Here is a 227,421-nt window from a genome sequence, read left to right as displayed (position 1 = left end):
TAAATAGAATCCACCTGTGTGTAATCAAGTCTCCGTATAAATGCACCTGCACTGTGATAGTCTCAGAAGTCCGTTTAAAGCGCAGAGAGCATCATGAAGAACAAGGAACACACCAGGCAGGTCCGAGATACTGTTGTGGAGAAGTTTAAAGCCGGATTTGGATACAAAAAGATTTCCCAAGCTTTAAACATCCCAAGGAGCACTGTGCAAGCGATAATATTGAAATGGAAGGAGTATCAGACCACTGCAAATCTACCAAGACCTGGCCGTCCTTCTAAACTTTCAGCTCATACAAGGAGAAGACTGATCAGAGATGCAGCCAAGAGGCCCATGATCACTCTGGATGAACTGCAGAGATCTACAGCTGAGGTGGGAGACTCTGTCCATAGGACAACAATCAGTCGTATACTGCACAAATCTGGCCTTTATGGAAGAGTGGCAAGAAGAAAGCCATTTCTTAAAGATATCCATAAAAAGTGTTGTTTACAGTTTGCCACAAGCCACCTGGGAGACACACCAAACATGTGGAAGAAGGTGCTCTGGTCAGATGAAACCAAAATCGAACTTTTTGGCAACAATGCAAAACGTTATGTTTGGCGTAAAAGCAACACAGCTCATCACCCTGAACACACCATCCCCACTGTCAAACATGGTGGTGGCAGCATCATGGTTTGGGCCTGCTTTTCTTCAGCAGGGACAGGGAAGATGGTTAAAATTGATGGGAAGATGGATGGAGCCAAATACAGGACCATTCTGGAAGAAAACCTGATGGAGTCTGCAAAAGACCTGAGACTGGGACGGAGATTTGTCTTCCAACAAGACAATGATCCAAAACATAAAGCAAAATCTACAATGGAATGGTTCACAAATAAACATATCCAGGTGTTAGAATGGCCAAGTCAAAGTCCAGACCTGAATCCAATTGAGAATCTGTGGAAAGAACTGAAAACTGCTGTTCACAAATGCTCTCCATCCAACCTCACTGAGCTCGAGCTGTTTTGCAAGGAGGAATGGGCAAAAATTTCAGTCTCTCGATGTGCAAAACTGATAGAGACATACCCCAAGCGACTTACAGCTGTAATCGCAGCAAAAGGTGGCGCTACAAAGTATTAACTTAAGGGGGCTGAATAATTTTGCACGCCCAATTTTTCAGTTTTTTATTTGTTAAAAAAGTTTGAAATATCCAATAAATTTCGTTCCACTTCATGATTGTGTCCCACTTGTTGTTGATTCTTCACAAAAAATTACAGTTTCATATCTTTATGTCTGAAGCCTGAAATGTGGCAAAAGGTCGCAAAGTTCAAGGGGGCCGAATACTTTCGCAAGGCACTGTATATATATATCTATAGATAGATAGAGAGATATATATATATAGATATATATATATATATATATATATATATATATATATATATAGATATAAAATATGTAATGCTACATGCAGTATGTTATCCTAGGTACTGTATATGCAGTTGAATTTTTAAAGCCATTTCTGTCACTGTATATACTGTACCCTGGAACTAACAAACAATGTAAATGCTGTAAGCAGATTGGATAAAGTAAAACTTACATATGATGTGTTGTACTGTTTACACTGTTAATAAATTTAGTACCTTCTTTTTCTGATTTTGTCCTAACAGTCTCCTTTTTCATAAGTTCCCGTACTGCTCTAGCAATAGCAGGTATGATTAAGCTCTTGGTTATTTCTGTGTATGTTTCCGTTTCAGTTTAAGCACAGTCCAGGAAATTAAGACTGGCATAAATATTAACTTCCCTTTTTTTTTACTGAACTGTTGCCAACCCAATTAACATAGCTTAAAAAAATAAATGTGTAATTCTCTGGTGACACTTTGAAGTCTGACGTTTTAAAAACCGATGATTTTCTTTGTCCTGTTCTGGTTTTAGAGATGAAGTATTCCTCACAAGTTTTGCCAATAATATCGGCACAATAAACAGACTTAAACAGTCTGTTGGGTTGTAATGTCTTAAATGAAAACTTGATAAGAATATAATAGGAGGTGGATTATTGGTATTTCAGATAGTGAATCCACTTTGTGAAAAATACCAAAAAAAAATGATATTGAGTCTTTTTAATGCTTTTAATGCTATGTCCAGAAAAACCAGGCCAGATTGTGTGTGTAAAAAAAAAAAAAAAAAAAAATGCTCCACAAGCATAATGATGATCTTTTCCAGCAGGGTGACAGAATCGAACAGCCAAATTGTGATAATTGGGTACATTTAAATAATCAAATATAAAATTTTGCTATGGTAATTGTTTATCTCCAGGGATTTGCATAATGATTTATGGATATATGGGGGCTGATGTAAGGATAGGCGCAGTGCAAACAATTGTGGCTGCAAAATCCAAATTGCCCAGCGGCCAGGCAATTATTTTGCGGACAAAATAAGCTTAAGAGCAATGCAAATTACTCAACAGGCACAAATAATGAGCTGCTGCAATCATGACAATGAGGTTTGCAATGAGCGCCGCATGTGCATCGGGCTATTTAGCGGCCCAGGGGGGAGGTGCGTTAGGAATATAGAGAGCATGAAATGGAGTTCTTTGGAAACACTCGGCCAACCTCAGTTATGTTACCAAAGAGGCCAATATGGTCCTCCAGTGGAGAAAGTCAATGCTGTCGGTGTTACCAGGACAGTCACGCAGGTGATGAAAAGGTGGCAGGACCTGCGGTGGCGAACAAAAGTGAAACTCGCTACGCAGCACAGGCATGCAGGAGGAACAGGAGGAGGGTCGCCATCCCCATCATAGCTGACACCGCTGGAGAGGCAAGCGGAGAGGACAATCCATCCCAAATAAAGCCACCCTGAGTTTGAATATGCAGGGCCTTCTCCATCTTGCTTCAATTAGAGCCAAGCGTCGCCGCATCAGGAAGTGTACCACCGCAGCCACTCTGAGGCCAATGACAGGTCTCTGAAGGTGTGTGCTTTTATACAGCTCATAATTTCTCGCTTCTACAATGGTTTGCACCTTGCCAGAGGAGATACAACATTTCTAGAGGATCAGTAAGTGCCAGATGAAATCCTTACATCAGTATAATATTTGCAGCCGCTTAGTATTCCAGATCCCCGCCCAATTCCATGCTCTTTTCTTTATTTGAATACATTTGAATACAATTTAATTAATGATGGCAAAGTGCTAATTTGATATCGGGTGTAGAACACCAGGTGAAAACCATTCTTTACATACACCACATTTATAGTGACCGCTAAACTCAGTTTTTGGCGGCAATATGGGTGTATTGCAGCCGCAAATCACTTTGTACGTATCCTTACATGGGCGTCGTGATCTTCAACCCTGAATAATGAAATAGGTGTTTGATGTATTGTATTGCAATACATATTTTCAGCTGCAATAACTACATATTCACACAATTTTCATAAGTCATATACATTCCCTACAAATAATGTTCATTTCGGAACAACAGAATATTTTCTTAGGCATTGGATGTTCTGTTGAAATATCTCGTCTGTTTCATCAAAACCTCCCAGAGTTTAAAGCAAATGTGTATATATAAACAATATTTAACTGTGTCTAGTGTCCACTCTGTTATGAAAGGTTTAACGCTAAATCACTAAATTCTTCCAAGATTTAGGAAGGCTAAATGTGTGAAATGTGTCCAAATGTGCGGAAGTGTCTGTGGAACTTCCCACTACAGACAGGAGTTTCACTTCTTGTGAGAGCTGATAGATCGCTGATGGAGAAAGTCACATCTGCTCCACATTTGGGGCCTTTTAATTCCCAAACCTGACAAGTTTGTTTTTGTTCGTTCCACTACCATTGCACTTCCTTGAGGAAGCTTGATTGCTTTGGGTATACTTTGGCATGGGTTTACCCTTTTTTGGGAGGTAAAACTGTTCCAACGTTGTATTATTTTAAGTCTGAGCATTTACAAGTATACTTCTAACCTACACATTTTCTAAAGAAAATATTGTATGAATACGAAGTTAAGAATATAGATTGTGTGCAGCACAATGTGTGCAGTATAACATGTTTAATTAAGCAATAGAACCCTCAGAAGAGGGCTTTACCCGCCTGGTAAGACCTACCTTGTGCTGTTAAGGTGAGGGCATTTAATATAATTAGAAAGGCATTACCAGATGGTAATGCCCTCTTATGAGGGTTATATTGCTATTAGAAAATGGCTGTGTTAAAAAAAAAGAAAAAATTGTGATTTTATGTAACACTAGTTTTTGTTGCTGAATGCAAACAAACGTTTTCCTCAAACAATACATGAGTAATGTGGTTACTCAGAATTCCATATGTGGTCAAGTTCCCTTCAAGCAGAACCCCAGCAGTGGACAATGTCACCTTGTGGGTATTTTCAGTAGCCTAAACAACTCAATACAAAATATAATCTAGTATATGTAGCTGTTCTTCGGTTCAGGTACCTCGTACACAAAAGCAAACATGGTTTCAGAACTGTTTGTTTTTATCTACCTCCTAAAAAATGTAAAACATGCAAGAATAAAAATATGGGTAACATTTTAGCAATTGCAATATCTAGTAGTCTGCATGTGTTCGTTCTGATCAATTAGGCTGCATGTTCAATAACTTGTGTGTTTATAATGTTTATTCAAAGCCTCCTGGCTTTGTTAAAGAAGAGAGCACAGTGTCTGTGTTTATGATATGCTGAAATAAATCCATCTGCATCCAGTTGTTTGATTTCTACAACTTGTCATTCAAACCGGAGACTAGTTGCTATTGCTGTTGTGCTTACTGAATTGCTTGAGACAGCAAACACGAGTCTCCTTTTTTTTTTTTTTTTTTTTTTACACTATTACATTTAAATTGATAGACTGAACGTGCAGGACAGCAAGGAAGCAGACTCAGGCTACATTGACAGAACATTCAGAGGGCATGTACTAGAATGGAGATATTCTTTCATCAAGCAGAAAAAAAGTACCGTAAATTACATACATTTTACTGTGTTTACTGTACATATTTGCCAGCGCATTGATTTAAACATAGTTTGAACAATGACATTCAAGGTTCTTTACCAGAGATTAGTGACCTCATATTGACCAGTCAGGTTAAAGGAAATTGCCAATCCATTTTCTAATCACCGTTTAAGACTGCAATTTGGGATTGGCATGGTTCTACAAAACAGCATAGAGGCACAACCTCCAATGATTTTATCTGTAGTAGACATATAACCATGTAATCCCACTGTGGCATTAAGACATGCATAAGAGAATTAATAAATCATGTGATATAGGATTGGTTGTACAAGAAGAAACTGCAATGCTAATTACTTTTTTTAAATCAGTTCTCCTGGTTTAAGATATTGGACTTGGATATTGGAGTGCCTTGGCTGTAAGACAGCAGTTCAAAGAACCATACATGGTTTAATCAATAGAATGGACTTGAAGTTGTAAATGGGGCCTGTTTGGTATGGATAACACAGGGTGATACTTTATCTAATTTGTGATGAGATGGATTTACAAACTATGCTTAAGTATGTGTTTCAAAAATACTGTACACAGTGTGTCTTGTTTATAGTAAAGCAAACTATTCCTTTTAGAATGTGACATATATTTTACTCTTGATAGTATTTTGCCTATAGTAGTTCCAAGGTAATTAACCAAGGTATTATGCAAGTATCCCAGTAGATGTATTCCACACACTTACTGCAGCACACATAGACACTCACACTCTGTAGCAGCTCAGCCATTTCCTTGGTCCTGAGTTTGTTGTTTTTCTCTTGCCATGAATTGTATGCTTATCTTCAATATTTTATTGTCACTTGATTACAATAATGTACCCCCAAGGGAATCATTCTGAGCTGGAACTTGAAAACATATACCATGTGAAGCATGCCCTCTGGACCCTACTCCCACACACTTCCTTGCTTGCTTTCCTCTTCTAACCTCAGCACTGCTGCAGACCAGTGTCGGGTACAAGTCAAAACCATTTCCTTAACAAATGGTTTAGGTATTTTAGAGATTAAAACAGTTGTCATAAGCATGTATCACAGCTTTTTTGATATGCTTGCTTTTGCTTCTTGACCTTCCTTTTCAGGGCACTCGGTGCTGCCTCCATATTTAATTTGATTGACAAAAACGAGTAGGTTAATTCAAGAGCATAGCACAGACTGCAAAGAGGTTTAAATGTACCTGGCTTAAATACTTTTAGCTGCCTTTAAATTAAAGTTGACATGAATATGGGAGTGACCTCCTCTGTCCAATGTCTACTTTTGGTGATGGTTGCAAGGATATTCCTGTCAATCAAATTATAATTTTTGCAGGTGTGTTTTTAGATTTGTGTAGGATTTCATTCTGGCAGTATGGATAGGATTTATTGTTCTTTTCTTTTTATTGTTAATCTTGTTTCACTTGTTACAATTTATTGTGAGATTGTCTTGAAAAGCAGTTTATAATAATGAATTTGCTGCTTTGTAAAATTGTTTAAAAGTTTTGTAAACTACGCTGTTTGTTTTTGTTGTGTAATTCCCTCTGTCATTCGGCTGAGGAAAGGAAATGAATGAAGTTTCTGTTTACTGAAACTGAATTAGCTGAGTGCTGAACTAATTTACAAGACTCTCTGCAACACACATCTTTAATTAAACAGAATATTCTGAATTAGTTCATTATTGCTTCAGAGACGCGAAGGCTGACCTTCCAACAACTGGTGAGGTGGAAATAATGAATCTGGTCAATTAAGAAACAGCGAGATTAATTGGATGATGGAATCCTTCTGTGAGGGATACTGCATTCAGTGTGCAGGCCATGTGTTGATTAGACAAACAAATCGTTTCTCCAGGTTACGAAACAAATTGTCCTCTTTTTTTCTTATACGCTAAATTAAAGAAAGTACATTTTAAAATCATACTGAGGTGAACATCAGTCCTGCCCATGATAATCGTGACTCTTGTGCAAAAGGTCTTTGTCTAGTTAATTTTCTTTCTTCAGCTCTGTGTAGGTTTCACATCCCTACTTTAACAACTCAGACATTTCTTAGGGGAGGAAAAAAAACTGCATCTGGTATCTCAGTCCAAACCATTTATATCATGGTATTACAAATAATTAGGAATACTTATAAGTTGAAAATGCACACTCCAAATAGTAAATTAATGTATTCACTTGTTAAATGCATTTAGTGTTTGAGACTTGTTTCTTTATGTACATTCAAGCACTTTATTAATGAACATATATTAGTGGTTTCTAATGATTAATTCTGTGACTTAAATTAATTAAAAAATAAACAAAAAACATAATATTTCCCGACGCAGTCTGTTAGTTATATTTATTGTTTTTGCCCAAATCCATGACCAAACATTTAGACAAATTTAGTCATTCTGTTTCTGTGTTTAGTCGTGTATTATTTTTAAAGCAAAAAACAAATGTTCTATTCTGCATCAAATGCTATCGTTAAAATCAAAGGCTTCATTTATTAACACCTGACAATGCAAGATACACTGTAAACCAGATCAAGGTATCTGTTTTTCTTTTTAGAAATATATTAACTGTTGATTTAAACAAAACTCTTGTTTTTTCTGGGATATATGCATGGTTTTCTCTCTACTTACCACTAGGAGTCAGTATTGTAACATACTAGACAAATATGTCCTTCAACCCATCAGCAAAGACTCAAAGAGTAAAAGCTCACTGTATAAAATCACAGACTATTATATTTTTGAAGCAAAGGTTTATTTCAGTAAACTAAGCAAAACATAGTACATTTCCAAATAACATGCCTTTAAATAATTATGTCTCCATTATGTCTGTGAAATTTAAATGTATAACGTAAATAACAAACTGAAATGACTTTCTGGAAAAATAAAATGGCTAGAAAACAAACAACAGTTCAAAGTCAAGGAACATTATATTACAGTATACAGCAGTCATACATTTGAAACCATATGTAAAAGATAAACAATGAGCTTTTCAATTAATCCACGCAATTTGAAGATGCACCAATAAAACCCATGCAATTACATTCAAGGTAAACAGGATATTTGTTTTAAATACAACCCAAGTATCTGTCAAAATGGTAAAATAAGGAACTCCATTTTCAAGTTTAACATTACTGGGGAAACCTGTTGGCACAAGTCTTTTTGTTTGTTGTGTTTTCTTATTACCGATCACATGTAACTTGTTCCAGAGTAAGTGATCTTTTCATGCAACACTTACTCTTCAACACTAAATCTTGGCATTTTAATGGCAACCCTTTGATACTATGATATGATTCCATGCCATGCTGTGAAGGAAGCGGAGTAAGTGTCTATATCCCCACTTAACCAAAAGCTTCAATGGTACACCCCTACGATTTGTATTAAAACATACAGGTAAAAGAAGAGCTATATATATATATATATATATATATATATATATATATATATATATATATATCCTCTACCCTTTTTAATTTAGTAAAATGTGTAATAGTGTGTACTTTTCTGAAAAACAGTATGTTTTTATCCAGATTTAAATGGCACTTCCAGACGTTAAATCTGATATAACTAATTTGTTGTAACTCAAGAGATTTGTATATACAGTTGCAGACAAAGGTATTGTCTCCCTACACTTAATATAATTCAAGAAAACATGTTAAATACAAGCATTTCATGAACATTAGCCACAAATTAATATGACAAAGAGCAAAGGACCAAAATACACACATTGCTGGCAGTTTAACAAACAATCTGTATAGAAAAATAAAAGCACTTAAGCAATTCCAAATATCTGTTCATGGCAAAACTAGTGGCACCTTTACATTAAAATCTGTCCAAATGTTACAGAACTAATTAAGAAATATATTTGATTGAAAACCATTGCACAGTAATTAAGCTGTATTATAAAAATCAATAGCCTGAAAAATGGGTAATTATTTCCAACATCTTTTGAAGAACATCATTTTGGCAACACAGTAGATGATGGTCAAGACAAAGGAACTGGATTCACGTTTGAGCACTCGTAGGAAACCAAAACAAAGTAAACAGCTACAGAACGGTATCAAAGAAAAATGGAATACCAACATTCACAATCAGAGCAACAATCACAAAGAACAACAGAATACATTCAACTGAAACACTTGAAAGAAGTGGACATCCGGATACAGCAGGTAGGAGAATCATCTAACATTAACAGCCAAGGACTTCAAGAAAGATCTAGAAGCATCAGGCATAATAGTGCACGAAAGAACTGTACAAAGCCACCTGAACACAGAAGAGTTATATGCATGTAAACCTCACTGCAAGCCACTTCAAGGAAAACAAACCATCTAAAATTTGCCAAGAAATATGAACAGGAATCAAGCATTCTTCAACCTCAACCCTAACCCCAACCCCAACTTCAACTTTTCCCCAAAAATGGACCATAGTATCTTTAGAGAAAAAAGGGAAAGCATTCAATGAAGAAAACCTTGTGCCTATAGTTAAACATGGAGGTAGGTCAGGGACTGGAGACAGTCATGTGATTGAAGATCAAATTAATACAGCCATGTATCAAAACATTCAAGTACAATGATACCATCTGCTCATAGGTTGCTTGGCACGACAACAACCCAAAGCCTAAGTCAACTAGAATTCTTGAAGAAAACTAAGATAACAGTTCTGGAATGGCCTTTCACAATAACCAGATCTCAATTCAATAGAAATGCTTTGGACTGATCTGAAAAAAAGCTGAAGGAAATATGAACAGAATGGGCCTAGATGTCACCAACAAGATGTAACATACTGGTTAAGAATTATCATAAAAGCCGTAATAAAAACAATAGGAGGACACACAATAAATTGTGTATTTTGCTTTTTGTTTTGTTACAAAGTTTACTAAATGCTTGTCCTTAATCTGTTAGCTTGAATTGTGGTATAATAGTGTGCCAACACATTTGTCTGAGACTGAACATGCAACATAAACTACATTTTGGGAATGCAGATTTGCTTGATAAAATGCCTAATGACTTACTCAAAGGATTTTCATGCACTTTTTATACATCGTTTATCTACAAGGCACAGGTTACTGTGCTTTGTATTTGCATTGCACGCATTGCTACAAACCCCAGGATAGCCCCTTAGCCTTGTTTGTTTTCACAAACCAATAAAAGTACACTGTTTATTTAACATAGGTATGACAGGGCCTTAACATCTTCCTTTTGTTAAAAAATATATATAAATATGTACAGTACAAAATAGACATAATCCAAAAACATTCCTGCAACAGATATTTTAAGCAGTATAAGGAAAAGCACACAGGTAACAGACTGACACACGCCTGACAGGCGGGAACAATAACAAGTTTTGATACTGGTTATTTTCTTTCTTGTTTTCCTATTTTAATTGCATCTCTACCAAGACTGCTTCACTAAGTGATAAGAGTGGTGAAGATCTATGTCCAACCACTTTCTTCATTAAGATGCTGGCTAATTAGATTTGCGATTAACAGCACTGGATGGGCTGTAGGTTTTGCACACAGCTGCAAGCTAAACAAAACAAAAACCTGATTGTGCATATTAATGCTGTCCAGCGATCCATACAGTAACACAAACCGTAACTGCATAGCAGAAACCTCCACTTCGTCTTCTCGACTGGTGAATACTGTGCGCTTAAGCAAAATCCACCTCTGCATCGAAAGCTAAGAACAGAGTGCCATACTCTGGAAGCACAGCTGAGTTCAGTTTCCCTCAGGATGACTTTTGAAAAAGCCAATGGCAGGAAAGAGCCCTTCAATGAACTGCCAGGAACTAGCTTGTGTTATTTGGGGACAGGTTGCAGGATGTGCTGCTACTTGTACTTGTACCTGTACTTGAACTGCTACTGCTGCTGCTGATGCTGCTGCTGCTGCTGGTATTACTTGGTTGACTGCGCTGTCTCTCCCTGTTTAGCTCTTCCCACTTTACTCTGTTTCCTCGGATGAGGTCCAGCATTGGCTGAAGCTTGGGGTTTACCTTCACCAAAGTCTGGAGAAAACAGACAAAAACAAAATGACCATTTAAAAAACCTCTGTCAACATTTGCACTCTGCAGCATCTTATTTATATATATATATATATATATATATATATATATATATATATATATATATATATATAATAATTTAACAACTACTGCCATTTTTTTTAATTGTGTAATTCTTTTTTTTTTTCATTTAGCAATCTGAAGCAATACAGTTTGTTGTCATGTTGGCTGCATTAATTTAATGCGCATTCCTAAATACCACTGCTGCTGACACCAGAAGTAAAAATCATCACCCCAACCTGATAGATACAACACATGTTACACAAGGAACACAAAGGTATTAATACAAACTGGTAACTGGGTCTAGCGTTAGATCTCAGATGAATATACTTTTGTAGTATTTTGTAAATTTGGCTATACGAATAACTAAAGACGATGTGTTTATACTTCCGGGTGTGTGAATTGCTCATAAAAGGTTGGCAATAGGACTTATTGTCGCTTAAACCCAGCTTGGAACAAAGAGAAACACTTCAAATCAAAATTCCAGTAACTATGCCACACATTTGCACTTTTGTTCTTGGAGATAAAATCAATCTCTGGCTGGTATTGCATACAACTACACATTCACAGCCCTGCTCTTAAGCCAGAGAGCTTTCCTCATGCACAGAGCTGAGAAAGAATATGGACAATAAATCCAAATGAAACAACAGCTTTGGTGATAAAGTCTGCATGTTGTTTTGTTTTCTTGCTGACTGGTTTAATTTTCTTTTTTATATCTGCAGAATGCTTCTAAGTACGTCAATAATACCCAAAGGCAGAACTCCGAATACATTGCATACACGATGTAACTGAGTTTAATATAACTCCCATGAGTTGAACAACATCATTTACAAATCGTTATCTGCCCTAACGCTGGAGCTGTATGCTTTGTTTTAGGGCTTGGATGTTAAGGTTTAGTGAACATCAGGCTAATAACAAAACACCGGGGTATAAAGAAACATTTTACACAGAGCTCTACTGTTAGCCAAGCAAGACTCTTACTGAGATCCACTGCTCCTCTGTGAATGCAGGCTTTGACTCCTACCTACCCCTTCTAAACATGTTAACATGTTCTAAATAGACATACCGGTATGCATGAAGGTACAAAAAAGGTCAATATGCCTTGTAGTGTATGGTAAATACTACAAGGTACAGTCGCAGACAGAAGTATTGGCATCATACACTTACTGTACCATCATTCAAGGTAACAGATTAAGGACAAGTATTTAGTAAACATAGGTCTCACATATTTTCATTTAAAAACACCAGGTTAAAGAATGTTCCAGTAAGTCTGCTCCTGCTTTACTGCCTTGGCTATTTCACCCCAGCAGTGTCTTCTGGGTCAAAGCATTATATTGGCTCAAAGCATGACAGTGAACAGGGGAAGCAGCTGATTGGTTATTGATTGATTATTGACAGGAAAGCAGCCAGTGAAGTGGTTGGTACAATTTCACCCTCTGGGTAAAATATCCCAGGGTGTGCTAGACAGTCTAAAAGCATGGTTTGCAATTAGATATGTCTTTTAAAGCAGTGTATATCTTGTTTTAAAAATAAAATACATGTTTGCTAAAACATGTGTTTCTTTCAACACTGCCCAGTTTAGACCCGTGTAGTAAATGGAAGTGCAGGTAAGATTTATAAAACTGCTAAAATCACTTTAACCTGTCAAGGACATAGTAACACATTATGAGCACTGTGAGTATTGTGAAATCAGCAGGGTTGTTGTGATGCAGCTGACTGTGAAATGCAGCATTTAAAGAGGTCCCTGAAGGTGTTTTTAAAGGTTCCCTATTTGATTCAACACACTGATGATAAGACAGCTGCTCGCTGAAGTAATATTGCTCAAAATAAATGGTGCACACAAAAACTCAATCAGACATTCTGAAAGCAGTTCCAGGGTTTAGGGACAAGGATGACAAGAAATAATTAAAGTGAATGTGGGGACGGAAGAGGCATAGATACTGGCACAGCTTACTGTGGGGACTGAAGAAAAAATCCAGGTTGTGTATCTTTATCAGTCCTCTCTTCACAGCATTGGCTTTCCATTTCAAAGTGTTGCGGATATGCAAGGTGAAAGTGTTTTGAATTGATGGCCAGGTTACACAAATTAGTCAAGAGGCACAAACTCAAAACATGTAGACTGTTAACGTTTTTCTTAATGTATAGAATTTATTTAATCACTTTGAATGGACAGCAAGGTTCTTATTTATCTAGAATGAATATTCAGCACACTGCTTGACTATTGAGGCTAAACTCTACCCTGGAAGGATCACACCTTGGGGGATGAGAGGGTTGTTCAGCCTTGATGCCCATCCAATCCTTTGGCAATTAGTAGCAACTGTGATTTTGAATTTATAGTGTGGGCTGCTTTCTATAATAAACTGGGTCTAATACATCAAATCCTGGCTATTAATTCACTTCCGATACAGTCTTTCCTCACAGTTAACGGGAGTTCCTCTGAGCATTCCTTTTTCTGTATACTGATTTTGCACATAGGATATCTATGGCAAAATAAAAAACTATTTCTTGAAGGGTTACCTTAGCAATTCTAATTTGATACCTTTGTAGCTGTGTGTTCAGATTCACCAAGAATCTCTGAAACGTGCCTTTCAGTTGACAATGAAAAAACCTTAATGGCTTTAAAATATATATATATATATATATATATATATATATATATATATATATATATATATATATATATATATATATATATATATATATATATATATATATATTTACATCTTTTGATCCTCTTATCCTAGATCAGCATTCCAGCAGGGCCATGAACACTCAGCAAGATAAGAGAAATGTTATCTAGAGGGCTTTGAAGAGGTGACGCCTGGCAGTCGTTATGTAATATTGCATTAGTATTCTGCACAGCACACAGAACCAGGGAAACTAGATTACAAGGACTTCCTTCCTCCCGCAGATAGAAACAAAACCCACTGTGAAGTTCTGGTGAATCAAACCACAGACACTGCTTGAAATCGGGCATGCAGGTTTCTTAATAGAAAACCAAATTACCAACAAAGTAATTTACACCACATTTCAAAAAAAAGTCAAAGCACCACGAAATACCTCAGTAATTTTAAATTGCCAATTATTCAGCCACTGCCAGCCTTTAGCTGTCAGTTCTTTAAAATGGAATGGCAATGTAATTGACTTATGGTTTATGTAGCACCCTTTACAGATAAAAGAAAAGAATCAAGTAGAGAATTGTTTATTAATATTATTATTATTACTGATATTGTTGTTATTGTTATTTTGTCATTTCATATGGGTAGCAGGCCTCAGCCGATTGTGGATTTTAAGCATGAAAGGGCTCACACTTCACAACCTATTACGCATTCTATAGTAAGGCATAGAATCCTGTTCGGTTCTGGTGGTCAGTCAGCTATTAAAAACTCCTTCTCCTGATTCAACAGCACAGGCACTGTAAGACATCTCAAGTGCACACCTACATAATGTGGGTTAATCAAAGTGGATACACGTCATGTCTAATTAATAGAGCTATCTGCTGTATACTTTTATGTTTTATATTAAACTTGATGATCAAAAGGGTGCACAGCGTTGTTATAATCCCTTCACCCCTTAACCACGTGTCCAGAACAACAAAATATATCACACATGAATGAGAGTTTGAACTAGTTACAGAGGAGTTAAAGGGACCATTGTGCAGTATAAGAAACATTCAGGTAAAAGGCAGTGGTTCTGTACTATTCTAGCACACAGTGAGATACTGTATAATGGCAGCTGAGGTACAGCAGTGGAACATTTCCTGTTTGTTGTCTTACTGTGGCAGTATTCTCCCGTCTATTGCAGGTCACAATGAAATGTCTGTGGGGATTACCTCATAGAGTGGAGCACAAATTCCATCAATCCACTCCAGCTGGAGGCCTGGCAGTTCATCTTTCCTGTTCCGATCAAAAATGGCCTGCAACACAAACACAATTTCATGCTTTACTGCCCTTCTACATTTTAAATATGCGTCCCTAGAGATTGAAAACAATGTCATTGCTGATATTCATAGTACAGCATCACATGATGTCGTTTACCTAGCTAGGGAATACATTACTGTTGCTGTTGCTTACTGTTTAGAAGAAATTAGGGGTATTTTATTCATCCCTTGTTAAACCAAAAAATTCAATCATTATTTATCTGAATTTTGTTGATCCTGACTACTTGTATCACTATTTCTGGTTACAAAATGGTATTCATATTCTTTCCACAATTACCCCATATTTGATGTAGCTGGAATCACAGTAAACCCCAATTGAGAAACGTTACTTATTTAAGAATAATATAACTTCTACATTTCCAGCTGGCTTTAAAACATTTTAAAAAGGGCTTCATTATCACTTGTATCATCCATTGTGTTAAAATTGGAGAACCACCATGTAAGCAAAAATAATTTTAACATGTGATGAAAGCTTGGATCAACCCCATAAATTGCACTGGTCTACATGGCATGGACAAAATGGATTTTAATATTAACTTTACAATGTAAACAACGTGTAAATAGTCCAGTAGTTACAAATTGTTGTTTAGTTACAATTCTAAAAAAAGCTTCACTGTGCTGAAAATACATTAATTGCCAACAACACCATTTTTTATGTTTTGACTACATTTTACTGTACTGCCCCAGAAAGCTGTAGTAGTACTTAGACTTACTAATTCGAAGCATAGAACTTCTACATATGTTTGATGCTACTGACACCTCATTACCTCATTACTATATTAAATGTTTGGTTTTTTTCTGACACTTACAGTTAACCTAAATCCTTTTGTAAAAAAAAAACCTCACTTCCTGACTCAGTAGATCAATGTAAAATTCTGTAAAAGAAAATATATGATGGATTTTATACAATTATTAAAAGATAAAAAAAACAAACAGTAAATATGGTGAAGTTTAAGGTATGTGTATGGTTTACCGACGGAGTGAGTTTCAGTTCTGATCTTTCTCTGTCTCCTTGTTCGAAGAATTCACTGGTTACAAGCTCAGCCACCTGAAATACATGAATACAACAATAAAATACATGCTTATCATCTGGGTTACTCCCTCTGCAACTGGGGCAATTGCAGCCCAGTGTATCCCATAATAATCACAGAGATAGAGTGAATGCAAGGTGAAGCTAGAGCTACAATGTGCACAGTACAGTACTGTACAGAAGCAACAGGTGTTCAAAACACTTCAGTCTTTATTTGAATTTCTAGACAAGTTGCCAGTGTACACCGATTTAATGGGCCAAAGATAGATTTCGGAATCTAGTAGTTTTGTTTTGCTGCTTAGTGGATTTTGTGAATATCCAGTCTGCTGAATCCTCAGACCCAAGCACAAAATGAGCTGCTAGTCAAATAAGCTACATTTACTTGCCTTCCTTGATATCTCCCAAGGTTTTGTCACAGCTCCCAGATCACATGCAGTCATCAACATAGACCTGGAGAAAAGCATAACACCTTATTAGCAAACAGTATCTGCTATTCTTTTTAATTCAAACTACAGCATCCAGGTGTTTTCATCTTTTATTTTTACCACAGTAACACAAATATAAAGGGGATCCTTAATAAATTGTAATGCCTCATAGCTAGAAATGAACAGGTTAGGGTGTTTTAAAGGGCTTGTAGTTTGTAGTTTATCACCACAAAAAAAAAAAAAAAAAACTGTAGCAAACTTTGAACTGGAAAAAAAACTTAGTAAATATGGCCCTACATGTACTTGATGAATCTCTACATTATAATGGCAAGGTGATACACAGATGTACAGGTGCACTTCAGTAATACAGGACGCTAGACTTACCTGAACATTTCTCGATGATTCTTAAAGTTCCAGTTGTATTCTCCTTTATCAACCAGTTCAAAAAATTCACTTCTCTTCCTGAAAAAAAACAAAATTTTATAACAAAAACGGACAGCATTATAATGAGAATTGAGTGTGCATGTTTATAATTATAGTTCAGTATATGTTCAGTAAAGTATCCAGATCTGCAGAGCAACAATACACGCCCTTGGCTACATTATGGGCCAGATTTGCGCCACTGCAAAACAATAATGTTCTACAACTAGCAATATACAGATTGGGCTCAGATTGGGCTCTTTATTCATATCTTAAACATGAACATTTTGTAGTTTTCCATTTAAATCAAAATAGCGTAAACTTTACACAAGAGAGTCAGTGTACTGTAGTCATTTTTCATGGACTTTGCAGTCACACTTCTAGGGAATGACATTTTCAATTGCACACAGCTTCCACAAGAGGGCACTAGAAAATAACATTTTGTAAAGTTTATCAACAAATGTTTAAACAATTTTTAAACAGACAATTTTTCATATACCAAAAATGCATAATTATATACAAAAACTATTACCCTTTAATGTATATTTTAATAAACAAGTCAACCAGCACATTTGAGTTTCAAAATAAGGATTTTGACCTTCTAATGTTATGTGTCTCATCTTTAATAATAACATTTTAATTGAAAAAAAATCTTTGAACATATGTGCATTTGTATTGACTGAGTATTGTAATGTAGTGTATATGAGTATGTTGGATAACCTTAGGTAAGAATTCTACAATTAAATATAAAAATTATTGGCTTACTATAAAGTTACCGTAGCATAAAAAGAAAATGGCTATAATAAAGCTACACAACAGAAAGTGCAATATTACATTTGCTTAACTGAAATTGGGTGTTTAGGCAGGATATTGATTTATACGTGGTTTTTAAAGAAACGACTCATTATTGTTCCTAAGTTGAGTGTGCATTAAAGGGCACATAAGACCTTTTTTATTTTACTGTGTTACATGTTCCCATGTGTTGCTACAACTGTTTACGTAAGGTGTGTGTATTGTTTTAATTTTATTTTTTATTTTTTTTACATTTTGACCACTTTTTTAAACTTTTAAATTGCATTCCCTGTCTCAAGATGGCTTCCCGTGTACCAGCATGGACCTCTCAGAACTACATTTCCCATCATCCTCCTGCTCACTGGTAAATCCATCTCACTTACATATGTGAGGAGGAGGATGATGGGAAATGTAGTTCTGAGAGGTCCATGCAGGTACACGGGAAGTCATCTTGAGGCAGGGAATGCAATTTAAAAGTTAAAAAAAAGTGGTCAAAATGTAAAAAAAATAAATAAATAATTAAAAAAATACACACACCTTAGCAACACATGGGAACATGTAACACAATAAAATAAAAAGGTCCTTATGTGCTTTAATCAATATGGACTTTACAGTACTGAACAGAAAAATGTGTTGGTTAACTCTTTCTACTCAGCCAAAACAGGACTGGCTTCAGGGTGTACAAATGAACCTGTTAGTTTAATCACCAGAAAGTAGGTTACATTATATAACCTGTGACACAGACTGCTATGTAGGCTGTTTGTAGATTGCATGTGGGTTGTACATACAGTCTGTTTTTATAAAATTGTCCCCATTACTGTGGTATACCATGGTAAATGGCCAACAAATTCTATTAAATTTGAGTGAAAGGGTGTTAACACATAAACAAGCATGCTAGCAGATAAGTATGATAAAGCATTAGCCACAACTGCTGTGTTATCAGTATTTTTATACATTGATTTCACCCTGGAAAAGGTTCAAATAAATATCAAATAAATAAATAACTTGCACTTACTCAAAGTAGAGGGTAAGGTCAGTTGCCAGTATAGACTGTTTCAGAAGCTGCATAAGGTCACTATACTCCCTGGAGGACAAGTTGGCAAAAATGTTGTGACCCTGTAGAGACAAAACAACACAGACGCATTTTAAAAACATTACACAACATTACAATGAAAAAGCAGAATAGTACATGTTGCAAGTGAATAGAGGGAATTTCAAAGTTTAGAAAATCTCCAATAATAGAGCTCTGGAACTAAAAAGAAAAGCTAATCACAGTTTGTATATTTATGTAGGTAACATAACTTCATTAAGCAAAACAGAACATTAAAATTAAGTTGAAATAAAAAAGACGATTTAGCACTAACAAACTTAACATTGCTGGAGGTAAGCAGTTTAAAAGATATATGATTAGAAATCTTCTTTCTCTTCATCACACAATGCTACCAGTTCTGACCTTTCCCACACTGTATCTGCATGACAGACATGTTTAATTTGAAATATTAATAATGTGTAATTGTGTCACAACATTTGTTTTTAAATAAATAAATACAATGAAGGCTGCAGAAGGAAGTTGTTCGTTCCTAGTTTTCATGTCCAATTCTTTTAAGAAAGGTTTTGAAAACTCTCCTGTATGCAGTACGTCATTATAAAAAAAAACAAAAAAACCACATATATGCCTGTAAAGAAAGAAAAAAAATGAAAAAAGGTACAATGATCAGGATGTGTCTGTTGTATGTCAACTTGTGATTATAACAGTGGTGTCTGATTTGGTTGTGGCCACAATGTCTTGCACTGGCAGTGTTGTACTTGCTCAGTGCTGCAGGCTGTGTTTCTGGGGTGTGTGTGTGCTGCTGAGAGAGGCAGCAGTTACCTGCAGCTGTGCTGGAGAGTGCACTTTGGAATCAGTCAATGAAGAGCCTGTTCCTGGAGCCTGGGATGATTAAATATATAAAAGGCAGAGTTACCCCTCTATTTGTGTAGAGAGAGTGACTCTCTGTGTTTGTTCATTTTCTGCTGTAGCCTATGCACAGCCTTGAAAGGTTTATTAAGATTAAGGAAACCATAAAAACAAAAGGCTCTCCAAGCTCATGTTTACATCTGGTTTAAAATATTAACTGTGCCAAGTTGCTGATCTTCGCTGGGAACCCAGCAAGGAGCTTTGCCTTGTCTCTGGATTGGGGTGTCAAAACTGTCAGGGACTGTTTCTCCTCACCACTCTACAGCGAACCCTACTGGCCAGGTGTCCACTAAGCTCAAATGGATACCCATAGAGCTAGCACTGGCCTTCAATTCTCCTGAGCTTTTGTGTGGAGATGCTGCGGTGAAGGAACATAATTGTACATTTTAAATATGGGAGAAAAACTAAAGTACAGTAATATGAGACCTGCTTAAATATCAGCGTTTGAGAGAAACGAGAAGCTCAAGAAAGAACTGACTTTGTTTAGAACAAGTGTTTTAGTTTAAACTTGATTCACTGGGTAGCCCGAGCTCTTTGAAAGAGTTAAACTCCTCTGGTTAAGTATATTAGAGTTGTGAGCCCTAAGAATCCCAGCACCTCAGTAATGTCTGTATACTGCTGAGAAAGCACTTTGAGGTTTGTCAGTACTTTTTACAGCATACACAGAGATGTGGGGATGAGTAAAATGACATGGCTATAATGCAAAACATGTTGTACAAATGTACACTTTTGAATGTCCACTTTGCATCTTTGTTTTTATTTTTCTGGTAGCATAAACACATTTTTTTTTTTTTTTAATTATTACTACAAATTATTACAAAGCTTTACAACGCTCAATCTAATTATCTCATAACTTGTCCTAAATCCCTTGCTAAAGTAATATCCCTTCACACTACTGTACAAGTAGAGCAAAAAGTCTAGAATAACAGATTTTTTTTTTTTTTACCAAATCCTTATTACAAAAAGGTTTGAAGGTATAAATGCCAGTAAATCAATATTAATCCTATATTAACCAGTACCAGCTTCTAAATTGGATGCTTATTAGATAATTGGTGGACATTTGAGCAAAATGAAATTCAAGCCTTCTAGAGATGGTAGTGGGATTTAAAAGTATTAGAAGAGATACCAATAACTTAACTAATGGCAGTGTACATAATGCGAGTTCATTCTACAGCACACCTAAAATATCTGAAATTCCGCTTAAGAGACACAACCACTCAGACTAGTAATAATCCCTATGACTGACACACCAGAGGCAATGTTTTGTGTGTAGCATTGTTCGTAAATGGAAGCACTACTGTAAATGAAAGCATTTACAATATCGCTAACTTTAAGCATGTCTTTAATATGACCTATGTACCAATCCCTCCTTGACTGTAATTATCTCACACATATCTCATTTAAACCACTCACCAAGGGAATTCTCCTATTTTCTGCACAGCACAGCACAAACATGTCTGCTTATGCAAATGTGACTTTGATATTAAAGTTTATTTAATTTAACCTTCACTGGGGTATAGCAAATGTATCACGAAGGGAATCCAATAAAATCCAGAAACTGAAATGAAATGAACTTGGAAACCCCTTTCAAAATGTGTTAGAATCAAAAACTGCTCTGATGATCCAACTTTTATCATTGATCAATTGCAGTCAATACCTCAGTGAGCACAGTTTTCCTCAACAGCTAACTAGGAAAAATACATCTGGAGCGTTGTTGTGCTTTACTGCTGATTACACTTTTCATATTTAGAAACACCTTTTTTGCAACTAAGGGGTTTTAAACAGATTATACATATATTACAATGCAGTTTTCTATGGAAATGGCTAGCCCTCACATATACTGTTCAGCAAGGAAGCTAGCACGACATCCCTTTGCGTGTCACTGTGGCGTTTCAGAATTTGAAAGTATATTTTTCATAGTTTTTTGCTGTCAAAAATTGTACTACCAGGTACATTAAAGTCAACAATCCAAAATATGTCTCAAGACTTTTTGGAAGCTTTGGAAAATAGTGATGGTGGATATCATGCAGGGGATCTCTGGTTCATGTCCTGGCTGTGCAAGGTTGCCGATCTTCACTTGAGATTTTACCCGAGATCATTGGCTCTGGCGCTCCTGCAGGTTAGGGAAGCAAAATCCTTACTGTGTTACAGCAGACCCTGTTGACCAGCACCCTGTGAAATCAAAGCAGACACCTGCAGGGCTGGCTTTGTCCTCCAGAGGCAAGTAGCTCCTGTGTGTAGAGAGGCAATTGGCTTGGTCCTGGGATCGGAGGACACCCAGTGACCTTTACTTCACCTGCACTGAGGGGATTTCTGCTGTGAACATAATTGGATATTCTAAATTTGGAAGAAAGACGGTGGTAAAATAAGTGGGCACACTAAAAAAAAAAATGTGGTGATAGCCAACGTCTTTCCAATGGATCTCCTTGTATAGTAATGCAAGAAGATCTGCAAAAACCATTGATTGAATTCAGTAGTGAAATTACAAAGGAACAGGGATTGCACCCTTGCACCCGGGGATACGTGCTTCAGTGAAAATGGGACTTATGAGCTAAAAGCAAATTACTTTGAAAGTATATCATTTGCCATCACTTTCTCTGTCCGGCTAAAAATACTCAGAATAGATCAAAGTTATCTGTATTAGGAACATTTTTAAATAGACTTAAGAGTACAATAAAATAATTGACATTATTGATTTTACTGTAAAACTGATTTTTATAGTATATAGTTATCATTTTGTATACATGATTGGAACAGAAGTCACATCTACAACAGGGTCATGAATTTCATAATCATTAATTTACTGCCAGATTACACACTACTCTAATTTTACGTTAAGAATAGCACTTGATCTCCACACATGTAACTTCAGCAGATTAAAAATTAATAGCCAATTCACTATTAAGGAATGAGAAATATAAATCATTATGAAAGTTTCAATAATTGTTGTATGCGGTATGGATTGTGGTCTCGGAGTGCTATGTTACATACTGATGCTCTAGTTGGAAGGAAAACACTGTTTCCATAGCAACCATTCTACCATAACAAGCCAGCCAAATTCAGATGGTACTTCACTGCAGTGTTTTAGAAACAAATAACGTCATGAACTTAAAATTCACAAACTGGACCATCTCAAAAGGAAAATAAAGATATAGACAAGTACGTTTTATGGCTTTGTGTCTCAGCTGTTTTACACAGTCTACAATAATCTGAAACTTAGAATCTGTCAATGTTTCAAAAAAGAATACCATGTAGAGTTCCCCAGTGACTCATTCAGCGTGGAAGGGCAGGGTGAGTCATACGATCATGCCAAGGTGCTGATCCTGGCTGTAGTGCTGCGTTGGCCTATGGGTTGTGGAGGAAACTGGCTGGAGTTTGTTAACTTCACCATGCTAAACGACCCCACTGGTCAGGTGAGTCATGAGTCCAGGCAGATACCTCCCAGGCTGGGCCCTTGACTCCAAGGTTCAGTAGCTTGCTCCCTTGCTTAAGTTCGGCAGGTGAAAAGGGGTGCTTGACTTGATAACAGGAACTGAGGTTGCTCATTGATCTTCAGTCAGCCTGATTGATAAGTGGAACATAGTGGTGACTTGATATTCGAATGGGATATTAAAAAATGTAATTAAAAAAAAAAAAAATAGGAAATTGATCAAATATTGATTTTATTTTATTTTTTTAAGTGACATGATGAAAAACAATCATAAACAAAATACTTTAGTTTACAAAATCTAAACGGTGCTTTGGTTTTGGCAGCAGGTTTTGCTTTACATTGTACAAGCAATGGAAGATGGTCTTTACACCCAGCTGAAAAAGCAAAGAAAATGAATATAAAAAAGGGTAAAACACGTACAGTACCTCACTTTGAAGAATCATGACGGCATGATTAAAATGATGATGCTCCAGAGTAGCCGATGTACCATACAACTGCGACAAAGCTGAACCTGTCCTAGAAGAGGGAGATAGGAAATCCAGTTTAACGCCAAACAATTAACTGACCTGGTTTTCATGCTCTCTGTGACATTTCTCTCTATCACTGTGCATATTACATGTTAGGTAAAGTTCTCTGTTCCAGGAAAGTTATTCAGCAAATTGGTCATCCTTTACATTGTTTATACTTTGACTCATTTTAAATGATTCATACTTTAACTAATGTGTTCATTAATAAACAGAAAGACAGACAGATTCACAAAATGTGCCATTAGCATGATTCTATTCAGAAAATCTTACCTAATATAATTACCGATTCAGTAAGAAAATATTCATCCATTCAACTGGCCTGCACATACTGTAGACTCAAGGTGTTTCTTATTTATTTTTGGAAGTGGTGTTTTTTTTTCAGTAAAAAATCATGCTAATAACAACTTGGAGCTTAGAGCATCTACAGATAAACAGCTCAATAAAGACATTGTACAACACAACTAGAAGATTCTTGATGGAATTAACTGGTATCAATGTCTACAGAAGTCTTTAAAAAGAGACCAACAGCAGTTACTATGTTAAAAACGTACTTTGTTTGAAACGCATTATTCGTTCCCCGGTGGTCCAGGTCATGGCACAAGCAGCCTACAATCAGAGCTAACATTTCAACCTCTGTCAGAGTTTTCTGAAAACCTGCCGTCTGAGAATTAAAGTATAAACACATATCACAATGAGAATACTTTTTTTCACAAATAGACAAAGAACTATTACAGAAGTGTTAATAAACATCTTGTAATAGCTGATGATTAACATGATATTTGAAAACGTTTTAAAAGTTGTTGGAAAGTGGTTCTGAATGTATCTACAATGGATCCTCCAGAAATTCCAAAATAAAAGTGAGTGTTTCTGGTTTTGTTGTTGTAACAAAACAGTTTTAGTGCGCCCCCTTGAGGCAGCCATAAAATGCATAATCTAATATTGTCTTGTAGCAATACCTCAGAAAAGCAATAACATAACAGGCCCTTCTGCTTTGGCTACAAAAAATGTTCTATACATTTAGAATGAAAAAGAAATAAAGGCTAAATGTCAAGCTCATACTGAAACATGTCAGAATTGTTTACGTGCAGACAAAGCAAGAAAACAAATCATAGTCAATGTGTATTGCAAAAACCATAAGAACAAATAATGACAGTTAACCTGTTGACTAACAGAACCATTTTCTGCACATCTAATTATTGAGTTCTGGGTTTTGCCTTGATTCGTAACATCTATAAGAGGAAAAGGCTGCTCTTTGACTCCTGATACAGGTGTTTAGGGGGTGTTCCAACATTACATCATCAAGTTTTGGCAAATTCAGCCACCCCTTCATCATCAACAAACATCACAAGCTTGATAAGTTTATTTTCTGGTTTATTCTTGGAACTCCTTCAAACTAAAAATAAAACAATCCATTGAGGAAGAAAAAAAAACATCAAAGCCAAAAGGTTCTGTATGCTTTTCTGTACTTATATTTGAAATCCTCACAGGGCTAGTTCAAGGCAGTTAAGCATTTTTAACAGTGTGCTACTATTAGCTTTTGAGCCTTTAGAGCAATAAAACAGTAAAATATGTATCTGTCTGTCAGAAAAGTCCTTTCTAATTAGCTTCAGATCCTGTTGAGCTAGTAGATGGAGAATAAAAGTAATACAGAATCTGACCTTCCCCAAGTGAGGTGTGAACCTTATAAACGTTACTGACTTTAGACATAAACTACAAACACTTAGATGCTTGATTTTTTATGGAACAATGAAGGGATGAGGAGGGGATTGTTAGAGATAAAATGAAATTAATGGTATTAAAACCATGAATATTACTACAGTGATCTCTGAAACCTTCAATCATCCTTCCAGGTGGTAACAAATGAGAAAGGCAGCATAGTCAGGTGTGTGGTACTTACTGTTAACATTGAAAACATGCACTGACAAACATTGAACGCATGACGCCAGTTGTGGTACAACACCATCCGGTAATTCTTCCTGACTGTCAACAACCACCTACACAGCGTCTGGAATGGGAAAGAAAGGTAGATTGCATTCCGGTTCTAGATACTGGCATAATGCCTTCGGGATGGTAGTTTATGTTGGCAGGGTCCATGTTTACCTCGTAATCGATTTTGAATTTCTGCACCATGCCCAGCTCCATAAACATACGGAGGGCAGCTGTGATCATGGCGTCAACATCCAGAGAAAAGTCATCAAAAGACAATTTATCGATGCCAAGTTCACAAACGAGTGGGATGTTTGCAGCCTGAGAGAGAGATAGAAAGAATTCTCAGCATTGAAATAATTCAAAGATAAGGTTTTGCTTGGACTGCTTCATCTAGTTTTCTGAAAGAAAATGCCACATGATTGACTTTAGCTTTCACACTCTCCCTGGGAGATCAAAGCTCCAATCCCAGTAGGCCATTGTGATATAACTTTGTAAAGCACCTTGTTATATTTTACCCACTGTTTATATATACCGGATTCTCTCGAGTCAATGCCCAGGGGGCATAAAGTGTGTGCGCGGGGGGTGGGTGGGGGGATTGACTCAGGCTGGGGTGAAATTAAAGGCATTTTTGCAGAGTGAGTATTTTTAACATTAGGTAGATAGATTATGTTTACAATTAGGCATGCAAACAGTCAAAGTTGCTGCAGTATGTCCACTGTTTTTGTCATTTCAAATATTTAAAGCTACCATGTGCATGAGAAAACACATTTGTAGGTGGAAAATGGTAGAATAAAAGTCGCTACATTCAAAAAAACATATAAACACGTGACATTTTTGGTCCAAATCAGGTTTTTTATATGTGCCTCATTTGTAGAATAACTACAGTACTCTATGCATGCTCATGGAGTATCCTCTGTTTATACAACAAACATTGAGAGATCTAGGGGCGCATAACTTTTTAACTTTGGGTGGTGCTGAGTGATTTTTTTCTGTTTTATGGGATCTCGTTTTGGAACCTATCGTGTATTTATTCAGATCCAATGACAGAATGACTGTGTAACACAAATCACACTGTCCCGAATTACCACACCTTCCAAGCAGATATAGAGCTCGATCTAAGGTTTAAACAAACATACTATCTTTTCGATAAGTATCCTTGCTATATAAACATCCAGAGAGTGCTGTGGGTATTTCACTCATGAGGACAGTCATTCAGTAGTCAATGAAGGTTCATAGTGTATCCTCTATTTAACCTACTGAGGACTAACCCCATTGGAAGTCTGTAAGCATCATCACTTGTCATATTCAACTCCAGATTAAAGTGCCACTTGACTATCAGCTTTGTTATTGTCTTTAGCTTGCCAAACACCTCTCCCTCTACCAGCCTTCCATGTTCATAATGATGGCTTCTACTGATCATGCTTTTGTATGGTTACAGAGCATATTCTGTTAAGGTATGAATTTGTGTCCATGCACATTGTGCCTTTATATGTTTATATCCTACTGGAAACTTTTACAGCTATATATTTAACCTTTACAGATATCCTTAATAAACAAACATAGTGTATTACATGTAGATTGAATTTTATGAGCTACTGAGCTCACTGCATCTATTATGCTCTTATAGAAGGTTACAAACCCAAAGCACCATTTGATCATTTTTAGTCAACTTAACTCTTGATAAAAAGAAAGACATGCATATTAGCCTAGAAACTTTCATTGCTGTACGGACTCACAGAAGAAATGTCCATTAATTGGATATGTCAGCAATCAGGTGTTTCACAAAGTGATCAGCAGTCACATATCATGTGACAGTGGTTCAAACTCAAATTGAATGCCCCTTAGCCAGCACATCTCCTGCATGTCTCTGCAGAGTGATGTATTATCTATATCGAGGGAGTTCAAGTAAGAATTGCTGTCAGCACAAACTTTCCTGGTCATCGGCACAAAAATGCAATTTTTAAAGCTCCTTAGGTTTTGCTAGTGGGGAATTTCATATTCTGTTCTCACTTCTTAGAATAACACTTGCAACCAAGCTGGAATAATATATATATATTATATATATATATATATATATATATATATATATATATATATATAGTAACAGAGCGACACTCACTCTGGTTCGTTGCCCCTTTAAAAGCAGGACCCAGGACACAAGAAATGGATTTTCAAGCGCTTACGCGCTAATTTTAATATACACAAAAATAAATAAACAAACAAAACAAAACACCTAGCTCCGTTTTGAGCACTAACTAAACATTTTATGCAGGTCCCTGACTAGCTCGCAGGATGGCTAAGCCATTTACCTGTCATAAAAACACTGGCAACCACACAAGTTTACCACAGCACATTGACTGCTCAGAAGCAGAGCGCACCTTCTGCCTCCTTCTACTCAGCAGCCCCGTGCAGACTGACTGCACATCTTAAATACCCCTGCACCTGGTACTAATTGATAATAACTACCAGGTGCGGGTGATAATTAAATAAATAAAACAATTAATTTAAACAAAACGTGCATTCGCACATGTTTTTGGCAGGGAAGATTTTAACCCCCTCCCTGCCGTGTTACAATATATATATATATATATATATATATATATATATATATATATATATATATATATATATATATATATATATATGCCATCACAAATGATATGTTTAAAAAGTTATTCACAAAATGTAGCAGTCATTTAACTGTTTTATTATAGCATTGCTTTTTTCTGAAAACAAAATGTGCAAGTCTAACAATTCTTTCAGCTTTTAATAACTCAGAAATCAAAATTAGCTGCAATGTATTATTTTATTTGGCCATCTCTACCTTGCTCTTATCTAATCAGCACACCACCATTAATACAGTGTTCTACGTACATTCGGTTCTTCAAGGAGTTGTCAACATATAAAATGATTGCCTAGAACACCATTACAGATGCTTAAACAATCATTTTAGGTACTTCATCTAATGGCCTATGTATTTTCTACTGTTTGCCAAGTCCTGGCTGATGGCTTTGTTTTTGTATCAATTACCAACTGGGAAAAGAATATGACTGGGAACCAGCTGTGTAATCAGTAGTTACAGTTTTACAATTGTTAATCCACAGCGCATTTTACAAGCATTAAAGAATACGCTGTAACATTTCCCTATATGACTTATTGTACGGTCTCTTGTGCTCTGTACAATATGCAATATATTCACAAACACTCACAGATTGTATTTGCATATTCTAGGTTGACTGATGAATGCAGCAAATTGCACACATATTAATTGCAGGATTAAACTTGTGGTAATAAAAAAAAAAGCTCCTCTCTACCTCTTACAACCATTCTTTTTCATTTGGAAACACCAGCAGGGATATGATGTCCAGGCAGTGGTCCAGATAAGCTGCATACCTGCTGTTTTTATGCATTTAAAAAAATCACAAATACCCACAAAATGTACATTTAATGTGTACAAATACGCATAGCAATTTTGTTGCACAGCTTGTCTGCCTCCCCTAAAACTTCCACTAACAACTACATCTCCCAGAATACAATGTCTTCAGTTACTAGAAAACTGTACACAAGAAAAACCAACCCCACAAACATTATCCAATCTCTGGCTAGCCCTGTTGTCTTTGCAGCCAATCACAGTAAGATTAAGAATAATTCGAAGCTACAAAGGTTGAAGCGTAACACCCCAGTCCAGCTACAAATCCAACTGCAACTATCGTCATAGGCAACCACTAAAAAAGTGCCTATAATATTAAACAAACTGTTTTATAACTTATTAATGCAGTATGTGATCGCATTTTCTTCAGCATTACTGTTCAGAGATTGTCAACTTACCTATTAAAGAACTGCTTCATTGACACAAAGCGGGCATTCCAGGTTTCCCAGGATGCTTAGAACACATCAATGTGATCTGGCAACAAATTCAATCAGCTAAAAAGGAGAGGAAGGAGCTCCATGTGACATTCCTGGATTTGGCTAATGCATATGGTTCAGTGCCACATGAACTTCTTTGGGCAGCATTTAATTTTTTCAGTGTACCGATGACAATAACAAATTTAGTGAAAGACTACTTTGGCGATTTGCAATTTAGTTTTTCGACTTCAGAATTCAGCACTACATGGCAATGCCTAGAAGTTGGAATAATGGCTTTTACCATGGCAATGGAAGTAATCATTAGGGCATCAAAATGGGTAGTGGGAGGAGAGTGCTTGGCTTCTGGAATGCGACTACCACCAATTCGAGCATACATGGATGACATGACAACCATGACTACAACAGTAGCCTGCACAAATTGGTTATTGGGCAAATTAACCAATAACATTAAATGGGCACGAATGCATTTCAAGCCCACTAAATCAAGGAACATCTCTATAATTCTCTATAATTAAAGGTAAAGTAGTAGATAAAACGTTCTTCATTAATGGTGAGGCAATACCAACAGTGTCTGAGAAGCCAGTGAAGAGTCTTGGGCGATGGTACGACGGGGATCTAAAGGACACAGTTCGTGTGGGAGAAGTTAGACAACAAGCAGTGGAAGGGTTGAAGAGCATAGACAGCAGCGCTTTACCAGGTAAACTAAAACTCTGGTGCTTTCAGTTTGGTCTACTGCCAAGGTTGCTGTGGCCACTGACTGTGTACGAGGTTTCTTTGACAACAGTAGAGAAGCTGGAAGCTTTAATCAGTTCATACATCAGGAAATGGTTGGGAGTTCCACGCTGCCTCAGCAGAGTGGGACTTTATGGTAAAGGAATACTGCAGCTACCAGTCTCCACTCTAATCGAGGAGTTTAAGTGCGCCAAGGTCAGACTGGAAATTACATTAGTAGAGTCACGCGACAAATGTGTAAGGGAGGCAGCACCTGTGTTGAAAACTGGAAGAAAGTGGGCGGCAAAGAAAGCTGTGGAGGATGCAAAGGCTGCCCTTCGAACTGGTGATATCATGGGGCAAGTTCAGCATGGAAGAGGGGGTCTTGGTATCAGTTCAGCTCCTCCTACATGGCACAAGGCAGCCCCAGCTCAACGGAGGAAGCTGGTAGTCAACGAGGTACAAAAGCAGGAGGAGAGGATGAGGTGCATAAAGGCCATTTCCCAGGCCAAGCAGGGAGAATGGATGAGATGGGAGAGTGTGGAACAACGCAAGATTGGCTGGCAAGACCTATGGATCAGTTTCCTCATCAGGTCAACATATGATGTTCTCCCATCACCACAGAACCTAAACCTCTGGGTAGGAGAGGATCCCTCTTGTCCTTTGTGTTCTTCACCTGCTACATTAAGGCACATTTTGACAGGATGTAAGGTGGCTCTTAGCCAAGGACGGTTTACTTGGCGTCATGACCAGGTGCTGAGATGTTTGGCCTTAGCATTGGAAGACAAGCGTACCATGACCAATAAGTTGCCACCTGTTCCATCAAAGCATTACACACAAAAGACAACATTCCTCAGCCCAGGAGAGCAACCACCAAGAAAAGGTGTTAAAACCAATCCTCGCCCAGGACAACTGGCAGCTGCTAGAGACTGGAAAATGCTGGCAGATGTTGGTCAATGGCTTATTTTTCCACCTGAGATTGCCACCACTAACCTTTGACCAGATATTGTCTTGTGGTCTGGATCAACACGCCTTGTTCACCTGGTAGAGTTAACAGTGCCATGGGAGGATGCTGTAGATGAGGCGTATCAGAGGAAGAAACTGCGGTATGCTCAACTAGCCACTGAAGCGGAACAGTGAGGATGGAGAGTCCGGGTTTACCCAGTGGAGGTGTGTTGTCGAGGATTTGTGGCAGACTCTACAACCCTGTTTCTCAGAGACGTCGGATTCAGTGGCCAAGTTGCGTCGCACAGTGAACAACTTATCTGAAGCAGCAGAGAGGACCAGCAACTGGCTGTGGTTGAGATGGAAAGATTCTGGCTGGGGATCTCAACCACAATAGAAAGAAAGAAATGCTGATGTACGGGTAAGTAAGCTGGGCTGAGTTGAGTGGGGGACGGAGGGGGGTGATGTTGGGACGCCAGAATCACCGTCGAGCCCTCTTGAGGTGTCGTGAGCTAGTCGACGAAACACCAAGGATGGAAGGTGCCCACTTGAAGACCCCAGAGATGTACTCTACTTAGCTCAATCCAGACGGTTGTCATGCTGATGCGCTGGGGAGACTGCACTGTGGTTGATCCCCGGAGCCAGCATCGCAGCCGTTGTGTGTGCTGATGCGCTAGGGAGGCAATAAGCTGATCCCTGGAGCCAGCATTACACTTCAGCCATCAACACCAGACAGAAGGATATCTATATCATCATATGGAAGGAAGCGCAAATGGATGGAGACACAGATGGATCACATTAGTTTTCTGTAAAGCTACGTCTTAGTTGGTGCTTATCTTGGCAAGCGCCGAGTTCAAATCAGCATGCAGTTTTAACATCTACCCTTGTGTAATGGAAATCTTGTTTATTTAGCAGACGCCTTTATCCAAGGCAACTTACAAAGACTAGGGTGTGTGAACTATGCATCAGCTGCAGAGACACTTACAACTACGTCTCACCCGAAAGACGGAGCACAAGGAGGTTAAGTAACTTGCTCAGGGTCACACAATGAGTCAGTGGCTGAGGTGGGATTTGAACCAGGGACCTTCTGGTTACAAGCCCTTTTCTTTAACCACTGGACCACACAGCCTCGTAAACATATCTTTTACTTTAAAACATGATATCTACACTACAATAAAGAAATGTGTTTGCAAGCCAAGCTTTCACAGAGTACTCCACATCCTTAGATATTTCACCTTGAGTCCTAAATGGTTCCCACTGCTGTAATCCCTATTGACTGACATGCCAGTAACATGCTTTGATCCAGAAGACAAAAAACCTGGAAAGTGGAAGTGTAACACATTTTCTAGCGTAGTACCAAATATCATGCTTTAAAATGAAATGAAATATTCGATGTAGCATGTGTTTCTTTAAAAAGTGCAAATGTCACACCGATGTAGCTAACAGAAATGCAAAGCAGGTAAGGTTCAAGGATTTCACGTTCCACTTTTGAAAGTTCAAGAGGTGCAGCTGTGAGAGCAGCAGCAGCCATGTGCTGCTAGTCAGATATGCAGGCATTTCACACATGAGCTGCATGGGTGTCAAGTAAATGCCCCCAAAGTGATGGCTGAGACAAAACTTCCTTTCGTTCCAGTCTTGCTTATGTCACTAAGTATACATATCAACTAACATCACACAACTGCCAGGGTGTCTTGCAGTGCCTGTGGGTTCTGAACATTATAACACAAATTCCTTTCACATGAAAAATGTGTCAACATCCTTTTTCTCCCTTGGGAATGAAGCTGCTCAATACTCAAGAAGAGTGATATATCTAAAAGGGTCTTGAAAGGTAACTACCACGTTACATATACCTCTGGTTGGAATTTAATAAAAAGGATTCAAGCAAAAGTTCCTTCCAAGCAAAGAAATTAGACAATGGTATAAAGGGATTGAACGGCCTCACTATTGGATTTCAATTGAAACCATGGGCTCATAAAGAAAAGTACATTGATGTACTTTGTCTAAAGGCACACTAGTTATACATAGACAATTAAAAATAAAATCTTGTCTGGCATAAATATGGATCAGTACAAGCAGTAAACATACAATGACAGCTTATATTATAGTATAATTCCAAATAAATCTAGTAATTGTAATAACAGTAGCATTTTTTGCTTTTTTCAGTATAAACAATATATTTTTTAAATAATCGATTTTAAACAATGCATTATATTTTCAATTAAATGAATTAGGAGTAAGGGAAAAAAAAAACTCATTTAACTTTGGAGTGAAGACTTTCAATTGCATATTGGTGGAAAGACCTTGATAAATCTACCCCATGTGTCATGTTATACCTAATAATCCAATGCCGTACTTCAACTGAACGGGAAGGCATCACCAATTCATGATGGTTTCTCTTCCCTGCTACTACTTCATGAGCAACATTTGGCTGGTATTCTGTCACAACTAAAATAGCCCAATTTATATTAGAAGATGAACTAAACAATATTTAGTTCCTTCCCAATATCGCCCCTGGATGTTCTCATATTAAGTACCACATGGAAACACTTTCTTTCTGATCGTGTTTGAATTGATATATGGTACCCCAAGCTATCTAATGATTTTGCAGTATTATTGGCTGCAAGAGCTTAATTGACAAAATCCCGCTTTAAAACATCTCAGTCAAACTTTATTACATCATACAGTACCACAGTCAAGGCTTTGCTTTAATAGAATAAATTACAATGCTTCCAGTTTATATTCTGATATTCAAATAGAAGAATATTTTCCTCCATTATGGTTTGGCAAAGCTAATTTTAGCTAATATAAGACTGGCTTGAACAGGTATTTTCTTTAGAACAAGTGTATACTGAATTGGTGATTAGGTGATGAGATATTGGGACCATACAAGAATAATGCAAGTGTTATAATTATTATTATTATTTATTTCTTAGCAAACGCCCTTATCCAGGGCGACTTACAATCGAAAGCAAATACATTTCAATCGAAAACAAATATGCTACAATGTTATTGTATAGTTGTAACACTTCAAAATAAGTGTTTTTTTATGCCACTGGAATTCAACAGGGCACTATATACACTATTAGTTCATATGCAAGCACATTTTTTATATAACTATCTCAAAAACAATTTTTTTTTTTTTATCTAAAAAAAAGCATCTGGGTAAACAGGATTAAATGTTCCTCATTTTCAGTTGCTGAGGGATTACCTGCAATTACTGTTCTGCACTTTGAAGATCTCCACACGCTGTCAGTAATGTGTTTGCAGTGCTCACAGGGGAGATATTATTGTAGCAAAAAAAATCAAACGCTCTGAAACGTGATTGTAATTCCTTATTCTTTCACAGCAGAGCCTCAGCAAGCATATGCTGTACTAGCAGTGTTTTCACAACCATATAAATAATGTATAGAAGCCATTAAAAATGGATTGGACTTGCACTTTTTTCTAGCTTCTCATTCAGGGCATTACAATTCAAAGGACTAGGAATATGCTGTACTCACAGTACATGTCATACAGAAGGTGGATTTTTGAAGCTGAGCGGCCATTTTGAAAAGAGATTTGAAAAAAAGTTATAAGTGTAAAAAGCTGTCAGGATGTTAACAACGAAAAGAAAAATGACAGGTACGTTATTTAAACAGTTGTAGGACTGTATGTTTCGGAGCCCCGTTACTTACTCTTTAACATAGCCTGTCTTTAATTATCATGAAATGACACCCAAGTCAAGTGGGTTTTTTCAAGAATAATAGCGCTACAACCATACTGTGCTATCTCTGTCTCTATGTAGCCAATATGTTCACATGCCTGTGAAAAGTTTTCTGTACTGTATATCTTACAGTATATGGATAGCAGCTGCAGTTTCTGAGCCTCTTGTAGGATGTCCCTGGGGATTTTACACATTGCAGAGTAGCCTTTTTGTTCTTCTTTTTCATATAGTCCCACATATACTGCATTCTATTGGAATACAAGCAGTCTATCACATTTCTTTCAGCTTTTCCAGATATATGGTGTGGTTGAGATAACCAATGCACCATTGTTGAAAATGTCTGAGCTCATTATCTTGCTCAAACATGAAGCCAGCACCAGTTCATTTCAAACACAAAGGAACAACTGCAGGGTGCTGCAATATTGACTGCTATTTTTTATTTTTATTTTTTTTTGGAAGACAATTGTTCATGAGTTTACCATATTTATAACGACAACATATTTTTAATTAATTTTATCCACCCATAATGTGCAATCAAGCTTAAACTTGGTTTAAAACATAATTAACATATAAATAAGAAACACGTTCAGCCGTTCAGCCCTTTTATCAGTTATCATAATAGTAACCCACACAGATGTTGTCTTGAGAAAATCAAACTTTAAATGTTGGGGAAACAAATTAAGAATGATACTAATTTGATTATTAGTCTCACTTTCAATGCCAGTGTGAGCTTACCCTGTAATAAAAAAAAAAACCCAGCAGACTCACTGCATCTCATTAGCAGACTTCTAATTTTTAAACACAAAGACTTCTAGCTGAAATATTTGTCAGTGAATTATATTTTCTTAATTTAGCCCATCACAACATCATTCAGTATCTAGCACAGGATTAGAAGTTGAGATGAATTATGAAAAAGCCCATGCGAGGAACCTACCTAGAAGCATGTTTTAATGGTCTTTAGTATAAAACATATTGCTATGAACAATTGGAAACCAAAAAACATGAATGATATGTAGGTGACAAAATGATTGACCTTGTGGAAAATGTGGACTTGCCAATTCAGTTACTATAGAACACAATATAAATGCTTATTTAAAAATAAGTAGGATAGCATTTTACTGCAGCATGCAGTAAATTACATGTACACTAATATACCATTATTATTCAGTATGCAGAATATTCTGAATAATCATGTCAATGGTTAAAACTCACAAGCTGATTGGCTAAAAGCCAGTCTGTTATCCCTGATAACCTCCATTGAGACCTCTTCACCAGAAACCAGAAAAAAGAACTATCTAAATAACTACTTTAATCATCAATCGAATAATACAAAACCTGAAATGCATAAAAACAAAGACAGTCGAAATCTACTTAAAAAAAAAAAAAAAAAAAAAAATGAAAAGGCCTGTTATCGCAACAACACCATCCAGTTTAAATGAACCCACGCCATTACTGCCAAAAAATGCTAATTCCCTGAAGTTCCTCTCATATAGGAAGATAGTGAGACTAGGAATATCTATATTTAGAATAAGAAAAATAATGGACTACATTTTTTTCTTAAATGCCTGCTCAGTTCCTCATGTGAGAGTCCTTGGCTTGGCTCGATAAACGCATGTCACCCCATACTGCTGTCATTTCTTTATTATTATTCATTTTTAATGTCATTCTAAACCATTAACACAACAAGACAAAGGAATAATCAAAGAAGGACTTAGAGAGCACAGAATGGATGAAGCTTGAGCCATTAAAATATGATAGAACTGTCATGCATTGGTAACCACAAACTGTATATATCATTTTCTCTAAATTGCATGATATACCTATTTCAGTGGACACAGGAGGGAAGGGAAGCTGTATGTTTTTTTTGGTTTGTTTGTTTGTTTTTTTTGTAAACTTGCAATAATATTGGGATATTTCAAAATGAAATCCCAAATAAATTAAGAATTGCTGTTATAATATCTCATAGTCTCCAGGGATGTTGTTTACAGGTGTAATAAAATGGGGATGGATACCTCTTGTTTACCTTTTTACTGCTCTTTTTGAACCCCTGTACTGTGAATAAAGTAAAATATAGTGCAATACCTGAGGCAAATGAGCAGTGAATAGGAATTGTTTCCCATTAAACAAGTGGTATTCAAAGCAGTGAAAAGGTAATCATTTATTCACCACTACTTTTTTGTAAATTAAAATATAAAACATAAAAAAATACTAATATTTGCCATGGAAACGCAGTGATATTTGTTGGTGGGATATGATGAAACAGTACCCTCTCATCATGTACAATCTCAGAACTAAGAAATATTTCTCATGTAAACTTGCTGTGGGATTAATGTTAATGGATCAATTCAAACACACCAGCTTTGCTTTTTTCCTTAGAACTGCCAGTATCTCCAAATGAAACTTTCTGATACTCCATTGTGTGCACTTTGTCTTCAGGGTGCCATGGGCACCTTTTTTCACATGATTTGGGAATGTCTGGATGTGGCTATATTTTGTCACCTGGGAAAGGGGGGAGGGGGGGGGGAGATGGGGAGGGGGGCATGGAGGGAGAATGGGAATGTTCTTTTGTTATATTTTGATGTATTATGTATATCTAATTTCTCAAATAAAAATTTGATCAGGAAAAATATCAATTTTTGTTCTTAACAATTTTGAGGGTTAATGGCCAACTAACAGTTAGAAGTTATCATTTATAAATGATAAATTCATAATACAAATGTATTGTGTAATAGTAGTACTGTATGATTGTTTTTATTACTAACCCTGTAGTTAAAACCTTTTTTAAATTATAACATCACCACATAAGTCAATAAAGGTTCAAATGCAGCTCTTTTGGCTTCAAGACATCTAAAATTGCAAAATCTAAAATGGGAAGATATGGAAAGTACTACTGTGTTGGTAAGGCATAATAAAACAGAATTAAAAGGTGTTAAGAATAGGAGATTAGGTAGGATGAAATACCAGACGTACAGCACTCAGCTGTTATTTTCCTACCCTGTGAAACTGGACTATTCCTGTTTCCCCACAAACCTGAGCTTCGTTTTTCAAACGCGGTCCAGGAAAGCATTCTCAATGAGCACTGTGCTGTCACAATGATTGCCCTCCCACTGGAGGCAGGTTCACACAGGACTCGGGGAGAACGGTTATCCCCTGTGATCACAGGTTTCTAATTAAACCTGTGCCAAGTTCTGAGCCCTACTGTAGGGGTCAACCATACTTTTAACTGTGCTTATCAGCACAGTGACACAAAGGTATCTTTACAATTCAATCGAATTACATTGACATTCTTCTAAAAATAAAACTTTAAGCGTACACTTACATTAATGTCAATGTGAAGAGTTGGCATTACAGCACACACTGTATTTGCACTTATGTGCAGTGTTCCATTATAGTAGTGGAATCCTCAACAGACCTTTTTAATCCTCTGAACACCAGATTTTTACTGTATGCATTATATTCCCTCCAGAACCTCCACAAAAACATATGTTGTATTTTTTTTTATTATTTTTTTTTTTATTTAGTTGTTGCCAATTATTTTTTTATTATTTTTTCCCAATTTGGAATGGCCATTAGGCTCGGCTCACCTCTACCACCCCGGCGCTGACTCGGGAGGGGCGAAGACGAATACACGCTGTCCTCCGAAGCGTGTGCCATCAGCCGACCGCTTTTTTCACACTGCGGACTCACCATGCAGCCACCCAAGAGCTACAGCGTCGGAGGACAACACAGCTCTCGGGCAGCTTACAGGTAAGCCCGCAGGTGCCCGGCCAGACTACTGGTGTCTCTGGTCTGCGGTGAGCCGAAGACACCCTGGCCGACCTAACCCTCCCTCCCCCGGGCGGCGCTCGGCCAATTGAGCGCCGCCCCCTGGAAATTCCTGTTCTCGGTCGGCAAAGGAATAGCCTAGACTTGAACTCACGACGTCCAGACTATAGGGCACATCCTGCACTCCACACGGAGCGCCTTTACTGGATGCGCCACTCAGGAGCCCCCAAACATATGTTGTATTAACATAAGAAATCACCAACTAGGAACTAATGATAAACTAGCAAATATGGATGTTTGCTACTGTATTAATGCATCAAGACGAATGGCTGAAATGAATTATTTATTTCAAAAACGTCTACATCTCCATCAGTAGAAACTGTTTGAATCTAGTAGTTCTAGTTCTAGGTCAGTTTAGGTCGTATTTGTATTACATTCAGCTAGTTTAACCTGTGTATTTAATATAACTACGTTTCAATGTAAAGCTAATCCACCAATATAGAAAATAAAGAGTAACTTTGATTATTAATATACATTTCATTTATATAAAAGTGTGTTCCTTACCTTAAATTTATCAACTTCAGTCTTTGAGCAAGTAGCATGGTAGGACAGGACCTGTGACAGAATCATAGCTTTAATAAGACTCTTTGCTTTGTAGTTTTATTAGCAGGAAAGACATTAGCAGAAACATGAAATATGGTTAAAAATATCCTGAGGCTGATTCCTGTACTATTGTAATTGCCTGATCAAGATGCAGATGTTGTTTCTCATTCATAATAAAATCTAAGAGAGCTCAGTATTGGAACAGATGCTTAAATAATCACATGCCATAAATCGTCCATAACAAGGTCAACATGAGCCAGATTATGAGAACCTCAAGAAAGTGCATCAGTTTCGTCACGATTTGAAGAACTGTTCTTTTTTTATAATAAATTAATACATTTACAGTGCCCAATTATTATCATAATGTACTGTTACTAGTTAATTAAATATTGTATTAACGTTTAATGAAAATACACAATTACCATGAGTTAAAAATAAAACTCAACATTACATTTAGTAAAGAAGTCTTAAATCTTACTGAGTGATCTTTATTAAAATTTAATATCACCTCCTTTTTGCTCAATTCTGGGGGAGAAAAATGTTCAATCAACAGATCAGTTTCAACAGCTCAATACTTGAAGGCTTCTTTTCACCATCCTTTTCAACTCGATCCAGCAATGCTCGACTGGAATGAGAACTGGACCAAAGAACCATAATATGTCCTTGCATATTACTCAAGGTACTGTATATGAATCAATAAATGCTGTCTGTGGGCACCATGCTATATGATACTCATTGGTGATGTACCAGGCTTGTGACTGAGGAGGCTGAGATGCTGTCATCGCATGTTTAGAGCTGGTGTCCCTTCATGTGCTTTTCTCATATCTTTTACAGCTTATGCATTTCTGATTTAATCAAGTAAACCCATGTTTATTCAGACCTGTCAAGGGCTCTGATCTGCATGCTTCTTCTCCCTGTAATGCTTCCCCTGTACAAAATATTGCTTTTAAAGAAAGAAAATAAATAGCATAAGGAGGACTCCATATAGGTTTGCATTGCTTATGAGTTCTTGAACAGATTCATTTTTCTTCATATTTTTTTGTTATCAATTTGGTGCTGATGAAAGCTGCTAGGTTGACAGTACTGACAACTGAAGGTTCTCCACAGGCGGTACAGCACAGGAGTAATCAACCCTGCACAAGAGGTTGAGAATACAACCTAGTCTCTATAACTGTGAAGTACTTGGCCAAAGTCCATTAGGGTCTGATCTGAGACCGACCCAGAACCCTTGCAAAGGCCTTCAAATAGCTTACCATTTCTACTGAGCTCAGATTAAATCAAACACACAACTATGAGATGAGAGCCTGCATATCCTATTGTTACCCTTACACACTCTTTGTACTATATCAGTGGGTTTCTAATAAAAGAGAAATGTCATGTAAAAATATTTTGTCCTTACATCCAATGCTACTGACTGTTTTGCCCAGGATTTCTTCACTTGATCGTACATTATTGTGTTGTTGATGCCAAGGCCACAGAAGATAACGAATGCCTGTGGGAAGCAGCAAAAGTGTTTTGTTGGGGTCCAGGAATGTGTACTTGTCTGGTCCTTCAGTGCTACAAAACAGGCTGGTTTAACATGCAGGTAATAAATAAAAGCAATAAGTAACACATATACATAAATATTACACTGGGGGACAGCTTTCCTTTGAAAGGATTTGACTATTAGCTATAAACAATTATCTTTACTGTAAGGCCATTTATAGGGGCAGTACATACAATAAAGTTACCAAACCACAAATAAACAAACCAGGGGATTGTATGTTTTTCCTTATTTGTCTTAGAATGGCAGTTAAAAAGTGCTCATAATGATTTGGCGAATACATCATGCCAATAGAATTCTTTACATATTGTTGTACTATTTGTAAATTGCTTCTACTATTAAAGACACAAACGTTTCAACAACCCTCTTTTCTCTAGTGTTATTCTTCTTCTAAGAAAGAATAATATCTATGTATAAACTGTTTACTTTTTGCCAACTGTTATTACCTTAACCAATTGTAACTGTATTACAATATGAAATGGTAACAAAAGGCAGGCTTTGTTAATTTACAATCAATGATAAATCCACAACAGTTGGATATACAGTAGTTGATCAAGCAAAATATGTGTTAATACCCTCTAGTTAGTAAGTAATAAAGCTTAACAATGTTAACAGTTAAGAATGCTATATTAATGCACCATAAACAGCAGTAACGCAAATTTCACGAATAGTAGCATTCGTTTAGCATTAATTTACAATTCTTAAATCAAGTAGTCCCAGTACATTTTTATTCTAGAATCAGCATCAGAATCACAGTGCTAAGCAAAATATGGGGGGAAAAAATACCTCAAAGAGCCGCTGATCAGCATCATCGAAAGGTTTCCCATCAAGTCTGTTTAAAACTTGAGCCACTCCTGTGTTAGGAACAAAATGCATTTCGGGTTATTTAGGAATTTAAATACTAGAATACATGAAGTTTCTATGCTTTATTTATTCATTTCTCTGGTAGCTGTATCTAGATGTATGTACAGTACACATGGGTCAGTCAAATATATTTACTTGTCATTTAAAAAACGGCAAATACAATTCTAACACAAAAGTCTATTTACAAGCACCTAAATCAAATGTCTATATTGTTTATACTGGTAGTTTTGTAACCATAGAGACATTTTAGAGTAAAGAGCTTTGAGAATCGATTCTAGGCCATTGTTTTTGTCAATTTCATTTATTGCTAAAGATACAACAAAACAAAACTATAAACCAAAAATACACACAACAAAAAGAAAACAAAAACAAAAATGAACTGCTACTGAAGACAAGGTAGACAAGGCACGTTGTTGTTTGTGGTTAGTTGCGTTAGGAACTACATGCTTGCTGATCTGCACGAGTCATTCCTGAAAATGGAACCTAATTCTGTTAAAAAATAAAATAAAAAGTCTGCCTTTGCCTGCTCCATTCCAGCACAGTGTATGTGAGTGATGAGTCTGGTTGGGGTTATAAACCCATAACCACTAGAATCAGACAGATAGTTTATCGATTGTATATGTTAAATAAAGCATATTTTCAAAGAGAAAATAAGCACTTATTTTTTTGCATCAGAATAAAAAGCAAATAGCTTAAAATGCCCTTTTCACCTTTTACTCTACTTCTTTTAGCAGTGGTTCAGAGTGGTTCTGAATTCTTCTAGCAGTGGTTCAGAGTGGTTCTGAATTCTTTTTGCAGTGGTTCATAGTGGTTCTGAATTATTCTGCTCCAGTACTGAGTTTTAATATTACTTTCTAGGATTCAACAGAGGCATTGAATGCTGTCTTAAACGAGTTATAGAGAAAGATTACTAACAGAATATTGGCGAAACAGAATTCAAAACCGCTCAGTGTCCTATCAGCTATACTGAATCTAAAGCAAATAGTAAGGGCAAAAAATCTACAATACTGTTTTGCATGTGTATGATTCTCTGTAAAGCCAATTGCCAGTACATTTCCAGTATGCTGATTAATTTATGATGGTGGTATTTGTCTGGTATTTTATTTATTTATTTATTTATAAATTTAGTCATTGCCAGTTATTTGTATTATTTTCTCCCAATTTAGAATGGCCAATTATTTTTTTTAAGCTCAGCTCACCGCTGCCACCCCTGCGCTGACTCGGGAGGGCGAAGACGAACACACACTGTCCTCCGAAGCGTGTGCCGTCAGCCGACCTCTTTTTTTCACACTGCGGACTCACCATGCAGCCACCCTGAAGCTTCAACATGTTTGTTTTGAACACCTAAATTTTCTTTACATTTTAAATTTTTATTTTTAAATGTAACCATTTTGTGCTTGTCTGGCTGCTGTAGTACAATAATATAATTAGAACGACTTTAATTTCTGGCTCTGATAACTTCCACCCAAGCTCTACGGAGTGACAGCTCGTCATGACCTCTACATTGAAGCACTATACAGCTATGGACAAACGTTTTACATCACCCTATATAATTAACCGATGTGCAGAACTTTTGGCCATAGCTGTAGATCAGTTTCAAGGTCACCAGTACATTTATTTTCATATAAGACTAGAAATATTAATTACTTTTATTTGGGTTGTCTTTTTATGCAAAGTTACAAAGTGCTCAAAGAGTTAAGGAGCTGAAAAGTAATTTTAGTTTCCTCACAGACTACCTTCAGTTCATTTGGGAATATCCAACATCAGAGCTACTGTGTATGAATATCTTGAAATAATCTCTGTAAAACCTCATCAGACTTGAGACAAATTATATTGTACACATACAATCAAAATCACGTCTCTCACTTTAAGAGATGGGTATGTTTATCAATCTGTCAGAATTTGGACCGACTGCACTCAGCCATCAACAATGTAACAGATCTGTTGGGAAAAATACAATAGAAACTTACCAATTATTTGATGGTTACTGTTCCAAATAGGCACACAAAGGACAGAGTGTATATGAAAACCAGAGAACCGATCAGCCTGGAAGAAAAAAAGGGGTTATACAGTGGAGTCCCTTCATGAGCAGCACTAAAAGGGGTTATACAGTGCAGCCCCTCTATGAGCAGCACTAAAAGGGGTTATACAGTGCAGTCCCTCTATGAGCAGCACTACAAGGGGTTATACAGTGTCCCTTCATGAGCAGCACTAAAAGGGCTGAGTAAAAGGGAGAGCCGGTTCTAATAGACAAAGCGCTCAGATCAATTGGGAGGAGCTGATTGTGTGAGTGATCTTGATTGTGAGCGGGTATATGAAGCTGGTTGCAAGGGGGTTTACCACTGCCAGTCTGTTTCGACCTATGGAACAGTGGTAAACCTTTTGCTTAGGGATCTGTTATAAGATATATATATATACAGCTAACTCACTTCTGCATCAAAGCGAGGGTCCTGATATGCATCACTGATGTTAACTGGAAGACCGGTGGAAGCAACAAGCTCAGCTATGCTGTTGTTGATCAGCCAGTCCGAGTAGGAAGACTTCTCCAAGCTGTCTTTGAAACTTGGTACCGGAGTGTTCCAAACAAAGGAGAAAGGCATACATTAGGATGACCATTTTAAATAATTAACAAGAGTCTCATTCACGTCTTCAAATTCTAAAGTAAACCTTTGTTGTCAACGCACAGGTTTTTACATCAAGGTTATGTGCAAGTTACTGATATTTTAAAATTATTATTAGCTGGTGTGTAGAAAGCTTTGGATGCACAGGCAGATTGCCTACATTAACATGTAGGTTTAAATATAGACCAGTTCTGTTATAATAAATAGGTGATAAACACTCTTTGCAACACATTTAGTTTGGTCTAGGTGTTTGTGAACATTTATCAGCTGTAGTTTTTGAATAGTGGCGTGTTCTCTCAGCATGTGGCATAAGTAGGGTTTCTGTGCCACTTGCTCCACACATACCTTACATCTTAGTTGAAGCATCACCTCCTGTTAATCATAAGACTTGTATTTCCAGAAGGACTGCTACCCAAATCATGACTATTTCATAGTGAAAATCCAGTTTGGTCTTAATGTAAAAAATGGTATACACCAAACTGTTTTACAAGTCAGTGTCTTGAGAAATGTGCTTTATATCAACATAAAAGTAATGTGTACACACACACACACACACATTGGTAATTTACTGCATTTCACCACTGGGTTCCCTGTTTAACAATGGAGAGAGCACAGAGATGCTTTTTATCTATAAAACAGCAACATTAGCAGAAGAGTTCAGTGACTTCTAATATAAAAGAGTTTTACAACTGTTATCTAAAAATTCAATACAACATGGTAGCACCATGGGGGTTGATATTGTAGTGGGCTTACTGCCCCTATACCACAAAAAACTGCCTTATTTATCAGAGAATTCATTCTTAAACCCTGCTCTGAAAAAAAAAGAAAGGCGAAGTCTTCAAAGTCACAGACGGCATCAGCTCCATTAGCAATCCAATTTCTGAGCTGCAACAGATTTCTAGGAAAGTAATCTACAGTGTGTTTTCCCTGAGAATTTAAATATAAGAAGATAGCAAATGTTCCCTTTGAGATTTTAACCTCCTGTGACCAGGATTATTTGTGGTGACGTCAGGACAGGAAATGAATGGATATCAACACCAGACTGGGGTAATGAAAGCGCTGCTGCACGTTTTAATAATAAATAAAAAGTTTATACAAAACAGAAACATGTATACAAAACAAAAACGGCACGGTGGCCAAACAAATTTTAAACCTATCCATGCTGCAAAACAATTAACAATAAAATAACATGTTTTACACACATAAACAATACATTTTAAAAAATAATGCAACAAATAATACGATACACACAGAGGTGTGGTGTACCCTGTCACACCTCCCATATGCCAAATATGAAAATGCAGAAGGAAACGTAGTACTACAAAAAAAGAAAAAAATGACTAGCAATAATTTTGGCTGTGGTTTCATCTGTGTAATTAAAAAAAACAACACATAAATCTTTTTTTTTTCTTTAGATATATTTGTAAGATTAATAACTTTACAAATACAATGTAACAACCCTAAAGAGACTGTGCTTTGAAGCAGAAAACAATGGGAAATGCTTATGAACAATTCAACTGGTAAACTCTGCTTTACACATTAAGAAAGATTGCTACACATTAAATGGGTTTGTAGAGCAGTACATTATATATTCATATGCTCCTGAAAATACACTAGTGCAACTGAGAGGTTTTTTTTTTTTTTTGTTTGTTTTTTTAATTGCTGCTGTTGTGTGCAGTACAGAACAGAAGCAAGCCTATCAGAAATCCACCTTTGTGGTGTGCTCCAGTACTTATCAATCCATCATGCACTTTTTCATATGGGTCCCTGTGGGGTATTCTAATAACCAACTTGTATGTAATTGGGGTTGGTGTTCTAGAACTTTACATTAACTCGCATTAGATCAAAACAGTCTGTGCAAATATAAGGGCCTAGCCAGTCTGACAGAACAGTTTTCATGCACTGTTGTACTATCTGAGTACAGATATGCTCAGGGCTCTGGAAGCATGACACTTCCTATCTGGTACTGAAGGAGTATCTGCTATTTGACCTCCCACTGTGTCTCCACAGACTATCAGTAAAAAAAAGCTCCCGGGATCCTTGCAATACATGAGCCCTGCTTTGGGTAATTAATGTAATCTAATTCACGTTTCACAAGAGAATCGGTTACTTTGAAGCAGACAAAGCAAGCAATGAATCAGCTTGACAAAAAACCATCCATTGAAGTGTCAAGGTGGACATGGGCCATACCTGCTGTCAGCGTCAGCACTGCATTTCGGAGACAGAAGCTCAAAGGATTTGGTAAACTTCACCACCTGCCATTAAAAAATAATACACATTTTTTTTTATTGAATATACTAGCATTAAATATCTTGTAATAATCAGAAGCTGGCTTGCTTTAGATAAAGTAATGCTGTACAGTAATATCATTTATATGTTATACTAGTATTTAAATATTTTAATGGAATGCACCTATCACTAAATCTTAAAGGAAAATTTGTGAAAAAAAAACACAATTGGTAAAAAAGCAAGTAAAATATGTATACAGTATGTTAAAATTAACAATAAATGCATCTTTAAAAAACTTACTTACTTACTGCTATTGTTATAATGTCATCAAACTATATATTTTTTCCCCTTTCCTCAAACTTTCTAGTATCAATTTAGGATCTGTACGAAATTCTGCATGTTAATATGCACCCTACTTTTAAACTTTTATTGACTTAACCCTGTCCCTTTGGTTTTATTCTGCCACACATTCACCCACATTATCTCAACTCACATTAACTGTCCTGTGTACACATGGAAATTCTGGTGTTTCATTTTCAATAAATCAGTAAGCTTAGTGTTCCATTCAAACTGTGTTTAAAAAAGCTTCTACAGTCATTAGACGATAGGGTTACTTTGGTATACAGGCTATTAGTCCCCCTCCCTCTAATGTTAATAAGTTTTAAGGAAGTTTTACTGCATACTGGTGACTCGATATCTTCAAGGAGTTGCACAGAACACCGGTCACATTTCAGCAACGTCTGCGCACGGTGCATGATCTTCCGGACAATTTTCTCCAAATCCGTCTGCTCTTCAAATAAGTCATTGACAACTTCAAGCAAGGCCTGTTTATATAATAAAATAAAATGGTTTTGTTAAACATGGATGGTCTTCAAAGGATATTTAAAAAGTAAAAAAAGATAGAACTATCCATGCAGTCTTGCTTTTATGTTTATGTGTAACTATAACACAAGTATAAGCCGTCAGCCAATCAGCGGCTACTTAGAGGATACCATTTTGACAGCTCAAAAGAACAATTCAGTAATGGAGGTATTTTTTATTTTTATTTAGCCGTCGCCAATGGTTTTTACCCTGGTTTTCTCCCCAATTTGGAATGCCCAAGTATTATTTTTATCCCGGTACACCGCTGCAACCCCCCGGCGACTCGGGAAACGGAGGCTGAAACACGCGTCCTCCGAAACATGTTCCTGCCAATCCGTCATTTTTCGCACTGCAGATCCACAGCGAAGCCACCAGACCTATACTGCAGACCCGCAGGTGCCCTATCAGCCACAGGGGTCGCTCGTGCGCGGTGAACCGTGGATTGCCCTGCCAACCTAAGCCCTCCCTACCCAGGCGACGCTCGGCCAATTGTGCGCCGCCCCCTAGGAACCCCCGGTCACGGTCAGCAATGACATAGCCTGCATTCGAACCTGCGATCTCCAGGCAATAGGCCGCATCCTGCACTCCACGCAGAGCGCCTTTATTGGATGTGCTACTCAGGAGCCCAATGGAGGTATTTAATATAGAGCAAGAAAATCTGGCTTCTTATCAAGTGGGTGGGGGTAGAGTGATCAAGGGTATCCAGGGCATCAGTAAGATTTATTTTATTAATTATAAATATTAACAAAATTACTATTCGTACAATAAGGAAAGTAAAAAAAAAAACTTGATGTTTCAGTTGATACAATCCTCAGCTTTCCTGTTTATGTCTGTGTCTATGAAACCCCTCTCTTATGTACTTCTCTCAGATAATGGACTACAAACTCCCTGTCATTATTACTTTTATCAAGAGTCACTCAGATTCAGTTCTCAGTTGTAGAAGGCGTATTATCATTTTTTATTGTCAGAACGACTTGCACTATGCACTACTGCCCAGGTTATCTCTCTCGGTATAAGCTGTAATGTAAACAGAAGCCCAGCGCTCCAGCTAAACACACTAGTAGCTTCCCCTTCACTAGCTCTGCACATCAAAGACCAATAAAATGACAAGCCAAATAAAATATGTGGAAGCCTGGCTGAGGAGAAGCTACCAACCTGTGATTTAGATGTAGGCTATGTCAGGCTCCTTACTAGGTCAATATCTGCTGCCCACTCTATAGCTTTTACACTAAAATATGTCAGGATAAAGCCTGTTTAGTCCATCAAAGAAGCACATGTCTCTTTAACATTTAGCACTGTGACAGTGAGTGGGTCGCGAGGGGATCAATATTGAACCCCATTAATAGCAGTGAGTGATGATGAGCTTTACAATGTGGGTGTAATAGAAAGCCGCTGTCCAAGGTGCTGGTATCTCACTTACTCTGCTTCTGTCATATTCTTTTCTGGAGGCTGCAAAAAGCTGGGCATTGGATATGGCAATCCCACAGAAAGGAAGATACATCTGTAGCACCTGTTGACAGAGAGAGGGACAGTATTACCAGTTGGAAAGCAGGAATGAATGATCTAGAACTATTTCATAATATTGTGCTTAGCAGTGCATGATTATGACTTTGTACAATACAACGAGGAATAATGCCAGGATTTCAAATTCTATTTGTAAAGGTATCTAACTAGAAGACAATCATTTCCTATGTAAAATCTATTCCAACCAGCCTCTCCAATAACATTTTCATGGCTGTGTTGTATAACAGATCGTCAATAGCAATGCATTTCAGCAAATGCAACTGCTGTTAATGGGCTGTGGCCGAGGTAGGGAGCGATCACCCTATTTCTCCTTTAATTCCAATGAAAAGCTTGTCACATCCACCCCCAGATTATATTATGATGAAGGTCATGTTTGTAGAAATGTTTTAACCTTTCTCCTCACTGAAGGCAATACAAATGTACGTAAAAACACACATACATACACATATGCCATCCTCCTGACTTTCATTGTTTTAATGAAATTAAATGTTGCATATTTTGCAATAATAAATAAGCTTAATTTTATATAAAAGGTCACATTATAATATTATATCCCATGTATGATATTCATTATATGGATGAATCTACAGAAATCAGTACTGTATATTGAAGTTCAGCACATATTAGAAATTTAGCCTTTTGTATATATCTGTATGGGCTCTTAGACAATGCAGAGCAAGCTTATCTATAAAATTACTGCCAACAATTGTCCTTGTATGATATCCATGCTTGAACTTAGGGGTTATAGAATGCAGTTGTGTACCAAATACAAACTTGCTTGTTTTTTATCAACTAGAAACCATCATTTTACCTCAATATGGCAGCCTTATTAGGAATTTTCATAACACTGAAAACATGACATACACCGTGAGCCATTGAAGAAGTGCCGAAGGAGGTGGCAGTTGTGCAAAAAATATAAACTGCCCTCAAGGGAAAGCTTAATTATTCAGGCAGTCTCAACACAAAACTAACACACAATTTAGCAGACTTGGTCAAATTGATTTGTAAGGTTTAAAATAAACAAGTCATATTGTATTCTGTGTATAGATATGCATTTGGGAGGAGTCCAATGTTAGCCTGGTGTTAGGGTGTATTTAAGTTTCCTATTGTGGGAGTCTAAGGGGTACAGGTATCTTATATTAGAGATCAGATCTTACAGACTCCTTCTATTATGGACCTTTCTTCCTACTTTGAATTAACTAGACCTGACAAAGTTATAGTGAAAGCTTTCTCGTTGGTTACTTTGCAAGAGCTGACAGTGTTAGTTGGGCACATGAGACCAACCACTTGTGCCCTTGTTCCTATTTCTACTAAACTATTAAAATATGTATTTAGTGTTGCTAATAGAAGCATTTTAACAATTAGAAATTAATCACTTTCATCTATGAAAGTTCCCTCTGCACTTAAGGTTGCAGTGGTTAAACCCCTGCTTTAAAAAGTAATTTGGATCCTACAGTTATTAACAACTATAGGCCATTTTCCAATTTTCCATTTTTTTAGCCAAGGTCTTAGAGAAAGTTGTTACCTATCAACGACTCTGATTTCGATCTGCATATAACACTGAGACAGCTCTTGTTTGGGTAGTAAATTATCTTTTGATAAGCTCCGACTGGCTTTCCTTCAATTTCAATTCTTCTTGATCTTAGCGCTGCCTTTGATACCGTGGACCATTCCATTCTCTTAAATCGGTTTGGGAGTTTAGTGGGTTTGGCAGGCGGTGTCCATTCTTGGTTTAGGTCTTATCTTTCCGATAGGTTTCAGTACGTTTCTGTCGGGGAGATGAAGTCGACTATTTTAATGCACTTTTTTTCTGAGATTCCAAAGTATTTGGTACCTCACTTGCAGCATATTCAGAATGCTGCTGCAAGAATTCTAACTAAAATCAGAAAAGGTGAATATATTACTCCTGTCTTGGCCTCCTTACACTGGCTTCCTGTGCAGTTTCAAATTGATTTTAAAATTGTATTTTATAAAGCCCTTAATGGATTGGCACCCAGTTATTTACAAGAGCTGTTGATCCCATACATTCCTAAGCGGAATCTTAGATCTCAGGATGCAGAGCTCTTAGTTATTCCAAGAGTAAATACAAATAGTATGGGAGGAAGGGACTTTTCTGATAAGGCTCCTACATTTTGGATCGCTGCTTTTTTTTGTTAGAGAAGCTCGGAGTCTTGCTGTTTTTAAGTCAAGATTGAAAACTTATTTATATACACAAGCCTTTTAATTATAGTCTTTTTATTATTGATCCATTATTAACTGTTATATATATATATACACACACATACATATATATATATATATATATATATATATATATATATATATATATATATATATATATATATATACATGATTGGAAATGTAATTACTTTTATTTAAAATAGTCTTTTTATTATAGTCTTTTTTATGCTATTTTAATGTTTTATTATGCTGCGTGTATTATGTTTTTTGTAAAGCACCTTGGGGTCTATGACATAAGGTGTTATATAAATGAAATTAAATAAAATAAATAAATAAATTATGGTAACAAGGTCTATGCTATGGATATGATAGTGCTGTGTCAGCTAATGTGAAACAGATGTAAACCAAAACCATGTGTTTTAGACTATGGAATTCTAAAGGATTAAGACTGTGTATGTTCAGAGCCAAATGAAATGTAACTATAAAAGCTTACAGGAAGGTACACTTATTTGAATTATTTGGGTTGAAAAGGGTCTTCTCTGAAACCATCTGAAAGGGCATTCCCGGTTGAAGGTAATGGCTAATGACTAAGACTAGAAGAATGGGTTACAATAATTGTGATGTTACTGTATCTGAATAACCAATGAATGTAATCATGTATTGACTATATCATTTGTTAAGGACAATATTTCATTGATCAATACACCATGTATTCAAATTCAAAAAATATTATTATAATTCATTATAAACAAATAAAGTTACCACACCCTACAGGTTGCTTGAGCTTGGGAGAAGACCATCAATAAAAAGTAAATACATTTATCCTGATATTTATCGCAATATAAAGCACAGCAATAACTATCTGCAGTGAAATGACAAGGTTTCACATGCCATCACTAGCGTGTGCAGCTGAACCACAATGTGAAATGATAGTTGCTCTGACTTAAATCAGCGTTAAGAGGACAGTTAAATGAACAAATGGATTTTCTGATGGTAAGACCAGCCAAAGGATAAAAAGGAGATCTCAGGGAATTTTCACAGCCTGAGTTTCCCTGCTAAACATTCCTAATGACCTTCTGCTAAGCTTAAGGAGGATATTCCTAAGCAGTGTCGCATGCTTCAAGAGTGCCTAGAGCAACTATTATTATTATTATTATTATTATTATTATTATTATTATTATTATTATTATTATTATTATTATTATTAATTTGTGTATTTATTTTTGCATTTAGACCTACTCATTGCATATTTTGATTCACCTTTGGTAATGCTCCTTATGAGATTTATTATTCATTACTAAAGTCATCCAGTAAGACTCACCAAACCCAGCTATTGTAAGCCTATATAAACTGCTAAACCGTATTAAGGAGAATGCCGGTACCAACATGTGACGCCCCTGTGCATATTATGGTTTGTATTTTATAGTTGTTGTATTGCTATTTAAAAACATATTGTTTAATTTGTTTAAACTACAATGTTTTGTTATAGTTGTTTTTGCAGCATGGACGGGGTTAAACTTCCCCATCCATGCTAACCCCATTCAGAATGGGACCGTGTCCAGATTGATTAATTAATTACTAATTTGGAGATGGTCACATGTATATAAACCTGCAGCTCTGACTGATCGAGGTTGGAGTGTTCAGGAGTGGAGAACGGGAATAAGAGAAGGTACAAGAATAAATACAAAGAAACAATTGCTACGTGTGCTGGTTCAACACCAGCACCACACTTGTTTTAGTTATTTCTTGTCTGTATTTGTTTTTGGCCAATGTGCTGTTTGTTTTTGTAAAAGTGTTTTCGTTTGTTCAACCTTTTTATTTTGTTCATTTATTAAAAAGCACCGCAGTGCATTTCACACCCAAGTCTGCTGTTGTGGTTTTGCATTCATTTCCTGGCCTGATGTCACCACACAAAGCCATCCGTGTCACACTAAGTAAAAGGTTATAGCTACTGAAATAATTACATAAACCTTACATGCTGTGATTTTTGTTAGCTAACCCTTTTAAACATTTACCATAGTAAACATATCATAGTGAAAGTATGGTAAAGCATATGTGAGAGCTGTTAAGAGAGGTAAGGTGATACATATTAATAACATGGCAAACCATGGTAAACTATGGTAAATGCTTCGTATAACCACTGGAAAACTGCAAAATTAGCATGCAAATCCTGTGTTTTATTTATCGTGAATTAACATAACTCAATAAGGATCTTTAAATGTACTTATAGCCAAGTGTTTATCATTTTCTCCTCAGGATAGATCCAAGGATGGTTCATTGGGTCATAATAATGAGGATTAAAATGTCACACTGTTATTTAGTTTTATACAACCTTTTTATTGTCATTATTAAAAGTACCAATAAAAATCTTAAGGTCAGGAAATGCTGGGTATTTTGGAGCTGATTACAGCAATTAATAATTAATTTCAATTAAGACATTATGCATTGAAGCTTAACCACTAATGCATACCACAGCATACCATATGAATTAGTGGGCCCTATTCAAAGGTCAGTTACAGTCTGCTTTTTAATAATAATAAGATATTCTGTTCTAAACTGTTGTCTGTTTCTGTAACAAGGAATATTTCTTTCAAAAGCCATTCATTTTTTTTGCCAAATGTATCCTTACCACCCATAACCCTGGAAATGGTAGACCAAATAATCTTTAATAAAAAATCTATAAAATAACCAAAGTCATCTGACCTATGACTATAATAATGTAGAGCAGAAAATGTTTACTGACAGTTTGTGTGTACACAGATAAAAATAAATAAAAAACAGCACTGGCTTGTTTATGTCTGGACTCCAGAAAAGTCCATACAGCTATTTGTAAACCCTGATCAAACCAATTGATGTGTTGCAGTGTGGTGCAAAGTTATTATCGTAATAAGTATTATCATCAAACCATTAATCTAATTAGAAATGCATGTATCCCGGTGGAATACTGTAAGGGGGATATCATCTCTAATTTAATTAATTAATAATCGTAAACTAAAATGAAACATTCTGAAAAAGTAAACAAACTTTTCTTTTTATCTCATTGACAAACATTTGTATTTCAAATAGTTTTGGGAGTCTGGTCCTTTTAAACAATATCAGCTGGAGATTAATTAATGTAAGTATATCATATAATGGGGTCTGAATTGTAATAACATGTAGTATCAGGGATAACATCATCAATGTAATTGCTGTTCTAGGCAAGGATGCATGCAGAATGATAAATTGACATCTAAACTGTAGAGACAGTATCACCCACATTCCCCTTAATATTTCTGATGATCTGTAGAAGATGCCATTTCAAGTCAAATCCATGCCTTTTGTGCTGGGCTATCTTTCAGTAAATTTAACAGCCTCTGGCCTGTTCTGTATTCATTCAGTTTGTGTGAGGTGAATTGCTGAATGCTCTGCAGAATCCGTCCCACAGCTTCTTCTTTTTTTAAGTCACTCAGACCTTTTCAAACACCAAAAGCAAGTGCTCAGACACAAACCTCCCAAAGCAAGTTTTATACCTTGCATTTTGCTGTCAGTTTGTGAACACCAACCGTTTACATCTTTTAAAATGTGTTTCTATTAAATGATAATGGACTGTTGTTACTGTTGATATTGCTACTGTGAGGGGATTGAATTTAATAAGGCTAAGATGAAAACTGATGTTTAGCACAAAGTGTTGGTAGTTTGGGAAAGTCCCAGGACTGAATGACAAGGGTGGTTGCTCAAAGTAGGATTGAGGAGCATTTACTGAGCCTTGTTGGGGTAATGTGGCACCAATATATGGCTACCATTCATTCTGTGGGTATGATCACAGTGTTTTTAAGGGCATTGAGCCTTACGCTGGGAAAGCAGTTGTAAGTTTGAACACCTAGAAAGACCTTTTAAAGCTGTGTCCCCCATTCAAAACTCACAATGCATCAAAATGGTTTGAACAAAACATACTTTACATACTTTACCCCACCTGATAATCACATTTTCCCCTTCAAATATGCAGCAACAACAAACAGCCCCATTCCCATGGTAATGCCATTCTCTAGAGACTGCACTGTACATCAATCAGCATTTCCTGCTGGTGGTTCATTCGCCAGTTGGTGAAAACTGTATCTAATTGCTTTCTGGTAATGACAAACGCTGTCTGTGAGAATGAAAGGGTTACAGTTTTACAGCCTAATGAAAGTGCGTAAGCAGTTTTTTTTTATGTGCTTTTGTAGAGTGATTGAGCCTCTTGCCAAGACGGTAACAGCGCAGTAAGCTGTATGTTACAAAAAAGATCAAACCAGATAGAAGAAAATCTGTTTCATTACTAAAGGGATGCATACACTCATTTGGGGTTATTACAGCTTTTTAATTTGTTTCCATAAGCAGTATATTTCTGTTCAGAAAAACCAGAGGAGAAATCAAACAAATTACAACTTTTTGGCTGGTCCCCAGTGCGCTAGGGTTTTGTCTGAAGTGGAAAGCAACAATGATTCTTGAATTTCACACATTTACTCACCAGTAAAACTACTGATTCACAGTCTTTATTTAAGAAACATAATTGCTGTTGTTTTATTACAAAGGGCAAACGTTGACATTTTTTTTTTTTCTAACTACAATCCAAAAAAATAGCTTAACGATTTTAGTAAAGAAAAAAGGAATATAAACGCCCTGTTATGTAAAAATGTTCTTAACTGGACTCTGAAGGATTCACCCCCATTGTAAAGTAATTGGTGCAAATACATCTGTATTACAACCATTGATAATACCAATGAATTAAGTCTGTATGAACAGAAGCCTTCTTAGGTAGAACACAGGAGACGCGTTACAGGTGCCAAGCTAAGAATGAAAGCAGACCAATGTCCTTGTACTACAGAACAGTCTAATTGTATTGTGTAAAGATGACCATTATACCTAAAACTCAATTAAAATAAGTGCTGCGCTTTCAACATGAGAAACTGAGGAGATGAAGTACAGACTGATGGCTGATAAGTAACGGTCGCACCCTGAAATAAGGACATTCATTCATACAGAGATCAAGGCTAATGATGGGTTTGACCTTTTAGACTGGACTGTAGTAATCTGGATAGATTGTTGGAATTACCTGTTTTAGATTCTAGGGATTATAAACCTGTTCTAGTTATGCCAGGTTAGAGAGGAAAACAGTTTTCGTATACACCCACACAAGACTTACTTCTTTAATGACTGAGGGAAAAGATTCTGAGGTAAACAGGAAAAAATATGACATCTTCTCTTATTCTTAGTGACCGTGAAAACAGTAACAGTTCTTATTTTACAGATAATCAAGGACATTCATTCATACACTCCCAAGCAAAAATACCCTGTGAAGGCACTATATGGGTGACTGATGTTAATTTACTGCATTTTTAATTGTGGATTGAAAATTGTCAAGTTCAAATTCATTTTATTTTTCAGGAAAATGTAAGAAATATTTAACTGGTTTGATTTTTATTTAATACTTGTGCATGACCAGAACAAGGGCATACACAACACAATATAATGCAATCCATTAAAATAAAACATATAATAAAATATACAGAATTCTGTGAGCATTCTTTCTGTTCAGCAGGGAATTGATTTTAAAGTCCTACTTCTGACCTAAAGGCTTGTAGTGAACTTCATCCCTGATTACATCTGTGAGCTGGTGAAAAACACTATTATTTTTTTTGGTTTTGTAATTTTTAACTTTTTAAAAGCCACTAGGGGCTAAAGAAAATATCCAAAATATGTATAATCCTGAATTCTTCCCTAGTTTGCAAGAATATAAAAATAATAAATAAAAATGACACTTAAAAAGCTGACTCAATTTATTTATTTTTCTTTACGTGGTGTAAGTATTTATATCACCTGATTAATGTTGCATCAAGCTCTGAATGTGCTCAGCTTGTTGATAAATCAACGAAGCAATGATAATGGGGGAAAATGACCTTACTTTATGCATCAATAGATGCAAAATGCCAGCAGCACTATGCCATTGCTATATGTGAATATACTCAAGTCTATGTACATTAAGAATTCCATCTAGTATTTATAAAACAAAACAATATGTATATGTTTATTACTTTTAAAACCCCATAAGAATTGACAAATCACACAACAGTGTTATATAAGAGCTATGCATGGAAATGTATTTCTCACTTTTCTGGCTATTCTGCGCTGGGACTTCAGAACAGTCTACTGCTGATTTTGTTAGCCAGAGTTTATCAGAGCACAGCAACAACATTCCTTGTGATGCTGACAAACAAGAGATCAGGAATGTCTGTGTGTTTCCCACTTTAAATAAATAATACATAATAATAATAAAAACTGTGTAAAATGGGTTACAATGGCACATTTTAACAAACACCCCATCATGCTATATTCTGGACTTGCTTTCCAGTCTTCTGTCAGCTCAAGAAACAGATATCTACTATTTAAAAGGCCTGTATCATTTTCTTCAATAAACTACAATATCTTCAGCTCTTCCAATTCTCTGAGGTTTAATGCTGTTCAAATTGAACAATTCACAACTCTGAAGAATCACCTGAAGATTTATGGTGGAGTTACTTCATGATGAGAGTGATTTTGAGAGTGACTTTAATGCAGTCTGGCTCAGTTAGCAAATCAGACAACAACTGGCAAAAACAACACATTGACCAAGACTCAAAACTGCCTCAGAGCACTGCCACACACCTCTGACTTGATGCTGAGGGTTTAAATGCAGGACATAAGGTTTATATAATTGACAACAGATCCATGTTCCATTGATTGCTTGTTTTATAGGCTTTTCATTCAAAAGAGGAGAGGGAAGGGGGAAACTGACCATTAACCTAGCAGGAAACGACACATTTGTAAGCCCTTCTGGCACTGCAAGGAATATTAAACTACTGCACAATATAAGACCCTACACATCCTAATATGCCCTTATATGTGAAAATGTAGGGCTTCGCACATTAGAGAGTTTCAATGACCCAATAATGCATATACAGTATGTACTGTGGCAGGGTCATTTTATTTATTGTGGCATTTACAACCAAAACTGTGTAGCGATGTTAGAATATCTGCACAGATTAATTTGTTTACCACCGCTTCTTATACATTTTATACAAGTAACCCTTTAAATCTGATCATTAAAAGCATCTTCTTTGTAAACATAGTTATTACATTAAGTTCCTCTATCTTCCAGTGAACAACAGAACAGATACAAATAAGGTTAATAAGGTTAACTGGAAAGCTTTTGGTTCAGAAGGAATCAAATCTGAGAATTTTTGACGATGCAAACCTGTGTGTTTCAGTAATTACGTTAATGTTATTAGACTACTGGCTAAGTAACAAAATCGAACAATAGGTGATCTAAAAAAAGCCTGATGCTATACAATCCAGATATTACTCAATTCACTCCAGTTAGATCAGGGTCATTGCATTCATTAGGTATTACACAGCATGTTTGTATTTTCATGAAACGTAAGGATTCAGTATCTCCAAATGATATTTAAATTGCAGTTTACCACATGTAGCTGGGCAATTGCCATTCACATGGGGAAATTAGTGTTGGTGTAATTTGTATGTGGAAACAGGTTTGTCTCGTGTGCTTTTTGGTGATTGTTTACAGACGGGCGCTCGATTGAGACTTGATGTCTGCTAGGCTTGGTTGAGAGGAAGGGCAGTGAGTGATTGGCTGTGCCTGTCCTCGATCAGCAGGTGGGTGGGTTCTCGACTGAGTGTCCGTCAGCATAAAAACATCGGGTGGGGATCGTTCTGGGCGACTGCAACATCATGCTACAGAGAGGGGTGCTGCATACACTCAGGAGGAGAGCGTCCGCTCTGCAGGAACTGCAGCTACGCAACCCTTAAACTGCAACATGGTACTTATGAAGGCAATGCCCAGCCAAGGCCGTATGAAGCAGCAGGAGTCGTCATAAGAATACCGGCTCATAAGTAGGTTAGTCTAGGGGATACTGATCCCAAGTAATGTATAGCGAGGGTTACATAGTGTAGCAGGTTCCTGGAGCGGGACGCCTCATTCAGTAAGGGTAGCGCTCGCCCTCTGTGGCACCTTTTATTTGTAGTTTTTGTACTGTGTTTTATTTTGCCTTTTGTACAGTCTCCTGTATGTGTCCTCTGTGTGTTACCATCGCTGGTAGCGTCACATGACCCGTTTGTTTACTTTGTGTTCTGTGAGTTAATAAATCCTGCGTGCCTGAGTGGCGTTTCAACTCCAACTCCCATGTCTCAATGGGTGTGTTCATGGAGATCATTCTTGGAAGGTCATTGGCTAAATTGATCAGATTCTGCACAGAATCTGCGCAGAATGATCTCTGTCTTGCATATCAGTGTTTACCCACACACCTGACATGAGTACCCTGTCACATCACACCATTATTAGTTTATGTTTGCAATCATTCTGAGTGGTTCTGGATTCTGTTTCTCCCATATTGAGTTATGGTGAAATCCTCTGTGAAGAGTAACTACTAGAGGCGATCATACATCCATCCATATGTCACATTTCACATGTAAAACTACTCATTCAGACCTTGTTTTTAACATTATACACATTAAGTTACTGATCATTTCAGATTCTAAGGATATATGTAAGTGTCTGTCTGTTTGGAAATCCGTCCATCTGAATGACACACTTTCATTTTTTAATACATGTTCCTACATACAAAGCTTGCTTTGAGATCCCACAGAAAAAGTGTCAGATTGTACATGTAGGGCATCCTATTGGATATGTGTTTGGGGAATACTGCAGTAAATATTATAATATAGTGTTCTTTACACTACAGTGAATTTTGCAGTGTGCATTCTACTACAAACAATGCTGACATAAATTTGAATATGAGCATACAATACTAAAGTGAACTGGATTCTCCAAATCCATATACAATGTTATTGCATTTCAAAGCAGCTCAAAGCGATGTAGACATTATACACACTTGACTGCCCTTTAGATGTGCTTTTAAATATTTATGTAACAGTAATCCATCCATTTCTCTGTTCTTTGATTGCCCAATAAACAACTACAAACCGTGAGACAGATCAGATCGAAACTAATTACCCAGTTTTCTTAATTATTCCTGTTTATATTTATTTTATTCATTATATAATTTAACATTATACTCAGGGTATTTTTACTATTGGCTCTGATAATACAGTAATACCAAATGTCATTTCTGGGGTTGGAAATAAGACTTCTATGATGTTTCACCTATTCCAGGTTTTATTATGAGCTTGATTAACAACAGTGTAAATGTAACAAGCCCGGGTGTGTCTTATTATTAAACACATTGCAAAACCAGGATTGGAAGAAACTGCTATCCAATCGGAACCTTATTATTATCACTGCATTTACCATTAAAAATCTTCTTGTACAGAATCTAAAAGTATTTAAGAATTTCCTATGACCAACTTTAGATGGTAAAAGTTGGAAATTTGATTTTTAAAGTTATGTTTTAAAGTTGTGCAATTAAGATTGCTGCCCAGCAAATGCTAAATTATAAAACCCATCAAATGTATATTATGACGTATCATTGTAATATTAGGTTATTGTAACACAAAACAATATTGATCGCTATATATAGACATATAGGTTCATTAATACCAGATCTCCCAAGTTTCTTGAACAGCAACATTTTAATGTTATTCTTTGAGTTAACTTCCATTTTTCCAATAATATGGTTTGATTTTTTTAAAAAGCACATTAGCAAGCCATTACCCTGTCTGGCCTAGAATATAATTTCCTTGTGTGATTCAGCGATTCAAGAGCGCTCTGTGTCATTAATTATAGTCTCCCTGCAGGTAAAACCTCTTCTAAACATTCAGTAAATAGGCTAATCTGATTAAATCACAAGTACTGTGAAATTGTCACTTTTAGATCTCAGCACTAGTCTGCAGAGCCATGACCAGATATCCAAAGTACCTAATAGACTTGTACCTTTTTTTTTTAATTATCTCTTCTTTCAACAAACAGCTTGAAGTGTAAGGCAAACCCATGTTGTCTAGATCCAACAAGGCCTACAATACACTGTAAAAATCGAAATATATTCTGTCTTTATCGGTCAGGTTTCTTAAGGATATTCATGGTAAACAGACTCCCATTGTGTGTGGGCTGCTCTCACGTCTTCTTTCTTACCACTATTTAATCCATCTTACCTAAGCTTGTTTATTTGTCTTATCTGACCCGAGGCTTGGAGCCCTGGTCTTCAATGAAACAGAAAACAATTATGGTCACAGTAAGAAGTTCAACCCTGCTAATGAAATGTGTCTGTTCTTGAAGAATGAACGAGAGTTTCTGTGTTGAACTTATGATGCTTTATTTCACTTGGTTTATGGCCTAAGGGGTAGATTTATAAGTGATGTTTTAAATTACATTTATATATATATATATATATATATATATATATATATATATATATATATATATATATATATATATATATATATATAATAAAGGATGTAGCAGGACAGGGGGGCCTGCAATATAAAAATGTTTTGTTTCATGACAGGGACACAGTTAAAGCCTCCCAGCAAAGGTTATTGCTTTTGTTTAATTTAATTGTTTTATTGTTTTGTTTAATTATAATCACTTGCACCTGGCAATTATTGAAAATTATAGCCAGGTGCAGGGTATAAAAGGGAAGCAGTCAGTCTGCTCTAGGCTGCTGCTGTTGAGGGAAGAGTGCAATGGCAAGTCATAAAGGTCTGTTTAAAAGCTATGTTTGGTTTTTATAAAAATGTGTTTTAAAGTGTTTTGTTTTGGTGTTATGTCAGGTAAACAGCTTAGCTGTCCTGCACGTTAGACAGGGACCTACATGTGTGTAGTGAGTGCTCAGTGAGAGCTAGGTTTTTTCGTTTGTTTGTTTTTGTGTTTTGAATAAAAGTGCGCAGAAGCGCTAAAAATCAAAGCTGTTATCTTTGGGTCACATTTTTAAAGGGGCACGAACCCAAAGGTATGGCCAGCTTGTCACTATATGTATGTGTGTGTGTATATATGTATATTGTGTGTGTGTGTGTATATATATATATATATATATATATGTAATCACACACACACACAGTGCTCCCTCGCTATAACTAAGCGGATCTCAGGGGACACACAATGTAAGCGTTAAACGGGGGAGGTGGTGGGGGGCGCCACGGGACACAACACACATCTGACTAAAATAAAATAACTATGCATATATAGTGAAGCAAAAATGTAGGTTTCAGTGAATTAACCATGCATAAAGCATCATGTAATCAACGTTATTCTTTACCATTTTTTTTTTAAAAAGGTAACGTTCCCACTCATGAATCCATTTTGATTAGCAGTTTTTAAACTAAAAATAGCATGGCTAAATGGCGGTTGGGAGTTCTGTTCGACGCGAAAGACAAGCAAACCAATGCGAGAAGGAAAGCGGGTTGGGAGAGGGGAAGAGTGAATGGGCTCGCTGCTGGAGCGGGGCTGAAGCGCTTCGTCTCCCAGAGAAAGATGTCTGTAGTGCCAACGCAGCTTTTCTTCAGTTCAGATACTATCAAAAGGGAGAGACAGAAACGGAAGTTAGACTGAGAAGTTGTTTATAGTTTGAACAACACTGGTACTGTATTTACTGTAAAAATATTGCATGAATCACTAGTATAGGGAATTGGGGGACATGCTGTAGGAGTGTTAAATCCAAGGTGTGTTATAACCGAGAGCCTTATAGCGAGGGAACACTCTATATACTGTATATATAGGGCACCAATATTTGAAGGGAGCTTTAGTTAGCCTGACAGAATACTGAAATGATGTGGGGTATTAGTGTGAATACACAATTATGGAGAGATAATTAAGACTAGAAAGAAGGTATCTAGTAGAGATATATTATTGTATATTATAACGTTATACGAAAGTCAACATCAGTGTAAGAGGCAAATATCTTTTTGAATAGACTAATTACCCATTATATCGCCACCCCGCTGTCCGCCATCTGCCAACTTCTCAAGCCAAGCAAACAAAATATAAACATTGTAGTTTCCCTCATTGTAGTACCAGCGAAATAATCATGGCCAATTAAAACAGTGTTATGCAGTTAACCTTTGACTCGCTTTCCTATTTCATTGTTAACTGAACGTTCATACCATGTCATCAACACTCCCGCTCCCAAAGCAAAACAGAAAGTACAAAATGGCGAGTCAACCTTACATTTAACACCAGAGCAAAAGAAAAAAATCTGCATGTATGCATCTGAAAATAAGAAAGCAAGACATTGCAAATGTTTTCTCACTTAAGTGAGGCATACTGTTAATCGAAGGACAATTGGAGACATTGTAATGGATAAAAACAAATGGCTCACCTTGATGGAACGGGTTGATTTGTTTAACCTGAAAAAGGCTTGATGCAGTCTAAAATAAGTGACACTAAATGAGTGTTTTGTTTTTTTTTTAAGTATAAACTGTTTCTCTGTTTCTCAAAAGTAACCATGTATGTTTCATACGGATGGGAAAAGATGATAAAACGTCACTAGTAGACCTACTGTTGTGTTAAGAACTAGTACTGTAGTTTTAAAAAAGATTAATGTTTTATTAAAATGGCCTGGAGATACTGTAATTGTATAACTAACAAAATAAAACGTTTGAATTTATTGCAAACATAGAAGGTTGGGTGGGTGGGTGTGTGTTTTTTTGACCCTCACTATAACGCCACCCTCGCTTATTGCCCGTTTTTGCCCATATATATATAATATATATATTAGTAATAAAAGTTGACAACCCTACATGTATCTGTAATGTGCTGTTTTAATAGGAACCGTCAAAGGTACCTTTCCTCTCTTGAAGCTTGAAGCTCCAGAAACATAACATTGATTCACCCATTTATATAACCGAACATACTGCACTTGAAAAAGTTTGTTTGAATGTGCTTTCAGAAGCACGCACAGCTGATTATCATTATACCAAATATAGCTGCACTGTAACTTAACTTTTGATGCCTGAAATAATGAGGGAATGCCTGGCTTGCATTTACTATTATACAACTATGCCTGTTTACGATTATTATGTTATTATAAAACTACTGTGAATTGATTCAGGGGTATTTCATGAAACACAGACAGGGTTATTTTGATGACTCATCGCTTTCAACTCTATAGTAATCCTTTTTGGTATTTCCCACCGCTTTATTAAAATAGAGGTACATTTAATATTAGGTATAAGGTTTTAGGGGACACAAAATAAACATTAAAATAGGCAGCAGAGTGTAAGCTGTTACTGTATATCTATAGTAGCTTCCTCTAATACCTGTTGAAAACTAAGTTTCCTTTCTCATGCTGTAGCCTTTAAGCCAAAAAAAATTAGAAAATAAAATACTGCAACTGGTTGTTTTAGGAAATGATGAAGTGGCAGTTTTGGAGCACTTTAGTGTAGGTGCTTAGCTAAGTGATTATAAACAATCTACTAAATTCTATAATACCGATTAGCACTTACAGATGTACATGTATTAGAATTATAGAAAATGTTATTATTTTCATAACCTAACATTTCTAAAGAGTATGCTTGAATGTTAAACTTCTGTTATTATTCCCACTTCAACAATGCTCATCAGCTCTCGCTCGCTCTAGCACCTACTTGTGTATTGGAGTGTTTTCCCATAGCGTGTCAGGATGGCTTCTGTAAACAGCACAAGTGCTACTACCTCTTGTCATCTTGCTGCAGTGTACTCCATTTTCAGTTGTTAATTTTTCATACTAACATGTAAAAGATGCCTTACAAACAGCTCCACAGATTATTCAATTAACAGGCATTGTCCTTCAAAACCCAAATAATTATAGTTAACTTTAGTTACCTTTTTACTCATTTGTTAATTGCATTTAATCATTTTTTTAATTGTCTTCAATATATATATATATATATATATATATATATATATATATATATATATATATATATATATATATATATTATATATACTGTGTGTGTATATGTGTATATATATATATATATATATATATATATATATATATATATATATATATATATATATATAGTGGCAGACTAGGGGCGGAGAAGAACATGTAGTCCAGGAAGGGATAAAGGACTACATCTCCCAGAATGCCACAGGAGTGACCCAGGAGGAGGTACACCTGGCTCACATTAGTATAATGAAGCCCTGCTTAAAAGAGTGGGAAACCCTACAGCCAGGGCTGTGTGAAGTCATGTGTTTGTGAGTTAAACAAAAAAAGGTACTGTGTAAAACCTTTTGTGTGTCTAACAGTGTTCTGTGTGTGTTTAAAAGAAATAATAGTTTTTTGGACAGGTAAACGGTTTAGTCGTTTAATAAGGGACACTTAAAAAATGTTTAGTTAGGATTCCAACAAAGAGTTAGGTTTTTGTCTTGGTTTATTTTTATTTTTTTGTTATTGTAAAATAATAAGTGTGCATATGCGCTGAAATACAATACTGTGTTGGGTCAGTGTTTTTAAAGGGGCAAACGAACATGAGTAAGTGCAGCTTTGTGACTATATATATATATATATATATATATATATATATATATGTCACTGCTGTAGATGTTGGTGAGTCTTTTAGTGAGGAAAAACAGATTAAGCTCTTGGCTCTTGTCCTCTTGAGTAAGTATATTGCTAGGAAACCGAAAGCAATATGCCTTTCAAATCATAAATTACAGTGACAATAACTGCTGTTTTTGCTTCTCTTGCATTTAAAACAATAATCTCTTCTGCTTTCTGTTGTCACAGAAGTTTATTACACTTGGAAACACTCAGCGGTGCAACTGGAACTATAAATTGATTCATTATTAGTAGAAAATGGTAGTAAATGCCATTAGATAAAAGACCAGATTGCCTCATAATGCTATATAATTCACAGTCCAAAAATCAGCATGATGTGAAAGTGTGATACATTCACAAAGCACTAAAGAAACCCCACATCGTAACTGCAGATATCTGGTAGATTTGCGATTTCACAATAAAAAACAATGAAGCACACAAACTCCAATTGCAAACAAATGGCTTTAAAAGTGCACAATGCACAAAGATAACTTACTTCAAATTGTCATGAGTGACAGGAAGAACAAACTCAATAAAGATACTGAACCACAAATAAGCATCAGCATGTAGTGGCTTGTAAGTAGACTGAAGTTTTCTTTAATTTGTTTCAAATTTCAATGGGTGTTTTTTTTCCTCCACAGAAAAAAATGCTCTAATGACCATTTTGAATAAATAACTTAGAGAATCTTGCCCATAGTCTTAAGACTTGTTTGGCCAGTCAGTGTAATAGCTGGTGTTCACAATAGTCTAGAGCCATCTATGTTATGTCATAGATTACTGAAATTAACTATGGAACTGATTTCAATATGTTACTGAACAAGTGCAAATTAATTTGCATTTGTGTTTTACATAATGAAAGTGATAGCATCAATGTAAATCTGTTCAAGTATACACAATTTGAAGTGATATTTTAGGATATACCTACAGTATTTTGTCTGGAAAAGCAGCAGAGGGTGCTCTGTCAATTGTATTGATTTTAACTTTCTCCCTGTGTTGTGAGCTGTTCAAGGAATATAACAACCACTCCAATACTGTAAATGACAAATGTACAAATCAAAATATGTTGTGCTATAAATAGCAAGCTGTTAGACCATTATTGTACCAAAGAATAACCCCTGGACAGTGACAACTGAGTGTTCTATTATACTTTTACTCTCATAAATTATACTTTTAGTATATGGCACACCTCAAATGCATGGACTGTAACTGGCAACCATGAGTTCCAGCTCAGCTCCTGCATTACAGTCATGCCACTGCCTTGTTAAATGTTAAATGTAATGTTTGAAGTAGGAACCCAATGAAATGAGTTGTATCAGTTGATCTATCCTGGACTGAATTAAATCAAAGTTTTTCTTGTTTTCTTCAGCCAGAAAAAGACACCGGTCACCATAATCTTGTTGATAGTGTCAGTGTTAAGATAATGTGTTGCACTTGACAGAGTGCTTTAGTGATAACTTATCTCAAACACTAGCAATTCAAAGCTGTAAAATAAAAAGCCAGACCTGAAGCAATTCTGTTGGGAGTAGATAACCAAGTTTCAAGAAAGACCATGTGTAAGTATTTATGATACTCATTTAAACTTTTAAACATATTTGAACTGTAACAACCCCAGCCATGGACTGTCCACAGTCAAGTTATCATTTTGCCCACATTTGTTTGAGACAACCATCTACTAGCACAAAATGTTTTATTCCCCCTCCTGAGAAAAAAACAATTGTCCTGCTGAACTTTTTGGAAGTGTTATATGCTGAAGGTATGCATATAGAATGCATATGCATATAGTAACAGAATAAGTGCTTTTCGCCACTAGAGATTAGAGCGAATGAGAATTTTCAAAGTTATACAGTTAAATTTAGTTATAAAGCAATTGAAACCCTGCTGAGAATTAATGTAACACAATTTTGGGGGAAATACCAATTGACAGTTAAAAAAAAAAAAGTATAATGTGTCATTTAATTAAATCTACCAACAATTAATTCCCATGTGCACTTGTGAAATAATTCATAGAGAAATCCTGAGTTGAAAAGCTGTAACAATTGCTAATTTTAAATTAGAGAACATCCCCTAAATTAATGCTGATCTAACTTTATGATACAGAGACATACAGTAGAATACTTCGATATGTAAATAAGGTATTGCAAGCATTGTGCTGTAAATCATGCAGGCTCTGTATGTTCACAGTTTAAAATAAGCAGAGAAAAGCATTATGATGTTTGAAAAGGGAATTATTTAGAAAAAATAATGAGGTTGACCATTTGTTTGTAGCTTAATACAGTGATTTTTTTTTTTTTTGGTAATTTGAATATATTGACTTAGTAGTAGCATTCAGTGTTGGACCCTTATCAATGACTGTCACTTTGCCAAGAGACTTGTTGGGATGTTGCTATGCTCATCCAAGTGGCAGTCATTACACTGTCCGCACATTTATTAACCCGACTGCGTGTGGTGAGACTGTGGAAAATGGTCATCCATGAATCGGACACGTGTACAATATGTTGCTCTAAATAGTCAGCGACGTTTCTACTTGCACTAGTTGATTGTTAGCAGAACAGCAGGATATGGCTAAAGACCATATAGACTGATATTTACAGTGAAACAGTTCTGGGTAGTATACAGTACAAGTTTCCATTTGTTTGCCTGCCTGCAGCATAGCACAGTACTGCAATAACAAACATGTTTTATTCATACCCAGAACAAAGGTGATGTTGATTAGCTAATCACATACTAACGTTTGTTTGACATCCTGATATATTAGTATAATGTGCTTCTAAATAATGTTTGGATTATTATAGATGTTTGATTTGGCAATACCTACTATTACAATTAACTGAATACATATTGATAGTAAAGGTTAGACATGAAACATTTCCCTGGTGTCAGATCAACCTACAATTCCAAACTAAAAGTCCTATAAAGAAAGACTGTGATGAAGTTGAGTAAAACATATTATTTGTAAGCAAGAGATATAGCAAGGGGTAAAAGGGAGAATTGCCCTGCTGCATTGATAAAGGAAGATAGGAAAAGTAATACATTTATCTGTGTGTCGGTTTAGAATTACAGTGTACACAATCCCTGCAGCGAGTGTGTAAGCACATCCCACTCCATAATATTCTCCCATAGAGTAACTACGGGACTGTGTTATGATCATCCAATTTGCAATAAAACAATTCAGAACCTAATATTTCTGTTTAGTGCAAACCTTTGTAAAACTCCCCTAGCTTACTACCTACAGTACCTATGATAATTCGCTTTGATCTAAAACATATTCATCACTTTGATCTCAGCACACCAACAGCTTACATTTTTTAGATGATGATGATGATTATTATTATTATTATTCATAAGAAACACACTGCAATGATTAATCCGTGGTCACAGAAGCTTTTTACTATTCTTAGCAGCCCCAGAGTTCAAAACCCTAGAAATCAATGTAGAAATCATATTAAATTCACAATAACAATGCATTATAAACTAAATCATATACCACCTTACAGAAACTGAATATAGATTTTTGTTTTAATTTTTTATTAAAATCTATATCCAGGAGTTCTGCAGCAGATTTCAGCTGTAGTGTGCTTAAAGCATCCCTACACTGTGGAAAACAGCCCTGAACTTTTAAAATCCAGCTAGCAGATTATATGAAACACAAGCAAAATGTATAGTGTACAGCTTGTGAATGCAAAAATACATGGAAATATATATTTACCATATAGTTGCCACTGTATTATTATTATTATTATACTAATAATAATCTTAGCAACAGAATGTAATGTTTCATAAAAATAAAAAAAGATTCTAATGACTGCATCTTTTGCCTTGTAGAAGTGGCAAAAGATGCAGTCATTAGAATCATAATTTCAAACACAGTATTGTACTTATAGCCAAAAAACAGCATTTATTGTACATAATATACACCAAAATAAACTAAATAAAAACTTCAATATTAAATAATCCACCTTAGTATTAGATCAGCAATGTGGCTTTCTCTACTTTTTAAAAATTGATATTTTGTTCATGTTACATGGTATTCTTTGAGACAGTCAAAGTCCTACGTTCAAGATCAGAAGCATTGAGATTTAATGCATTTTCCAGCTGCATACAGACAAAAAGCATATAAATATTTAATAATGCAAGATTATTTTTTAAGACATTTTTTATCATGTCTTACAGTTTGTCAAACAGTAAAATACATCAATCAAAACCCTTGACATGAATTCTAAAACATGTACGATAAATATCTAAACTGCTAGCACATTTGCAAAACTGATCACACATTTCACTCGCAAACACACACATAGCAAAACTTTGAACACAGTCTCTGATTCTGTGAACACAATTTAATTCCTAACGCAGGTATCGTATGCAATTGCCAACAATCAACACTCATTTATTTAAACATATGGTCCTCACCTGAAAACTCAATCAGCACTACTTAATAAATATTTTTCACATGGTAATCATGTGTAAGAGGCCTATATAAAAGGAAAAGCTTTTTATTGACAATTGCCAAGACTAGTGAGAACTCAACATATCTGTCTCATATAAAATGTGGGCGACAATTGTTGACCATGTCATCAACAGGGGTATGACAAGGAGTGACGCCGGGAAAATGGTACAGCCAAACGTGACGCCTTCAACGGTCGCATCTATTATACATACATCTTCTATTTTACATTATGTAACCTACTTCATTACTGTGATATGGTCCAGGTCAAAAAACTACATTCGCCTGAGAGACATCCAGAGCAACATCAATGAAGGAGTACAGAATGTGAGCTTGTTGACCATTGCCAGAATTCTCAAGAAACATGGCCTTCGAATGAAGCAAGTCTATCGAGTCCCTTTTGAGAGAAATAGTGAAAGGGTAAAGGAATTGCGTTACCAGCAAGTAAGTTGAAATAGATGGTAAGGAGAGTGAATGACATTCCCATCCAATGATCTAACAACTTATTATGAATATACACTATACTGTATCATACTGCATAGAAATATACATACGTGGTGATTATATCCTGCCTGATATAGAAGAATGTAATTAAGATTTTAAAAGTGTGTCTGGATTTTGGGGGTAGTGCTGGGGTTCAATTTTTAGTGGGTGAAATCATACCATATATATATATATTTTTTTTTTACTGTAATCCATATTGAGAATGCACAGCCCATTTTATAACTTTCAGACTTTTGTTCACAGAGAATTATGGAGCTGAACACTAGCATCCAGCCTGCAAAATATATCTTCATTGATGAGGCAGGTTGTAATTTGTGCAAAAGGCGCCAGCAAGGCAGGAACATAACTGGACAGCATGCCATCATGGACACACCTGGCCGTCGCGGAGCGAACGTCACCATGTGCGCTGCTATAGCCCAAGATGGGGTCATTGCCTGCTGTCCGGTGATCAGCCCATATAATACAGAGCATCTCCTAGTATTTCCTGAAACACTTCATGCTCAGCTTGTCCAGCCCCATATAGACAACCAGGGAAGCAGGGAAGGAGGCCAGCCCACAAAATGTGTCATTGTATGGGGCAATGTCAGTTTTCATTGTGCACTGCGGGTGCAAAAGTGATTTGACACACAATCATTTCTCATTAATCTTTCTTCTTCCCTATTCCCCCTTCCTCCCTATTCCTCCTTCCTCAACCCAACTGAGGAGTTTTTCTCCTCTTGATGAAAGGTATATGATCAAATGACGGTCAAAAACTGGTAACTGGTAACTAAAAAAAATAAAGGATTTAAAGTTTTACTGCTACTGTTCTTATGTTAATTGAAGTTTTGACTGAAATATATAATGCAAACCTTGATACAACTGATGTATATTGATGTTAGCATTATGTTTTGCAAGATGTGTGAATAGATTTGACAATTTAATTTTGCAATTGTGTGAAGTGCTTTCGGTATTTGACTTAAATGTTTGACAAAATATCTTCTCATTATCTTAATCACAGTAGTATTGGTATGATGCAGCATGCATGTCACATTCTCAAAGTGTCTTGGGTGATTTTACAGTGTAGAAGATGTCGATCCAACAGGAAGCTTTTGATTACTGGAACTCCACATTAAAAACACATATCACAAAATAAACATCAAACATATTGTAAAATATAAGGATGGTAGTATCTAGTGTAAACACAAAGCTTCAGACAGACAGTGTGGAAGACCACAATTAAACCCAAGCAGTTCAGAATTAAACAGAAGCCAAAACACTGATAACATCGATTCAAAAAGGACTCTCTTGGAGGACATTTTGGATAAAAAATCAAAAGCAACATTTGGGATACACGGCAGACAACAGCACACTTAAAAAGTAGAATCAGTCTTGCTGACAAGACTTTTCAAGGGTAAATGATTTGTGGAATAAATTGTCCTTTAAGCAGACCAAACAAGGATGTTAGCTTTAAACAGGCATGGTTTTGAGGTCTTCACTACAGACACCTGCCCCCACTCTTCCTGCCATGCAAGCAAACAAACAAACAAACCTGCAAACTAAGAACATTCAATCAGTACTGTCCCTCCTATCAAATATTTGGTATGGTACTCTGTAAAGTAGACTACATTAATTACTTTATTTTGAACCGAGGCTGCTAAAATGTGAATGTCTAACCGTTGGAAACTTTATTATAAAGTATATTATGAACCATAATAGACCTATAAAAAAATGTTGCAATATACAGTTCAAAACGCTGTAATTGGGAGCTGTAGTAAAAAAGAGTGTGGTATTTGTGTTCTGCCTTACATCAAGAATGCCAGTGCTAGGGGAATGCTGCTATGAGGCGACAGGGAGCCATGCTCATGCAGTCTTATAACACTAGTACAGTATAAAGGGCTGCAGGGTATTTATCTTAATCAACCAGATACCAACAAATAACCTAAAATAATGATTACATTTCTTTGTATAATTAAGCCATATGGAACAAATAACCAAAAGTCCCTGAAACTTCGATTTTAATACATTTTATTACATTTTTCATTTCACCCTTTTATGCCTTAGCTTAATCCTGCCTCTGTGTCGCACTCAGTAACATACTGCACACGCACACACACACACGCACACACAAAATCTGGTTGCCAATGATTTTTCATAACAAGTGGTCATCTTGCTGTGAGCATGAAGTCCATTTGTCATCTTCACAATAATGATGTTCAACAATGGGGCCATCAGCTTGCATTTGTTGAACACATTGAAAAGAGTTTGGAAAGACATTAGGTGATTCTCAAATGCATTGAACTGTGCTTTCCTCATCAAACCCTGGGGACTTAAGGCTGAACCAGCACACATTCATCTGGACTCCTCAGCACTTCATTTATTGAGCAATAACTACCAGCCCTCATTGCTAATAATGCAGACTGTACAATTAATAAATAATTAGAACATAAGTCTTAACACTAGAAAAGCACAGGTCAGCCGCTTCTTACTGACTGATTTGAAACCCTGCCAGTATCTTAAATAATCTATATTGACTTTCACTTAAAGCCAAACCATGTATCAGTAAATGAACCTCGGGAAGAACACTGTCCTTGCTAAGATACTGTGTATTAAGCATCTTTACACCAAATAATCTGAGTTCTTGGTCTGTTACCATTCCTGCATTTGAGCTCAAATGTATACCATGAAATGCACCCAAATGAGCTATTACCATATGGTGAAAATATCGACAACAAGAAAACTAAAGGACACACTAAAACCTTTAATTGTTGGGAATAATGCAGACAACAATATGCATTGTAATTCTTGTAAAGACTATAATATAAACTCATCACAGAAAGAATTCAGGGTAAGTTTGATGAATGAGAATCGATGAATGATGACAACATTATTTACATCCTCCACTGAAAAGCTACACTGCAGCTACACTGTAACTTGTTAAATGCATGTTGTTAAGATATGATGTTCCATCCTGACGATCACAGTATTGTGTTGTAAGAGCATGAAGTAGGGTCTAGAGTAAACGTTTTAGTTCCAAACCTTAATTGAGTAAGGACCAGGATAGGGGTAGCATTTCAGAGAACCACTTATTCAACTGGGTAGTCCCAGCATTAGCACCATTGGTATACTGTACATAATAGAGAAAAGACTAGGGAAAGTTGCTATAAGTAGCCACTTTTATTTGTGCTGTGTCTAGTCTTCAGTATTGTTATTGATCCGTCTAACTGTGTTTAATGAAAACCTTATTTTCATCATTAGTTGTATTGCTTGGAGAGCAGACCTAGACCTCTTAAATATCTTGTGTTGTTCTCAGAATGTTGCTATGTATGTAAATTAGGATATAGACGAGGGCTGCTGATTTTGCCCAGTACTTGTGATTAGGTTTATAAATGGATTAGTACTGCAAACACGTTGGGGTGGTGTATTGGGCACTGTTTTGGGTTTGTCTAATTAGGCACCATCACTGTCAGATTCCAAACAAGTACTGCATAATGGGTGTTTACTGCATCAAGCTAACGTAGGTCAGTGCTGGCTGAGCTTGCTGCAGTCAGTAAAGGGTTATCTGTGTTCAACCAGCTTTTTCTTAAGCTTCTCCACAATATGTTATTCATATATACAGAGAGAGGGGGAGAAAGAGAAAGATGAGTGTATTAAAAAGCTGTAAAATTCCACGGAGGTGATCTGATGGATAAATACCAATCCCCATCATATCCCTGAGATGATATTGTATAATATGTACTGTTTACCAACTTTTTGTATTTCAGAATAAACCCAGTAGTAAACCTTTTACAAACTTGTATGCGAATTATAATAAAACATAGTGAAAACATGGCCTAGAGAAGTATAGTAAAGTATATTAAAAGCATGGCAAACTATGGTAAACTATGGTAAAGGCTTATTATAACTATTAGTAACGCATGTGGAAACTGCAAAATTACTAAAGTAAACTTTTATAAAGGCTGTGTTGTGCCATGATGCCTAAGTAAAAGCCACTGGATGTCTGCAGAGTGCATGGTGCCCACAATGAAAAATTCATAATCTAATAGAACAAGAAATGTATTCTCATTTAGCTTCAAGCTGTGTTTTTAATGCACAAAAAAATTATTCCTGTCACAATGATGGCTAATTTATCGTTTTATGACCCCTTCTTTGTGACAAAACAGTCATATGGGCTTCAATGGAACACTGGTTCACCATAAGACATTTTGACATTAAAAGTAAGTACATAATAATGCAGTTTGACAAACATACTATGCATGTGTGAGAGAAAATGAGTCTGAATTTCACTGTTCCGGGTAGCATGAAAGGTTTATGTATTTTACAGTGTGGAAAAATGGCATGCAGTAAATTAGATCATACCTTTTCATCATCCTCTGTGAACAGGGCACCCCTTGGATTTTTATTAATGGCCTGAGCAACTCCAATGATCTCCCCATCACTGTTTCCAATAGGCATGCACAGCAAGGATTTGGTCTTGTATCCCGTTAGCTTATCAATTTCATTACTGAAGCGACGGTCCTATGAACCATGAAAAAAAAAAAGAAACAAATACTAAGACAGCTTCTTTATTCAAACACAAGTCTACATTCAACAGCATACTGACAGGATCTTTGTGTCTGGTAATTTGATTCCTTTAGGTATATAATTAGGAACCAAACACCGACTGTGAAAAATAAAACCCATAAAAGTCATATTTATTCTTAGTAAACAAGTGCAATATGATGTGTTGTAAACCATAATATGGACATGCATGCCTCATACAAGTGGACTCTAATGTTGTAGTTATTGTATATTGTATGTAGTTGTGGCACTCAAGGGGTGTACTAAAGCCATAATTAATTCTGCAATAACCCTATAGATAAATTGATACTCTTGATAATGATCTCTATACAACCCCTGCTTTAGACTGGGTTTGCTTAGAAAAGCATCTCTATAAAGATGAATTGCTTTAACAAACACGTTTGCTTGCATTTGAACCGTCTGTGGACAACAGGAGTGATTAATTGCAACGTTGTAATTATGGGCCACAACTTACCAGTTAATGCCTATACTAACTCATCAATGGTCATATTTATTTTCAGCTCAAATTATTTAATATTTCTCCACACACCTTCCCAGAGAAGTCATAAACCAACCTTTGGGGCATGCATCATTTAACAATATAATTTTACTTAATTCTGGTTCAGAGAAAAACCTTAAAGGGACATACACATGATTTACATGAAATACAGAATCAACCGTTAAAGTCGAAAACTGAAGGTTTACTAATAGAAACAGGTCAAAACAAACTAAATCCTCATCACAGGGAGGGGCACGTTCTTTATTATTCTACTTTAAATGGTATTTGGACATAAAAAAAATATCACTGGTATGAAGGTTAAATGGATAGCGTATTAAATAAAAACTTCCGCAATTGTAATAATAGTTATTATCTAAATACAAGTCGCCCCCTGCTGACAAGTTTTAAACAATACTCCTGGATTAAACACAACAGTGATTCATGGTGTGCCTTCCTCACACCAGTTGTTTTTTTTTGTTTTTTTGTTTTTTTGTTTTTTTTGAATGCCATACTGAGAAAATTGTGCGTTCTGTGGGTCACTAAATCGTCCAGCTAAAATGCATGAGTGTCGGGTCATTTTCAACACCTGACGATTTAACTTGCCTATTTTCATTATTCTCCATGATGTGTATAAATTAGATGAATGATCATTACCTCTTTTCTGAGCGTGTCATCTCATTTGATAGTCCTGACATATTTTATTGACAGCGCCTTTCTTTTGTAAATGCCTGCTGTTATACCTGCATCATCATTAATAACACTGAAAAAAACATCTTGCGTTTCTTTTTCATTTTTAAAGGGCACTTCATATTACCAACAATTCCAAAAGAGCATCTGTCCTCTCTTCTATGCAGATTATTCTTATTATCTAATTTGCAGATGCAATATTGTGGTGAGATCCATCAGACACTATCCTAAACATGTATTTGTAATAATAATAATAATAATAATGATGATGATAATAATAATAAAACGTGTCATGGAGCTGCTTCAAAACTTTAATGGTGTACAAACATACAATATTAACACTATTGATGTGTCACAATATTCAGTTTAGCCTTATGCGCATGTTATGTTTTATCAGAAAATGGACTGCAGAGGCAGTGTTTGTAGATTAACTACAGGTAAGGTTCAGAAGGTTCAGCTTCTTGAGACTCAAGACATGATACTGCTACTACAACATACAGCTGATGGAGGTTAAATTACATACAGTACTCAAGCTCTACTAGCTCAGAATGAGTATGTTGTTATACTGTAGATATTTGTACATGGAACGTATATAGCGTTGGCACAACCTCAGTTTATAAAGTAAGAATGAAACTATAAAGATAAAACGAACAACTGGTATGATCTTTAAAAAAAAAACACTATGGCCTACGTGTAGTCTACTGTGTACTGGTGTGTGTGTGTGTGTGTGTGTGTGTGTGTGTGTGTGTGCATGTTTTCATGCTGTAAATGTGTATGCAGTGTACACTGTAAAACCAAACGTTTGGGAATAAAACATAAATCCTATGGAACAGATTACAAACAAGTGTTTACTTTAATTATTGTAAACTATACAGTAATAATAATAATAAATAATAATAAACATTACAGTCAGTGTAAAGTAGCCTATATAACACTAAAAATATGTTTAAATCGATTGCAAGATGTATGTTCAATTCTTAAAGACATGACTTACAGTGTAATCTATATTTTTAATGAACTTTAATGGTTTTAGAGCAAATTATGAATTACTATTCTTATTGTAATTCTTAATATTAATAATATGTTGTTCTTGTTGTGCTTTTAATTGTTTAACAGTAGGTATCACTCAGTATTATTGCGGAAAACGCTATACCGTATAATGTAATGAAACGTACCTGGTAGGCATCTGGTATATTAACCGTTTCCCCATGCTCAGCAACATATCCAATTATTCCTTTTCCCCAAGGCACCTGAACTTCATCCGAGTTATCCGTACTCAGAGAAGGCAGCACTGTGGCCCCCGCGTGCACGTCAAAGAATTTAGACACCAGAGTTCTCTTATTGGCGGGGCCTTCCACCAGAAACAAGGAGCAACGGTCGGCATCTACCATGATGCAGACAAAAACGAGGATTTTGTAACTGAGGCTAGTTAAATCCAAATCATTGGAAATGTCTTTCACCAGTTCAAGAAAGAACTCCCTTTCGTTATTGTGCTTGAGATAGTATTTGAAATCAATCGCCGTGGAAGGATACTGGGGTATGTTGACTCGAGATTCCAGAAGAGCACTCAAGATGTGGGCTGTAGTTGGGGGTAAGGAGCTGGCTTTCCGCAGGAGAGCTCTTCTTCTCATGCTTGTCAGGGGCTCCTGTGCCCTGGAGTTTTCGTCGTATGTCCTGTTAGCATGCACAGCTTTGGACCTCGCAAAAGTTTTCCTCAGTTCCTTCTGTGAGGGTCTTCTTTGTAGACCATCACCCATGTGGATCCAACAGCCCTTGCTGCTAGCAGTACTGCCACCGGTACTGCTACCAGTACTTCCCGTTTTGTCGATGTCAGTGCTCGGATTTACTGGTGTTTTATTCACCTGATGATTTTTGAGCCATTTCTCAACCATGCTATGTTTGCCCTTCCTATTCAGGTAGTCTTCGAATAACTCTGGATGTTTGTCGAGAAAACTTTCTACATCAGAAAAGTCCATATTCGGAGCAGACATATTTGCAATGTAGAAAGTCCTGTCAAACTCTTAATTAACATAAACGCATGGCAAAATGTCATTTAAGCATTCAAATCGCAACAACACAAAACAATCCACTTGTGTGCATGTGTGCATTGTAATGCACAAAAACGTCAGTGTCTTCAGTGCTCCATTGAAATACATAAAGGAAACGGTTCACTTCAGCTTTCCGCTTGTTTGTTCTGAAATATTTCTTTACACAGTACAAGCAAATGACAGCCCAACACTCTGCTCTTAACTTGGAACCCTTGCGCGATGATGCTTCGTAGAACTCAGCAGCACGACAGCGAACGAGGATCCTCCCAGAAACAGTAATGACGTCCCATGTAGGTAGGTGGGTTTGTTCTCCACACGCTCAACTCCTCCCCTTAACACATTACATTCATTATTAGTCTACCTTTGTGAACATTAGTTGTTTTCTTCAAATAAATAGAAATTGACATGTTCAGACCATTCTTGGCATATGATATTCAGCACAGATATTATTGCGTGTATTATATTCCTTGGGATTCCATATGATAAATATATGTATGTATGAATTAATTATTTATCAACATTATATCTGACGTATGCACATTCGTTTATTTCAATATGTTTACATAGATAGATCGTGGATAGTTGTAAACTGAAAGATTGCACATAGGCTATATTGTATTGTAATATTTCTTAAGTAGCTGCAAGACCAAACATTCTTCAAAATTATTCAAAAGAGCAACAGCTGATGAGTATGTATATTAAACAAGTATGTAACAGTTAGGCTTCTACAATGCGTATCGGGATTTTAAGGTCTGTATTTTGAGTGTTTATGGATAAGAAGCATTGAGCAGGTCGTACTGTTGAGTTTAATTGAATGAATATATTCCTTGAATTATATAATGTATATCTTACAGTACGGTGACATCAACAAAACGTATTCAGCCGGTTCAGTTAAAGCGCATCAGAAAATACAGTGTATCTGTAAAACGAGCCTGTCTTCGTTTCTGCATGCAAGGTTTTTTTTTCTTCTTTACGCATTCCACGCCATTAAACGAAACGAAAAGCGGGCGCTAATTGCGCTACTGCTTTGAAAATGAAAGCAATATTTATTACTTACACCTCTATACATGGTTTAAATAGTAAAGAATCGTGCCATATTCAGACCACTTTTGTGTATGTTTGGACAATCTTCTTATGATCTACACAGCAGTGGTATACATAATACATATTCATCTCTATTTACACACAGCAGTGGTGGAATTAGAACCTCAGTAACTAGACTGTATTTGATTAAGATGGTAGTCTTAAACCAGGCAGTAATCTTTGATGGGTAATACATTGAGATTAGATTGTAAATAAATACCAGAAAATAATAAAATGTACATCATAATAGGCAATAGTAGAAATGTACCAAGTATTGCCCAATGATAACAAACCTCTATCAAACTTACCAGACCGAAACTGTATATACAGTGCCTTGAAAAAGTATTTGCCCCCTGTCTGATTTTCTGCATTTTTGCACATTTTTCACATTGTATTTGGTCAGATATTTTTGTGGGTTCTGGTAGTATATAGAGGGAGTCTGAGAGAAAAAATGACACCAAAGTTTGGTGCTTCTTTCATTTGTTTGGTGTGCAAGGTAATCAAACATGCAATCAACCCCCCCCCCCCCCCCCCCCCCCCCCCCCAGTTAACGCAACCCAATTAAAGGGATAATTAGGGTCAGCTGTTTGAGTACTTTGGTTAACAACCAGGCCTGATTTGGGGCAACCCTGCCCAATATAAATTTGACTAACTTTGGCCCTTATCATCAGAGTGAAGTTGTCAGCACACAGGTTCTAGAGGCACATCATGCCACGAACAAAACAAATTCCTGAAGACTTCTGGAAAAAAAGTTGTTGATGCCTATCAGTCTGGAAACTGTTACAAAGCCATTTCTAAGGCTCTGGGGCTCCACCGAACCACAGTCAGTGCCATATTGTCCAAATGGAGAAAGTTTGGGACAGTAGTGAATCTTCCAAGGAGTGGCCGTCCTGCCAAAATCTCTCCAAGAGCAAGGCATAAAATTGTCCAGGAAGTCACAAAGAACCCTAGAACAACATCCATGGATCTGCAGGCCTCTCTTGCCTTGGCTAAGGTCAGTGTTCATGACTCCACCATCAGAAAGACACTGGGCAAAAATGGGATTCATGGCAGAGTAGCAAGGCAGAAACCATTGCTCACTAAGAACATGAATGCTCGTCTCAAGTTTGCCAAAAAGCACCTGGATGATCCTCAAGAGATCCTTATTGAGTCTAAGGGGGCAATTACTTTTTCACACGGGGGCATTGGGTGTTGCATAACTTTCTTTAATAAATGAATGAAATATGTATCAAATGATTGTGTTATTTGTTCACTCAGAGTCCCTTTTATCTAATATTAGATTTTGGTTGGATCTGATAACATTTAGTGTCAAAAATATGTAAAAATGCAGAAAATCAGACAGGGGCAAATACTTTTTCACGGCACTGTACAAGCAATATACTTCAGCATAAGGATACCTTATTACAAGTATATAATTTCCAAACAGCAATGATGAAACAGTGGTTTAAAATGCAGTTATATTTCCTTACTGTTGAAGTCACAGTATGTTACTTCAGTTGTGCACTTTAATATTTGTTCTATCTAATCTGGAGACCATTTGTGGTCTGGTTGTCCTTGAAATGTCCCAGTGAGGTCCTGTCCTACATTGTATTCTAGTAAGTGGACTACACTAGAATACAATGCAGCACAGGACCTCAATACATACACTAGCTGATCTGCTCTATCCAGGGCTGGTTGTGTAATGCAATTAGTCTTTTTAGTTCCTCATTCCAAAAGCATGTGATTCAGTGTTTGTCTTATAATTATATGCTTACTTTAGTATTACAGGATATTATACCATCTGGTGTATACAGGTAGTACAAAGCAGGTGGGCCGAGCAGAGCTGAAAGGTCATCTATCTTGTGATTTCTTTGGAATCAAAAATTACTCAAAAGGAGCTAGCCACTAGGATTTTACAGGTACATTCTATTACAGAGAAACGCAATATAAAATTGAATATTGGAGAAAAATAACTCCATGGAGAATGCAAAAAAGAAATCTAAATTAAAGCTACATTATAATTGTGTGTTTAATCTGGCATATTATTGGCTGGTTTCAGATTTAGAATAGGACTAATCTTGGTTTACTTTACCTAAATTAACATTGGGTAGTCCAGGACTAGTACTAATCAGGGTCTGTGAAAGCAGCCATGCATGTTCAGGTATACTAAGAAAGTTAATTGTGAACAGCACTTTGAGTGGGGTACAATGGGCAATACAAGCACAGCTGTGTTGGAGGATGGTATATATTTAATTATAAATATTATATTAACTGCATTCATGCAATTGCATCAGTTGAACACTTACCTTGCCATGATTTTCTTTAGTTTGGTTCCTTTAACAGTTGAATTTAAGAGCAATAGAGGTGCAACACCCTTTTTAAATGTTCTGAAAATGCACATTCTGATAATGTGGTTGTGAATAGTAATGACTTAGTCTTAGTACCGATTGCACATTACATAGTTTTGAGAAGTGTATATTTAGAAATAATTAAAAATGAATTGGTGTTGTAGCCTCAAATTACATTAACCTTACCATCTTATAATGATTGCTATCAATCTTAGTAGATCTATGTTTTGCTGATTTAATCTTTTTTTTTTTCTCCATATCTGCCTTCGGGTTTGTCTGGAGAATTCAAAATACAAGGACGAAACAGACTGCCTCATTTGTTCAAATCACATGGCTGTGACCTTTCAACGGCACCTGGCAGAGTTGAAAGGTCATATTGTCATCGGACTCCAGACAAACTCACAGCCTGGTAAAGTCAGATTTAAAGAAAAATGGGAATAACTATTGGAGCAACAGAACCAGGAACCACTTTGAATGATTAAACATAATAAAATTAAAAGTAAAAAATTACACTTTGTATTTTAAATTCTCTTTAGCACATTACGAAATCTACTCTTTAAAATGAATAGCAAAATCATCCTGCCTGTTTTCCTGTAGTATCACTGGATTTCTCCTCTAAGAATTAAAGAGGAGCATATCACATTACTCAAGATATGGCAATAAAGTATGTGTCCTTGTCTTATACCAGATACCTCAAATCACGTGCCCATTACATAATGAATAGGTTTAGAGGTGTGCTCATTCCATTATAGTTTCAGTTCACAAGACTAAGGCTTCTGACAACCATTCTAAACAGGCCACACCCAACTAATTTAGTACCAGTTTCATACCGTCACATGTTGGGAACTACCACTAAAAGGTTACAACAGTTTTCCCACCAGTAAGAAACTAGATAATAGGTTTCTGAATTACCTCTCAAATGTATCAAAGTATTTCTGCCAAAACACAATTTGAACTACCTTAGCAACTTTCTAAACTTGTGGAGTGAGGCCCTAACAAATTGTGCCCTATTACCAATGTCACACAATGGGTTGAAAGAACTGCATTATAAAAATCACAGCTAGAAGTACAGTTTAGTAACCAATTACATTAATTCAGCAAACAGAAGAAAAGCCTTAAGAGGTAGTAACTGCAGCACATGCATAGTGATATTCCTTTTAGGTTTCAATTAAACACAAAGGGATCTTGAGCATAAAATTGTTTTTATTTGAGGTTCCAGCAACAAAATGGTCATTGCAAGATGCCAAGAATGACACCAGGCCTCAACAGTTTAAAAGCCATGTTACCACAGAATATTAACAATGGGACACCACATTACAGCAATCTGTACATTGAAATTAAATTACACATTCTACTCGGCTGTTGCCTTTTTCAAATACTCAATTAAGTCAGTACGCTCATTCTTCTTCTTGATGCCCGCAAAAATCATTTTAGTTCCTGGAATATATTTCTTTGGGTTTTCCAAGTATATCATGAGTGTATCTTCTCCCCAGGTAATACCTAGAGAAAGGGACAAATAAATACAGAAATAAATATACATACATACATGGTTAAGCCCTTGATAGAGAGAACCTTTTCAAAATTGTGTTTGCTTTTACCTTTGTTCTTGTTTGCCTCTGTGTAAGAAAAGCCTTCTGCTTGTCCTGTTTTGCGGCCAAACAGACCCCACAGATTTGGGCCGACCTTGTGCTTTCCATTCTTTTCAACTGTGTGGCACTGTGCACACTTCTGGACAAAAGCCTTCTTTCCCTTCTCTATGTCACCCATGTTTGTCCTGTGGGAACAAAAAAAATAATTACATAAAACTATGATTTTACATCTGTCATGTCAAATGCAAGTAGGATACATAACCATCCAACTATATGACCTGTGCTGCTGTTGCAAAGAATCTTGGCCATCTTATGAAATGTTCAAGTATATGAAAAACCACACAAACAGACAAGCCAAATGAGTTTACCAAGCTAACACAACTTCAGTAAGCATTTATACCAAAATTGTAGAACAATGACCTTCAACTACACACTACAAAAGGAAATACAGAGCACTAGATACAAATCCACCACTATGGACCCAATTCTTTCACTTGTATACATATATGTCCTTCTTTTGCCAATTTTCATAATTATGCTTCCTGGTAGCCTACTGAATTTAAGAGGGCAAAACAAGTGACCTTACATTACATTTATATTGTCATTTAACTGAAAAAAATATAGGATTGCAAGACTTCCTGGTCTTGCCCCACTGTATACAAGCAGAGGACAAGAGGCCAACAGCAGAGTGTCATTGCTAGTCTTTTCTAGAAAGGGCACATGACATCCACACCTATTCTTATGACCCCAGTTCAACGTCATACAAATCAAAGCTTGTGATAACGTTCTGCCATATGCATTCCAAGAATATTATGAATTATATATTAGTCGCATAACATGACCTGAACTGGAAATGTTTAAAGTGCAAAGGGATATTACAGTTGACTAGATTACAGTAATCATGTTAATCTAGTTATCAACTACAGTCCAAGTAGTGTTTAAGTAGATAACCTGTATTGATTTTACTGTACATTAGGTGACATGTGCCCTATTAAATTATCGGAGGAGTAGTCGTAGTAAGCCTTCAATTACACAATAGGAAAACTGTGTATGAAAGTTTAAAGAAAAGATTAAAATTACACACCCGAGAAACACAGTCTAACGCCCAAATACTATCCAAAGAGTCGAACAGCCACCTCACCATTTCCCTCTTGGCAAATGCCGGGTATCGAGCAGGAAGAGGTTTTTATATAACTAACACCTTTGTTACACACTATGTCCACATCACAATGGTCTTTTACCGAACCACGAACTGCACAGGGTATATAGGATGCGTTTTATCAATGATTAAACTAAAGATGAACTATAAAGGGACTAAGAAGAGACCTTTTCAAATTCAATCCAAGACAAGGACACACAACAGAAAAACATGCATAAGCAACCAATTTAGTAATGATAGCGAATGATCTTTATCAGTAAAGACAAAGAAACAACGTGACTATGAAAGTATCAACCCAAAGCTTACCTTTATATTTTAAAAAAAGCGAATACTGAAACCAAGACGGACTACTGCTGCTCTACGCTTATCGGCGTCTCACTACCGGCACAAAAGAACTCTCACAATTCCGCTTGAAGAAGGTCATACAATTTACAGGCAGGCACCGGTAAAACACGTCACAGAAAACACATGGACCAATCATGCGAATTAAAGTCACATCTCCTATGACGACAACTGGAGGCTTTACACGCCGATTTCCATAAAAGGAAAGTTCTTTTTTACTGCAGCAGAAAAGCGTCGATAAAAAGAAACCAATATGGCCGATGTTATGCAAGGTAATTCTGTAACCCCGTTGGCTAAGAACGCAACGTACAGTTTTGTTGGCTGGTCTTTCGTTAAACGAAGGTCATGTGGAAGATAGCCATGCTGCTGGACAGCTGTAAGATCTAGTACAAAGAGTATTGTGTAATTATCCGGCGTGAAGTGTCTCTTTCCCTTATATTTGCCAGTCAATAATTCCTCGTATGTTATTTTTAAATTGTATTTTTTTTTTTTAAATCCTGAAGGTGAGAATAATTAACACAACTAGGCTGCGCTGGGACTGTAAAATTGCCTCTCGGTAATTAACACCATCAAGGACAAATGCTCATTCTTTGACATATTATTTCGTTAGTTAATGGAACATATAAAATAAAATTTAAAAAAAAATGATTTGGAGGTAACCTGGAACCACAATATCACAGATTTCATTTGAAAAGACAATTTAAGATATTTGTAGTTAGTTGGTATTTTTTGATGAACTTATGACGTGTATTGATAGTATTATACAGTATTAATCTAAGGATTGGAGCAAAACCATATTCAATAGACTTGCATTGCAATATACTGTAAAACCATAAAATGTTCAAACTCAATTAAGAATGAGTGTGATTGGGAAGTTAGACTGAGATTCTCTTTAAAATCTATCCAAAAATATAAACTCAAATGACCTTGAACAGAGATTTTCTTAGTCAAGATGGCTTCAAAATCTGATTGAAGTGCTACAGATGTCTTAGGTCTAAACATGCCTTTTCAGTACTTTTTGTACAGGTATATAGTGTAATATCAGATTTAACAGGCTGATAGTAACGGAGTAGCTGAATAGCGTCAAAACAGGAGGTAGGAAACTTTTTTAATGCAGAGAGTAATACATATATTCCAAAGTAGTAACATGAAAAAAAGGAAACTAAATTCACTGCCTCCCCGCATTAATTCTTATGTTTCAAAACTCTAGGTGTTCAGTTGGCGGGTGCTTCTATACTCCAGCAAGCACACTGAGGGGGTCATATATTTTTTATGACGTGGGTAGAATTATCTGGCAAATAAAATCAGTCCAGAGATGATAGACAAAGAGAAGGAGATGTGATACATTTTATTGGACTAACTAAACAATAATTAACCTTTGAGGTCTTGAAAGCATTGTGATTAATTGTTGTTTAGTTCGTCCAAATAAAAGGTATCACATCTCCTTCACTTTGTCTATTATCTGGTAAATAAACAAATGGTTTTACTAGAATGTTCTTAACCGTGGCTAATTTAATTTTACTACAAAGCCAGACTAGATCCATAGTTGAAAATGCTGGGCAATCACTTTTTACCATCTTGCTTTGGGTATGTTGAAATACATATCATTATTTGAGAATGCTCAATGCCTATACTATTAATAGAAAAATGTAATAATTATATTTTAGGGACTTTAGACAATGAAAAAATCTATTGTTATTATTGAAAGTGGCTAACCATCAGCAATTCCTTACTTTCATCTTGAAAAAAGAAAGGTATATGTAATACCATCTATATGTTTGTATTATGTCCTACCTGTTTACAACCCTATTATGTTATTTTTAGATATATCATTTTGAGATTTTTTTTTTCTAGGCCCATTGATGAATAACATTTTTAACCACTGCTTCTGAAAAAAATCCTAAAAGCAACATTTAGAAATGACAACTAGGGTTGTACAATTGTAATTTCTACCCTCTTTTAAAAGCACATCTATCATAGCTGTAGTAGCACCTATTAGGCAATATCTCAAATGATATCTTGTGGACACAAGGCATAGTGGTCTGTGTGGTCTGGTGGTTAAAGAATAGGGCTTGTAACCAGGAGGTCCCTGGCTCAGTCACTCACTCATTGTGTGACCTTGGACAAGTCACTTAACCTCCTTGTGTTCCGTCTTTCAGGTGAGACGTTATTGTAAGTGACTGCAGCTGATGCATAGTTCACACACCCTAGTCTCTGTAAGTTGCCTTGGATAAAGGAGTCTACTAAATAAACAAATAATAAAATAATAGTGTGGATAATGTATCAGTGCTGTTGAAACATGTCAATTTAATATTCACAGGCAGTCTTTAGCTTCCCGATGAAAGGATAAATCACTCTATGAAGGAAGCATCTGTCAGTTACACTGTGCTTAACCAGCTTTGAGTCAACGGGTATAAACACAGACAGGTGCAGCAGTTTTGCTATTGAGGAAGATGTACATCATTCATTGCTTTGCTTCTGATAGGACTCAAAACATTAAAGTAGCAGATGCAGAATATGTCTAGGGAATGATGAAATACATTCTGAAGGGGCTGCAAGTTGAAGAACACATTAAGTGAAATGGCTACTGTTGTCATTACACAGTCATTGAGCCTGTGTAATGTACAGCAATAAAAACACAGTGTGATGCTACATCCCACTTGATCAAACGTCCAGATGGCAACAGCGAAACAGAAATGTTGCATACATTAGCACAAACAGGTGTGTAGGATTTTCTATCACAAATTGTTGTATGAGCTTTCACAACTTTTAACTTGTTTAACAGGTCATGATTGAAACACTTCTGTTATGGATAATTATGCTGGTATAAACATTGAGCATTCGCAAATAATGATATGTATTTCAACATACCCAAAGCAAGATGGTAAAAAGTGATTGCCCAGCATTTTCAACTATGGATCTAGTTTGGTTTGGTAGTACAATTAGATAGTTTCCTGATGATATGATTCAAAGGTCAACAAATTCATATTTCATTTTCTATTCAAGTACAAAGTCCTTTGAGGAAATTGTTTCTGAAACTATTTCAGTTAAGAACACTTATAAACTGTCAAGTTTTTCGATTTTTTACCCTCACTGCCTCCCTATTTGCCCTCTCCTTCCTTCCCTCCCCACCCATCCACCCTCTCTCTCCCTCCCTCCCCACCGACCCACCCACCATCTCTCTCCCTCCCTCCCCAACCACCCACCCACCGTCTCTCTCTCTCCCTCCCTCCCCACCAGGTGGCTATACTTTCCCTGTCTCAGGTCTCAGCTAGTGTGAATTCAGGGAGCTAATTCAGTCTAACAAAGATTTAACAAGGATAGCAGAATCCCACCAAGCCTGCACCGTCCAGTGATGTTTGGTTTTATAATGGAACCAAACTTGTCTTGCTTAACTTTTTTTTTTTAAATATCGGTTAGCTACTTGCAGGTATACGAAGAATGTGTAGACCCGGACCGATAGATGGCGCTATTGGCTTCACGTTTAAGTGAGAGGGGAGTGTAGTCTCTTTATTGGTGTTTTGTGGAGGGCCTCTTTGTTTTATAGGTTGAAGGCGCATCCTAACACAGCCACACGGGATGCACTTTGTTAAACCGTACCCTCTGATTGATTGTGTTTTTACATAATTTCAGTTTCTCAGTAGTCTGGTTCCGCGGAGATTATTAAAATGACGGATGATTCCAGTGTTAGAACGTATGCAGATAGCCTTGATGATCCTCCAAACAGTCGGTTGTTCTTAGTGACAAGTAAATCCACTACCGAGGAGGTAATCCGGGAGCATTTTTCAGTTTTTGGGGAGATTCAAGACATTTGGGTGGTAAAAGACAAACACACTAAAGAGTCGAAAGGAGTTGCCTTTGTTAAATTTGCCAAATCATCGCAGGCATGCAAAGCCATGGAAGACATGCACGGGAAATGTCTTATAGAAGGGACAAAACCAATTAAGGTATTATTATTATTATTATTATTATTATTATTATTATTATTATTATTATTATTGTTGTTGTTGTTGTTGTTTTTTATAGTTTACGTAATATTTAGCATGCTTTTGTGGGAAATAAAATCTGATACTGTAGTGTGAATGCAAATGAATAAATCCGTACAGGCTAGTGTCAAAGAATTTTGATATAATATTTCACTTTTTTTTTTTTTTTTTTTTTTTTTTTTTAACGCCTTCATACATTTATCGGATGGCAGTATCAGCAGTTTATATAAGACATATACGAGTTTCTTTTGACACCTACCATAAATGGTACTAGTTTAGACCTGATCATGTCTAATGAATATACTGTAAACTTCTGGTAAGAGGTCAAACTTCCGAGTATTAGGATATTCCCATCACCACAAAACTCATGGGTTTGCCATTAGTCTCGTATCAATGACACATTTTCATGTCGCAGTATCTGCACAGAAGTTAGAATGTATTTGTAATGAGCTAGTTTCACTAATCGCTATAAATTAGAAGTTCTGTCGTGGCAAATTTGACTGACTTTGGTAACTCAGACAATACACGTATTACGGATAAATGTATTCTAAATACTGCATTTGCCAGTTACCTGCATGTATAAACTTCAGTAAAGTGAACCAGTGGTTTTTTGTTTGTTTTTTTACAACCCCTCCTGTACCAACTATTTGTTTGGTGTCTGTTTGGTATGTACACAGAAACTAGCTTTTCAGGCTATAGCCTAATGTGTTTGGGTTAGAGGTCTGTAATGTTGCCTACCTTACTTCACATACAAAGGTGTATGTACATTGTATTGCAAATTCACAATGAAGTAGTTAAGTTAGTTGAAGTTGGTATGGTTTCCTTTAAAAAGCATGAGATGTTTAATTTTTGTCTCGCATCAAACCACGTAGGATCAAAGGTATTGTATTTAGTCCTGTTTTTTTCCTTTGAAAAAATGCTTTACATCCAATTAATGTACGTTTTTTATGCAGTATCCTATACAGAACACAACGTCAGACACAGGTAGTGTACATCATACACTCGACTCTATCTTCCAATTTGTGTGCCGTTTTTTTCCTTGTTGTTTGGGATTCATATTTGCAATGAATTACAAAAAATGTCAATGGAAGTTGAATTGCATGCTGTATGTCTGTCTGAGTCCCACTACAATATACAAGTAAAACACAGGCCGGCATTTTACAAGTTACAACAATTAGGCCCGCTACTGTTTAGTACTTTTTTTTTTTTTTTTCCCCCTATGAATTTAATATACGAGGTACTGTACAAGGTGGTTGTTTTCTGTGTTTGAAGGTGTTCATCGCCCAGTCCAGATCCTCTGGGAGTCATCGAGATGTTGAAGATGAAGAGCTGACCAGGATCTTTATTATGATTCCCAAAACATTTACAGAAGAGGATTTAAAGGAAAAATTCAAGGTAAAAAGAAATTGCTGTAAGTCATTGGTAAAATGCAAGAGATTCAGTTGTGCAAAACCTGGTTATAGATTTGTTCGCGATTCACTTTAGAGGTACTGTTTCACATTTGTACATGAATGTCTAAAGAATTCGGATTGCACACTTTGTGGTACCTGAAACAACATTTAAAAATGGTCTAAAATTCAAAGTACAGTACTGAAGTATTTGAATGTGCAATGTATAGGTTATTCCACAAAACTGCTAGTTTGTACTTTAAACTTATTGTAGTAGCCGCACTTGTCTGTGCTCTAGTAAATATGCCACTTACATGTTATTGCAGCAGCAGGAACACCACAGTGCTTTTTAACCAGTGAGAAATGTGTTGAAAATACTTTCCTCTGTCTAATGCGTAAGAGGATAAAAACACATAAAAAATGTCTTGTCAATTCACACTCAGTACATCCTTTTTAAATCATAGCATTGTATCACTTCTAATCACAATTTTGTTTTCTTTTTGTTTTTTACTTTCAATCTTCTATTTGGCATGTTTTTTTTTTTGTTTTTGTTTGTTTGTTTTTTTGTGTACTCCTTATATGTTAGTAAAAGATCACCTCATTGTACGCTAATACATTTTTTCTGCTTGGCATTCACATACTGTACCAGAACACCTGGCAAGACCGCTTGAGGGGATAGCAAATCAGAAGGGGTGACACAATCCAGATGTTGTGGTTTATGAGAAGACTGGCTGTTTCCTTCCTCATCTAACTGAAGTGTACCTTCAGAGTTAATAATATTAGTAGCAGTAATAATAATAATAATAATAATAATAATAATAATGCATTCATAACAATGTCTGTTTTTCCTTAGGAATATGGCGACATTGAGTATTGCATTGTTATAAGGAATAAGACCACAGGAGAAAGTAAAGGTTTGGGCTATGTGAGATACTTGAAGCCTTCCCAAGCAGCCATGGCTATTGAAAACTGTGACAGAAGTAAGAGCATTGTTTCATACTACTACTTGTTTCCATATAACAAAAAAAATGTATGCAAAGGCCTGAACTAAAAATAAACGCACAACAGCCTAGCCTGAATCTTTTTTTTTCGTAAACAACTCAAATAAGTGTCACCAAGTTTAATGCATTGTTGAATTTTATTACTGATTTGTAATATACGTTGTTCCACCAGCATGTCCTTCTTCATTTCAAAGTCTTAGTCTTCCCTTGTATGCAGATTACAGAGCAATACTTGCAGAACCCAAAAACAGAACTTCTGCATCCTGTGAGAATGATTATTTCAGTACTCCAAGATCTGATCACATGAGCTACGATCCTGGAATGAATTCATATCCATTTGGTATGTTACCACCTCTTTTTTAAAGTAACCTTACTCATTATAGTGATAATCTGTGGGATAAAGAAAGGTCCCCAATATAGACAAAAATATGAAGTTCAAGTTTTCTGCAGAAAGCAGCAGTGTTGATTGTACATGAGTTGCACTGTTCTTGTTCTGACTGTGTGTTTCTCCATGTGTGCAGCTGAAGCCAGTAATTTTGGAGTGAGTGAGATGAGAGGCAGTGACTCGATCACTAAATGTCTGTTGGTCTCTTCCCGAGCCAGTCTGTCACAGGAACAGATGTTTAATCTTTTTGACCTTATTCCTGGTCTGGATCATTGTGAAATGCAGAGAGATCCTTATGGATATAATAAAGGTACTAATCTTTTTCTTGTCTAAATCCAGATGTCAGAAGTTTCTATGATGAATATTCATGAAATTCTGGCTAATATATTCTGTTTGCTTAATGATATTACTAGGTCAAGCTTTGGTTCGGTATAATAATGTGGGATCAGCAGTATATGCAAAAGAAAAACTGCATGGTTTTGAATACCCTCCTGGAAATAGGCTGGTTCTTACCTACATTGAGGATGGAGAAGAAAAGTCAAGGTAAGGCTAATTCAAAGAGTTTGTACATTTTATTCTATCATGTCCACATTTATGATCTGGAATTGTGGCCATAATTGGCCTTTCAGGTTCGATGCCTTCCAACTTTGGCTTACTTAAAGTGTATCTTGCAGGTTTTTATCACTGAAATGGATGCAGCAGTGTTTATTAAGAATATTAGCATTATTAATTAAAAAACAAAAACAAAAACAAAAACATTTTATAGGCCACTAAAATGTGATTTTAATGTGGATCACGGACCGTGCCTACCAAAAACACAATCTTTTTGTACCACGTCATGTGTGATGTTTCAAAAGGGAAACAGTTCTCGGCCTGTTTGTCTGGCCTACAGGTTTGTAGGGTTCGACTTGTCTTGTAGGTTGTTAGATTCAGCTTGACTATTTATGTAACACAAGCATGGATCTATTACAATTTTGTACTTACCACAAATTACCTAACACTATTAAATGTATTTTTTATTTAATATATTATTAAGGTTTTGTAGGAAACCACGATGAACACACACACACACACACACACACACACATATATATATATATATACATTAAAGTATTCAGGTCTTTACAGGCGGTGTCTGTTTATTTTGTATTTAATGTTTATTTTTCCATGTTCATTGCTGAAGTTGTATTATCTGCTTTATATAATGCCATCTTATCAATCCTTATATCTACTGTACATTGTAATGTTTGTAGTTTATGGTCTTTGGAAAGATTTCAGTGTTACTGTCTGTGGTCTGCTGTTCTGTGACAGTCTGTGGCCTGTGATCACAGACAAAATGACAAAAATGTGTATTATAAATGGGTAACAGACAATCGCTAAACTAATATAAACTACTTAGAGTATAGATACTGAAGCGTATATTATTGGTAATCAAACACATTACACCATTGGAAATTACACTCACCATGCAGTGTTGCCAATCCGCCTCAGGTTTTGGAGGGTCCACAACTCTATTTCTTGTTGATCCACATTTAGTCGCTGCCTCTGATCAGTGGGATCCCACTGGCTCTCCGATGGTTCATAAATGTAGGGTTGTGGCCCCTGTTCCCTAAAATGAATTGGGTCTTCGGCTTCATCTTCGATGTTTTCAGCGGCACTCGCCATGTGTGTTTACCGTTTCGTACGTAACTTCCTGTTTTATTGCGGCCAGCACGATTTTTGAGTGGGTGTGGCCATACACCACACAAAATCCATCCTATCTTTGTTTATTAATATTTTTTTAACCGCATAAAAACTATTTTATTTCTATTGATGAAATCTATACAAAATGTATTTGACCTGGTGTGTTTGACCTGCAAGATACTTTAAATGTTTTAGTTTTTTACTTTTCTTTTTAAACACAATTTCATTTGCTGAATGATGTGATTGCTTTGAGACATTATACAATGTAAAGTTACCTTAATGCTACTCTCTGGTTTTGCAGTCCTGTTGGAATGATGGCTTTGCAGCTGGTTGCCGCTCAGATGATGTCCATGGTTTGGAGTAGTCCAGTTGGTCAGCAATTTATGAAAACAAGCTCTGTAAGTAATTTGATTTATAAAATTGATGCAGGGAAAATTACTGTTTAGTTGAGCAAATGATTGGGTTGTTTTTGCATGTATTTCTAGCAAGAAACAATCTGTGCTATACAGATTGTGTTGCTGGGCAATGTTTTATCTATAACTTTGTTTTGGGCCTTTTTCTTTGCATGCAATCAACAATGTATAGTGCTGGGGGCTCCCGAGTGGGCACATCCAGTAAAAGCACTCCGCGTGGAGTGCAGGATGCGCCCTATAGCCTGGAGGTCGCAGGTTCGAGTCCTGGCTATTCCACTGCCAACGGTGGACGGGAATTCCCAGGGGGCAGTGCACAATTGGCTGAGCGCCTCCCAGTTGGGGAGGGCCTAGGTCGGCCAGGGTGTCCTCGGCTCACCGTGCACCAGCGACCACTGTAGACTGGCCGAGTGCCTGCCTGTGAGCTACCCAGAGCTGCGTGGTCCTCCAACGCTGTAGCTCTGAGCTGGCTGCATGGTGGGCCCGCAGAGCAAAAGGCATGGGGGTGGAAACGGTGAGCTAGGTTGAAATAAAAATAATTGGACATTTCAAATTGGGGAGAAAATAAGAAATAATTGCCGATTCCAAAAAAACAAAAATAACAAACACAATGTACAGTGCTGTGTCAACATCTAAAGTTTGTTGCACTTAAACACAATGGACAGGATTATCATTTTGAATATATACTGATGCACAATGAAAACGCAGCAGTCTAAGTTCAATAGTTCATTAGGGGCACATACATAATGTTATTTACATTTTAAATAGTGAGCAGATAGGTTTGTTGATTGTTTGAATAGTATTTTTCCTTGGGATAACAAAATACTGAGCTCAAGTCATGTGATTTCATGAAAAAGCCTGGTGCTCAGTGTTTGGTATTTGAGTTGAGTTAAAATTGCCAAAATGAGTTGACTAAGCATCTGTATAAATAGCCATTAGAAAAGACATGATTTCAATTCAAGCAAGAACAGCGAAAGATACGACCATGCCCCTCTTGAGTAATGAAGATCGCCTGGTTGCTATCTGCATGATTTGAAGGCGGCCTGTCTGTGAGAGAAGTTGCCCGGGAATGAGATGTTCTGCTTCAACAATCAGCAGACTAGTCCAGAGAAACCAGGAAACCGGCTCTGTGAGGGACAGGCCACGTCCTGGAAGGCAGAGGGTCACCACACCGGCCCAGGACCATCACATCTGACTGATCCATCTGCATAATCGTTTTCAGACTGCAGTGGCTAAAGCATGAGAAATTCCAGGAAGAAATAACCCACGCATCAGCAGAATGACTGTAGCTCGCCGTCTGCATGAAAATGATTTGCTAGGAGGGCGTTCAGGGGTAACATGTTGACAGCTGAGAGACGAAATCGCTGTCTTCTGTGGGCCAGAGAACATCAGAGGTGGTGGCAGAGAGTGTGGTGGAGTGTTTTATTCACCGATGAGTGCTGTTTTGCCCTTGACGGACCTGACGGAAGACAGCGTGTGTGGAGCCGTCATGGTGAGTGTTATGCTGACTGTTGCGTTGTTCGAGCCAACCGGTGGGGCGGTGAAAGTGTGATGTAGGGAGGAATCTCCATTAACACAAGAACACCTTTGGTGCAGATTGAGGGCACCCTTACTGCTCAGCAATACCTTGACAAAGTCCTAGAGGCAACAGTTTTTCCGTTCCTGCAAGCCAATCTAGAAGTGTGCATTTTCCAGCAGGACAATACAAGACCTCACGGTGCTAGCATTACAATTGCACGACTTCAAGAAAACAATGTCGAGGTCTTGCGGTGGCCAGCTTTTACTCCTGACCTGAGTCCAGTAGAACATCTGTGGGGACCAAATCGCCAGTGCATCCACAGGAGACAACTGCAACTAGCCAACCTTCACCAGCTGGCTGCAGCTGCACAGGAAGAGTGGTGGAACATCCCACAGCAGTCTATCCAGAGGCTGATCAGGTCTATGCGTCAGCGCTGCCAGGGTTGTGTTAATGCTCAAGGAGGTCATACCAGATACTTTTGACAATGTCACATTTCATACTGAAAACATATCATGATTCTTTTGATCTGTATTTTTGTTCACATTTTCTGTGTCTTCGTTTGATATCAATATTTAAAATATTTGGTTAAATCCATTAGACCGGAGTGTTGCGTTTCTTTTGTAACATCAGTAGATATTGGGTCACAATACTTATTTTGTGACCTTCTTTCAATGTGCAGATCTTTCCGTTTTGTGTTTTTGAATTTAAGGGGTACTCTTCTGGAAGCAGCACTCAGATGAATCGCTTGCAGACAGACGTCTCCTTGCCTCCACACAGAAAACTGGCTCCAGCTGATAGCAGAGTCAAAGAGAGGCTTTTTATCGTCTTTAATCCAGCTCCCTTGTCTGTAGATGTTTTGGAGGATGTTTTCTGGTAAGGAGCTAAAATATACATGTTCATTAAAGGGTAGAAGAATATAATTTTATTTTTATTCTATGGTGTTTTCAATCAGAGTAATTCTATTTTTGTAAAAAAGGGTGTATTTCTGTTTTGTGTTGTATCGTATACAGAAATGCTATCCTATCTACCTATCTCTCTATTTATTTATCTATCTATCTACCTATCTGTCTATCCACCCTCAGTTATATAATATGTTTAGATGTACTGTATTAATAAAGGGTCATACATTTAGCTTGAGAGAAACAAAATATGTGATACTGTACACCATCCTGGTCATGAGCTGGATACACCCCAGGGAATGCACAGAAAAAATAAATTATGCAAAATTGTGCGGTATCTCTGTACAAGTGTGTGCAAAGTAACAAAAGTACTGTGCAGTTGTATTGGCTGCTTCTCTCATACTGGATATCAAAATACTAGCATAAGTAAAAAAATAAATTAAAAAAAGATTGAAAAAAAGGAACACCAGCTCTTTCAGTTTGTCTTCCGAAAGAGAACACCTCCAATCGGACAGGACGAGATGATACAGAGTTGCTGTGCTCAGCATCAGCTGTATTTGTTACTGCATTTATGTATCTGAAAGCTAATGTTTTCAAATTAGGAAGATGGTCAGCTACAAAACATGGAAAATCTTTTACTCTCTATTTTGCTGATATATCTGCAACGTGGGACTTTTGTCGTGGCATTTTCTGGCAAAATCAATCTATGTGTGGTGGTACATTTCATACGTAAAATTACGCAGGCGCATAATTGCGTAATTCCCCAGGGTATAGCTGCAACTCCAGCAGGTACTGTTTATTGAGTGTCCTTTTTAGACCCAAATCTTGTTTGGAGAAGAATAAACTTAATCACAAGTAGTGTTCTTTTCTTGGTGTTGCAGTTAAGACACACATAGAATTTTATAGTCCCTTGTTCGGAGGGTGGGGTCGGGTGAAGAGTAATGTTAATATTTTGGCATTTGGGTGCTATTGCTGATTTAAATGTTTAATTTCTCTTCCCCCCCCCCCCCTGCCCCCCCAGTCGATTTGGATCCCTCATAGAAGTGTACATTGTGCAGGGGCGCAATGTTGGATACATTAAATTTGCAGACAGAAAGAGTGCCAATGAGGCCATGATAACTTTGCACGGTAAAGTGATAAATGGAGTCAAACTCAAAGTGATGCTTGCCGATCCACCCAAAGAAGAATCTCATAAGCGACAGAGAACATATTAGATCATCTCAATGAATCTGGAATTGGTAAGTGATGAAAGGGTAAGCCGCTTTCTTTTCAGCGAGACCATCAGTTTGAAGCTATATAATTCGAAACCTACAATATAGCAGTCTATGCTATTTGGCTAGTATCATAAGAGAACATATTTAAACTTGATTTTTATAGAATTTCTTATACAACTCTGACTATTTAAAACCAGAATGTTACTACATTTCCATCTGCAGTGCAGAGTTGTATGCAAACACTGTTAACCACTGTCACCATTGTACTGAATACATTCTGATGACAATTTATTTTGAAGAGTGACATTCAAGTTTAACCAGAGCGAGTGCCAGACCATAGGACAATTTACATCCGTTTTTGGAAAGGCAAATTTGTTATCCACTGCTACTTTGCACTTGATTTTCAACAAGGGAGTTAGGAGGCTCAGTGGATTCTATTCACATTAATTTGCATTTGTTGCCAGCCCATATGAATTCAAAACTTTTTGTACAAGGACTTGATAATTCCACAAATATTTGTGTATGTGGTTTCAGACTTTGAAGTAGAATGGCTCACAACAGTATTAATATTGACCATGGAAGATAATAGTGTAGATCAGACACTCTGACTTCAGTTTCCAAGGTATGAAGATCACTGACTTCAACACAGTTCCTATCATAAACACATATTAAGAAAGCTGTAGCCAAACATCATGTGTGTGTATTTTTTCTTTTTGCTAATGTTAAATGCTGCAGTATAAACCAATATAAGCAGTTTATTAGCCGATCTAAATGAAATAATCCAAACCATCTTATAATAACCACGCTGTCTAAAGAAATGCATGCTGAAAGAAGGAAACTGAAATTCACGCTCGATCCAAAATATACACCAAAGACTAAAAACATTTTTAGTATTGTACTTGCAGTATATTACTAATTATTGCATGAATAGTGAATACACCGTGACAGCTCAAAGAGTACTGTAATTATTCCACGAATGAGGATAGCCGAATAACCCACAAGCCCTTGAAGGGAGTATTCTGTTTATATACCAAGGATAATTATGAAAAATAAATCGTTTAAACCTAAATTAGACCAATGAATTCAGAGAATTACTTTCCTTAGAGCAAGCCCCTGCTTAGCAACAGTGTGAATCCAATCATTCTGTTGGATTTGAATGAATGCATGATAGACTCCGAAATAAAACAAACCTTCAAGACCACCGAAAATGAAAAAATCTCGCAACACATGCTGTATAATTACTGTGTTGCAGACACCTGATTGGCTGAGCTATTACAGGCTACATTTGTCTGATTCTGATGCTGTGGATGTAGGACATGACAATGCGCTTGGTGATTGTACAACACCTGTAATGTGTTTAATCCTTGGCGATAGATATGTAGAGAGACTTTTTTAATGTTGCATCTTCATGGTTGTGATGTGTTTTTTGTTTCTGCAGAAATGAGTTTAATGACATGACCCTCAGCATGACTGATAGAAATGGTGACAGAACCTCATTTACGACGGACAGTGACTACCTTTTGGTGACATTTGGTACTAACTGTATACTTTTTTTATTTTTTATAACACTTTATGTTGGAGCTAAAAAGTATTTGAACAGAAATCAAAAGGTACTGGGTAATGGATCAAGTGACTGTACACTACATGTTAAAGTTTTATCTTGGATTAAGTTTGATTAAAACATTTTTTGCTGACTTCTGGATGTGTGTGTTTTCTTTGGATCGTAAGAAAAATTGGACCATTTTAAAAGCCAAATTGCTGATGCTTTAGATCTCAGCTTGTAGGTCATGATTATTATTATTATTATTATTATTATTATTATTATTATTATTATTATTACTATTACATTTCTTAGCAGACGCCCTTATCCAGGGCGACTTACAATTATTACAATATATTGCATTATTTTTACATACAATTACCCATTTATACAGCTGGGTTTTTACTGGAGCAATCTAGGTAAAGTACCTTGCGTGTTCTGAATATTGTACTGTGTTTATGTGACAATAAATTAGTAACTGCTTATTTATTATGTCTCAATTTATCAGGTGTTCATAAAGCCTAAAATGCTTTTTGATTTGTTTACCTTAACTGTAGTGGTACTGTACATTTAACAAAAATAATAGTTCCTTTCCTGTATATAGTAGAGTAGAACCTCAGAGTTACGAACACCAAACTTATGAACTGACCGGTCTACTGAACACCCCACTTTCAACCGGAATTATGCAGTTGCTCAACCATGTGTACAATGCAACAGATGGACACTCCTATAAGCGGTGTGCTTGTCATAAAGGTGGCAAAATGACTGTACCAACAAATGTATCCAGACAAAGGTGAGGCAGATTTTACGAAGAACATTTAAGTTTTAAACAAAGCACTCTTTTTTCCCCCACCCCCAAGGCAGAATGACTGAGCAAGCTGCATGAATGTATTTTATTTAAAAACATGCACTTCGTTAACCCAGGTTTTCCTGGAAGTTTTAAATCTGTGTTTTTGCTGCAGTTACAATTTCAAAAGTGATTTTCAGAGTTACGACTAACCTCCATTCCCAAGGTGTTTGTATCTCTGACTAGGCTGTACTGTACTGACTGTGAAGTGTTGCCATGGGAACCCAGGGTTGCATATAACTTATCAACTTTAGAGACCATGTTTATTCTACAAGGTTATTTTCAACGTGGAGCTCTTGATATTAAGGTAAGGTTAGCAGTTTCTTGTTATTTTAAGTTAAGAGTTAAGAACATACATAATTTATTCTAATACAAAGAGCCCGATTTGCAAAACATTAGGGCTTTTTTATGGAATATTTCTTAAGGACTTTCATTCTTTTTTGATGAATTCAATTAAGCTTGCAGTTCACCTGTTTTAGAGGATTTTCTGTTAATTTTATGTATCTAAGGTGACTTACAAGTGTTACAGGATAATACAAGGTTACAATGCAAAACAATATTTAAATACAGTATAGTTTACAGTAAGTGCAAATTATACTAGCATAGAGTATAATAAGATGCAACAAGTAATGATTAAACAATGTGTATATATACAATGGCATATAGTGCTTCAGCTGAAAATCCAGTAACATGGTGCTTAGGTCAGGTGAGTACAGTACACAGTAGGAGTACCCTAAAACTGTGTTAGTGTTACTACAAGGACACTTGAACTTATTGTACGCTACAATTACGTATACAATATTTGTTTGATAACAGGATTTCAAAATGAAGATTTCTGCTGTTTATGTTAGTGTACATGGATTGTATGCATATAGCTGTGTTCCAAAGCCTGTATATTAAAATACAAAAAAAAAAGCTTGCACGAAGCGTGCATTTAAAAATAGAGTGAATTGCTGATTAAATGCTGCACGTCAGAGAATGACACAATTGTAAATGTACCCGTTCCATAAGAGTGCATTGTAATGGCTCAATGCTTAGTGTCAGTGTTATTGAATCAAAATGGTGTTGGTGAACTTGCTGTTCTGCAACAGTGCGTTGCTAAGCTTTCTCTCTGAGGCACAAAGGTTGAAGTAACTTCTCCAAAAGTGACACAGTGGTTTAACTACCAATGTGTTTTTTTTTTTTTTTTTTTTTTTAACCTGAATTGTTATGACTTGCCTCTTTTGAAGTATGATGAAATAGTATTTATTATTATTATTATTATTATTATTATTATTATTATTATTATTATTATTATTATTATTAACATTAGTTTTACAGGCCTAGCATGGAAAAGGTATTTGAAACCATTTCAGTCAGCCTGTCTGTGCAGGTACCAAGAAGCCAAGACTGTGCAGATGGTGTTTCCAGTAAAGAAGAGGAAGGCCAAACAGGAGGCAGGGTACAACCCCGATCAAAGATTGTGATCTGCAAGATACAGCAGGAAAAAAAAAAACGCTTTATTTATAAAAGAAAATGGTGATTCCTTTTTTTTTACTGTTATAGGATCCAGCTGTCAAAACTGCTTTATGAACACTGACACCTCATGCTCTGTTAATCAAACTGAGGTTTGAGGAAACTCAAGTTTAGGTCATTTAGATGTAGGGAGGAGTATGGAATTAAGACAGTGCAAGCTTTTAAATGCTCAGACAACTTGGGATGAGGAGCATCATTTCAGTGGTTCAGTTGGGCACCCAGTAGAAGCTGCAGAGCAGAATGTGAATGACAGCATCAGAGAATCATGCATCACATGGTTCAGCTAAAATGTATGCAGATAATCAGGAAACTGGTGAACATTTAGACAGACGAGAGTGATGAGGATTCCAGTGGAAGTTTCAGCTCACTTGAAAGTGATGCTGATAAAAATGGGGAGAGACTGATCATAGAAGAGGCCATGAAAGATTACTCTCTGTTTCCTGTTTTCTGTGGGCGGACTGTTCAGATGGAGAGCAGACACACAAGGTTCTTCAGGAGTCTGATTTGTTACCAAGCACATCTCATTAAAGACCCCAACACGTTTCAGCCAAGGCAATACCTTGGATCAAACTACAGACCACACAGTGAAGCTATATTGAGAAACGTCTTGGTCCTTCAGTTTGTCTACCCCACATCATAACCATTAATATGTATGGATAACGTCTCAATCAGATAACACGTTATCTATGCTTGATGTCATGCAAATGCTTAATGTGAAACTCTTTCATTGTGTTTTGTAGATGTGAAGCAGCATTTGCGGAAAGCACAACAGAGCTGGCATACATTGTTAAAGCCTCTGCTTGTGTTTTTGGGGTGGTGGTGCAATTCATCTCTCTTCAGAGTTCAGCAAGAACATCATCTGTGATAACCCAGAGTGTATGAGTCCCGTTCTCCAACGCCACCCCTTTGGTCTGGAGCTTGTGGAGCCAGTATTGCTTTCTTTACCATACAACTTGCTAGGTGTCAGAGGGCCAGCTAAAGAAATAGTAGCAAAAACGGGTGATGATGGAATAAACTGGGAGTCAAATTTCCCTGTCACCACTGATAATGTGTTTAAAAATCACAAGATACGGTATTTAAAGGAGTGTCTTTTCTTGAACCCATTTACACCTGTGCCAAATGTGTTTCAAAAGCATTGGGGGGATTTAAAGCAAGAGTGGGATGAATGCATACAGTGTTAAGTGCTATATATCAGTTGCCACTGTGTTAAATTATTGCACCTTTGAAACCATTTACTGTTGCTCATGGGTACTATGTATTGTTGCATATTTATTTTTAAATACTTACAACAGTTCCTTTATATAATATTTACATGTGCTGTGTTATTAATCCATCGCTCAAAGCAACCTATTCTCAAAGCATTTTGAGATGTAAAAAAACCTCGACAAAATTGTTTGCTTCTATTGTAAAATTGTAGCCTAATCTACTGTAAGAAACCTTTCATTAGGGCAGGGGTCTCCAATCCTGTTCCTGGTTTTTGTTCCAACCATACCCTAAATTACTTAATTGGAGAAATTAAGTGCTTATTAGAAATATAATTGGCCCAATTAATTGATTTAGGGTACAGTTGGAACACAAACCTGGAGGGACACCGGCCCTCCAGGACCAGGATTGGAGACCCCTGCATTAGGGTCTTGAGTGGCTTACATAGTAAAAGCACTTGTAATTTGAAATGGCTGAGGCGTCTCTTTTTTGTACTTCTCTAAACATAACCTCAATTCTGAGTAAACTGTCACAGACAGTTTGCTCAGCACACTGTTGTTTTCTGTTTTCTTTCCATGGAAGTGCTCTGAAAGACGAATAAGCACATCACTTTGTTTCGCTCTGAAGTGTGTAATGAGTAAATAATTACCCTACCAATGATAAGCAGCTGTGAGATCTTTATTACTTTCTGATCTGATGTGCCTTTCCGGGTTTCTTTGCAGAGATCGCACTCAATAAATTGAAGTTTGTTGTATTGTCCTGTACTTTAACAAAGAGACAGTTAGAACCTGGTCCATCCAAGTCAGCAGTTGATCCAAGAATATGCATTAATGTTGCAAATGGGCTAACCATACAAAAGCCTTTTATACTAGAGGTATGAATAGGTATAATCCATTCTGTGTCTCTACTCTGTTTTTGATGTTACATCATTGCAGCATGGTTTCCTTCTTCTTTTCCTCTGGAGGGACATGTTGCATGCAAATCTTACATTCAACTATGTTCCGTGCCAGCCACAGCGGGCATCTTTCTGTATATTGAATTTGGTTGTTAACCTTGATCCTCTGGTATTTTTAATGCAAATCTAGATGATACAAACGTAATGTGTTGTGTATGTATTATAGTACCAGAAAAGCCAGGAATTGTTTACTTTGCAACTTATCCAGATACATTAAGTGTATTAAAATGAGTTTTTAATAACACTGCATGGATTACACTAATTGGATTAATAAAGAGTTAAAGGATGACATTATTTAGATCTGCCACAGTTTTGATCTAGATAATAAAAAAAAAATTAAAAAGCGAGGTTTCCTTTGAGCTGATGTTGCAGTGCTTCTATTTGATTAAAACACTTAGGCATGTCCAAAATCAGCCTTACTGTCCAAAATCTTTAGAAATGTAATTTTGCTAATTAAAATTACTAAAACTAAAATAGAACAAGTTTCTGTACTGCTTGAACATACCTTAAAGCTGAAACAGGTGTGCATTGTTATTAGTAAGCCATGTGAACAGCCAGACCTCATCAGGATTCAGTGCTGCCCATTGGAGGAAGTGGAAGCTTGGCAATTAAAGCAGATTGGGTATAGTGGCCTACATGGACAAAGGGCAAGCAAGGCTTTCCTTTTGGCAGAGGCACAGGGACTGGTAATAAGGTTCTCCAAAATGGCAACATTGCAGCCAGTGTAGATGGCAATGCAGACCCCAAAATCATTTTCCATTACCATCGTCCAAACCAAGTGGAGTTGCAGGTTAAAGAAAAAGACCAGTATGGAAATTACTTTTACAAAGGTTTGGTGGAAAGCTAGACAAGGGAACCAGCCCAAAGCAGTGTGGAAATGATTGTGTGTGTTTTGCCAACTACTATTCCTAAGGTAAGAAATATATGCCTGAGGATAATATGCAAAAATTGTGTTGTATTGGGTGTTAATTTAAAAACACTTTTAAACCAGGGTCTTTCCCTGCCAAATTGATCATTGTGATATACCATCAATGGATTCAAGAAGCTGCTTGATGAGATTCTGGGATCAATAAGCTGCTAACAACCAAACAAGCAAGATGGGCTGAATGGCCTCCTCTTGTTTTGTAAACTTTCTTATATTCTTCTAAGGTCTTGCCCCTTGAAGTTTGGAAGTAAAGATTTGAAGGTACTAACAGAATAGAATACACTGTGGTATAGATGCTGTATAGCCAAGTGACATAAGCACATTAAGCACATTTTAACCTAATTTAAAAATACAAAACATGTAAAAAAAAAAATAATAATAATAATTAAAAGCAACTGACCTTTGCCATTATATTCTGAGCAAAGGTCACATGCATAACCTATATCAAATGAAATCTGTATTCAGGATTTCCCCCAACTGATAGATGTTCAATAAACCTTTCCATTGACCTTTCAAACACTCCAGTCAAAGGTGAGAGGTTTTTAAAATGAAAAAAATAAATTCAAAAAAATGTATTTAACTGAGCAACCAATTTAAGTCCAGATTAAATTACACATATTTAGTTTTGCATTGTGCTATAAATTCATATCCCTGATAACACCATTTATGGCTTGAGTGTGAAAATAAATTGATTGTCTCTTTGGCTGAAGAGTATTAGAGAAACATGCATTATGCAAGTTACAGTACAGTACTGCAAGACACAAAATGGTATGCAGATCCCCTTTTGTAACTGATAAAACTTGCTAAGGAGAAAGCAGCAGGTCCTTTACGGCTCTTATATGTAGGCTTATGTCCGTGTGTGTGTTAAACTCACATTTTTATTTGTGCTTATATAGATCATAGTGATTTTATTTTTTCTTGATAAGGACAGCTCTGATGTTGTGTTATATATGCCACTGATATACTTGTTAAGATTGTGTTCAATGAACAGTGTTTGTGCTGTTTTCTTATTCTCGGCTGGAGAGTAAAATCTCATGCCCCACCAGCTACTGCAGACACATAGTTGAAGAAAGTAAATAATGTTGCACTATACTGTTTTTTTTTATGGATTTTGCTGCAGGCATCACAACTGTGAGAATTTGAAAAGAAATTGGTTTAATGTTTTTTTAAATCTAATAAGCATCAAACCTTAAGATGCACTATTGTGCAGGTATGAGCGTTTGGATGTGATATAGTGTTGACTGGGGTTTTCTTGTTGAAATGTTTCTCTTCCATAGTCTTACGCAGCAGGCATCTGTTTAAATTCAGTAAATATGAATCCATTAGGAAAGCTGAAGAAATGTTAATTCCTCTATTGGAGTGCATATTCCAGCACATTTTGAGAGTCCTCTAAACATTCATGGTATTTTATTTTTTTTTTACATGCAATAACATTTGTCTAAATTATAGAAGAACTGACACTGGTAGCATATTTTTGAATTCTGTAGTGCTCAGTTAGAACAGGGTGTGCCAGCCAAGGCAGATATACATCAGAATGGAATTCAAGTAAACTAGGAAGAACAGTTTCAGAGTCCTTAAATAACCTTCTGGGTTACTCGGGTAACAGAAAGATGCAAATTGCATTTTGGTGTAAATTTTTTGATAAGTCTGACCCCTTGTGTTTGAGCACTGTGAAATGTGTCTGGAATTATCAAACAGTAGGACACTGCAGTACAATAATAAACCAAAGCCTGTCTGTATTTAGGCTTATTGAATGTTAAACGAAGAGGTTTTATGTTTTGTTTTTGTTTTTTTCTTAAGCAGGCATGTGTGCATATGTGAGGGGGGGTGGGGGGGGAGGATGTATTTTTAGATCTAATCCATCCTGAAGTACATTCATTGATATAGCAAAAATAGTGACCCTTTGGAAATTAAAAATACTTCAAGTATCTACATTTCTGTTTAGCTGTTATCCAGTTTATTTTATGACACCTAAGCATTATGCAGTATATTCCACTGGAAATAAATGTCATGTGTGGAATCGTCAATTTTACCTGCATAACAATTTGAGTATAACACCAGGTTGTCTGCAGTTTCTAACAGTATTACGAATTTCCCATTTTAGATCCTTTGTTATGAAGACAATGAGGTGGTTGGCAAGTGGACTGAAAAATGAAGCCTACGAGTTAGCCAGGAGGCTGAGTGTTCCTCACAGTGGAATGCAATCAATAAAACTGAGACATCCTAAAGATGTACGCGAGCAGATTATAGATGTGCTCACCTACTGCAGAAACAGAATGTCCCGCTTTCCAGACAGTGCTTCAATCCTTGCTGCAGAGTTAGTAAAGTGCAAACGGCTAGACCTCGCAGAGCTTCTCAGGCATCAGAAGCAGAATACCGGGCAAAGCAGTCATGAATATTTTAGGTGTTACATTTGAGTTCATGTGTTTCAGTTGAAGCTATTGTAACACACAGCAGTCACAGTGCCAGCTATAAGCAGCATTAGAGAAAAAGAAGCTAACTTTGTTAGACCTATTAAGTATTCATTCACTGCTTACAGCCATGTGGAGAACAACGGCAGAAACACAGCGTTGAAGTTGTTGATGTTTTATGATCATTTAGTGATATCAAAAGTGCATTTTAAAATTCTATTACAAAGTTTCCACTAAGTCAGTGTTTTAAATCAGTGTGTTCATTTTTGTACTTCAACAGCCCAAAAAATGTTTTTATTTCAAATTTAAGAGGTGTACAGTGATGTATATGATTTATTTTGTTACAAAAAACAGCAACAAGCAACCCACAACATTTCTATTGTTTTCAGAGTTTTTAACACTTTTTTGTGAGAGACAGTTATAGATTAGACCCAATGGAGCAGCACCACCACTGGACTTTTTTAATTACAGTGCACTCCGTGCATAAGAATTACTGATATAAGAATCAACCGCATATAGTGATCAAAACCACTGGGACAAAATCATTCCTATACTAACCATGCTAAAATGCTTTGCTTGTAAGAATCAAACAATCCGCTTATAAGATTGCGGTACTTTGCATCCCCGCTTAGTGAAAAACTGAGATTTGCATCGCAACTGAAAAAAGTAAGCCACACACGCTGAAATGCAGTGGTAGTCCTGACAGTAGAATACTGTACTGTAATGTCATTTTAATTCAAAGGCCATTACATGTAATACTGCACAGCAGTTAAACTAGGCACCCTCATGAGACGATCTCAAGTATACTGTAGTAAAATAGGATTCTGCGGACTTGAGTAAACATAATCGTGATCATATAACAAGTTGCTTACCCATGAGGACTTGTTTTGATTGTTTTTATGTATTGTCCTCAGTGATTGAGCACCATTGACATTTGTATACTGTATTTAAACTACTGATGCGTGGAGGCACGCTTTTGTTAATTGTAATCATATCGATCCACTTTTAAGAATCAACTGCTTATAAGAATCAAACCAATGGAAGTGATTCTTATAAACGGAGTGCACTGTATTTAAATATTCGATTTAGCTATTTAAATGGTGTTTTGCACAGTACAAAAATGCACACAAATATATTCACTGTTAGAAATGTTGCCCTTTGTATGTACTAACTCCAAGTATTTTGAGCTGTATCCCAATCAACATATAGCTATTTTGTCTAACAGGATTTCTGTCTTGCTCTCCATTTAACTTTAAACGCTATGTGGTTGCTAAAAGCATGGGCCTCTTTTTAATTGCTCCTCTTTATCATTGTGCTGAAGTAATTTCCTTTTTTTAGCACTAATAGTAAAATAAAATCTGAAACAAAAATACATTGGAAATGTGAAAAAACACCAAGTTATCAAAAGTGCCCAGCCATTTAAAGTGGAGAGATATCAAAAACACAAGCCAAGTTTCAAGAGTGCATTGGGGCAACCTTGCCAGCACAAAGCAAATAGGCACAACTGTAAAAGCAAGGTTGCCCCAATTGTTTCTACCAACTTGGCTTGTGTTTTTGATGCAAATTCAATCTGCTTTTATTGTGCCTGAAAAACACAAGCCAAGTTAAATGGCTGGGCACTTTTGATAACTTGACGTTTTTTTCCAATATTGAGGCAATGTATTGGATAGGGTGAATGTAAATAGTAACCCAGTCTGTTGAAAGGGTTAAGATGTGAATCTGTGTAGCGTAGCGGTTATGTAGTTGGAATGAAAGTATAATCAGCTACATTTTTTCACATAAAAAATGTGTTTGTTACACAGAAATAAAATAAAATACATTACTTCATTTTTTATACTTTTGCAACCCAAGATCTGCTTCCAATGCAGCTTGCAATGCACACGGCCTAGCTTTCACACCACAGAGTTTGTCCTTCCATTTTACAACATTTGCTAAATAGTATAACAGTAAAGTTACAGTTTTTAACAAGTAAGGAGAAGAACAAGATTTTGTAAATCGTGATTATGTATTATCTCGATTGTATTGAAAGCTTTCATCTGATTTTGCAAATTATCATTATAAACTTGATCCGTTCATTTAGTATATTGTAAAGTTTTCATGTTTAGTCTTGAATTCTCAAAATCTTTGTTTTATTTTGTCAGGGGCCAGAATTCACGGCACCAAAATAATAACCCTAAGTTTTAGTCTTGGCACTTTCACTGCATATTCTCTCTGGTCACAGCTCACACACTCGCTCAGTCACACCCACAGTTTCTCATTCAAGTTCAGCGCTGGACTGTCTCCAGTCCCCAGGCTCATGCACCCCCTTATAACCTCCCGTCGTTTCCCACCGCTGTCCGGCTCATCAACCAGTCACATCCATGCTCTGCAACCCCCGAAAACAGCAACACACATTCTCCCTTCCCATGCTAAGTAACGACGTGACCCGTCCCCCTTACAATACATGTAACATAAGAGACAAACTGAACAGTCCTGCAACAAAGCAAATGTTCGGGTCGTTACAATATATTTTTTTAAAATTTGAAAGTAGGAATATATGAAAGTATGACGATCTTTATGTATAAAAATCTTCACTAATATACAATTGAACAAGAACTATTGAGTATTTTCGTTTCATCCAGTATTAAATGGCAGTGTTTATATTTGATAGTGAAAGAAATAAATATCAAGATAGATAAAGAAAGAAAGCAATGTCTATGTATTGATTTATGTATTCATTGATTTAAATATTTATTAATGTGTTTTTGTGGTTAAGAATATGATAAAATATTACAATTAAAATAAAAATTCAATGAAACAGGAATGTGAAGTGTAAGGTATCACCAATCATGCATTCATAGCTGATCCTTTTTACTTTGGTCACAAGATGGCAGAGTTTACTTGTTTGGGTTTAGACAACAGTCTGACATGGATAATTATTCAACTTCTTGTGGCTAACCTCATAAATTATGTGTAGAATAATAAAAGCTACGTTTAAATGATAAGGACAATAAACAGTTTATTGAATTAACTGGCACCTGCTTACTTACAGGGACAGGGGAACAGCGGGAAAGACAGCGGACAGCTGATTAGGGTAGAGAGTGAAAAGGGTGGGGGGGAACCCCACCGGGTTGGCATATAAAAGGGGGGGGGTTCACGTGACGGTTGGTAGGAGTACTGAGTAATTCTGAGGTATAAGAGGGATGGTCTAATAGTGCCGGATTGCAGGACGTAGGGTGGTGGAGAGGAGAGTAGAGTTAGAAAGAAGGGCAGAACAGTGCATGGGGAGATAGCTTAGAGGTGGGTTTGTTATTTTTGACATGGTCTCAGCACATAGGGACCTTGTGTTATTATAACAGCAATAAAAAGTTCTCTGAGCGTTAATTGAGAAATACTGTAGTTGTCTGAGTCTCACCATTATTTAAAAATAATTATAGTCCTACCTCAACGCTACAGTATATTATTATTGAAAGAATATCATTACTAAATAATATTATGTATTAATATAAATAACTTATGTCTACTGTTTTTGTTGGCAGAAATGATCTATTTACTATAGTACATGTTGGTGTTTATAGACAGTTGCTTTTTTAACATTGTTTTCTGAATTCAAAACATGAAATATAAACCACCTGGATTTGATACATTAAGGGTTAAATGGGAAGTGATTCATACGTGGTATGGCCATAGAGGGCCCCTCCTATCTTACAGTTTGTACCTTACAACCAAAGCTCTCAATAGCCACTTTTTACAACAACTTCTCAGAGTAGATTGAAACATGCTGCATTAAGCATTTTCAGTGGTACGTTTGAGATTTATGGAACATTTTCCATCTACTGTCAGATGGGATCTTTAGCGTTGGGTTTCATGCAAAATCTGCTGGATTAACGGCTCAAGATCTTGAGTGCCATGGGTCGAAAATGCCTAATATCAGCCCCTTTTAGAATATACATGTGATGTGCTGATGCCAGTGTACGGCCATACGCCCAACTATAGGACCTCACTTCATATGTTGCCCTTAATGTACAAGTCGTCCGTACATTTGCCGTTATGACCTTCTAAATTAAATGTTTTACTTTATAATCACCCTGAATGTAATTCTGTTGCACTGAAGGGATTTACAACCCATGTGGCAAATAAACCAAGTAGATCCGTTACAGTTGTGCAAAGCTGGCTGCTAATGATTTTTAAATATGCTACAGTATTAGAAAGTGAAGAAAGGTACTTGAAACGTTAATAGAGTTGTCAAAGGAATGAACCATTCAATCGTTGTATGATTAAAGTAAAAAATTAGGCTTTGCTAATTTGCTGAATTGTTAACACTGTACTCAGTCTGTTTAGACATTTATAAACAGAGTTTATAAAGGGATTGGTATAACGTTGATTGATTTGCAGTATATCCACACATGCTGTGGCTTATATAGACTATGTACAGTAGAGTGCCTAATTTTTGTACTGACGCAAAATAAGCCATCAGGAACACAATAATGCAATAAGAAATTGGGAAGCCTATCTGTGTTAAAGATGTGTGTGTGGCCTCAGCTAATTTATCATAATGCAACCATAATGTTAACACTCATAACAACAGCGCCCCCTATGTACCATTCACTTGCACTGTCCCAGTACCAAAATTTCTGCCCTCTATGATGACTAGATAAGCCACATCTGTGGATTTATCCCAAGTGACTTAATGCCAGTCAGGTATAATAGGTTGCAAATTAGATGTAAATGTAACACCACGTTCAATCATTGCAGCTGCCAGGAAGGTTTTGCATCTTTTATATGTCTGTTGGTGTGGGGACAGATCAACTTTGAATATTTTTTTACTTGCTTGTTAAATATTCATACCTGTCTCAAGTTTGCCATTTTTATCTTTGCAAAGATAACCTGCAGGACAGTATTACAAGATGTTATTGTAGATTATCGTCCTGCTTCTTGTGAGACAAACCTCAGATGGACTATCCAGTTTAAAAGCGTTGTTTTATAAACCCCAATCCATCCTTTCTCTCTAAGACTGACCAACATCATGTAATGAAATTTAAACTTGAAATGAATTTGTGAAATACATTATCCATGTCTCAAAAACTGTAATAACTTCAATAATGTCAACATTGCAAGTAAATACCGGTGTATTATTTAACAAACACATCATCAGGACTTTATTATACAGTATACACACTGGAAATGCATTTGTGTGAACTATAGAGCTTGTTTCATGCAGCTATATTTTGTATGTTGTAAATTCAAGTTTGAATTGTATGTCAAAAGGATCTTAAGATGAATCTAAGGGTATAGTCAATAAAAATAAAATGAACATATTGTTTTATTTTAACAATAAATTAAAGGAGCATGATAGATGTTTATTGGTTTAATTACTTAAGAATACTTTTTTTTTTTTTTTTTTAAATGTACCTGGTACTTAAAGTACCTTTTTGATTCTATACACATTTTTTTTTTCTTGTCATCACCTATATTATTCCCCAAGCCTGTTCAGCACAGAGGAAAAAAAAATACCACCAATCTTCAGTTAGTGTTGAACTCTCTGCAGTAGTTGACAGGAGTAATAAAAAGATGTCTGTGCTCTTTATTATTATTATTATTATTATTATTATTATTATTATTGTTGTTGTTATTTATTTATTTATTAGCAGACGCCCTTATCCAGGGCGACTTACAGTCGTAAACAAAAATACATTTCAAGAATCACAGTACAAGCAATAATACAATTAAGAGCAAGATAAATACAATTACTTTGGTTCTAGCAAGTACAAGTATGACAAAATACGATTCAATAATGGAGCAGATAACAGTGTCAGTGATAGTTATATCAGGATACGATTAAATACAAAATACTACAGATTAAATAACACTTGACAGATAACAGTACTCAAGTACAGGATTAAATGCAGTAAAATAGGGGGCAGATAAGAGCAAGTAAAGTGCATTTAAGGAAGAGGCTGACTAATGCATATTATATATATTTGAATAACATTGTATTTCATGGAAATTCAAACAGATGTGTAGACATTTTTTTGGAATGCTACCACATATTGAGAGATCATTTTTGCAAGGTTTTTAAAATATTTCTTGTTTTCCCAAACAAGTAAAGAAAACATATGAGAAATGTATAATATAAAGAGATCTTCATCCATTATTAGCCTGCCGTGTTGCTCCACATTCCAGATACCATGCTTAATAATAATGTACTCTGAATGAATTTAGAATTTTAGCATGCCCAGTACTATGGCTTGGAATATTATTGGAAAACAGCATTTCACAATAATTCTTAGTTAATTACTTGGAAGATATACTTAACATAATTATGATAACACAAAACTATAAACCCATCACACCAAAAATAAGATTCTATGTTGTGGGGGTAGAAATACATTTAACAATGGTTACTCATAGAAATAGATTACAGTTGTTAAATAAAGGGAAGCAGTGAATGGTTTTAATTTAAACCATTGTGTTTATTTAAGGAAGTTAATTGCAATGTATCAGTTTAAAAACAAAGTGTTACAAATGTTGTTCAAATATGATAGTCTTTTGTCATCACTATGGTTCACCTAATTGTTTTAGCTATACCTTTCTGAAAAAGAGCAGTATTCTGGATGTGTTTTACTATATATGGATGCAGTATATAAGCAATTATAAATAAATGTAGTCATGTTCAACCATATGGTGAGAAGAACAGTTAAGCCCTAATGTAAGAGTCAATTAACAAATGTCCATTTGTCTAAATGTATTCTCTTTTTTGGAACAAAAATATTAGTGAATGTTGAAATGAATATTCGCTGAGATCATCATGATCAGAACAGCTTTCTGACTTAGAAACCATATACTAAATATGTTTCTTAACTAAGGGCAATATTTACAACACAGGGTCTTGAAATGGTTGTTTAAAAATGTTGTGAGTGACATCTACGAATAGCTGCTACAAGGAAAGACGGAAGACACAGACATGTTTGTCAGATGGAGAATTGTATTTGAATTAGAGCTGTATCCTTGTCCGTTTTACCATTCACTTAACCTCCTTGTGCTCCATCTTTCGGGCGAGACGTAATCGTAAGTGACTCTGCAGCTGATGCATAGTTCACACACCCTAGTCTCTGTAAGTCGCCTTGGATAAAGGCGTCTGCTAAATAAACAATTATTATTATTATTATTATTATTATTATTATTATTATTATTATTATTATTATTAATTCTGGACATGCATTACAATTTGTTTTCAAAAACCTTGCCTGAATATATAAATAGGATAGCCTGATTGGATGTGGCATCAAGTCTTCAGAGTGTTTAGAATGTACAGGAGGGATGTGTGATCACTACTCAATGGAATTTGTTGGGGGTCTGTTCTCCAGAACTTTTGAAACATCTCTAATTTGGATACCGAAACACCTACCAACTGAATACTATCAGCCCTGTCCATCCTATCATGACTGAAACCAATTTGCAACATTAAGACACACCTTTATACTTTATATTGTAGGATTTATTGAACAGATAACATGAGTGAGTTCATCAGTGTTTTAATTAAAGTATGTAAACGTTTATCTGAGTTCTAAGAAACAAACAAAATGTAGCTACTGATTGTGTTTGTATTGCATCAGGTTAATATGTTATTTCTAAACAAAACAAAATACTTTCTGGTAAATGTGCACAAAATAACAAACACCAAAACAAAACAAACAGCTGTATGAAAAGTGCAAGGGACATCCTCATAATATTTAAACAGTAAGAAATCCCTACCTTTTCCTTCTAATAAATATTTTATCTTTTGTATCTATTTTGCCCTACCATACGAAAAACTCCAGGAGCCAATTTCATTGCAATTCTAGAACAGGGAGGGGTTTATTTGCATGAGCGAAAATATTCTGTTGTGTTTTGCGCTCAGACAAGTGCAGGGAATCGAATTTCTCGTGCTCCCTCACAGCCCAGCCCAGTGCTCCACTCCGGTTATTAGTAAATTCCGAGCTTTCTCTCTGCAGGGAGGACAGCAGCTGAGCTACGGGCAAACTGCAAACAAGAAACGGGTGAACCCTCACAGGACTTCCCGGAATTCACCTTCCGCTTGCTTCAGCTAAACAACATATTCAACAGAACAAAGCGAGACTGGTTTTGCCGCGAGTAGAATCAGAACGCACAGACCGTTTTTAACGTGACACCACAACTGCATCAGCATCATCACATACTACGGCATTGGAAGCAGCAGCAAGCATCAATTCCTGCAGCGAAAGACATGCTCTCAAGACAGTAAATCCCTGGTAATACCTGGTAAGTCAATTTGTTTTTCATGTGCTTTACTGGGGATTGCTATAGCATTCATTGGCAACTGTTCACTTGTTCACTTTTTTGCTTGATCACTGAATGTATTATTATTATTATTAATTATTATTATTATTAATAATAATAATAATAATAATAATAATAATAATATAGGTAGGACCTGTCGGGGTAGGTTATATAGCAGGTGGTGGTCATATGAGGTCATATCTCCTATGGGGGGGATGGGAGACAATACTGAACCAATGCCCTCTCCCCCATGGACAGTGCATCAAGGACCAGTGACATCGGTATTTGCAATTATGCAGTCCGTTATTTATTATTTTAAAATTACATTAAACCATAGCAACTCTTTAAAAATCGAATACAATACTGCATTCTTCTTCTTCTTTCACAATAAGGTAAGAGCTTAGATAAGTTGTGAATGAAATGTAGCTTTATGAGGGAAGTCATGATGATTTTTTATTTTTTTTTTATCTGGCTGTTTCTGTATAATACAATACATAGTGTACATTAAAACTCCAGTACAAATGAGTTTGTTAAAAAGTAACTGCATATGGGATATCTTATTATAGTGAAATCTCAATGGTACTGAGTTTGCAGTGCAATACAGCCATGGTTGACTACAGAAATCTGGTGTAACATGGATTATTGCTCTTCCTATTCGAAGGTCAAACAGCAAATTGGCATCCACTGACTTAAAGTGAACAAGACAGTAAATGAGTAAGGAATAGTGATGGAAATTTTATGATGTCAGGTTAATGTATTTTATTAGTGTATAATATTTAGGGTAGATATGGTTGTATATATTGCAGTCAAGGGAATTGTGTCAAATAGATGGCACAGAGTGGTGCAGAAGAGGGATGTCCTTCTATACTGCTGTGTAATTGTGGTCACAATTTGTACTGGCCTGCTGAGCAAAATGGCTAACAGATTGAAAAAATGAGAAGCTGACAAAAATAAACTTCAACTAATTCCGTTCATTTTCCCCTTTATAATTGTTTAAGCCAAACACTCCATTTATAGTCACCGGGCTGCTGTTATTCTCGGACTAAATTGCAGCGATATTCCTGCTGCAGGCCCTTACTATACTTTCAAGTTTATGCCATTCGAAGTATTATAAAGTTGTCCTTTTACATACATGTAGTGCATTTTTGAAACTGCAATACGAATGGGATACATTTGGTATCTGGGTTGTGCATTGGATCAGGCAGTAAGATGTAATGACCAGCATATCACAAGGATCTTACCAGCATACTATTTATATATATATATATATATATATATATATATATATATATATATATATATATATATAAAACCAGTCCTGCAATCAGCAATAGATGTGTATTTTAGGCTATGTGGGACTGAGAGAGTTTTATGATGTATCTGTTTTTTAACTAGCATGAGGCCTGCGTGTATAACACTCTATCTTTTATATAGCCTAAAACCACCATGACAACCAATAGTTTTTTAATCAAAATGTGTTGTTGAGTTATTATCAGCTACGGTCATGCTTGTAAATTTAGAATAGTAAATTATCCGTGTAGCTTTTTTGTTGCTTGTGACTGGGAATGTGTTTTTTTTTTTTTTTTTTTTTTGCAGGGCAACCATTTCCGCCAAGAATTGCCTTTATTAGTCCCAGTCCCAGCCCTTGTACTGTGCTTTAGCTACAGTGTGTTTATTAGAAAGCTCAAGATCTTCCTCATTACTAAACAAAAAAGAGACAACAAACAGACAAGAACTATTAAGCACATGCTTTAACCCTTTAAGGTACAAGGGACATGTGTCCCAAAAAAAAAAAAAAAAAATGAAGCTAACTTTCTTATTTTTGCAAGAAGATGCACAAAACAGGGTTTCAAATTTACTGACAGGTTGGATCTGCTCATCCAAATTGTCAGTTTCCTCGTGATACTTGAGTCACTCTCAAATGTATTTTAAGAAGAAACTGTTTGAACAACCGCTCAATTCCTTGTGTACCTTAAGGGGTTAATTGCATTACAGTGCTATTTAGTTCAGGTTTTGATGTAATGTAATGTACCGTATTGGATGAATCATGCAATTAAGTGGGTACCTGCAGAAAGAAAGGAAGCCCATTACACTTGAGCTGAAAGGCCATTGCAAACCCAGTTTGTTTCCCTATCTGTTAATCTAGTAATTAAATTATTGTATGAATATTTGAGTCATGTTCATTTCTTATTTTGCACCGTACTATAATTGATGTACAAGAGTAATGGGTTTAAGATGTTCACATTTTGAAATTATGTCCAAAGAATATTCTAATGATGTCCAATGAGCAATTTACATTGTCAGTGTTATGAGGATCCACGAGTCATGATGCACTGAATTTCCTCCCATATATGTGCACATTTGGTTGTGACATCAAAGAAAACATAATAAACAGTTTTCAACAAACCAACAGAATACATCTAAATGCGTTTTCACTTCTCTTAGTATAAGCATCACCATAATATGCATTCATTCTACACAACTTATATAAAAACATGTATATGCAGCAAACCTTAAGTCATAGTGATTCTTCAAAAGCTGAGCTTTTGGTCAGTACTGATAATGCAGACATAATAAACCATACAGTAGTTCACTGTTAGTGAAGCTTTCTCCTGCTTTGTGACCCATTTATAAAACTGCACTGTTTCATTATGGTCATTGACAGTGTAAGGAGTCCTACGATACATCATGCAAGGAGATGAAACCAGAGTGTTCTGCTGATGTAGCAGAGGGTGTTGTGAAGGAGGTCTGCAGAGCCAAGCAGCCTGGTATACGCTTAACCTTGAGAACAACCCACACCAACGTCTTTCAGCCCTGCCCTGCTTCTGTGCTGAATGTGGACAGCTAATACTGGGGTGGGGATTCGCTCTTCACATGTTCACGAGCAAAACTTGTGTTTTACAATTTCATACTGCAACTAGCTGTATTATATAGAAGATTCTGCAAGCATATTTGTTTCAGTAGTTATATGCTCATCCATGAACCACTTTCTGTATGACGTGCCATCACCCACCAGAAGCTCAGGCTCCTCGCTGCTTAATTACCAGTATGTGTTTATCCTATATGCAAGACAGAAGTAGTTATGCTTTACTTCAAAGGTGACCCTAAATCCTGGAGATTGTTACTTTTAATTGTGCTGGTGATCTTAAACAGCATGAGTAAAAGACAACATAAAAAATAAATTAAACATTAATAGCTCATTATTTCAATAAAAAAGTAAAATAAAGGTTGTAAAAATGGGATTAAGGTTTGAAAAAGACAGCTGCTGTTAAGGGTTATAATGAAAAGTGCTTTCACCGCTATGCAGTGATTATTATTGTCATGACCACCAAGCACACTGACTGATGTTTAATGAGCTTTCAGGTTTCTAGTCCCACTCTCTTGTTTATCAGTAACATTGACTTTTAATACTAACAGGGGATTCTCCACATAGATTGATCATCCTTATTAACAATAAATTGATTATCTTTCATGGGATAGATACAGATAGAATTGCTCATGTTTAATTCAGCAGAAACAAACAGTGCTTTGAAGCTTTGGATACTTTACCTGTAAAGTGATCTCCATGCTGGAGATTGGTTGTTACATTTAATTATGCAAAGGAAGGATAATCAGTATGAATGAAATAACTGACCTCTGGGTATTTGGTGTAAACCCATATTAATAGAAAGGTAACCATCTGGCAGAGTTGGGTTCTTTTGTACAATAAGATTGATTATGAATATGTTTTGCATTTAACATTTTGCAACTGGTGTGAGGATAAATCTACACAGGCTTGTATTTAAGCCTGGATTACATAGCTGCAAAGCTCAGAAGGGCATTCAGTTTGATGCCAGAATTCAACAAGAAGATAGGCTAGGTTTCCTGATATGAATCTAAATTGGTTGCAGCTTCACATAGCAAACATTCAAATCAGATTTCATGACAAAAATAGACAACGCTGTTGTTGTCAGTATCTTTTGACTGCTTAGTGATCCACTGTATATGTTCTCAAGGGTAGCTATTCTGAGCACGCACCATAATCCCTGCCCCCATGCAGGGTATTTTAGTGCATGTATTAAAATAAAAGCTTTGGACCACCATTCGAGATGAGGTTAGATTACAGTAACTAGTAGTTGCAGTACAAAAATATATATTTTATTTACTGTACAGCAAGTTGTCTGTTTTCAGCAAGTTGTGTCTTACAGTTATTTTCTCAACTTTAATTCTATTTTTTTAAATGAAAAAAGCACAGGGTTACTGTGGAATAACTGAAATGTTAATGGAGGTATTTACTGTGTGAGCTTCAATTTGTTTTCATTTGTTTAACTTTACAGTACCATGTGGGCTATAGTATGTTTATATGTAATGTACAGTATATAGTGTCTACCCTTGTACAAGTTTATGTTAGCATACCATTGTAAATATACATAGTTAACCATGGTAAAGCATGAAAAATAGTAAGGCTGTAGATTCAAATTTAAATGTTTAAAAGACTTTGTGTAAACATACTAACATTTAAACTATCAGACAATTCAAAATGTGCATTAAAACAGTAACACAAACTCCTAAAAACACTAGAAAGAGTGAAAACAGCTTGCTCTATTTACACTTGCACGTTAAAATCACTGCCGTTAAACAGATGCACTGAGCCTAGTGTAGCATTAGAATGATTGAATATTCACCAACTGTAACTCGAATGATTATTCTTCGAGCAGAAATTCATTAATCTTGAACACCAAAAAGCTTTCACAGTGATCCGTGCAAGAGAATCCATTTTGCTGAATTAAAACTGTCACCTGCCTTTTCAGGTCATGGTAGTAAAAATAAAGGTTAGCATTTTATGCAGAGACATCTGTTTTTAGAAATCTTGAAAACAACTACCTTCATTGAGTTTGAGTGAGCCCAGTCAGATCAGTGTTAGATTCTGCAGTGCAGCACTGTATTTTTCCTTTTATGGTAACAAGACTGCATTTCTTTCCATAACTTTAAAAAGGGAGTAGTTACTACCAACCTGGTTTATTTCTACCGTAATTCAGCAGAACTCATTGTTACCAAGCAACTGTTATGCAAAGAGAGGTTTAGTGTGTTGCACGGGTATCCTGTCAATAGCTGAAGACCCATGGGGGGGAAAAAAATGCTAAATTGCTTTGATGGAGAAAGAAAATTACCTAGAGTAATGAGCATCTATTGAATACAAATAATGCAGATAGATGAGAAAGACAGGTGTAAATGAGAATTACAATACACAAAAACATGATACACAGTAGGCGACTTTTGACCTTTGTATAAGACCGTTTGCAGACACAAGCACTGCCAGTCCGAATTTAATATTAAAATGAGATGATCTACTGGGTTTATGGAGCAGTTAGAAAAATGACTTTCTCTGTTGTATTAATTAATAATGATAATGATAATGTATGCTGGATTGTTGTCATATAATGTATGGATTAGAAAGAAGCTACTGCATCCCTGAAAGGAAGGCAACTTGATAAAAAATGGTGTCCATTGCTCACTGCTTTTAATATGTTTTTGTGCAACAGAAAAATGGAATATGAGTACTGTATATTCTATAGCAGCTTGACAAACCGGATTTTAAATTGTTCACAACTGTTAATTTTTCAAATGTATGGATCGGAATGAGAAAAATGGTGATGAAGTGAATAAAACACCAGGTCAAGAGCCAAGCATTACACCAAAACTGATGTGTTGGGGAGTGGGGAACATGTGTTTTGTGACAAGCCTAAATCAATGGAATAGGCAGCACCACAATCTGATTCCATCTATTGATCTGATGAGCAAGCCTTATCAAGTCTGGCAGCTTTACATTTTGGACCTGAAGGAAAGAATTCTAGTGATAACGGGCTGTGAAATATTTTCATGAAAACCAGTTTGTGATTAATGGTCTTTGGGCAGGACTACTACAGTATCTACTGTACTAGCACATCCTATGTATGAACCTTTTGCAATCTAATCACTCTGTGTTTGTAAGTTAAGTTACAGTATATTCATATTATTTTTGTATTACAGTTGTGACTGGGATCTGTGAAGGGTAATGCAGAATAAAAACAAATGGAATCATTAAACTGATTTGCCATAATTATAATGGTATCACCACATCATCGTTTTATGGTTTTGACAAAAATATTTTGAATAAAAGCTGTTTCTGTAAAGCAATAACATCAAAGGTGACAAACACTACGAGATACGCAAATAAAAGAAAAACCCAGTTTAAGTGACTGGAAAAGGCATGTTGTATTGAAGACTACACTGTAGGGTATAGATGGAAATCACTGTGTTGGTTATGGAAATATGAGTGATGATCCCAGGATTAACTCTACTGCAGGGTATATTTCTGATATGCCATTTCAAGAATGCGGTCCTGTATCTGAAACAAAGCATGGAATATGTGCATGGATGTAGCATAATCCTTATAATATGTGTCCTTTTCCTGCTGGCATTTCTTTACATTTTTGTTAATCTTCCATTTGTTTTTGATGTGCGTTTGCGGCTATTGTACATCCAACATTTCATTAACCTTTGCAAAGTGATTTAAGAAAGTTGATGACTCACTGCTGATTCAGGAAGGTCTTTTTTTAGTCTTTCAGTAGATCAATTGCTGAGAGATTCAAGAAGCAGTCAATGTACTCAGCACTTTGTGTGTGGTGTTAATTTACTGGACTGATCTCTGTTCGGGTCCCTGGCAGGCTCTCAACTATGTTTTTTTAATTACCACTTTTTTTTTTTTAAAACATTATTAGTATTTTGACTTAATCCGGAATGCAAGGGTCTTGCTCACCACCATGAACTGTTCTTTTTATCCTACAGTACAACACATATTGTCTTTCACTGTTGTTGTAATATTTAATACCGGTACTGTCATAAAAAAGGTGATTTAATAACTAAATATTTTAATAAAACAATTCTACTTGGGTGAGCTTCTGCTAAACTAACAGTGAGTCAGGAAGCAGGAACAACTTACTTTCTTAATTTTTTTAGTAATTAACTCATTTTCCCTTTATAATCCAGTTCCCCAAAGCCTAATTCAGAAGCTGGGACCGTTTTTTTAAAAGTTGTGCAATTGCGATGCACTTGTAATGTACTTTCGAGGACATCCAATCGATTCCTATAAGTTCTCTCATAAGACCAGTAATATTTACGTGCACAGCTGATTTCAGAATTAAAAATCAAGTAATCCTGTCAACATGGCTAAAAACTGGGGATCAATTTCCTTTTGCTGAAGACTATCTGAGGTGGATGACATCCACATCTTATCTCAAGATCCTTAAACTCAAGGGCCTATCAGGAGGTTAGGTCCTCATGGCACTTTTAATTTGAGCCACAGTGGACTTTGGTTGTACATTATTTTATTTGTGATATTGTAGATGTAGCTTTTTGGATTCTTAATGTACTGTGAAATATAGCAGAGTATTAGAGTTACTCCGGCACATTGGCATTATCAGATACAGCTGCATTAGATACTGTAAAGAAATTGAAGCCTTGAAAATTAAAAAATGATTAATTGAAGTGATTTACATGCTAACCATAGTGAACTTATAGCCTACCAGAAGACTAATTTATGCATGAAGAACCAACACAGTGCAAAATCCAGGTTTACACAAGGGTAGAGTGTGAGCACAGCAGTGTCTATTTCATACCACTGGAGAAAAATACATGTTAGTCTGCTAAATATGTGTTTGGGAAATTCAATTTAGTATAGTCAAGCGTTCAGACTAATACACTTAGTTATAATGAAATTTTATTTAATATATGGTAAAAGAAAAATATTCAAAATGGTGTTGTAGGGGCTTAAAGTACTTGATAACATATACTAAGATATGATAATGCTAATTGTAGTTGCTCGATGCTAAAACTGCAGAAATTTGTCAAAAAAACATCAGAATTATCCCAATTTATGTTTGTTTTGTTTCTTGGTGCTTCCTTACAGTTGCAATAAAGATAGCGGCAACGCCATAAATCAAATGAAATCTCGGCTAGCCAGTACTGTATACACGTGCATCATATTATAGCTTATTCTACACCACAGGAGCAGAACTGATCACCCTGTTGTCGGAAACCTGTCAGACAGCCTGTAATCCTTTGTTAGCAGGATGATTTCACATGCCGCTGTGAGAGATAAATAAAACGGCAGGAAATGTGAGATTAACCATTGGACAGGAGGTGACCAGGAACATGCATGAGGTATTGTTGTTGTTGGTTATTATCTTACCAATTTCAGGTTTGCTTGAGGCATGTGTTATAAAAATATATTCTTTTAATGTTCTTTAAAGCAACTTAATGGAGATCATCTATAGGTCATTACTTTTTTTACAGGACCATATTTTGTTACCATGGTAATACAACACAAGAAATGTAGTCTTGTATTCTTCATGTTCATATGTAGGCACATGCAAAAATATATCTCAAACTTGTATAAACAAACCATGACCTTTTTTGTTCTCTGTGAAAGAGTAGTACCAGGTACAGACACTGAAATTCAACCAAGGAATAACAAGAACTCCTAAACAACAGAAGAATTCAAAACAAGTCTTTTAAAAGAGAAGGAAAATTACATAAACCTTGTTTTGTCTTCAGTTGGAAAAATTGAAAAAACAAACAGAAGCTAGTTAAGAAACACAGAATATATAACATAACTCAAATATACTGCCCAAAACCTTGACATATGTGATAATACTATTTATTCTGACCCATATATTATTCTATTTATTTATTACTGTTGCAGTACTTGTATTTGATAATCTTATGGCTTTGAGAGAAGTCTTTCAGATCATGACAGATGGTTAAAAATCCATCAAATTAGCTTTATTTTAACAACTGAATGCCACAGTGGTTTAACAGACTCATGGATCAAAGGGTTTAATAATTATGCTAATTAAGAAATATATGCTGTTAAACATACCGCTGTTAACCCAACAGCCATAGCCATGAAATTCAAAACCATGAAAATTAAGAATTTGGCAGTCAATTAGATGGTTTTATTTCCAGTAGTTAGAATTTTTGGTGTAGTTTTTGGTGTAGGTATTATAATGAAATAGTTCATTATAATACCTACAGATGTACAATAAAATTGCATTGTGAAATTTAATTTACTTTCACATGTTGGATCGAGGTGCTAACTTTCCTATTGTCACACTGCAAGCATTGGAAGAGAATAACTGGGATAGCTGAAGTATCTTACTGCTGCTCTAACTATCTGTGTATGTGTTGGGTAAACTGACATTTACTTTTGGAAAAATAATTATGCAGGGACTCATGATTGCCTTTATCACATCTATTTTTCTACATTGATCGCCGTTTTTAAAAAAAGAGATCACTTTCATTTTCCAGCGCTGTTACAGTACAGTATCATCACTTTGGTTTCGTGGCATTGCCCTGCTGATGAATAGCAATGGCTGTTTTATTTAATAGGTCAGGCTCCTGATTTAAAACGATGTACTTAAAGAATATCACACCTTTAAGATACAGTGTGATTTATGCAATCAGCACTATGTACCGACAAGACCATTAGAGGTATGAAGTATTTTAAAAATAGAAATAAAGAAACACTTGCCTATCATATATATATTGGCAAAGAGAGCACAATTTGGTTTAAAAAAAACTTGCCACAGTCTCTATCACGGGTTTGAACAGCAGGCACATACTTTGTACAATAGTTTTCATATTTAGCTTGAGTCATAGAATGCAAATGTGTATATTTGCACCTGTGGATCATTTATTCACACAGCAGCTGGGAAAAGAATATCATCAGTCATAACTTAACCTGTAGTAGGGGAACCAAGTGCACCACTGACCTGGCATCTTTACAAGTAAAGAATACCTTAAAACAGTGCTGTAGTGTAGTCAGGGAAATATATTTCAAATTCTTCCAGCTTCAGGGACTTCGAAGGTAGCATGTGCACTTTTGATAATGAATACAGGGGGCATTTTCCCAAACATCAAACTGAAGCACAGAAAAAAAAAAGAAAACTCATTATTACCGTACAAAAAACACTTGTGTGGTCCAGGGCTTGTAACCAGAAGGTCACCAGTTCAAATCCCACCTCTGCCACTGACTGACTCACTGTGTGACCCTGAGCAAGTTACTTAACCTCCTTGTGCTCCATCCTGCGGATGAGATGTTAAATCAATGTCCTATTGTAAGTGACTCTGTATATAATCCACAGTTCACAGCCTACCTCTGTAAAGCGCTATGATGGTGGTCCACTATGAAAGGTGCTATATAAAAATAGATATTATTATTACACCTAAAAAAGAAAAAAATAATTAACTGTTTTAGATCTGATACTGAGCTAAAGGTGACTATATAGCTTTACATGTATTACAGAATGCAGCACAGTGAGTGGATGAAGATGTGATCATGACATATTATTAATTACATGCCATAGAGGATTGCCCAGCACAAAAGGAAAACAATAAATAGGTCTATCCCCAGCCTGTTGTTCTGGTTGGCAATAGCTGGTGCCTGAAGCACCGTTTCTTAGCATCAGGGCATTGAAATGCAGGGAGCTGCTGTGTGCTGGAGAAAGTTTGACCTGGATGCCATACATTTAGAAATTCTTAGAGAATTGTAAATGGATATCTGTTTTGTCTCCCCAGACATGTTAAGCGCTAAAGCTTTATGATAATTACAGTGCTAACATGCAGTATAAACTGCCTTGACTTGATATTCTTTCTTATTTTGCTGTATACACAGTGACTTTAAACACATTTTCAGGTTTTGAACAGTAATCTGTAATCTGAAATGCGATACTTTACACTGTGATAGTTTGTAATTGTAATTGTAATTCGTCCTGGGTAAGGGTGTCTGCTAAAAAAATAAATAATGATAATAATAATAATAATAATAATAATAATAATAATAATAATAAAAATAATAATCAATTATCATGATATCGTCTGTAATTTTTTTCAGACTTGTTTGTTTATTGTACTGAAAATGTAATTGATATGATTTAAGATAATCCTCATTATTGTGATAATTTTAGCTGTATATTATTTTGTAACTAAGTGTGCAGTATACTGTATTCCATTCATTCCATTTCCAATTCCTTTTTAAAATCAATTCCCATTCCCTTTGAATCAATTCCGATTCCAAGTCCTTCATTGTACTTACTTTTTTATCACATTGTACTTGCAACATAATTGTAAGATCGGGAGGATAACTGTGTTAAATTGGCTACATGTTGTTAATGTATGGCATTCCATCCTCAGAGTCACAATTGGAAAAGTGTATGAAGTAAATATATGCAAATGTTACCTTACCTATATTTTAAGTATCCAGGATATTACAGTGCCATTTGTTTAAAAAAAGAAACAAAAATAATAACTATTTTTATGAGTTATGTACATTTTGACCCTATATTTGTTCTCAGAATAACAAAACAACTAGAAATCTAAGTCCCGCATCAGTGACTCATTCATTTCAAGGTTGGTGGGTGAAAGTTAAGCAGTGCGGATTGAAGGAATAAATTATAATACTGATGCTCAAAGATTGATCCCAGCTTTGTTGTATTTTTTGTACAAAATAAGTTGAGAAAATCAGTTGAAAGCATTTTACAATATTCAAATTATTCCTATTTTGTGATAAAAAAAAGAAACATTATATTGCTGGGGATACTGAATGCCTTAACTTATTACTGTTTTTTTTTTTTTTGGGGGGGGGGGGGGGTCATTTTGGCTTTAGTTCATATTGGGAATATTTATTTACATTCTAATGATCTGCCTTTGATGTAATATGTCTTTTTGAAGATTAAAAACAGCATGATTGATCACATTTTCAATAATAACGCTCATTGACAAGTAGTTTAATGTACAGCATGTACGCTCTGCCAGCATTCCATTCTCTAGTTACTGTACTATCCATACATGATTTTTTTGATTTTAACTAAATGAATTATGCACCAGTGTAAAACTTTAGTATGTAATGTTAATAGTGTCGTATTTAATTATGTTGTTTATTTGTTTCAGGTAAAGAGAAGGTAACATATTGTCAGGCTGCTTCTACTCCACGAATGGAATAATGCCCTTTAAGTTGAGACTGGCATCCTGAGGTTCTATTATCTGAGGAAAGATAGCTGGGGTGTCAATGGCGAATCAACAACGTGCCCACCATCTCAGAACCATGAGTTCAGAGGAGAAAACTCCTGTCCACAAAACATCAACACCGACACATAAGAGTGGCTCTTCGACTTCTTCCCACAGAGACAGTCGGCAGGTAATAGTCTTTGGCATACCTTTTTTAATTGTCTATGAACTTTTACTGTCAATGAAGACATTTTATTTTGCCCTCACATTACCAAAAGATTAACACAGTGGCTTCAGAAATGCTGTCATAACTCAACCCCTGAGGATCAAAGGCAAACTAATACATTTTATGTTCTATGGATGAGACACGAAACATCATACATTAATTATTCCACCTAATGATGTGTGGGTTGACTAATTCATCTTATCAAAAATGTTTAGTTTTTTATTTGATTTTAAACTTTGAAAAGCGTGTCAAGTATCCATTTATTACAAGTTTTTTTTTTTTTTATATTGTGTGGACTGTCTAATTGAACAGTTGAATGAGAAGATTTTTCAACAGACGTAAGATGAAAAGCTTGAATAGGAAAATATGATCAAGGTGCCTAACATTCAGTGCCTAAATCTAGTAACAAATTACCTTGACAGCGACTTATTTCTTCATTTAAATGTCCCATTAAATGTTAAATTGTGTGGCTGTAAAATGCAGAATATTGCAAATGTTAAATATTTTTTGGAAGCATTCCTCAGCATGCACAACCTAGAACCTGTATTTTAAGTCATTTTTGTACCTACAGTATAATGTTCATTTTTAGTCTGTTTATTCCTGATGCTCACACAAACTGAAATAAATTTTAATCTAGCCATGCATATAAAGTTACTTGAGAATCAGGCTGGTGCTTTTGAGCTCTGATATAGGAATGAATGACTGCCCTTTTAATTAAACTGAGAGGTCACAGTATGTATGTATGGAATACATTTTCACAAAAGCAACCGGAGAAGCTGTGACATCACTACTTTCCTAAGGCTCACTTAATAATTGATGAAGGGTCATGATTAACTAAATCAGATCACTTTAAATTATTTGTACTGGTGCAGGTGTTGCATTTCAGGTAAACAGGGGAGTTTATTATCATTAAGATGATTCCCTCAGGAGAACACTGAACAAACAGTGTTGACTGAGGCAAATAAATACAGTATCTAGTCAACAGTATTCTAACAGTTTTTAGTTTATTTATGTTCTTGTATTTTATGAAAAACCATGAAACTCCCAAGAATCTTATTGTGTTGCTTACCGTACATTACTGACTTGCAATCAGGAAGCACAGCTTATAAATACAGCACCTATACAGCTATACAGCTGCATGCTGTAGGTTTTCTGGTAAATGTTTCATTCCTTTTTCATAAAATACTAAGGGTTTGCATGCAGGAGTATTTTCTTGATGTATGTTAATAATTTGTTAAGCAATACAAAAAAATAATTGTACATAATGAGAGGCACTGCATTGTATTTTATAGTGCTGCGACGCACATAGTATTTTCATGTTCGGGTATTCGCTCATAATTTTAATATACGTTAGTTTATCAACAAGTAATAAAAGCCATTATATTGCTCTGAACGCAGGCAGAGACAGCATAGCAGCAGCGGCAGGGGGCGTGGCCATGGCCCTGTGTGTGTGTGTGTGTGTGTGCCTTTATTTTACAGCAAGACCTTAGAATATGTAACATGTTAAATATCCCAGGAGTAAAGAATAAGTTGTGTAGGACTTACTTTACTCCAGTGAATTAACTACAAAACAAAGGATGCCAAATAGCAGTTCAAGTTAAACGTTGTTTTGTTTATTCCCAAAATAAACAGCACATAAAGTTGACAACACATTTTATTTATTTTCTTTTTTTCATTCCTTGCTATTGAAGTTTTTTCACATTAAACAGTGGCCATCGACACGTTTTCATAAAGTAATAACATGAGGTTTACTTGTGCCTTTTTGTAGCTGAACAAGCAAACGAAAACTGAAATTTAACTATAAACACTTCAAATAAAACAAACGTGGAAACGGTGTTGTAAAGTGAAGGGGAAAAAACTCACCATTTTGGTTCTCGTATATTACATTCCACATAACAGAAAGTCGCAGCAATATATATATATATATATATATATATATATATATATATATATATACAGTGCCTTGCGAAAGTATTCGGCCCCCTTGAACTTTGCGACCTTTTGCCACATTTCAGGCTTCAAACATAAAGATATGAAACTGTAATTTTTTGTGAAGAATCAACAACAAGTGGGACTAAATCATGAAGTGGAACGAAATTTATTGGATATTTCAAACTTTTTTAACAAATAAAAAACTGAAAAATTGGGCGTGCAAAATTATTCAGCCCCTTTACTTTCAGTGCAGCAAACTCTCTCCAGAAGTTCAGTGAGGATCTCTGAATGATCCAATGTTGACCTAAATGACTAATGATGATAAATAGAATCCACCTGTGTGTAACCAAGTCTCCGTATAAATGCACCTGCACTGTGATAGTCTCAGAGGTCCGTTTAAAGCGCAGAGAGCATCATGAAGAACAAGGAACACACCAGGCAGGTCCGAGATACTGTTGTGGAGAAGTTTAAAGCCGGATTTGGATACAAAAAGATTTCCCAAGCTTTAAACATCCCAAGGAGCACTGTGCAAGCGATAATATTGAAATGGAAGGAGTATCAGACCACTGCAAATCTACCAAGACCTGGCCGTCCCTCTAAACTTTCAGCTCATACAAGGAGAAGACAGATCAGAGATGCAGCCAAGAGGCCCATGATCACTCTGGATGAACTGCAGAGATCTACAGCTGAGGTGGGAGACTCTGTCCATAGGACAACAATCAGTCGTATACTGCACAAATCTGGCCTTTATGGAAGAGTGGCAAGAAGAAAGCCATTTCTTAAAGATATCCATAAAAAGTGTCATTTACAGTTTGCCACAAGCCACCTGGGAGACACACCAAACATGTGGAAGAAGGTGCTCTGGTCAGATGAAACCAAAATCGAACTTTTTGGCAACAATGCAAAACGTTATGTTTGGCTTAAAAGCAACACAGCTCATCACCCTGAACACACCATCCCCACTGTCAAACATGGTGGTGGCAGCATCATGGTTTGGGCCCGCTTTTCTTCAGCAGGGACAGGGAAGATGGTTAAAATTGATGGGAAGATGGATGGAGCCAAATACAGGACCATTCTGGAAGAAAACCTGATGGAGTCTGCAAAAGACCTGAGACTGGGACGGAGATTTGTCTTCCAACAAGACAATGATCCAAAACATAAAGCAAAATCTACAATGGAATGGTTCACAAATAAACATATCCAGGTGTTAGAATGGCCAAGTCAAAGTCCAGACCTGAATCCAATCGAGAATCTGTGGAAAGAACTGAAAACTGCTGTTCACAAATGCTCTCCATCCAACCTCACTGAGCTCGAGCTGTTTTGCAAGGAGGAATGGGCAAAAATTTCAGTCTCTCGATGTGCAAAACTGATAGAGACATACCCCAAGCGACTTACAGCTGTAATCGCAGCAAAAGGTGGCGCTACAAAGTATTAACTTAAGGGGGCTGAATAATTTTGCACGCCCAATTTTTCAGTTTTTTATTTGTTAAAAAAGTTTTAAATATCCAATAAATTTCGTTCCGCTTCATGATTGTGTCCCACTTGTTGTTGATTCTTCACAAAAAATTACAGTTTCATATCTTTATGTTTGAAGCCTGAAATGTGGCAAAAGGTCGCAAAGTTCAAGGGGGCCGAATACTTTCGCAAGGCACTGTATATATATATATATATATATATATATATATATATATATATATATATAAACATGCATTCCCAAAGCCGTGATGCAAGCCTGTTGTCTTCACAACCTCATGCTTTTAAAGACGGCTATTTGTTTTCGCCTTTTTTTCGTCTCATTCGTTGGCATTCTGCTCGTCTCTTAATAATGATTGAGCACCAAAACAAAATACTGTACATGGAGAGGACAGCAAAACATGCTGCATCCATTTCTAATAGATGTGACAGCGGTCGTCATGGAAATGAGTTCAGAACCCTGTCGATTTTAAACACAAGTGAACTATATCAGTACTGTACCAGTATTGAAAAGTAGGACAGAAAGTGGTTTTGTACCAGTATTGTGAGTTAGGACAGGAAGTGGTTTTGTTCCGGTATATTCTATACCGGAACAAACTGTACTAATATCTTACCGATACAAGTGTGAACAGGTAAGAGGTTTGGCAGGGATATTGAGCTTTAAAAATTGCTACACTTAGCAGTGTGTGGGTGTATAGAGCCTACATTATTAGTGAAGATTAAATTGAAGGCATAGCTAAGCCTGGCTTGTGTAAGTTTTGTGTTTGACAATTTTTATTATGACCTTGTGCTGTATTTGTTTGTTTATTAAATTTGCACTCTAGTGCTTAAATTGCTGCTTCCTTGTATCCGAGTCTCATTCCTGCCACTAACATCTGCGCCCACAGTGCTCCTCGACTCCTCCTCTGTGACATAGAGACTTGGGCAGGTACACAGGAGAGGTGCCTGGATGTATTTTAAAACCAACATCTGTACTGGAGCATACTGCAAATAAAATAACAAAACCAATTGCACATTGATAATTATGGAATAGTATTGGATTGGCCACAAAGCTCGGTGTGCCAGGCCACCGGCACAGTTTGAGTTACATTGTTAAACATTTCACTTTTAACAGTCAATCCTGGTTTACCCTGGTTACCCAGAAAATGCTTGGTTTATGGTACTGCAGCCCAACCATGTTCAGGTTATACACATTTTCAGAGAATGGTCAGTAATTTTTATAGCATATGTGTATCGACTTTTCTGGGTGCTTCATGACAACAAGTTACGTGCAAATATAGAAAATGAAAATGGAATTTGTCATCTGTAGTATGGGCAGTCTAGATGCAGCTATCGAGCACTTGACAAACCCTTTGAGGGCTTTGCTCATAATAAGATGTTATATTAAAGATTACACTGCTGGTAACACAGATCAATGACCCATTAACCATGTCCTTGGTAAACAAACCCAAATGAAAAATCTGTTAATGATATTTTCCTGAAAATATGTTCCCATCAAGAATATACTTGGAAATGCTAATGGTGAGAGGAAATGTATTGGTTGTTTTGAAGTTATTATATTGATTCTATTCTGGGAATTCAGTATTTAGAGTACTTTTAGTACAGAACACTATTTTTTGACCTTTTGCGTTGGAGGCAGAATTGAAACCTTTCGCTAAATGTAATCAACATGAATCTCTGCCACTGGCAGTGTATTTCCTGGCATATTCCAAGATATTTGCTGCATCCCAGAAACAACACTAATTTTGGTCCTATGATGAATGGGCATTATTGGTGTCGGCATGGGACATCCAATACCAGCCTGTCGCAGAATTTGCTGATAAACAAACAAGGTGTCAGTCATTTTCACAGTACTGTATACTAAGCAGTGCACCACGTACAATATCCAGGGAAAACCAACAAAACAAATATATATTTCCTAATATAATAAAATATTATTTGAATGAAAGTCTCAGTCTTTCATAATTATGAATTATTCCCTGCTTCTAGAATCTGTAATAGAACAATATTAGTTTCTTCGTGAGGATTTAATGTGGTCATTTCAGGGATTGCCTTTGAAATAAAGCTTTGAGATGGGTGACTTGAAATAATAATGAAAACATTACATGAAAGCATAAAAAAACGATTGAAACTAATCTTTACAGATTACCTTGCTTTCTGTAAGCATCAGTTATCGAAGCTTATCAGTCAAGTGCTGATCGCCTCTTGCTTCAAGGAGATTCTGCAAGATTCTGTTGGTGTTAAATACTGATAGAATCTATTTTCATGCCTATGAAAATACTATGAATAATGGAGATATAAATAATCTTATTTGAAGGGTTTCTGGGGCTGGCTTTATGAGTCTGTTTCATGTCTGTAAATGGCCTGGGGTAATTCAAATAGCCTTTTTAATGGATTAAACACAAAGCTTAAGCTCTGTAGCGAAGGAAGCCATCAATGATATGGAACAGTTTTGTGAATATCTGGTATTCTTAAAAATACAGTTTTGTCACAATTCTGAGTGGTATGCATTGGTTGTTCCAATACAAAGCTTGACGACAGGCAATGGTAGTAATTCAGTATCAGAGCAACATAACCCAGAACCTTCATGAATGATCACAAACACTCTAAAGTAATATAGAAAATACAATACATTTCAATTTGAAGCTACTTTCATGCATTTTTAAGTAGGTGTTTCTTTTGAATTGTCTACTGTTACTGTACTAGTACATTATAGCCAACGGATTATACGTCTTTCATAACTGTTATCCAATTATTTCAGTGCACTGTGCTGTTAGAAGGAAGTGACTCTTCTGATAGTGATGTCTTTCTCAGCGATACGATGCCAGATACTGAGAGCATCTCTCTCGTGAAGGTCAGTGGTCCACACTGTAAGCTGTTTGGATGTCTCTGAATGAAATAACCTTCAGAAACTAACAGTGTGCAGGTTTTAATGCCCATGTTATAATGTAATTGTTTTGAGTGTAATCGAATGGTTTGATTTTTTTTACATATTGCTTGTGTGATGTGTTGTTTCACACTAACAATTAGAAAAAAAACAATAGTGACACCTCAAGCCTCTTGTGTGATGCCATGCCACAGGCCAGAATTGGTTATTTTTTTTTTTTAAAAAACCTCAGCCAGCAAGTGGACTTGTTAGACAAAAAGCCATTTTTCTTCCAGTGGGCCACCAAATCTGATGTGCCTACAGTGTTCATTTTCCAAGCATTATGTGCAGAAAGCTGACTTAAAAGAGGCTTCTCAGTTTGCTATCTACTGTATATTGTACGTAATCAACATTAATATATGTGTATTAACTGTAAAATTTAACAAGATTATGAAACATTGCAACTTTCTCTTAAGATCTCTTCCTGGGACTTTATTTGTGAAGCTTATTCTGTGGCACTTGTAACATATACAGTAGCAGTGCTCAGCAGTCGGCTGGCGATTGTAATGCCCAGGGGATCTCATTTCAGACAGCAAATTTAACATCCCTCACCCCTCAATTGAAGGGCCCCTGCCTTGGTATTCTTATGGATCATTTGCCCATCATAACTTAAACAAAACTACAGCCACCGCAGAACACGTTACTCACTTTTTTTTTGTAGCCTGGGAGAAGTGTTGAAAATGCGACTGTATGGGACACTAACCCTTACCTTTGGGTTCAGATCCAGCTTGTGGACTAATTTAAAATATAGTTCTCCTGGTCTCAGCCTGGCCCTGGCACTGGTCCACATGACAAAACCGCTGTCACAAAATAGAAATAGGCACAAGAGTACTCTAGGATTGTGATGACTGTGACTGCAGTGTTTGCATTCTATAGTCACAGCAGCTTGGTAATGTAATGCCTCAACTGTAGTGCTTGGTGATGCTTCAGTGCATGGATTTGTAAAGATTGTTATTCAACTGTGTTTGATATTAATGTATTATCCCTGTCTGTCTGTCCACCTGTTCATCTGTCTGGTTGTCACACTTGCATATCTGTAAATCTGTAGAGCTGCTTATCCGACTGGAAGTGTTGTACAACTTTAGAGTATCCGAATCTGAAGCATCTCTCAGTCTGTGTGTTAAACTTTTCTTGGGTTTAATGAAAGCAAATTGGTATGTTTTCCATCAGATTTGGATATAATGAATGCAGTGCATTTATAATTATTTTGTTTATTTTCACATTCTCTGAACACTGCAGCCGCTTTATTAAGCACCCTTACTCAAGATGGATGTCTCGACAATAGGTTCTTATTTAAACCATGTGCAGTATTGATCCAGTTCCTATCTAGGCTATTTTGTTAACTATTGGCTGCTATTGTTATACTGCAAGGTAGTTTTGGTTTTAAAATTGCACTGCTGTTAAAAAGGAACAACTATCCATGAACAAAATCTATACTAGAGTTCTTCAGTGTAAGCAAGTTGCAGGATATGCAGGCTTACGAAGAATACATTGCCAATAATGAAAGCCATAATTTCCAGATATTTGTAAGTCATACTTCATAACTGAAGCGCTCAATCTTAAAATGTGACTTTGAGATTATAACTCACAAAGGAATCCATGCAGCATTGCTTTATAAATGTATAAGACAGCTTTGCATAACCTACAGCTAAATAAACCTTTTAGGAATAACATTGCTTTAAGAGTGTAAAGTGGATTAAAGGATTAAACAAGACTGTAGAAAATGACTTAAAACTAATTTATTTTAGTCCACAATAGTACAATAGTGTTGGATACTGCTGCGTTAAATAAAAAATGGTTTTAATAAATAAATAAATAAATAAATCATTAGTCTACTAATGGATTTCTAATATTTCACAGACCAGCTATTCACAACAGTGAGGTGAGGCATGAATCAGCTCATCATGGGCTGTCTTTGATGGGCAGGACAGCTGCACTCATCCACATGTACATGGTCAGCAGGTTAACAGTATTTCCAAATCTCCAATCCTCTGCCTCAATAATACATTCTGTGTAAGGGCTTAAAACCGTACAACTTGATTTATATTAGATTATATTCTACATGCCATGGATGTAGGTAATGAAATTATTTTATGGTACTAAAACCTGTAATGTGTTTTTTAATTGTATAGTTATGATAACATTCTGGTTCAACAAAACATTAGCTGCTTGTGTCCACAATTGCTATATTACTGTACATGCCAGTGATACAATCAAATCTGTTGGCTGCTAATACAATGCCCTTTAGGTCATTTCTGTACTTGCCTTCGGCATAAACTCCACTGGAGGGTTATCAAAGTTTTCAGCATCCTGTATTATGTTAGACTGTCAAAGCTTATTCCTTAAGTCTGACCTATGCAGAGATCTTAAATTAGCCTACGTGAGTCAAACCATTTTTTCAGTGTTATTAATGGCAGGTTGCTACTGTACATTCATTTTCACCTCCACATGAAGAACCTTAGGAAGTAAGGGTGCTGGAATGCAGAGTAAGGAAAAGGTAATGAAGTGTAAATGCAGACGACACACATCCTTGAATGATAGATATCCTGATCATTTAAAAACATTTGAAAACCATTCTCCCCAAGACAGGCTGTCCTGCGCAGAGCTGTGAATAAATAAGTTTGAACTCTGTTGTTCTTCCGGCAGGAGGGAGACAGCTGGGAGATCGTTGAGGGCCTGAAGATTGGGCAAACAAATGTCCAGAAGCCAGAAAAACATGAAGGCTTCATGCTGAAGAAGCGAAAGTGGCCCTTGAAAGGCTGGCATAAGGTGATTTATTGTTTTGTGGTGAACCCAATACCATACCATTGTTCTATTTTGTAAGAAAATGCCTTAACAAACAGGAGCTATTTATAACATACTGTAAACATAATTGTAAGCAAGTTGACTGATTTTTTTTTTTTTTTTTTTTTCTGACTGTATTTTCCATGAATGTATTTTGTGCTGAAAAAAATGCAGAACTGTTATTCAGTAAAAAATTGAATAAAAGACAATTCTCCTAAAACAAAATGCCTCCCATGCTTTCAGTAACTGGTACCTTTCATTCTTTACACAGAGATTTTTTGTGTTGGATAACGGAATCTTGAAGTACTCCAAGTCTCCCATTGATGTAAGTCGCCTTTAATGAATGTATGGATTGTGCAGTGTTGCTGTAACCTTGCCTCTAGACCTCTGCCAGTGTGGATTCTGCTGAGTAAAGTTTAAGGAAGTCATTACACAGGGATAATTCATTAGCAGAATTAGCTCAGAGATACACTTGCACTTGTATCCATTCCAATATATTTGTTTACAAGAACTTAAAAATGATTGGCAAAACACACTTCTCTTCTGAAAAATGGAGAATGTTATTCAATTTTCTGTTGCCATTGCACTGTAAAGTCATTATCATTTACTAAAGTGGCAAACATTTTAGAACAGTAGTCAGAAATAAAGGTAAAATGGCATGCAGAGGACAAATTACAACATGAATAGAGTGTACTCTAAACAGATCACTCTACAGCATTTTCAAGTAGTATCTTGTTTATATACAGTAACAAGTGCAGTGTATTGAAAATAAATGTTTAAACCTAAGCTAAGTAGGTACGTTTGTGGCATTAATTATATATAAGTTTTGCATCAGTGTAGCAATATAGTGTAATTTGGAATGATGGCCAGTCATTCAACATTGGATTTGAATGAATGCAACATAGATTTCAAAATGAGACCCAGCAAAAAATGTATTCATTCTGTAGCGTTGAATAAAAAAAAAGGTAAAATATATTTCACACTAGATCCTTCAACACATCAAAATTATGCTGAAGCTTCATATTTTCAGTGCACAATACACCTAGAATACTGGAGATATTTTGCATCGATTATATTTTGAACAAAATTGGTTAAGCTTTGAAAGTCATAATATCTGTGAGACACCATGCAGTCAGTGCCTCCATGACTGTGGCAGATACATTTCCTGACATCATTGGTGTCACATCATACATTACAAACAACATGTTCATTCAAACCTTTCGTTAATCAGACATATGAAAATTGAATTTTACTTCGTGTCAGCCTGTTTAAATCATGTAAATTTGTGTCCTGACAAAATAGTAGATGAGAAATACGCACCCTGAAAAATAAGATTCCCTCACAGTCCTTTGTCATTAATACTCTTTTGATCAAATATGTCTAAAAATGTAAATGTACAGCAATTTAAATTTAATACAGAATCAATGGTGGAAAATAAGATTCAAGTAGCGTGTTGTTGGTTGATGCATAGATTAAAGATCAGGCATGTATATTTATATGCATTCTGGTTTCATTGAACCACTGCAATTAATAATGCAATTAATAAATATGTGGATATTACTATTCATTTGGATGCATATTTGTCTTGTCTTAAGATTCAGAAAGGCAAATTGCATGGAAGTATTGATATTGGTTTGTCGGTGATGTCAATAAAAAAGAAGGCTCGGAGAATTGACCTCGACACGGAAGAACACATCTATCATTTGAAGGTAGGTTTTGTGAATGCCGGTGCAGCTTTCTCTCCCTGAGCGATCAAGAGTGGAGTCCTTAAACAGAAAGCTGGGCAGCTCTCAGGAGACATTTTTTCATGGTTTATTTTCAGGTCAAATCCCAAGAAGTTTTTGATGCATGGGTGTCAAAGCTCCGACACCACCGCTTGTACCGGCAGAATGAAATTGTGCGATCGCCCAGAGATGCCCCTTTTCACATGTTTCCTTCACCTAATTCAGAATTGGCAACGAATGCAGCCGGATCCGAAGGAAAGGTATCTCCTTTTATTATGTTTTACTGATGTGTGACATAAAAATCTATCTTACCAAGGACAGGGATTTCGTAAACAATCCAGTGACTTCATTTTGACATGTAGGTATTACTAATGGAAAGATGTGATCCAAATGCTTACTCACTGTGATTGTAGTGTAACTATTAAAAAAAAAATCTTAGGGGAGTTTATTGCAATACTGTAGACCTTTTTCAAATTATGGAAGACAATTGATTTTGCCATAATTTCAGCTGTTTTAACATTCAACAACTTGTATCTGCACATGTGGGAGTGCTGAGGACTGTGGTATATAAAGTGATTATTAAGACATCTCACAAAGGTCAAGAGATCTCTGATTTTATTTTGATAGTTTAGATCTTGTACCCTAGTTATGATATCAGAAAGTTCAACTGTTACCTCTTTTGGTTTCACATGTTTTCTTGGTTTTAGACAAAGCCGAAAACCTTACCTTGGCAGCCTCCCATTCCCAGCACCAGTAGCTTACCTGCATCATACAGCAATGGACAAAGCAAAGTGGCTGCTTGGCTACAAGAATCTGAAGAGATGGACAAGTGTGCAGAAGGTGAGTTGTGTTCAATTTGCAGTCAGAGAGTGCAGGCTATTTGAGTTCAAGAGATTTATTCACAGTCCTGTAAAGCTGGAAATGATGGCAGTTGCTACTGAAAGCTGTTTACAAGATGAACTGTGCATTACAATAAAACTGAAAATGAACACCTTTTGTAAGTTATTCATAAGCTCGCTGGTCAGATACTTTCGAAAATCATATTTCTCTGGTTAATATATTCTGGAGCTGTTCTTTTCAAAGCGGCTGTTTTTGTAACAGCCCCCCCCCCCCCCCCCCCCTCCCTCCATCAGTTTTTACCAGTCATTTTGCATGTACAGTATATTTGATCACATTAGTAATAAACTGAATTTTTTTTTTCTGGAAGGTTATCCTATCATATTTAAAATAATCTTGGAACTTGCATAATACAAATACCAGTGGAATTATAGTTTCCCAGCAGGCAAATAGAAGCTGATGTTCAGATAGGGTAGGAGAATGCCACCTCATGTATAACTATAAAACCCTGCTTTACTTAAACCTTAAACATGTGCTCCTTTTTTTTTTTTTTTTTTTTTTTTTACTTCAGAGCTTGCAAACTGTCAGTCAGGCCTTGTGGAACTGAGCAGACTACTACAAAATCTTGAAATTCTGCAGAGGACGCAGTCTGCACCCAACTTCACTGACATGCAGGTAAAAAGAAAGAAATTGCATTACACTATACTACACTACACAGTGGGAGCTAAGTGAGTAAGCAGAATACTGTTATGAGATCTTTCATAGTAGGTTTCTGCTTCAGCCCAGGTCAGCAGGAAACAAATAAAAAGGTTTTGAGTATACATGGAAACTAGACTACTGTCTTAAAGTATCAAATCGAGATCCTTCAAGCCAGGGTACTGAGACACATTGAGGGGGTCATGCCTTTTTTCCATATATGGTATATAACTTACGCCTCCACTGCTGTCTATCTGGAAAACTGGACAAAAAGGAAAGAAAATAAAGTGCAGTTTCCCAGTTGATTATCCAACATCATTGACCCTTGTGTTGACTATGATGAAATACATTCTGAATGTTGTTTTTCTCATTTCAATTTCATATATTACCGACTACGAAGTTGTTTTATACATATTTTATGGGAGAAAAATATTTTATGGAAAAATACTAATATCTAGTGTTTCTTTTCATAAACTTATTATAGACTAGTAACACCACTAGAAATCCATTATATCCAGAAGAGCTGCTTTGGTGTTACTCAGCTTAAAATAGAGTCCCTTTTGTCATTTCATTGCAAAACATGAGATACCATTGCTTCATTAACATGCTACCAGAATGTATCTTTGTATTAGAAAAAGGCTGTTTGGCTGTTGATCTGTAACATTAACTCCTTATTGTATATTCTAATCCATTTGAACAATGTAGGCTAATTGTGTAGATATAACAAAGAAAGACAAGCGACTGAGCAGAAGATGGAGAACAAAAAGTGTCAGCAAAGATACAAAAATGCAACTTAAGGTACAGATTTTGTCCTTTATTCTCCTCAATTCTTAAATGTCTTTCTGTAAGTTCTGGGTCCCGGGCATGCTGCTAAAAATATAGTATACATGAATCATCACACTCCCCAATGATCAATTCTCCAAATAATGGAGCTGCTGGTAAAGGGTGACGATTAAGGAATTCTCTTGAGGATTTTTATATGCATTGCTTTAACCAACCAATTCATTTTGCTCAGACTCTTAACTCAGTGGATGTGTTAAGATCTTGCACTATTCATAAAACTGCTATAGCCAAGTGTCCAGAATACTTGCATACAGTTAATGTTTTCTTTGCACTCATCTTGGGAAGCATGTTTAATTTTTTTTTTTTTTTTTTTAACTTGTGGAATTATTTCAACTTATTATGCTAATAAGAGGTTAAGGTGCATACCTCTATAACCTTTACTACCTTAGAAACAGTAACTGCATTGGTGCAGTTCCGATTCTGATGTATTGTAACTTTTGTAAATTAGTCCCCTCCTGCTGGGGATGTACAGTATATTTTAGAGAACCACTTATCCTACTGTGTGGAAATGTAGAGTTAGAATCTAGTCTCTTCATGCATATGCTGTACTTACATTTGAAATGTACATGGTGAATGTAAGTCATGCAAATCTGCTCTACATCCTCTTATTTTGTACAGCCATGGTGGGGGATGTAAGTTAATAACATATTTGTTTTGGATTGTGGAAGCTATTTATTCAACCGACTGCTGACAGAAACTTATTATCTAGATAGTTCATGTTTTAGGGTTTTACGTTATTCAAATAATATAAAAGGTCTTCCTCTCTGGCACTCCTTTCCAACAGTTAATGCAAATGACAATTCCATTCTTGTGTTGAGTTTCATAACTGGTTTCGGTCACAATATGCACAAATTCATAAAGGATTTTCCCTCGGGTTAGACTCATTGAGACAACACATTTTGCTATCAGTATTGCTTAGGGGACAGCATTTAATGTGCACTATAACATCAGGCAGACTCTCAAACAATGCCATACCAGGAAGACATTACAGTAAACACTATTTATAAGCCTGACACTATTTCAATTATATAAAGTGGGGAAAGCCTTCTAAGGAGTGGATTTCATCAAAACATGCACACTGTGTCATTCAAACCTCCAGACATTGGAGTACACCCCTGAACAAACCATTCTACAGCCCCTTAATTTACAGTAAATACACACTCTTGAAAGTATGATGATTATCCCTGCGGAACATGGAAAGTATGTGGAGTATTTGTGGATTGGCCCCACTCCACCCCCTTAGTCTGACAATAGTAGCACTGCCCACTGTCCACTTAATGCATAATTCTAAGTGAATGTCATGTAATACAATCCATAATAAGTGAAAGTATTTAATTTCTTCAGGTTTTTGGTTGTTCTTTGCGACACTTGAGAGCTGTAAAAGTAAGCAACTTCCTGCTCAAAACCCTTCCAACCACCGATACAGTAAATGTAGATGTATGTGTGTAGTAGGCCATGGCTTGAGAATCAAAAGGTTGTATTTGTGTAGTAGGCCATGGTTTGAGAATCAAAGCCTTGGTAGCATGACCCCTATAATTGTGATATGGGGTTAATTTGTGCCGGATCCGGTACCTTTTTGTCTGACAGGCAAGAATTAAACAAATGATGAACTGAATGGGAGGAAAAAAGAACAATAATATACATAACACATACCAAAAAAACCTCTTTCCTGTTCCATAAATTGAATGACAAGTGTACTGTAACGATATATTTATAACGATTATTTTTATATAATGATATTTGGAAAAAGAACATGATTAACAACACTTTCAAAACTACTGTAAGTTGTGGAGCTAAGTTACTTAACAAGGCGTCAAAATGAAATGCTTCTTCCTAATAATTGAAATCTGTGAATCTATGAACTTTTGATTCTCAGCAGCCCAATGACTAGTAGATTTAGTAGTGAACGCAAAAGGCAATGAACTTTATTAACAACCCTGGATCCTGTAAAGAAAAGTAGAACACTGGGTTGCGGTAATGTAATGTCCACAATACATTTAACATTGATCTTACCTGTGTACTGGTCTGAATTCATGAACCTAGTTCTATTTGGTTGCATATCTATCCTTCAGAAACAAAATAAATGTAGGTAAGAAATTATCTAAAGAGATAATACGTATGTTAGGCTAACACATTCTGTCCTTTTTAATAAGTGCGGTTTTAATGTAATGACATGCAATGGATTATGCAACCTGTCACCTGTTCCTCTCTTTCTTTATTAAACAGATTCCTTTAAGTGCTTCAATGACCCCAGTTCGTTTGCACTCATCCAATCCCAACCTCTGTGCCGATCTAGTGGATTTTCAACCTCCTGTGAGCAGGCTTGCTGACACACTTGAGTGTGCCACAGACTACATCAAGCTGCAGGAGGAGTACTGTCTAATTGCACAGAAAGGTAACACTTTCACATTTCAAACAATACATTAAAAAAAACTACAGCAATAGTTCTAGTGGCATTGTTGCTGTAGTAACTGTAACACAGTCTTCTTACTAGTTTGTATAGAATTCTAACTACTTCAGCGCTACTGTCCCTTCCTCATTCAGTTACACATTACTGGATGAGCGGAAGAACCACAAAAACGGATCTGAGCATTTTTTAAGTTTTAATATAAAAACGTAGTGCTTCATCATGGTTTCTTAGGTTTTGCTAGGAATTTATATTAAAACCTGTGTCATTAAGGGAGAGCAAATTGCTTGCATTTCGGGATATTTAACAGTGTTGCTCTACTTCAGAATTAGTACCATGATTTCAAAAAGAGCAAGTTTGAAAAAGCTTTATTGCTAGTTTGTAACATTAGCAGTTTGTTCCTAAAATTGAGCAGGCAGTTACTGTAATAAATGTGTTTAACATTTTTGATAGCAGGTTTATGGTCACTCCTTTGAATAGTATTTACAAAAGAATGTAGAACATGCAGCAATAAGCATTAGTATCCCTGAGTGCAACCCAGATATCACCATCACCATCACCATCACTACTGCATGTCTTATTTTCTGTAAAGTAAAGTGTAACACTTTACCACACTATGTGTGTGTGTGTGTGTGTGTATGTGTGTGTGTATATATATATATATATATATATATATATATATATATATATATATATATATATATAAATACACACACATAGTGTGGTAAAGTGGCAGGCAGTCAAGGCTGGTCAAATAGGAATAGCAAACCCAGATTCAGAAACTGCAGTTTAAAGCACTTCTGTGCACTTTTTTTTAACAATTATTTGTATTGATTTTCCAATTTTTCTCCCAATTTTTGGAATGTCCAATATTCAACCTGGCTCACCGCTGCAACCCCCAAAGTAACTCGGGAGAGACGAAGACAAGCACTCGCGTTCTCCGAAACGAGTGCTGACAGCCGTCCGCTTTTTTTCGTTCTGCAAGCCAATCATGCAGCCATATTCAGAACTTACAGCGTCGGAGCACCACACAGTTCTGAATTGCATACAGGCCGGCCTGCAGGTGCCCGGCCAGCCACAGGGGTCGCTGGTGTGCGGTGAGCCAAGGACTCCCCAGCAGACCTAACCCCTATCCTGCCTGGGCAGCACTTGGCCAATATTGCGCCGCACCCTGGGAACTCCCGTCCATGGTCGGCAGTGGCATAGCTTGGATTTGAACCGGCGATCTCCAAGCTATAGGGCACTCCAGCGGAGTGCCTTTACCGGATGCGCCATTTGGGAGCCTTGTGCATTTTTATTAATTCACAAAATTCTTACCCAGCACAAACTCTAACGCAAATGAACAAAATGGAACCCAAGCTACAGCTATCCCGGTGCAGGGTAGAAAGCACAACCTGCTGCTCTCAGCCCTTCTCTCTCCATGTGCTCTTAGGCCTTAGCCTCACTATTCCTTATCCACAGGGTTTCCCTTCCCTTTATGCAAGGGCTAAGTGTGGGTGTCTCAATCAACTAATAATTATTTATTTCTTTCCTAAGATGGCTGCTTCTTGCAGCCACCTTCACCAAGATGGAGTAGGTGTTTCCTAACCCCCAGAGTCCTAAAGCCTCCAATTAGGGTCAGGAACACCTACTCTCCCACAATAGATATATTTCACTTTCTTTTCTTCCAGTCCATTCTCTGCTGAAATCTGCCTTCAATACTGTAGCAATAGAAAAGGAGAAGATAAAGCAGCTCATCTCTGAGCAGGAGCAGGCGGGCCACACTGCCCAGATTGTGACGCTGAAGAGGTCTTTATCACAGGTACTTCCTCCTTCAGTTTCATTTACACCAGTTGTTCTCAAATTGGACCATCTTTAAAGTGTAAGGTGCGAACACTGTTCAAAAAGCTTAGGAATATTACACATCTCAGGGTGCAAGATAATACAGATGAGCCATTTAAAAAACTACAATCTTCCATTGCAGTACAGAAACCTGCAGATTAAATATAACCTTCCTCATTATAATACAAGCCAGCAAAAACATATGTCTTAAGCCAGTGTATTATTTTAAATCAAATGTAGATAATAGGCTTTAAGACGATGATACATGCCTATGGGTCACAGAAGTAAGAACGCTTAGCAATTAGTCTGAAATATGCTAAGGTTAAGAAAAGGTTACATATTAAAGTTCTAGCATTAGCTATACAAGCCCGTTTCTGTGGTTGATCTTGTTGCCTCACATAGGGTTTAATGAAGCCAGAAAAGCTCATTTGTAATTCTGGTTGGTCATTATGTTTCATAAAGGCCTGATGGCTAAAATGGCAATGTAGAAATGTCTGTCAAAATAATGATGCATTCCTTCTTATATTGAAGTGTTCTTGAGAAAATAAGAATGTTTTAAATATATGTCTTGTTTCTCAAGCCAAATGTGTGCAAAAAATGTTTTGCAGTTCCATTGTTACAATGTATAAATATATATATATTTTTTCAATGTCAGTCTCTCACTGACATTTGAGACTACTAATTGGCTAATAAATCTTATTAATATAGAAAATTATGTCTCTACATTTGAGTACAACAAAATGATCAGATTTGTCTATGGGAGCACCCCGTGGCCATTTAAGAGAGAGATCTCCAGGAATCTTTATTTTATGAAAAGAAGAAACATGTTTCTGACCAAACCAAAATAATGTAGCCTGGCTTTAGTTTAATGGAGGCCAACTTTGAATGTGCCAGCAATCTACATTCTGAAAATGGCTTAAGGCTAAAGCCAAGTAATAAGGGCCTAAATCTGTAAAGATTGTGGGAACAGTTCTGTTGTGTAATTAAGAAAAGTTCAGCGAAGCCACACTCATTAACTTTTGCCAAGTGAGGCTTCAGATAATCAAATGTTATTTAATTTGCGTTTTTAGGTGAATTGGCATTGTTCCTTCATGTTAAATCAATACTGTTTCTTTGTCTCATTCATACAGATAGATTTCTTCTTAACAATACCCTCGGCCTTACACATTTTATTATCTATCCTGCAACTCTATACTGTAAGCCTCACAAAGAACTACTAGAACGACAAAATAAAATACAGGATTGGACAAAAAACAGGCTTATATGCACACTGGTTTACCAGTACAGTGATTAATAATAAACTGCTCATTTGTAACATAAACAGAACAAAACTTTTTCAAACTGTTTTATTGTGTTGCTGTTTGTTTCAGGCTCTGACACAGAATGCTGAACTGATGACTCGTCTTCACCGAATACACTCAGAATCGGTTCTGTCTGAGCAGGTTGTCAGTGTAAATATCATCCCCAGCACTGACGAGGTAGGATTCTGATCATGCATAATCTGTCTCGCAAAATATTGGCTCGTAAAAAGAAAGCAAAGCGTATAAATAAGGCAGAATAACTAAATACTGTACTAACATGAAGACTTTTAAAGGCAGTGATAGCCGATTGATATGTTGTGATGGAGTCAGTAACAGTCACCTCATGCTTTTCTGAAATGTGTACCTGCAACCCGGGAGGGCATCTGAAAGTGATTATCCTTATGAAAAGGCAAGTCTGTTATCATGTATTTCTATACAATCCCTACACCGCAATACACATAATAATAATAAAAAACACAATGTTTTACTTGTGTAATTGCCTTGAAAGCTTCACTCCTTTTCATACTCTGACTCTGTTTTTTGCTTTTAAACACTCATACAGATAGAAGCATGAATAAACAAAAACACAAAGGGACATTTCTGTTTGCCATTCCTACAAAGGACATCAACATTGGGTTTAGGCTGGGCAGAGATGGCTATGTGGCTTCACTGATTTAAAACTAACAAAAAAAATGTATGTGAAGTCCTTTTACCGAACAGTTCACTATTGGCTACCGTCCAATTTCTTGTTAGCTGCTGTGCTGGGCAATCAGACAGAAACCCAGACATGTGTATCCCCTGCTTATCAGCAGATGCTGGAGATTTCCAGCAGGGATTTGTTGTATTTATTTTAATTACTTCTAGTTGGAAGAAACCAAGTAGTTGACCTTTTATAAGGTTTCTCTGAGTTGTTTTTACGTAAATCAGTCACTGAAAATTAACTTGTTATAGAGCTTTGAAACTCCTTTCTTTAGTGTGATTTATAGTTGTCTTTCCCAAGGGAAATCTGTGACATTGACTTTCTGAAATCAAGCCACTTTTCAGAGCAAACCTTGAAGGGGTTCCAAAGTTACTCACAATGAAGCTACATTTTATTCCAGACTCTCATAACGGCTATATGGTGCAGTACTGCTGTATTGTGTAAGGTAGTTAATATGATTAAAATAATTTCCAGGCTAATGAATCTGGAGTGATGACAGATAGTTGTCCTTATCAATAAATATATTAGTAGCACACATACAAAAATAGATAATTCCTAAAAGTGTTGCTGTACTCCTTAGGGTGCATTACACAGCAGGATAGAAGTACAATAGCATTTTCCACAAGAAATGTCAGCCTGCTATATGAAGTTGAAACAGATGATATAAATTAAAAGGCAGCTGAGGATATTGATTTGTGTTTAGATGAAACTCAATGCCTCCTAGAAATGACTTCTTTCTACACATTAAAAAGGCGTCTGGTTGCAATACTCTGAATCAGATTGGCAAGCAAGTTAGAATCTGTATTCCTGCCAATGCTGTAAGTGGTAAATAACTCATCAAGCATGTTTTGTTCTGTTTGGTCTCCAGCCCAATGAACAGATCCATGTCAGCCTCCCACTGACACAGCAAGCCTCCAACGAGAGCAGGCTGTCCATGTCAGAATCCGTTTCGGAATTCTTTGATGCCCAAGAAGTGCTGTTATCAGCAAGCTCATCAGAGAATGAGGTGAGGGAGGGAGGGAGGGAGGGAGGGTGCGGACCACCACTGGAATTCCAGATAAAACACTAGTGATGGCTCACATGTGCTTCAGTTAGTCTGCCGTTAATTAGAATTATGTGGTGAACCAAGATAACGCAAAATAGAATTTAAAGAATAACTGTTTATAAATCTCTTTTCCATTTGTATAAGGGTTAAGTCGGTGGCAGCAATTTCAGTGTACTCTGCTGGAGGTCAACAGTATCTCAAAAGGTTGTCCATAATTGTTTTCTTAGTCATGTACAGAAAAGTCATGTAGTTTGCATTTCTTTATCTATCTATGCTTGGAAATATTACACACCCATCACTTGTTCCTCAGGCTTGGTTGAATCAACCAGTTAAATGTTATGCAGTATAGCAAGACAGCAACAGTCTCTTGGAACTCTATGGGGTCTATTTTAATGGTCTAAACAATGTCTAAAGCTAAATCTAAATACCGCATTACACTCTATAATAACCCAGTGGTGATTTATACATCCACTTATTAACATAATTAAAACCTACAATAAAAAGAGTAAAATGAGGGTTGCGACAATTCAAAAATATCAGGTTTATAAATTTTAGGGTAATGGTATTAAGGTCTGTTTAGGCCATAAAAATAGACATTGATGTTGCAAACTAAGTTCATTTTATTTAGATGTAGATGTTTCTGTCACTTTAACGTTTGAATCTAGTGGCTAGGAAATACAATTTTAGCTATAACTTAATGTAAAGTGCACTACAGGGATTATTTAATTTGTTATCAAAGATAAAGGCTACATTTCTGGGGTTCATTAGTAATACAGCTCTTTATTTCTCTCTTTAGGGATCAGATGATGAATCATATGTCAGTGATGTCAGTGACAACTTTTCAGAGGACAATGCCAGCGTTGCAGATAACAGGCCAAGTATGTGTTACATAGCCTTACAGATTTTTGGAACTTGGTACTACTGTAACAGAAACATTTATTGAGTATCTGTTTTTTTCAACCACAAAAATATATATATATGTTTTTAAAGCAAGTTGTGTGTTTCTGCTTGTGCTTTGTTTGCAGTACCAAACGGTGGCCTAGCCGGGGGTGGATTCCGCAATGGCCGGCGCACGTGCCTCCCTGCCCCCTCTCCAGATACCAGCAACATAAACCTGTGGAACATCCTGAGGAACAACATTGGCAAGGACCTGTCCAAGGTGTCCATGCCAGTGGAGCTAAATGAGCCTCTCAACACCCTCCAGCATCTCTGTGAGGAGCTGGAATACACAGAGCTGCTGGACAAGGCTGCTGAGACGGAGGATCCGTATGAGCGCATGGTAAGCGACCTGCCGCCATACGTTGGTTTCTTGGAAGCACAGAAAACACTCAATCAAATTGCGCTGACTTGTAGTTCCTCAGTATTCCAAACCATCAGCTCTTTACTAAACGTGCGTTGTTAAATCCAGAGTGTGGAACAACAAGTGTATGTTTGGTTTCAATTCCCTAGAACAGCCTCCCCCTTGAAATCATGAAACGAATCAAGGGTAGACCTTAAGTTTTAGGGTTGATGTTTTAATGTTTGTTTTCTTAAGGCCTGGGTATCGTTTTTTATACAGTTCACCTAATGCAGCAAAATATTTGCACTATCGGCATACTTTCTTTTGTCACTACTATTTATTTATCTAGACACACACACCTAACCTACATTACAGTTGATCATTTTCTCTGTGGATTTTACTAAAAGAGATACTAAAAACTAGTTTCATAGTAATGTATAGTACATTTTACATTCAACGTTGCCTTAGTGTGAATTAATTCACTTTGCGAAATACAAAATAAATACACTTTAATGTAAATTACCATGTTTACTGTAATAAACCACAGAACATTACAGATTCTGTTTCTCCTTATTTTTCAGATCCTTATTGCTGCTTTCGCAGTTTCCGGATATTCTTCGACATACTACAGAGCAGGCAGTAAACCTTTTAACCCTGTTCTTGGAGAGACCTATGAATGTATAAGGGAAGATAAGGGTTTGTGCTTTTTTGCAGAGCAGGTATGTACTAACTGGTATAAGAAATTGTAATTATTAGGAAAGACATGTGACATCATTAAAGTACAAATTATCCTGGGTTTTGCCACATTAATAATTTATTTTCATATTTCAAGGAAAGTCTTCCTATATTATTTTTTTGGTAACGATCCTCACTATACATAAATAACTTTATGTATATTACAATATGTTTACCTCTATTCTACATCCTTTGAAACACCCTTACAAATGCACTACCAGAGTCCTGCATTGCAAGTTCAACTCTTTATCACATCATGTTTTATTTCACATTGAAACCACTTCAGCTTTCTATAATGCTCCCACCATTCTCCTTTTTCAAGCTGGGGAAGTTCAGCAGCTCAGTGCTTTGCTCCGCTTGTGTTTCTCATGAACAATACTGTTAGTTGCTGTCATGCAGGGCGATTGAAGCTAAGAGCTAGCTCACTTATCTTAAGTTGTATTATCGAAGACTAGCTCATTAGATAGCTTTAGACCGAGATCTTGTTTGTTCATTCTTTCTTTTGCATTGTCAGCTACAATAATCTAAGTGCCTAAAATGAAGTTGTCTGAAAAGCAGCAGCTGTGATTAGTTTGAGCATTTGTTTAGGTCACATTGCCTTTTGCAACAGAAGTACAGTGAATACTCTGGAAGCTTGACTAACTCACCAAGGTCTGCAGTGTTTTAGTTTACACTGCTGCAATATGAGTATTTTGCTCATATAGTGTAACGGAATGGAAATTAAAGATTTATATTAATTAGTTTACTGTACGTATTATAATATACAATTCTTCAGTTCTTTAAGCACATTCCTGCTGTACATTTTGTAGGTTAGCCACCACCCACCCATCTCAGCATGCCACTGTGAATCCAAGAAATTTACTTTTTGGCAAGGTAAGAATTTTAGTCATTCTCAAAATTGCACACAGTGGAACTTTGGTATGAGCCATGGTTCTATGTATACGTTATATATTTGGCATTGTAAAATGAACATCTCAAAAAAATATTTGCCAACAATTTGTGACAAATGGCTTGCTTTTGTTTCTCAAGAGATTTATACAGCTGTTAACTGATGACACCCTGGCCTAAGGTTACTATACCATAATGTGCAGATCCTGACTTCATCTATTTTCCACATTTTATTGAGCACTTCAGGTGTCTTTAAAAAGGTACAGAATAATTAAATCATGGCTCAGTGAAACATTACTACTCAATAAAGTAGTATGTGTGCTTTAACAGGGCTTCTGTAGCTGGTTAACTGCTCCTACTTATTAGATCAAATGGCAAAGGACATTGGTTACTCCGGTAAAGGCATTTGACTGCAAATCAATCTTAACTGTATTAGCACAGTAGTGTGTGTTATTAAGCGAATACCTGGGAAGTAGGACTGAATACATAGACGACATTTCCCACTTGAAAAACTTGATACTTAATGAAACTTAATATGACACTTAATATAAAAGGGGATTAAAAGCATGTATAGTAAAGGCCACAGCATTCCTGCATGGAATTCAGAATGTCTCTGGGATTCTTAAGCACATTGCTTCTTTTAGATATCAGATGGAAAAATAAGTTCTGGGGGAAATCCATGGAAATACTCCCCATAGGAATCGTGAATGTCGCACTTCCAAAGTAAGTTATTATTTTTTTATATTATTACTAGGAAAAATATTGCTTCTTGACACAGCTTTGTAATAAATACTGTAGAAGCATTGCAGCAGAATATAGTGACTAAATCTTAGATAAAACAGACCTTGTATACATGATGTTCTTTTCTATCTGTAACTGTTTGCAGTACCCAATGCAATGTTAACCTCTAACATGTCCTTCCTGAAAATAAGACTTCAATAAATTACCAATTTCTTTCAACAAGTAGTATAAACTGAGCTGTTTGATTTTATATATATATATATAGTTATTAAGAATCTTTTAACCCTTAGCGGTCCATTTATTCAGCGCATCAGGTCCAATTTATTTTCACAAGCGCAGTTTATTTTAGACGCGCTGTTTAAAAGTATTTTTTTTTCACAGTAAAACATGTTTCAAAGGCACTGCATATCAACAAGACACTGAGTACTGCATCTCCAGCCCCACCCCACCCCTTTTTCGCTGTGTCTTTCACATACCTCTACATAGTAGTGCATACCGATAAATCATCTCCTGATCACTCGTTTTATCACCAAACTCCTCAATAATGCGATCCAAATCATCATTTTATTACTATAACATCTAAAAAAAACTGCACATGTCTGTGATATTCTTTGATCGCTGGATGCAGAAGCAGCTATCTTGTTTGTTTGTTTATGTCGGGGCTATCTGATTTCATGAGATACGCCCCCTTTTTTCTTCGGCTTCTCTTGGTTCCTATCGGTATCACTCGGCCATTGAATGGTTTTCTCGGCTTTTTCCGGAGAAAAAACGACTAGAGATCAGTTTTTTACGTCTTTTTGATGATGTCGGAAAGGGTCCGACATTTGACCGGAAAGGGAAAATTGCAATGTCAGACCAGGTCCGACATAGGGCCGCAAAGTTAAAGAACAACAGTTGCTATTATGCCACCCTTTTCATCTGGCAGCTTGGCAAGGGCCAAGGGCTATTTCAGTGCAGAGCTCTAAGTAAGATCCCATAATGAATATGTATGTCACTGCAGTCAGGCTAATAAGATCTTACCTAGTGCTTTATTTTTCTTAGCAGGCTGCCTGAATCAGGCTTCAGATACTACAGTTTAATTTCTCTAGAGATTTCAACCACTGATTCGATAAACAATCCATAAAATAACAGATTTGTTATTTACCCAGATGTGAGGTACTCTGAGACACTTCGTCTTAGTTACATGCAGTACATAAAATGTGCTATGATATGTGTATGTCATTAAATCTTGGGCTCTATTGCTGCGTGTATTTCTTTATTTTATAAAAGGGTGTAGGTTCTAAAATCTAGATAATCACAGAAAGCATCAGCTGTAGTGAAAAATGGCTGTATTTTTTTTTACTTCAATACTTTTGTACAGGTATGGCGATCACTATGAATGGAACAAAGTCACTACCTGCATACACAACATCCTCAGCGGTAGAAGATGGATAGAACATTATGGAGAAATAACAATAAGAAATACGAAAAGCAGCCTGTGTATTTGTAAACTCACTTTCGTTAAGGTAAGAAGTGCATAAGAAACATGTTGGAAAGCCTCCTATGAAAGATACAATTAAGGTATTTGCTGTATACAATAAATACTACTTTCAAGCAATATTAAAACAAAGGTGAAACATAACAATGAGGTCAAATCGCAACAGACAGTTTAGCTTTTTTAATTGTGCCTAGGGATTTCAGCAGTAGTAATATATATATAATATATTATTCCAGGTTGTGTTTCAATAATAATGTTGCTGAGGTTTTTTTTTTTACAGCGTAATACTAGGATTGTGAAAAGATAATTAGGTTTTCTAGATCTTTTTACTGACATGCATACACAAGGGGTATTATCTACAGTCATTGTAAGCTGCACTCCTCATTGTGCCAATGAAATGTTTAGGGAAACTACTGGAGTTCAAGCGTGAATGAAGTCCAAGGTTTTGTGATGGACCAGGAAGGGAAGGTGGTGCATCGGCTGTTTGGGAAGTGGCATGAAGGGCTATACTGTGGCGTTGCACCTTCTGCAAAATGTATATGGAGGCCAGGTAAGAGTTCATCAGCGTTAACTTAATCTTTAAATAGCAATATTGACATCTAATAATGAAGGTACACGATTTTGGGCACCATATTGTTTTTTGTTTTCATTTAAGTACCTGTAGATTGTCCATTTCTTAAAATCATGAATGTTTCACATATTCTTTGTAAACTGAACAATATAAACAGTCCAATTGTTCTGGGAAATTTGGGGAATATGAATCCACTTCCCTCCAAACGAATCAGTTTTATAATGTACAAATCTGAGCTAGATATCGGGCAATATCCTCATGTTTGCTGCACAATATTTATGAAGGTGTCACACCAGCATGATGTAAAAGGCAGTGTAGTTACTGGATCCAAAACCTTTGTATAGTCCCGGTGGGCAAAACTGAGACAATAAACTCCCGTGTGTGGATTCTATGTGCTTTCAGTATTAATACTGCTAATGAAGTGTCATGTGGAGTGCAGGCTACAAGCTTAGAATACAGGCCTTATGGTAAAGAGTAACCTACACATACAATAGTGACATTGGAAATGGTGCATGGCACTTTATGAACATATATTAAAAAGTTCTAGTGTCTGGTGCACCTACTTAAACTGAACACAATATATTAAACAGCTGGAAGCAACAAATTACAGGTTACTGCTGCTTTTCTTTATTATTCACAACAGATAAAGATTTTCAGTACATTCATTTTCAAACCATGGAATCTATATACAGTACTTTACTCCAAAGTATTTTAACAGCACTGTTTACTGAGTTGAGAAAGCTTTGTGAATGCCCCATCAGTACAGTAAATGGGTTTCATGTTGTTTCGCAGGCTCCATGCCAACGGATTACGAGATGTATTACGGCTTCACAAGATTTGCTATAGAACTTAATGAGCTGTGCCCGACGATTAAAGATCTTATTCCTCCAACCGACGCTCGTTTTAGACCGGATCAGAGGCAAGAACCATGTTTTTTTGTTTTTTTTTTGTTTCAGAAACTGCTCATCTTTTGTTGATAGGTTTGCATTTGTGACCCAATACAAACTGTAATATGTATTCTGTATTTCACTATTTGTCAGCAGCTCTGCTTTTTTGTTTTTTTTAAGAAATGCACCAAGATGTAATGGTACCTTGCTGTATGTATTAGTCAGTTGTTTCTCCTGTTTTCAGATATTAGCGTTTAAAGAATTTACAGGGATCCTCTGAAGCAACATCACATACATGTGCAATACCTCCCCCTACTGGCTACTTTCATGTGTGACCATATTTTGTTTTTAAATAAGCATTGTTTTTAACACCTAATTAATTCAATCATATTTAGTGAAATGTGTTTTATACAGGCTCATTTAGGAAACTCTTTCTTTTAATAATGATGATTTTGCTTCTGTTTTGCACATTGTGGTGTGTCTAATTCTGTCCAGATTTCTTGAAGAAGGGAATGTAGAAGCTGCAACCAATGAAAAGCAAAGGATAGAGGATCTGCAGAGATCAAGGAGAAGATGCATAGAGGAAAACAATATCGAGTATCAACCACGTTTTTTCAAGTAAGTGAAGGAGCACATACCTCACGCATGGTGCACATTAGCATAAACAACTTCTTATTGAGAGGTCATGAAGCGTATCAAACTGTGTCTGTGATTGAAGCTCAAGTTTAAAATGAGCACTCCATGGCTGACTGCCTGCTTGTACAGAGGGCAAATAAATGTGGAAACTCAGCTGTCAAGATGCAATCTGATTGTTCACACTGACAAGCACTCATGTGACCATAGCTGATCAAGACTACTTACTTTTTAGGGGTACAGTCTCAAGTACAATATTACAGAGATATTGCAAATTCAACAAAGTAGATCATATAATGATTGGAAATCATACTTGACTGTATATAATAACAGCAGTACCTATTACAGTTGATTGTATCCCTGATTACCTGTCAGTGTTTTAATTGCAGGAAAGTGATTGATGCCAATCAGAGAGAAAAGTGGGTAACCAACAACACCTACTGGGAACTACGGAAAGTCCCTGGTTTCAGTACATTGGAAAACCCTCAGCTTTGGTAACATCTGGGTGGTTTGTGTTCAACGCTTTGTTTCTCACAAAGAAGCTTTTACCTATGCACAATTATTGCAGTTTCATATTTTCAGTTCAGTATCCTTTTTTTTTTTTTTTTGGTTGTGGGAATAAGGATATTCTTCAAAACCCTACCATTCTGCTTCAAGAAAGGTCTTAACAGAACAACATCACAACTCCCTTGCATCAGGGGCAATGTTTACCAAACAGCTATTGCTGTTGTCACAGATATTCCCTGAACTGACATGCAGAAAGTTGTCTGGGTGAGGACGGGACTAGAAGTTACAGTCTTTGCCTTAAAACACAATGAATGCATTTTGCAGACATGTTAAACGCATATGATTTAAGCTTTACTAAAGCTCTATGATTTAGTAGGATGTAGAATATGTGAATATCAGTTACCTGTATTTTAAAAGTATGCACAGCATGTTTCGAGGGTGGCAGTCATCAACCTAAGTTATATTGAATTAACATGTGCAATGGTTCTTCTAAAAAGCAGCATCAGTAGGACTAAAATATATTTTATATTTATGAAAAAAATGTAATCCAACATTTTAAGCAAAAGTAGAAGTAAAAACGAACACGTTTGTTGAGTAATCTTGATGTTACTAATGATCGTGGGTTGATATAAACTTTGTAGTTTATATTCAGCAAGATATGTTATAGCCAAATTCTTGTAAATACCTTTTTAATCAAATTCAAGAATAAGCATAGTATATATCGGTTGTAATAAATTAGCGACAAGCAAGTTTTATTTTCAGATACTCATACAGGGTAGCGGTTTGTCAATGCTTGCTTGTTTCATATCATCAAGACCAGGTAATCCTATGCTGGATCTGAACATGCGATCAATAAAGGCAGGAACTAAGCCTGTTACCTACCAAGCACCTAACAATGTTTTGAGTTCAGAACATAATGATATATTTTTAAAACTAGAATAGAAAGTCATAACCAGTACTTGCATCCATGTTTGCTTGAACCCCAAGCAAATAAATAAATAAATAAATAAATTCACCGGCTGGCCGGAATTATGTGTTACCTAAACGAAAAAAGAAAAAAAAACTTAAACATACAGTAACATGTAAATATAATCACCTTGTGTTATGTGCTTCTGGAATTTCTAGTTCTGCCTTGTGTCTATGGTATATGTGGCAGTTCTCTGGTTCAGCGTTTGCAGCTGAATTGCACAAGTGAAGTCACCTGTGCTGACTGCAAATGTAACTCTTACTGAGCCACCAACACTACACAATTAAAGTCTCTCATTTATCGGTAGACCATGACCAGCTCTGCTTACCTTCCGAGATCTCACAAGGTCAAAGTGCAAGTAGGCACAAGGGAATTATGGGCTGATGACATTTTTCTTTGATCCTTTTGTCCTGTTACTTTTAGCTGCATTTCAATTTCTAGTGAATGCTTATAAAGTCTCTCATCCCTAGAGAGAATATGGCTGTGGGGAATCATATATTTATGACAGCGAACACATAAATCTTTTTTTCTATACCTTTTTTAAAGAGTAGGTTATTTAAGAAAAGCTTTTTAACGACTGTATTTAATTTCAGCTGTAACATGCATATTGGGCATTCTTTCATTAAGTGAATGGTCGCTGTGATACAGTATCTGGTTAAGTGAATGATCGCTGTGATACAGTATCTGGAATGTATAACTCAAGCTTAGATGATCTTTGTTCTTTCAAACCTATTTCACATGGAATATGCAATAATTGGTTTAATTGGCAGTCATTTTAAAAGTGGTTGTTTGCTGCAGTTCAAGGACCCCAAGGGGAAAAAATTGTTACACTTCATCTGTATGTATTATACTTTTTAGTCTTAAACACTATACTGTCCAAGCACCACATGTGGTGACAGGTATCCCTTTTATAATCTGGAACGATCTTATCATTACCATATTTATTTTACAAAACTTCCAATATACATTTTTACATTAAAGTGTAAACTATATTATTATTATTTGTTTATTTAGCAGACGCCTTTATCCAAGGCGACTTACAGAGACTTGGGTGTGTGAACTATGAATCAGCTGCAGAGTCACTTACAATTACGTCTCACCTGAAAGACGGAGCACAAGGAGGTTAAGTGACTTGCTCAGGGTCACACAATGAGTCAGTGGTTGAGCCGGGATTTGAACCGGGGACCTTCTGGTTACAAGCCCTTTTCTTTAACATGTACTTATTTATCTACCATGTCATATTGTAAGTTTCTTTGTAACAATTCCACTTGATGTGCCTTAAAGCGATAATTACTGGTACCAGTATTTAGAGAATTTAGAGAATTCTCCATGTCAAAGCACCAGTATGAGCACCTTTAGTGTGGTCCAACCCAGAAATAAATACTGTACAATGCTGTTCTGCTGAGTACTAGAAAAAATAATATTTAAACTGAGTAACAGTCTCCTGTTCCCAAATACAGCTTATTAAAAGCCTGTTGTAATTGAGGACTATATTCCAGTTAAACAGGCCAAATTTTTCTTCTGTATGTTTTTGGAAATACACTGCGGGTTTAATTTCATGATTTATAAGATCAATGACAAACATTTCAACTAGAAATCTTTTCTGTTAGTATTGCTATCGAATGCTTAATAGTTAGGGATGATTTATCAGAGGAATCAGCTTTTCTGAAAATGCAGTTCTTTCTGCAGCTGTGTTCATTCTCATACAGCTTGGTATAGGAGCCTAACACATCAGGTGCATGCTTATTCATTTGGTTGTACTGAAAATACGTTTGGAACAAAACAGTATAAATAAAAACACAGTCAGTTTAAATAAAAAGTATTCCTCCAGATACTGGTGTTTATTTGTGCTTCGTTTTCTTAAAAAAGAAAAACTGTCCCATGCTTTTTTGTGGGACCAAAATGTATACATCAAGCGCAATCACTCCAAGCAATTAAACCTAACAAATGGCCTCTTAGGTACTGTGTAATCCATTACAATATCTATTATTTACACTAGTTATGTACTTTTGCTTAAAGTCTTTTGCAATACAATGACGGCAAATATGTTTAAATGCAAAGATATCAACTACAGGTTAAGGTTAGTTCTGTTACGGTAGCAGAGAGAATTTATTTTTTGTTTCCGACACAAGGTTATTCCCCTGTTGTGAAAATTATAAATGCATGTGCACATGACAAGCCTGCCAATGAATGTTGCAAATGCCTTATGAAAAGGTTGATTTTTTCTATTATTATTTAAATGTTATAGAGTGTCACACAGTGCTGTGTTGGACAGTCTTAAGATAAATATTTAAGTCAATTTTCCAATGGATATCTCTGAAGAAGTGCAATTGTATAATTACTACATATACATATCTTCCCATGACCTCTCTGTACACTGCTGCTATCTAGTGCTTGTTCTAATAAAAATGTATAACAGAATCTGGACTTGTTTTTTTGTGTGTATGTTAGCCTGACACACAGGAGCTACAAATATAATATCAATAGATACATGCACTTGTTTGTTTAGCTTTGTGGTGATACTACAGAGGTTAGAACAGTTTTGGACCAGTGATATACAGTATTGCACATTTTACAATTACTTTGACCTTGTGTAGTATTAAAATGGACATCTAGCGCTAGAAGAAAATGCATAATGTGCAATATTGGTAAGACTACAATCTAATGTGAAAGTGCAATATCCCTTTTTTATTATTACCAAATTAAAATAAATGTATTAGGTCTGAATATGTAATAAACAAGACAATCATATCTGCATGCAATACTGTATAAATTAGTACGAATGCAAAGAAAGAACAGAATTAAACCATGCAGTCAAGGACATTCCAATTTCCTTTTGATTCTACGATAAATCTAAATACCGGTAGATGTACTTTTACTGCAGTTCCCAGTGTCCCAAGAAGCCCAATTTATACAGCAGCTATAATGTCTCTTAATAACTGAATTAAGTGGGCAGTGTGTTACCATTATCACAACAAATCAACACAGAGGAGACATTCAATTTAGCTGTCATTTTAAGCAACCTTTTTATTTAAAAACGTTCCACAACATACAATAAAATAAAAGTATGCCACAGCGAAAACATTGTCACATGTTGTGTTTTATGAAAATGTTCCAGCAGTCCTACGGCAGTCCTCACACAGCTGAACATCGTTGCATACTGCATTCACATTTAAAGAACCAGTAAAGTCCAACTAAGTATTTTTAATAAAAAAAGTAAAATTGTTATTGCAAACACTGTTTAAAAACACACCAGCTAAAAAGATGAAAGACGTCTAAAAACAGGAATGCTATAATACAGGTTTGACCAAACATTTTATGAACATGTTTCTGTGTTTCCTAACTTGGTGTTGTGCTTTGTGCTCACTGGGACTCAAGCACTAAACAACGGTAAATGACCAGAATTACCGCGTGGCAGGGGGAAGCCACACAGAGTGCAAAAATGAAGCAGCAGTCGCTCTATTCACGAAGCTAATTATATGCACATAAAACTTGAGCTAAATGGTTAATTTGCAAGTTGTCACGTTGCGCAGAATTATACACAAGGTTTACACACGCTTTATTACAGTATATAAGGATGCTCGAAAGAAAAGGTAAGTACTGGTTCTGAATTTGTCACAATGAGTGGAGGAAGGGGGGAGCATCTTGCTTGCCCCAAAGACAGTGTCCTGCGAGACAGTCAAAGCAGAGAAAGTAATTGTTAATGGAACATTTGTGTTTAACTCTGCAAATGAAATAAATATTTGTTTGTTCAGCTTGATCTCCCTATGATTTATTTAACATTATTCAAAAGTTAGCAAAGCACTTGCTCAGTCAATTAAAACTTCACTACTTACATGTTTGGTGAAACACCACTTTTTTAATGTTAAAAAAGTGATGTCATTTGATACTGAAATTATATTTTAATGCCTATAATGGGTTTGTTGCAAATCAGTATAATCAATGGCAGCGTTGTGCTTTGGCAACATTTAGCTTCTCGTAGCTATGTTGTATAGTAGGGAGGGATGGATCTGTCAAATCAAATAAAGCCTCTTGCTTACAACCCCATATAAAGAAGATGTAAGTAATTCAATTGACTTATTTATTTATAATTAAAAAAATAAAACAACAGCAGATCAGTTTTTGTAAGATTGCAGGCTATTAAGCTGACTGCAGTTATACTGTTGGCTAAACAATGTTAAATAGTTCACTCTTATATTTTCTCCAGGATTCTTACTAAAATGTAATATTTTTTGCCAAACTGTATTTCATTTTATGTTTAAGAACCCAGACAACCAACTATAGATTCTAGCTAGCTATTTCCTGTTAGTGCAGTTAAACTTATACGAATCGAGTCAGTAAAAAGAATCAAACTGCCCACCACTTCTTCCCGCCTTTGATTCGCATGTTACGTCACTGTACAGTATGTGGAATTCACCAATCATGAAGCCACAATTTGTTTGACCCTGTTGCTGTAGCAAACAAATGCACAGCACTGATGGCGGGCTGTGTACAGCTATATGATAAAAGTATGAAATGAACAGGGGAGGTGAAGAGTAATGTAAAATACTGTAAGAAATAAAATGCATATTTTTCATGTTAGGCAGGCAAATACACGATTTCTGTGAAATTCGTGATATCGTGAATTTTCCAGGGCCCTACATATAAGACTCGTATGATCTGTGCTCAATTTTTACCTAGTTATTACCTCCTCCTTACACAGCCCTAGTAACGTGTACCTGGTCTGAAATACTCTCTCCCTGACTCCTCTTCTTGCTCTCCTGTGCAGCTCTTCTGCTGGTTCTGTGACACAGCCTGGTTTCAATAAGTGGTACTTTTAACACACGCTGAGGCACCTAGTAAAGCTAGCGCCCTTAAGTGAATATGGTTTTCACATCAAATACCTCCCTCGCAGTATTTTGTGACTTAATTTGCATACATTTCCACCCATTAACATTATTCATTATTTTTAAATGACTCGAATGTGGTACTTTTTCCACATGCTTATTTCCACGTGTTAGGTTGCCTGCCTCTGGTTAGTGAATACAGCAGGTAAAACACATTATCGCTGTTTAGTGAATGAGGCCCACTGAGTGCTGTTAAGAGAAGACATCAATCAGACAATGCCAGACACAGAAACATACAGTACATTCAGCCTAAAGTAAAAACATCCTAATGCAGGCTTTTATCCTATTACTTATACTAGAAATTGGATTATAGCAGCTCATACACATTCTTCTATTGCTTAAATCACTGGCCAATCAAAATCGCCCCAAGAGACCAGAATGTAAAATTGTCTAACTTTATCACATTATGATGGGTAACTCCTTGCCCATTTTTATACAGAAGAAATCAAAACCTGACTTAGGATGATCTTGCATTAGGCATCACGATACGATTAACTCTACATCCTGAACACTCACCACTGTCCTATGGCAGCATCGTTTTAAATGGGTGCCTCATCAGGTGGACTATGGCAACTGGTAGACACACTGGCCAAAATTAACAAACTGGTTGCTAATTTGCTTGTAATGGGAAAGGATACAAGTTTGCCAGTCTGCTTTGTACCCTGATGAAGGCAATGATAAGCCGAATGCAAGTTGTGGGGTTTCCTTTAACTTATTTCGCTAGTTTTTAACCCAATGCACCACAGTTGTCTTTTGTTACTACTTTTATTTTTTTAATTTAGTGTGTCCAATTATTTTACCCCTGATTTTCTCCCCAATTTAGAATGTTCAGTAAATGTTTCCCCTCACCGCAGCAATTCCCCACACAGCTCAGGAGACCTGAAGGTTCAGTGGGCAGCTTCCGATCCCACGACCAAGCCAGCTTCCTCTTTTACACCCAGGAATGAGAGCAGATGTCAATGAGCTACCGAACTCTGGAGGACAGGTTAGCCCTGCAAGTGTCCACTTTTGAGCTCACTGGGCACCTGGCCAGCAGGGTTTGCTATAGTACAATGAGGAGAAACAGTCCCCAACGGTTTTGCCTCCCTAACCCACTGGAGCGCAAGAGCCAATGCAACGCTCCTTTCAGAATCCGTAGTGAAGACTGCCGACTTCATACAGTCAGGATGTGAAACTGCGTGGTATGAAGATGTGCCAGTTCTTATATGTTTTGAGTGCAGTGCAGTCTCCCAGTTGTACAGTGTACCCTTGGATCAACTCTTATTATTACAATGCAGCTTATAAGTGTGGAATAATGACGTTTTGTAGAATATTATACTGTACATGTTTTAGATTTAAATACTTTTGCAAGAACAACTCTACTGATCCCATATATATATATATATAATTTTTTTTATTTTATTTATTTTTTAAAATTTTAGGTTTTACAAATCTTTTTTGCCAAGTACAAGTAGGCAGACCATGCTCCGTTTTCTACAAGAGATATCTCAAAAGTCAAGTTAACTTAAAAGCAACGCAAAATCATTCATACATGTTTTAAAACTCTGAAAATCCATGATACCCAGCTACTGCCACACTAGGACACTTAGAGTAAGTAGCAGGGTTCTGAAATACAGCGTTACACATCCCCACGTGTTGCTACAACTGTTTAAATAGCGTACCTGTCATTTTTCTTTTCATTGTTAACATCCTAACAACTTTTTTACACTTATAACTTTAAAGACTTTCAAAGCTCTTTTCAAAACGCCTGCTTTAGTGCACTGATAGTGTAAGGATTACTGCCCACATTATCAAACAGGTTACACAACAATAATGATGTGGTGCGGAACAGAAAAGCCAGAGCCCTCCCCCCCCCCCCTTTTTTTTTTTTTTTTTTTTTTTTTTTTAAATCTGCAGTGATTTAGAGGAAAGATCTCAAACCCCAGTGCACCAGAGCTGACATTTTGAAAAGAGATTTAAAACGACATTAAAAGTGTTAAAACAAATGTTAACAATGAAAAGACAAATTTACAGGTACGTTATTTAAACAGTTGTAGCAACACGTGAAGATGTATAACGCTATATCGGAACCCCGCTACTTACTTTGTAAGGGTTACTATGATTAAAAAAAACAAAAAAAAACCTCAGTGTTTGAATTACTGTTAAATGTTCTGTTCATTAGTTAAATTCTATATTGGTCTGCGTCTTATTCAAGGCAAAAAAGTATTGTTTCACCTCAATTAATTACCAAATGTGTTTCAAAAATGTAATTTATATGCCATATCTACTTTCTAATGTTTATTCAATGGGAGTTTCTTTGAAGGTTTGTAAATTGTAAACAGCATGTTTGTAATTTTAAATAATCCCTGATTACATTACTTCATGATAATTTAAGTTAAATAAAAGTTTTTTTTCAACATGATTATGTTCTCTTCACATTGTTCATTGGTCTAAAAGCTTATTTTGATGTTGCCATGATCTTCACGTACTGCAGTGCACTGTGGGCTGCATCATTGTGAGCATTACCACAAGAGATCCCGGTGCCATGACACACAGTGACCGGGGAAGCGGAGATCTCAGCCAGACACTGGTACTGCCCATTCACAGTCAGCTCATCTGGAAGAGCAAACAGCAGCATTCATAAGTAAATATGCTGCCCTCAATATCCAGCCAGGCAAGCAAGGTCAAGATTTTAGCCTGAGATTAATTGCCATGCCATTCTTCAAAGATAACTACAATATAGCCAACTATGAACGTTCGACACAGAAATAACACACAATGATGATGTAACATTTTTACAGAGCAAGAACCAATGTATTTTAAAACTGTAATAATCAATCAGTAGAAGTGTATATCTTCTGGATGGTCTGCAACCCTTTCACAGAGAACAGTGAACTGCTGACACATTTTGACCAACCAGGCATGATAGGATTAAACACAAACACCAAGAAAACCACTGACTGATTGAGAAGTAAAAACACAGAAAAAATGAACTCACCTATATCCAGGAAAGTGACCTCAAACCCTTGCTCCTGAGACAAATCTGATAACATCTGCACATAATCTGTGTTGGGAATACTCAGCGGGTTTCTCTTTAGCATTGTGATCTTCTCTGCTGAAGAATCTTTCAAAGATTCCCACCTGAAACCGGATGTCTTAACCAAAAAAAAAAAAAAAAAATCCTTAATGGAATCATTAAACCCTATTTGCATTATTTATTTATTTATGTTGTACAAAACTATTTACTTTATCAGATAGTATTATCAATTAGTATGCATGGCACCTAAACCAAAGACCATAAGGTTGTTTTGGGCAACTCTACTGCACCGCATCCCAGAGGAAACAAACGTGAATGTCAGTTTACTTACCCCAGGGGTATCTGAACTATCTGGCAGATTTTGAAGTTTTGCTACCATTTGTTCAGCTGCAGACCTTTTGGCTATTTTTTTGGAGCTCCCACACCCTGCAAACAAAAGTAATTACTGGACAAGGTTTACCTTTTCAGCAATTCCTGCTCATCAGGTAATCAATAATTGAAGCTGCTATCAGTACAGTATAAAAATGTTACTTGAATTATGAAAACGCTTCTTCACCTAGGAGCCTCTTGTAATTAGATTGTTAAAGTACCTGTTACAAGAAATGTTTCTATTCTGCAGGTCACTGTAAAGTCTCTCTTGTGAGCAGGCCCAGATTCCAAAGCCGCAGAGTACTCCGGGAGTCTCCAACCCTTTTGGACCGCCAGCTCCTGTAACAGTGAAGTTATATGTTGTAATAAAAAATAAAAAAATGAGGATTATACCAATGCAACGAAAAAATACAGGGAACAAAATTAGGAATCAGCTGATCCTCAACTCAGGGTTAAATTGATCATTTCTACTTCCCCAGTTAGCACACTACTTTTAAATTTGTTTATTGAAACACACAAATCAAAAGACTTTCCTATACTCCGTTATGTTTGATGCAATTTAAAGGGTCGTTCACACTGAGTGTGGCCGGACGGCAAGCGGATTTTTTGTGCTCACACTGAACGCGACGCGAAATTGACACACAGTATATTCATATATACAAACATACAATTAAACAACAACAAAATAACATGTTAAAGGAAAATAAGTGTGCAATATTGGCACCTGCCCAGTGTGATGTACTGTTTTATCCAAATACACTGCTTCTGCAAATCTTACTACCTTAACAGTTTCAACAGCATGTGCAGAAAGATATTTTTCCTCACTCAGGCAATTAAAGACTTACCTTGGCAATACGATCGCTGAAAGCCCAATGAATGGTATGAAATGCTTGACAGACTAGCGACTCATAACTGGCGCTTGCGTAATTTAGAGGGTTTGTCTGACAAGACTTTTATTCCTGCCAAAAGTACTTGCCTTCAATGTATGTTGTTGTGCAGATTCCAAAAATAGAACAAAATAAAACAAAATTGATTAAAAATGAGATACACGTTTTTGTTTAGTTTTTTCAGGCGCGGCTGCATTTTAGTAGTAGTGGCTAATAAATGAGTTTTCGGTGTTTGGTACAATATACATCCAGATTATGCTGTGCATCGCTTCAAGTCAAAATGGACAGATTTCTTATTTGCAAAAGAACGACAAAAGAAAACACAAGAGTGTCTTCAGAAAGTGCAAAGCCATGGAAAGTTATACAGAGTCCAATTTGGATCATTGGGTTTTTGATGTTGTGAACATTTTAAATGACAATTTTTCTGAAATGGGCAGTAAATAGTAATATAATAAACATTTACAGTGCAGAGTATTTTAGATTATTTTTAATAACTTCACCGAATAGAAAGTGAATACGTGTGTTTCCGAAGAGATTCCCACTGTCTTTTGATTATGTGCACCCAAAGACTTGTAATTAAAAGTTTTACGAATTAATGTTTGTTATTCTGTCCTAAACCAGCAGATTGTCAATTCCAAACTGTCACATAAATTATATATTAAATAAACATGGAAAAAGATACTTGTTAATCAGACTATTCTTGCAACTGTGATAAAATTCAATAGAGCAAAAATTGTAAAGGTGTGAGCTGAAACCCTTGACCTAAAGATTTATTAATTGCTATAATTGTTTCATTGTTGTTGCGGAGGAGGAAAAGCCCTGTGTCTGCGGTGGGGAATTGTTCCCCAGCTGGGGGGTGTTGTCCCTGTGGGGCTACCTGCCGACTGCGACTGTCAGTGTTGGGGAGTCTCCACTGCTGTCATGCTGACCAAGCATTGCAACAGTGGAAGACAAGATCGAAAATAAAAAGCACTACTGTTTTTACAAGAACCGGCCTGGACAACATATACTTTTTCACCGTTTATTCACTTATGGCAATGCTACATTGATGATATACTATTGATTTGGTTGGGATCAAAATTACAATTTCTTAATTATATCAATTCAGTTCATGTTAATTTACAATTTAAATGTGAATCGGATCTGTTAAATACATTTTTTGGATTTAGAAATCTACAAAGATGAAACCAATATTTTACAAACTACTGTATTTACGAAATCAACCGACCGCAATTCATTGCTTCTTGCAAAAAGTCAACATCCATGTAATTTTATTAAAAACATACCAAAGGGTCAATTTTTACGTGCAAGAAGGAATTTTACTACAGAATCGCAATTTATTAGTAAATCAGAAGAAATGTACTCTAAATTTAAATTTAGCGGATATGATGATATTTTTAAAGGAAGCAATGCAAAAAGCTAAATGTTTTGATTGTAACTCTTTACTTAAAGAAAACAGAGTATTAAGAACGACAAAACTACTTGTCTGAATTTAATTACCTATCTAATGATGTGAAAAGAATACTTTTGAACTTTGGCATATTTGAAAAAGTGATTTTTCTCTTAAAGAAATAATACAAGATAGTTTTGCATTCAAACATGCTAGAAACAGAGACAAACTGGTTCATTCATTTAGTCCTAAAACAGATCAAACTAAAACGTAGTTGCCAACTCCCCCTGACGGTAATTTTAAATGTGGCCATTGTACGCATTGCTGCAATACAGATTTCCCATCCTAGATCTGGTAAGAAGATTAAAATTAAAAGTTTTATCAATTGCAACAGTACTGGTGTAATTTCTATGTTGACGTGCCCTCGTGGGCTGGTATACGTTGATCAGACAAAAAGAGCTTTAAAATTACGAATTGCCAAACATAAAGCAGCTATTAGAAATAAATAATCAAGATTATTCTATTGCTGAACACTACAAAAAAGTTGGACATGGGGCTTCCTTTTGTTCACCTGAAATGAATAATGACTATTTAAGGGTGATATACTCACCTTTCTTTTCTATGCTCTCAAGGAGACCTATGGGTCGAAACGTGTTAGCTACTGTGAAATTTTAAAAGATATGAAATAAAGACTACTGCTTTTATTGAGAACTCTGTGTGGATGGACTTGATTCTAACAGGAATTGCTGTCTTTTTTCCCCTTCGTGGTTGTCCACTGGAGAAGATTCTTGTATGCAGTTGTCCCAAGACGAAGCACCCTGTGCTTGAAAAGCTTTTTCAAACACTTTTGTAGAGAGAGACAGACAGACACAGACACACACACAGCTCCCTCGCTATAATGTGGGTCTCGGGGAACACACAAGGTAACATTCCCACTCGTGGATCATTATAATTAGCAGTTTTTAAACTATAAATAGCCTGGCTGAACGGTGGTCGGGAGTTCAGTTCGAAACGACAGACAGGCAAACCAAGTGCGAAAAGAGGGGGTCGGGCGAGGGGAAGAGGGAATGGGCTCGCTGCTGGAACGGGGCTGAAGCGTCTCGTCTCCTGGAGAAAACTGCAGCTCCTCTCGCAGCAAAAAAGTAAATGTATTAGGAAAGATAATCACGTAATAGGCCGAATACTTATTTAGTTAGAAAACAAATGCTGAATAAGATGTATGTGTTATAAAGTGCAAGCGCAGCTTCTTCAGTTCAGATACTGTATCAAAAGGGAGTTAAACTGAGAAGTTGTTTACAGTTTGAACACCGGTACTGTATTTACTGTAGAAATATTGCATGTATCACTAGTACAGGGAATTGGGGGACATGCTGTAGGAGCGTTCTATCCAAGGCGGGTTATAATCGAGAGCCTTATAGCGAGGGAGCACTGTATATGTATATATCAAAGAACTAGGAATGTGAAAATCAAATCAATTTAGTGTTCTTGATCCCTGTGTATCCTGGGTCTCAGTGAATTGCACCCCCTCCCTGAACAGCTTTTGTTTTTGCCCCTGCCATTGCGATAGCCCGAAACACACCCGCCAGCTAATCATACTACATGGCAAGCTAAGCTTTTTGACCTTGTTGTTTTGCTTTGGTTTTTAAAATGTTATTTAATGTATCAAATTATGATTAAAATCAGGACGTTGATAAATCATTTCTGAAATGTGGGGTTATTTAGAAGAAATTAATTAACAGTCCCAGATTTTCAGACATTAAAATCCAGACGTTGTCTCGGCGTTCACTATACTTAGATTTTTCAGGATCACACCATTCTGGGTATTTAGCCACTTCAATCAGTGTCTGCATATTTTCTATGCTCTGCTACCCGTCAGAAGTTGGGGAAAGATGTGCTGACACCGCTTGCTTCTGTGTTCTCATTGGTTGATACAACACGGCAAATGAAAAGTTAGCTTCAGGAGTGAAAATAAATTTCTGCGCCGCCCCGCATCCTGTGTAAACACTTAGTTTAACTATAATGGTAAACGAAAAAATAAATAAAATAAATTGCCTGTGCCGCCCCAGTGTGAACGATCCTTAAGCCTGAATCCTGAATCTGAGTGGACAGCATTCCTTTACTCTGTCACAATCACATGGCCGACACACACCTTTACAAAACGTACAGTCAAAAAATTCACATCAGTTACTGTACCACCTCACACTCAATTGCTATTGAAACCAGGTCCATGCAGTATATAAGCCATTATGCAGTTCTCTGTAACAAACACTATTCAAAAAGCACTTGAACATAAAGTAGAACCTGCTGTAGACGGTTGCACATGCACTAGGATTACCAAAAGTATTGTCACAGCACAGCCAAATGTGAAATGAGCCCTCCCAACTTGCATTTGGATATTTTTGCAAAGCAGCATGGTCTTTATAAAAGGTGAGCAGCAGCAGGTACAACATTTTAGTGGTAATCAACATGCCACGGAGTAAAGAGCTGACGGACCTTCAACATGGAATGGTTATTGGGTGCCAGATGGAGGGTGTACAAGTGTTTGCGTCATTTCCGTCACGTTGGGCCTCCCCAAGTCAACTGTGGGTAATGTCCTTAGGAAATGGAAGACAATAGGCCGTGCCAATATTGAAAATAGGACAGGCAAACCGAAATTATTGACAGATCGGGCCACGTGACTATTGTCAGTGAAAGGTGGATGCGTAGTAATGGTTTGGGGCTGTTTTTAAATGGTGAGGATTGGGTCCTTTGGTTGTAGTGAAGGGAAGGATGAAAGAATGCCTCATTCTATTGTTACATGCTGGACAACGCTGCACTACTGGCTTTGGTGCAATACTATGGTAAGGGCTCTTACATTTATCTTTAGGCCACAAACGCATACATCGCAGTGTTCAAGTGATACATGCAACACAGAATGCCACGACTGTCAGAGGTCCTGTATCCTGTGTATCCAAATCAGTGTTGCCATAGCAAAAAAGCAGATGCTGTTTTGTTTGTTTTTCTGTTCCCACAATTACCATTCAATTAGAGCATCAGCAATGCTGCAGCAGGAAGCACTGATAAAGGACAGAGCGACAGATACAACGCAATTACTGTGTCTCTTAATGAACGCTACCACGAATAACTGAATGTGAATTTTGTTTTGGTTTTATTCCAAAATGGATTTAAGACCCAAGAGGTGTGTAAAATATTGAAACAATATTGAAAAGCAAAAGCAAAGCATATCTGTGCACGAACCTGTAGTGTGCCAATAGGGTTGGACTGATTTTGTGACTGTTTAGGAGAATCAGACAGCTCGGTCTTTGGAAAGGGAATGCTGTGAATAAATACAAGTAAAAAAAAATATATATATATATTTATGTGCAACAAATTCCACCAAGAACACTGCAAATCTAGCACAGATTGTTGTACATTTTTCGTTAATTAGTTAAATGATCAAAAATGTTACTACAAAGAACTGTCCAACCTGCTGTGCTTGACCAATTCAACAGGAATAAAAAAATAAAAAAAATTGTGAATAAGCTACCGTATTCCTTCGAATTTAAGATGCAGCCCAAAATTTCCCACCCTCAACTTGAGGGAAAAAAATCAAATAAAAATACATTTACTCATATAACAAAACCACGTATGGAGGCAGTTTGCAGCCATCTGTTATCACACAGAGTATTACAGTTATGCGCTGCCCCTCATTTCCAGTTGTGATTACATCGCACATGTTTTTCTCCCTTTTTGTGAACTGTGGTATTGCTGGGCAAATAGAAAAATACAGGTGTCTGATTAGAATGGAGCCTTATAATGAATGAAACGCTGAAATTGTAAAAGCTTCTCTTCTAATTCCTCAGGAAACTAATGATGCTTTGTGACAGAGAGGACCCTGTCGCTGGTTCAGCTGCACTGAGCTGAGCTGATTGGGAGGTCCTGATTGGCTGGGGGCGTGCCCGGGGAGACTACACCTGTTTAAGAACGCAGTAGCGCCACTTCGAGGCTATTGCACCATGGCCATAGCTACACAGGTGGGCTCTGAGCAAAAGTTTAATTTGTTTACATCGAGGAAGAGAGTGTTCTTTCCGCAGGATGACTACTATGGAACCTTTCCACTGCCAGTCACGTTGCTGTTTGTGTACTCGGGCAGTCACATCTTTTGTTGGCGATACACACGTCACTATACTGTACTCGAATTTAAGACGCAGATCATTTTTGAGAAGAAAAAATTAGTTTAAAAAGTGCGTCTTAAATTCGAAGGAATACAGTAGATATGCAAGTTGCAAGCATTATCAAATGATTATTTTATTCCCTATGCACCTAGGTCAAAAAAACAGTTTTATATTGCGCCCTGTTACGAGGTGAATATTCTTGAATACATATATACTACTACAAATGTATACATTTTTGCACAAAATACAATACATTTGCATTCAATGTGAAATAAGTCAATTTTATATCATTTACAAGTGTCTTAGTATAACAGAACAGAGGATCTTCTGTAAATAACAGCATGAAAATAAAATTAACAAACTATTGATTAACATCTCATTTGAAACACAAGGCAGCAGAGTGCCTCTCCTTTCACCTTGCTTTGTTACTGGTATCCCACGAGGCATCAGACTCTATTAGCACCTGGTGCTCCAGGGTGAATCAATAACGCTGGTTAACTGGTTATTGTATGTTCATGTGAATAACTCACCTCATACCCGGCTGTCCTTTTAGAATATTTAAAGCAGCTTCAGCAGCTTTATGTTTTGCAGCCCTTTTACTCAGACCTTGACCTTCATTGGGGGTTGAAAAGAAAAAAAAGGTTAGTTATTCAAACCTGCTGTAACAACCTCTGAGGCACACTATAAAACTTGTCTTGAAATTTAACAGATGTCACTACAGAAATAAAGACATCATTCAAACGACATATTATGATTTCGTTTTGTCTGATGTCTTCCATATACATACCAAAACAAATATGGTTATTAAAATAAATCAAAGCCTCACATTTGTATTTGATTTTTTTTTTTTTTAACCTGTTTAAAGATTAAATGTCACATTACATATTATATATTTATATCTAATTTTTTTTTTTAGCTAAATAGTAAAACACAGAAGCTTGACCATGTAGGTATAACATACTCATATAACATGCATCTTGAGAGTTATTAGAAAAATACACCACTTGTATATAGTATAAACATTAACATAGCACCGTTACTAAGGTAACACCAACCTGTACTGGTGACACCTCCAATTTCTACATTGAAAATGAAACTGGGTAGATGAGCGTGGCCTTCAATTTTTTCCATGTAATAGATGGGGGGTTTACCAGTCTTTGTACCATACTCATGAAGCATTTGGATTGGAGTCTTTCCTGGACTGGCTTCGATCATTTGCTCTAAACTGAAAAACAAGGCAGAGCAGAGGCACCAAAACAGATTTATTTCTGGCCACATGATTATCCAAAATTGACGTACCGCTAAGCAAATGCACACATTCACACGCATCATACACATGGGAGGAGTCATACGCAAAAAAAAAACACTCATTATCATAGAATAGACGTGTTACCCCACCCCCCCACCCCCCCACCCCCAAACTCAACACGACCATCATGACACTGACAGTATAAATAGACATAATGAAGCGTTCTTACCTTTGTATAAGTTAGTTATCAGCAGAGGTATCAGCCGCACGAAGAGCACAGCGTTTGGTTTTCACTAACTCTACTGTGCAGAATATATAGGAATATTGCTAGGAAATCGGGACTGTTGGCATTATATATATATATATATATATATATATATATATATATATATATATATATATATATATATATATATATCAACTAAAAAAGAATCCCAGATTAAGAGTTGATTTTCCCGATTTCAATGTAAGAAAACTACTGACATAGACACGGTATAAATGTAGCATTACATTTCTTTTAGTAACCTCGATTCAATCAATGCATTACTTTATAGTATGTTATCAGATCAGAAAAATAAGCAATCAACATTGTTCACAACATTGCATTGCACTGCACTGTAAAATATGTATCCTATTTTATTTGTTTTATTTTTTAATTATTTTATCACGAACATCATTTGGCTCAGGACCACTCGAGTGTTCAATACGATTGACAATAGATGCTAAATGGACATCGACGCGTCCTTTATTCAGAGAACACTACTTGGACCATGCTGAAACCCTAGGCAAAACTGACCTGAGATTATTTTTTGCAGAGCTCCTTTTGGACGCGGCTGGAAACCTCTCTTGGGACATATTTGTAGGTTGTTTGAAGGATTGAAGCCGCGCTGAAAAGGATCTCTGGCTTGACTTGGGTTTGTTGGTAGGCTGGCTGCCTACCTCTCTTCTCCCCGGGCGCTGCTGAACGATTCTGTCCGGGTTAACAAGACTCTTTCCGGGTTAACAAGCGAAGGGCACGGACCGAATTGGGGGTGGGGACAAGCATGATGTATTTATGAGTGGGTTGTAGCATGGATGGTGGTAAAGAATGAAATAACATTGATTAGTAAACATCGGTCCTGTTCAATGTAGCAAGCAGTCTACAAGTTACATAGCATTCGGTTTGATTTTGTCGAGGATATTTTTTTATCACAATAAACAGTAAGGCTTTTTTTTTTTTAATACACCATACATTTAATACACATTCTATAAAAGGTGTTGCGAAATAATTATCTTGATTTGTTAAGTTTAAACGCGTAATTATCTATCTATCTATCTATCTATCCATCCATCCATCTCTGGTGTCTCAATCCTAATATTCTAAGTGGTGCAAAACGTTTGGCAATAGCTGTATAGCCCAGGGAGGGAGGGGGCATATGGTATGTTATTGATTTAATGCATTTAGATTCACCAGTTCTTCACCAGAGTCTCAACCAGCTCTACATAGTTTTCGGCCTTGTGATTGCCCAGGAAGCCCCGAACCACTGCGACAAAGCTGTTCCAAGCCGCTTTCTCCTTACTAGTGAGCTTCTTGGGGAATTCATTGCACTCCAGGATCTTCTTTATCTGTGGTCCGACAAAGACATTTGCCTCAGACAGCTTGGGGAAGAAGTCTTGAAGGTACTGCCGACTCCTTATCTAGAGCTCTGACAAATTGTTTCATAAGGCCCAATTTGATGTGCAGTGGTGGCATCAGCACCTTCCGGGGGTCCACCAGTGGCTCCCACTTGACGTTGTTCCTCCCCACAGAGAACTCGGTCTGCTGTGGCCAGTCCCGCCTGTGGTAGTGCGCCTTGGTGTCCCTGCTGTCCCAAAGGCAAAGATAGCAGGGAAACTTGGTAAAACCGCCTTGGAGACCCATCAGGAATGCCACCATTTTGAAGTCTCCTATGACCTCCCAGCCGTACTCATCATACTTCAAGCCTCTTGATGCCATCTCAGAAAAATGCAGATATGTATCCACTTAGGCAGCTGGAACTAAACTGAACTGGTGGGCTTAAGGCCCCTGTATTTATACTACTATTTATATTACTGGAAAGTTCTAGAAGTTACTCAAAGTTTACTCAGCACTGAATCTATCTGGAATGTTCTGGAAAATAGGTAAATGTCAAAATATCACTGTCCTGGTCACAAAAGCAAAGTTTGTGGGGAATAATAGCCATTTTCTATACTTTTGAGGCATAAGCAATTAGGAAATAACACTTACTACCCAGGAACCAAAATAAAAAAAATTAAAAAATTGTTACACGGTGTTATGTATGTTTTAAGCCCACATTTATAGTATACTCATTATTTAGTGTTAAAGGTACTTCTTTCTATATTTAAATATTTGTAATAAAGGTGTTTTTTGAATAAAAAAAATATCTTGAAGCTCTACAACCATAGCCAGGGTAAATGCAGAAATTTCTGCCAATATTAACAACTCAACAAGACCAGGATTCAACCCCGCAAATCTGAATATATGCCTCACCCTGTACTTCACATCTTTAGTCGATTCGTAACTGGGGACCTCATCAAAAAAAAAAAAAAAAAAAAAAAAGTTCTTTGAGGCAATTTTAGTAAGTGAGAAGTGTATTATTATTATTATTATTATTATTATTATTATTATTATTATTATTATTATTAAAAAAATGGTAAATAAAACAAAAACAAAACCACACACACACAAAACATAAGAATAATACCCCTTTATTTCACCCATCAATGTCTTTTTTTAAATGAAATGCACTGCTTCACAGAACACAGACAGTGCTCTTTTAAAACCAGTCCTAAACAGCTTTAAGAAAAAAAAGGTTACATTTGAATATTTTGAAGGTGTCATTAGTAAAAACGGCTAACTTCACTTTAGTATGTCAAAGATTTACTGCATAATTACATTTTCAGAGTATGGAGTGTCCAGTTTTCATTATGAACAAAGTTTTGTTATAAAAAATAAATAAAATACAATTAAAACACTACTGTATCAGAAAGTAAATATTACCGAAAAACCAAGGTGGTGTATTTGCCTTCAAAATCAGAACCTGTTAAGACTGTCCTACAGCATTGTCATTATTGTATTTAATTAACATGAGGTCAATCAGAAGTGAATCCACTTTATTATCATACAGTTATACAGAGGTTCTAGTTTTGAATATTTTTTTTTATATAAATACAGAATGTGAATAGAGATGGTATTTAAATGAAACTGTAATTCTGAAAATAAATGGATTAAATGAAGACATGATTTTTTAAAAAAGTTAATAAATAAATGTAGTAAAAAAACAAAAAGCAGAAATACCCAAGCCTGCAATGCAAAAACAATAAGCGTTTACGAAGAGGTATCAAAACACTGAATCTATGATCTCAGTTTCCCAACTACTGTACAGCTAACTAATTTCTTGAAGCACAATGATTAATTTCAGCAGATTTTACTCTATTCACCCAATGTGGGTGACGAAAATACATTCTAGAGTTCGAGTTACATCCCAAGAATTGTAATAATAAATCTTATTAGCCTAACAAAACCTAGGGAAAATTACTAATGGATTTGTTTTCCTGGCGTAAAGTTTGTAGTTAGAAAAGCAACAGTCACTAACTCCAAGTAATGTAAAACTGTTTTGTTCATATTTAATGACAATTTTATTTAAATAACTTTCTTTGCAAGAAATATTTCTACATTAGTTTAAATGAGTATTTTTACCTTTAGTATACCGTATAAAAAACATTTTATTAACATTGTAAAAACTCAAACCCAATCCATGTGATTTTTTTTGTAATTTAAAACAGAATATTTATTGCATTTTGAAGCCCACAATGATTGAGTAGTACTAATTATGCTCCCTCAAACCTGGTAAGAATCGTTTACACCAACCCCTTTGTTAATAAAGTTATATTTAATTTTTATTTAAATCTATATATTTTCATCAATTTTATTTGAGTACATAAAAGGTATATCTTTTTTCCTTTAATAAATGAAGTGGGCATAATATTAATATTTAGAGTTGTGGCAGACTAATAAGTTTTTATCCACCTAAAAACAAACAAACAATGATTTACGTGCCTTAATTAACAAAATGCAACTGAAGCCTGATTTTTTTTTTTTTTGTAAATGACATATTCCTGGCTACTGTATATAACATACCAGTAGCTGTAGGGCCGAGTAAAATTGAAGCATGGTTGTCTCTTGGAATTGTGATCCAAATTTCCATAAAAAAATACTGAAATGTATGTGTCAGTATATATATATATATATATATATATATATATATATATATATATATATATATATATAAATAATTGTACTAAAACAATTGAAAACTTTTTTTTAACAAAAAACCTACAGTACCATTAAGCAATGGTAAGAGTAAGTTTTATTGTATTGCTATTTTGTTGCAAAGCATCAGTAAATTTGACATTTCATTCTACATAAGTGTTCCTCTTCTACTTTACACCCATATAAGTGAAGATATTAAGAATCAACATTAATGATTTCATTTGTAAAAAATAGGTTATGTGACTGCTATTTTTTATGCATATAACATGGTCTTCCTGCTAAACAAGAACACATTTTCCAAAATAAAGTCAGTGCATTGAGTTGCATAATAACACGTTTGCACAAAGTAGAAACGTAAATCAGTATTGCAAGCATGCTCAGAGACCCCGATCCCAGATACACAGTACTATACAGAGTATATATGATGCAGCCAAATCTCCTATGGCTATTCAAAATGTACCAATACAGTCAATTTATGGCTATGCAGCTTTTGTGCTGGTGATGATTTTGTTCTGACTATAATAAAACCATGTTCAACTTCAGCTTCTCTCCTGACACTGTAAAATATTGACAATACATTTTGTTATTAAAAAAAAAAAAAAATATCATATTTGTTCTCTGTGTTGAGTGTGGAGTGTTTGTACATCTAATTTACATACACTCATACCTGGCAATTTCATAAAATAAAAAAAATGATCTAGTGATGTAGTTATGGAAGACTATTGGAGTGTGACTGGCTGCGCACAGCATACTATGATAGCATCTCTCTCCTAAAGCACTTTTATATTGCTCTTGTACACATTACTAATAGTGCAGTAATTGAAGTGGTCATTGCCTTGGAGCAAGGAAGTCTTAAAGACAGGGTTTGGCATTTGTAACAATCTCAATAAGTTACTGGAGTGGTAACAGTCCATTAAGCCTCTGCACCTCCATCTCCTTTCTCCTGAGGCTGCAGTTGTTCTTTTTCTGTGCTGTCTTCCTGTGGGGGGCGCACACGTCTGAAGAAACCAACCTGTTGGGGGGGGGGGGGGGGGGGGGATTCAAAAAGCATTTCACCAAGGTTAGAATGACTAAACGTAATGATTGATTGCTGTCTGGCTGAGGAAACACTGAAAGGGCAGTAAAAGGACAAGAAAGCCTGTATACTGATGGGAAGGAAAACACAAATCTACCAGCACCTATTTAGAGCTATGGTAGGCAGGAAAAACACACATGCAGTGCAGTCGCCTATGTAGTACAGCCGGATGTGTGACTTAACCTATTAAGTGCCAAACACAATAACGGTTGTAACTGTTACCCTAATTTGCTCTCTAATTTGAAATGCCCAGTGTCACCTCATTGCTACAACCCAATTATTGACAAAGGAGAACTGAACTTTATAATCAACTTAAATAAGTGAGCCACTGGGGACCCCAAAATAAATATATTTACACTATCATTTCTTCAGCAAACAAACACTCCGTAAAGCCAACAGTCACATTAAAATTAGACATATTCCACATATTCAGTTCTAGTCAAATGTTTACATACCCCAATGGAAATATATCATTTCCAGAAATTTCTCAAAGAATTTTAGGAAAAATCTTTTGTAGCAAAAGTTTTGCTTTTGTGGATGAGGAAGAAAAGTTTCAATAAATAGATGTCTACAATTATTTATTTAGCAATTTTTTTGCAAAACTCCAAAAATGCTAAAACTTTTGCTACAAAAGATTTTTCCTAGAATTATTTGTTTTTAAGTAATTTCTAGAAATTTTAAATCTCCATTGGGGAATGTAAACTTCTGACTACAACTATACATCTCTACTGGAACAATCATAAAATGCAGTCATTAATGAAAACTTGTTTTCTGAAATAAAAGCATTAAGACTTCCGATTTAAGAAGATGCAACATACCTTGTACATCACAAAGATCAACAAGCCCAAAAGCAGGAGCCCTGCAAGGACTGCTAGTGCAATGACCCAGCCTGGGACTGGCTGTGCTGAATCTGGCTTAACCCAGATAATAGAGGTGTTAACCTGTAAGAATAAAAAGGCAACACACAGTTAGCTTGGGGTGTATAACTGTTTCTTATTCGAGAAAACTCTGAGGTAAGACCACTAACTTTAGTGATATCAGAAATATATTTAGAATGTACATTTGCAGTATTACAGTAGTTATTATGAACACATACATATCTATAGACACACACACACACGCGACACACCTTAATTTTATATAATATAATAAGGCTTAGGCTTCTTATACTTGATTCTTATATTTACAGAATTTACAGCAGCCAAGGATGTCAGGTTGTTTGATTCAAGGCACACATTGATGGTCTAGCTACTTACCATGACTCTATACTTACCAGTGTGTTATTAGAGGGATAATCATACGTAAGGTTCTTATAAGGCATTTCTATCACATTGAAGGTGGCTGAAGACTTCAGAGTGTACGAATGGTTTTGGTTTTCATTCTGAAAATAAAAAATTAAAATCAAAATCAACGTGCCATCCAGCTGTCACTAATATATGCCACAACACTTTGACATTTGAATTAAATATAGGATGCCTTTTTGAATGCACAATTTTGAAGTAAATGTATCAAGGTTTAGCAAAAAACAAATTCAGCAAAACTCAATTTGTGGTCTTCTACTGTAGTTACCTTCATGAAGGTTGCAGCCCACAGTCTCGACCTGATGTACAGGATGGCACTCTTTCCTCTCTCCAAGCGGCCAACTTGGCACTTGATTTTCAGACACTCTGCTTTGCCACAGCCCTGAGTACAAGGAGAAAAAAATAAAGGTTACCCATTTTATTTCAAAGCTACAGTTTGCCAATGATCTAAGAGATTGCCTTCCGATCTAAATATGTACTCCAAATGCATTGGTTATCATTTAAATGACCAGAAATAGCTACAGGTAATCATCACATTGGAAACACCTAGTGTCTGGCATACATTACAGTGAAGCTGCACAGCTTTTATAGCTGTCTCTGCCCGATGTATCGCGTTCACCTGCGACCATTACTAAAAGAAACCAAGTAAAAACCATTTAGCCATACCAAAGTTTCCAGCTCCCCTTCGACAGGTCCAAGGTCACGACGGTTGCGGTTTCTGCCATCTTCCCGGGAATCTTCTCTTGCAGTGTCATTCTTTTCTGGAGCTTTAGGCATCTGGGAAACACCCATAGAACTAGAGTTAGTAATGTACTCCCATGTACCATTTGCCACAATTTTGCATTCATAGAGATATAAAGCGTGCATTTAACTGCTAATCTGAGACTTGGGACTGCAAAAAAAAAAAAAAAAAAGAGATTGGGAAATTAATGACTTTCTTCAATTGTCATTTTGCTTTATGCTTTTCACAGTGTAAGAAATGCAGTGAACTGATATGGGAGCTATTGTAAATGCTGTCCATTTTTATTGTATTTAGTGAAGTTCTGTGATCAGTCAGTTACTAGGAGCCAGATGGGCCAAATGGCCTCCTCTCATTTGTAAACTTAAGTTAACAGGCCAAAAAGTCAAATCTGGAGGGGAAACACCAGAATTAAGACAGAAGTATTAAAGGGCATCCCCGTCGTTTAGATTAGTAATACTGTTTGATTGAAGTTTCACTGACATTGTCAAACAACTCCTTTGTGGTTTTTTTTGTTTGTTTGTTTTGTTTCCTCTTTACTGTATTATTATTTTAACCCTAGAAGTGTGAGCTTCTTCCAGGCTTAAACAAACTCAACTCAATATAGCCCCTAGAATTAACAGTAATACTCAGGATAGATGGGATTATGTTTCTAATTAAAACTACTACAGTATATAGCAGGCTTATTTTACATAGTGTGTGTAATAAAAGATTGCAACCCGATAGAGGCAAACAACAATAGCTTTCATCATACTTACTGTTATATTCAGAGGGTTGATTTCCATATCTGTGGTACATTTCATAGGTCCTTCAATTTCATATTGAATAATATACAGCAGGGACTCATTTTTGTATTTGTAAGGCCACTCCAGATCTAGTATTGCCTTACTGAAGGTACTTGGGCCATTGTTTCGAAGCTGCAAATTGAAAATAGGAGTGGTAATATTTAGCTACATACGTTGTACAGACAGAAAATAAATACACCTTGTTCCGCAACATGGTCTTTATTTGACGTTACCTCTGATAAAAGTGGAAAAGCTCATTCTATATATATATTTTTTTATGGATTACCATAAAACAAAACAAAAATCATCATCATCTAAACCATAGGTTTCAGAAATTCAATTAACCTCTGCAATAAGGAGGGAAGGCCTGGTGAAAAAGCAAAGCAAACCTCATAGATATGCTGGACAAGAGGTCCAATGTCATCCTCTATCATTGGGTTTTCTTTGGGTTGCCAGTTAGCAATAGGAAGAAAAAGCTGATCAGGGGTGGAAACGCTAGACAGAAGAAACACAAAATGCACCATTAATACACTGTGCATATATACATATACATACAAGTAGTGTCATGTTTTTTTTCTGCAATGGAACACACAGTTGTGTACATGTTTTTGCTTGTAATAAGTAACATTATAAAAAACAACAATATTCATTGAATTGGCTCACCAACTCCCCTCCCTCAAATAAAACTGGTAATCATTAGCTGGCTCCAACTACTTCTCATATACAGTAAGTTCAATTATATAGTTTGTCTCATTACAAAAATGCATACACACACAGAAAAGCAAACAAGCAAACGTTTTAGACGTACCCTCTTATTTCAACTTTGGCTAGCACAGCAAGAGTAGTCATACTGGATACCACAGGACTGGTGTTATCAAATAAGTTGGAACTGAAAAAGATTGAGAATCACACCTATCAAATCTACTTACAAAGGAGACATTAGACCAAAACTTCAATTTTACTATTTTTTACAGCAATATCAGTTAACAACTTGTGGAAAGAACAAGGTTACATCTCATCTATTGGATAAAGAATGTCAGTAGGCAGTTAAACACCATCCATTAATCAAGGAGCCCTGAAATAACATTCCTTCTACTTTTAAGTGGATCATTAGTAACTTAAACATAGATATAAATCTGAGTAAACCTATATTAACCGTGCTGGTTTTCAAGATATGACTGTTGATAGGCCTGTCATATTTATTTGCTTGTTTGTGGTAGGTCAGTCAGTTGACGATGCCAGAGTTTAATACAATTCTATACAAACCCTATGACACAGGGAATTCATCATTAGTTTAAATGTGCACCAGTGGCCTTTTTCATTCACTATTAACAATTCTATGTGCTCAGTGTCAACGGAATTAAAATACAAGGTTAAAGCCAAGCCACCAGGTGGCAGTAATGCACTGAAATCTAGCCTTGAGAGCATTGGAGGAGATTTTTCCTTTTAAAAAAGGTAAGTGTTTACTAGTTTGGGGGAAGTGAATGATGTGTCATTGCAAAAACAGAATCAGAATACAAAATTGAATTATGGTATCTATGGTAATCTACCCTGTCTTTAAAATAATAATCTTATTTCCTTTTTTTTTTTTTTTTAATAAAAGTTAGTCGTCGTCACCGCCAATGGTTTTTACCCCAGTTTTCTCCCAAACTTGGAATGCCCAATTATTATTATTATCCCAGTTCACTGCTGCAACCCCCCGGTGAACCGTGGATTGCCCTGCCGACCTAAGCCCTCCCTACCCGGACAGCGCTCGGACAATTGTGCGCCACCCCCTAGGAACCTCTGGTCACGGTCGGCAATCTCCAGGCTATAGGGCGCATCCTGCACTCCACGCGGAGCGCCTTTACTGGATGCGCCACTTAGGAGCCCTGCAATATATTTCTTGATAGCTGGCATTCTTGTTCTGTGAGCTAAACCTGCATACCTCTGGATTTTTAAATCAAACTTCACTGAAGTATCCTGTTCAGACAGCTGATGAACACTGAATCGCAGACCAGACACAAGCTGCACAGAAAGACAAAAAATACAATTAATTAGACATTCATCTAAAAACCATGTGCTTGCGCAACAGTAAGCTTCTCTAGAACTGACACTCTCAATCAGTGCCTTGACAAATGCAGCCAACTGCATTGTGAATGTATAACACCATACAGCAATCTTTAATAATTTCATTCTCCAGTCAAACCGAGAATGGACAGCTTTCAGTTATATCTGATCTTTTCATGATTCTATGGCCATGGGAACTCTGTGGATAAAGCCACCCCATCTGGATGGCAGCACAGAAAACAGCATCCGTCTAAGAAAACTTTTTCCATAAGAGGCTGTTGGAAAGTAGGATGCCAGTAAACTAAAGCTTGGGGTTATTAAAAAAAAAAGACCACCCTAATGGTTATCGTCCAGGACATAAATTATATTTACAGATGAACTTCTAATGAATACTGTGTATTCATGCATGTATGAATTTAGCCAAACATGAAATAAAACCTTCAAAAAGATTTTACAAACAGCATATCTCTGTGGACACACACAGAGCATCAAAAGAAACTTATCACTTGTATTTGGATAAAGTTCACTAGAGGTGATCAAAGCAGGTGCAGTGACTTTTTATTGTGCTGATTAGCAATTGACATCACAAAGATGCTGCAAAATAATCTGTCGATCTTGGGCAGGTGTTGTGACTCTTGGTCTCCCAGTTCGTGGCCTGTCATTGACAGAGTGTGTCTGGTTATACTGTCTCGCCAGGTTTGAAATTGCGGGCTGTGAGCACCCAAGATGGTGAGCCACAGTAGGCTGCTTTAGTCCAGCCTCCAACATGCCGACTGCAGAAGGGCACTGCTCTCAACAGATGTGGCATATTGTTTTGTTTCTGTGATTTTCTTATTGCTTTTATTCAAGCTTGCAATTCAACAGCTGAAATCACCCCATATCCAGTGTCCAATCAACTGCCTCACTAATTAGGTGATTACGTGCATATGCTTCAGTCATAGTCACTCAAGTGTGTCATGGTCAAGGATGAATGATCGAGTGATTAAAAAGAAACCAAAGACATTTCATCGATGTCCATCATTTATATACCTTTTTTTTTTTTTTTGAAAATTAAATGTGATAAGTTTATTTATATATATGAGGTAAGCTAAACTTAAGACGTGATTGCCAAAAACTAGCACTTAATAAACACTAAGTTTTATACTTACATTTGTTCCTGCTTTCATTGGATTTCCAAGGTCACAGACAACCATACGAGTCTGATTCTCTGTCTTATATGCACAGGACAATCTTGCTAACTTCTATGTAAAAGAGAAATACATATACATTTTATATATTTCTAACAATGGCAATAAAATATATATTTTTTATATATATATATTCTGCCTTTAGTCTGCTATGCTGAACATTTAATTACATAATCAAAATTACACATTTTAGTCTGCCGTGTGAAATATTTTAAAAGAATGTGAGGGGGAGGATATACAGAAAGCCTCAGAATAGGGTTACAACTTGAAGTCGTATCATTTTATTGCACTTAGAGACAGACAACATAGGCATTCTTTAGTTGTTACTTAAGGATAAAGGGATTTTTAGAAATGTTGCAGTATTGCTTAATATTAATGTTTCACATATCCTTAATACAACATTACAAGGGTGAAAGTCAGGTTCCAGGCTGCATCTTACCTCACTGTTTCGAACCACACCGATAAAGTCAGCTTGGGGTGGCATATACACTAAGAGCTCAGCTTCATAGGCTCCCTCTCCTCTGTTCTCTGCCGTTACCTCAAGTGTCAGGGGGTTGTCATCGCCAATGTATATCTGTGTTTGGTCACTAAAAGAAAATAAACCCAGAAATATTAGTGGTTTGCAGAAGATTAGTGTGAAGCCACTGATAGCACTCTTACAATGCATCAGTCTAAAAAAATGTAATCTACCACTTCACCTTTTTACTGACAGCTTCAGCTCTGGTTTACATATATTATCCTCACCACAGTCCAGTAAAATGTGCGCCTGTAAAATATATCATAAAAACATGTTCAGAACATAAATTTTAGTATTGGGTGTGCCAATATACAGAAATATTGGAAGCTGGCTCTCTTGAGCAACACAAAGAAGTGTGCACATTATATATCAGTGCCTTGCAAAAGTATTCATACCCCTGACCAATGCTCTCATATTACTGAATTACAAATGGTACATTGAAATTTCGTTCCGTTTGATATTTTATTTTAAAACACTGAAACTCAAAATCAATTATTGTAAGGTGACATTGGTTTTATGTTGGGAAATATTTTTAAGAAAAATAAAAAACTGAAATATCTTGCTTGCATAAGTATTCAACCCCAACACATTAATATTTGGTAGAGCCACCTTTCGCTGCAATAACAGCTTTAAGTCTTTTGGGGTAAGTATGTACCAGCTTTGCACACAGTGTCGGAGTGATTTTGGCCCATTCTTCTTGGCAGATTTGCTCCAGGTTGTTCAGGTTGGTTGGATGACGCTTGTGGACCGCAATTTTCAAATAGCGCCACAGATTCTCAATGGGATTGAGATCAGGACTTTGACTGGGCCACTGCAGGACATTCACCTTTTTGTTCTTGAGCCACTCCAATGTTGCTTTGGCCTTGTGCTTGGGATCATTGTCCTGCTGAAAGGTGAATTATCTCCCAAGCTTCAGTTTTTTAGCGGACTGAAGCAGGTTCTCTTGCAGTATTTCCCTGTATTTTGCTCCATCCATTCTTCCTTCAATTTTAACAAGATGCCCAGTCCCTGCTGATGAGAAGCATCCCCACAGCATGATGCTGCCACTACCATACTTCACTGTAGGGATGGTGTGTCTTGAGGCATGGGCAGTGTTAGGTTTGCGCCACACATAGCGCTTTGAGTTTTGGCCAAAAAGCTCTGTCTTGGTCTCATCTGACCACAAAACCTTTTCCCACATCACAGCTGGGTCACTCTCATGCTTTCTGGCAAACTCCAGACGTGCTATCAGATGGTGCTTTTTGAGTAACAGCTTCTTTCTTGCCACCCTCCCATACAATCCAGTGTTATGCAGAGCTCTTGATATGGTTGACTGGTGCACCATTACTCCACTCCCAGCCACTGAACTCTGTAGCTCCTTCAAAGTGATTGTTGGCCTCTCTGTGGCTTCTCTCACAAGTCTCCTTGTTTGAGCGCTGAGTTTTGATGGACGGCCTTTTCTTGGCAGTGCCTGGGTGGTGTGATGCAGCTTCCACTTCCTGATTATTGATCCAACTGTGCTCAATGAGATATCCAAACACTTTGATATTATTTTGTACCCTTTCCCTAATCTATGCATTTGTATTACATTATCTCTAACTTCTGTAGAATGCTCTTTGGTCTTCATTTTCCTTCAGATTCACAGCCTGACCAATGATCCTTCAACAGTGGGGTTTTTATCCAGAAAATGTGACAGCAACTTTAATGGTTCACAGGTGGAGGCCAATGGTAAGGTAATTGTGTCCTCATTAGGGCAATTTCTTTCATCGGTGTAAACTGGGAGCTTCCACAGCACAGGGGTTGAATACTTATGCAAGCAAGATATTTCAGTTTTTTATTTTTCTTAAAAATATTTCCCAACATAAAACCAATGTCACCTTACAATAATTGATTTTGAGTTTCAGTGTTTTAAAATAAAATATCAAACAGAACGAAATTTCAATGTACCAGCACTATATATATATAAAAATAAACAAACAGTCAGCCCTATAACATTTTGACTTCCAGCCCTTGTCCGTTTTTCAGGAAACACAGAGATACAAATGTCAAAAATACATATCTGAAAGGATTGTGTTTTAAATAAGTAGGCTTCCATTTAGATGTACTGTATTGGCAGCACTATATTTTCAATAGAAGTAGTATTCAGAATGATATGATTCTGAAAATATCACTTGCTAAAACTAAACAGACAACACGTTAACTGTAATAAATCTGGTACGTATTGTAGCGGTATGTCAAATTTCCCATTAATGACCTAACAGCAAAATAAAACCTAAATGCTATCCATACACAGAATTGCGTAAAACGTAAAAGACAATGCAATTTAGCAAAACCAAAAGATAAAAAAGAAAAAAAAAATCAGTTTCCAAAGTCAGTATTCAAAATTGCTCGATTAGGCTCTAATGTCACAGTTCACTTGCAAATGAAAATGCACAAAAGCAACAAAAGATCAGATAAAAAAATAATAACAATAAAAAATACATCACAGTAGCTAGAACTGTTTAATAATTAACTGTTACATTACCCTAGCTTGTCTCGTTCGCTTTGTTTTGGCTGCATTTTCATCAGGTGAAACTGGAGGAAGAGCTGTGTAACTGCACAATGTAAGAGACTGATTTGGCTGTGACGGATATTCAGATAAATTGCATCATTGAAGAGATGGGCTTTGTATCAGAAAACTGGCGATGGAGTCGGAAATCGCGTGTGACAGGTAAGTGCATTAATTTGTTACATATACTGTATATAAAATGGGGATAAAACGCAACCGACGTGTATCTGGGTAACGGATAATTGAGTGTTGACTAATATTAACTATATATATATATATTATATATATATATATATATATATATATATATATATATATATATATATATATATATATATATATATATATATATATATATGTGTGTGTGTGTGTGTGTGTGTGAGAAACAAAGACAAATAAATTTACTCCAGTTTCTCCAGTTTAGCAGAGATTGACCATGAACTGATGATGCATACCTGCTTGGTGATATTAGCTGGAGTAAATTGGTTCAGAATTGGCAAGAGACCCGTTTGATCTGCAGCAGTTTTATAATCCAAGCTGTATTCCAGGAAGATAGTGATTGGCGTAATTTTGTCTCTGAACTCCGTCTCATCCTACACAAGGGAAGCCAAAAAATTATATGCAAGTAACAAAGAGTGTAACAATTGCCAGTGCAGAGTTTCATAAACAGTTCCCAATCTATAGGTTTCATTAGCCCAACAGTCAGACATCAATACAGTACTTTCACTTCCCCTATATATTGAAAAGAAAACTTGCTTACTTAAAGCTAAGGACAGATAAACAAAAGGTATCCAGCAGTAGACAAGGAGGAGATAGCAACTTCCTATGTTACCATGTTAATATGCAGAATATTTGAGTAAAGAGTTTCTCACCTCCCCTTCTACATAATAGGAATATAAAATTATATTAATTATATTGCCGATGGTGTCAGTTATTTTTGATGACACCTGTGCTATCCTGCATACTGGAAAGTATTGATGGAAATTGTATTCTGCATCTAATGAAATGCAGCCAGTATCCAGAATATGCAGTCAGATTGGAGTATCCCATAAACATATACACATACATATACACAGTACTGTGCAAAAGTTTTAGGCAGGTGTGAAAAAATGCTGTAAAGTAAGAATGCTTTCAAAAATAGACATGTTAATAGATTATATTTATCAATTAACTAAATGCAAAGTGAGTGAACAGAAGAAAAATCTAAATCAAATCCATATTTGGTGTGACCACCCTTTGCCTTCAAAACAGCATCAATTCTTCTAGGTACACTTGCACAAAGTCAGGGATTTTGTAGGCATATAGTCAGGTGTATGATTAAACAATTATACCCAAACAGGTGCTAATGATCATCAATTCAATATGTAGGTTGAAACACAATCATTAACTGAAACAGAAACAGCTGTGTAGGAGGAATAAAACTGGGTGAGGAACAGCCAAACTCAGCTAACAAGGTGAGGTTGCTGAAGACAGTTTACTGTCAAAAGTCATACACCATGGCAAGACTGAGCACAGCAACAAGACACAAGGTATTTATACTGCATCAGCAAGGTCTCTCCCAGGCAGAAATTTCAAGGCAGACAGGGGTTTCCAGATGTGCTGTCCAAGCTCTTTTGAAGAAGCACAAAGAAACGGGCAACGTTGAGGACCGTAGACGCAGTGGTCGGCCAAGGAAACTTACTGCAGCAGATGAAAGACACATCATGCTTACTTCCCTTCGCAATCGGAAGATATCCAGCAGTGCCATCAGCTCAGAATTGGCAGAAAACAGTGGGACCCTGGTACACCCATCTACTGTCCGGAGAAGCCTGGTCAGAAGTGGCCTTCATGGAAGACTTGCGGCCAAAAAGCCATACGTCCGACGTGGAAACAAGGCCAAGCGACTCAACTATGCACGAAAACACAGGAACTGGGGTGCAGAAAAATGGCAGCAGGTGCTCTGGACTGATGAGTCAAAATTTGAAACATTTGGCTGAAGCAGAAGGCAGTTTGTTCGCCGAAGGGCTGGAGAGCGGTACATGAATGAGTGTCTGCAGGCAGCAGTGAAGCATGGTGGAGGTTCCTTGCAAGTTTGGGGCTGCATTTCTGTAAATGGAGTTGGGGATTTGGTCAGAATTAATGGTCTCCTCAATGCTGAGAAGTACAGGCAGATACTTATCCATCATGCAATACCATCAGGGAGGCATCTGATTGGCCCCAAATTTATTCTGCAGCATGACAACGACCCCAAACATACAGCGAAAGTCATTAAGAACTATCTTCAGCGTAAAGAAGAACAAGGAGTCCTGGAAGTGATGGTATGGCCCCCACAGAGCCCTGATCTCAACATCATCGAGTCTGTCTGGGATTACATGAAGAGCTACTGAGGCTGCCTAAATCCACAGAAGAACTGTGGTTAGTTCTCCAAGATGTTTGGGCCAACCTACATGCCGAGTTCCTTCAAAAACTGTGTGCAAGTGTACCTAGAAGAATTGATGCTGTTTTGAAGGCAAAGGGTGGTCACACCAAATATTGATTTGATGTAGATTTTTCTTCCGTTCACTCACTTTGCATTTTGTTAATTGATAAATATAAACTATTAACATGTCTATTTTTGAAAGCATTCTTACTTTACAGCATTTTTTCACACCTGCCTAAAACTTTTGCACAGTACTGCATACATATATATATATAGATACATACATATATATAGATACATATATATATATATATATATATATATATATATATATATATATATATATAGCTATATCTCTATAGCTATATATATCTATATATATCTATATCTATATCTATATCTATATCTATATCTATATCTATATATATATATATATATACACACACACACACACACATACATACATATATACACACACACACACACACACACACACACACTGCTGTGCAAAAGTCTTAGACACGTTGCATTTTTCTACTCTGATGAATTATGACCATGAAATCAACAGTACAAAGGTCACTCGAAGTCAAGACTTAAAGGATGTGTTGCAGTAAGAATACCTCTGTTAAGAAAGGGGAACAAGACTAAAAGGCTAAAACACGCACAAGAACACAGAAATTGCACTATGGAACAATGGTCAAAGGTGCTTTGGACTGTTGATGGATGGACAACGACACCTGTGCCTTCTGCCAGTTCTGTTGTCAATTCAGCGCTTGTCTTCTTTCTATTCCTTGAGGATATTATCTTCAAGTATTGCTCATCCTTGTTAGACAGCTTTTTGGGTCTTCCAGTCTTGGGTTTGTCAATCACAGATGATGTTTCTCTGTACTTGTTGATTATGCTTCAGATACCACACCGTGAAAAAATCGAGTGATGCGAGCTATTTCACTCAATGTTTTTCCTTCTTTATGCAAGTCAAGGTTGTTATAATAGTAGAAAACACTAGTGCAGTCTTCGAGTAAACTGTTGATGCTCATAATGCATCAGAGTAGAATATATAGTGTGTGGTAACAATCTAACAACATTCTCTCTGGCCTACAGATACAGTACACATGGCTTTTTCTATTTACTCAAAATAAGACAAAAAAACCTACTTGTAAATAAGCATCCAGTTCTTCACAGGCAGGTCCCTTGCCATTCGTAACAGACATGTTTTTTGTATGGGAGGACAGCCTGTTGTGTAGGAACAGTACCCTCTTTATAGCTCCTTTCTGTTTAAGTTTGTCTAACAGTAACTCCACCTGAAAGTCTAGAAAAAGGGAGATGAAGTTTCCGTTTTTAAACCTAACCTGGTCATAGTTTTATATAAGCAATTTTCTTTTTTTTTTCACCACTTGTTTTTTTCACAGTCGAGAACGGATTTCACCTCTCATACTTTCATAAAAAAAGTTTCAGTTCTCTATTACAAAATAAATCAAAAGCTGTAATAGTTACAGTGGGAGATTGCAATAAGCTTCCAAACATGATGTGCCAAAGGGTACAGGTATATTAAATTGTCAATTTTGTACTACATGTTTTTTGTACTGTAAAATGAGAATACTCTTGCGGGTATTTTTTTTTTGTTGGAAGAATTACACTCTATCTCAAACACATGCTGTCGTAAAGGGGTATACAAATACAGTGTAACAAATACACTTTACAGTAACTTACTGAGGGTGTTCGGGGCTCCTTTCCCATTTGCCTTTAAGCAGAATTTTACTTTAAAACTGTAACAAAAATTAAGAACACAAGATTAAAGGTCTTCCAGTCAGCATTACAAAACTTACAGTATAGACACCTATTGCTGTTTTGGATAATACATTTGAAAAATGCTCACTTATCCAGGCTCTTTTGTACAGCGGTCTCAACACTTTGTTTTAGTGCGATATGTCCCGGGTTTGCACCTGCCCTCCGCCTGTGTGTGGATTGCCTCGCCCTGTGTGATGCGTCTGCCTGTGTTAACCAAGACTGCTACAATACTATTGATTTCAACACAAACTCTGCTTCGTGAATTTTAATAAATTTACCATGACTACAACGTGATTTGGGGAAATTTTTCAGAGACAGATTTTCAACCTTTTTAGTTACATGTCCATCTAGCTAGCTACCAATGCACCTGGATTATATTATGAATTTTTCAGGGCACTGTTTTCTCATTGTTTTTTGGGGGAAACTTTAGCAATATGCTGGTAATAATAATATGCTGTGTCTGTGTTGATATTAGAACAAGCTGCTCTGTCATCCTCAGACACAGACACTCTCACACTCCATCATGTCAGAGTAGGTCAGTTGTTAATTCTTGGGCAAAGTTGACATCACCGGCCTTGCTCTCATGGCCAAGGGGCGAATTGCAGTTTATCTTCTGAACTTCAGGCGATTCGTATTCGCAGCTAAAAACACGAATATATATATATATATATATCCTTTTTTAAAGAAAGGAAACCATACCCGCATTATGTAAAGTAACACATGTGAAAATTACAGGACATTTTCAAATTCCTTTAATATGACACACCTGAGCTTTTTATCTATACACTGGCTAATCAAGATCACAGTAAAACATGGAATGGGTGAAACGGCTATGCAATACAAGTCTTATTTCCATACTTGCACAGTCACAATAAATAAGACAAGAAACCAAGATCATAACTCGGGTACAAAAAGGAAACTACCAGTGACTGGGCAAGTGTAATGTTCCCTGGGATGGTTTTGGGGAAACAAAAAACATACAATACACACCCAGCCTGCAGCCACCCAAAATCACGGTTTACATTCTTAAACCACAGTGCCAGGGATCAATTGTGAAAAAAACATGTTCATGTGTGGTCTAAACTAATCTATCAGATGAGCAAGTTTTCAAGCCTGCAATACTTTGCAGTGGATGACATGTTTCCAGGCAATCATAACGACCATGAACACAAGTTTAGGAACCCGGCCCTTAAATTTCAGACCACCACTAACCTCAAGTAAAGAATGGTTATGTTTGCCAAAACAAGCAGTAATTACAGCAAACATCACCTACGGCTTTAAAATGTACAACATACAGTATTTTACCATAAGATAAAAATGCAATTCAGTATGCTATAGGTCCTCCACTGACCCACTGCCCAAGTGTAATCTACAACACTTTTTACATGTTTGTGGTACAGTTCTTGTACTGTCATTCCTCACTTAACTCAGTAAGCTGTCCTGTCAGGATCCAGATACCTAGGTTCTAAGCCCTGACAAGCTGTAGTAACTTAGTTGGGTTCAGACCTGGACAACTGAGTTGATTGTTGCAGGACCTGAACTCTACATTTTGTACAATTGTTATCAGCATATTTTGACGAAGGACCTTCCGGATGCATGACTTTTCAGAATACATATTATGTAGTATCAGGATGCTTTATCAGCACACAGAAACAGCCCAGAGACCAAACAATAGCTCTGTGAAGAGATGCCCAGAAGTTCTCGTGACCAGAGTTCAATTTAATTCTACTGGCAGGCACTGTTAGATACAGTAATACCGAGCATAACTTTTTTTCATGATGCTAGCAAAAAGTGATTTTTAAGTTGGAATAATTGTATCAGAAACAGGTGGTACAGTACGTGATCATCTAGATACTTTAGATTACTAAAATATCCCTGTGCTGGCAAGCTGTGGAATCGATGCCCAGTATTACATGGGATCAAAGCACCCCAGGTATCCTGTCTTAATCAAAATGAAGATGGACAACTACACATACTGTCTTTTTTTTTTTTTTTTTTTTTTTTTTTTTAATTTAATTTAAATTATGCAGTAGTTACCTTTTTAAAAACATGCACGTAAGCCATTCTTTCATATCCACTTACAGCGAGCCACTAAATGCTTGAACAATGATATGCAAAGAATGCTAATGTGCCGCCTACACAACAGGATTAAACCAAACATAATCTGAGTCACTGGAGTCTCTGTGGTTCTGCTGTCATTGATGGTTTTAGGGGATAAACCCATTTAGCATAATAATAGCACAGATAATGATTCTTAACAGATGGCCATCTAAATCAGGGTCACACAGGAGACAGTCGATCGAACAAAGACATTACACTTAGTCAGGTCTCTACTACATGTAGCTTTTAAAGTACAATATGTTAGGTATATTAATTTCAGACATTATAATACAAAAATGTGTAAGAAGTCTATTTGAGCTTTTCCACATATATCTGGGAACTGGTCGCTTGGCAGCAAACCTCTTGGTTGCCAGTCTCTTTCAACACACTGAACGTGTGGTTTCGAAGTCATTACCGTTTTGCTTACCAAGATACTGTAACGGAGGAACCAGGCAAAGTGCATTGTTTCTCATCTGGGTTGAGGATTGGAGGGGTGACATCCAAGGTGGCATTAACACCAATAACTGGCCTAGCTCTGTTAACAACAACAAAGAATACAGTAATACAGTTACAAAAGCAAACAGAATACAAAGTTAGCTGTTTTTTTTTTTAAAGAAAAAAAATACAATTTAGAGATACATTTTAGAATGTATTTAAAACAGACAGCCCCAACATGTTTTCCTGATAACCTAACGGTACTACTGTGTTCTTCTGGAAGTACATTATTTTAGCTTTTGTTTGTTCCACTTTGTCAGGAGTAAGTACATCACCAGGAACAGATGCTACAGCTTCTTCACCCCCCCCCCCCCCCACCCCACCCCACCCAGTTTAAAATGTGTATTATCTTTAAACCTTAAAAAGAAAGTAAAGCAGACGAACAATATCGGCTAATGCTTTCATTATTGTGTTCAGTAAAAATGGTTACAGAAACCATAGGAACAACCAAAAGGTTGTGAAAACTTAAAGCGGAATATGAGATTCATGCTTACCTGTACAGGACAGCTTTATCAGCTCCAAACACACCGACAATCAGATCTAGGCACACACACACAAAAAAAAACAGTCCCCCGTTATGTGGTTTTAAATGTACTGTGAAGTCTAAAAGGATTTGGCATGTCAAGTGTGAAAGCCACACTACTGCAGCAGCTTTCTTTTTTGAGTTCACTACAGTTTCTGTAAACTTCTTGAATAAGGACAGGGGGCTAGGATTGTTTTTTACACATTTAGTCATAGTGCAAGACTTCATGCATATGTTTTATAAGAGACAGATGCATAAAAAAAATCAATTCAACCTTTAAAATACACAACTAACGCAAACTGTCGTCAGCGGTGTTCGTTGAAAAATGTTTTGTGAACTGCAAATTTGAAGAGTTTAAAAATGGATTTTAATGAAATCTTAAGAAAAGAAAGTTTCCTTAAACAGTCCTTTAAGTGAGTTGTGAATAAAGCTCTGTATTTCTATATTTCAGAAAGACTAATATACTGTAATATACAGGGTGATTCGAAAGTAAGTTTACAACATATCTTGTGTGGTAAACTTACTTTCTAAATCATCCAACACATTTTCTACCTTACATACAATAACAACAGTTTTTCTTGTTACAATTTATCATACATTTCAAAAGAATGAGAAAGAGGGAAATCTCTCACTAAGATTGTACAACCATGCAGTACCTGGGTACCCATTCAGATCTATATCTGTGGCTCCGTGCATGGAGTATCCAAAGCTGGGTGGCATGCTGGTGGAAGCCCATCTCCCTTCCAGGACCTGGGAGTGTGTTGGGTTCAGTCCTGAAGCACGTCCATTGTAGATGTAGACAATACCTTGGTTGTCTGTTCCTCCATAAGGAGCAGCAATTGCAATATCTAAAAAGAGGAAAGGGTCATGCACATTTCTTTTAAAAGTAGTATAATGAGATTTGCAATATTCTTATTTTAAAAGAGACACTATACAGAATAATTTGTTTTTTTACAAACCACTACAAAAGGGCACAATTTGGAAATATTTTTAGAAAAATGCATATATTAAAAACAGAGAATGTGGAGAGTTATTATAATATTTTGGATTAAATTAAGACATCATCATTAAGGCAACTAAATAAAAATCTCCATGTTCACTTTTTTAATGCATGAGTTTTTTTCACAGCTAAAAAGTAAATTAATTGTTTTGTTTGAAGCAACTATGTCACCCTGCAAAGGACATTAAATACAGAATTAAGAATCAGACATGTCCTAATAAATACATAAAAACATAACATTTTAACTTGCTTCAGTAAATTTAATTTTGAACCACTATTGTTCTTCCTCCTTTCCAACAAAAAATATAATACCATTAAAGCCATCGAGATCGAGGTCCCCGAGGGGTGCAACACAGCTGCCAAATCTAGCATAGATCTCAGTCCCCGTCAGCTTCTGTGTTTTCTTTGTGAAGGAGACTGGGCTGTCCCTCAGATAGACGTACACCTGACCAACCTCTCGGAGCTTTCCATCAGACCCACGGTCCATGAAGAGAGGGGATCCACTAAAGAGATCTGCAAGACTGAAAAGAAAGCAGATACCATGTGGAACATTGCAGCTTTACAGTCCTTCACAATCTAGCTATACATGTTTGTGTGAACTTGGTACATCTTTATCTGTCCTTACAGCTAACATTAGTCAAATCTATTACAGGTGTCTGGCTGCCTCGTGTAATTGATCATTTAGAGGACCCACAAACACTTGGATATGTTTAATTGTGTAATGTTTACTGCAATAATGTCACATTAAGATCAATAAAAACATTGATGCGAATAATATTACAATTCACGATCATCTGCACTATAGTCCAGCATTGCTATATCAAAATCTTAATACAAATAAACAGTAGTCCCTGAAAAGGACGTTTAAACCTTTGGCTAAAAGTTTAGAGAAAACACCTCATTTATTTTTTTAAATAACATTTGTTTATTTACTGTTGCTGCCTCTTTTCTTGCTCAATTTATAGCGGAAATTGCACAATGGGTGACTCTTTCAAGATGTATTTACACTCTTAAATATTTATCACTATTTTAAAGAATCCTGAAGTTCACCGGACACACTGCAACTACACAGAGAAATGGAACTGCTTATCTTTTGAGTCATCTGAATTAAAATTTAAAAGCCTTGTCTTTCACCTGGAAGAAAACTGCTTACTTACCCATCATTATTAATGTCAACGGCAGCAACAGAATGCCCGTAGTAAGCTGCCATCTGTAAAATATTTTTTTCTTAAAAGACTTTTCTTTGCAAAAACAAGAAACACCAATATATTTCTACAAAAGGGACTAACTGGTTTATGTTACAGTACTTTTTTACAGTACAGTACTTCAAAACAAACTGTTTTAAGAAAGCCTGCCAACTGTACAATATGTTCATCAAGCTCTAAATTATTGTCTTGCATTCCAGTTGCAATGGGACAGCAAGAAGCATCTCCTCTCGATGGATCTTTGGTACAGTACCATTTGGCAGTGGTTAAATAGGATTTACACTCGCTTCTGACAACCCACCCATACCCTCTTAGTCATAACCCAATGTTGTTTGCACTAAAACCACAACAAGGTTCTTGACAAAAACTACCATGTTTTTTTCCCCACAATTCTTTCATTCTGTTTTCATGCTGCACAGAAAAGAAGAGCAGGAGCGACTAATATAAACATGTCCATTATCTAAACATGCCTATAACTCCACTTACTCCTACACTCCTGGTTACATCTCAGTATTTATTGTATCAGGGTAGATTTAAAAAAAATATAAATGTAGAGAAATTTCAGCAAATACCATTTGTTTTAGGTTTGATTGCCAAAGAAACCATGCAAACAATGCAGCATTACTAAGGAAAGCAACATTTCAGGTCAGCATATGGTTTCCGTGAAGAAATTCAATAAACATGAACTACGCCTTTTGGTCTTACTGTTGCTTGGATACACTAGTTATTGATTTTAATTTTATTTATAATTATTGTTCTCGAGGCTTACAGTGCACACTAAAAACCCTGGCAATATCTCCTTTCATGGAAAACATTGTACACTTTCTGGAAAGGGATTATTTTACTTGACAATGGTGCCTGTTTTAACACACACTTCACATCTTGCAATCTAGACTTTAACCAATTATAACTTTCTTAATTGGCAGCACATTGTCATCTATGACTGGTCAACAAATTACACTTCACTGACCAAACACAGCAAACAGTTCTTAATACTGTAAATGTCGATTTTAAAACACATACACCTTGTATTCTTAATATTTAAAAAAAAAAAAAAAAAAAAAAAAAAAAGTGGTGAATTCATCACTGCAGTTCATTTTCATACCTTATTATACAAGAAAACAGGTCTGCTACCCTGACAGCAGAAGGAAGGCGAACAGTATGTAGGATCTTGATATCAAACATGGCTGGGTGGATTAGAATCAATGAGTCCATTTTTCTAAAACAGGATTAAAAGTGGGCCCAAGGCACAGGGAGCATTTTTGGCATTGACCCATTAGCTGTAAGCACTCAGCTAGACGGGATGACATGAGCCTGAACAAGTAAATCACTTGGGATCCCACACCAACTGCTGCCCCACCTCCCTTAGCCAGGAATACTGCACTTCGCCAGATGGAATTTTCCCTGTTTAGTCACTATCCTGCCTCACAATAATAACTGTATCTTGCTAAAGTTCATAAAAATACACTCCCCTTCCAAAATGCTTCAGACCCAACCGCCATAAACTTGAATGCTGACTTTGCGTATTGTTTACCCTTCCGTTTCTCTGAAATGATGCTGCCAAAATGGACCTTCAATTAGTTCCAGATGTGGTGGTGGGTTTAGGACATGAACTCCTAGCTAGTAAATAAATACCTTTAAAAACTAAACATATTTCAAGTGCAAACCAAGACGCTGACAATAAAAATAAAAAATACATTCATTCAGTTGCAAGAAACTGTAATAAAGAGCGAGTGGTACTCAAGTATAATTGCCATCTGACCTGCTCTCCGGTGAAATTAACGAGAGACTCCATAGTTGTGCCACTGAAAATTGTCACCTGAAAATAAATAAATATATTTAAATTAAAAGTTCTACCCTTTTAAAAGAACAGATGCATTATTTCTGTTGAAAATTACAAGTATTCTTACATAACCAAGAGCTCGAGCTCCTCTGGGAACACCAGTCACAAAATCTGTAATGGAAAAGAAAAAAAACATTTACAAAAACCTGCAAACCTCATACATGCTGTACAGACATAGCTAATGTAACTGCATTTTATATTACTTTGGATATTTATTTTACTTAATTTACATAGAATGAGCTTTTTTACATACCACAGCACAGCATATAGATACTAATTAAACTGGCTTACAGGTAGCTTTTGGGGAGTAGAAAAAGCCTGAATAATTTAAATAATTCATATAACTAAATTTTTCCACCTGATCTTATTGCTTATTTAATAAATACATTAAATTTATATGTTACAAATGTAATTGTAAATAGATCAAGACCAGTTCAAATTCTTACCATCTATTCCATCGCCATTAAAGTCTGCAACAGCTATTGAATAACCTAATAATTTAAAGGAAACACAAGATTTTAGATTTTTTTAAATAGCAAAACAGATTCATATGCAAATAATAAAGACTTCTTAAACATTTTTCAGCAGCATATGAACAGTTATAAGAGATCACTTACCTAAGTAGCTGTCGTCAAATGCAGCACTGGCTGGCTTGGTAGTCAGTTGACTATCATACGATGTGTAATAGGAATCCTTATTATATTTATTCACAATCTGAGGAATCAGATCAGAAATCAGTTGACCTGTGGAAATGTAAATTCAGTCTCAGATGACAATACAGCACAACTTAAATTAATTTGTCACAGAGGATCATTTCTGGTACTCCGTCCCCAAATTGCTTCATTCATCTTCGATCATTAAGCCAAACTTTATCCCCGTAAGTTACTGTCTGTGGTACAATGCATGTCAAATCACTTGTCTAGTACATAAGCCTAGTACAGGCTTATGTAAATAAAATGTGTCAAGCAGAAGACACACAACTGCAAAAAGCAGTGCATTCTGGGACTTTTCAGTAGTGCAAAACTTGGCCTGGTAGGAACAACAAAGTCATTGTAGGTTGGTGGTAGATCTTTTACATGTCTTACCTTGCCAGTAAAAACTACCAGGCCCTCCAACAACAACGCGATTGTCCTGTCAAAGAAAGAAAAAGAGTAAGAAAGATTTTCAGTTACAACACATTTTGTATGTATTTACTGTTAGATATAGTATAGAGATGAATTGAAAATGTAAGTGTGACATAAGGACTGTACTTAAAAGACAGACATACCACAAAACCATACAGAAACGTACAACCAGTCAAAATAACACAGTCCAGTTTACTTTAAAATACCCCATACCTTTACAAAGTCAATGCTAAATCCTGCCTGACAAAAACCTTGTCCTTCTGGATTGTTTTTATCTGAAAAAACAAAAACAAAAAAAACTTATGTTAAAAAAATGGTAAGCATGATCTGCTGATTGCACCATCGTGAATTTGAACAAAAGTCACTGAAATCTTGTAAATGGATGTAAAAACACATTTGGTTAGGCACTGCCTTTACTTCCTTTAAAATGCAGTGTGTCATGCACTGAAAATACAAATATGCAAGTATCTGTAAATTGTTTAGTTGTGTATGCACACAGCCATGTAGGTCAGCAAATGAGATTTGTATTTTGTAGCTGAGCGAGCATGTAAATGAACAGAATGTATGTTACTGTAAACTCTCGGTTGTGATCTTCACATACATACAGCGCTTGTTAATTTATTTTTGTGAAAAAGTGGGCTTGCTTCTTCAAAAAATATTAATGAAATTTCTTGAAACTTTTTTTCATACAATGTAGTTAGTGTACCCAAGTAGTCTGTTGAAAATAAATACTCACTTTAAAACTACATTGCTAAACAAAATACTTTAGATTGCCGTTGAACATCTTTTTTTATTATTATTTCCTGCAAACTGTAGATAAAAACGAGAGGTTTAATCTGTTTCTGGTCTTTTTTTTCTGATCTTTGTGATGCCACGTTTCTTGGACATGGTGCTGCCTGTGTGATTTGACCTTTCAACTTTTTTTTTTTTTTTTTTTTTTAAAGGGGCAGTGCTACTCAAAAACAACCAATTTAAAACGTTTCGTTCTTATTATTGAAGAAAAAATATATACCGTTTCATTTTGAACACGGTAATAAAAACAATTTTAACATGCTGATTTTGTATATATACAGTATGTACATTTATGCCAGAAGCACACTGAGAAATAAGAACACTGTTTATTTCAGACACTGTCTGTTTCGCTATGCGGTGTGAAAGCCTGCATCGTATAGTATTAAAAAAATTTTTAAAAAAAAGATTGTTACGTTGGTGTGAAAGGACCTTTGACTAAGTTTTGTACTCTAAAGTAACATTTAAACTTGCCAGCAGTCAAAAGCAATAGTCTTTATAGAATTGGTTTTGGTGTACTATTTAAAAGCTCTCGAGTATGTTGATGTAGCTAAACCTACATTTGGTGGCCTTTCCGTGACATTTCAGTGAATTCTTGTTTTTTTTTCCCGCAACTCGCCCGTGAAATGTACTAAAAATCACTGTGACAAAATGTATCCTTAATTATTAATTGAAATACTATCCCCCCCAACCCATTATCCTTGCCAAACCATTGCAGAATCTTCTGAGTGATTAAGTGCTCAACCCTAATTTGAAATTCACCATATTCATGTTTAATAAATGCACCATGTTCTGACAATAAGGTGTTAATGTCTTGTTATGCATAACATTTTACATGTTAAGGTTAATCCAGACCTTCCTCCTCACTTGCGAGCACAAAGAACGTAGAAATGTATAGGAGCCTAGCATAATGTAGTTTCACCCCAACAACTTGAAAAAACAAAAAACAAAATCACCAACAAAATCCTGATTATATAGACTTTGGATCAATCATGTAATCAACACATAATTTAAGAAACCTTACCTGTTCTGCAAGGTGAATACTCAACAATGGTATTCCCCTTTTTTAGGTAGCAGGTCCCTACGGGCTCTCTTTCCGCTGTCCCAAATGTTCTCCATTGGTAGAGAGGAGCACAAGCCTGAGGAAATAACATTTTATGGATTACTTGGTTTATTCTACCATAATTTAAAAACAAGTTTGACAGGTATACATCTTCTTTAAATGATTCTTCAATATATTATATGCTACAATAAAAGCAGTATGAAATAGTGCAAAGCCTGCTCGGTCGTTATTTATTGACCAAATAAGTCCCGTCCACCTATCCCCCTTAATCTTGTACAAAGTTGTCTGGCTGCAAAACAAAGGAGACCGAAATGCATCATCGAGAGCTTATAAAAGAGGACGGCAAAGAGTAGACTTACCAAAATCTGATCACCTTTAGATCTCACTGTGGCTCCAAACCACTGGTTAGACTTGAACTCCATCTGCTCACCGTTTGGATTGTATCGGTCATCTACAAAATCAAACAGGAATTTAAATGAACTCTCAAAACTTAAAATTTATTATAAATCGGGGCTCCCGAGTGGCGCATCCAGTAAAGGCGCTCCTCGCAGGATGTGCCCTATAGCCTGGAGATCGCAGGTTCGAATCCAGGCTATGTCACAGCTGACCGTGACCGAGAGTTCCTAGGGGGCGGCGCACAATTGGCTGAGCGCTGCCCGGGTAGGGAGGGCTTAGGTCGGCAGGGGAATCCACGGCTCACCGCGCATCAGCGACCCCTGTGGCCGATAGGGCGCCTGTGGCTCTGCAGCGGAGCCGCCAGATCTGTGTTGTCCTCCGGCATTATAGGTCTGGTGGCATTGCTGTGGATCTGCAGTGCGAAAAATGACGGCTTGGAAGGAGCACGTTTTGGAGGACGCGTGTTCCAGCCTCCGTTTCCCGAGTCGGCGGGGGGGTTGCGAGCGGTGAGCCGGGGATACAGATAATAATTGGGCATGCTAAATTGGGGTGAAAACCGGGGTAAAAATAATTGGCGACGATAAACAGGAGTTTCTGTGAACAAATTTCAAGGCATCTCTGTGGCAGTTTCTAAAGGGAATGTCACATCTGAAATAATAGTTTGTAAAAATGAAGTAAAACAGATATGTGAACAAGATCTTTACCATTAACATGACCACAGGTTAACGTAATGTGGCAGCAAAAGTGATATATCCACTGGATCAAAGAGTACAAAAACCTACTGCCTTATACAGCAGAAACGTAGTCACACGACCTCAATATAACATATTAGGTCAGAGCTCAATGTCATGGAGAGAGCAGGGTTATAGGTGCAGATTGTGTAAAATAATGAGGAGATGATTTTTAAAAAGGTATAAAAGGGTTATTTTTTCTTGCTCAATACCCACAATCGAACATCACAGAATACAGTCTGGAATGCACAAAGTCACACGACCCCATTATGGCAGGATACAGTGATCAAATAGCCATTAGATTTTGCTGAAAAATTGTTTAAGAAATACAGTATTAGCAGTTGTAGTAATGACATGCAAACTCATGCTTCATAAATAGATGTTCACTACATCTTCAGTCCAGATTCTTTTTCAATCCCCCAAACACACTTAATTCACAGTACAGGGAATACAAAAGAGCAGTGGAAATGAAAACATGCATTTTAAACTTCAGATTATTGCACTTTTAAACAACTCAGAATTGCATCTTTAGGTGAAAAGGTGAAATTCACATGCAGTGACTATACTCATAGTGGCCACGAACTTGGATGATCTCAACAAAATGTCAAACTGGTGTGAGAAACCACTGTACACTGTCAAGAGCATAGATTTCACATCCTGTATGTATCCCTCACACAGTTAAACCATATTATTTTAATCCTAAGTAAAGCAATAACTTTTAAAACATGTACATTTAAGGTGAATAATACATATAACCACTTGGAATAGATTACATCTAAAATGTGTGATTACTACTGAATGTCCTTTCTGCCATTTTTATGAAATTCCTATGATCCTGACAACAATCTTATTAAATGTTGCTGCTCTGCAAAATTATGTTTTAAATACAGGTATATTAATTTGAATGGACCTGCAGATTAATCTCTTTTTTTTGTTGTTGTTGAGTGATGTAGGTTTGTATCAGGTCTTTATTTAATTGGGGTTGTAAAGTAATTTTCACCCTTCACTTCATTTCACATGTAGTTTACGGGAGACTAATCTTTATTATTATTATTTATTTCTTAGCAGACGCCCTTATCCAGGGCGACTTACAATTGTTACAAGATATCACATTATACATTATTTCACATTATACAGATATCACATTATCTTTACATACAATTACCCATTTATACAGTTGGGTTTTTACTGGAGCAATCTAGGTAAAGTACCTTGCTCAAGGGTACAACAGCAGTGTCCCCCACGGGGGATTGAACCCACAACCCTCCGGTCAAGAGTCCAGAGCCCTAACCACTACTCCACACTGCTGCCCTGCTTCAGTTGACACTTAATATATATAAATTAAGTGTCAACTGAAGCAGATTATTACTTACACCAGGCTAACATAAAGTGTTTCTTAGTATTCTAAAGCTCATTATTACCTAAAGGATTTCTAAGAATAATATAAGTCAGGAAGTTTTTCCTTTTCTAACCTGCCTACTTTGCCTACGCATCAACAATATTGTTTCCTGCAGTGTGTCGAATTGAGTTTATATGCATCTTGTTGCTGGCCAAAGGCAACACACCGCTGTGCAAAGTGCTGAGTCTCTGCTTCTGGTCTCTGGCTTGATGGAAAATGTTTTTTGGTTGTATTGCAATTTCTCAGCAGGATTACATAAACCAAAATAAATCATTTTTTTGGAAGTTCTCCTTTATCCCCAAAGTAAAACAACTGTATTGTAATATCTACATTTAAAGTGTCGTGTTATTGTAATGTACTGAACAAAATTAGCATTTAAAGACTTTGTGCTTCTTTTTGTTACGCTATACTGTAGTTTATGAGATTCATCCATAAACTTCAAAACCCTCAATCAAAAAGATAAAAAAAAGCTGTGTAAGTGCACTGATGAAAGATTCAAGATCAACAATAAATGGCTGGAACAATGAAGCTTATTAAATTGTTTTTTGTTTCAGGGTTTTCTGACATGATAAAATATTTGAGAGAGAATATGTCTCCTTGTTAGATTAAATATACAACATAACATACAGCAACAGCAAACAGGAAAAGAGAAAATAAAACTCTGAAAGTGAATGTACTAAATCTTGTGTTTGAGAAGAGAGAATATTTCTTTATCTAACTCCCTTAAAGTCATAAAGTCTGTATTTTAGTACTTTTTTCTGTAGTTTATTAGCTCATACCATGGAGCCTCCCTTGCCATTTCCTGGTCACCCACCACATGATCTCTTAAATAGCAAACAGTTCTTTGTAACACATAGCTAAACAAAGGATAGCAAATGCTGGTACCACACAAAGCACAGCCACACTTCTATGAGACAGTAAACAGAAGTCATTTGCAGTGGGGTTTTTTCCCCATGTAAGCCCTTTTCTATTTACTTAAATAAAATGATGACTAACTCAGTTTTCCACTGTATGGCTGTCAGGTTACTTATTTTTTTTAGTCCCAGATCTTCAAAGAAAGACACAGTTCTGTGTTTTAAAGAATGACCACTTTTGTCCAAAATATTTCTGAAAAAATAACCTATAGGGTTTTAAACACCTCGTCTTTGGTTATGAATGTGGCGATTACCTTATGAAGCAGTCGCTTTTTTCTCTTGAAGGGAAAAGAAGATGGTTGTTTATGAATTTTAAAAGGTACCATGAATAAACAGCCACTGATCTGCTTGTTTTATACAAAACCTTCCCATTTCTGCATCCCCTCACAGAGAGAATTTTGTACAACAAAAAAAAAATCTTTGGTATCATTTTTACATACAACGGAAACATTTTGACTCTTTCCATTCAGTGTATGTGATATATCGCTCATGTCTACATTTTCCTTACTGCTCTTATCCTAGCACAGGCCTAGTACAGAAATGATATGCATGAAACGCTGCTGCCCAAGCCAGGGTGTCCCATTAGAAGGGGGGGGGGGGGGGGGGGGTCTGGAACCATTTCCCCAGTAATGTTGTTGAAGCTGACACCCTGGGATCCTCAAGAAGCTGCTTGATGAGATTCTGGGATCAATAAGCTACTAACAGCCAAACGAGCAAGATGGGCTGAATGGCCTCCTCTCGTTTGTAAACTTTATGTTCTTATGTTCTAAGGAAGCCTATTGTGTAGTCCTGGTAAATCAGTGGGTGTAAGATATTGTGCTAAACAAGGATGAGTCACTTATTTTTGTCTTTAAATGATGCTGGAAACCACCCCATATTTTAAACATAATCCTAATTGTTTTGAACCATAATCCCCAGGTGATTTAAAAAACACGCAATTAGGACTATGTTTTAAAAATATACTGCAGTGACACAGTATGGACAACATTAGGTATGGATGCAGCAAAGATAAAGCCATGTGTTTCTTCTAAACACTACAGGGTGTTCTGTAACAGTAGTAACATTTACAGTGAACTTTCTTATTATTTGTTTATTTAGCAGACGCCTTTATCCAAGGCGACTTAGAGACTAGGGTGTGTGAACTAGGCATCAGCTGCATAGTCACTTACAACTACGTCTCACCCGAAAGACGGAGCACAAGAAGGCTAAGTGATGCTCAGGGTCACACAATGAGTCAGTGGCTGAGTTGGGATTTGAACCGGGGACCTCCTGGTTACAAGCCTTTTTCTTTAACCACTGGACCACACAGCCTCCTTAGGTTTCTAAATGAACTGCAGTGACTGTGTCCTATTAACAATAGCAGAAGTCATATCATTAGCGGCTACGAGAGTATTTTCATTCTATCAAATACCTATGTGTAAATGTGTTCATGCAGTTGAACATTATTGTAGTTTGTGTAAATGGATCATATTGTACAGTATGAGCTGAACAAAAAAAATACTATAAAGTGCTGGAGGAGAAGCTATAACAAACAGTAATACACGTATGACACCACCTATTAAGATCAATGCCTTCAATTTTAATGTTTTATTAATATTTGTAACCTGAAAAAAACAAAAAAACATTGAGAATTGTGTTTCACTTTTATCAGTTTAGCATTTTTATCATTTCAAAGCTATTTGTGAATAGCAATGTAAAGCAGGCCATCTTAAAACCTGCGAATACATCTTGGTGGTATGCTCTAATAAATAACTGCTTTTCAGTCATATGGACAAGGGAACAATAAAGTGTTGAATTAGTGGGAGTTCAGTTTTGATCATTTTTCCCTAGCCTTTTTAGAACGCCACTGGGGTTGTTAGAAATCATACTTGTGCCTTTTATTGCAGTTTTAAAATACATTGGGAGCTGCTTGCGAAATATGGGAGGTGTATCATGTCAACAAACAACAAGACCTTTGAGGGTAAAATGAATGCATCACCATGTAATATGTGCATAATGATAGGTCTGGGGTTAACAAGCTGGGATCTGTCCCTGGACACAAAGGCACTCAACAACCTACATCCTGGCAAGGATGATACGGCTGTATTGAGGTCTGTTGCATGAAGGACACAGTATAGTTTCAACCCATTCCAAAGCCTATTTTACATTTTCTGGTTCTAGTTTCATTTGGAAATGGCTAGTATGATATTTGGACTCTAACTGCATCATGCAAGGTCATTTGTTAAATTACGGAACCAATCCAACCCACAAAAACAAATTATTCCATAAGATCTCTTACTGCATCTTACTGTAATTGAATAATGTTGCAACAAGACATGTGCATGAAACACTCAGCTGCTGCATTCCAGGAGGAGTTCAGGCTTGAACAAAGCCTTGCAGCATGGTCTTGTTTGCTTCATGTAACATTTAACACATCTATTGAAAACGTTTCGAGCACAGAAGATTCAAAAGCCACTACTGCATACAGCACCCAAGGCAGTGAAATTCAACAAATACCTTTCATTTTAATACACCCATTGCTCAGAGATTAAGCATACAACATTTTAAACTATCCATTTTGACAGTTTCTACCAGTTTTAACAATAAGAATATACCTTGAAATTGTGCTGTTTTTAAAACTCACATTTCACTACCTTTTAAGTATACAGTAAGCCTATAGGTGTCTCAGAACTGCTATTTTATGACTCAAACAATGACTCTCACCTGTACTGTCAAATTGCACTTGCTGACAGGTACTGCTTGATTGCCATGGACAACTGTACACTGCTCCTCTCTCCACAATTTTCGAAAGTGTGGTATTGGCCTTAGGAGCACCAATTAAAATGTTTAACCTAAAAATAAACAAAATACAAAAAATACATATTAAGGTGAATGATAGTTCTTATCTTCAACAACTACCTAAAATGCAATACATATGCCATAACCCCCATTGAGTGTTGTATTTAGTGCATATTCATAACAATATGAAAAAAATATGTTAAATCTATCTATTTTATATGTTCAGCTAAAGAACTCGATAGACCTCCATGTACTCATGTTTATGGAGAAATCTGATATATCATTATGAACATTTAAAATACTATAATTAGCATCTGTATTGACATGAAGCTGTATGAGGAACAAGCACACTGACACAGCCAACTAACGCACTGTATATGGAAGCAAAGAAGTATGTGTTTCAGAATGAATGGTAAAAAAAGGCAAGCTGAAACTGTTTATTACCCAGTTTTAAAGTTTCAGACGGATACATTTTTTATTCTTGATTTTTCATACTTATAAACTTTATACTAGTGTAATGTTTTTATACTTTCCTAAAAGTGCTTTAAAAGATGCCAGGGGGACCAACAGGGAAACAGTGTACCAAACTGAATCCTATTAATATACTGACACAATACCAAACTGAAATTAAGCTTAGCCAATGGAAGCCTGTGAAAGTGCATATTACAGCAGCACTATGGTGCCATATTGCGGCCTGAGTTAAACATTTAATCCAAATTAAATAACCATTGTGAGGTCCAGGGCTAAATATCATGTCTCAAGTAAATAATGGATATAGTTGTGCTGTACTGTACAGTACAATATTGACTCTGACCTCAAATACATCTATCCAGCAATTCAACCAGGAAGACTGACACTAGAGCATTTTCAACCACATCTGAGAGACAGTTTTACCTTTTACATGATGCAAACGCTAAATTTAGTTCACTACTGAACATGAACAAACTGGTAATGAGGTAGCTGTAACTTAAGTTTAACCAATACAGTGTATAACCATGAAAGCAAAATGCCCCTTAATGTTCAATATAGTCTGGAAATGGAAAAATTTTGATAATGGATCTGTGGACAAGTGCCACACATATAAATAAAACATGTATTTACGATTATTGTGTATTTCTATTTTTGCAAATAAATGGCTTCATGGAAAACCTCCCGGTAAGCTTTGTGTGCTGTACATTTCTTAAGAAAAAGGCTACAGAATGCACTGCTAACAAAAACTAAAGTAGTTGTTCCAACTAATTGTTATTTCAAGCATCGGTTTACTCAGAACAGTAGTAGTTTTAGTGAATCACCTGCGTAATGTTTTTTTTTTTGTTTCCTTCTTCTGAGAAACCTTATTCTTGCCTACTGTTGTATCAGATGTTTTAAGTGCAATACACTAACCTAGTATTGCATACAACATTAAAGCGATACCCAGTCCACGAATGCATTTCATACAAGCTCAACGTCCAGCAATAGGTAATAACAAATCACTTTACAGTATACTTTTTTTTTTTTATTAAGTTTAATAATAAGTAATAATAATAATAATAATAATAATAATAATAATAATAAACATTTTAATCCCTAATGTCCTCGTACTGCAGCAAACCGTTACATGGAGTATACTGTTGCCATATTTATCCACATTGATGATGAGACTGCAACTTTATAACTTAAATAATGTTATCAACGTATTGCACACAATTAAAACATTACTACCAAAAAGTATCTTTTAACTTACTGTTTCTCGTCAGGTTTGAAGAAATCCACTGAGAAGCCAAAATAACTTCCATCGGGTCCCAAAAAAACCGAAGGACTGTTCGTATCCAAATTGAAAGAGGCACAGCGAGAAATAAACAACAAAACCAGAGGCAACGATACACGGCATTCGCGACAAAGTCGCTCCATGTTTTCGGTTTTTAATTGTTCGATATTCTTTCTTCTGTATTTAAAAAAAAATAATTGTAATAAAGCTCAAATCAGTAGTCAGAAACACAATGTATGGTCTCTTTGATTGTAGTCCCTTCTGTAGTTTACAGTGAGCATTTAATGAGCCACAATGATTTCACACTCTCAGCCTACAGAAGATTAATAATTTCTGCCAGGGCCAGACAGATAAACCACAACAGCCATTTTAAATTGAGTCATTTACATATTCGTCTGCTGAAGAGGTCTAGCTTGTGTCGACTTATTGTTGCTGTGTTTTTCCCCTCTCCAGTTAAAAACTTCTGTCATGACAAACCCAGAGAGCTGTGCACTTAGTTAAGTACAGGAAGTGAACGAGACCAGAAACCTCACGCAACGAGGACTTCCGCAATCCTCATTTTATCAACGGATAAAATACATTTATGGGGGAGTATATGCCTTTTATATATATATAGCCGAGCAGCTGTAAGAATTTAAATTATAATTGATTTGGAAACGGCAACAATAATGCAGTTGTATGACATCATCCTAGAAAATAACATTAACATAAAACAGGGACACCAGAGTCATTTCGTATAAAAATAAACAAATAAATTAATTAATAAATAAACCATATACTTTGACATGTAATGTCCCGGAAATCTTACACATTTCCCAGGACAGCTGCCTCAAAAAGAGAACAATCCAGGCAAAACCAGAACGGATGGCAACCCTATAGGTTTTACAAATGTCCAAAATAAAAGATATGGTAGTTACTCATATACGGTACTATAGAAACCACAACAAGTATGCATACTAATAATTCATTTGCATCCATGCTCAGTTAAATTCCTGTGCCCGTCCATGTAGACATATGGACTTAAATGAGTAAAACAGAACCACTACATAAGCTCTAGGGCGCCACATAGCTAATAGAAATTCCATTAATCACCAGGACTGGTGTTTGTTTGTCAGGGCTGATGGTTTCTTTCATCTGGTTGTGCTGGTTCTCCAGTGGGACGACTGTGATAAATAGATTGACTCAAATTTGCAGAAAAAAAAAAAAAAAAAAAAAAAAACACTAGGTGCAATCCCTTATTTACTTGACATCTGAGCTGAAGGCTTTAGGAGCCAAACATTGTACTGTGTCTGTATGGTAAGTTGATGATGACATTTGCAAGATAGGTATTTCATCCTATATAAACAAACATACACTGACCCTGCTGGTGTGTTTCTACACCTATTTTAGATCATGCCAAATTCTTGGCCCCTGAATTTTTCTGTACTGAAGAGGGATGGATAGGGGCCACAAAATGAGTTATACAACTCACCAAACAGACAAAACCAGTGGCTGTGGCCTGACTGTCACTTGAAACTGCATCTCTGGATTCAGATATGAGGCAAGGGTTTTCTAAGCTGATTATAAATGTTTGCTGTGGTATACTATGGTAAAAGAAAGGAGACTGCAAAGCCATGATTAACGCTATAAAACCATTTCCAGCTGCAGTAAAATGCTCACTTTACATTTTGTATCTACACAGGTACTAATAGAATGCAACTCCCATTTAATGTCCATAATTAAAATACAGATGCAGAAAGAGCAAATTGTAAACTCTCAATACAATTTGAGTCAGACTGACAACCCTCCATACTGCTGCTCCATGAGTATAACTTCTCAAGGGAACCGAGTGTTTGCAGACTACTTTAATGACTCAATTTGGCATTGTGGAAATCTGCTCTGAAGAGAATGTAACAGTTTACTGCAACTGCCTGTTTACTCAGCTTGTAGGCCCACTGAAGTAAAGCCCCAGTGAAATGTATCATCGTCAGTTTCTTCACATATTGTTGGGGATGTATAAACTGAAAAATATTCTATTTTTCCTTTCAATGACAGGTCAATTTATGACTTTTGTTAAACGCCTAGAGGTCATTAATTTCTGTTGAGTCTAGAATGTGATGAGTTGTGGTGATTTTCTATTCTTGTTAATCTGTAAAGTTTGCGTGGCAGTACAAACCATCACCACTGAGGCCTACCTATCTGACTAGCTGTACCAGTTTAATTTCAGAGATAACAAACAAAAAAACCTCCTGCTAGTAAGAAACAATACACATTATTTTTATTATAAATGAAGTACACCGAGAACAAGCAAGTTAATTGGCAATTATGCACAGCAATAAAAAAACAACCATACAATTCCCACTGGCTTTACACTGTTATAAATACAGAGCATTAGGAGCAGGACACTGGCTTTGGTATGGGGGTGGTGATGGCATTTACTCTTCTTTTTCTTTGTAGAAGAGTGTGTTGCAGTTATGTGGTTACAGCTGTAGATTTATATATGGAGGCTGTGTGGTCCAATGGTTAAAGAAAAGGGGCCTGTAACCAAGAGGTCCCCAGTTCAAATCCCACCTCAGCCACTGACTCACTGTGTGACCCTGAGCAAGTCACTTAACCTCCTTGTGCTCCGTCTTTCGGGTGAAACGTAGTTGTAAGTGACTCTGCAGCTGATGCATAGTTCACACACCCTAGTCTCTGTAAGTTGCCTTGGATAAAGGCATCTGCTAAATAAACAAATAATAATATGCAATGTGACTCATTGGACAAGCCTTCATTTCACCTCTAGACCTAGCCCTTATACTGAGAAAAAACAGGATCTAATCAATAACAAGATGTAGCAACTCTGGCTGCCATATATTTTACAAGAGGAATTCAAGTGGTTAAATCTAATAGGTATGTCAAAATAATGTACCTGCGGGAAAAGTAAATGTAAGGCTCAGTACTTTGATTACAGACATAATTAAGGAAACAGGAAAAGCTCAGGTCTATGGCATGAGGGATGGTTGTTTGATGCCATTTTTCCAGGGAAATTAATTACTAATTACTTTAATTATTGTAGTATTTGTTTCCATCATACTATTAGCTACACAATATATTTAAGCCCTTGTTACAAGTTCTTACCTGTTTATTTTTGCTTTGGCAACTAGGTGCTCCATAATAAAGAGGCATAATTATACTGTACATTCTACAGTAACAGTTGTACATGTTTAATTTGTTTTGCACAATTACTTCCAGATTATATATATATATATATAGATGTGTTTTTGAAAATGCATGTTAATGAATAAATAGGCCTACACACATACTCATGCACATAGCTACAGGGCAATAAGTATGTTCAGTAATTGAATATAGAACTTTAAAACACATGAGGTAATAAAATAAGAAATTGGTAAATTCCTACTGACACATTGTTTTGACTAAATGCCTTTTTTCAATATCTTGAAAGGCAAAATAGCAATACTGTAAATTGTTATTTACTGTATGATGGTAAAAGTTCCACAGTGTAGATTGGCATTCCTGCTATATCAAACAGCAGGAAACACACTTCATTCTTACTCATCACAGCCCAGACGCATAGCCACTGAATCGATTTAGATTACAAACCCTAGTACCTAGGACCACTTCTGTGATAATACGCACAGGCTTGATTGTGTCTGTTACATTTCCATTACTCAGCAGTTAATGGATACAAGCAGGAACCACTCCCTACATCTTTACACAGTAATTTATCCTGTATTATTAACACGTGGCCAAAAGCCATGAAGTCATTCTTGTATGAGCTTTTGGAAAATAAATAACAAAAAATGGTTGAGTCATTTTCCCAGTGTTTCAAGCAGCTCCTTACATAGCTCTCCTTCCCTGACAACTATGAAAGGCTAAGCAGAGACAGGGATACTTTGCTCATATTTGGCAAAGTCCAGGCTCTCAGCTTTATGTGCTGCTATGAACTTTGTCCTAAAAAATGTGAGATTTAAATCCCAGAGGTTTACTGTGTGCAGCAAACACATAGGTTTATCAAAGAAAAGAGGCACAGACTGGTTATGCATGTTCCTTTAACTGGCCTTGAAAAAGAAAACAATGCCGTCTGTAAAAAGAAAATAAGTTAAACTGGAATGATGTTTGCCAACACAATACTGCAAGTTCTTGCCTGGGGTTGGGTTGAGGGGGGGGGGGGGTGAAACATATTTAGTAATCCAAATCCCACACAAACTACCCCCGACTGTTAAGAAAGCTTATTTTTAAAACTGCAAAGGTTTAGTAGGCTTATACATTTAAAACCATATTTTTTGTTGTGATGTTTCACGTTATTCCAAAAGGTTCACATAATTGATTTTTCAGTAGTTTGTGATCAGAAAGAAATCACACAAAGTGTTGACCTCTGCTGGCTTCATTGCATAGTATGAAGAAGGTGGTGTCAGCATTATACTGTGAATGTTGATATTCCTTTGGGAATGTAAACTGTCATGTAAACAATGATTTGCTCCCAACATTTTTATATCTTGATAACACATCATATTTCATGCAGTTACAAAGAAAATATGCTTCATGATGACAGGGTTAATCTCAGTTGCAAATAGTCTAACTGCATTGATTTTTAATTCAAACATAGTTTTCTCTTCCAACAACAAAAAAAAAATCAAAGAAAAGGAAAAGGCACTTGCATTAGCCCACACCACAGCTCTATTCATTTCAGGGTACACCACAAACAAAACTGAACAAATCCCTCTTGATGAAGAAGCTGGAAATCACCCACGAGGAACAGAGCCTAGTGTGCAGAAAACATCTGCCAATGTTTCTCACACTGTGTGCTTTATTAATCTCAGCAAACAAAGAAAATCTATCAGTACGATATAATTGTTCAAATAGTGATGTTCAGGCACCATTTTGTCACGAGGCTAGTTAAGATTCTTAGGCCTGGCCTGATGTGGAAAATATGCAAAATAAGCACAGGTGTTCAGGCAGGATCTTTGTCTAATTTAATGGTGCATAAAGTACAGGGAATACACAGAGGATGTTTTAATACATTACAGGGAGCGAGAACTCAGCATACTTGTGATGCAAAATACTGGATGCCCGGAACAAGTCCTGCTACCTGCCGTGGAGAATAAGGGGATCTGAAGACCTTCGCCTTAACAGAAGAAGAATTGAGCCTGCTTTTTTTCAATATAATAGTGTTGTATGAACTGAAACACACATTTAACTTTTTGCTCTGCATTTTTCAGCCAGCAGTTTCTGAAAAATAACCACTTCTCTGAAAATAACAAATTCAAACTTACACCTCAAGCTTCCGGTACTTCCCAAACTAACCATCTTTTCTGAAAATAAGTTTGTACCCACATGTTGCTTGGTCTTGCGACATCACCAGCTAAAACTGGGCTAGTAATGTGCTTCTGAAGAAATATCCCGGAGTATATTTTTTGTGGAAGTGTTAAGACAGGATCTGTTAAGGATGTTTAACTTAACTGCTAGCTTGCTGAAATTAATTATTATTCTAGGTAAAATGTTGAATAAAATCATTCATATATAACCAAGTTAATGCATTATAATTATTTTTACTTAGTGCAATATGAGCATCTTTGCTTAAACTCAGCATAAGTATTTTGTAGCATGATCTTTATCAAACATTTAGTGAGTTTGCTAGTTCTCAAAAACATTGTAACCACATAAGCAGGGGGTTTGTGGTGACATCAAGCAGAATGGGTTGGCATTTGAAAAAGGCCTTAAATACCTGTAGTCAAATTATCAATTTGTCCTCAATCTTCAATCTTGAGTTGCTGGACCCAGCCTTTGCATTTTGAATTCAGAATCAAGACTCACCTGTAAAACCCTCACCTGACATCACCTGCCTGCTCTGAATTAATTACACCTCAAAGAAGAAGGTAAGCAATATGCATGTTCTAGGTAGTTTAGATAGAGGTGTATGTCTGAATAACACAGCATTGTTTCATGAAAGTGTTTCTTATAGGAATTGAGTTCTTAAAAATATAATTTTTGTTTTAAAACATAATCTCTGTAGGAACTACTTTTCTTTCAACTCTTCTTTTTCGTAAAGCTTAATTCAATAAAATAAGATGACATTCTCAAAAGGTATAAAACTCTGTTGTAAACTGTAAAATGTTTTTTAAGTTTGAGATGCGTTCTCAATAGAAGCGTTGCATGTTCTTAATTAAATATAGCTTCTCTAAAGGAAGCTGTTATTCTAATATAAGTGTCATGTCTGTTTTTTTGTTCCTCTCATAAAGTCTTTTGGGTTTTAGGCTCATTTCACTCGAGCCCAGTGCATGAGTAAAACATCTTTAAACCACCTGGAGTACTCTTCCTCCTGAGCTTTACCTTCATAAGACTCGAACATGACAATTTGAAAGTCACAAATTAAAGTTTCAGAAGAATGATAATAATGTACATTCTGAAGTCAAAATTGCATAGTTATACAGAGTAGTTCTATATATATGTGATATAGAATTTTAAAACCACATTGTGTTACATTTGTGGGAATAATTTCTTAGCATAGTCCCTGTGGGCTGGTTTTAAAGAATTCTCAGAAGTCAGATGTCAGGTTTGTAATATCTCAGATATCAAAATCATTAAAATGCCTTTGAGGATACACATTGAAGACAGAGTAGTGTACAAACAAATATAGTAATACTAAAATTTGTAGTGATTAGAAAAAGTCCTACATAGCCTGTAAGCTTAGAAAGAATAAGATGTTGTGCAGTGTTCTTGGAACAGGGAAAGAAACTCTTCATAACAGAATCTCAGATCCACCCAATCCCAAGATTGAAATCATTCAAAATCCCATTGTTTTGTGGGAGCAAAAATTGTGATTTTCTATTAAACTTATAAATTAAAACAACCAATTATTGTGATGGAGTAGAGGGGGTTTCTAGCAACTCTACTGTAAAACCCACAATTGATTAGGGTTAAAGCATGAAGGTATAATGCAAAACTAATCTATTAAAAATATATATTTACTCTGCTCTTTTTATGTGCTGAGATAATGAAGATCAAATATAAAACTGTACCTGACCTAGTTAGGGAAACTAACATGAGAACATACATGTGTAAAAACATACAGTACAACACTATTAAGGGTAAGAATTCCAGAAGTTTTTACTGTATTATTTTTGTTTACATGACTGAGAAGTGCAGTTTGTATAACTTTGCAGTGGAATAACATTAGCCTGTAAGTGTTTGTTTTTACATCTCAACAGTCTAGCAATGTGCTTGCCCCTTTAGTCTGTTGCAACTAGGGAGCACTGTGCCTCACAACAGATTCATGTTTTTAAGTCACTGAATAATGAGAACAGAATGGACTATATTAATATTATTATTTTTAAAGGACACTGACAGAAACACTGATTCCTGGAGGCTCTCTTATTATCCACAGAATAAGTATGACACAAATAGTAGCAGCCAACCTTGCGCTGTCAATGTGCCTGTAGGTGGGTGTAGGTCTGCTTCAGTCACAGTGATATAATCCACCAATGCAAATGACAGTACCTGGATACACTTGAATTGATCTGGTAAATTAAACTTGTTGCAATCCAGCTCCTACAAAAACTGTAAAACATGTAGAATAATAAACACCTGGCAACTTTACCGCTTTGATTTGAACCAAATAGCTGTTTCACTGTTTCCTAAAATTTTAATGTATATATTGAATTTACTTCACTATATAAGTTAACCATTAAAATCATTTCATTTTCAGAGTGGAGACCACACCAAACCACTGGGGAAAAAAAAAAAGTGAACCAAAACTAATTTTAACATCACTGCACCCTGATGTCATTGGTCCAATTTGAATACTGATAAAGTGCTTGCAGCTGCGTGGCCGGCACACCCAGGATTCATACAATACACTCTTCCCTGCTGTTTCTGCCTGAATACCTCATTGTTGGCTTTGAGAGCCCACCCTCTATTACAGGAAACTGAACAGAAGTACAGTGTGGGCTGTTGTCTCTATGTATGACGTTTACACTGGAGGTTGGGAAGAGACCAAGTGAAATGCATTCTCTTTGGCCAGGTTCCAAACACAGGAGAGGGGTCAGTAGAGTAAAATTGCAAATTACTCTAAACTTCCTAACACGCACCACTTCAACTTTTCGTTTTGAAGTTTTTGTTTTGATAGAGATAAAGCCTGCAGAGTTTTATAAAACTAATCCATTTACATTTTTTGTTAGCTTTTGAACAAATAACCCCAGTTTATTAAGTAGTAACGTGTACAGTTAAACATGCAAAAATAACTGCTGTTCGAATTGTTGAGTGGTGTACCAAAATATTTTTCTAGTGAAAACAATTATTTTCACTTTAGGGCTAAAAAAAAAAAAGTGGTATGTCTGAACTCTAGAGAGGGTAAATTCTGCCAGCGTACCAACAATCCTACTTTTAAAGAATTAATTGGATCTGGATATGGTGGGATTAGCATTCATTTCAGAATCTGAATACCAATGATAATTTAAACTAATTGGAATGCTTTTAGTCTGGGAACAATTGCTCTTTTGTATCTCCTGGTGACAAGTATGGCATGTGGTCACTGGGATTTACAAACCATGTGACAGGGGGAGCAGCTGAAACTAATATTTACATAAACAGACTGTATGTGGTTTGAATGGAATAATGTTTATTATGTATGTTGTAATGGTCACTGCCATTCTAAAGGGATATTTTATATCATCTACATTTGCATAATATTTAATTTCGTACCTGTTAAGATATCATTCTGTATGGTTGTTTCTGCTTTGAATATTGTACCCTTTTTATGGAACTTGTAACAGTCTTCGAGAAAACATTATTGAAATATCTCAACAGTTCAAGTTTTGAGAAAAAGGACTAATATTTCAAAGAACACTGCTTGTGCTTGCAAGCTTTTAACTCAGTCTGGCACTCAAGTGGTGTGCCTTTAGTAGATTGCGGAGGGGATTTTTAATCTGGATTTTTTAAATTGGGTCTTTCCAGATGCTAAAATTAGACATCCCTGAAAGCACAGCAGTTGTTCAGTTAAGATATTCTATCTGTACACGTGTTCCACAAGCATACAGCAGGCAGTGCAAGAGGGTGGGAAAACTGTTTTCACTCTAATGAGAACTCCAGCTGAGATACAACGAAAATCTTGGCATAGCCCAGCCTGACTGAGCCCAACAAAAAAATATGTAATGCTTCTCTGTAAAACATGTTTTCACAGCATCTTTAATTTTTTTTTCTGGCATTTTTGCCCTTCACTCAGCCAGAAGAAATGTGTGTTTTGGAGCCTCATTCCACAACCCCTGCAATATTAGTTTTTCCATGTCTTATTGAGTCTTTTTTTGTTTCTCTTTTCTTTTAAAACATGTGATGCTGGTCTTGGACATTCTAGTTGACCAAATGTTGGTGGAACTGTGGATTTGTTAGAGAAACTACAGCCAACAGTCATCCATTCTAACTAAAAGTCAATCAATTCAAACCTGTCAAAGTTGTATTTTCAGTGAAGGGAAAAAAAAAACATTTTTTTGGTGTTGGCATAGGTCAAATCTAACTTTACCATACACGTTTGAGTTTAAACCTTAACTTTAAAACAGTACTGTGCACACCATGAGAATTTTTACGGATGTTACCATTACTTGTTCAACTAGACTTTGAAAAGCATCTACTGAAGCAGTATGAATTTCCGTTTCATTCACCACTTGATGGATACAATATCATTGCTCATTCAAACACGGTCCCCGAATAGAGTACAACCCAACCTCCCCAAGGAACTTAGCTAAGATGCATTTCTTCCAAAGCAGATCACAGGAAATGCCTGCCTAATGACACAATTTAGAAAAGAAGTACTATGCTGACTATGTAAAAAACAGTATCACCTAAATAAAAATTCAGTTTATGCAGAAAAATATTTGTTGTCAAAGCTGGAGAAAGATACAAGAAGATTGCCAAGCATTTGAGTATCCCAATTTCAACTGTTGTTTCTATTATCAAGAAGTACAATGCTCATGGTACTGTCACAATGCTCCCTCGGTCTGGAAGAAAGAAGGTTCTTTCACCAAGAACAAGTAAAAGAATTGTGAGGAAGGTTAATAAGAAACTATCTGAGACTGACTGCACAAGGGATTCAAAGTGAATTGGCTGCAAGTGGGACTGGGGTTTCCATTTCAACCATAGGTCGAGTATTGCATGGTGTATGTCTCAATGGTCGCAGGCCAAGGAAACAACCAGTCTTAGGAAAACGCCACAAGCACAATCACTTACATTTGAATGATGGATATGAGTTCTGGTCAAAGGTTTTGTGGAGTGATTAAACAAAAATCAAGCTATTTTGTTACGCTGATAGTCGTTACGTTTAGAGAAAGTCTGGTGAGGCGTACAAAGAAAAGAACACCATACCTACTGTCATGCATGGAGGTGGCAATATCCTTCTATGGGGCTGTTTTTCCTCTAATGGCACAGGAAATGTAGTTTCAATACATGGTAACATGGATTTTACAGCGTACCAAAATATATTGGCCAATCTGAAACCCACGCTATGAAACTTAGTTTAAAGCACAACTGGATGTTCCAAAACAACAATCCAAAGCACACATCGAAATCTACTTCAGAATGGTTAAAATAAAATAAAGGTTCTGGAATGGCTTAGCCAAAGTCCTGATCTAAATACGATTGAGAATCTTTGGTATGACTTGAAGAAGGCTGTGCACAAGAGAAGTCCTTGGAATCTGAATGAACTGGAACAATCTTGAGTTGAAGAATGGTCAGAAATCACTAAAGAATCATGCCAAAAGCTCATTGACAAATATCCCAATCGTTTAAAGCGGTTATTATTGCTAAAAGTGCCTCAACTAGCTAATTAATTTAATTTTCCTTGTCAAGGTATGTCATGTGACAGGGCGGAAGCCCTGCACATGTGAAATATGTAGTTTATTGTATATTTTTGGGTTATTTGTTGTAAATAGATTGATTTAATTAATTAACGATGACTACCTGGCTGTGTGGAAGCAATCAGCTGTTCCAGCAGGCAGGTGGGCGTGTCTCAGCGGAGCATCCGTATAAAAACATGCCGATTACTACGATAGGGGCTGCTGTAAGGCCGGCCATTTTCATGTCAACTTTGATTTATAGTTTGTTGTATTTTTTTAAAAATTTTTTGTGTGTCTACAGTCATGTAGCGTCCTCTGTGTGCTATCATTGCTGGAAGCGTGACATGACATTATTTTTTTTGTTGATGTGTTAATAAATACTGAGGACCGTACTGGCGTGTTTCACTGCACTTCTGTGTTTCCTTGCCTACATTCTGGCTCTCGCGTGCCTGCTTTAGTGCGGGGACAACACATACGAATGCCTGGAGTTTTGCACCAACAAAAAAACAAACTTAAAGAATTGTAGACATGTATTTCTTGTAGCTTTTTTTCTCATCCACAAAAGCAAAACTTTTGCTACAGGGGGGGAAGGCAGCAGCAGGGCTGGTAGGTGACGTAATCACACAGAGACATAAACCCGACGAACCTCTTTTGGACAGCGGTGTCGACGCTATGCATTAGTGCGATATGTCCCGGGTTCGAGCCCGCCCTCTGCCTCTGTGTGAATTGCCTCGCCAGGTGTGACGCGCCTACCTGTGTTAACCGAGATCGCAATCACACACACCTATATATTTTTTTCCTGTAGCCAGAATCGCCAATATATCCGACTATTGTATTTTCACTGTAATCATTTGATTTGTCAGATATGGTGAACCATCTTGTTACCAAAACAGAACCGACATCACACAAACTTAACTGTTAATGCAGACATTCATCTTGTTTTCACCAGATACATTAAATACAGCATTTTTATTATACAGTAAACCTGAGCACCTACCCAATATTAGAAAAATGTTAGGTTGATGTCCATGACATGCATCAACAGTATGTAGAGAATAGAATTAGCAATTAAATGTTTAATCACAATTTGACAAATTATCCAGATACTGTATATGCAAAAATGCAGGTCTGACATAGATGGAAAGAGCCCCCTTGTCTTACCTCTAGAATCTGATACTCAATAACTTAATGTTAATACCAAGTTTCCCCTTTACAAGTGATTTCATCCCAAGCAGAGGATTAAAAAAATCCTCAGTAGATTGTCTCTCACCCCCCTCCACTCCAATACTTTTTTCCAATGGCATTTGCTTGCCCCCTGGTGTCCATGTGCACAAGAGCAGTTAATGAACTGTGTACAATAACCAATAAAACCTATCCTGTCCTGTGTTGTATATTTAACAATTAACCATAATAGGTAAGGAGCATGTCTGTGTTTGTTTCTTGAAACTACATTTACTGCAAGAAAACCTCACCTCAATGACAGCTTAACCCACTGAAGCAATCTTTCACAGGATTATCATGATTCACGGTCATAAAAAATCAGACACGTTCTGAAACATAACCAATTAACACTACTAATTACAAGCCAATATGCAAGATGAAGTAGGTCATCAGGTTCTATACCCTGTCCATGAATGTCCATACAAAGTCTCAAAAGAATTGGATGAAAAATAAATGACATATATCCAATAGAGCTTTACAAACTAATTAGTGAGATTCACTTTTTACTTTAAAAATAAATCACATTTGTAAGGACAGGTTAGCTTTTATGACACCACACTTGTGTTAAAGTCAGCTGTTTAGCCCCACTGAATTTGTAGCAGCCGCCAATTGATCCTTCTGTTTCAATGTATATTTCAGAGCATTACTCTACAGTACCTTTAAAGAGTAAGTAGCAGGGTTCCGAAAACTATAGCGTTGCACGTTCCCATGTGTTTCTACAACTGTTTAAATAAGTATCTGTCGTTTTTCTTTTCATTGTTAACATCCTGACACTTACAACTTTAAAGTCTGTTTCAAAGCCCTTTAAAAATGTCTGCGCTAGTGCATGATAGTGTAAGGATTATTGCCCACATCAAACAGGTAACACAGCAATGACGATCCATGGTGTGGTACGGAACAGAAAAGCCAGAGCACTTTTATATTTATTTATTTATTTATATTGCTCTTCCTGCAGTGATTTAGAGGTCAGATCTCAAACCCCAATGCACTGGAGCAGCCATTTTGAAAAGAGCTTTTAAACAGTCTTTACAGTTGTAAGTGTAAAAAGCTGTCAATGTTAATAATGAAAAGAAATTACAGGGTATATAACGCTTTCGGATTTTTCGGATCCCCGCTACTTACTCTTTAAAAGTGCTAGACAACAAAGCAAATTATTGATGCTGACTAACCACCAACCATTTTAATTAAAATAAGAAATACAGGACATTTAACCCCACGGTTTATGTGTAGTTATGATGATGCTGTTGTACCCTTTTCCACAGATTTTAAGTTCCATCAGAGATATTTATTTTAAAACAAAAATGCTTTAAATCGATCATTTTTATTTACAACATACCTCGGCATAAATATGGAAGGGAAATTTAAAACAATTTAATACAGAGCGGGGAAAAGAAAGTATGCCGGATTAAAAAAAAAAAAAAAAAAAAAAACCTGCCCCAGTTACACCTGCTTTAAAAATAACTTGGTGTATTCAGGATCTGTTACAGAAGATCATTTAAAGCTGAGCAAGTATGTCTATGTTTCCTTTGATTACTAAGTCTTTTTAGGATTCATATGTTCATACACATTTCCCTCCAAACCTGCTATTTTGTACTAAAACTATATTCTACTCTTAGACAATGCAAGTAGCTTCAGATCTCTCCCTGATACAGGTATACAAATGACTTAATTTTTATAGATCATAAAATGTCTGAAATACTAATTATCCATCATAAATAATTATTTGGCTTCCATAATTAGGCATCAATTTCATGTTAGCAAAACTGCACCATTAGTATAACATTGCTGGATCTATATTAAATTCTGTAACACAGCATCCTCACAGTTATCACATTTTTAGTACAGATCTTAGATAATGTAAGTTTAACCTATTTTGCCAACATAAAATAAAGGCACTTAAGTGTCAAAACAAACAACTTTTGAACTTCTTCCATAAGGAAGTGGCTTCAGCATCTAATAATTGCACTCAATGTGGCAAAACAAAGAATCATAAGCATTTTGACAGGGTGTTTCTGATAGAATGAGTAAGTATCTTGTTCCCAGATTAGTTCATCCAAATGTATTACTCTTCTTAAACAGTACCCTTTAAATGACAAATCTTTCAATATGTGAATTAAAACAATCAATTCTTAAACACGTATTTCAGATTTTTTTAAACTGATAAAGATGGTCATGGGACAACACTTGACCTTTAATGGTATAAGCCATTATTAATTGTTATGAAATACCCACAATTCTTAGCTCTAATGTGCAGTACAGCCCAAAAAGACTAGAATCTCAGGAGGTGCTCAGTATCTAACACACCTGTTTATCCTGTACCTCACAGGAGCAATGGGGCAGAGAACTGCACACTTCAAACATGAAGATATTTAATGTGAAACATTGTCATTTAGTTCAGGCCTCGTGTTTCCATGAAGTATTGCAGGGTGCAGTTGTGATATTATTCTTCCAGATCCAGTGTGTTTAGTTCTTCTTCAAGTTCATCTAGATCCTCCCCCGTGAAAAGATTCTCATCAACAGGAACTGCTTCAATCTCCTCATTTTCCTGAGTCTCCCCTTCACTGTGCTCACCATTTGCTTCAGCACCTCCTGATGCCCCACTTATCTTATTGGCTGCAATACATTAAATAAATTACTATTTCTATTCACTATTTCTAAAATATGCAAATTCTAAATACGATTACTCAGGGCAAAGCTTAAACTAAAAGTTGATCATTTATTGCTCCTTGACAGAATTGAGTTGGGATCCCTACAAAATGCCATTTAACCCAGTACTCACCATCTGTCGCAGTAAATCTGTCAGTGCCAGCTACTGTGATGCCAGCATACTCTACTTCCTTCGGAACAAATCGTGCTAGATCAATCTCATTGACTTGCACAGAATCTTCAATCTGTAAATAAAAAGGACATTTTACCTCAATCAATCAGCCTGGAACATAACAGCTTTTGAGGGATTAAATCTGCTGAAGGTTCACACAAGGGAAAAAAAACAAAACAATGCTGTACAGCAATACTAAATGTTAAAGTGCTCTTTACCTCATCTTCATCATTATCATCCTTGTTCTGGACATATTTAGAGTCATCAGCTTCTTCGTCATCATCATCCACTAACTCGGGTCGGAACTGAAACACTTCACGACCACTGACCTGTTAAAACAAAATCATAATTGTACTGCCAGTTGAATACTTTTTAAAAATTATAAAGTAATTGTATAAGAAGCCATAATCAATTATATATCAAATTACATAAACACCTGTAACCATAGATTGCCGACAAATGCTGACAGAGCATATTACAATAAGCAACTTTGCCTAGATATTACTTTTGAGATTTCATAAAATTACCTTATAGCTTTGGTTGCATATTTTCACAACTCCAACCACACATGTAAACATCAGATACATGGCAATTTGTGTGGATTAAATTGTTATTGCATTCAAGCATGTTTGTGGGATGTACACAATCAAACACCTTTAGTTTTTCTTAGATTTTCTTCTAGACATGTAAAAGGGTTATAAATTAAATTCATTGGTATATTTAACACAAGTCCTCAACACTTGGCTCAAACACCTTACATACCCCAAATGATCTTCCTGCTGTGAAGTCAGCTCTTCTTTTCTCCATTTCAACCTCAGCTTTACTTATCTTGTCTTCCCTCTTTCTTTTCTTCCAGGACAAGAATGTTTCGAGGGTAACCCTGGTAACAGTTGGTCCCAAGGCAGATCTCTGCAAGGACACAAACACCAATTAACACCATATGACACTGCAGTTGTTGCTTGAAAATGTCTCTTATGTTGGTAACAAAACACATAATGCAAAGAAAATAATAATAATAATAATAATAATAATAATAATAATAATAATAATAATAATAATAATGCTAACTAACCAGCTACAAGATGAGCTTTCTCAGAGATTCCTACTATATACCACGTACCCAGTTGGCACATTTTGGCCTCAGTCTAGTATAAATTGACACACACAAAAACAATTGATAGATTTAATTATTTACATACTACATGAGGTTTACCTCTTTCTCTATGAGTTCTTCCATTGATATTATTTCTTCTTCTTTCTCTTCCTTCTTTTTGTCTTTCTTCAGCACAAATCCAGATGGAAGGGCATGGCGGTACATGCAAACATCACCTCCACCGGGACACACCCAAAACCAGCCATATTTGTTATTTTCAATAGCGTCAAGAAAGTATCGGCATACCTGCATGCAAGACAACACATCATTTTAATGAAAACACAAACAGTAAAATCTTCAACTTTAAATAAAGCCAAAAACATTCTTCCTAATATAAGCAAAGGTTTAAATAACTTTACCAACTGATTTCAGTAACTGAGACCTAGCATATGTTGCAGAAGCCATTCTATATTTGCGGTACATTACTTTACTTTGAGGCTCACAACTCAAAAAATGTCCTTATTTCTATGGGACTCCGCTTCAAATATCTAGTGGAGGAAAGTTTTTTTTGTGTATATACAGCAAGCAAGCCAACTTGTTATTTAGGGAATGGAAAATGAGAAGTCAGATTAAGTCCTTCTATTGAGAATGAAAGATTCACAAAAATTGTGTATTTTTCTTGCAAAGTATATTAGTGAACTAAATACTACTGGTCAAGCTACCTGCTTACATTAACCAGTAGAAACTTTCTGCTTCAATATATAGTATAACCTTGGGGATAAATTAATTAGGAATACATACAATTTGAGTTTTTGCTTTCTTTTTGTCTGCCTCTCCGTGTTTCTTGTTTACAACCTCTTCCAGCTTCTTTTCATCCCAATTGTCCATTGTATCTAGGTTATTAAAAAAAAAAAAAAGTAGTTGTAAACCAACGTCCAATAACTCACCCAAATACAAAATGGGCCTGAAAACACAGATTATGATTCGTATGCAAGACAAAAATTACTCATCACACCTCAGAAGCCAGGCTGCCAATCTAGAGATACACAAGGAATAATGTTCAACAAGTTGCATATAATATACCCAAGAAGTGTGTACTACACAAACAACCCTAGCCTTGTGTACGTTATTGAGCTTATTAACTGACTATGAGATAACTAATAAATGGAAATTGTGCTGTCTTCACAAAGCTAAGTGTACCCAAGCCATTTAAAAACAAATACAGATATGCTGATTTCACACACACAGTTTGCACAAATCTTGCTGTTTTACCTTTCATAGACAGCTTTGAGAAAGTGGCTTTATTGCTTTACCTTTCTCAAGATCTTCATCTCTGCCATCAAAATAAACACTTCGCTTTTCACATTTCCTTTCCAATGACAGGTCATGTGAAAACTTGCACTTGTCTCCCTTAGTGCATTGTCCTTGTTTGAAGAAAGCACACACCACTGACTTGGGGTCGACACCTATAGGATAGTGGATAAAGCTTAATAAATTTTTAAAAAAAAAATTATATATATATAATTTTTAAAGAAATTGTTCATGCTCCATGTACTCAGACCCACTCCTCCAAATAGATATTAAAACGCAGTTACCTTTACTGACTTTCTGTGCAGCAACCACTGGTTTGAAGAGTTCATTTAACTCTGACAGTTCCTTTTTCTTATCTGTCTTCTTGTTCTTATCTCCTTCACCTGCACCAGTCTGAAAAAAAAAATAGAAAACAAGTATGTTAGACACCTACATCCCTGCTACAGCTGTTAGACCTAGTGTTAGTATCATTATAAAACCATGTGTAAGAAATAAATAAATCAAACAAACAATCATAATTAACAAAATCCCTTAAAATAGTATCCTGTGTAGTCTTGTCAAAACGTGCACAATACATACTGTACAATTATAAAGTATAAAAAAAAAACCCAACACCACCACTGTTAGTAGTTCTTGAGTTAATCATCATTCAACAGGTATTTCATGCAATCTTAGCTCCTGACACTTACAAATAACTTAGGAATCAAACTTCATTGATAAGGCTGTACTTTTCATGGTTGTCATGATTTCCATGAAATGTAGGCCTACCCATTGCCATGTAATATGTAGTTCCCTTTGAAAATTCCCATTTCTTAAAGAATAGTGTGTGTGTGTGCGTGTATGTATATATATATATTAGCACTTAAATACAGCAAACATTTGTTTTATTGATGCGCTACTTGTCACATTTAAGAACCTGGCACAGGGTTTAGTTTGCTTCCAGTAAATGATTGAACACACTGCAGAGTTTAAAAACATGTCTTCAAAGAGACGCTGGCTGCATCAAGAGTTTGTTGTAGTTACCTGGCGGGTTTGCTGTGCCACATTTTTGATAAATTTCTGTTGTTTGGCTCCCTTTTTGTTCTTCAAACCAAAAGTCTTATCCTTTAAAAAACAAAAAAAAAAAAACAAGACAAGTTAAAACAGTATCTAAAAACAAAAAGGTTACTTCATGATAGTGAAATATTTAAATAGAATTCCAAGTTACAAAACGACTAGCCTAATTTGTGAACCAATAGGATATACCAAGTCTTAACAGGTCAATTTTCATTGTAAACAAACATGATCGTGTTTTTTTTTTATTGCTAAAGACATTGGTTTCTTTAGTTTT

The 227,421-nt window shown here is 36.4% G+C and overlaps 7 protein-coding genes across 9 annotated transcripts in view; 2 read left to right on the top strand and 5 right to left on the bottom strand.

The window, feature by feature from the left end:
• Positions 1-7,666: 7,666 nt before the first annotated feature.
• On the bottom strand, positions 7,667-78,277 carry LOC117426638 (dual 3',5'-cyclic-AMP and -GMP phosphodiesterase 11A-like). Its single transcript, XM_034044448.3, has 20 exons — positions 77,171-78,277; positions 74,609-74,767; positions 48,555-48,644; positions 46,957-47,097; positions 46,235-46,299; positions 43,853-43,985; positions 43,394-43,469; positions 41,346-41,413; positions 40,416-40,508; positions 38,978-39,028; positions 25,594-25,740; positions 25,391-25,498; positions 24,045-24,154; positions 23,392-23,482; positions 18,595-18,695; positions 16,752-16,829; positions 16,329-16,392; positions 15,886-15,960; positions 14,805-14,888; positions 7,667-10,915 (listed from the first exon to the last, which is right to left on the bottom strand). Exons 1-20 carry the CDS (start codon positions 77,984-77,986, stop codon positions 10,700-10,702), a joined length of 2,766 nt encoding a protein of 921 aa, XP_033900339.2. The 5' UTR covers positions 77,987-78,277; the 3' UTR covers positions 7,667-10,699.
• A 4,361-nt stretch (positions 78,278-82,638) lies between these two features.
• On the bottom strand, positions 82,639-84,656 carry LOC117426640 (cytochrome c-like). The gene is made up of 3 exons (XM_034044451.2): positions 84,508-84,656; positions 83,052-83,227; positions 82,639-82,953 (listed from the first exon to the last, which is right to left on the bottom strand). Exons 2-3 carry the CDS (start codon positions 83,218-83,220, stop codon positions 82,805-82,807), a joined length of 318 nt encoding a protein of 105 aa, XP_033900342.1. The 5' UTR covers positions 83,221-83,227; positions 84,508-84,656; the 3' UTR covers positions 82,639-82,804.
• A 49-nt stretch (positions 84,657-84,705) lies between these two features.
• On the top strand, positions 84,706-98,722 carry LOC117426639 (RNA-binding protein 45-like). 2 transcript variants are annotated; one of them, XM_034044450.3, is made up of 10 exons: positions 84,706-84,815; positions 89,802-89,924; positions 90,771-90,897; positions 91,136-91,258; positions 91,440-91,613; positions 91,717-91,846; positions 93,288-93,384; positions 95,625-95,788; positions 96,836-97,052; positions 98,467-98,722. In XM_034044450.3, the coding sequence occupies exons 1-9, from the start codon at positions 84,804-84,806 to the stop codon at positions 97,026-97,028; spliced, it is 1,143 nt and encodes a 380-aa protein (XP_033900341.1). In that variant the 5' UTR covers positions 84,706-84,803; the 3' UTR covers positions 97,029-97,052; positions 98,467-98,722. The 2 variants fall into 2 exon arrangements, with proteins under 2 accessions (XP_033900341.1, XP_033900340.1); XM_034044449.3 differs by lacking the exon at positions 84,706-84,815 and adding an exon at positions 88,048-88,490.
• A 118-nt stretch (positions 98,723-98,840) lies between these two features.
• LOC117426137 (oxysterol-binding protein-related protein 6-like) lies at positions 98,841-159,329 on the top strand. Its single transcript, XM_059033649.1, has 26 exons — positions 98,841-100,933; positions 101,671-104,001; positions 114,398-114,683; positions 126,669-126,915; positions 133,118-133,210; positions 135,929-136,051; positions 136,338-136,391; positions 137,662-137,775; positions 137,889-138,050; positions 138,498-138,630; positions 139,199-139,302; positions 140,029-140,121; positions 142,393-142,561; positions 144,244-144,374; positions 145,765-145,872; positions 147,264-147,401; positions 148,237-148,318; positions 148,466-148,719; positions 149,301-149,438; positions 150,264-150,327; positions 150,987-151,065; positions 152,444-152,588; positions 152,966-153,110; positions 153,924-154,050; positions 154,514-154,636; positions 155,041-159,329. The coding sequence occupies exons 4-26, from the start codon at positions 126,787-126,789 to the stop codon at positions 155,147-155,149; spliced, it is 2,817 nt and encodes a 938-aa protein (XP_058889632.1). The 5' UTR covers positions 98,841-100,933; positions 101,671-104,001; positions 114,398-114,683; positions 126,669-126,786; the 3' UTR covers positions 155,150-159,329.
• A 3,838-nt stretch (positions 159,330-163,167) lies between these two features.
• LOC117426518 (interferon-inducible double-stranded RNA-dependent protein kinase activator A homolog A-like) lies at positions 163,168-173,082 on the bottom strand. 2 transcript variants are annotated; one of them, XM_034044165.3, is made up of 8 exons: positions 172,873-173,082; positions 171,883-172,052; positions 171,358-171,439; positions 169,911-169,989; positions 164,618-164,735; positions 164,359-164,453; positions 163,989-164,145; positions 163,168-163,606 (listed from the first exon to the last, which is right to left on the bottom strand). In XM_034044165.3, the coding sequence occupies exons 1-8, from the start codon at positions 172,929-172,931 to the stop codon at positions 163,449-163,451; spliced, it is 918 nt and encodes a 305-aa protein (XP_033900056.1). In that variant the 5' UTR covers positions 172,932-173,082; the 3' UTR covers positions 163,168-163,448. The 2 variants fall into 2 exon arrangements, with proteins under 2 accessions (XP_033900056.1, XP_058889634.1); XM_059033651.1 differs by lacking the exon at positions 172,873-173,082 and adding an exon at positions 172,306-172,384.
• A 1,705-nt stretch (positions 173,083-174,787) lies between these two features.
• Positions 174,788-209,407, bottom strand: LOC117426837 (integrin alpha-V-like). The gene is made up of 30 exons (XM_034044937.3): positions 208,817-209,407; positions 207,019-207,146; positions 201,235-201,326; positions 200,837-200,951; positions 199,237-199,298; positions 198,985-199,030; positions 198,517-198,642; positions 198,346-198,390; positions 197,967-198,010; positions 197,819-197,875; positions 196,009-196,061; positions 195,164-195,372; positions 194,508-194,699; positions 193,823-193,868; positions 193,261-193,368; positions 190,656-190,711; positions 190,100-190,254; positions 187,003-187,140; positions 184,202-184,269; positions 183,943-184,090; positions 183,465-183,557; positions 182,195-182,274; positions 181,076-181,156; positions 180,657-180,762; positions 180,241-180,399; positions 179,410-179,520; positions 179,012-179,125; positions 178,716-178,823; positions 178,261-178,383; positions 174,788-177,379 (listed from the first exon to the last, which is right to left on the bottom strand). The coding sequence occupies exons 1-30, from the start codon at positions 208,981-208,983 to the stop codon at positions 177,281-177,283; spliced, it is 3,129 nt and encodes a 1,042-aa protein (XP_033900828.2). The 5' UTR covers positions 208,984-209,407; the 3' UTR covers positions 174,788-177,280.
• An 11,932-nt stretch (positions 209,408-221,339) lies between these two features.
• The window catches only part of LOC117426264 (zinc finger CCCH domain-containing protein 15-like), a 7,052-nt gene continuing 970 nt past the window's right edge, over positions 221,340-227,421 (bottom strand). The window contains exons 2-10 of the mRNA XM_034043670.3: positions 227,115-227,195; positions 226,376-226,484; positions 226,094-226,246; positions 225,582-225,673; positions 224,901-225,086; positions 224,450-224,596; positions 223,906-224,016; positions 223,649-223,760; positions 221,340-223,482 (exon numbers count right to left, since the gene is read on the bottom strand). Coding sequence (XP_033899561.1) covers positions 223,310-223,482; positions 223,649-223,760; positions 223,906-224,016; positions 224,450-224,596; positions 224,901-225,086; positions 225,582-225,673; positions 226,094-226,246; positions 226,376-226,484; positions 227,115-227,195 — 1,164 coding nt within the window. The 3' untranslated portion in view covers positions 221,340-223,309. The remainder of the gene's footprint in view (positions 223,483-223,648; positions 223,761-223,905; positions 224,017-224,449; positions 224,597-224,900; positions 225,087-225,581; positions 225,674-226,093; positions 226,247-226,375; positions 226,485-227,114; positions 227,196-227,421) is intronic.

The sequence above is a fragment of the Acipenser ruthenus genome, chromosome 11, assembly GCF_902713425.1.
Source record: "Acipenser ruthenus chromosome 11, fAciRut3.2 maternal haplotype, whole genome shotgun sequence".
Classification (NCBI taxonomy): domain Eukaryota; kingdom Metazoa; phylum Chordata; class Actinopteri; order Acipenseriformes; family Acipenseridae; genus Acipenser; species Acipenser ruthenus.
This window is presented reverse-complemented; position numbering and strand designations above follow the sequence as displayed.

Excerpts from the sequence above, each read along its gene's own strand:
- LOC117426638 (XM_034044448.3), bottom strand. The coding sequence starts at position 77,986 with ATGTCTGCTCCGAATATGGACTTTTCTGATGTAGAAAGTTTTCTCGAC. Across the intron at positions 43,986-46,234 it reads AGTGCTGACGCTGACAGCAG|TTTCAAAGACAGCTTGGAGA; the intron begins GTATGGCCCATG and ends TCCGGTACCAAG. Across the intron at positions 43,470-43,852 it reads ACCCTCGCTTTGATGCAGAA|GCTGATCGGTTCTCTGGTTT; the intron begins GTGAGTTAGCTG and ends TTTTTCTTCCAG.
- LOC117426640 (XM_034044451.2), bottom strand. The coding sequence starts at position 83,220 with ATGGGTGACATAGAGAAGGGAAAGAAGGCTTTTGTCCAGAAGTGTGCA. Across the intron at positions 82,954-83,051 it reads AGAGGCAAACAAGAACAAAG|GTATTACCTGGGGAGAAGAT; the intron begins GTAAAAGCAAAC and ends CCCTTTCTCTAG.
- LOC117426639 (XM_034044449.3), top strand. The coding sequence starts at position 88,212 with ATGACGGATGATTCCAGTGTTAGAACGTATGCAGATAGCCTTGATGAT. Across the intron at positions 91,259-91,439 it reads AATGAATTCATATCCATTTG|CTGAAGCCAGTAATTTTGGA; the intron begins GTATGTTACCAC and ends CCATGTGTGCAG. Across the intron at positions 91,847-93,287 it reads GATGGAGAAGAAAAGTCAAG|TCCTGTTGGAATGATGGCTT; the intron begins GTAAGGCTAATT and ends CTGGTTTTGCAG.
- LOC117426137 (XM_059033649.1), top strand. The coding sequence starts at position 126,787 with ATGGCGAATCAACAACGTGCCCACCATCTCAGAACCATGAGTTCAGAG. Across the intron at positions 149,439-150,263 it reads TGTGCTTTTTTGCAGAGCAG|GTTAGCCACCACCCACCCAT; the intron begins GTATGTACTAAC and ends TACATTTTGTAG. Across the intron at positions 150,328-150,986 it reads GAAATTTACTTTTTGGCAAG|ATATCAGATGGAAAAATAAG; the intron begins GTAAGAATTTTA and ends TGCTTCTTTTAG.
- LOC117426518 (XM_034044165.3), bottom strand. The coding sequence starts at position 172,931 with ATGTCCCAAGAGAGGTTTCCAGCCGCGTCCAAAAGGAGCTCTGCAAAA. Across the intron at positions 172,053-172,872 it reads TCTGCAAAAAATAATCTCAG|TTTAGAGCAAATGATCGAAG; the intron begins GTCAGTTTTGCC and ends CTTGTTTTTCAG. Across the intron at positions 163,607-163,988 it reads GGTCACTTTCCTGGATATAG|ATGAGCTGACTGTGAATGGG; the intron begins GTGAGTTCATTT and ends TTGCTCTTCCAG.
- LOC117426837 (XM_034044937.3), bottom strand. The coding sequence starts at position 208,983 with ATGGAGCGACTTTGTCGCGAATGCCGTGTATCGTTGCCTCTGGTTTTG. Across the intron at positions 198,391-198,516 it reads ATTTGACGACAGCTACTTAG|GTTATTCAATAGCTGTTGCA; the intron begins GTAAGTGATCTC and ends TTAAATTATTAG. Across the intron at positions 196,062-197,818 it reads TTAATTTCACCGGAGAGCAG|ATGGCAGCTTACTACGGGCA; the intron begins GTCAGATGGCAA and ends AATATTTTACAG.